The 288,358-nt window shown below is 45.2% G+C and overlaps 1 protein-coding gene and 2 long non-coding RNA genes across 4 annotated transcripts; all 3 read right to left on the bottom strand.

The window, feature by feature from the left end:
* Positions 1-627: 627 nt before the first annotated feature.
* On the bottom strand, positions 628-158,109 carry MKLN1 (muskelin 1). Of its 2 annotated transcripts, XM_014607487.3 has the most exons (18): positions 157,994-158,109; positions 121,892-121,961; positions 112,156-112,298; positions 110,063-110,151; positions 104,655-104,764; positions 99,901-100,093; positions 90,162-90,239; positions 88,590-88,655; positions 74,953-75,065; positions 52,739-52,951; positions 50,578-50,799; positions 48,155-48,284; positions 26,112-26,259; positions 25,470-25,584; positions 22,988-23,127; positions 12,740-12,842; positions 3,795-3,849; positions 628-2,227 (listed from the first exon to the last, which is right to left on the bottom strand). In XM_014607487.3, the coding sequence occupies exons 1-18, from the start codon at positions 158,092-158,094 to the stop codon at positions 2,106-2,108; spliced, it is 2,211 nt and encodes a 736-aa protein (XP_014462973.1). In that variant the 5' UTR covers positions 158,095-158,109; the 3' UTR covers positions 628-2,105. The 2 variants fall into 2 exon arrangements, with proteins under 2 accessions (XP_014462973.1, XP_019343147.1); XM_019487602.2 differs by lacking the exon at positions 121,892-121,961 and having other exon boundaries at positions 157,994-158,072.
* Positions 158,110-168,112: 10,003 nt separating this feature from the next.
* Positions 168,113-179,717, bottom strand: LOC106740036 (uncharacterized). The gene is made up of 2 exons (XR_001373440.3): positions 179,658-179,717; positions 168,113-170,669 (listed from the first exon to the last, which is right to left on the bottom strand). It is a non-coding gene; the product is annotated as an uncharacterized LOC106740036 (long non-coding RNA).
* A 7,288-nt stretch (positions 179,718-187,005) lies between these two features.
* LOC132249944 (uncharacterized) lies at positions 187,006-187,749 on the bottom strand. The gene is made up of 2 exons (XR_009461481.1): positions 187,439-187,749; positions 187,006-187,228 (listed from the first exon to the last, which is right to left on the bottom strand). It is a non-coding gene; the product is annotated as an uncharacterized LOC132249944 (long non-coding RNA).
* Positions 187,750-288,358: the final 100,609 nt, after the last annotated feature.

Raw genomic sequence — 288,358 nt, forward strand, 5'->3', positions numbered from 1 at the left:
GCACATAGCGCTGTAACCTGAAGTATTGAAAGACTGCAAAATTTTGCTTGGTTATATCAAAAGCACTTGACCCAGAGCCAACTGAAGCAAGAGACAACTCCATCGCTAATTCTTTTTCTGGATTAGCACCATTCAGATGCAAATCCATATGGTTTAACACTATTTTAGCCAGCTAGCAAAGAGTCTGTGGATACAACATGCAATAAAACCGGTCAGGGATATCGCACTTCCATGTTACTGGGGCAAAAAAAAAGTTACCAATTTCTTTCTTGGAGATACCTGAAGATATTGCATTGACTAAGCTGGATACTCACTTGATTTTTTTGCAGACATTATTATTCATTAGACTACCTACAACATGCTCGGCAGCCTAAGATACCAGAAAATTTAAAAAAAAACCCAAAAACTATAACTTGTGCTCGACGAAAAAGTCTGATTACTTCATTTTGGGTTTTTATGGGGTATTTTAAGCCAAGTCCACACTCTTGGGTACTATTCATTTTGGACAGATTAAAAGCCCAAGAAGCTAAATAAAGACATTTTTCTATTGATTTCCAATGTACCAAAATAAACGGTGTTCGAAAGAGGGGAGAACTGATCCGAATGAAAGCACACGGACACTAGAGCTTTGAAAAAAATATACTTCATTATCGTTTCATTTTATTTAAAGAGTCCAATCCATCTCTTGCACACACAAGACTTCTGGTGAGTTCAACAGTAGTCAGCCATAGGGAATGCAAGTATCCTGCCCTATGAAGTTTTGGCTCTCTAGACATGAAGCTGTGTGGTCTTCATATAACTTTCAACACCCCATTTACACTCTGTGCTTGCTGGCACTCTAGTATTTGCTAGTGCTAGGCGCATGTGTCCTTCACCACACACTAATGACCTTGTGTGGCACCAAATCTTTAGCCCTAAAGGATGTTTTCTGCAAGGGAGTAAATAAAGTTCAACTTCCCATACATATGTATCAGCTTATTTTTAATGGAATTGTTTCTGGGGGGGGGAAAAAAAAAAGCTCTCTTCCCCTGCATTTAAACGATAGGTCGAAGATGCATTTAAAAGTTGAATGAGCTGTGCTACATAGGACAAAGACAAGCGGTTTGGAACAAGCCTCGCTGAGTTACACACTGACAAATCTATGCGGTGAGCTAACAGGTATGTAAATCTAGACGTCATCTGCCTCAGAAAACGGGGCGCCCGAAACAGAGGGCTGCAGATTGTCAGCGTGTGCACAGAGGATATGGAAGACCCGATTCTGCAGAACTCGAAAAGGAACCTGCAAAGTTTCTCCTCAACGCATCACAGGAGAGATACAGACATAAAGCTACCCCTGAAAAAGGCTTCTGCAGGCACCTCCTGCCCTCACACTCTCTACAGGTTTCTCTGAGGTTCAGACTTGACTACCAGCTCTAAACAGGCGGCTTCAGAGAATGGAAGCCAGGCTTTTACAGCAGCACCAACTAAATATTTATGTTCACACTTTATATCAAATCCAAATTACACGCGAGTGTCGACTGGTTTCTCAAACTATAAAAAAGGATGGCAACATTGTAACATATGTTTCCTCTTCACGTGGTACACTGCAATTACAAAACGCGAGTCAGGAAAGACGGACATTACCTTAACATACACCAGCATCCTGCGGCCAAGTTACACAACGGTTGAGAATGAAGCTAGTACGGCAAAGCAAGATGTTGGGACTAGTTACAATAAGCAGGGGCAAAAGAGCCAAGAAACCCAAAGTAAAACCAACTTTAGTTAGTTGCAAAGAGCCTGTAAAATTTCCACGTTTTCCTTTACAAGCGAAGAGGATGACTGCATGACTGATTTTTCTTCTTCTTCTCTTTTCGTTTGCTAACTCTTGAAAGTCAAAGTCAGAAAAAAAAATAAATATATTTAGTTGGAAGTAGATCAGTTACATTTTATTAGCCTAATCCAACAAGGGAAAACCTCAGGAATTCACCGAAACAAGTAGAAAGCCCCTTTCAAAGACCCAGGGGTTACTATATTACTTCAGCCCAGCAGTCAATCAATGCAGTAAAAAAATTAAAATACTGAAAATGGATGCTTTTTCCTTTTCCATGTGTCCAGTGATTGCTCTGCTACAGTGTGATGAGGTCTACCAGGTTGCCCTTAGGAGGCGTCATGTTGTCAGGAAAGAAATTTACTAGTGTATCAAAGAGCTGAGTTCTTTGCGCGTACGTGTGGTCAACGTCTGAAAATCCTGGGGAAGGAAAGAAAAGAGGAGGGGAAAAAAAGACAGTTAATTTTAAAGATTACGTAAACTAAGCAAAAATGCCCCCTGGTATACACATTACAATTCACAGTCCTTAATCCTCTTCTTTTTTTTTTTTTAAAAAGGTATATCCTTGCATCCAGTTGTAACCAAAATGATTCCCCAACCACTGCTCCAATCATCAGGGCTCAGCCCACACCCAAAACGTCACACTAATGTGATCCTGTTCCATTTCTCAAATACCCATTGCAGCTGAAGACTGGCCTGTACGGCCAGATGTAGGGTTTTGAAAAGAGCTAAACACTTTCTGCAGGACTGTTAAATGGAAGAGACCATGAGTAGCTAACAGAAAGCAAAAGGACAGCTTGATTAGTGGAACATCAAGACCATTCAAAGGAGAAAGGGTCATTAAAATCTGTGGAGTGAAGAGCAATTAGCAGGAACCAGGTGGATTACAATGAGCGATGAAGGCAATTGTCTCCATCAGCACTGTCAGAATAGAAACGCCTCAGCTGCTGGACAGATGGTTTTAGACTTTGGATGAAGCAGGGATCAAATCAGTTGTGTGGGGCATGCCCACACAACTGCAACCCCCCTGGCTCTGTTCCTGCTGGGCTTCACCCTTCCCTCCACGAAGCTGCTGGAGGGAAGAAAATGAAAAGAAGCAACAGCCGTCTTACATCATCTCCGTTATTCTGTTCTGGGCAGAACATTCAGCTTCCTTGCTTAAGACACTTCTCAATTTTGGAAGGCTTATTTTCTGGGAGAAGGTGCATGTGGTATGTGAATAAATATGGTATTTCCTTAACCATTTAATGCAGGATACTGGAATATGGTGTTACCCAATTAACAAGTTAGAGGGCATCTAAACAGTCTTAACAATTAAGAATACTTAATTCTGTGGCACAGTTACTAGAAAAATATTAGAGGGGATCATTTCTGGGCATCACTATGGTAGAGGCCAATTCATCTTTTTATGCTGTAGCACCAAAACAGTGAAAAAATGAACTTCTGGCTTTAAGAGGTTTTTATCTTATGGGTTTGGTTCAGAGTGCCTGTTTCCGGAAGCACACACAATTGTTTTCCTCATTCTTGACATCCTGCCCAAAGAGCCAGTGTTACAAAGAACAGACTGAACCAAACTGTTCTCAAGGCACTGAACAATGTTCAGAGCAAACAGACTCGTAACCATGCTGCTGGATTCCAAAGTGACACGAGTTACATTATTTTGAGCAAGGCTTCTGCAAATCTGGATAAACAGGACAGCATCTGATGTAACAGGAGCTGAAAAATGATCCACGGAGACGTGTATTTAAAACCACTGGGGACTGATGTTTTTCAAAGTGGGCTTGAGGCAGTGAGCAGTGGTGATCAGAAACATTCCTTCTACAGTATCCAAAAGTGCTTCGTATGTGTAGAGATTAAGAGGCCTACCACATGGATGTCGCCTATAAATACTTGACCTCAACTGCAGAAGCAGAAACGCAACAATAATGAACCTAAATGCAGTAAGCGGCTAGCACAATTCATTTCTCGGGTTCATTATAATACTCACCAAGAGTAGTGAAATCTGAGCCAGATTTGAACAATGCTGAAGCAAGAAGCTGAAACTGTGAAGAAAAAGAAACCAAAGTTACCCCACTGCTTACAGGAGATGCACAAACCTTCTTAAAACCTCAAATAACTTTAAAGGTGTCCTGGGCTGGGTTTATTTAGTGCTATAGTCATTCAGATGTATGAAACACTGGTTCTCTTCATTAATAGGGGCAGTCACGCAGGATTTTGCAATTATATTCCTTGCCAGTATAACAGGACACAAATTCAGATGGGTCATCATCTGCTTGCTTTTTCCTTGGCATTTAAGTGAGTTTGGTGTGAATATAGCAAGAGCTCAGATTCTACTTATCCACAAAGGCGGCACGTCGCAGGAAAAGGTAATGGTCATCTCCTTCAAACTGTCTCATCACGTCTTGGATTGACCCCACTGGAGGTATGAATATGGCAAACAAGTCTCTGGGACTATGCAACCAAGCAGCTTGCCAATGGAGAAAAGCTTTGGGGTGGTCCTCCGCAACCCAAGCATTTGGGAGTTTGTTAAAAGTCTCAAGTGGGAAAACTGAGATTCACAAGCGAAAATGCGAGTGGGTTTTTTAAAAATTTCTGGTTGACTTAAAGACTAATAACTTCCACTTTCACATCCAGATCCTGTGAATGGTGGCTAGCAGCTAAAAGCAGCCACTGCCTCATGTTTCTTGGCCATTATAAAGTGCAATTATTAGAAATTTAGCGCTTAACACTCGAGTTAACAGAGTAACTGATACAACACTAGGCTGTGGTCCTCTATGGGGCTTGTAGCAAAGGGCATGAAAGGACACTTTGCCAGGGGGGGTGCAGTCATTTCTGGAGAGCAGAGGACGACCGAGGCCCAGGAACCCTCAGGTCCATTCCTGACTCCAGAAAGCAGTGTGTCCTAGCAGGCATCCTATCGTTTCCTCGAAGACTTGACCTCTTCTGGTCCAGCTCTGCCCCATCTTTCCCAGTCCCCTTCTCATTGCCTACCTGTCTCTGGTCTCCACACCTCTTGCTTCCTCATCTATCTCCTCATCCAGCCAGGCCCTGCACCCACCTCAATTTCTCTCTTTTCCACACTTACTGTCACGTCTCTTTGTATAGCAGCCCCATTTCTACCTTCCTTTCTCCAGCAAACTGTCCCCTATCAACCCCGCTTCCTCAGGTCTCAGGTCATTCTGCAATCAGTCTCTTCTCTCCCCTACTCTTTCCAGACTCCCAGTTGCAAGTCTCCCTCTCCAACCAAGTCCTGCCCCAGTCCTGACTCTTTGTCCCAGTTCCACTGCCCGGACCAGTTCTCTTGCCACCCCATGCTTAGTTCCTGTGCCGTCACCCTTTTCCCACACTAATTTTGATCCTAATACAGTCTCTTAGTCTGGAGAGTCTCAACATCTCACTGAATATCAGCATTTCCCATCCCAGCCAACTGACTTCCAGGTACTCTCCCAGTCTCCTCCTCTGGGACTCTCCCTTCCAGTCATATAATCCAGTCCCAGTCTATTCCTGTCTCTCTTTCATTTGGTCTTTGCCTTCTCCACATTTGAAACATACAGCTCTCCCCACTTTGCCAGCAGAGGACCATGAGACAACAAGGGCCCTGGGCCTAGAGCCACCAATACTGGGAGAGTCAAGCTCTGGCTTTTCAGTTCTGGACTGAAAGGACACGCTTTGTTGCTCTGCAGAGATGGTGCATAAATGGTCAAGTCACATATGGACGGATGGAAGGGGGGGGGGGGGGGCGGGGAGACTCCAGCAAATGTTCACAGCCAGGACAGATCCTTGGCTTGTAGCATGGAGAATCTCAGAAGTCTGCACATGTGCAAACTGATTGTTTTTTCAAATGCTTCTTGACCAAATTTGGGCAGATTTTCATGAGGAGAGAGAAAAAAAAGGCACATCCCTGACAAGGGCAATCGCCCTGTCAAATGTTGGTTCCTTGCTCCAAAGCAGTAGGGGCCAAAATAGCCCCACACCCTCCCTGACGTCCACTCCCACCCCCTCCCCCTGCCCAATTCTGCTGCTCTGCTTTTTGCTCCTCACCCAATCTGCTGTTCTGGCTTTTGCCCTGGGCTCCCTGTCCAATTTGCTGCTTCACTTTCTGCTTCCTCTCTCATCTGTTGCTTTGCTGCCTGTCCTCTTCTCTATGTGCCATGCAGAAGCTGCCCATGCCACTTGTGGCACATGTGCTACAGACTGGCCATCCCTGCTCTAGCATGTGTAAGAGCTAGAGATTTCCAAACCAAGGGCAATCTGAATTTAACATGTTCATGTGATGGCTTACCCTAGCCTTGACCTCAGAAATAACTGCATTGCTCTGACTGAAGTTTTCCAAAAGATGAAGTCTTAGGCAAACCCCTGATGAGCCTAGGGAATTTCCATCCTTGGAAATTTTTAACAGCAGGCCAGACAGACATGGGGCTGGGATGATCCTGCCCTGAGCAGGACCTATTATTCTATGGTCTCTTCCAGTGGTATGCTAAGGACTGAAAGATCTGAAATTTGGCATAATTATTAGCAACTGAAAATCAGAAGCCACTACAAAATGCAAGGCAAGTGTTGCGGGTATTACCTCCATTTACCCTGTAATTCAACACAACCCTGCAAGTCTCACAGGAAACTTTCCCTACACTAGTGATTCTCAACCAAGGTGCCTGGAGATCTTTTCAGGGCTGCCACGCCATGTTAGCCCCGTTAGGTGTACAAACATGATACACAAGATGAGTGCATAGATTCTGAATGGGAATTCACAGCATTAAAAACATTCACACCTATCATGGGCTTCCCAAGTTCTCTACAGCAAAAGAATTGTTCTACGTTTTTTCTGTAGTCAAAACTTGAGTGAAAGCCAATTTTTCAAGGGGTGCCTTGAGCCTAAAAAGGTTCTAGACTTCTGCTCCTCGTCCTCCTCTCTTCTGAGACTAACTTACTTGGAATTTATACTTCTAGCTCGAACCTATTTACAGAGTTACCATGCGTCACCACTTGAGTTCTTGCACTTTATGGCTTTTGGCCTCCATTCATTTAGTAGGTACTTTTCTGTCCTTTGCATTTGCTCTAGCTTCCTATAAACCTTTCAGGAGCTACGATGTTCCAAACGTAGTAGCTACAGCTCAAGGAGATAATGCCTCTGCAGTTTTACATGTGATCACTGTTAATAATGTTAGGTTTTTTCTTCCAATAGCATCATATAAAAGCTCATATTTAGTTGCTATTTTTATCATGCTGGGGTCTTTCAGTTTCTGTTTCGGGATATACTGACCATATTTACTCAAATGGTTATTCCCCCGCCACCACAAGCATGGGGGGAAAAAAAGCCCCTCCCAGATATACTCCGTCTTCATTAAATTGCTGCCAAAAGCAGCATGCAATTCAGTAATGGAAACCAACTATGATGCTGATTATAGTCGTACTGAATTTTGCCTGCATTTAAACACGCTAGTGAATTGCCCGTGAAGAATGATGGGGGTGGGGAAGCTTGCTAACCCTAACCCCTCCCCCACCCCCCACCTCCCAGGAGCAGGGCGGGGAAGCTTGCCCCGCCATCCCCATCCGCCAGCACCCTGCGTTACAGCCACCGCCAAGGAGCAGGGCGGAGAAGGGTAGGGGGGCAAGGCCTTACCCCCCCCCCACTCTGTCCCCACCATAATGGCGGCGCTCTGCCATGCTGCTGCCTCCTGTCCATAACACTCTTGGAGCACTCCGATTGGTTGTTTCAGTAACCAGAGTGTTCCAAGAGTGTTACGGACAGACAGACGGACAGACTAGGCCTTTTAATATATTAGAATGGTGCACAGTGCACAAACATACAGTAACCCACCACAAGAACAGGTTAGTTCCACCTGTCTGAATAAGACATGGTAGTGCCCATAGTGCTCAGCCTCCTTCAGTGCCAACTCTTCATCAGGTCATGGTGAGCCACTACCCTGAATAAATTTCAACTTCCTCTTCACCTCCATAGCTGTGCTGAGCCTTTCTTTTCCCCTTCCAATCATTCCTATTTTTTCATCAGCTTTAGATGTCTGGCAAACATCAAACACAGGGCCACAAGTTCACCCAGAATCCCACTGCTGGCCTCCTCTCTCAGCCTGTCACATACGATTAGTGGGGCCTTGCCTTCCATGAAGTGGGCTAAAACTTGCAGCAGTTTCAAAAAGGTAAAATGCATCAATTCTGGATAAATGAGGTTTCTGGTACAGGGGTATAGGTTGTAGCTGTGTTGGTCTAAGGACATAGGCAGACAAGGCTTTTGGAGTAAATTTGATATCTTTTATTAGACCAACTTAAACAGATGGAAAAATTCCTCTTTGCAGGGTATTTATACCCAAAAGCCTGCAAAGAAGAATTTTCCATCTACTTGAGTTGGTGTAATAAATAATATCAGATTTATCCAACGAAACTTGTCTGCAAAGGTCTATGGTAGGCATGTAAATACTGTTTAAAAAATAGTCATTTAACCTCCTCTACTTATATTGGTTAAACAATTAACCCATAACACAGCAACTCAGCTGCTGCTGGGAACTGCTCCTAGCTCCCAGGGCCCTTTGACTGGGGGGAGCTAGGGAGAAGGCAAGCCTGGAAGACAACACAGTCCACACGAAGCTCTGGGCTAGGAGGGAGGAAGCCCCTGTGAAGCACCAGCTAATTGCTTAATTGATGAGTTATGAGGCAGCTTGCTGTTTTCCTCTTAGACTATGGGTACTGGTCCCCCTCTCCCGTTCCCACCTACTTGCTCCTCCCTTCCTTCTGGCTGCCCTGTTGCCTTCCAATTTCTGCTGGGGCCCTGTGTGGTTTCCCTTCCCTGCCAGACTGTGCCCACCCTGAGCTAAAGGACAACTGGTAAGCTAATCGGTTATCATTACACTTATCAGTTAAATGATTAATCGTTTAACCTTTTACATCCCTAATCTGTGGGTAACCGTAATAGCCTGCCTGTATGCAAATTACAACAGGCATGGTTATTTCAAGGTCGGTGTGTTCAAATCTGCTCTTCGTTTCCATATGCTCAGGGAGAGCAAAGTCCAGCAGTAGGGAAAGAAAGGGCTGCAGAGGAAAAATTTGGGGGGGGGGGGGGGGGGGGAGGGGAGAGAAGGAGAGACACAGACGACAACACAACGGCACACACACACACACACACACACACACACACAAGCCTCCCCCCAGATTTAATTTTCCCTACTGTAGTAGTGGGAGGGAGATAAATTCAAGGCAAACCTCCAATAATTAGATTCTATACCTAGAAAATTATAACAAACATATAAATATTCCATATATAGAATCCAATTATTGGGGGGTTGTCTTGTATTTGAGTAAATATGATATATGAACAAAGCATGTATTCATGCTGTTAAAATGGAATAGGCATATATGCTTCTTAAAGCAACAAGAGCAAATTCCAGTCTCTGATATGCTGGCTCATGAACATCTTACAAAACACACTGACAGATGCCCATTTGCCAGGGAGACCTTCTAGACTCCTCATATACTATCCCAGGACAGTAAGCACCAGAATAGTTATGCTTCCAAGCCAATAAAGAGACATTTGCTCCAACAGATGAGCTCCAACATCATCTAAAAGCTGCCACACTGGTGAGACACAAGAGGACCAAGACTTGCAAGAGGCCTCCCGAGTTCTGCAAATCCAGTTAAAAAACCATTAAAACTAGTTTTAAAAAAATAGGGACTAACCAAATAAACTTAGTTTAAATTTACAGAAGAGGATAAAATAGCTCAGGGTTCTTTGTGATCTCTCGTTCATGGTACATTAAACAGATTAAGTCAGAGCCAAAGTAAGTTTCTTGAGAACAGTTTGTCTGTTTTCTTTGGTACCGAGCACTAACAGCTGAAGAGACTTGCATGAAGCACGGTTAAAAATAATGCCATTACTCTGTCTATTGTGCAATCCTCCTGAGCAGATTTTCACCTTGCACCACTCTCCCCCAGCAGCCCTTGTAAAACCACAGCTTGCAGGGTTGACACAAACATGACTGGCCACAAAGACACACGCAGCAAATCCTACCACGATCTATCGGGGATGAACTGACGCAGCTTTCTGCTCTGCCAAACTGTTCACAGCAAGTGCTGTCTCCAAGCAACAGAGGATGATGGGGAATGAAAGCAGGGACGGCTGACGGTTTTGAGAGCTCTCAAGAGAAACCAATTACTCCTACTTGCGGGGAGGGGAGGGGGGGGAGGGGGGGTGCAAAACTTCCCTGGAAAATAGGCTGTAAAGTAAGCCCTGCTCCCCCAAGTATCACTCTGATCCGTGTTGGTCTAAGGACATAGGCAGACAAGGTTCTTTAGGGAAATCCAATATCTTTTATTAGATAGTTGGAAAAATTCTTCGCAAGTTTTTGGGTACAAATCATCAGGCCGATCCTGTTAACCTGGCTCTTGACAGTGACCCCTAACACGTCCTCTCACAGCAGCATCATGCCGCGAGGCCTGGCTCCCCACCTCCCTTTACTCAGTGCCCAGAGATCACATGCCGCACACTGCAGCTGCTGGGCACGCATACCATGGGTTGGCCACCCCTGCTATAGAGCAGAGGGATACACTACCCTTAATAATCACCTAGAATTGTATCATCCTTATAAATGGAACCAGGGAGCATGCAGGTGTCTGTGCTGGGAGGCACTATGAAACTGCAATTTTAAACTGAACCCTCAAGACTGAGTCAGAGCTTTGAAGAGCAGAAAAAAAACCAAAGTGAAGATGTCTGGATCTGAGAGCCAGAAGCAGACTCAGAGATCAGTAACCAGAAAGGAAGCTGACGTCAAATGGAAATATACCCAGTCAGTACCAGGGCAGTGCATGGCATGAAGCAATTTAGCTGGCACTATAAAAAGCTGTGCAAACTACAGCTATTTGAACACAACAAGGTTGAAAAGGCAGCAGTTCCTAAAGGATTTCAGGAGTCTAATGGAGCAGAGGCTGCAATTCTGCTGCTGAACAGGAAGTGTTGATCCGGCATAGAGAAACTAGTAGGAAAGAGGTCAGAGAATTTTAAGAGGCGTTAGACAAAGAGAAATGCCGCAGATTACATTCATTCACTCTGTGAGGTCTGCCTGACAGCTTATGCAACAAATGACAAATAGAGAGGGCTGGAAGCTCTCACAAAAGACTGTTCACTGTTATGGTTTCTTTACTGTAGCAAACTGTGTGTAATGAAATCAATGTTGGTCTCCTCAGAAAGCCACAGAGAATGCTTGGGCATCCTATGCATCGCTTAAAGCCCTTCCCTGAAATCATGGGTTCAGATTGCAGCACAAATCAAGTCAGCTCTCATCCTAGACAGGCAGACTGATTGAAAACCATTCGTTTACTGTGCACCTGTGGATACTGTAGGATCCTTGACAATCTATATAGAAGGTAAAACAGCTGCTGCTTGGTTTGAAAAACAGTAGCAGAAAATTGTTGTCTCTCGCATGCCAAGCAGCAAGAAAGCTGTGGAAATAGGGCCATCTTAGTGTGAAGTTCACAACGTAGAAGTTTATATGACTGCATTCTCTTGACTTTGGCTACACATCCTACATCAGCAAAGTTATCGACGTTCAGCTACAATCTGCGATAAAACCCGACACACATAATCACGGCCAAGATCCCAAAGCAAATAAACTACTACTACTGTGAGATGCTGAAACCCTATGATCGTAATAACATGATACTGTGCATGTCCTTCAAGGAAAAAGCCTTATAGAATCAAAAAACTTCTTAGGGGCTATATTTGGGGTATTAATAAATGTACATTTTAGCTGCTTCAAAAGGGGATGGCTAGGGAGCCAGTTGTTGTGAGCTAACTCTCACATCTGCATGGTCCTGCAGCAAATTTAAGTTTGCTGAACTACCCTAACTAATATAACCCTGCTTCATGTAGGGTCAAAAAGTTGGAAAGCTTTTGCTATGCCCAAAGAAATCATGCATGCATAATTGTAACAGCGTAGATCAGTATCTTTGATATCAAAGTGTTAACATCTATTTAGGCCCTTGGACAATATCTCTTTAAAGAAATGATATGATCTAACAAGCAAACTAAGGATGCAGATGCCCAATATAACTGCAGCTTTGACAATGACTTCGGTAATATGGGCAAGGCATTTAGTCACTGAGCCACTTGTCATCCCTGATTTATAACAGTACCTATCCAATCATGTCAGAAGAGTTACTCCTGGCTCACACAGCACAAGTGGGCAATAAAGATCACTGTCTCAGTTTCCTGTCTCTATCCAACCAGGGTGAGGAGGGGTAAAGCTGGTATACAGCACTCGATACAAAAAAATACCGATATAAATCTGAAGGTGTAAAATGCTAGGTATAAATTCCAATAGCAAACACAATCTAAAAACTTATCCAATATTTCAAAAGCTCTGTAAATCATCTCAGACAACTCAATTTCCTCAACTCCTTTTATAGGATGATGTGTGTTGTGCTAAGGGAACAAAACAGGAAGCGGAAACAAATTCCTGGAGCATGTCAAAGACTCTGCACACTGCAACAAAACAGTCTAAGGCCATAAAGACTTTAAGCCTCAAAGGACAACGGATATAGACACAATCTACTGAAATCAATCTATATTCTGGAGAAGAACTTAATTTTTTTTTTTTAAACTTTGAAACTATTTAAATACCAAAAAACTAGAAGCTGCCATGAAAAATGCCTATTCAGAGTACACAGCACAACTATGGGCCCGTGCCATTAGCCTGGACTATTATAGATATCAAAACAAATCTTTCACATGGCGTGATTTTTTTTTTAAATGACAAATATCTGTAGTAGTATAATCATGATAAAGCAGGTCTCAAAAGATACTTCAAACCATTATTCCAAGTTTCGTTTAAACAGGGATTAAGGGAAGCAGAAGTTGTAAAAGTTACACCTGAGTTTTTACTTTCTCCGTTTACGGAAAAAAAAGGAGGAGGAAGTTTTCACTATTACCTCTTTTGTTTCCTCAGGGTCCGAATGATCCACAGTTACATACAAGTCGTTCTGTAGATATTTCAGTGCGCTGAGTGGGTCAGTTTGGGCCTTTTCTTCAAACCTGAAAAGTGGAAAGAGATAAATGAGCATCTAATAATTCCACACATTTCTTTAAAGACAGCTCGGTCCCTGCCTGTTAAGCACCTGGGCCTAAGAGCAGGGTTCAATCTCAGAATAGTTGAAAGGGGAGGGGTGGGGGAAATAATGCCAGGCACTAATTTCTTTTAGCAAAGGGAACAAAAGACTTTGTGATGCACTGAAGTTATACTAGCGCAGTATTTTGCAAATGGTCAGGGACACAAGACATAAGTTTGCAATTTCTCCATTATACAGATAGATAAGCTGAGGTGTTGAGTAGTCAAATGACTTGCCCAGGGCACTCGTACAACATACGTCAAACACAGAAGAATTTCTGGCACCCTAGCCTAAATAACAGAAGTCCTCTCTGTCTACTAGCTGGCTAGAAACAGCCAAGAACTCATCTTGCCTCTTCCAAAAACTTTTTTTTCCCCTTTGTGTCAACTTATTTCTCCAGGGATAAAAACAAAGGGCTACAACACGGGTGTCAAACTCATGTGGCCATGTGTGATGGATGAATGGCTCAGGGCTGATCCTACAGGACAGACGGGGCCCACAGATACTCCCCTTTCCCCCTGAAAAACAAACCCAGTGATTGTTCTGGTCTGGCTGGTCCGAAACTGCACTGGGTGTCACGCGTGGTCTGCACGCAGCACCTGCCGCAGACTGGTTGGAGCAGGTGCCATGTATGCCAGACCAGCCAAAGCAGGTGCGAATGGCATGGCTCTTGTCCCAGACTGGCCAGAGCAGATGGCACAATCCTAGATTGACTGAAGTGGAAGCCAAGGCTAGCACTGGGGGCCAGGTGATGTTGCTCCATAGGTATATCTTCAACACCCACAGGCTGCAATCTCTTGAAATGATGTCTTCAGGAACCCTCAACGACTAAAGAGAATAACTAAACCCACGACTGCAAGCTGGTCTGCCCAAAGACAAGCAAATAGATTCGGATCAGTCAGTCTGGCTTTGGGGACCGATTCCACGTATTACACAGACTCCTCAGATCACAGAAAGAATTCGTTTTCACTTCAAGCTAGGTGAAAGACCCACTCCAGTTCTGTACTCTGCAACGTAGCTCCAAAACAACTATTCTCAGACAAATAAATGAGCTACATAGGAAACGACTAGTTTTTTTCTGCATCCCAAGTATTGAGTTATTGTCTACCATGCTCACTGTGGAATCACAGGAAAGAACAAACTTGGGGCGCTCTGCTTCAAAAAAAAAACCAAAGGGGTCTCCAAAATTAAAAGACAATTTCACGGCATTAATAGCAAACACGGTCTCGCTCTTCAAGCGATCCACACCGAAGAGGATCAGGCAGTCCACAGCAGGTGGCAGTGATTACACACATGCCAATATATCCCCGAGTTTAAAGAGACTCTCAACATGGAGTCAAAGCAGATTATTCAAACAAATGCAATTTGGTATTTACCCATTACAGCTCGCTGGACCTTACTCCTACTGTTGTGCTATGCTAGAAAGTTTCCTATGTCTTTGTTTAAAGTGACTCCTTTGAGCAGGAAGAATTCAAATGGATTTATATACATCCTTTTTTTAAAAAAAAACAACCAACCAACCAACGGCAGCTATTTAAACTTGAAACTATGGCAAACTGTATAATGTCAAAACTTGGTATAATCCTTTAAAATATTCAAGCAGTAAATGTTTCCTTTTGAAGTTTTCAGCATAGTGACCACTGAATTCATGGAGTCACTGGTAAAACAAGTTCTCGTTCCAAGTGCTAAACCAGCGTTCGACAGCAGTCAACTCTTTTACAGATGCAGAAAAATCTCCCCCATCTCCGTTTGACTGGTTCCAGTCAAGAAGCTCACTCAAAGCTGAGACAGTAATGGGAATTGAAAGAGAACGAAATTGTTTCCTTTTTTTTTCTTTGAAAAGAGAGATCATATGATGACATGGACCAGTTCTAAAAATCCCAATTTAAAAAGTCATGGGGACCAGAACTGTAGTAAAGATAGGAGAGGTAAGACTTGTGAGGTGATCTCTTCCACTGGACCAACCTGTATTGTTGGAAGAGATTTCTGGCTTAATTCTTAATTTCAGAAGCTTCTGGGCAAAAGCCAAAATTAAGAACTTAATTCAGATTAAGTAAAACTCACCCAGAAGCTTAATTTCTGGCTTTTGCCCAGAAGCTTGACTGACGTTCGGGAATTTTCTTCCATCCAGGAAGAGCACAGACCAACCGCAGATGCTTCTTCAGCCGGAGGAAGGGGGTCTGTACCCGAGAGCTTGCAAAAAAGATTTTTCTTCCAACTATTTGAGTTGGTCTAATAAAAAAAATATCGGATTTACCCAAAGATCCGTGTCTGCCTTAACTGCAAAAGCCAGATCAACACGGCTACAACCTACACCCCTGAAACATGGAAAATGCCTGTCATCTGGCATTTTAATTACTTCTTTTCCAGACAAGTCAGAACAACTCTCGCTCTTGGACCTGAACGTGTGAATGAGTTTGATTAGTTGATAGTAAATAGGGCAGTTACCACCTATGAAGCAAAAAAAAAAAGTTAAGGGAAGCGAAGACATGAGGCAAGTTATAAAATGCATCACAAACCTAATGTCTCTGTAAAGCCTGCAGGTTTTCTGTGTTCAGTAAGTTATGGATTTAGTGGTTCCTTTCAAGTAGGGAAATTCACATAATTAAAGTAAGGCACCCGTTCTACCTTGAACTTGGTAGCTGTTTCTTTTCCAGATCAAGTGAAGAGGGTTTACTGCCCAGACGTTTGTCCAACATCTCTCTAACTATACAGCAAAATGCATTAATCCAGTGAAAAAAAAGTTTCCTTTTATTAACCATAAAATTAACAGTCTGAGTAAACAAGGACTAAAGCATATAAGTGCTTAACTAATGTAAAGAGAAACAGTGTATCCCTCTGGCTAGCAAAAAAAAGTGCTCAGTTTAGTGCAAGGCCCTGAATTTAGTTGCAAGTTCACATGTTTTTTGTGCTTATGACACAACGAGAAAGCCAGCCTCTCGAGATATATAGAAAATATAATGCAAAATAAAATTAATCATTTATATGTTTTAAATCGCAGCGACTTGCTTGCTAATGTAAATCAATCCACGGTGCTTTCAATTATCTCCTGACATTAAAGTATTTCCACAGGTTTTTAGAAGAGTTACGTGGTCAAGGATCTGGAAGAAAACTAGCAGGAGATCAGACTCTAGGAGATGGACTGAGGTCCTCTTGACAGCACCAGATTTACCTGACAAGTGATGTCTACATACCAGCTTGACTCGCACCAAAACTCACATCAGACAGCGGGCTGTACTACGTACAAATAAGTGCACACACTTTAGTGTGCCCCAGTGTCTACAAACATGAACAGAACTTTCTCCATGTCATTAGGAAATATGTTTTTAGTAAAAAGCTGTGCTGAAACTTTGGCTGCATGACACAAACATTTTGAAAACATATTTGTACAAGGGGTGGTTCCAGTTCCTATATATAGCCATCTCCCAGTAACGTAGCCTGCAGCTACCTCTAAATAAACCGTAGCCATGCCCAACAGTACAATGCCAACAGCAGAACTGGTATTTTTATTGGGTGAATGCCTCCCCACCCCATCCTTACTGCCCTACTTTCATGTGACTACTACGGAATATTCCCCACCCCCGCACCACCAATAAACAGGATTAACAAAAAAAAAAAAAGCTCCCAGCCCAGCCTGATCAAGCTTACACAGGTTGGGAGCAGAGATAAAAAAAAGCTGCAAGATAATCGGAGACTGCAGCTATGAGATTTGAGAGCCCGTCTGGACATTCAGGTAAAGGTGGGATAGGATTGGATGCATGATCCACACAGATCGCGCCTCCTGCCATGCCACACATGCATGGCCGTAGGGGGTGGTCCAGGTCCTGCCATGCTATCTCAAGGGACCGCCCCAAACGGAGGAAGTGTTTGCCGGCTTTGCTGCACACCGCTCGGGACGGGATGGAACGGGACAGGCCTGGCCAGATTGGCATCAGCAAGAGGAGGCTTAGCCAGCTGAGCCAAGTGCCACTCAGGACCAGCCTGGCCCAGCCCAGCCTTCCCTTACTTCTGCTGCCCTGTCCTATCTGGTCCCAAGTGGCACACAGCTCAGCCACTGCTTCTCCTTGCCGGTGCCCTCCTGGCCAGACCCTGCCCGTCCCGAGTGGCACGTGGGGAAGCAGCGCCTGGGCTGGTAGTGCTGTGTGCCGCTTGGGTCAGGACGGGACGGGCCCAGCCAGGTCAGCACCAGCAAAGGGAAGTGGTGGCTGAGCTGCGTGCTGCTTGGGACTGGCTCAGCCACGGCTTCCCCCTTCAAATGCTGGCCTGAGGCGCGCGGCAAAGCCGCAGCTTCCACTTACGTCTGCTGGCCTTTCCCAGTCCATCCCAAACAGCACACAGCTCAGCCACTGCTTCTCCTCCCCACAGCCAACCCAGCTGGGCTTGTCGCATCCTAAGCAGCATGCAGGGAAGCAGAGGCTGGGCTGACTTTGCTGCATGCTGCTCGGGATGGGGTGGGCCTGGCCAGGTCGGCACTGGCAAGGAGAAGCGGTAGCTGAACCAGCTGAGCCGCGTGCCCCTTCCCCCGCACAGCTCGTCAACAGGGCGGGATGTGCTGGGCCCGACCCAGTTGGCACCAGAGGGGCAAAACCATGGCTGAGCCTGTGCCGAAGAGCATGCAAGGAAGTGGTGCATGGCTCAGCTGTGGCTTCTCCTTGCCGGTGCTGACCCAGCAGAGCCCATCCTGTCCCAAGCGGCATGCAGCAAAGCCAATGCAGCCACTGCTTCCCTGCGTGCTGCTCGGGATGTGATGGGCCCGGCCGAGTCGGCACGGGCTGAGCCATGCGCTGCTTGGGATCGGACAGGCCAGGCTGGCAGAGGAAAGTGCATGACTTTGCACAGCTGTTCCCAGAGCCTTGGGGGCTCCTGCCCCACTCGTGCTATGCCCAGCGTGCACAGAGGCCAAGTCGGGAGCCCCCCAAACCCAGCATCTTGCCCCTGCCAGGCAGCATCCTCTCGCAGGTAGGGCAGCTGCTCCCCATCCCATGGAGCTGTGTGGGCCAGGCCGGGGGGCTGCACCGTGAGTGCCGCTGGGGGCCCAGCTGCGACCTGAGGCTGTGCAGCTCTGGGGCAGCCCCCACTCCCCTTCCGGCCCCCCCCCTCCTCCGGCTGCCACCTTCCCAAGGGCCTGGCCAGCCTACCCGCGGTGCCACCCCCTCTTCCTCCCCCCCATGAAATTTTATTTATTGTCACCAGGTTTAGAATTTTCAGAAAACCTGGTATTTACCACAAAAAAGAAACATTTATGATTATTAACTATATTAATATGCAGTGCATCCTGCCATGTACCCCCGGGCTCAGTTTTTTTTTTTGGTATGCCGGCACTCCAGCACCCTACAAGATGGGCATTGTGGGTTTTTCAGCACTCCAGCCAGAAAACATCGCCTACCCCTGACATAGACCATGTGACAGAGTATAACTTCCGGTTCCAAGACCACACTACTCCCTCCCAAAAGTAGCACTTCCGGGGGCAAAGGGAAGGACTTCCGGCCTCAAGATGGCAAACAGGGGGCAGGGCAACTGTCAAGGGGCAGGGCTACCCATTCGGCCCTTGACAGCTCACCAAAATTTGTGAAGTGGCCCTCCAGCCGAAATAATTGCCCACCCCTGGTTAAGACTATCGTGGAAGATGATCATCCTCAACTGCAAGGGATTGCTGATGATGATGCATGGCAGGAAGCACAACTGCAGGATCCAGCATCAGATCCTATCATGCCTTATTGCCATCCCAGGCTTCCTCTGTACCAGCAAGTAACAAGCTACTACAGCTGGAAGTCCTGCAGGTAATGGGACTTGCAGCCATGACACTGCCTCCCAGCCACCAGGACTCAGAGTGCTGCAGCTGTGAACTCTGGGTCCCAGCACACCACCCAGAGTGCCCTCCAGTGGCACTGCCAAGACCCGGAGTCCACAACTACAGGACGGATGCAGGTGCAGGACTCCCTGGTCTGGCTGTGAGTGGTGCACCCTTGAGACTGGGAGTCCCAACTACAAGGACAGACCCTGCTACATGTGCAAATTAAAGCTGGATAGCTACCAGCTATGAAGTCATTACACATTTTCCAGCAATAACTTTATAGCTGGTAGCACCTTTTTGTGGAGAGAGAGTTAATCTGCATGTGTAGCCAGTTTAAATTAATTGCACAAGAAACCCAGTGACTGCATGATACATGTAACATGGAGAAGGGACCTGAGTCAGTTTATAGCAAAGCAGCAGGTAACCTAGTTTGGACAACTTGTAAACCTTCAAACATCAGCTGCCCAAGACTTGAGCATAAATATCATAACTATTTTTTCCCCTCTGGTGTGTGGTTGAAGGTGACAACACCCTCTCAGAACACAAAATACGACTGTTAAAAGAGGCACGCAACAATCCTCCCTAAACCACCACCGGTAGGATCCTGAAAATCCTGTTTTCACGTTGTTGCCCCAGAGAAGAAGAAATTAGAGAATCTCAGATTGAAAAGCAGAACCACGTCTAATTTAAGGCATTCGTCCAAGACAGGCATAGGTCTATTCGTTTTTTCATAAGTTAATAATACAACAGACCACACCAACAAGGAGAACAGCCAGTGAACACACGGGATTTATAATTTTAGGGTCTTTCTAAAGATGATTCGATTTGAGTACAGGAATTCTCTAGCTCACTTTCTAATACCCTTCACAAGGTTTACAGCAGAATCCAGCAACACTGCCTTGTTCTAAACATTAACAAGTCCTAGCTGAACAGCAGCAGTGGTGTGAACTAATTCCTACCACCACAGTTAACTAAATAGATATTCATGGGGTTTTGGTTGTTTTTTTGTTTTTGGGTTTTTGGTGTTTTTTGGGGGGGCGGGGGAGTTGCTATTCAAGGCATTAGCCCAGTTTAAGGCAAAGAAACAATCCTCTCTGCACTACAAAATCTAACTGTTGGACAATTAGCCCTTTTTTTTTGGGGGGGCGGGGGGGGGGGGGGGAAGGACTCCTGTTGTGTAACTAGTGCCTTGTTTGATATGAACAGCAAGCAGAATGGTTCTTTAAACATTTCAGATTCTCCTTATTGCCATTTTTTCTTGCTCACGCTTCAAAGTGCAGGCAAGTGGGTTCCCCCAAGGAAGTCGCTGTTCCATATCAGATGAAGATTTAAAGCCAGAAGGAAATTCAAAAGGTGTAGCCATGCACTTATGGACTGGTAAGACTATCTGCCATAAACTAGGGATATTTTAGTTGGACATGAAAAGTAGCAAGACCTTGATGCATGTCAGCTCTCAATGACAAGGTCACCAATGGAATCCAGCCATGAAAGAGGCTTGCATCTGCAAAGACCTTCTAGGGGAGGGAGGGGGCTTTTAATACCATTACACAAAGCACTTGTGAGACCTCAAACTGAGAGCTGGAATAAATTCAAATGTGAAGGGTTGCTAGAGTGACTGGGGGAAATGAAGAGCCTACCTTTATGACAGGAAGCTAAATGAGTGACCTGCTTAACCTACAAACAAAGCCTGAGTGGGGCTATGATTAAGTCTCAGTAAGTGCTGGGGAGGGTGAAAAGCCACGAAAAGCTAAAAATAATACTGGCACAAGAACACAAGTAGGAATGAACAGGCCAATGAATAAGTTTAAATTGGCAATTAGAAGGCTATAACTAAGAAACAGAAGTTCTAGGGCAGTCTTGCAATCATAGCAGGAGCAAGCAAATAGCTCATTTTAAAATAGACGGATATATTTATGAATGGGTTTGTGATACAAGTAGCTGGACTACCATTGGGAAGGTCTTTTCCAGTCCTGTGTTCCCATCTAATCTGATCTGCTGCATAAAACACGTTGTGCAACCTCACCCAGTTAATGTATGCACTAAAGATCATAACTTCTGTTTGAGCTATGCAACACCTTTGAAAAAGGAGGGCGTACTTGAAGCCTCAAAGCTTGTCTAACAGCTCTCAACTGCATAGCTGGTCAAATACAAGATGTCACAAAAAATCCTTGCCTCTCATATTTTTTAGAAAGATATTCATTCCCGATTCAGCACACAGTCACTGAGAACAGCACATCTAGATATGACCATGCTTTTGGTTGGATTACTTAGATTAGTCCATCTTAAACAAATCAAGCTATGTTTATATTATTGCTCCATTATGCACCTCCAATGTTTGTCAAATTGGCAGATATTAATACAAGCACCAATGACTTTCTCCAGAGATGAAAATGCTGAAGAGAATGACTCAAGAACAGAGCTCAGCTGGACCTCACGAGTAGCCTCTTGATCCCCATTAGTAATTGCTTTGAGAATTACTTAAAACTGATTGTGTGCAGTGCTGACTTTTTTTTTTTTTTTTTTTTTTTTTTTATGTCATGCGGAACTAAGGACCATGTGCAGTAAGTAGGGAACACTGTAATTTAGGCTCCAGCAGGGGGAAAAGTGGGCTCCCTGCAGGCTCGCAGCAGCCAAGTTCAGGTGTTTTTCAGGGCGGGCTCTCCCATGCCTCTAAGTGGCTAAGGGAACCTGCCACGCAAAGAGGGGAAGGGGAAATTCCTCTCCCTCCCAGATGGCAGCAGGTCTTGGGAGAGTCATGCAGGGTGGGGGGAAGCCCCTGCAGTGGGAAGCACCCTGCATCCTACACCTGGCTCTGAGGGCAAACACCCGGCATGCCTGTACCCGCAGCCCCTAGGGCAGGAAGGTACTTACCTGCTCCACTCCAGGCAGGGCTTTTAAATTCCCCGCCAAAGTGGGGAATCAAATAACCTGATTGGCTGAGCCCCAACAGAGGCTCAACCTATACTAGGTTGCTCCTGGATACATGTGGGGTTTCCACAATGTTTCCAGGGCCCTACTGCCTCTCTTCTCCATGCTTCAGTCAAGGTTTTTGGGTTTTTTTGTTTGTTTGTTGGGTTTTTTTGCAAGGTGGGGGGGGGGGGGGAGAGAAAAAGAGGGTGTTGGGTTTTTTCTGTCTTTTTAACTTTTTTCCCTGCCTTCCCTCTCCCCCAGAGTTTCAGGTCATTTCCAGCCAAATCAGTTTTCCGGGGCTTTGGGGGAACACTAAATTTCGATTCTTCCCCTGAAAACCCCTGAAGCCTGAATTACAGTGGCCCCTACCAATAGGTACCTAAAGCAGGACTTCAGAAGATCAGACGGTCCCCAGTCCAGAAGAGGTGCAACCTCCCCCTCTAGCCCTAAAGGTGAGTAAATTCACTAGGCACCTGCTTAACATTTTCTAGGTGCCTCCCAGATCAAGATTCAGGAGCTAGGCAGAATACGTCATTCTCCTACCATACTGACAGATCAGGTAACACCTCAAGATGAAAAATTGTGGACACTTCCTTCAACAGTGCTGATGCCCACTTAGGCATTACAGCATGTACCCAAGAAGCACATGCCAACTTAGCTATTACAGCATGTGCCCAGGAAGCAGGAGATCCAAGTTCTTTACCCTACATAGTTTGAGAGGGCGCAAATCCACAACACTCGGACCTGACGGGCAGGCTGGGAGGGGGCACTCTTCAACCCTCCTGCTGAAGCTATTCCACTATGCAATACAAGGCAAAATTCATGAGGCCCCGAGAGAGAAGAATGACCAAACTTTTTTTGGTGCCTAAGGCAACAAGTGGCTCAAAAAGCAATGGAGTGTATTCATGGAGAAAAGATCCAGCAGTAAGCATTAAACACCCTCCCTCTCTGCTCCCACATTTTGCTACTACAAGCCAGGACACTTGGCTGGATGGACCTATGGCTTGACCCAGCAGTTGGAAGCTCCTATGCTTTTATGCATTCATTTGCAAGCAAGGAACTTCAAGTCCTTGTCCATTAATCAAGTAATGGATTTTCCCATCCTCACCAGAACACCAGTTTAATTTATTCAAAAATAAATAGCTAGATATTTTCAATATAAATGTTCCAGGAAGCATACAAAATTGTACACCAAAACAAGGCGCAACTGGAAGATGATTGGGAAACTTATGACCCATTACATGACCAGGACAATGGTAAATCTTCATAAAAATAGTGAAGACTATGGTCAAACTCTCCTAATAGATGTAGCAAAGCCCAAGGTTTGCAATGACTTGTTTCCAAAGAGCCCTCCTGTTCTCCTATACCTGTGTTTCCGTATGAGGTATTTGCAGTGTCTCAGCAGGTATTCCTTCGAAGGCCGACAGAGCTTCAGAGACCAGAAGTCATCTAACCTCATCTTTGGAGAGCAGGACTTGCCAGGGTTCCCTCCAAACAAATAATGAACCTACAGAAACAAGAAGCAGTTCAAAGAGTTGATTTTGCCCATGTTATACACTGACTGCATGTTTAGTAAGCCATTATCTCTTGAGACATATTCAACTATACACAAGTCTGTTCTTTGTATTACTAGTGTATGATCAGGCAAACTGACATAAGAGTTTTTCCTCAAGCTGCTTATGGTTTTAGTTCAGAGGCATTATCACTATGTTATCAGAGTCTTGTATGTTCTTAAAGTCAACTACCTGTTGGAGGGAAAAAAAACAACTCACATAAATTAGCGCAACAATCCCTCAAAATGTCTGTAATATTGGCAAAACAGAACTATGATATTCAAAGCAGTACTGTATTTTCCCGCCAAATAAAAATCTTACTTATTATGTTCTTCAGGCTCTATTGGTCAGAAAGACCAACATGAGATGAACTAGATGGTGAAATGACCACTCACCAAGAACAGATGGCAATTTAATCCTGAAAACCCTAATGGTGTAGCAAAAAATCATCTCCTGAAGGCAGAACACAAGGGTATGAAAGAGCCAAATTAAGGCACAAGTACTGTACACCTATGCCTATGGCCCTGATCCTTGGAAGTACGTGGTAACCACTTCAACGTACTTGGAGGCACAAAGTGTTGTATGCAAAGAAAGCTACAATTAATTCTTCGGCCAACAACCCAGTGCCCTGATGCACAACTGCTTTATTCATTCTGACAGATTAACAACTTTAAAAAACACTACTTAGACCTCCAAACCATCCAGTTCCAGCAGAAAATATTCTAGGAGCCCTCACCCCTGGAAAAGCATCATGGTCCTACTCTGGTAATGTGAACAACCCTCTATTTAAAGTTTGCAGGAGCCAAGTTCTTCTCATGGAGAACAGATCCCCAGAAATCAAGCAAGTATAGGAGCTTAAGATGCAAAAGGTAGACTGCTGGCTGGCCCCTGTTCAGCAGTTGGCTCTTGGGGAAAAAGGTGGCAGAAGCTACTTCTACAAGTAGGAATGGGTTTACAGAGGTCTCTTAGGCCCTAGCTTCTCCTGATTTGACCCAGGTGTCTTGAGAGACCCACTCAAATGGCCTCTGAACAACAGACTTATATTTATTGCCTCATAATACAATAAAAGTCCTGGTGACAAGTATGAGCACACCTCCATTCAAAGCTTGTTTCTGCCCAGACTAAGGGCAAGTATTGAAAAAAATATTGAAAGCATTTCATGCTAACTTTAAAATGTTAAAGCAACTTCAAAATCAAAGTAAATTCAAAATCCAAGGACAATGGATATATAAAACATTGATTGTTTTCCTGTTTACTGCATTATTTTAAAAAAACACCCTTGCCCCTGCAAACTCTGAACGGCTGAGTTCTCAATATTCCAGAGAGGGATCTTAAAATGCTGACATTTTAAATAAAAAAAAGTAATAAGCTGTCCTTCTCCATATCTTGGACATATCCTTTCAAAATGCACTATTTTAGGTTCTATATAGGAGACTCCTCATTTATATCAGGGAAGCCCAAAAAAGTCACTGGAAGAGACTTCTAAAAATACACAACTGTAGAAGTGGTCACAGAGAAGAGCTCTTCAGATGGAGCGAATTGATGTTAACAGCCACAGTCCAGCCCCCACAGTGGTCCCTTGGAGAATTTATGATACCAGTGTAGTCTGCGACATTTAAGCGACTGCACCAGATACTGCTACTTTACCACTTGTCTACTCTGTAGGAGCGTTTAAGGCATAAGCTTAAATGTAGCTTTTCCAGAGAAAATGTGAGTTCTTCCTACAGTAAAAAATTCAGATTCCCCATTTAAAGTTTTGGGCACCCAAATTAAGGTTCTCAAAGTTGTTTAGCTGAGGACCACAACGGCCACAGGATACATATGTTACAAGAAAGGGACTGAAACCACCCACCTTTTTAATAAGCAATTGCTCTGAAAAGTCAGTACGCACTATCCTCTATAATCCAAGTAGATCAAGACAGAGTACTGCCTGCAGGACCTTAGTCTCTTCAGGCTTCGCTTTTAAGAATGGCCATGAGCGAACCTCACGGCAACGCTGTTGGCTTCATTTCTGCCCATCAGCTCCACTTTTGCCACCTACCTTAGATCTATAATGCCTATTAAAGGAACAAGATACCAAGCTGCTTCATGATAAATCAATTTAACATACGAGTTTATTCACTGTCTTTAGCAACAGAATCCTTTCTAGATGAAGCTATGCGAATTGCACCATCTCATAACATCAGTCTCTGTTTTATCCCAGAAACGCAGGATCAGATTTTTTTTAAGTAGACCTTCAGACTTGACCAGAACCATTACAGGACTGAAATCTGGCACAGAAGTTAAACATCCATACCTTGTGCAGCTCATCGTATACCAGCTGATGAGCAAACCTTGGGCAGGGCTCCTCTTCCTGGAGGCTTTTACTTGGGTTATCTTTTGCTGCTTGATCATTCTTATAAACACAAGACCTGAAATACAGGGTAATAGTCAAATTATCTGCCACTGATAATCATGAACTATAGACAGGGCAAGCAGTGCCAATGTTGTATGCATGAGGGAGGTCATTTTAAAAAACACAACTTATATTGTGTGCTGGGAAGGGGATAAATCATTTTACTTCCCCATAAATTGCTTCTCTCCTACATATCTAACCTTCCCTGCTAGCACTGGTAGGAAAACCTTCTAGCTGTTCAAGAGAAAGCTCTTAAAGATATTTAGGCCCCAATCTCAAACTGTACAGACCGAGCCTGTCAATCCACGCTCCTAGAAGGCACTTCCAGAACTTATGCCATATGTATGTTTGTTTCATAAACTTGGTTATCACCTTTGCTCAGTAGATAAATAGTTAATTAAATATTTGTCAAATGCAGGTTAAAATTTTCCAAAGCCCTTAAGCGCAGGCAACAAATGTGTATCTTATAAAAACACAGTGGAATTGCTTCCCTATTGACTGACGGCTACACCACGCTTTCATAGAGGACTTTAATATACTCACCAACTGTTCCTCACAATATCATAAATCCAGAAAGAGTTCCTAACGTTCTCTTCCCGTTTCTCCTTGTCCTTACTGAGCCCAGACAACACATGGATTTCATTCAGTTCTGGATCAATCGTAGCTCGCTGAGTAAAACCCGTCATTGGAACTAGCAAGAAAAAATAAAAATGTTATATTCTAAGAGTACAAAGGATGATGCAAAAGAAGGAAAAAAAAGTGAAGGTAGCATATAAACGTGTATATACAAGGAACCTGAAAACAGTGCTTGCAAGGCACAGGGTCTTTTAAACTGCGAGGCTGGCATTTATTTGGCAGGAATTGCTTATTTTTACCCTATACAACACCATGCACATACTTGGTACCAAAGAAATAAATTTGCAGTCTCACTGCAGATTTCTGCATCCAGTAAGTAGAGTGATAAAATGTAAACTAATTAGTAGCAACCACAGATGAGTGATACATGTATGAACAAGTATGAGATTCCTTCCTTTCAAATGCAAGATTTCTGTTGTATTTGGCATGAGCCAGAATGACCAAACCAAGGAAGACAGGTTCACATTTCAAAATAAGAAAATCTTGAAGTACCAAAACAAGCAAGACCAGTGAATACCCACATTTTGCCAGTGCTCTTGTGGTTCAGTCTACAGAACTCACCTCCCTTTTGCAAGTCACCTTAACCTAAAACCTGTTTTGGTACCGGTAGCTTATCAGTCTAAACCAGTGCAATATCAAGTGGATTTGAAGCATTCAGCAGCAGCAGCCTGGCTGCAATGCATACTAGTATTAGGTATGTCTGCATCCCACACAGCACAAAGTTGGCGACAAGCACATTTTTATATAAAACTTACAATTAACTGATTTGGCTGGTAACTATCAATAAGAATATACTTGACATTAAGAGACAAAAGCCACACACAGTATGAAAAACCTGCGAACCAGAAGCCAGAAATCTAGAAAAGCATGAAACAAAGATATAAAGGGGTTGTTTTCAGATTATAAATTGTAAACATATTAACGGCTTCCTCTAGTTTAACATCTGCCTGTTAAAAAGCTAACACATCGTAGTGTCCTTGAAGATAGCACGCAGTACTAAACAGGCTGGGGACAGTAACTAATGACCACCGATGGAAATCTGTTATATGACTTGTCACCCATGACACAAACGAGGAAGAAGTCGGTTCTCCTCCAGAGTACGGGGTCTTAGCACAAGACCTCCCTGTAGAGCAGACACGCATAACAGACTGCAACATAGGTCCCGACGTATCCGCCGCAGCAGGCACTCGCAGCTGCTCTGCCCCTCCATTTGCCAGGCTAAACGAAACAAACTTTTAGTCTCTTCTCCTAAAACACCATCTGGGGAATACAGAGCCTCTTTGTAGGTCGCCTGCCTTTGCCCCAGTTCAGCATGAATTTGTATTTCCCGATGACAGATGACCAGAGGCCTTCCCTTGTGCCGTGCACATAATTCCAGCCCGTCTTTACTGGGAATATCTTGCCCAATGAGATCCTAGAGCCACAATACTGTTATTTGTCATAGAACTGGAAATTCAAAGTCAACCTGGGAACAAATCATGCATGCAAATCTCTTCTTGTTACTGCCAAGTGATGGGCTCCAAATCCACAGAAATTCTTGTTATTAAGCCCCAGTTTCATCATCTTGTACTCTGCACTACTGAATTGCACTTTTTTATTACTCTAAACCACATGAACAATCCTCAATACTGTAAAAAAAACAACTAAAAACAACAAACACACAGATCCGCTTGCATTGATGCCTTCCAACCTTTGGCCTTGTTACACATCGCACTTTGAGCTGCACAAATGTTGATCAGTGTTACTGCTGGCTCGAGGTTGGAGCAGTCGCACCTTAAGGCTAAAAACCTTCTCTGACTGTCCCCGACGTGCACAGATGTAACTTGGCACTAGCGGGCAAGTGAGCAGGGGCCTGCCCAGGAGCTACCGCTACAGGGCTGGTGAGCCATGACAGGCTTTTCTCCTTGCACAAGGTGTGCGTGGAGGAGGTGGGAGAAAGGGAAGTGTGGGGTGGTGAGACAAAAGCATGAAGCCAGGAGGCAGACAGTTCATGGGATGGGGGCAAGTAATGAAATAGGAGTTGGAAAAAGAAATGGGGGTTGGGGAACGGCAGCAAAATGAAGTCAGCCACTGAAGGCTAAAATGAAAATAAATTTAAAAAAAGGTCAAAAGAAATAAAGAGGAAGTAAATTAAAGAAGGTCTCATGCTTTACTAGATTAGGACTGGGGTTTGGGTCTGCTGGTTATGCTTCCTGGAGTGGTTTGGAGCTGAGAAGGAAGATGCTTTTAGGGGAGCTACTGCCACTGCCCTGGGAAGGAAGCTCAGCTCATGCGGACCCAATCCAGCCCCCGATTTGTCATCTTTGTCCCTGCCCCCCTAGACCCCGTTTCTGGACCCGTCCATGCCCTATGAACTAGCTAGACTGCACGTCCTTTGCAGGCTGTTTGCATGGGGGATCCACACCTAGAGGTGGGACAGTCACACCCCCGGGGGCAGGAAGGGCAGCTGGTTTGGTTCCAGAGCTTCCCCCCCCCAGAGGAAAATTTAGGGGGTGAAAAGTTTGTCCACACAGAACAGGAAGGTTGGGGAGGGGACACTGCATCTTGGGATGCTGGAGGATTGCAACTTGGGCCGCTTATCTATGGGGAGTGGCCACACATTAATGGACCAAAAGCTGGGTAACAAGGATCAGAGATGAACGTGCCCTGGAGTGATGTAACTTTAAGCCACCTAAAGTGTAGTTAAAACTAGTTTCAGATGTTAATCTGTAACCACGTCAGTCCCTTTTCAAACACAACCAACTGCCAGTTCTTTATTCACTTTACAGTTCCTCTACTAATCTCCATCTTTTCCAGCTTAGTATTCACATGAGGAGTTCTCACCTATTCTTTACAGAAGTCTAGGTAGATTAAATCTAATTGCACTTCTCTGGTCTTAATACCCCAGGGTGTCTGTACACATGCCCACAGGGGCAAATAGACATTTTAGAGTGGCTGTTGAGAGCCGCTCTAATTCAAATGACCACAGCGTCTCGTGCATTTAGTGTCCCATGTTTCAAAATGGCAGCGGGGTGGCGCTTCAACTAAAGCTTGTTCAACAAGCTTTAGTTAAAGAACCCCTGCTCCCATTTTGAAACACGGGGACGCCAAATACATGAGATAGTGCGGCATGCAACGCTCCAGCAAACTTGCTCCAAAATGCCCTACTCGGAAAGCGCCGGAGCACGTGTAAAAGTGCCCCCAGTTCCCCTAAAAAAGAGAGGTATCTGGTTTAGTCTGGTACAACCTACCTCAACGCCCTACATGCTACTGAGATCATACAACTGGGTCTGTAGCAGCCTGGATCACATTCCTCACTCCCCTTCCTTCCCTAAATAAAAACAAATGTTAATTGATTTAAAACCCCCTATATTCATCTCCCATGTGTGTTCTTCCAAATATTCGGGAACAGGATTTAGATGGCCTTCCTCCACCCACTAAATGGAGTGTCTTAAACTCGGGTCTGTTTTGACCCTGGATGTGATAGCCTCCTCAATACACTTGCTCCTCATTAGCAAGCCTACCTGTCTCCTCTTAATTAACATTTCCCCTACTGAAAATTGGGGGCACTCTACTAGCTTTGAGTCTAAACCTAAATCAGTTTTAAGTTTCCTGCCACCTTATTGCATTTTAGCCCTACTTTGTCCCTAGTTCTTTTCATCTCCTTGGCTTCTACCATTTCTTTTACTTTCTCTTGCAAGGACTAACTTAAATAGAGCTGTTCAGTGTTTTCCCCATTGTCTGACCTCTAAGACACCGCAGCTGTTGTTGAAAACCAGCTTTTGCCCTTGCTTGCCCTCTCCCGGCAAGGAGAATGTTTATGCAGTCAGGTCTGGAACCTTTCCCCTATATGGTTTGCTCTCTTGCTTCAAATGTAAATTCTGGATAGAGTTTGGAGATTGTAGCCATTTCCATATTAAAGTCCCCAGGCTCCACTTGACTTCAACTAACTTGTTTGACCATGGGCGACACAAAGTTCAGTGGTTCTGTCCCTCACTTGCCACTAGTTAGTTCCATTAGTTTCTAGGTCCCCCCCCCCCCTGCAGGTTTTATAGACATTAGGGCTGGAAGGGACCTCGTAAGAATATCGGGTCCAGGCACCTGCCCCAGGGGCAGGAAGTCAGCTAAGGTCAAAGGATCACAGCAAGATAAGCATCCACGTGTTTCTTAAAAGTGTCCAGTGGATGCTTGCACCACCTCTGGGGCGGGAGTTTGTTCCAGGCCTTGGGAGCTCAGACAGTAAGGAAGTTTTTCCTTATGTTCAGCCTAAAATGGTCTTGCAGGAGTTTGTGACCGCTGGACTTTGTCATCCCCTGGGGTGTGCTGAACAGGTGTTCCCCCAGATCCTGATACACACCCCTGATGTACTTACAGCATGCCACTGGGTCACCCCTGAGCCTGCACTTCTCCAGGCTGAAGAGTCCCATAGCTCGCAGCCTCTCTTCATGAAACCCGTTCTCTTCTCCTCTGATCATGCGTGTGCCTCTCCTCTGGACTCTTTCAAATTTCTCCATGTCCTTCCTAAATTGTGGAGCCCAAAATTGGATGTAGTACTCCAGCTGCGGCCTCACCAAGGCTGAGTAGTGCAGGAGGATGACATCTTGAGTCTTGCTCGAGATGCATCGGTAGATGCAAGCTAGAGTTTTGTTCAATTGCCCATTTTTTCCACAAGGACATCATGGGACACCAGGTCAAAGGCTTTTTAAAAGTCCAGATAGATATCAATCTCTTCCCTTTTGTCCAGGTGATAGGTCACTTGGTCATAGAAGGAAATGAGATTGGTTAGGCAAGACCTACCTGCAACAAACCCTTTTTTGAGAATGGTAATATTATTTGGGTAATGTTATCTGGGTTATTAAGGGTAATGTTATGCTTTTTTGAGAAGGGTGATGTTATTTGTCCTTTAACTTAAAACTGAAAAGAGCCCCAAACCAGTCAAATCCAGAGTCCTTTATTACAACCTGCTCTTCTATAGCTTCCTCATTACTTACCCAAAACGAGGTCTAAAATAGCATCACCTTCTGTTCGCTTAGTTACTGTTGGTGAAAAGATCTGTCAGCTGTCACATCCAAGACTATCTGGGCCCTACTATTATTAGTACATTTGTTTTCCAACCTGTATCTGGGAAGCTAAAAAGTCTCCCGCTATGACAATTCCTGGCAATATTTCTCCCTAGCACTACAGATCTGTATCCATACCTAAATCAGACCACAGCAGGGTCTGTAGCAGACCTGTAGATGCACTCTAATAATAACCTTTTCACATTTGTTCTTCAGAGTGATTTTATTCCAAACCAGTTTAAGTTATGCTGTTATTTCTTTAGTGTACCACATCAGTTTAATACTGCAACCCTAACACCTTTACTTTTATTTATCTTTCCCGAATAGTACATATCTTTCACTGGCTTTATTCCAAACATAACTGCTATTCTGCCATGTTACTAATAACCCTGTAATAGCCAATGTCCTGATCTACAACAGTAGTTCCATTTCTTCCATTCTGCTAACCAGTCTTCTTGGCCTACAAAATAAAAATCCCTTCTGTCTGACCCATTTCTTCTAGTTAAAACAGACACAGTTCTTTTATTAGCTGCGTTGCCAAACCGGCTATTGCTCTCTTCGATACTCCCCACCACTCCCACAACCATCACTTCCAGCTCTACATCTTCCCTAGGCTGGCACAGTAATCCTCAGTCCGTTCCAAAAGGTACCTGGAGGGTCAACTGTTTGACCATTAAGGACAAACTAATTGATTTTTCACTGCCCCCATCAACATCCTTTTCATCTCCAGATTTCATCCTGGATTCATTCAAAAGGCATTTGGGTGTTTATCTTGCTGGGATCATTTAACCCCAGCAGGCTTCCTCCCTATGGCAGAGGGGCTGGACTCGATCTCATGAGGTCCCTTCCAGCCTCTAACATCTAATGTCTATGAAGTCTATTTGTATTTCAGACCTGCAAAGAAGCCTGTTCCTTTAACTCACTGAGCAAGCACCAAACAGACCTGCCCTTTCCTGGTGTCGATCCGAATCTCGGGGTCCCTCCCTTCTGGGCTTCCTCTACAGATGATTCGGTCTCTTTTCTCTTGGATTTCCCTGGGAATCACCCCAATTCCACCCCATGTTCCAGCTATTGGCCAGGATGTTGTATGCTTTCTTTCCTCCTCTGCTGTTCCTTGGCTTCCTGACCAAGACTGTTCTCTTCGAAGTAGCCTGTAGCTTAATGTACGACGCAGCGCCATTGAGACCTGTTACCAGCCAGCACTTCCCAGTTTGTAAGGCTGATGCCACCCTTCTTAAGGTGTGCTTTCAAGGTGTCCTGTCCTCTGCAGGCCCTCTTACCATGACTGAATTGAGAGAAGAGGACTTGCTTTGGGAGACGAGTGTCAGTCACCTGCGCACAGTGGCCAGCCCAGTAGAGTTGACGTTTCACCATCTTTGCCTCAATGCTGCTTATGTTAGCTGCAGAGAGGCTGCTGGCATTGGTGCAGCAGTCTTCCCACTGGAAGTGTACTACCTTGGAAATGTAAGCAGATAAAACTCGGTTCTGCCAGGAGGGGCTCCCAGATGTGACAAATGATTTTGTCACCTTACCTGTAAAATGAGGACTCCAATACCAAAAGCTCTCTCTCAACTATGAGAGCTAAAAAAACAGGAGAAAGAAAACATCTGAACTCAAGATCCCGTCATTCACAGCTGAATGCTATTTCCCCCAGGGTAAGGATATTTTGAAGCAGCTGCCCTTTTTGTACCATCAGAAAGCTGTAGCAAAAATAATCAAGTCAGATCTAAACCTGAAGGTGAAAAGGAACATGTTGAAATACTGAAGATTCCGGCAGGTTTCATCATAATTCCCCGAAAGAGCGTCATCAACTTAGCCTTTTGGCACCCTTCATTGTTTGTTGCATAATTCTCATTTCCTGTTTCTCTAGGCAACCAACTTTTCAAATTGTGTTTGTGACTAGCACGTGATCTTTGTTTACCGATTGTCTCATTTTTCTTTTTGCAGGTCACTTTACAAAGGCTGGTAAAGGTTCCTGGCGCTCAACCAAGTTGTTTGGCAGGAGAAATCTCAAAACTTGCATTTTTCAAAGTCTTTCCATCCAAACAACTAAGGCACTGCAAACACAGGCTTGATCTTCAATTGGGAGAGAAGCCCTGGGCTAATCACCACTGTATATTGCTATGAAACAATACAAAGAAAAACATTTTACAAGCTGGTTTGTGTTCATAAAGTAATTAAAACTTATGGAATGTTCTGTTCTCTGTAAAAACTGGTTTCCCGAAACCTCTTACACTAGTCTCAAGCTGTAAACACAAGCCTCGCTCGGTTTTAGGATTTTCATGTATTATTCAGATTTTTCCTGTAAACACTTTCACAGAGTGCACAGTGCAAGTGGCTGCAATTCTTTGATTAGTCTAGTCCAGGGGTGTCAAACATGTGGCCCACTCGCCAGATTCAGCCTGCGGAGCCCTGCCAGCCGGCCCCCAGGGCTGCCCCTGGGTTGGATCAGACCCACATAGGATATGGCATGTGCCCATGGCAGGGGTCCTGGACTAGCTGGAAAAGGCACCGCATGTGATACATCAGGCCCAAGCAGCAGGCATGCAGCATGTGGTGCCCTCTCATCCAGACTGAGCTCCATGTGGCACACACTCCAGCCAGTCTGGGACCTAGATGCTGCATGCAGCACTGGGACCTAACCAGCTGGTGCTGGCGCTGCACGTGGTGGAGTGCAGCCAGGGGGCTGCGCCACGTGCAGTGCCCATTCTAGGTTTTCTGGATCTGCACAGCAAGCAGCATGGGTTGCAGACCACTGGATCATGCATGCTGGGGGGGATGAGGTCTGTGGGCCTGCTGTGGCCCATTGGCTAGTCCCATGCCACTCATTCATCCTGTGGGGCCAGAAGAGATGACACCTCTGGTCTGGTGTCCCCCCCAACCTCACTCTTTGCCTTTCCTTTATCATTTCACATCAGAGAGGATGACAAGTCAAGATCCTGTTAGATGTTACACTTCAGACTTGACTACCCAATTAAATCATGTCTTTAGTTATAACCTGGCCACACGTTCGTTTAATGAATGGAACAATAAAACAGGGAACAAGCCACAAATTGTTACACATTTTTTTCTGTAATAAGTTTGTGGCCATTTCGCATCATGCCATAAGCTGAACATGTGGCCAACCCCAAAGGCTTGCACATGCTCCCAGGCGTGGGAGTCTGGTCAGCTGATCAGGGCTCTCAGCTGTGTAGCCCTTAGCTCTGATGTGCTCCCACAGCTGGAAGCCTTGATCAGATGACCAGCACTCCCAGCCACAGGCCAGGGGCAATGCAGTGCAGGGAGAGCCTGGGATCATGCTTTTGGGCTCCCTGTGCACCAGCAATGTGGTGATATTCCCAACCCCACAACTGTACCTCCTGCAATGCACATGTGACATGGCAGGGGGCATAATTGTTAGGATCATGGTTCAGATCCCTTCACAGCTTTAATTAAACATCTGCCAGGACCTCAGGAAAGGGAAGATACTGAAGCCAAAAGACGGTACTGACACAAAAATAAAACGGGTATAAAAGTATCCGAGAGAGTCAGTTTAGGCTGGAAATCAAAAGGTTTCCAACCATCAAAGCAGCACGGTTCTGAGCAGCCCTCAAATAAGCTTTTTGCTCCTTCTGCCACTAACTGCTTTTGAAAGGGAGTTTGATCAGTTTATGAAAGGAATAGGACATGTTTGCCCACAGCAGCTGTTGGCTCAGAGACCCACATTTTTTCTAGGCCTACGTTCCATCAGCTGCCACCAAAGTCCATTTGAGCCATTTGTGGCATGTGGATTTTTACTAAAAAATGTTACTGACCAGTTTCTAGTCATCTGTACAGCCCTATTATTTTCTGCCTTGCATGGGAGGGAAAATTGGCCCTGGAAGTTGGAACGTAATTCAGCTCATTCCTCCAGACTTGTGTTTCCTCAATAGGGCCATCCCGAATAAGAACAGTAGGAATAGCAATCATCAGTGCACCGATATCCATTATTCACAGTGGGCAGACAGCATTATAGTGCAATGATGAATGGCAGACGCATCATTGTTCACACCTGAAATGTGAAAGGCTTTTTTTTAGCAAGATGAGGTCGATCAGTGAAAAAAAGTACTGGAGTGTGAAACCGAGTGAGAACAGGAGTGTCAACGTCATCCGGTCCCTTAGGCTGGATGAATGGTGTGGGGCCAGTCCGCTGGCTGGATTGGGCCAACAGGCCCCATCCTTTTCCCCCTTCTGCTCCCCCAGCAGACCCGATCCTGCACCACACGTGGCACCCAGCCCAGCTGCCCCAGGATCCGCTCCGTATAATGCAAGTGGGTCCCAGACTGGCTGGAGTGGCTATTGGACCAGGTATGCGGGGGGATTGGGAAGGGAAGGGGACCTGTATGCTGGATCCAACCAGTGGATCAGCCCCACACTATGGGCACAGACTGAGCCTTGAGGGAGTCCGGATCAGACCCAAGGGCAGCACTGGGGACCAGGTGGCAGGTCTCTGCAGGTCAAGTCTGGCCCACAGGCTATAAGTTTGAGAGCCCTGAGTTATAGGTTAGCCGAAGAAGAATTTCAAGGTACTTTTTGCTTAAGATTATTTAAGATTTTTCTCTTGGTTAAAAGCAGTCACAATTACTTAATTTTGTAGTAATATAAAAAAACCCTGATCACAAAAAACAACAGGAGAAGACTGCCATCCCCGATTCATAGAATACTTGGACTTACTCCTGTTTTTAAATGTTGTTGCACAACACCCAAGTTTTACCTTCAGCCTAGACTTGAATCTAAGAGTATCTTACTGTGTACGGGGGGCGGAAAAAAAAAAATCTACTTTTACAAAATGGCCCATCTTCAAAGAAAAGCCAAAGCTTATTAGCAGAAGTAAAGAACAAAGGCATTAAGAGCATGGCAAAATTCCAGGATACCTAGAATAATAATTAAAAACAGATTACATTCATTTTATAATTCTCAAGTGTAAATCAACTGCTTTTTGACAGAATATTCAAAATAGAGAAAATCCCTCAAGACTGCAGAAAGGCTACAGCTACAATTAGCATTTTAACATATAGTAGGAAGTGAAGCCGGTAACTACAGAACTAACGATTCAAATCTAGACTATATACACAAGCGGTACTGATACAACTAAGCCTCTTTAGGAACTGTAGGTAAAGTGGTATACCTTTTTTCAAACACAAGCTTACATTCAACTTTTTACAGAGAAACACAGTCTGGGATCCTAAAACAGCAATTCCAACATGGTTTTGGGAAGAAAAGTTTCAACTTTGACATACCGAGCAAATTTCTGAAAACAAGCAAAACAAAAGACACTAGTGGAATTACATTAAAGTAACTCGGAAGAGTAATATTTCAACCATGAAAATCTAACTTTGAAGATGCTGGTCAAATGTTTTCATGATCCTTAATACTGCACAAAGGATACATGCAAGCTACTAGTATGTATAAAAACTAAAACACTTCCTATAGAAGGTACAAAACCTCCATTACCAACAAATGCAACACATGTAATAAAAGTATTTGTGGTAATTACATTTAAAAACACAAATTAAAGGGAAATGAGCTTCTGAAAGATGCTTGAGGCCTGATTAAAAAAAAAAGTATTTGACATGGAGATAAAAAAAAAAATGTAAATATCACATACATATATTAAACCCTTACACGAAGCGCAAGTGCTTCCTTGGGATCCATCTCTGAATTTTTTGAGCAGGACTTCACGCGTAAGAATAGAGACTGATCCCATATTAGGTGCTCTCTTGCATCGAGAAACACTCAGCCTAAAGGAAGAATGTAGCTGCTGTAATTTAGAGCATGGGTAGGGCAAATATGGAGAAAATGCTTACATTGCTTTCCTTCTCCCGGCTTTCCCCCTCCCCTATATGAGAAACCTGTTAACATCAGAGTCAATACCAATGGTTTCACCCTGATTGAGAATTTTCTGCAGATAATCTACTCCAGCCAATTTAAATCCCCTGTGAGCCTCCCAGACAGGTTGAAGGATACACAACCAGGACAGAAAATCTGACCCAGGGTGTTTCCATGTGCAAAATCTTACTGGTGGCAAACCCAAGAAAGAAAATGTGGCTCTACTTTCAGGTGAGGCATGGAGTTCCTGTGCAGAGGGTCACATCTAGTCCAACTCCCTGCTTAAGGCAGAGTTATCCCCGTCTAAACCATCCTGGACAAGTACTTGCCTAATTTATTCTTAAAAAGAACAAACAACCTTTCTGCACAACTACTATGCACAGTGCCCCAAAACATGAAGAACAACACAACTTGCCATAGTTAAAGCAGGAGGAAGAGGGTGCTGCCAACGTCCTGTCATTGCAAGGGCAAGAGGCAGTTGTTAAAATACGCTCAAGAAAGCCAAGGAAGAGGTTTGTGTCCCCCTGCTACAAAAGAAGACAAAACCTCCCCACAGTCTAAGGCAACCTGATGATGAGGCACAATGACTCCTAATCCCAAATGTGGTGACTGGATCCTCTTTCCAGAGTTAGACAAGACCTCTAGGCAACAACCTCTAAGTTTTAAGTCCCACCAGGAGCACTGGCAAACCATAGTTAAATCCCAGGTGTGGCTGCAGCCAACCCCGGCTGCTCTGAGAAAGGCAAAAAAGACTAAACCCTGACACCCATACCAGCAGGGGCAGGGTGAGAAGGAAGGGGATTCCTTCCTAGCCCCATGCACTGCAATTTGGGAACTACACACCCTAAGTGGAGAACCAGAGTTCCCGTTTGTTATCCTATCCCCTCCCCAAGCTTGTCACAGCTCTTAAATCTTTTTTCATAGCCAAGGCAATTATGGAACTGCTTTAGTCCCCTTTGTTGAACATGACAGTCTCCAATCTCCATCTGCTCTGGACTGCCAACCTCTTCTTGTCTTCTCCAAGCAATGCATGGGAGTGTGTGCACACATGCATTTGGGAGGGTGGCGGAGGGAAGGGACAGTGGGAAGAAAGGGAGGGGAGAGTTCCTGGGCTTCCAACTACTGCTTTTCATGGCACAATCCAAGCATAACTACCCTTAAATCAGCCCTGACCTATACTTATCCAGCCTCTTCTAGCAATCCTCCAATGAAGGAGATCCCACAGCTTCCCTAAGCAACCTATTCCAATTCCCTGAATTTAAAGACTAGTATTATATCCCCTCTTACTCACCTTTTCTAAAACGTGCTTTATTCTCTCAATCTCTCTAAATTATGCCTAACCAGTGCAGATTAGAATGGAACGACCACCTCCCATGTTTCACACCTCATACTCCTGTTGATACAGCCCCAAACTGCATTCATCTTTTTTTGCAATGGAATGATCTTTCTGACTCAAGCTAAGTCTGTGATCCACCAAGCCCCCAAGATTTTTTTTTTACATAGAGCTGGTTTTCAGAGAATCAAAAAACCCCCACTTTGAAGATTATATCCAGGATCTTATTTGTAGACCGCCCCCCCCCCTCTACAAGTTACAGGTATTGTGCAATTAACTGGCTAATTGTGCGATTACCTGGAGATCAGCTATATGTGCAACGTAGCTATCACACAATAAAAAGCTCTAATCAGCTATAAAGTTAGTACACATTTTCAAGGTCTAACTTTTTATTTATAGCTCATTGCTATTAAACTGTAAGATGCACATGTAGCAGGCTCTCCCCAACGGGGCTCTCGACCACAGAGGTACAAGATGCCCAGTGTAAAACCCCTGAGCCCTAGGGACTGTGGCAGCCATAATCCCCAGGGTCCAGGGGTTTCCTGCATCCCTGAGGATGGTGGCTGACATGATCCCTAGGGCTCAGGGATGCCTCATGTACCCCTGAGGCAAGGGAATGGCTCTTGCAGTAATCCTCAAGCCCCAGGGGGTTTCCTTGCAACTCTCCGGTGAGAAGACCACCACAGCAGTGATCCTCTAGCCCCAGAGGTTTCACGCGCCCCTGAGGCAGGGAGATCTTCTCAGCTGCACTCCTGCAACCCCAGGGGTGCATGGGGTGCCCTCACAGCTGGAAGACCCTCAACTGGGGTACATGTGGCTCCCAGCTATGGAAGCTTGCTTCTCGTTGATGCAGAGGGAGCCTGCAATCAGGCTCCCCGCTGCACCAGCAATAAGGCAGAATGGGATTTGATGCACAATCCCACAATCATGCCCCCTGCTATGCACGTGTAGTAGAGCAGGAAGCACGACTGTGTGAATGACACATTAGATCTCATCACACCCTTACCTGCACATGTAGAGGGGGCCATAGAAACCTCCTAGAGGTTTCTGATTTCCAGTAGATACAGAGCCCTGGAGAGGAAGATACAACATGGTTACTTACTCACTGGTTATAAGCAGTTTGAATCCAAACAGAGGTGCACAAGTGCTTCAAACAGAAGTTTGAAATGCTTTGGATAACGAAAGTCTATTAGTCTCTACACGTAGATAATATACCCCAGGCTCCCATCCAGGGGTCTGAAGGGCAAAAGCCAAAAACCTCTCTTTGTTCGTTCACTCCTTGATGTTAATGAAAGGTGGGTCATGGAATCTAAGCTGTCACCATCTCAAACAATCAGTTACTGAAGAGTTACAATTCATGACCCTATTACATGTCAGTATGGAAACCAATGTAGGAGTGGAACAAGATTGCAGTTGCAAACATCTTCTGTGGCACTCCATCCCAAAACACAGTACATTGATTAATGAAAGTCAACCAGTTACTCCACATTGCTATTTGCAGTTCTCATAAACTGGATCAGCATACTGTTTGAACCCTAAATGAAACGAACCTTGATGGTTGGGTGGGAGAGGTATGCTAGCCAGCTGCTGATGTAACAAAACACAGGGTATCAAATGGCCTGGCCTTTGGGATGGCCAGTTATAGCCAAAAGTAACTAATTAGACAAACTGAATAATTTGATCCTATGAGTTTTAAGATGAACACTTTGAAGTCTGAAGCAGGCGCAGGTTTCTTTGAGGAAACACAACTGCATATAGACCATGAGGTAGACTAAGGTAACTAAATGAAACGATATGATGTTAGATACTTCAAGTAGTAGAAGCCTTTCAGAACCATAACCTGCAGGAGAGCAGGCTGTGTTAGGCTGATCATACCAAGAATTTCTACGTCGAGTTTTCCTGCTTGACTGGTGAACAAGTTAAGAGGCTGTGACTTGGATGACTACACAGTCCGGTGGGTGGCGAATTGACTGGAGGGTCGCACCCAGAGAGTCATGGTGGATGGATCGGTTTCGACCTGGAAGGGTGTGGGCAGTGGGGTCCCGCAGGGCTCGGTCCTTGGACCGATACTCTTTAATGTCTTCATCAGTGACTTGGACAAGGGAGTGAAATGTACTCTGTCCAAGTTTGCAGATGACACAAAGCTATGGGGAGAAGTGGACACACCGGAGGGCAGGGAACAGCTGCAAGCAGATCTGGATAGGTTGGACAAGTGGGCAGGAAACAACAGGATGCAGTTCAACAAGGAGAAATGCAAAGTGCTGCACCTAGGGAGGAAAAATGTCCAGCACACCTACAGCCTAGGGAATGACCTGCTGGGTGGCACGGAAATGGAAAGGGATCTTGGAGTCCTAGTGGACTCCAAGATGAACATGAGCCGGCAGTGTGACGAAGCCATCAAAAAAGCCAATGGCACTTTATCGTGCATCAGCAGATGCATGACGAATAGGTCCAAGGAAGTGATACTTCCCCTCTATCGGGCGCTGGTCAGACCGCAGTTGGAGTACTGCGTGCAATTCTGGGCGCCGCAATTCAAGAGGGATGCAGATAACCTGGAGAGGGTCCAGAGAAGGGCAACTCGTATGGTTAAGGGCTTGCAGACCAAGCCCTACGAGGAGAGACTAGAGAAACTGGATCTTTTCAGCCTCCGCAAGAGAAGGTTGAGAGGCGACCTTGTGGCTGCCTATAAGTTCATCATGGGGGCACAGAAGGGAATTGGTGAGTATTTATTCACCAAGGCGCCCCCGGGGGTTACAAGAAATAATGGCCACACGCTAGCAGAGAGCAGATTTAGATTGGACATTAGGAGGAACTTCTTCACAGTTCGAGTGGCCAGGGCCTGGAACGGGCTCCCAAGGGAGGTGGTGCTCTCCCCTACCCTGGGGGTCTTCAAGAGGAGGTTAGATGAGCATCTAGCTGGGGTCATCTAGACCCAGCACTCTTTCCTGCTTATGCAGGGGGTCGGACTCGATGATCTATTGAGGTCCCTTCCGACCCTAACATCTATGAATCTATGAATTGATGTCTTCTTGTTCTGTATAAAGGCTTTCCTGGACTTCTCTAGGCAGTCTCTGTCCATGGTACTTAACCAGGCACATCCAGTCTATCTGCTGTGGGAATGCCAAAAATGGATGAAGAATATGACTAAATGTTGCAAACTCGGGTCTGAGCCATCTAGAAACTAACATTGTGTGACATACTGCAGCACCCCTGAAAGGACCCCAAGGCGCCCTGTGTTGGAGAAACAGGACCTCCTCTTGTTGTAGGTAGGCTCTGCTCCAAGTTACATTTCCTTAGCCATGCTGCATCAGTAATACTCATGAACAGGCTAGGGGATACGTTTGACCTGACCCCTTCCCTGCTCAGAATAGAAGCACTCTGAGGCTAGGAGATTTGTACCTCTACTACATGCCCCTGAGAATAAGGAGGTTGGCGGAAAACAATGAGTTGCATTCTTCCTCAAATGGTGATGTGTCCCTGCTGGCAGTAGTCATCACTTCTAATGCAAATGTCACTTCCATTTCTTTTGCTGAGATGCAATTCAGAGCCTCAAAACCTTGGCTGCTGGTGCTGGGGTCACAACCAAGGGCAGCAGCAAGACTTTACTGCCAGGCCCCATACCAACTGACTGCCCCAAAAGCCCCAGTTTGGGAACTGTACAAAGTTTTAAGTTTTGTCAGAAGGAGATGGCATATGGAGTCCTCCTCCAAATGCCATTTGGAGGGATGGTCTTGCATCATCCTTGCAACTGTGATTTTGCTCCATTTATGAACGATGCTGTTTGATATCGGAGACAGGTGCCAGACTTTTACATTAGAGCTGAGACAACCAGGCCTGTTTCCTGTACTAAGTAACCTGCAGAATTATCAATGCTGAAGCCACTCACGCCAAGTTTTATTTGCATCTTTAATAGATTTTTCTTTCAGACTCTGGATCACGCGGTCTGCTAGAGGAACTGCTGACAATTTCTTTGATTTCAGTCTGGTTGCTTCTCTTTGAGGTCAGAATCAACCCAGAGGCACTGTTATAGCCAATATAAATTTGAGCCAACCATCTCTGGATTCCCTCTCTCAGTCCATCTCTTTGAGGACCTGCATCCATCCAGGACATGGTTTTCTCCAAAGCAGCAAAGACATCTTTGTCCAACTGTACAGAGGAGCAGCAAACTTTACAACTCAAAGCAGAGTATTTGTCACAAAGCATGACTGTTAGCACAAGGTGCCTCATGCCACTATAAGGGGAATGGCAGAGGAGTTCTCTCTTCTTGGAAGTGTACAAACCAAAAAGGAAGATTAAGTTCTTTGCCAATTTCTGTTTAAAAAAAAAAAAGTCTAGAAGCTCTCAAGAAACCAGAATTTACACCGGGCTACAGCCTCACTTCATACTTATGTGACTCCTTGTGCTGCTATAGAGAGTACTTATTCAGACCCAGACACACACATCCAAAAGGCATCAAACCCACACACGAACATCTGTGGTGAAATGCCCGTGACCAACTAAAAAAAAATACCCCCCAAAATCTGAACTTTCTGTATTGTATAATAAGTTGGGGAGTCTGTGCAGCAGGGTGAATTTGATTTAAATCAAATAGATTTAAATAATGATTTAAATCAATGGTCAGGAAGCCTTGATTTAAATCAGTGCTTTCTACAAAAAGTGCATTCTTGGTGTTTGGAATAACCTTAATACATAATCTTTGCAACTTGGAGATTCATTTTTAGAAGGTATACCCTATACATTTTAAATCAATGATCTATTTTGATATTTTCAGATTAATTTTGCAGCTACATCAGAAAACTGAATGCTGATCTTTAAATTGTTTTATTCAACTACAACAGGAAGCTTAGAGATTTTAAATATTTGTCTGCAACAACAAACATACAATTATTTTAACAAAACAAGCATATGTATTTTTGAATTTATAAAAAAAATATATATATGCTTGTAAAAAATACAATAAAATAAAAAAATCTGATTTAAATTTTAAAAATCCAATGTATCCACTCTCTCTCTCTCTCTCTCGATAGATAGATAGATTGGATTTTTTAAATATAGAGAGTAGATAAATTGGATTTTTTAAATTTAAATCAGATTTTTTATTTTACTGTATTTTTTATTTGTCATCTATATCTACCTATATTTTTAAAAAAAACATCGATTTTTATCCACCCTACTCTGCAAAGTCTATGAATTCTGGTTGATAATGTGCAGCTGAGTATGTGAATTTGTATCCAGAGCTGACAAGAGATGTATTACATTTTACTGGTAGTTTATTGAGGTGAAAATGGCTTAATAGAATGGGATAACTGATGCTAAAAATATATATATTTCCCTGGGTATCCTTGAGGGGGTGGGATGGGGCAAGGAGCAGCACTTGGATCATGAGTCCACACTGCAGGCAAGATCCAGACAGATGCATGCTCCATAACAAAACTTTTATTTGATGGTGGTGGTGCCGAATACAATCAACCAACTACTTGCCATGGCCATGTAAGCTGCACACCACAGTTTAACAACCATGGTCCTACTCAATCTGACAGAAAAAAAAATACCACCCACATCTTTTCATTTAACAACGAAGATTACTTGATCTGCAGAAAAACACTGGATCTACCATCTTTCAATAGATGCTGTTAGGTACAGTGCAAACTTGCTAGCGGAAAGTGCATTCTTGTACAGTGGTTCTCGTAACCCTTTTTGTATCAGGACCCATTTGCAAACATTAATGGCCAGTTCTGACCCAGTAAATAGTTTAAGTAGAAAACAGCTCCTTGGCCCTGCTGGTGCCCCTCACTCCCAACTTGCTGCCCCCTGCCTCCAGCTCCCCAGTGTGGGAGGCAGGGGGTGGGTGGGCCACGGGGGACCCCAAGCATCCCTTTGCAGGCTGGAAGTCTGCCCTCCTGCAAGGAAAAACCCATGGTTTCCCATGGTTTTCTCCTTTAAAGGAGAATCCAATATTAAAGGATGTTCACGACCCTTTTGTATATTCTTCCTACCCACTTTTGGGTTGCGACCCACGGGTTGAGAAACCCTGTTCTAGTAGGCACAGATTTCTACCTATTCTCACCCCCTAAACCTTGAACCTAATATTTTCCTCCTGTCCCAGGCCGGTTTCTTCATCCCAGCCTCATTCTCTTCAGTTTGACAGTCTAAGTCCTTGCCTCTTCCCACATCTCATCCCATTCTCTTTGCTCACCCAGTCCCCAGGGCCCTGCCCCTTCTGTCCTTTGTTCCCAATGTTTCCCATTTCTTTCTCCTCATTAAACCTCCCTCTAGACCAAACCATAAAGAATCTAAATCCCTTGCTCACTTGCCTTACTGGTTCCTAAAGTCTTAGCTTCCAACCTCTACCTCTCAAACAAATGCAACCATTTCAAATACTGAGGTCTCAAATATTTGTCACAATCAACTTTTTCCCTGCTCCCCCAGTACTCGGGTCCCATTTCTGTTTGATCTGAATCAGACTGCTTCCTCCTCCTGGGTCTTGATGCCAGCAGCAGGAAGATCATAAGCATGGGAGGAGAAATGGGCCCCAGAAGCAGAAGAAGGGAGCCAAACTCCACTCCACCGGGAGAAGCCATTGCAGAGAAGGTCGAGTCTTGTTTCTGCTGGGCCAGAGGAAACATGCTCATCCCCTATGCTAGGCATCAATCATGCTTCATTTAGGATGGACTCTTCAAACTGGTGGAGCCTCCACTAAGCAGGTGATAACTAATTTTTCAAAGGCAGCACATTAGTCAAACTTACTCGGGAATGGCAAAGCTTTTCTTGGGAATGGCAAAAGGCACATCCCTAATATACAATATTCATGTGTCAAGGTCCTTGCTCTAAACTATAGGTGCAGTAGTGCTTCTCAGAGAAAAAAAGATGCCAGATTTTTGTTTAAATCCCAACAAACAAAATTTCCCTATAGGGAAAAATGTTCCTTTGAAACAGCTGAAATATTTGGACAGAAATTTTGCCAAAATAAAATTCAGCCCAACTTAGACACCTGGTGGAGAAAACGTCATTGCAACTGTTTAAATTTAGTAAAGTTTATAAACAACTGAGAAAACCAGGTTGGAGAAGCAATGAGCAGCCTTAACAGCGAATGCTGCCAGCCCTGCCTATATCTCCTACATCGGCTGAACACAGGAAATGGGATTTCAAGGATCAACGAACCCAGATGCTGAAGGTGCTGAACAACAGACGTTATAAATCCATCATCTGCACAGAGCAAATAAGAGTGCTGAAAGCACTGAAAGCAAATTCTTTCAAAGTTGTTCTCAGCACATAAATACGTCCACATTTAATTGCTCTGTCACATTTCAAAGATCGCTCGGTTATCCTAAATAGAACAGGACTTCAATAGAAACTTAATAACCAGATTTTGAACTTCATTTCTACCCTCACCTCCCCCCCACACGTGCACACTTTTTTATGACTATTTTAAGTAAAAAAGGTGTCCAAGTACACTGAGCTAAAATGAGTGCTGAACTGAGACTTTTGGATTTGATCCAAAAATGCACATTGGGAGCAAAATGAAAAACACAGCACCTTAAAGAAATGAATTTTTAAAACAGGCACCAAAAACCTGATTCCCCTCCCCAGCCCTTAATATCATCTACAACATGGTAACTAATGACTTGCAAAATAATTTTTATCAAAACGGTGCCCCATTACAAAACAGTCCCAAAAGGAGTCCAACTCAAGACTTGCTTTCTTTGACCGAAAGTAACTCTGACAGCTTTTGTGGTTTTGAACACAACAGGCTTCTGTTCTGTTCTTGCAAAAACTAATAAATTTTACCATTTCCTTTCACAAACAAGGGAAATGTTCTACGCTGTTTATTTACTCTCTCGGGCGCATGAGAACCATAAAGTGGATGAACAATTTCTAATAGTCATTTATACAAATCATCTATTCAGCATTAAGAGGGATAAAGGAAGGAGAAAAGAAAGGGGGTAGTCCTCACGCTCTCATTTGTTTAATTGCAACATATGTTTAATCCCGTTGCCTGGAGAAGTGTGGCTCAGCGTCCTCTATGTCATAAAACCAGTCTGCTTACTCTGTATTTGAAATCAAAGACCCACGCGCCCCCAACGTCATATTCAAGTGTTTGGCTTTAGACTTGCAGTTCTCAGTAACCAGACAGCAGCGCGTTAGCCAGCCAATAAAAGGGATACTATTTTCTTCGGACAAGTCTTTTTTTTTTTTTTATCCAGACTCCATAGGAGTACCGCAATAAATAAGTCTGTGAACATAATGCAACTGGCTTTTCCACAGGGGAATCAGAAGTAAACTTGATTTTAGGGGGAAATGTATAATTAGCTTTCATCCTTTACCTGGAAGATTTAAACTTAAAAATGATGAACAAACAGCAACTTCTGACTATCAATACAGACCTAGCCACAAACACAGTGGGAACACCTAAAATAATGTCTCTAAAAGTTTGGCCTAAAAATCAAAATCAAGAGGGAAAGCTGTATTTTAAACATCAGTGACTTGTTTTAAGATTGGTAAGAAAGAAAGAGATGACAAAATGAATAATGTACATATGAAATAAATATACTTAAGAAATTGCATGAAGTGGTACAGTGCAGGACCACAGAGGACTGAAAGTGATAAGGTACTTGATAACTGAATGGCAAATTAACTAGGAAGTTACGGTCCCTCTTTCCCAGCAAGGAAGATAAAACTGTTTCTATTATTTGTAACATATGGCACATATGCAAAAAATTGCCTTCTTTGAGAAAAGGGAAATTACATGCCCTCAGCTTTACAATTATACTCTGCAGGAAAAAGCGTGAAGCTACAGTAAGATGCATTGTAATCAGTTCTTTATGGTTGTGCTAAGACCACTTGTTGGTATTTTCAAAGGCACTTGTCAACATGGCGTTTTTGTAGTTCCAGAATGGGTCTTTTAACCAGTGCTGCGTGACGCTGTATAAAGCCACATGGTACATTCAATCATACCCTGAACTGCTGGATTTCTCTGCCAAAATGAAAGGCAGGAGGAATGCTAACAGCTTAACATGAAGTCTCAGTAAGAGATACTAATAAGGCTGAATGGGACTAATGCAAAATTCCCACTGGACTTGGTAGCTTTTCTATCAACAACAGGCACTGGATAGGTCCCAAGAATGGAAATTACTTCAAGTTTAACATGTAATTTTACATAAAAGTCATTGCCTCAATTTTGCTTCTGCAGAAATCCTGAAGCAAGTCTTTACTTCCTTCTGCATTGGTGATTACAAGTTCCTTGCCGGGGCCTCCTCCACATCCTAATGTATCCAGCACCTGCCTTTCAGTAGGAAGAAAACTATCAAATCACCGTTTGATGCTTGGACAACTCCACTGCTTCCCATTCATTCCCGGGACCAGCTCAAAACTGCCCGTTCTCTCCTTTGTAAGCTTCAAATGCAAGTCACAGAGTGGCAAGGACACCAAAACTCTTGTAAGCAGCAAAATCTAATATAAGTTGTGGTTCATATAAAATAGTGCTAGTGAAAGATGTTAAACAACCCCTAGAGAACCAAGTCAGCCATTTATCTCATTAATGAATACAGAACAGGCAGAGTGCAAGCTTCATTTGGGATGCCATTATTTCTAATGAGCCACTGTGCAGCACAGCCGCTGCCAGGGGTCTTATCTACTGAAACATACTTTCATTTAATCCACAGGAAAAAAAGAAAGGACAGGGAGAAAGAGAAAGAGAGAAGGAAAAAAAAGATGTATAAATTAATTCTTACCCATCCCAGAATCCTTCTTAGTGCCATCTGATATGATGTCCACATGGTCGCTGTCTACATCATAACTGAAGAAATCGTTCAAGTAAGTCTTCGATCTCTGGCCGCCAAATACATATAAACAGCGATTTTTCTAAAGAGGAAGGGAAAAAAAACTGCATGACTTTTGTACCGTTAAGAAAGCAACACTTTAACTAAATGGCTTTCAGTGAAAATTTGCAGAAACAAAACATTAATGAATCAGCAAAATTAGAAATAAGTTCAGGACATTTCCAAGAGAGAGAATTTAGATCAGTTTGTCTATTCTGAGGTTTAGTTATGTACAAAACAGAATTAAACTGAACTTATGATATTTCTGATTCCTGCCTAAAGATCCACAGTATAAGTTTAATTTGGTGGAGAATTTGTTCTTAAGAATGATATACTTGCAGACCTAGTGGACTAATAAATCTTTTAACTTAAAGGTTACATACACACAATGTTTTGTATACTTTGCATTACTTTAGTGAGCAATCCAATAAAACTTTCCCATATTTAAGTATTATGAACTAGTTAAACAGCAAAGTCAATTCTGGGCTTGCAACGAGCATTTTCAAGGTAAACAGCTGAAGTCACAAACAAGATAACTTCACTAAAACACCCAAAACAAGAACTAGATCAGAAGACAAATAATCCAAATACAAGTGTATTCATTACAGAAGACAAATGACTAGCCAAGTAGCCAGTTATTTCTTTCAAGTTCCCCAGTGGAAAATCCTTGAGTAGGCAGATTGTTTCTACTTCTTTCTATATAATTTAAGCAGCAAAGAGCTTAAAATTTCCAGGATGCACTTGTGAAAACATGATTTTACATTTAACATTAGGAATGTGAGCACTTACTTAAGTACATAAGTGTTCAGGTACTGATGTGGATGTTTTGTGAGCGTTACCTAGCAATACTTTCTGGGACTCGGTGCACAATTAAAACAAAAACAAAACACAAAAAAACCCAACAAAGAAAAAAATCTTTGAAACGCTTTACAAATACCAGCTAGAGAGCATTTTACTAAAGCAATTCCTAAGGGATCAAAATAAAACCGTAACCAAACACTTGGGTTTAACAATTAGTTATCCATTTCCAGTCGGCAGCATTAGTTTGACTGTGGTTTTGCAGTCTGCGTGTTAAACCCGAGACCGGGTAATAGGTATAAAAGCATACATATGCTCTCACCCAGGATGGCAGCGCACCCTGGGGTGCCACGAGACCCTTTTAAGGGTGCCGCACAATATTAGCACCGTTATGTGTGCCACACCTACACACAATTCACAAGATAAACCCAGAGATTTCAAACAGGAATCTATAGTGTCAAAACCATTCTGAGTTGTTGTGGTCTTTTGAGGGCTTTGCAACAGCAGAACTGCTCTATTACTTTTCTGTAGTTAAAAAGCACAAGTGAAAACAAAGAGCTGACATGTTCCAAAGGGTGCCTTGAATCTAAAATGGTTAAGAACCACTGGTATAAAGCAATCCATTTCAAACCTGAAGTTCATATTTTCACCAAACTTAGGACTTGTCAAGAGCAGGGGCATGCAATTACAGAGTGGCAAGGCCATTGATTTAGTGCAGAAGCACTCTTACACTTTAATTCCCTATGGGAGCCTACTTATTTTGCATTGCAAGCACTGCTCCATGCTGCTTCCAAAGAATAACCTAACCTACACAAAGGCACTCTGTATGGCATGTGTGCCCAGGTGGGAAGCTAGTGCAGAACAGATATGCCACACCAACCATTCTGGGCTACCCGTATTTCGTGGATTGAACCTCTTCTTCAATAAAGCTACAGCTGAACATTTTTGTTCTGAGCAAATTGTTGTTTTTTTTTTAAGTGCTCAGTAATTCATAACCAAGGCCGGATTTTCAAAAACAATGGGATTACATTCAAGTGAATAGGCCAAATTTTCCAGCACTGCTTATTACTTGAAGCTGCTAAACAATAATGGTAGTTGTTGGTTCCTAACTAACTCTGAAAATGAGGCTCTTATTCACTTGATATGTTTGCAAATATGTTAACTACTACAGTTAACAATCTTAGTAGCTTGCCATATTAGTAGTATACACTACTGAAACAGGGCACAGTATGAAAATGAATTTTTGGTTTGGGGTTGGGGTGGGTAAAAACTTCTTCAGACTAGAGTAGACTGATGTCCAGCATCTCACACCAATAGAGGTACCTTACAATAGCTGTTTAACAGTACAGCATACCACCATAAACAGTTTCATTACCAACAACTGGAAAAAAAAAGAACAAGGTGAACTTAAATCAATAAAAAAAAATATAGCCGAAATGCATGATTTAATACCGCAATTCTTCTAGAGTGCGTCAGTGTATAAATGAGCACAGCTGACTTGTATCTTATTTCTTTTTAAATGCTAAGGGCACACTTACCGAATGGAATAACATACAGTGTCCTATCCTGGACTGGATGTCCTCCGGGCCAGCATTACAGGAATCCTCTCTGAGAAGTTTCCATGTCTGACACTGACAGTCAAAAGCAAACAATCCACTGAACTGGGGTTCGCTGGCTCTGCTGTCGTCTACGCTCCCATTACACGTCAAAATTCGACCACCAAATGTGTAGATCATGTGTTTTTCAGAATCCATACACATCTGTAAGAAGCAAGAGATGCATCATTGAATTAGGAGGCATTTTCATTATGAATATATTAAGACTGAATATCAGTCAGTAAAAGACCCTTAACTCAAGGAGGCATCCAGTTAAACAGTGCATCTTTTCCATCTCTAGTCTACAGAAAATGGAGAAGGAGAAAGCAGCTTTCCTCCACTGGTCAGAGGGAGGCCCCTGAAGCTATAGTCCCCAACTTTACAGCTGGATTGGATGCCCGCGTGAAGCGACACCACTGCTTGACATCTTTAGTTGCTCCATTTTCATAAGAGAACAGGGCCAACCCCAGGCCATGCTCTAGCCAATTCAAAATACTCAATGGGGTTGGAGTAATTTGGTAAAAGCAAGAAAAAGTAATGTCAATGGTTTCTTTGCTTACTCTTGTGTTGGCAACAACCCTTTACGTGCTGGAGAAGGAATGCTGCCATTCGACAACGGCTAAGGAAGGGGATCGAGATTACCGCCGATTAGCTAAGAACCGCATGCACAGCTATTCTATTGCAAAGCAAGATTTGTTGCCCCGTGTTCAATCCTTCATCTGTTTGCCTGTCTCATCCCTATTATTTCTACAACAGAATGGGACATGACCTGGTTAAGGCTTTTAGATACTACTGCAATCTATATTTGAAATAGCTACAGATAATCCCTAAAGTCTGAAAAATTCAAGCAGCTAATTTACAGCACACAAGAGGTGCCCAACAGTACAAATAAGGTACTGTGGTCTTCTATGTCCAAGAGCTTATTCTGGTCATGAAGCAACCACCAAGGAAATTACAAAGCAGCAGGGAGGAGTGAGACGCAGGGAAAGGCAGGTGGTCTTTCTGAAGTAAGATTACATGGCTACTTAGCAAAAAACTAGTGTATACGTTGATGAAAAACAAATGTGTACTGCAAGTTACTGGGAGGGTTGCAGTTTGGCAGATGAACTGAAAAGGACATTTTGTATATAATGAAGTCCTGAGGGGGTGACATTTTCAGGGGAAATGGATAAGAGTACCAAGGCTAGCACTGAATAATTTCTCCTTTCTGACAGTATCTCCCGTGTGGATTTTATTCATTCTCCTTTTTAAACAAAACTGTATGCCAGGATTATTGTCCGCAGGAACACACATCCAGTTTAGCACACCTGTGGATTCATGTGGCAACCAGAAAACTGCCAGACATGGGGAGGATGGTACCTGCAAGTAGTTTAAATTGCTTCTATAGCACAGCTCTGAGAATACTGCTGGTTACACAGTGCAGAGTCAGGAGGTACAGCTCAAAGGGGGGAGTTTTGACCTTGAAAAATGCATAGTGCTTCTTATTTCTTAGACCCAAGATATTCAAGTTTGGAAGATTATTTCTCAAGTACCCAACTGCAAAACAGTCTAACATAAAAGCATCAAAACATTCATTCTGCATTTCAATTTTGACCTGTGCAACTTTCAAGAAAAACTGGCACCTAGTTCTAACATCTCCAAAATATACTGAGGTAGACCGCATAGTTACAGAAACCATTTAAGTCCTTTCAAGTTTGGGGGGGTTTTTTGCAATACCTTTGTAACACTCAGCACCAATTATGGTGCACAGGGTTGTGTGACCTCAGTAACAAGAGCAATTATTTCCCACTGACTAGACAACGCTATGCAGCAGTTCAGCAAGACCAGTTCCCCTAAACACTGGTGCCTGGTTAATATCTTAAAACGGAGAAACAAATAACTGCCAAAACAAATGTATAGGATAGGGTCTATGGTTCCTTTGTTGCAACACAGGACTTTTAGGAGACAAGAAGTGTGTTCCCGATAAGGAGCTGTCAGTCGCATTACCTGATTGATGCCAGCACGTCTTTCAATGGGCTGTGGTCAAGCATGCAATAGAAAGCCTGAAAAAGTAGCAGTCACCATACGCAAGCAACTGCCCTAAATTTATGTATGTGCACCTAACCTGATGATCAAACACGAGCTTGGGTCCTCCGTCTGCTGCCGTGTCTTCACTAAGTAACATCCAAATGTTCGTATCGATGTCATAGCGGTAGAAGTCACTTTTCAGAGATTTACTGTTCCTCACAGAGGAATCCAGATAACGTCCCAGTGTGTATATCTGCCTTCGTTGAATATCGATGCACATCTTGTGACAAGATCTGGCACTGGGACCATTCTATTAAAAAAAAAAAAGTGGAGAAAAAAAAACAGAGTGAAAAATACATTTTTCATCATCATCATAGATATATCAGTTTGCTCAGTCAGGATAACTAGATATCTAGCAACTAGTGTATATCTTTTGACTTTTAACTGAAATTGGTTTTAAACAGTACATAAATTATTGTATTTGCCCCTAGCAGACTGCTCTGCCGTGCAACGCATGCTATTTTTATACTGTGAGGATCCATTTTGCTTTAGAAGGAAGTAGACATGATCATCTAATAATAGATCTTTCCCCAAGACTTATGATCTCCAGTCCTTTCAACAGTTTACTTAGAAAAAAAGCTGAAAGCTGCTTCCTCAGAACCGCTTTTCAGATTATACGGAATTTAATTAAAAATGACAGTAGCTGGCACATTCAAGGTGCAAGTTCATGCAAGCTAACCTATAAACAGTTACAATGGAAGACTATCTAATACACCACTATAACCCTGCAGAGAAGGACTACACAATCTTACGGTTCTGTGCTTTCTAATAATCTCTAGGCATTTGTGTAAGCAACCACATCATGTACCAGACCTGGAGATGGAAAAAAAAGAAAACTAGCCCTTCCATTTAGATAAAATAAATACATCCTCCAACAAAAATAAAACTTTCTTTCTACAAAAAAATGCAAGTAGAGAGCAGATATTTTGGCATGTAAATTTTCCCTTAAAAGTTCTGCAGCTGCAGAAGCTATTCATGCCTACTCTAGTACCTACCTCTACTCTAGTATCTACTCTTTCACCTCTACTCTACTATTTCATACAGGACAATTAGGAGTTATTACTCAGTGCTCTATGACACCGATATAACCAGCTTATGACTGACTGGGCCCACTAGTAAGTTAAAATATCTTTCCTAAAAATCTCAAACATAAAACTATGTTCTAAAAGTTTGTATCAAGAAGTACTCCTAAAACTACTGGTGAAATGTTAAAGAGCACAAAATGAACCTGTCTCAGCCTTTTAGAGAGGAATAAGTGAACACAAAATGGAAAGACTCTTTTCTGAACCAAGAGTTTAACACCGTTGTAATTCAGATTCAAGAATTCAAGTTCTTTGGGCGAAACAAAGTTAGCATGATGGAATTTATTTTCTGAAACTCTAAATTGCAGGAATCGCACCAAACTGTCTACTTTTTTATTTATGGGTTTCTTTCTTTTTAAGTGGTATACTATTGTGTCTGAATTATGAATGGCAACCTTCTGGGAATTATAGACATACAGAACCCTGCTACACATACAAATTAAAGCTGGATAGAAACCAGCTATAGAGCTGTTACATTTTCAAGCACTAACTTGGCTCGCTTTATAGCTGGACCATCATTTTTATCATGTGATAATTTTCAAATGTAGCTGGTGCAATTAACCAGTTAATGGTGCGATAATTACTTTGCACTTGTGGCCAGTCTAAATGTATTTATTCCATGTTAACTGCACCAATGCATGTAACATGTAGCAGGAGCTTAAGAAGCCTAAAGTCAGTAATACGCAGTAAGATAAAACATTTTTTTCTTTTAAAGTGACAGAATTACAAAGAACATCTTTGCAACACAGCCCTGGGGCCCCTGATATGTTCACTGGAAGGCAGGATGGGATGCGATTCGCGATCGCACCTCCTGCCATGCCCCATGCAATGACAGAAGGCGTGACTATGGGATCAGTGATCAGATGCTATTTGCACCATACTGCTGGTCCCAGGCTCTCCCTGCAGTTGCAAGTTGGGCACCTGACAATCACCTGATCATTGCCTGGCTCCAGGGACCCAAGGGGCTGGTCTGAGCCCCGATGTGGTCCCCAGATTAATTGACTGTCATCAGATCAGGACCACGCCAGGCCTCAAGCCCCTGGGATTTGAATCCCAGAGTGCCCCCTTTCAGCTGAAAGCAAATTGGAATGACCTGGGGACTAGAACCCCTCAGTGGTCACAGTCCAGGTGACATTCAGTTGATCAGAGCCACTTTGGGGCTTGAGAGAGATTGTCGGCAGCAGCGACTGCCTTGGGGCTCAACCCTCCAGACAGCAGATCAGAACCACCCCAGGGGTTCCAGACCCAGAGCGGTCCCAATCAGCTGATCCCTGGCAGGATCGGGACCACACAAGGTGGTTTTTTGACTGGCAGGGACCACTCCACAACTTAAATCCCACTGCCGTCCCTGCCAGTCTGTGGCAGGTTCAGATGGTGATGAGGCTGGAATGCTGGACTGGTCCCAATCCTGCCCAGGATTACCCCATTGGGTTTACTCCCGGGCTCATGCCCAAGGATGGTCCCTGTCACACATTCAATTTAAGGCATGATGGAAACCAGCCACAAAGTTATTTCACATACTGTGCAATAACTTTGTAGCTGGTTTCCTGTCTGTTGTTCCATTAAGCCCCTGAGTGTGTGGCTAGTTTACACTTTAAGACGTGATTAACTGGTTAATGATGTCTTCAGTGCAGCATCTGCTTGAGGGCTGAAAGGCAGTAGGTTTCACTGCCTCCTTGTCAAAGGTAAAATGTCCTTGTCACATCCCTGCTCTGGCCATATTTCAATCCTATGAACCTCTTTCCTCCTTTTTCCCCCATGTTCATTTGAGGAAGATGAGAGAGGAAGGAGGGGAAAAGAACTGATACTTGTTTTCTGAACAAACTGATAACAGTGGCTTCAAGAAGAGCTGAACTGGAACAGAAGGGGTGGCGCTTCCACGGAAAATACTGAGTTTTTATGCTCAATAAAAGGGTGTCCTCAACCATGGACAAGGAGGTCATGCCAGCACATGGAGAAAAAGGTCATCTCTGGAATAAACAGCTGTGACACTTATGGATGCTCCCTGGCAAGGAAACAGCAGAACATCTGCCTTGGCAAAGAGGCTATTTAGGTAGACTGTTAAGATTGGCCTGCATTTGAAATTGGTGCTTTATGGCTCTTCCATTCAGTGCGTCACCAGCCTGAAAATAACTTGCAAGGCCAAGTCTTGATGATTCAACTGCCATTTTTTGCTTTCACAATAAAGGCTGCCCATAAAGATTAAATCAATCTAGTTCAGATTAATACAGTACTCTAAAAGATTTGGCCTACACAAATTTCACTGAGATGTTGAATAAAATTATTACAGAGACACAAATAATACAGTGATCCTAGCAAAAACGTCTGACCCCCAAAGCTTTTTGCAGTCTTAGCAGTCACAGCTGAGGAAGCTTTCACAGATTTTGACACGGGCACAGAGACTTTCTACGGTTTACCCACTTGCACAAAGTCTGCAGCAGAGCAAGAAATTGCATTGAGCTTTTCTTATTTCCAGATCAGGGCCTTAGCTATAAGATTGCTTTCCTTTCAAATTATGTTTTGCTTGAAAGCACAAATGGATACAATCCCCTTAACACTGTATGTATTAATTTCTTGCCACTGGTTCTAAGAGTAAAGGAGTTGTCTTCTGAGCAGTACAACCATGTACACACACACACGTACGTACCCTCCACTCGCAAACTATTTTATTGTAATCATTCAAATGCAATACAAAGGACTAAAGTATTCAGTGCTTGATCACATCTCAAGCTATTTTTAGGCTTACTAGTAAAAGGGGATTAACTGAGCGCTCCGATTCCTCTTTTTATCTATTCGGAAAGGAGGCACAATGCAAACTGTCCCTTGCAACTTTTCATCTGTGACCTGGTCATTTATGTAGAAGAGGCGTTTCCCTAGCTTGGACCACTTTTTCTAGCTTAAGACTGTTCTGGTCTCATTCCCCCAGCTAGCAGAGGCTTCAGGTTGTTTAATATTAGTATTGTCCAAGAGCCAAATCATGTGTACAAAAGTGGTACCCGCAGCTGAATAAAGCTACAACGAACTCAATCGAAACTTCCAGTCTGTTTGTTTGCTAATATTTGCTAATGAGGAAAATAGCTCCTTTAAGATGGCTTTAAGCAATGCTGTACATAGTTTTGAAATCAAAGAGAGTGGAGAGCGCTAAACTTGCACTTGCCTGAAGGCTACTAAAAATTCGCCTGCACGAGTCATTTTAATATTAGCACACTTCAGTGCGAGAAACACAAGGTCTATTTATGAGGAGAGCCACGTATAGAGACTATGGACAAAAAACGAGTAAGACGCTTTCAGCAACACGTGATCAAATGAATAAAGAGCCTGTGGGCAGTTGAGAACGTTCATCCAAAGAAGTCTACTTCGCATAGCTACAATGGCAGGCCTGTTGTCCCGACAAAGAAAGCACTAGAGCAGTTTCTCATGGAGAGCGACTGACTGAATTCAAATTGGGAAAGAGTTGGTCGATTCCGGAAGTGCTGAAAGAACTCGACCCCTTATTTATTAAGCAACAAGCGAGAAAAAGCAACTGCAGCAGATCTGCCTTTCCTTGTAAGCAGCAATGGAAGAGATCAAGTGTGGTTAAATGGCTATGAAACAAAAGTTTTCCAGGGCTCGACTGGCCCGATATTCCAGAAGTCAAGGTTACATGGACAGTTAGATGCTGCTGAAGCTCCAACCCTTCTGGAATAGAGACCAAAATTGCTAAAATTGAGAACAGACTAAATACCCAATGCTCACATTGACGGGCTTGTATTGGCATGCACCGCCAACAAGGACTTCCCCTTGCATCAATGGGAGAGCGGAAAGCTTCATCCTAACCCCCCTAACACCATGCTCTTGTGAAACTAATCTGACTGGAAGAATACGAGTGAGAAAAGTCTCAAACGATTTTTATTCATCACAGCCTCCAACTCAGGGAAGATACAAGGCATCACGCCCTTGAGGATGAAACAAGGAAAGTAAGAGGAACAGAAAACATGAAGTAATCATAAACTTTGATATTTTTTAATTGGCTTTACATGTAAAAGGCGTGTACGTTGTAGCCATGTTGGTCTAAGGACATAGGCAGACATGGGGTAAATCCAATATCTTTTATTAGAGGTTCTGAGTTGATCTGATAAAAGATATCAGATTTACCTAAAGAACCTTGTCTGCTTTTACATGTAAAATGTGTTTTTACTGAACTTCTCTCCTCCTTGCCTTGGTTTTTAAATCAATTCTCTTGCAAAAGGGTTAGCACAAGTGTATTGCTAGCTTTGTTAGTGGCAGCTCCAAAAGAACAGGTTGACTAGTGTAGTAGAGACAGCTATGAAATACTCCCATCACAGTTTTGACTAGATGCCACAGAAGTTAACATCTAGTGACATTCAGCCTACAAACATTCAGAACTGACAACAAATGCTGGCTTGGGAACTCCCTCAATTTTCGTAAGACTTCTGGTGTACAAACTGGAGAAAAACAAAATCTCCAAGTAAATAGTGTGACTAAGCTAACCTTCCATTCACAAGGCAGGCAATCTGTTTTTCCTTTTAACCAGTCCTTTCTCTCTGAACCAGGGAAATAAGGGTTTGCAAAGAGAAGGAACAACATGGTTTCTCCAATCACTGACGACACAATTTCAAAACAGCGTATGCATGCCAGCACGGAAAACCCGCCCAAGTCTCAGCCGTGGGCTCTGGTTCTATACCACACCAATTCCAGTACCTTGACTAGAAAGAATCATTCTTTAACTGGTTTAAATGAAGGAACTGAATTTTTATTCCATCTCCAAAATGCATACATGCAAATCTTTAAATAAAAGTATCAGAGCTGCTTTTTGCTAGGGGTGTGCGAAGCGAGCCCTATTTGGTTTGGATTCGGGTTTGGTCCGAATCGGGGACAGTGGTTCGATTCGGCTGAATCCGAATCTGAAGATTTAATGCCGATTCAGAGAATCAGCAATTCGTCCACAGACAGAGCTTTAAATGTTTTTTCTACATACGTCGAGGTACCAGGCGGCTCGTGAACGCTGCAATGCTGGGGCGTATGGAGCATTCCACAGGAGTGCGGGGGGTGCCCTCCATGTGCTCAGAGGCAAGCCCAGAAGCGGACCGGAAGTACTTCTGGTCCACTTCCAGGTCCACCAAGGAGTGTGCCAGCTGGTCAGCCGCCCCCCCTGCTTTGCGGTCAGCTGTGGGGGGACCCCGGGTGCCGCCTCCAGACCCAGGAGGCACCAGTTGCCGAGCCAGGGCATGGAAAGGGCCCCCAGTGTGCTCTCCGGCAGACCCAGAAGCGGTCTGGAAGTGCTTCTGGTCCACTTCTGGGTCTGCTGCCAAGCACACTGGGGAGCCTCCCGTGCTTCTGTGGGATGCTCCATGAGCCCCAGCACCACAGCATTCATAAGCCGCCTGCTACCTAGAGGTATGTAGAAAAAACATTTAAAGCTGTGTTTATGTCCAAATCGCTGAATCAATTTGGAAAGATTAAAGAGTCCTATGGTTCCATTCGGATTTCGAGATTCGGCCACCAAATCAAATCAGGGACCGAAGCTTCACACAGCCCTACTTTTTACGCTGATACACTGGCAGAAGAAAGAGGCAATTATTCTGCAATCATGGAAGCGTAGGGTCAGAAGGGACACCAAGGATAATCTATGGTCAAACCCTGAATCTCTGGTGAACATTTGCCCTTTAGATAAGTGCACTCTAACAAAAACCTAATTCTTGAAGCACCCTATTCTCATTACAGCCTTTACTGAAATTTCCTAAATGCGTATAAGAAGTCTCTTAAAAGGCTTCAAGCGAGATTTTTGCCAGTAATTCTGCAAAATGTCTGGTAACTGTAGACATCAAACACTACATACCTGAATCAATGGATTATACACTGACTTTTATAAGGTCCATCTTGCATGGGATAGTGCATACGGGTGCACTGCGACATTATCCAATGCCTTGTCCAATTCAAAAAGTTGGGAATAGTCACCCCTTGAGAACTTCAGTTAAAATGGGTGTGTCAGATCTGTGGTCAGCTTTGCTGAAAAGCTTAAAGACATTAGACTGTAGGAATCAGAACTCCTGGTAGAAGTGATATCTTGTATTAGACCAATTAGATATTTAAAAATTTTTAAAAAAGGCTTTATTTGCAAGCTTTTGAGCACACACAACTTTCCTCAGGCATAGGAGAAATCAAAGATTGTAAAACTTCTCCTAGGTGGAAATGAAAAGTCATATTCGACTGAAAACACTTAAAGACTGAGCTATGTCAACTGTCAGAGTAGCACCTAGTGCTGTCTTGAGCCATCCAATATGCCAAGACTGGAATACAAAAACAGCGCAATACATTTTGTGACAAGCTTAAAGTAAGTGTGATCGTAAGGGCCTTCACAGCTTGAGATAATTTTTTTTTTTTTTTTAACTTTATGCAGGTATTTTCCTCTCAAGGTCTTCACTTTTAGTCTAACCTTGCCTCAAGTAATCCCAGAAACGGCTTCAGAGACTTCCAATATTTGACATATTTGACTCTAGATACAAGTTTGCTCAACTTGGGGGTTGTGCTGTTTTAGCTCTGTAAATTCATACTGGGCTCCAAAAGAAAAGCCTTGCTCTAAATTAATCTATCACATCATTCAACTGTGGCTATTAACATAAATTGACAGGTCTATGCGTGTTCTTCCAAAGAAAAATTCTGCAACTGGAGTTTAGTCAGCAATTCTGTTCATTATGTATGAAACAAAATACAAGTTATCATCCTCCTCTAGACCTGCACCGGCTCTGCAAGGTCAACGGAAGGAGAGAAGTAAATATTTCCCTTAACTCAAGGGGATGCTCTACAGTGAGCAAATCAATCACTTAAAAGCCAAGGCTTTGTCTAGCTGGGCCTTAAAAACCTCCGAGGATGGAGATACCACCACCTCTCTGGGTAACCTGTTCCAGTGCTTTACTACCCTCCTAGTGAGAAAATTATTTCTGCTATCTAACTTAACCTTTCTGATATCTAACCCCCCTGCATGGAGTTGAAGGCTGCTATTCAATCCCCTCTCAGTCTTCTCTTCTCCAGACTAAATACGCTCAGTTCCTTCAGCTTCTCCTCATATGCCTCAGCCCCCTAACCGCTGGACTCTCTCCAATTTATCCACATCCTTTCTGGAGTGGGGGGCCCAAAACTACATACAATACTGCAGATGTGGCCTCACCAGTGCTGAATAGAGGGGGCTAATTACTTCCCTGGACCTACTGGAAACACTCCTACTAATGCAACCCAGTATGCCATTAGCCTTCTTGGCAACAAGGGCACACTGCTGGCTTATATTTAGCTTATTGTCCACTATCACCCCCAGGTTCTTTTCTGCAGAGCTGCTGCTTAGCCAGTCAGCCCCCAGCCTGCACATGGGATTGCTCCGTCCTAAGTGCAAGACTTTGCTCTTGCCCTGGTTGAACCTCATGAGATGCCTTTTGGCCCAATCCTCCAATTTGTCTAGGTCACTGAATCCTGCCCTTCAGCATATCTACTACTCCCACCAGCTTGATGTAATCTGCAGACCTGCTGAGGATGTACTCCATCCCATCTTCCAGGTTATTGATGAAGATATTGAACAACAATGACCCCAGGAACCAACCCCTGGGGCACTCCAATTCATACTGGCTGCCAACTAGACATTGAGCCTTTGAGCCTGATGCTCCAGCTAGTTTTCTATCCATTTGTTTGATCCCATCTGCATTTTGAAGGGTTAAAAATCTTCCAGTACCTTTAAGTAAAGAATATGAAAGGTTTAGGGAAGGCAAGACAATCAAGATACATCTTCAGATTAAACAAATGGGAAGAGTTGGGGTCCTGCTCTTAGTCCAGAGAGAGGATACAGCCGTACATTTTAACTAACTATGCCGTACATTTTATTGATAACATGGAAAGTTCTGCTGAATTATTAGGGTTGAAATAAAACTAAGAGCATTATCCAGTGACTAGGGCAAAAGCAAGTCCAGGTATCAAGAGATCAGGTTTCCATTCAAATCTTCTGTCCATGGTTATACATGTTGTTAGTCTTTATACCTAAATTCCCATCCCCATTTTACAGATAAGGGCACATCCCTATCTATCCAGCTAGTCAGGAGAATATACAGTAATACAGAGGGAGGCACTGACATGCTATGGTAACAAGGTGCTCAAGCACTTTAGATACATGGACCTGTATCATAGGGTTTACTGATCTGTCAAGGTTACTGCACCCTCCAGCAGGCTGCACTGCTTCCTAAACTAGGTAGGTGCAGTGGCACTATGCCTACACAACCATTTGGACAGGCTAATAAGCATGGATGCTGAGCTGTGTTCATTAGCCTGCCCCAACCTAATTAGCTGCTCAGTGGTGCCACACACATAACTACACTGCTTCCAGTCCAGGAGGCAGTCCACCCAGAGGAATGCAGTATGCTCAACGGCAAAACCACCAGGGATAGCAAGTTTATCACACAGGCATACCTTAGGTCTCCAATAGCAACCAACGCCAGATGCTGGTGACAAAATCCAAAACACGTCCACATTCCCCAACTGTGCAATGCCAAGAAAATGCATGGTATTTTATGAAAAACTACTGACTGGGCTAATCCACTTCATAAAATGAAACATGCTTTTTAAGGACTAGCCTAGGAATCATTTTCAAAAAATGCACATGCCAGCATCCAAAGAACAGAGGGCTGGAAGAGGCTTCACAAGCTATCAATCTCCTGTGTTTGCAAGCAGTCATTTATCCAATCCACCCCCTTGCACACCACAGTCAAGATGTCTTATGAAAAGTAAACCAGAACACACTTTATAGCACGCTGCCAAAGAGGGCATTGCCTCTCAAATACTTAATCTGCTCCTGTAACAAAGCAGAAAGGATCATGAATTCAACTCGTCGGGTTTTCGGTCTGCTCAAACTATTAAAGGGTTACTATGCACCATCTTAGCAACATGCAGTCTTGGCATGCTCCACTAAAAAACACAACAAATTTGTGTTTACTTTGCATGTTTTAAATAAGATGCTCATGCTGAAAGAGATACACAATAACAAAGTAGAGAGGAGCCAATTCCCCCTTTTCCAAGATTTGGCAACTTGGCTACCTTGGGGCAAAAACATTTTGAAAATAAAGAGGTTTTAGTTTGAAGCAAGAAAAAAAGAAGTGTGTTGCATGCATATTGAACCAGATGAGAAAGCTCCGAAGCAAGCCTGGACATTGTTCAAAAGTCAGGGGAATAAAAACAAAGAACAGCTGACGACTTCTCCCTTCTTGGTGCCTTAGAAGACCGAAAGGAATGTGAACGCGGTCTCCAGTATAAAGTTCAAAAATGATGTGTTATGACGTAAATGCTGTTGTCCAAAAGCAAGCTAGGACATTTAAAAGGACGAGGACGTTAAAAAAACGAAACAAAAAACAAACAATCCCCCCTCCCCCCCATCTACAATTTAGTTTGCTTCCATTTCCAAAGTCAAGCTGTCATGCAAGCTGCTCTCTTCCTGCTTTACACCAAACTGCAAAGATTCACTGGTCCCATTCTCCTGCAACTGTGCATATTCCAGCAAATTTAAGGCAAGATCTATTTACATTTTCCTGGAGACTGAAGAGATAGTCATCCACAGATAGGCACTTGGGAAAGGGAGAGATGAGAGCATATTATTTGCGACGATGCCACCCTTTTCCAAATGTATCCTGCTTTTCTAAAATTAGAAGTTGTCGGTGCTTAGTGTACGAAACCGAGACAAAAATTAGAACATTTCTCCCCATAATGGTGATACAGTCCAAGATTCACTCAGGGCAACATTTCTGATCACAAAGGATTTTACTGCAGGTCGAACTCTGTCGGTTATGCCAAGAGGTCCCACCATACAAACTCATCTCAGAAGGCACATTAGGCCCCTCGGAGCCCAACACAGAGTCCTAGTAGAAGAAAAAGAAGCTACTGCTTTTTCATAGTAATATAAAGCACTTCCTTTAAACCTATTAGCCCCAAACAATAAGTTCAACTGGATGTTGGATAACTGCTGAAGAATGAAGTAAAAAAGCACTCCCATCTCACCTGAAAGATCTGGAAGCTTCCCTCCATATTCATACAGAGGAACACAGACATATTGCAATGGTAAAAATCAGGAAAATTTAATGTCTTTCATGGTTTAACAGCAATGCAAGGCAAAAGTGCATCTCAACTCCAAAGTCTGCCCTCATTGCTATCAACTCTGCAAACATGCCACAAACAGAGGAGCATATGTGAACATGCAACATGAATGTGCACAACCGCTCCCATACCTATCCTATTTTCATTATAAAAAACAAACCTGAAATATAATAGCATTGCAGCTATTTTCACGTGTGATCAAGATATACAGAGGAGCCACACAGCAGCAGGAATATGGAAATTAGAAGATGTGCTCTTAAACTCCCGTGGAAGTACATTACGTCAAATCTTCGATTATGTTCAACTGGCCTGGCTAAAAAGTTGTGGCGTTTAGGATTTGCTCCAAATATGTAATCAGAAAGAATCCTTTCTTGTTATTTTCCACAAAAAGCTGAGAGTTTTGGTGGAAGGGGCCGGGGAAGAGGTTGGTTTTTTTAAACACATTTTAGGATATTGGTATACAATTATTTTTTGCTGATAAATGACCACTGGTGTCTAGTCAAAAGTGAGGAGGTGAGGATGGAGAGATCTTTCATTCAGACAGCAAATATGGTATTTGTGCTTTAGCTAATCTACTTACAAGTACCTTCCTATGCAGCTAAATAGGTTTAGTCATTGCTAAAGTCCTTTCTGGGCATCTGACTCAGACGTGCAGGAACAAGATTAAATTCAGAGGCAGCTTTTAGCATGCAGTTGATTTGTTTATCTGCTTGGCTTGATGTCAGGGGAAAATGCAAAGGAAACAATTGAAAAAAAAAATAAGCTGGTACCATTAAACACAACCTTTTTTAGGCTTTTTTCATCTGTACATTCAAGTTATTCTTTTGTCTTTCCCTTTTGATCATTCAGTCATTAATAGGATCCAACAAATGACAGCATTACAGCGACTAGGAGGTAAATAAATGTTACCAAGGCCTTCTCTTCCGTCCCCCAGGGGGCACTGCGGGATTGATCCAGGTTAGTTAAATACCTACGTCACCTCTGTACACACGCACTAAAAATATTCCCCACTTCCACTGGGAAAGTACCGAGTCTCTCATTTGAACACCAACATCTCCGAGACCAGGATACCCGATTCTCAGAAGGAAGCCACAGCACAGCCTTTGCTTGGGTTCCTCGCTTGATGCTAGCAAGCTTGCTCAATAGTCAGCAAAGGGCCAAGGTAATCGGTTCAGTCCAAGGCAACCCAGTGCCTCCAATCCAGCCACTGCTGCTACCGCTTCCCCCGGTGTTAAATTGCTGCCTACACCTATGAGACATGGCCACCACCTAATAGCAGAGAGTCCCCACGAAGCAAAAAGTGTCACTTCTGCCAAAATGCTGCTGATAGTCAGGCCTGATGAACCAAATGAAATTGCTTGGTGAGCCAGATATGATCCATGCACCATAAATTACTACCTCCTGATCTTGCCAATTAAATCAGCCAGTGTTAGAGCTGTTGGGAATTTCCCAAAAAAGGTTTTTTTCTGGAAGACACGAATGTATCAAAACCTATGCTTTTTGTAGGAACCCAGCAGTTTAGGTGAGATGTTAGGAAAATGTAACTAGCTTCAAATAGGATTTCTGGTTAAAACCAGACGGGGGTGAAAGAGAACCCTGGAGGTCAGGGCTCAGGTGCAACATGCCAGAAACCTGGGTTTCCCTGCCCAAACCAATGCCCTAACAGGATTACTCACTGTCCATGCAGGGCCTAGCAAATGGGCTTCTGGGTACGTTACTAGGACTTCAAGGTGCTACTGTGATGCAAATAAATATTCTGGCATGGGGAGGCAAAGAGGGAGGGCCTCCCTCCCCCTCTTTCTCCCCCCTTGAGGATTTCTAAAAGGTCTTTATTTTGTCCAGATGCAGAACAGATTCTTTTTCCTTCTAAGTGGAAAAAGCATTCATTCCTCTACCAACTTAATCGCATCCCTTTTGGAGAAGGCTGTCAAAGAGGATGAGACAACTGCTATGATATCCAAAAGTCTTTGATCATCATAGTCCTTGTCAATCTGAAAATAGGCCTGGCCTTGGCACCGATACCATGCTGATCAATACTTTTCCTGATATCTGTACCCATATTGGCATTATATCTAGTCAGCTACCTAAGACATGCTTGAGCACATGGTGTTTCTGACTTTCCAGTGGACACAGACAATAGTGGGCAGTTTCCTTCAATGACTCTAGTCTAAGATTCATGGTGAGTTCTTGACTGTTCTTCCCAAGGAGCACTCAAGTGAGGGCTCAGGAGAGTTACTGAGGACATGTGGGATCCAGTATTTTCATGCTGAATGAAACCCAAATGTATGTCGAGTGCACCCAATTCAAAGACTGTAAGGCTGGAAGGGACCTCGGAAGATCATCAGGTCCAGTTCCCTGCACCAGGCAGGAAAGACAACTGGGATGACCCCAGTGAGGTCACAGTCCAGTCTCCTCTTGAAGGTTTCCAGGGTAAATTCAGATGATTCACTTCAGCACGCAAGTCAGTGCCTAGCTGAAACTGGAGCCTGGAGAGAAGCAAAGAAGCCTAAGAAGAGACTGAAGTGATGACAGTGGGTTGGAAAAGCAGGCCGAAGCATTTGACTGATAGGGGTGACTTGGCCATTTAGTTAAGTGTTGAAATTTCATATGCAGATGACAAGATACTGGTAGGTGTGATATGTACTGTCAGGACAATTGTATATATATGCGTCAGGGGCAAACCTAAAATCATCCCTAAACCACAACCTTGTCACTCAGACGCAGACCTTGCTCCTGTTCCCCGTGATTTTGTTAACACAGGATTAGCATACCGCAGTATACTTTCCACACAGCTACACTGTACAAGCATTCGGAGACTGAAAATGCAGAACAGTAGCTCCAAGTGAGGCATCTTGCTGGAAGCAAGTTTGACCACTGTTGTAGGATTTACACAGAGCTGCCAACTGTTCTCTGTTTAAAAACTGCTGCCTAGGCTGTATGAAACCCTAATTGAACTGGCACCAGTTTACTGATCATGCCATACTGCCACAGCAGCATTCAGCAGAGTCCTGCCATTATGAACAGGGATCTGGTAGGGCATTCTCTGCGAGGGTCTCGACTGGTCAAAGTGCTTCAAAACTGGCACCTTGTTAGACATGGTACAAAGGTCACCCGACAGAGGGTCCTTTAGCGAATGCGGACAGCACTGGAATGACAAGGGACATAGGTAACTGGGCAAGTTAGCCAAGTTCCTGTTGAACTTATTGCTGTTGACATTTAATTTAATTACCTTTATTGTATACTTAATTAGGATATAGCATCAAGAGCCTTGGGTAGGTGTTAGACATTAAATCAGTCCTTAAAAATCTGCACACTCTTCTGGACAGCCATTTACTTTGACATGCAAGTGATGTTCTTTATTAATAAAGCCCAATATGCTAATACTATTGGATTTTTATGGCTTTCTTGGTTTGGGGTTGTTTTGTGTGGTTTGGGGGGGTTTTTTGGAAAGAGGAAAGGGCAGGAGGTGGGGAAAGGACAGTTGAGCACACTGTTGGCTCATATTCAGTTTGTAGGCAACCATCGATCCTCTGGATGGTGGTGGACACGTAGGTCTAGTTGGATGCCTGATGAATCAGTTCGTAGCTGACAAGACCAATTAGAGATTGACATATTCTTCATTTTACAGTCCACTGCAATTCCCAGGTCCTTTTCTGGATCCTTGCTGGTGGGGCAATGCAGCAATGTAAGGATTAGAACCTCAAGATATCCTTACTCCCAACATTAAAGTGCAATCCTCTTGGCCCCACTATGAGGTGTAAACTGAATTTCATGCCTGCCTTGGAGCATTCATGGATCACATATTATTTAGGCTTACTAGAGAGTTTTTTCAAAACCCAAATGCCACAGAGGAGGGGAGGAGAAGGAGCAACCTGGTGCTCTTTCAAGCAGTATCTGCAACCAAACTGAGTATAAATGTTTCAGTACAAAAATATGTGCAATTCCTGCCAAAAAGGTCATAGGACATCCAAATGGTACCTTCCATTTAAAATAGTCCATTAGCTGAACAAGTTGCCTTAGTATCCATGTTCCCGCTACACATGCTTCTCCCATTTCACCAGATTGGGATTAAAAGCAAGTTTGCTTTTCAACAATCTTCTATTCATGAGTCTTCTATGACTCCTACATCATCCAGCTGAAATTAAAAAGCAGACTAACTACTCCTTTCTGGTAAGCAAAAAGCTGGGGTTTTTTTGGTCTGAAAAATATTACTACCTACTTCTAGTGTGAGGCACAGGGATCTGAGGCCACATGGGCATGCAGTGCAGCGGGGGGGGGGGGGGGGGGTCAATATGGAGGCACGGTGCAATGGTGGCAGGGGCAACAGTACAGCACACAGCCCCTGACTCCTACTGGTGTGGCCCCTGGGCATGCGGCCCCCATTAGTGCAGCTAATAAGGCAACCATCCCCTGGCTGTTTACAAGTTAGACAGCCCTGCTTTAGTATACTGCCTCATGCCTTAGAGAACTGCTTATAAACAAGCTTTCTACAAGATCAAAGTAAAATAAGATTACAAGTCCTAATAAGACATCACAGAACATTAATTTTAATAAGATGGGGCCAAAACAGTGGTCTCTGCTAGACGCTGTAGGGCCAGGGTCAATTTACTGTCATGGTAGCACATATAAAACAAAGACAGAAGTGACCCTTAATTTAGCCTACAACAACCTATGCTACCGAGTGCCTTCTATACCACTTGGGAATAGGGCCCGAGGCCTAAGTACTTTTACGCTTGCAAGACTAGTAACCCCTGGCTCCCACTCAAAATCCAGCAATGCTGACATTCAGCAGTCTTCAGAGCATGGTGCATAATGCCCCTATTTACTTAAGTATTCTTTCCTCTGCAAAGCTGTTCTTGCTGTCTAACAAGCATCTTCCAACCGAGGTGTTTAGGTATGACTGATGCTGCCTTCTTGTACATCCGTCATGACCAGAAGAGACAACAGAGGGGGCCACACGTTGGGGAACAAGGCCCCACACTGCATGTGGAATGGCAGGGGTGAGTTTTGGAGGAATATTACATGCTAAATACAGAAAAAGCATTGAGAGAAGTGGAAAGGTGAATAACTTTAACATTTTAAGTCAGAACAAAAAAAGACTTTATTTTTAAAGTCTTTTTTTATTGTTCATAAAGGCCAAATTTTCAAGAGTGCTCAACATCCAGGAGCTCCCAAAATGGCATTTTCAGATGCCTAAATGGGAGCTGTCAGATGCCAAACTATTTGGAAATCTAGCCCTAGCATTTAAAGGGGGAACACCGACTGAGACATTCTGAAGTAGTACATAAAAAAAAAACAAAACTTGGCATTTGACCAAAGAAGCCCCAAAACAAGAAATAAAGTGAAGAAAGCAGGTTCTGAGAGCAGCTATAGGCCAAATGTGGGCTGGATCAGACTACAAAAGCTCGCCCTCAAGCTAAAGTGGTTGAGAAGAACAAAGGAAAGAGAAGAAACCCACTGTTGTCTATGTCCTCGATGCAGAGCACAAGGGGAGGCAGGTGCACGCACACTGTACAGGTGCTGCTAGGATCAGAGTAGTACCTGAGGAGGCATACACAGGTGCACACAGATACCCAAAGGAAAAAGGGACTTGCCAGATCAAGGTTTACTCTGTAACATCTTTGGGGCAGTAATTCTACATGCCTGAATCACGCCTAGGAAAACAAAGGATCTTTCATACTGACAGAGGTATTTGGTTCAATGGCACAGAAGCCACCATACTTCCAGAATAATAATAGTAGACAGTAGACAGTTGTGTTAGGCTGGTACCTTAAGATTAAATCATTCAGAAAGACTTAACCTTTTGCAGGCTACAGCCTCCTCACAATGTAGGCTGCAGTCTACAAAAGCTTATGCTTTTCTGTACAAGGGACTCTTTAAGGTACCACCCGGCCTGCCTTACATAATTATAGTCCAATTATTTGTACACCTAGACAGAAAAGTGTCCATACAACTTTGAGACACCTTATCAGAAAGAGCTACCCCTGTGGCTTTTATGTGTATTCACATGCTGCAAGTCAGGCATATGCCCCAGGATCTTAAAACAGTGGGGTGCTTGTCCACGTGACAGGGGTTTAGTCCTTGGGTTGAATTCTATGCCCCCTAAATTGAAATGCTGAGTTTTTAATTGAAACGGTGGGTTTTGTTTTTCCACCACCGTATACACATGGCATTGTCCTGGTGGCCACAGGTGCCTGGCAAAGGAAGAAGTGGCAAGGGGCTGGATCCCTTTTTGTTTGTTTTGGCAGGGCCTGCCCGTCTCTCCCACGGCCGGCAGGTCATTAATATGTGCCTTTTATCTGTCAGCTCACCTGCCAGCCAGAGGAGAGGCGGGCAGGCTCCGCTGAAAAAACAGATTGGGCCCCTCTCTGCTTGTGCCTTCAGCAGGCACCTGCGGCCGGCAGAACACCTGGGAACAGGTTGACTTGCCCCCGAGGCAGCAGGGATGGTGCGCAAGGTACCGGAAGCCTGGGCGGGCTCCAGGGAAATTGCATCAGGCGCCTACAAGCTCAGCCAGCACTCACCCAGCTAGCAACCTGCCCATCCAGCCCCGGGGGATGCCACCACCGGAGGAAAGGACCAGGGCCCCCCATGGCTCAGGGACTGTTCGGCCTGCGGGCAGCTTGCTCCCCTCAGCCCCACGGCAGGTAAGGAGGCTCCTCAACAGAAAGGATTGGGCCCCCCACCACTTCTGCTTTAAAGCAGGCTCCTGCCAGCTACAGGAGCCTGCCTTAAAGCAGAAGTGGCGAAGGGCCTGACCCTTTTTTGGCAAAGCCTGCTTGCCCCTCCCATGGCCGGGGGTGAGCTGACTAATGGCTGCAATGTTCCAAGTTGCAAGGATGCAAACTCATTTAAAACTCTCAAAACTTGCCTATGTATAATATGTGAGGCCATTAAGCCACACAAAGGGAAATTTTTGGGGTGTGTACTTCATGACATCAGCATGTGTACAAGTGCCCCTGGTTCACAACCTTTTTAGATCCAAGCACCCTCCCACAGCTTTTCTAAATTTAGTGGTATCCCATTTCAAAAACCAATTTATTTCTTACAAGGCTTACATTCTTGCACCCTGTGGCATGCTTAAGAAGATCTCAAGGGGTGGCAGGGCACCAAGACCATGGCAGAGGGCTGAGGACTACCCAATGGAACAAACTGGGGAGCTTCTGGGTGGGTCATGAGACCCCTGAAAGGAGCAGGGGTCCCTGCAGGAAGTGCAACGGGGGTGACAGTAGCTCCTGGAGACACAGACACTCATGTTGTATTTTTCTCTCACCCATTCTCTCTCTGATATGAAAAAGGTGGAGGACTCCATGTCCATATAGCCCATAGCACAGCTGATCCCTGGTCCCAAGTGGGGTCTCAAGGAGCTTCTGTAATACAAATGTTATGAACCATAATACTAGGGCAAATCATCCTTCTACTCAGGGTGCCAATTTACCTACTAGGGTTGAGCTCTCAAATCTCTACAGTTCTGACCCAATTTAGAGGCTTTGCGATTTCCAAGAAATTCAAACACTTTTGAAAACTATCGGCTTACAAGAAAAAGAAGTCTTTCATATGACCACCTGATGGGCTCAAGTTCTCCTGTGAATATTTCTACTAAGCTAGCATATTACCTCTTCCAAGAAAAATCTGCACTTGAACGATACTTTACAGCCCTTGTTTCTAAGCAAACAACACCAAGCATGTTGCTTCCAACTGATGACAAAACAAGAGACCACAAAAAGGCCTCTCAGTTAACCCTGACATCTAGGTGGTGCAATTGCCTACCCTGGAGATCTTCAAGAGCAGACTGGACAGTCACCTTGCTGGGGTCACTTAACCCCCGTTGTCTTTCCTGCTTGGTGCAGGGGGCTGGACCCGATGATCTTCCAAGGTCCCTTCCAGCCTCACTATCTATGAATGTAACAGATTGGAGAACAGACTGTAACAACACAGGCTCTGTGTTTTTCAAAGTCACTTACAGGATTCAGACACCATCTTCGCACTAAAATTACTGCATCACTACCAAGTCTTGCCCATTGATACAGCACTGCCTCTAAAGGCTTAACCTAGTTCAACAGTGTCCAGAACAAAGGACATTTATGGATCTGACCATGTTTTCTTTGGCACTATGCTTGTTGTATCATATTATATGCAAAAAAGATGGTTACGGGTAGGGGTACAAGAGCAAGAACAAATGGTTGTTGAATCCAGGTGGAAGCCAGAGGCTGTCCCAGGTAGAGCCCTAATAGAGGGCAGGGGCATCATTGGCTCCACACGCTAAAACCAAGGTGGGAAATGGAAAAAAGTCCAGCCCACCTTGCACCGTGCTCCAGTTGCTCTGGCAGCAGACAGAGTGCTTACACCCAGTTTTCAGCAAAGTATCATCTGCCTCTGCAGCTGTTGCAGCGTTGTAAGCCCAACTTTTTAGATTGTTAATATCCAGTTATTCTGGCAGGCTACCAAACTTTTGCTGACAACAGAAGCTGCAGAAGAGAAATTGTGATTCAGTAGCTCAAAACACTGAGTTAAACCCAAATGGAATTTATTAGGACAAAAAGGCATTTCCTTCGACTGAGGTCTCAATGGAGGAATTTCCCCTTCACAGTTGCCTCCTAGTATTTCTCAACCCAGGAAAAAAAGCCAAAAGCAAGAGGGTTTTTAAAAGGGTCGCAAGAATAAATCTATAATAGAAAGGGCCAGGCAACCTAAATACAGGTGACGCTATCATCTTCCTTCTAATGTTACATCTTTGTCCTAAAACTGTTTGTTGTTTTTTTTGTGTTTTTTTTTTTTAATCTAACCCTTAAGGTTACAATTATTGTCCTGAATTAATGTATTTTGCTCTTGTTTTAGCTAAACAGTTTAATTATTCAGGGGGTATTGAAAACCTGTGCCAAATAAGCATTAGAGAGACAGAAATAGAACTTGCATGCTCCAATATGAAAGGAAAACAAGTTCTCTTGGAATCTATTTGAATATTTTCAACAACTCCATGTCAGACATTTCCTTTTAGCAACTTGTTTATGAACATTTGATGTTCCTTTTACAGGAACATCTGGAGTCTGTTTTTGAGTTTACTTACGGAGTTGTGATTCTGACCTTTTCCTATCTCATCAGGTTTGCTCAGAGTTCATTAGAAAGACAGACAATACTTGTTTACGAGTATAACAGCCAGTTTGTTACATTGGTGTGTACTTTATTAAACCTCTGCAAACACTCTTCTTCAGCAATCGCTCAGCAATAAAAACTCAAATTATGTTGTGGACCTTCCCAAGCTCCATGTTTCCTCCTACTCTGTCCAAACTCTTCTCAGACCATTTCCCACAAGCTCCAACACCTCCAACCTCTCTCTTCGAAGTTTGAGACTCTCCCGTGCCAAGTTCTCCTTATGCTCCTTCAGCCTTTTCCTAAAAAATTACCCCATTGTTTCCCTCTCATTTGAGGACCCTTCGTTCTTCCCCAAGATACTCCTAACTGTCCATCTCCTTCACTTTCTCAGTACCCAGCCATCGTCCTTGCCTTTTCTCCAGTTCCCCTTCATAGGTGCTTCCCAGCATTTCTCAACCCAGAGATCTCTTCTCCAGCCTGCGGCTTCCTCTTAGGGCCTATGTCACTTCCTAGTGCCTTTTCCCATCACGCCTGCTAAGGGAACAGGTATAACAAACTCAGAGAAGAAAGGAGATGTGAAAGCTGCTGTTCCAGCTAGTGTTTTCCCCTTGTATCCCATCCAGGCTCCTCCTGCTCTGCGGGCATTCAGCCAGGTAGGGAAGGAGAAGCAGGGTCTATTGCAAGCACAAACCAGATGCATGGTCTCGTCTGCCCCGGAGAGTATGGCGGGTCTCCTGGCAGAAGGCTGCAGTTGTAACTATCTCCTACCCGTTGAGACATTAAGAGCAGCTCTCAAGAGAGAGTGGTCCCAAAATACTGCACCCAATTTCAGCATCCATTAGCATACAAGTGCTGTACTGGATCAGACTTATGGTCCATCTAGCCCTTTTCTGAACCCGGGTATGCTAACCTTCCTACGCCACCTCCTGCGTCAATGAATTCCACAAATTAACTAAGAATTGCACACACAAAAAAAAAAGTACTTTCTCCTGTTAGTCTTAAACCTGTCACTTACTACGTTCAGCAGGTGCCCCCTAGTTCTAATACTCTGGGACTTGGTGAACAACAGCTCCCTGCTTACTTGGTCCACACCCTTCACGATCTTATAGACCTCTATCATATCCCCCCGCTCAGCCTCTAGCCTTTTTAGTCTCTCTTGGTATGGCAACTGCTCCAGGCCCCTGATCATTTTGGTTGCCCTTCTGTACTTTTTACAGTGAAAAACTAAAAGATTGGGGGAGGGAGGGGGGGGAATATAAAAGAAGAGCCGCAAAAAGATCTGATGGCTAGGAAAAAAATCCCCTTATGCATAAGACAACGAAGCTCAAGCCATTTATAGCTTATCAAAAGGCTAGAAAGGTAGTTCTAGTCAAGTGTTAAAGTACCTTCAAAAGGAAAATGCACTGTCTACTAAGCAGCTGTTTAATCTAGCAGATAATAGTACAACAACCAACGAGCTGAAACCAGACAAGCTTTTTCCCCTAGCCAGAGTAATTGCTAGTAATTACCAAGAGGGTTCTTCCTCTCCAAGCCTTCAAATCACAAGATGCCTTTCTAGAAGATATGCTTTAAACTAACAAGGTACTGGGCTCAATACAGGGGTGACTTGAAGTTTCAATGACCTGCGATACAGACAAAATGAACTAATAGTCTCTCGGGCCTTAAAAAGTTACAGGTCTACTGATCTAGATTTCTACTAGCCATGCCAAAGGCTTCATACAACTGTTGAGCAAAACAGGCTGAAGATGATGTTTCAAATAAAAACACACTAAAAAATTTTTGGGATTGCAAGCAGTTATCGCTTTTAACCAGATGACATTTAACACTAAAGTGGTAAGTTCTTTATGAATGATGTTCCACTACAGCACTGATGCTGAAGCCTTTCAGAAACTTGCCAAATAGTGCGAGTATAACAGATCACATGTTATACACAAGGAATGATGGTGGAACTTACCTCCTTTTCAGTATCTCTAGAGATACAAGTCCACTGGTTTTCCTTCACACTGTATGCCCAGAAGTCAGCCAGGTCCTGAGTCCCATCCCAGCCCCCGAACAAATAAACAGTCTCTATATTAAAAAAAGGAAAAAAAAAAAGTAAGATTTAAAAAAAATCCAAAAAAACACAAACACAAAGCCAGCAAGAAAATGTAAAGTTCTCTTTTGAACAGACCGCTCTCATTGCCAGCACATGAAAACAGCAACTCAAGAGGGAGCTTTATTTAATTTTGCTTTTTGGAGCACTTTAAGCTTGATACAGCCTTGTATATAGATCCAGTTTCTCAGGCCATTCTCATTTTTGTACATGCATAGGATCATAGAAGAGCAGTGCTGAAAGGAACTTTACAAGGTCATTTAGTCGAGTCACAATGTTCCCCAGCCCCATTTACATGTACTGCTCCCCGCCAAATACATGTTTAAAGAGGACTGAATCCATGATACTGTAATTAGCGCTACCAGAAAAACAAAACCCCAACACATTAATGCACTTGAGGGTGCCAGGCCTCAGCACTGCTTATCCAGTAAGAGGTTAAGATTGTGTGCTGGGTGAGATGTGAGCTATCAGCTGGAGCCTTAGGTTAGGACAGGAGTGGGCAAAATATGGTCCACAGGCTGGATCCAGGCCACCAAGAGATTTTTGTCTGGCCCATGGTGGGTCCCACAGTCCCACCAAGCCCAAGCACAAGGGGCAGCTCAAAGAGTGGCATGTGAAGCCAGTCCCGCACCCCCGGGTGCCCACTGGGGCTAGGGCAGCCTGGCAGCCAGGCTCCATTTTCTGGCAGACCTAGTGGCAGTGGCTCCTTCCAGCTGCTGGACACAGCCCCACTACCCAGGCACACCCAGCCTGTCTGCCCCACATCCACTGCCGGGGCAGGACCTTAGCAGACAAGGCACACAGCTGGGATGGGGCAATGGGCCAGTAGGAAGCGGCATCTGGGAGCAAGACAAGCGAGCAGGTGTAGGGCTGGAGAAACCCCAGGATCTTGGGGTGGTGACAATGTGGGGCAGAGCTGCAATCTGCTGCCCACATGGCCCTGCAATGGGCACAGGTTCCACAGGCAGGGGCATGCAGGGAGCAGATCACAGCTCTACCCTGGCCCCACGCTGTCCTGTCACCACCCCAAGTTCCCAGCCCCAGGTCCGGATGCAGCTCCCCACCCACCTCCCCATGCAGTTCCCAGCCGGCCTCTACGGGAGACCCTGGGATCATGAGGCAGTGATAATGCAGGGGCAAGACAGAGTCGTGACATGCTCCCTGCACACGTTCCTGTCCTCAGGACTGGGGCTCTGCCCAGCTCCATGCAGTCACTGCCATGCAATCTTGAGGTCGCCATGAAGACCAGCTGGGAGCCCCAAGGGCAGGGTGCACAAGTGCAGGGGAGCTGTGTCAGGGGCCAGGGTTGGGATCTCGGGGTGGTGACAGCACAGGGCCAGGGCAGAGCCACAAGGAGCACACCCTTGCCCGAAGAAACCAGCCCATGCAGACAACAGACTGTGGTTCTGCCCTGGCCCTGTGCTGTCATTACCCCATGATCTTGGCTTTGCCCACCCATCTCACTCCCAAACACCATTCCCCGCCTGCCCGTGGCTGCATCCCACATGCAGCATTTTGGCGAGTTGTTGCACTGGGGGGGAGAGGGAGATGCTGACTTGGCCCACAACAGCTCAGCAAAACTCCCTTTGTGGGCAATGGGCCCAAATAATGGTCACCCACCCCTGGGCTAGGTGCTATGCCAGGCTCTGCCAAACTTCTGATGGAGCTGAAACCTTTCCCATTTAGTCTGCCTTTGGGGAAATAAATATGATCCCCTTAAAGTGAGTTTTTAAAAATACTCCAAGATCCTGCTTTAAAAAGCAAGGAAAAAATAGTGCTTATGACCTTCCCAGCCAATTAATGACAGAGGTGGGGGCTTTAAAGGGTTTCCCATCTACTCAGAGGAATTGCCATTTATGGGGTCAGATCACAGGCCCATGTAGGATAGTATCCCATCTTGCACAGTGGCAAAGCATGGATGCCATGGGGCAGGCAAAGAGGGTACATCCCTTGTTCCTCTCCCACTATAGCTTTCAGCAACAGGAAGTTTAGGAAGTTCAGATTCCCAAGCTGCACCTGTCTGTCGTGTGGGACCTTTCCTCCAAGAATATGTCCAATCCCTTTAGGTCCAATACCCTTTTCAACTGGGTTATGCAATGAGCCACCACATCTTGTGTCAGTGAGTTTCACAAGTTAACAACATACCGTGTAAAAACGAACAAACAAAAAAAATCCTTTTTAGTTTTCAATTGACTAAAAGTTTCACGTTGTCTTCCCCAAGTACTAGTATCTTGAGAGGTAACAAATAGTAAATCCACATTTCCTTTCTCTGCACCCATCGTACAAACGGATAACACCTCTGAGTGCTGGTCACAAACCAAGGGAAGGACTGATGCAATGAACTAGGATCTGCAGGTAGAATTACATTTTTCCAAATTAAGTTTTCCAACAAAATGGGATGGACAAAATGGCTTCCAAGGATTTTCACATCTTCTCTTAAGTACTTTTCTATCATATAACTAGATCATATTTTTACAGCTGCCTGCCAACTTTTACTCAGAAACCAATTAAAGCAGTTAAAGTGGGACATAACATGGAAACAGCTATTGACCCTTATCTACAGTGGCACTGGTGGCCATCACCAAGGAAAGGTTACCCTGGTTCATTAACTTTAATTACCCTTCCTCTTGGGCTCAGTGCTCCCAATGTTCCCTGCAAAGAGCAGGTCCCTTTGTGCACACAGATTCTCACAGCTCACAAAACCCACATTACCACAACAGCTTCATTGATAGCCGAGGAAAATAAAAGATTTGGCACAAACCACGTATCCTATTGGGCCTCTGCCAAATGTCATGCCTGCCTGTGAAGGTTTTGTTGCCCCAGATGAAGTTTAATAGCAAACTTGAATGAATCTGATGAAAACTAGACCTTTCATCTACCTAAAGAAAGCTGGTAAAAATGAAATAATGTGGAAAAATTTTAAACTAGTGAAATATCATGCAAGAAAATGCTACCTGCGAGCACCTCGGTGCTTACACATTAATGGGGAGAAAAATATTCAAAACGAATGTGCCGGATTCACTTTTCATCTCACTACACAACTTCTTTCCAGGCCAGAGATAAAGACTCCATCATTATCTACTCCAGGATGACTAACCTCCCTCTTCCTCGTCCATCAGTCTTTTTAGCTGATGGACAAAAATCAAACTCAACATATTTTATCGTGTATGGTTATTTATGGGCCTGCCTGTGAATAAGTACATTACAGTGCAAAAACTACATTTGTCTGGAAGGACATCCGTATTTCTTAATAAATTTCCCTGCTGCCAAAACATTCAGAGTTTCTTAATGGGGTTCTGGCAGTATTTGCAACTCTTCTCCCAAAGCTGGGGCAAATTATTGTTAACTATATTAATTCTGCAGCAAGTTTCACACCTTCAGGTCCTCATTTCAGACTGTAAACCCTCTGGGGCAGCAGCCACCATTTTACTCCATACTTATCTAGTAGAAAGGGTCCCAGGTCCATGATTACAGTGGACCTAAGCACCACCTCAACGCACACAAGTCAAGGAATTGAAAAGAAAGCAGGCATGCAGGTTAGCTGCAATTTTTTTCTCGTGTGTAAATGAATAAGGGGTCGTTTCTTCTTGCCGCAGAAATGGTCTTTGCGTTGGATCTGAACGAGGGGATGGCAGTAGCAGCACAAACAAATACAAATATTTACACTAGGGTTGTGCTCTTGACTCCAATCGAAAAGCCTCATCGCTTCTCAGACTAATAGCTGCAGACCAGTGGTTCTAAGCCTTTTTAGACTCGAGGCACCCCTTGGAAGATGCCAACCCTTAATTTTCACTATTTTTTTTTGAAGACAGAAATGTAAAAGAGCAATTCTTCTGTTGCGAAGAGCTCAGGAAGACCACAACAGATCAGAATGCTTTTGACACTATAGATTCCTAGTAGAAATCTCTGGGTTTATCTTGGGAATTGTGTTAGCACGCCTAACAGTACATGGCATCCCATGCCACCTTGAAAGGATCTCAAGGCACTGCAGGGTACCACAGCATCCTGGTTGAGACTCGCTGCTCTAGACTCTTGGGCACAAGGAGAGTCTCTTCCTACTTATTTGTGAAGTACACACCACAATGAAAGTTAAGGCTGCATTACTCCAACTGCTCCCCCCACCTTCTTCCTTGGGTAATTAAGAGGGAGATCAGAATCCCTCATGCCATTCAAGAGCATTTAGCAAGTGCATCCACCCAAAGCCTTTATCTGATCTGAAGTCTGGATGAAAACATGTAAACTTTATCTATTCTTGCCATATCCAATTTCAGATAAAATATTTTGGCAAGAATTCACTCACAAATACTTTGAAAGTTACTTTTCCTGGCAGAAATGCAGTCCCCAAGGCACTGCTGGTCCCTCTTTCTTGCCTTGCTCTCGGGACTGCTGCCCTCCCCAAAAGCCCTTTTCTTTCCTAAGAGTAAGAGACGCTGATGGACTATTAGGTCTGCACAACCCTCTGCCTAGAAACAGATACTACCCTCTATGCTCCAAATTTCACTTCTGCAAAAGAGTACATAATAAATTAGTCATCACTCCAGCTGCAGTCATAACCAGAACCAGCCTCTTTCTTTGCAATGAAGGCCATCTTCTCTGCTGCTCTCTCCCAGAGTGGAGAATGAGGAAGAGTTAGTGGTTTCAGTCTGCTAGGCTGTTCTGTTAGGCTAATGTCAGGCCAGGCCTCTCTTGATCTGCTACCGGGCACCACGTAAACCAGTACAACCTGTTCCATGGTTGGCTTGTCAAAGACTAACTGGGCTTGCCTGGGTGAGTAGGGTTCGTGGACACTAAAAACAAGACCTGTCAAAGGGCTGATGAGCTCCCTGCAATTCAACAGCCATCCATACCTGAAGAGGTGATGGGTGCCATCAGGTCGCTCTGCCCGAAGAATCGCCAATGATTGCAAAGCAACTCAACCAGGGTCGTTACAGCATCTAAGATGCCCCAACAGTTGCAATAGCCTTGGGACTGACTTGACGCTATTCTACAAAGATGATACAAAACCTAGCCACCACTCAAGAAGCAACTACAGCACCAAGTAAAACTTGACCAGTTACACACGAGAAGAGTTACGTTCAATTAGAAGTAACAACACTTTGAAGTTGATCATTAAATTGGTTGTACTTCAGCTCACGAAGTTGTGCGTGTGTAGGATTGTGCTGTGCAGCCATTTTCCATGGCACTATGAATCTGTGCACCTCACAGAGAGGGCGGAGACAGACATAACACTTAAGTATTTTAAATGCTGTTTAAACCACAAGCATCTGGATGTACAAGCCAATTTAGAATGGGTTAAATCTCTTGCAGTGTTCCACACATTTGTGTGCGTGTGTATGTACATGTGTATGTGTAATATGTACACACATTACACATACACACATATACTTGGATAATATATTATACTTGGATAATCAGGTTTTATTCTGAAACTGTCCTCCTTGAATTGGTTCAGTGTCATGTGTGGGCATCAAGCTTTCTGTAAATAGCATCTGATCACTCCTTCTAGGCATCCCACACTGCACCACTCCTCACTCCCTCTCCCCTCCCCATCGTCCCCTGTAAACCTGGACAGCAATCGTCTACTCTGGAATACAGCCAGAACTCTACTGCCCCAATCTATATTGCTTGAACTTGACCCACTTTAAGCCATCCCGGCAGATTTAGGCTGGGGGAAGCTAGGTGGGTGCAGGGGGCACCTCTGCTTCTGAGCTCCTGGGGACCTGTCCATGTTCTCTGCCGCTTCTAAGCAGCACTTTTCCCCAAGTCACTGGTAAAATCCATTCTATTCTTGGCAACTGACATAGAGAGGTTAGGAAGGCTGCACCCCAAAAACCCAGAACCCCAGATGCAGGGGTATCCCCTCTATCCCACCCAACCCCCCCTCCTCCCACCCCAAACCAGGCTGCGATGCACCAAACCCTGGTATGTTGCCAGGAATTGAAGTAAGATGAGGAGTATCTTGGGAGAAAAGTACTCTTTAAAAGTCAAGAAAGCTCCAACAGCTGTAGAGCACCCAGTCCTGGGAACCCAGAAGCAGGGATCTAGGCATCTGCTTCCCCCCTCCCTCCTATCTCCCCACCCACCAATACTTTGGTAAAGCACAAGAGGCTTTACTGAACTCAATGGATGCCTGTAGACACGTGGGACACTTGCTCCAACATGCTGTAATTACAGTGTGTTAGAGCAGACTCAATTAATCCAGTTGGCTGGAGCACGCTAATTAACATGCTCCATCAGCCTCGGTGTCTCATGTATTCAGAGTCCCTGCACTTCAAAATGGTGGTGGGGACGCTTTAACTAAAGCTGGTCGAATGGGCTTTAGTTAAAGCAACCTGCTGCCATTTTGAAGTGCGAGATACTGAATACACGAGACACTGCGGGTGCTTTAATTAGTGGCTCCCAAGAGTTGTTCTAATTAAAGCCCTGCCCCCCCGGAGCACGTGTAAAGATGCCCAATGTTACAGAAGGGGGATCAGAAAATTACAACTGGGTGCAATTGATTTCTTTGTCTTCGCTGGCATCCAGCCAGTCCAGGTCTTCCTCCACGGCTTGAGAAACATGGGGGAAACCGAGGCACTCACCACTGGGAGGCATGCTGGGCTGGGTATTCCCTACCACCCCTTGGGGGCAGTTTGACAGCACCACAATGCCTAAAAGGTGACTGCTCTTCTTAGACTGTTGGCAGTGCACACATGGAAACCTCTAAACCAGGACAGTTGTGAACTGGTTCCCAACAAGTGACATCCTTGAAATGGTTCAAGTGTTATGTCTGTTTGCTCCCCAAGTGATACACAGGCTGTGCTGCAAGTAGATCTCTTACTAGTAAGACTGGGTAAAATTGTTTTCTGCCTCAACTGGTTAAACAAATTCCATTGACTCAATGGGTCTTACACACTTTGAAAAATCTTACCCTTACATTTAATACACAACAGTATATTTATCATGAAATACAGATCAAGTAAAAGCTTGTCAAAAGCACCATAATAAACTACCTTTGCATCATTATTATGTTTGTCACTCATTAGTACATAAGAATCTCAATACAGGGGTCTCAGACAGTTTGAATTAGCTAGATTCCACTGAACTGAAGAGTTAATCACTAGGTTTATTCATGCCTCATAAAACCCCAATGAAGTGGTTTTTTTTCTAATTACCTCAATACGCCTATCAGCTTTTCAATACTGTGGGCTAATAAAGCTACCCGGTCTACATACTGGACAGTGAGAGAATTACTTTAAATATTTAAAGTTACAGTAGATTTGGTTTACAGCAATGCTATCAAGTGAAGCACACGTAGCCCTTCTCCCAATGCCTTTGACAATATACTGCAAGTCATCTTTCTGCCTCCCCTCTACAACCCAGCAGGCTCATGTCTTGCTTTCAGCTTTCTTCAAGCACACATCTCTGAGAAAGACCTTTTTATGGATAAAAGGAGCAAATCTTTTCCATCTACAGCATAAGCCTCCTGCCTGCTAACAGTGTCCTGACCCCAAACTTGGCACTACCCTGCTAGCACCCTCCAACTTTTGTCCGAATCCAAGACATCCCCACCCCAACCTCTGCCACACTGTCCACATGCAAAGCCTGCTGTGAATCCGCCTCTGCTCAAATGGTTATTGAGGTCTTCATCTCATTACCCGCTAATTCAACACCCTTTTCTCTGGCTGCCCTGCTTCCAACAACTACCCGCACATAGTGAGAAAACAGGCAATTTTACACATGCAAAGTGGTTGGTCTTCTGGAAGGGCAGTTTTGCTTCGCAGTCATGAAGACAATGGGAAACAGTATCCCTCTTGAAAAAAGGACAGGCTGAATTTTGTGACACAGAATATTCATGTCCCTAGTGAAGAAGCTCACTTATATAGTGAAAGTGAATAAAAACAAATGTAGTGTAAATGATTAGATTTTACTGAGTTAGCTACACTGGATGTCTCTGGGGCCTATGTCATTTGGATCAGTTGGGGAAGAGAGACTAACACAGGGCGCTAAGCGTCTTAAAAGAAGGATCTTTGAAATTAGCTTCCATCATTAACAGATTTACTTTTCAATACAGAAACTCATTCTGTACTCAAAAGCAAATGCTACAGGTATTCTCCCCCCACCCACAACGATTTATTTTTTTCCCCTCAAGTTATTTAATCCAGCTTTAAGCACAAAAAGCTCAACTCTATTTTAACCACAGAACTGCTAACAGTGTCACCAAAATGCATCACATTATTGTTAAAATAGAAGCAGTTGTTCCTTAAAATCTTTGCTAGGTAAAACCTGCCTCCCGCTTGCTCCATAAGAGCTCTGGCAAGGCATAGTCAAAATGATTTTATTCAACATATCAACAATAAGCGTCTCTAGCTTCTTCCAAAATGCATCACAGCAATGACTCTGCTGCTTGCAGTTTTGCTCAGCTGGGAAGACACCACTGAACCACTTGGGTATTTTGCCAGAATCTACATATATAAAAGGAGGAACCGTAGTTCTACTTGAGAGCTACACAGAGCACTTGCCCAAGTCAAGGTGTTTTTTCATATTTCCTTGTCCTCCCCTAAAAGGTACAGAAAACCCTCCTGTGCCCCATTTAAAGAAAATACCTCAAAGAAAAAACAGAAGGAAAAGTTCCCTTCATAATATAAATCTGTTTTAAACTGTGTGCACAAAAAGACCCAGCTTTGCCAGGCATGACTTGGTTAATGAATATGCATATTTTGCTGTAGACATACTAGCAATCAACTACTGTGGGTATCTTTGGGTCCTGAAGAAAAGTTACCCCCACCTAATGTCTCAAGTATCTTAAAATGGAAAAAAAAACCTTATGGTGCCCATGTGATAATAATATTTTTGGCACTGGGCACATCAGTCTACATTCTTGAGACATGACATTAAGATGCCAATCTCTTCCATCATCTCCAACATATGCATGAAGTTTTCAAAAATATAAAGAAAGCGCCATTTCACCAAAAGAGAATCAACGCCATTTTATTATAAGAACAGTCTAATCTGTTAATTTAAAACCATTTTTACCATTACTTTAATTCTTTCAAAGGAAAGGAAACATCCAAAACTTTAAAACACACGCTTCTGCTTGTTAATGTGCAAACGCCTTTTCAACCCATCCCCCTAAAAAGCCAATGATTTTCAGAAAAAGATGGGAAAAGGTAGCATTGGCCTGTCCAGTATGACAGGAAGGAGAGAAGCAACACTGCAAGTATCCAACCCAGTTACATACTTTTGTGTCTGTGGACAAGGGAATTTCCTTTGGGTCTTGCCAACTCATTTAACTTGAGGCTAAGGAAGAAAAAAATCCTATTTTATCCACACCGCACACACAGCTGGAGCAGTTAAGGAGGGACTTGGCATCCAAGAATCAGGGTTTATTCCAGCACAAATTTATTGTGACAGAGTCACTCTGTCACATATAAACTCCAAAGTAGAGGTTACAGGATAATGCCCACATTCAAAAAGCACTTAAATCATCTGAAAGGTGCCAAGTAAAAATGTTCCCCTCCATCCTTAAAAACATGAAAATTATTCTTCATTAAGTCATGGACCATGGGTTGCTTTTTTTCCCTTTTTTCTATTAGCATGAGTTTTGCTAGAGGCTGCACAGGGAGACTAGTTTCAGTTTGTAAAATACTTCCCGAAGACCAAGGCTGGCCAGGTTCCTGTAGCCTCGTTAAATGCTACCCACTTGCAAAGGGAAGCTGAACAGCCATTAACAGAAGTGCCTTTTAAAATACAAAGAGTATCAGGAGCCTTCATGGCCTGGTCATCTGCCAAATAAAATACCAGAAACACCAGAATTATTAAAAGCCAGACACCAACCGCCCAAGATACACAGATTTTATGGGCCCAAGCAAAGCTGCGTGCAACGTCTCAAGTAGTCTCCAGCAGGAACCTCCTCGAGGGCTGCAGACAGGATCCAAAGTTACCCATGGTGACCAAAAAAGCCACGTTCCTAGGAAGAACTAATTCAGGGGATAGGAAGAAAAGCCATTCTACCCAGACAAAGTATATGAATTTTTAGGAAGTCAGTTTAAGCAACCAGAAAACTCTTTACTATCTCATCTAAAAACAGCAGTCATAAGACCACAACTGTCCAGCTAGCAGCGCAGGGGCCACGCATGGCCCACAAGGGATTAATCCGATACCCCCAGGCTGCTGCTTCCTCCATTGCTCAGGGTGCAGCAGCAACTGGGGACTCCAAGCTCCTACTCCCAACCCTGGCCCAGGGAGCGGAGCGATGCAGTGCAGTACACAGCCTTCAATGCCAGAAAAGCTCACAGCCTGGGGTGCCTGAATGGCGTGGTGCGGCAGGGATGCTTGCAAGCAGGGAGCTAAGGGTCAATCAGGAGACCCGAGTGCATGGTGCAGCGGAGGGGACGGTGCGACAAGCAGCCCAGGGGCACACAGTGCAGTGGAGGGATGCACCCAGGCACACAGTACAGAGGACAATGTGGGCAGCAGCAGCAGCACGGGGATGCAGAGTACAGTAGGGAGGCACAGGAAGAGGCAGCAGGGAGAGGACACCTGGGCATGCAGTGCAGCAGGGTTCATGGCCCCCACTAGCGTGGCCTGAGGGTCATGCAGCCTGTGCCACATAGAAGTCGGACGGCCCCGACATACGCCAAAGGCTCAGGGGGTCACCTTGCCTCAAAGTCCCGGGTGCTAAAAGAACATGCAGAGGAGAGCTCATGATATTAGAAATGCAGATTTAAAACACTTAGCCTCCACATTGACATAACCCTCTTATTTCCAAGTAATGCCGGTAGAAATAAAAACCCATCTTAATAGATCTGTTCTATGACTACTAGGGTGCATTTTACAGCTTTCACTGTAAACAAGCTCTAGCAAGACTATTTTATTCGCAAGGCTCTTCCTAAGACTTGGTCTCTCCAAGAACATCCGATTCCCTTATATAAAAAAAAGCCTGGGTACTTCCTCCGAGGCGGTCCCTGAACGAGATAGGAAGTAAAGGGGAGGCCTAAATGGCCTCTACTCAGGATGGAGGGAGGTCAGAAGAGGGGTCCTGCAGGGATCTGTGCTGGTCCCAATTTTGTTCACTGTTGTTTATCAATCCCCTGGAAATCAGGATTCACAGTATAATTTCCAAGTCTGGAGATGATCCTAAATTACTCCAGATAGTCAAATCCGAAACCGATAGAGAGGAGCTACGGAAAGTACGCAAGTAAAAAGCAAAAAATAGCACATGAACTTCAAATGTCAACAAGTGCAAGATAACACACATGAAAAAAATAACCTCAATTATACGTACACAATGCTGGGTTCTGAACTAGCTGTTATGACTCAGGAAAAAGACCTTGGAGTCATAGCAGGCAGTTCTCTAAAAATATCAGCTCAATGCGCAGCAGCAACCAAAACGGTTGGGCATTATTAAGAAGGGAATTGAAAACAAAACTGAAGTCATGCCACTATACAAATCCATGGTGCACCCACATCTTGAACGCCATGTGCAGTTCTGGTCTCTGCACCTCAAAAAGGAGGCAGTGGAATTAAAAGGTACAGTGAGGGGCAACCAAAAAAAAAACAAACCCAAAAAACCCATCAGGGGTATGAAACAGCTGCCATACAAGGAGATTAAAAATGCTAGGTCTCTGTTTCTCAGTTCAGAAAGGAGAAGGCCAAGGGGGACATGACAGAAGTCTATAAAATCATGAAGCATGTGGACCAAGCGAACAGGAAACTGTTGTTCACCAACTCCTGGAATATTAGAATTAGGGGTGAAATAAGTAGGAGATGGGTTGAAGATCAACAAGAGAAAGTACTTTTTGGATGCAGTACGTAAGTTAACTTGCGGAGCTTATTACCACAGGCGGTTGTAGAGGCAGAGAGCATAGCCAGGTTCAAAAAGGGACTAGACGAAGTCATGGATGATGGATCTATTAGCAACTATTAAACAGAAGAGAGATGTATCCTCTGACATCTCTAAAACTAAATAATGGTGCCAAAGAGGGATCAATTAGATATACCCAGTTCAGGGCTCTCCTAAAGCATCTATTCCTGCTACTGACAGAAAGGATACCAAGTTACATGGACCATTAGTCTGACCCAGTACGGCACTTCTTATGGGACATTAAAGAAGTGTCAAAAGTTTTTGTTTTTTTTAAAGGCAGGGGAAAAAACAAGACATCAAGCCAGACAACTATAAAAAAAAAGAGGCTCACTGAATAAAGTAAGTATATCATGTTCTCTCCTCCACTTCAGCGTGCAGGTCACCTTATACAATCTATGTTAGCAAGGGAAGTATTAGGGTTACAATATAAGCAAACGATAAATGTGAATAGTATCAGCAGACAGAACAACTAAAAATAGTAAGAAAATCCAGTACCCTCACAAAACTGACCCTCTTGCTTAGGTTTGCCTCTCATACTTTTGTCTGATCTAGGCCATATGTTCTCTGGAGTTGAACAGGATAGACTGCACCACTTAGTCAAATGGTCAATTAGGAAAGAAGCCTTCAGCCACAGCATAAGGCACAATTTGATTGAGAAACAATATGCCAATGGGTCCATAATTGTACAGCTTTTATGGAATTGCTTCAGCCTGCTTAAGTGCATTGCAGTAGCAACTGACTCAAATGCATGCCCAAAATAATCAGAACAAGCATCCAACTGTTAGACTACTTTCAACTCATTTGGGCTCCAAGGGTTCTGATGGAATTCAGGGAATCACAGTGAGCAGGGATCCAATTTAAGCAGAACTACTATGGCAGTCTGGCAATCACACTGAGCTATTGGTGTAGGCAGCTGCGTTAGCTTGTCTTTATGCATTTGGCTTTAAGGGCAACCTTGAAGTTCAAAATTGAGTTTCAAATCAGGCAGAGTATTTACAATGGAGCTCAAGCTGTGAACCAGAAGCAGAAAGCAAGTCCTGCGTACTGTATATTTACACCTGAGATTCATTCTCTTTCACCATCTGATGCAGTGTTTTGGAATAAGTAGGTTCATTTGTCCGTATACTTTTAATAGGACTGAAGTCCTCAGTTCCTAAGAAGTGGGGCTCCTGGTAAGGGACAGAGTTGAGGGTGAGAAAAAATTCATTTGGGTTCAAAATACTCAGCCGTCTGCTTTGGATGCCCTACTGCGTACCAAATGCTCTAGGAATTCGAGAGCAACGACGACGTACATTGATACCATCTCCAAGCCTTAGATTTTATAGTACGTAGGGAAAATGAGTGCTCTTAAGGCCTCCTACTCCAAACCAAACAATTTGCCGGAGGAAGAAATCACGTATGCATAACATCACAGGAAGCATATTGAAAACTAGGGATGGGTTAGCCAGCAAAGACCCTCTCCATACAAAAAACAGAATACCCAAGTCTAACTCTAAGGCAGGCAGTGGTGTCCAAAGACCAAGAGACACAAGACATGGTTATGAAGGAACATGTGTTTGTTTGTATTATTCTGTTAAGATAATGGCAGCTTAGCTACATATAAGGTCCAGGAGAAAATGCACCTGATTTTTCTTAAAGGATCACGACTGCTCACCTGTCTGAACATCGATGACCATCTGATGACCACCCCTCATTCCTGGTCTGCTGTCTTCTCCATCACCTTGTTTCAAAAGCAAAGCAAAAGTTTTAACCTACACATGATTTCAAAGTGAAGCCAGCTACTTACTTGTACATCCTAAGCACTAGGGGGAAGTAACGTCATTTAAAAACAGCCCAGAGTTCTTTAACCATTCATGCCATGCCGAGGAATTACCCAAAGAAACAGCATGTTTTGCTCAAGACAACCCAGATAACAGTTCGTTCAACTGCTTTATCTGCCAGACACAAGGCAGTGATGTGGGTAGAGGGAGTGAATACAATGCTCGGCACTTGTACTATCTGAGAATCTTTCAAGAGAAAACTTGAAAACAGTACCTGAAACATCCCCAAGCAACTGAGCTAACAGCAACCTTTGCATCCTTCTCAAACTGAAGGAGGGGTAGATGCTTATTCAACCCCTGACAGGATGAAGAGCGGTTTCAAGAGGTGGCTTCAGCCACATCAGCTGGCACAGCCCAAATCCATCCAGGAAAACTAGTGCCCCCTTCCCTCCACCAATTGTACAAACAAACACCCCATGTCATGACAGGCAAAAGGAAGAAGATGTCAATTTTGCTTCTTTTACACTGCTTTGACTTTCTCTTGTGCAAAGGGAATCCTACCTTCCCACTTAAGGAGTTCTCCAGTCAGTCAGCTGCTCAAGTATTACAGACTGGGGCAGAAGATCTAGTTCCTCAGCCTCATCAGGGAACTGGCGTTAAAGAAACCCTTAAATTTTATTTGCAGGAGTAGGTTTTGTCTGTGTTCTTATGTAGCTAACCCATTGTACTTGGTGTTACATACAGGTTGGTTGTCCTGGGAAGTGGCTATGGCAGTGTACTGCATAGCAGAGTTTGTTAACAGTTATCTTTTAAAGGTAAAAGGTGCTGGGAACTTTTTAACAATAACTTCTACAGCTTAACGATGGCCACCAAAATGTGAGTTATTCTGGATATTTCTAATACTACCTCCATTTGTGCCAAAACAAATATATTCACAAGCTTAATTTCCATGTCGTTCCCCATTATCAGCATCACTTTACATTTAATTTGTACCATGTTTCAACTCCAATCATACCCAACAGTTATTAACCTATGACTCACTTGTTTTAAATGGACCTGTCTAATGTTTGATCTTACAGCTATTGTTTTCTGTGAAAGGTTCGCTAATGAATTGGAGATTCACTTACATTTCACTATCTGAGAAAAAATGCAGATGCAATTTCCTTTTCACCCTGCTACAAATACTGATTCCTGTAAAAAGCATGATCAAAACCATCCAATATCCTCCTTTGCTGCAACATTCCCTTACACTAATCCACAAAGTAATATGGCAGCACTATTAATGCTTGGATGCTTTTAAAAGAAATGCCCCATTAAGAGTCTAGGCAGACAAGGTTTCTTGGGTGAATTTGATATCTTTTATTAGACCAACCCAAATAAAAGATATCAAATTCACCCAAGAAACCTTGTCTGCCTATATCCTTAGACCAACACGGCTACAACCTAAACCCCATTAAGAGTCTTACCTTTGGTACTTTTGGGGATGATCTGACCCCAGCGCGGCTTGTATTCTTGCTGACTGATGTACTGATTGAACAGGCCATCTGCAAACACAAAAGCAGCCTGTTGATTTTTGTAACATTTGCGCTCCCATTACATTACAGATAGCTTTTTGGAGTAGACGACTTCATCTGTCTCTATCCTACCTGCTCTCCTGATGCAGTTTTCAAAATGATCACCTTCTGCACATCAGTTACCTCATTAGCATATTTTTTTATAACATACCTTATTCGCTTTGCATCTTAACCAGAATGAAGAGAAAACAGCCACTTAAACCAACCCCTCCCCCCCCAAAAAACAAAAAAACAAAAAAGGCAGCATCTTCTGCCTGGCAGGTCACACCAATGGTTTATAAACCTCTAGTGTGCCATGTTTAAATTAAAAATGGGTTCCTATTTCCATTATTTAAGCAAGAAAAACGAAGCTGACCACAGTTATAAAATTAGTCATTTAGTACATGTTGCACTGAAACTAGGTCAGACAGTATCTCTGGAGTTTCAGCTAACAAAAAGGAGAAAACATTGTTTAAATGCTGTGAGACGGAAGAACCAAACATTAGATCAAAAACAGGAAGAGCAAAAATAGCTATGAAATTCTTTGAAAAGAATTAATTAAAGGAAAAGGGATGAAAACTTATCAGATTGCTGGTAGATCCTCTTTTCTGTAAGCAGTACTGATCTCAGCTCCCTAGCCAGATTGTAAGCGGCTACCTACACTTCCTAAGTTTGCGCACGTTTTCAATCATTCATTAAGAGCCCAGCTCCTACCTCCGATCAGTCCCTCCATAAAGCAGAATGTTTTCCATACTTTTCATAGGTTTGATATGAGCTCCCAATACATCTGCAAAGGGTACTCTGCTGCTGTCCTTCAGATCCCCCCTTAAAAACCTTTTATTCTGCCATGTTCACAGAACTGATGTGTTGTACTGAAACCACTGCTCCTAACATACATCAATAGCATCTCATTGCCTCCTTATGCTTCCCGTCCATTGCATCTGTCATAGACTAAGCTCTTTGGGACAGGGGCCGTTTTTTCTGTATTTGTACAGTGCCTAGTGCAACAGCATTCTGGTCAAAGACTCGGGCTCTTGGGGGCTGGGATAATAATAATAATAATAATAATAATAATAATAAATAGGACCAGGACAGGATTCTCCAGGTGTTGAGACACCAAGACTTAACGCTCCTGAGTTGGAAATTGCTCAAATTAAAGGTTGCACATGCATTTTTCAGTGACTTACAAATGGCTACATCTGGATAGGACGTGTGTAAATCCCTAACTATACAATAATTACACGAGGTGCATGTGTATGTGCTGGGGACAGGGGAGGGTCGTGTTTATTTAGACCAGAGGTACTCAACCTCTTCAGGCTCTAGGCATCCCTCATTCAGCTCAAGGCACATCCCATTAAACTCAAGGCACCCCTCAGAAAATGCCGGCTCTTATTTTTGACCCATTAACAGAAAAATATTAGAGCAATTCTGCTGCAAAGAACTCAGAAAGACCATAACAGGTCTTTTTTTTTTTTTTTTTTTTTTTTTAAACAGTGAATCTCTATTTAAAAATCTCTGGGCATTTTCATATATGCTCCAGGAGTGGGGGACACGCTTTAATTACGCTCCAAGAGCGGCCCTAATTAAAGCACCTGTTGTGTCTCGTGTACTAGTGTCCCCACACTTCAAAAAGGGCAGTGGGGCGCTTTAACTAAAGCTCATCGAACGAGCTTTAGTTAAAGCTCCCCTGCCGCCATTGCCATTTTGAAGTGTGGAGACAGATAGATACATGAGAGAGGCTGCTGGAGGGCGCTAATTAACACGCTCTAGCAAACGCGATTAAAATCGAGCCTGCTCTGACGTGCTGTAATTACAGCGCATCAGAGCAGCGTCCCTGCATGTCTACAGGCACCACCCTCTGGTTTCATCTCATGTCATGTTTGCCCACCTCAGTAATAACATCATGTGGCAACCTGCAGCACCCTTGGAAGGGTCTCGAGGAACCCCAGGGTACCGTGGCACCCTGGTTGAAAGCCACCGAGTTACACAGGGGCCTCAGTTTAGAGCTCGGAGCTAGGATAAAAATCATTTCCAGTACTGGTTATGGTTAGTAGGAAAGTTCGCAGGAGTTATTTCTCATCTATCTTCTCAGGTGTTTGTCTGAGGGTTCGCTCATTGGCCTTTTTCCCCTTTGGTTGGGAAGAGAGAAAAAAAAAGGAGAAGAATATGTGAATGGAATGAAGACACACAGTGGTCATTTTTAGCTTTAAAACCAAGTCATCGATTTGGATTCAGAAATATATGCATAATTTCCGTCACATTGTTTGAAGTTGGTAAGAAATTCCAGATCAACAGAAATCGGACAGGTTTCTCTAGCCAAACACTCAGAAGATCCAATCTTTCTGAAAACATTACAAAGTTTGGTCTTCAGGAAGGCAGCTAAACAACAACTCTTATCTCTATGGCAGCCAATAGACACAAATAGACAAAGAGGATGAATTACACCATATATGACCTGAAAAGAGTAGCTTAAACTCTCTCTCATACTCAACACCCACAGGCAGCACTTGTCAAGACATGACACTTCTCCCCTACTGCGCCTTCAGCTTCTTTTAAGAATGCTTCTTTTCTTCCACGGGACATTGGTTTGGAAATATTCCAGCTCAATTCCCAGAAATGTTTCTTTCAGCTGGGAGCAGTTCCACGTTCGTTCTCCTGATACTACAAACCGGTAATGGCTCGATTTTGGAGGCTGAATCGTTGGTTGCTGGACCCAAGGGAAAGGGGGAGGATCCTGGGTGGACCTTGCACCGGGTCTACCCCAGTGCACTGCTTACGCTCCTGGCCTGGACGGCAAAGTTCAAGCACATCCAAATAAACAATGCGCTGCACAGCCACAGAGAAAGATCAGATCTAGGCCAGATTAGGTTTTGGTCAGCTGTTTCCAATGAAACAGTAACAGTCTGGAACATTTTCAACATTTTCAAAGTTTTTAAGAAGTGCTTACTAGATTTAAAGGGAACTTTTTCCATCGGCCAAGAAATCTATTTCACATGGATCAAAATGCACCGTTACCCTCTTCAGATGCAAGTGTAGAATATTTTCAGCAAACAAAGGTACATAAACTCCTTCACACCAATTTGAGATGCATTTGAGGTGATAAACAAGCAACTTCTAGAGAGAGGCTACTGATCAGCGACATAAAATTAACTAGTTTGGCAGCCAATTAAAGTTTAAACACGAAGGATTTATGCAGGATCCGAGGGAAGTAATTACGTGGTAAATTAGAATGGTTTTCAACTTGTTCACATTATATGGCTTCTACAGCTAGAAAAAACAGAATCCTGTATATAATTTGTTTCCTTTTAAAAACCCAACCCTCATCCCTGTACAGATGCCTATCTATTTTCTTGCTAAACATTAAACAATGCCTTCTCTAGGGCAGCAAGTTTACCCTTCGGTCCCTGCAGATTTTCTTTTTTAAATGAGGGAGAAAGCTGGCAGCATCAATAGCTGTGAAAACGCCTTTTAAAATGAGCTAATATAACAATTTCTCCAGAGTCAGAGGTGAACAGCAGCCCCAAACCACAACTCAAGTGGCAGAGCTGTGGTGTTACTGAAGATTTTCCAAGACTTGGGAGTGAAGAAGAGAAACAAACTCATGAGTTTCTACTCCATGCCAAGGGTTCATCCATTCCTTTCACCCATCTTTGTTCTTAGCCAGTGAATCCCTGTACGGGCAGGCACTGAGTTTGCAAACACATCTCCATTTTATATACCCATAAATGAAGGTGTTCCCCCATGCAGGCTCTCATGATCCTGCCTCACCTCACATGCCCTGGAGTCCAGCTAGCACTGCTAGGAAAATGTCCCTCTAAAACTTTTGTTCCAAGAAATACAAAACCACTGCTCCTGCTACTCCAAGGTCTGTACCCTGAAGCGTGGCTCAGTTTTACCTTAAAAGCTTCCAGGCAAAGACTTGGTTGTTCCCTTCTTGCACGCCATAAGCCTGGCAAGCACCAAGCGTTATAAGCAACGCAACTACGTTTCTGGCTAGTGACTTAGAGGATGATTTGTCAATGGATGACCAGATGTCAGATAACAACGTGACGCTGGCCAGATGGAGCACGTCACTAAATGTAACCAGAACAACGTGTCTGGAGCTTGCAGATCACACAAATCTGGACGGTTTGTCCTCAAGCAGCAGCGTTTCGCAGCAGTCTCATACAGGTCCATTTAAAACCTGGACTCTGCTTGCTCTCTATAGGAATACGAACCGACTGCCCATCAAGAATGACGAGGGGGGAGCAGGCGGGGATGGAGCCCCGGCCCCTGACCTCCCGTCCGGGCCCGCTCCCCATGTCCCCACCGCAGTGGGGGAAGGAAGGACCAGACCTGAGGGTAGGGAGAAGCCAGGCCGCCGCAGTGGGAGGGACAGTGGGGAGCAGCAGGACAGGCTGACCCAGCAGCAGTGTGGGGATGGGAGGAGCAGACCCAGGCCCACTGTGCATCCTGTCCCTGTCTTCCCTGGCCTACAGTGTTCAGCACATCCTGCCCCCACCCCTCTGCCCCCACCCCAGGGACTCAAACACGCTACCCCTGTGTATTTGGGCTACGCCTGCAAACTAGTCAAGATTTAGGGAGCTTTTTTTTTTTTTTTTTTTTTTAAATAAAGGGAGCCAGGCAACTGCCAGAGTTTTAAATTTGCCCATTTTCTGAGCGTAATGCACACAGAAGTCAGAAGAGTCTGTGGGAACGCATGGCTGCCGGCTATAACATTCTCAGAAAAAAATTTGATGATGGGAACAGAAAGACATCAGTGCTCATGAGTACTGCAAAAAGCAGCTAACACCACTGATATTCATTCTCATTCTCATCCACCTGGCTTTCTCCATGTCGAATGCTATGGCAACATCCAGAAACAGGAATGCAGAATGGCATTTAAATCTAGCTTTTTGTGTTGAAATCACTAATACAATTTTTCTGCTGAATTGCATCTATGATTCATCCCAGTGAAGCTCATTGCACCCCTCTGCATGCTCCTTTAAAGTTTGAACTTCAGACCAATGCAAGGTCAGCTGTTCCTGTGCTCAGGTGTCAACCATGGCAGAACAGTTCAGTCTCCGAAAGGCTTTGAGATAAAATTTAAGGGTTTGTAAACTGGGCATTTGTAAATTTATCTTTAAATGGCTATATTTGCAGTGCTGCAAGCATCCATTAAAAGTACCCCAAAGATTTGTAGCAGATTTTTTTTATCTGAAAAATATAATATACAGAGCAGGGTTCAGAAAGAAAACCCCAAGCCCTCCAGGTGAGGTATCAGAGGAATGTTTCAAAGTGATAAAGAGAGGACTAGAGAAGAAGGAGGGTGTTTGGTATACAGCAGTCACTCTCAACCAGGATGCCACAGCAACCTAGGGTGCCTTAAGATCCTTTCAAGGCTGCCATACAATATCAGCACTGTTAAGTTCATAAAACATAATTCACAAGATAAACCCAAAGTTTTCAAATAGGAATCCACAGTATCAAAAGCATTATGACCTGTTGCGGTCTTTGAGATCTTTGCAACAGAATAATTGCTCTTTTATTTTTTCATAGTCAAAACACAAGTGAAAATTAAGAGCTGGCATATGCCGAAGGGTGCTTTGTGTCTACTGAGAAGGGCCTCAAGTCTGAATAGTTTGAGAACCACGGGTGGACAGGAAACTATATCAGAGAAATACAGTATGAAAAAAGGGCATTACAGAGAATGGTAAACAGAGGAACATTTAAAGAATGAAGGAGCATCATGAGCAAACAGTGTTGGCAAATGTGAAGTGTAAGGTGGGGTTCAGGCCAGAATGAACATACATTTTACCTTCAAGCTTAACAAGGAGGAAGATCCAGTTGTTCAGATGCTAACCTGGACCTTTGGAAACCAGATGTACATAGACTTCTTGTGTGATCATAGGCAAGCAACGTAGTCTCTGTATCGGGGGTTTCAACTACTTCCCTACCTCCGAAGTATTGAGAGTACTTCCACAGCCCTCCTGTTTAGCCCAGCATGAAGGAAGATAAGGGAGACCGGCAAAGGAATTCAGTTGTGTGTTCAAACCAACAGAAAAGGGATCAGTAGAGGATAAGCAGTAGAGTCACCCAATTTGCCCAATGTTGTCTAGTAAGATACCCAAGTCCTCGCTAACTGAAGTTTGGCAAAGGCGGCTCATTACAAATGCAGCCATGCACATGCAGGTACTCATCCTTCCTTCTTCGGAATCAGCGACAAACTTAAGGTGTGCAAGTAAGAAATGTAAGTTATTCACCGATTAACTAATCATGGGAAGAACTGCTCATTTCTGCATTTACAATATGCTGGGACGAGAACAACGCTTAGAGCTGCAGGTGTCAAGTTAACAGCATAAATTTTTGCAAGGCCATGTGTCAGGTATGTGTTTTTAGCAATATTTCTATACTAACAGAGGCCTTGGCATCCATTCAGAAACACCAACATGGCTTATTTCATCCAGAGCCCTAATGTAAGTTACACAAGCAAAAATGTCTTTGCTTGCATAATGTGTCTCCATGTTAGCAGGGGATGCCAGTATTGCTTAACCAGGCAACTTTCTAGTTCTTACCGGGTCCAAGAGCTACAGGGGCAGATATTTTAGGCACATTACAATGTATATTTTATTGAAGCAAGCAAGCAATTGTTCAAGACACTCTGTAGCAGCACAAGTCAGGAGCCAATGTAAACCTTGCATGTAAAATGATGGTGCTGGGTGAGCTAAATTATTCACCACAACTTATTTATTTTTTAAACTAGTCTAGAAAAAACAGTAATTTGTTAACCAGTTTGACACAGGATACAGGTTCTTTTGCTACGTTTGCTTTTTGCCAATTTTCCTCCTGCTTTTCAAAGTGAAAACCATGCCAGCAATTAAGACTCATCTCTTGAATAGAGACGCTTCTAAGCACTATCTATTTAACGGGCTGCAACAAAATAGAGCAGGTTTAGAGGGAAGCAGAACAGTAAAATCTTGAAGTGTGAACAGGACACATCAGATTAAAAGAGCTGAACCTGAAAACGGTAGATCAAAGGTTGGACTCCCTGACCCAGCCTATTTACAGTAAAAGCTGAGTTATCTGGCACCTTACAAGCAGGCATGCTCTGTTAACCGGCATGCCGGCTTGTAAGGGAAAAGCGAAACGGGAAGTGCCCGCCGTGGCACTTTGTTTTGTGGAGCCCCCACGGCCCGGGACACAGCAGCTTGCGCAGGTCCCCCCTCCCTGTCCCTTAGGGCCCGCGGGAGGGACAGCGATGCGGCAGGAGGGGTGGTAGCACCCCAGATGCGGCAGGACAGGCAGCAGCCTCAACAGGCAAAGACACCTGTTTGGGCCGCTCCGTTATCTAGCATATTTTGTTATCCGGCACCCTCCATTCCCCATGGGTACCAGATAACAAAGCTTTTACTGTACTGTGCAATAAGCAAGGAACCTGGTTTCCTCTGAGTAAAGATCTAAAACTCTCTGATTAAAACTCCTAAAATTCCAAGTTTTTCCACAATTAAAGTGAAATGCCACACACAGAGAAATAAATAACAAAAACTATACATTTATATTTGTGTGTGTGTGTGTGTGGCATTTCACTTTAACTGTGGAAAAACTTGGAATTTTAGGAGTTTTAACCAGAGAGTTTTAGATCTTTTATCAGAGGAAACCAGGTTCCTTGCTTTTATATATATATATATATATATATATATATATATATATATATATATATATATAGGTACCACTTGAACACAATGTGTTATTGATATATTTACAATTTTAAAGCAATTTGGAAGCCTACCAGTGCCCTTCAATCATAATTAAATAAATTATAAATACCTATATATTTTAGCATTTGATTTTAGTTTTATGGATGGAAAGATCAGAGCACCCACTGTTCCCTTCGCTCACTAGCAATTGTCCCTCCCTGCTATTTTGTGGCGCTAAGCAGCCCTGACATGCCAGTGCCCTGGCCCCTGCCTTTGCCCCTCACTCCCAACCCACATCCCCCTTATGCCTGCTGGTGCCCCTCACTCCCAAATTGCAGCCCCTTAGCCCTGTTGTTGCCCCTCACTCCCGACCTGATGTCCCCTGCCCTTAGGCTCCAACCCCACAGCATGGAGCAGAAGGGGTGTGGACTTACAATGCACCAGATAGGCATGGGGCAGCATGCATACCCCCAGATTTCTGTATTCATAGTGAGGCACAGGGTTGCAGCCTGGCCAGATCAGCAGGCCTGGGACCCAATGGGTAGGACCTGGTGCAAGGGCGCAGAGCAGGGCAGGAAGGCACAGTGCTGCCACCACCACCACCATCACCAAGAGCAACGCCAGTGAGGTGCCGCAGCAGTGTGGACTTGTGCCCCCCTACTGCTGCCAGGTAGGTAGGGGGTGCCTCACCTTAGCAGCCACGGCAATGCAGCGCTCCCTCTTGCACCAGGTCCACCCACTGGGCTGCAGAGGCAGCTCCTGCCCAGGGCCAGTGTAGCCAGGCTGCAATTCCATGCCGCACTGTGGGTGTAGAAATTTGGGGGGGATAAAAGCTCCCTCATCACCTGATGATATGTCACCTATGCGCCCAATCCCTCCCCACAAGTACATGCAGCAGTGGGGAGCCATATCCCCATCTCATCCCCTCTCCACCTCCATCTGGGACAACCTGCTCATGGCTCCATCCCACTCCCCAGCCTAGTCCTGCATTACAACCTGCTCCAAGCCTGTGCCCAGGACACTGCCCAGCTGGGCAGTACCCCATCAACCCTAGCCACCAGCCCTGCCCCACTCCCTCCCTCACTGTGTGGGCACAGCGCGAGTGACTATTATCGTGTATGTGTGTGTGTCTATCTATGTGCCCCCCAACCTCCCCCAAACTTACCTGCAGTGAGTTTTGGGCGCTGCTCTCCACCATGCTGCCTGGCTCTATTGCCAGCAACATGGATGTGTGTGCATACACGTGCACATGGTGCCCCCTGCCTCCAATTGCCCTCCTCCTGCTCCCCCAGCCCCAGGCAGCCCTTTGCAGGCTGGAACTCTGCCAGCCTGCAAGGGGCAACCTACAAGGTTTTTCTTCTTTAAAAGGATTTTTTTTCTCTTCAAAGAAGAAAATCCATGTTTTTCCATATTTTCCCACAGGAAATGGAAAATCAGGAATAAGAGCATCTCTTTGCCAACTTTTTTTTTTTTGTTTTTTTTTTTTGTTTGTTTGTTTGTTTGGGGTTTTTTTTGAGTCAAAGTAGACACATGGGGGGCACACACACACGATATTTTAGAAGTGAATTTAAAACAAAAGCCATGGATAATATACAATTTTTTTGATAACTGCATAATCTTACTGAAGTCTTGTCTTAGTACTTCCTTAATACACCTCTTATCTTCTCTCTTGTGTTCCCTGAGCATTACATTTGACTTTGCCATGTCAGCTTTTTGGATCAGAGACCTAGTGAAGCATTTTGTACACCCCTGAGGTTCCCCAAAGCAATGATAATAAGGAAGATGTCAAGGTTGACAACTTTAACCTTCCTCGCGTAGAGCACACTTACATTTAAAACAAAAAGGTTGATACGGCAATGCACTTTAAATATTTAACAGCTATTTGCTTAATATTATTATGCATCATTTTAATATCCAAAAGGGAACATTGATATTTCAGCAGGATTCAAGCCAGCGTGCCTCCTTGGTTCACCTACCATTGACTGCTTTTTCTATCAGTTCTTCACAAGCATCAAAGTCTCCCTTCAGCACTAGTTTGTCGTGCAGATCTGTCAACATAGGGTGCTCCAGTGCAATCTTGGTTTTCTTCTGCAGTGATTCAAAAGCCTCAGTGTAGTTGTGCTGACGAAAGTGCTTTAGACAAAGGCGAATGGCTTCCTGTTCACGGTACTACTGGAACACAAGAAAACCTATGAGAAGGGTAGATTTTTTTCCTTTGCTTACACTGCAGACGTTAAATTCTTCATTCTGTTTACAAGGTTCGCCCACTGAAACTACGAACTTCCCTGGCACCTACTATTTCATGTTATGAGTTTTCTGCTAGTTAACACCATTTCATTTGATGAAAAGACACAAGAGGTGATAACAGTGTCACAGTACCAAAGCTCCAACATTGTTATCGGTACATTTTGCCTCTTTGGCCTTGTTGCACAAGTCTGCATAAAACAGAGAGAAGCCAGGAAAAAGCCTTCGCTCAAATGTTATGTAAGTGTCATACGATCAAATTATGTAACTAGATACTTTAGAATAGTAAGTGGGTCACTGCTTCTCTAGGAGCATAAGGAAGGAGTATGAAAACAGGAGCATACGCAGGGAACAACCACGAGCCACCACCGCTTGGAAGTGGATACAGAAAGAATGACAATTCACAACCTCAAACCCTCAGCTGTCTTGTGTAAATATATCAGCAGTTCCTAATGCACATGCCAAAACTATCCCACCATGCCTCAAATATCAACATCATGTCTCATCTCTCAGGTATACCAACGCTGCTGCCCACCTCTTATCAGAGTTAGAAGGCTCAAAAATAAAGTAATAAATAATAATGAATTTGATAAAAAGATTAGAGGGGATGGATGTTAGGGATTTTCTAGGAGCTAAGTCAGCAGAACTTGAGCTCCAAGTTACCCTCCTAAATCTCACAGGCTCTTTAAAAAAAAAACCCACCCGTAATTCTTTAGCATTAACATATGTTGCCCACTTTGATCAAACTAGATTGGGAAGATTTTCATTCATGATCACAATTATACACCAGTGTTTTTGTTCCTTTTAAACACAGGTAAAAGGAGATGGTGTTTAAAATAAGCCTATTTCTAGCAGCTGACATTGGTTTAACAATACATAAATATCATTTCCTTCAAAACGCCTAGAGTCAGATAAATTCTGACAAACATTTTGGAAACTTGGAAGGGACAGTGACATTAGATATTTTTAATAAGCCAGGAGTATTAAATTCGGTGACAGGAGTTTTGCTAACTGGAAAAGAAAGCAAGGACGTGGGCCAATAAAAATGTCAGAATGACAAAAGAGTATGCCAAGACAGCAAAGGGCAGAGTTTCACAGTATCGCTGGATATGCAAATGAAAAGAGGGGCATGATTTTGAACAGTTAGCACACCATTTAAAATTTTTAAGTAAATATGCTTAGTACCACAGTAAAAGCTGCCTGGCTTTAAGGTTCAAACCACTGTTCAATGCAAACAACAGCAAATGAAAGGACGACTGCCTAGCCATAATAAAGGCTAGACTGGAGTGCATTAAGCTTTCTTACTTTAGTCATGAAACTAAGTCTCCATTGAATACATTAACGATTTTGTTAGATTTGGCTCACAGTCTAACGGGAATGTTGGATGCTAATTTTGTTTGCTTGTATTTACAAAAGCGATGCACCCAAGAACAAATTTTTTGTTTAAAAAAAGAAAATGCAGCACAGTAAAGTTCATGTTGGCAAAATCTAGGAGCATATTAAACATCTCATTGCCTGCAATCTGTAATACAAATGCTTGCCTTCCGGGACTGCAAGATTCTTCTGTGCAAAGACTGCATCCCCATTCTTCTTTGGATAGCACCTACCATAACTCGTAAGTGCTTTAAAACAGCACTAATTATTTATAGCCAGGCTCAAACGGGTAACAAATCAACAGTGGTAGATTTGGTTTCCCTTAACTTCTTAATATTTAACAAAAAAGAATGATGTCAAATATGCAGTCTACTTCAAATAAGTACTGTATTTATTCAACTCCAAGATGGGGCTCCCCACCCCATTAAACTGGGGGGGGGCAGGGGGGAGGAGGCATAGGCACTGCAGAAGGACAGGCGCGGGGCAGGCAAGGTGCCAGGAGGCATAGGTATAGTGGTGGGTGGTGGCGGGGGTGGATAGGGGGCAAGGTAAGGGGAAAAAGGGTGGGAGTCAGACTGCCCCCCACCACACACACACTGCCTGGCCCCCAGCCTTGGGGAGACCATGACAAATTTAAGGCAACCTTCCAATAATTAGAATCTATACATGGAAAATTATAACATTTATAAATTTTCCACATATAGAATCTAATTATTGGGGGCTCATTTTAACTCTGAAGGTGTTCTGCTATTCACTAGCAAGCCCATGAACAAGAACAGGAGCCACACGTGCATCAGAGCAAGGTCAGTAAGTGCTCTGAGGTTCTTCTTTCAACAACGCCTCTCCCCAATAGCCAGGGGTAGGCTGCATTTTAACTATGGCAGCCACTTAATGAGTTGCACTGCACTCTTTCAACTGCCACTAGCTGTGCTGTTTTTGCCATTTGCTATTTTATGGTGCCCTTTCAGCTCTAATCTACAGCCCTGCAGAATCCATGATAGCTGTATAAAAAAAGAGGATTACTTTTCTCCCACATTGGAAGCTGTTTTGCAAAAGGCCTGGAAGTCTCCAGTGTGGCACTGGGGATGGTTGATGAGTAAGCCATTTCAGCTGAAGAGGTCCAGAATCTTGGGAGTTTTAATCTTTAATCAGTTGTTGGTCAAATGTGAGAACTGGCTCGAACTATGGAAAACAGACCTGTAGGCATCCCTGGGTTTCAAATAAAGTGCCACAACCTTCCTTACTGAAATCTGTTACCTACAACAATGGGCTAGAGGAAACTGGAATTTGACTAGACAAGGAATTTTAGGAAGGCATTTTTTTATTTTTTTTTTTTTGAAAGATGAAAACTTAAGAGGTAGAACAGGACCTGGGGCTGAGATATCCAAGTGCGATTTAAGCAGCTTTGGGGCATTTAAGGGCTCTTACGCAGATGTGCAGAGCCTGCTCTAACGCGCTGAAAATCCATCGCATTGAGGCAGACTCAATTAACCAAGTCTGCTGGAGGACTGCTGCGCTCCAGCCACCTTCCTCGTCACATGTATCAGTGTTGCCGCACGTTTCTGTGCTGAAAAAATGGCGGTGGGGCACTTTGAAATAAAACATGCTTGATGAACTCTTGTTCAAAGCGCCCCGTCACTTTTTCAGCACGGCAACATTGATACACATGACACGCAGGCACTTTTAATTAGTGCAGCTTGCTAATTAAAAGGCCCGGCACCACATCCTACACCACATGTAAAAATGCCCTTAATTACTAAGTACAGTCCTTTTCCACAACACATAGCAGCCATAAGCTGCTTACAAATCCTCATGCATCTCCACTCTAACCTGGAAAAATCCCAGGCAGTTAGACTTGGGCTACACCTTCATCTTGCTCACAAGTGATCCAGAACCACCTGGATGGTTCAACTCCATTTACGTTTGGGTGTGATCTAGTTCCATTCTGGAAAACACACGAGTCATCCTAAATCCTCAAGTGCTTAGACAAAAGATTCGGGCCCCTATTCCCAATGCCGATTGTGCATTTTCCATTAGTAAGAGTCATTTGATAAATGCACAGACACCAACCAGACCAGGCCCAAACCCAGGGCTCCCTTCCTCCTTCCTTACTGGGCTTCAGATAGGCTCGTCCTAGCTTGTTCCCCTTTGGGACCCATTATTTCCAGCCAGTGGCTCAGCTCCAAGACGAGGGGTGAAGGCAACTCGCATCACTGCTTACCCCCATGGTCTGGTAGTAAGGGCACCTGCCCAGAAGTGGGCAGTCAGATTTTAGGGGCACCTCAAGCTATCCTCTCTCACAGCGAGAGAGCTATGCATCTCCCTAGGCCAAATAAGATCATACTTTGCAGGCAAAACGTTCTTTTTGAGCCGACAAGTGAAAAAAAAGTCTGTCAGGCAAAATAAGATCTGGAATGTCATTTGCAGTCCAAGAGAGCAACATGGTTTATGGCCGAATTAAGCAGGTAGTGATTGCAGCACGGTCTTTTCCACAACCTACTAAAAAGAAAGGGAGCAGCTGGGAGGGGAAGTTCCACAGATTTTAATTTGGACTGTTAATAGTTATTTTGAAGGAGCTTGCAAAACACACGTGCACAGACACAGACATTTACCGAACATTTGCAATATTACAGCATCTGCCCAAGTGCTCAAGAGATCTCCCTCCTGCTATACAGCATGCAAATGCCACAATATACAGTAAGGAAAAGGTTGTTTGTGAAGGACAAACACAACATTGAACTCGACCTGCTTAAATGTAAACATCTATTCAATTAAAGATGATCTACAAAGCCCTGGAAAAACTGTACCTAGGATAAACATATCACTCAATGGGAGGATATGGGGGGGGGGCACTATTATTTAAGAACTGCAGCTTCTGCTCTCAAACTCCAGAGCTGTTCACAATAAAAAGTCATTAAAAAACTAAGACAGAACAGTTTTAAAATGATGCATTTGTGTTATTCCAAATTCACACCCCCATTCCCCCATGATTCCCTAGCAGATCCCCGAGGAACAGAAAAGTAATGGTGTCATTCCACAAGAACGGACGTGCACGCAGTTTGACAATGGCACCAGACATTCAAGCAAATATCACTTTGAAATGCAGACCTACCTTGCTGTACCAGTTGAGACAGGGCTGGACCACATCTGGATCATCAATACCATTGAGTTCAACATACCAGATGCTAAAATTGAAGCTAGGCCCCCATGATAGGAGTGGAACTGGAGGAGGATGGGAGGGAAGGGGCAGGGGGGAATGGGGAGGAAGAGAAAGAGAAAAAGATAAAGCGTCAAGCATTGATGCCTTATTTTTCAGACCTATAAACCTAATTTAAGATGATGCATTTTAGTTTTAGGAAAAATAAAAACAAATTCTTTATGTACAAGCTTTACGTTATTGCTTTTATTTAAGTTCAGAAATTCTACCAGATAGATATCATTAAACTGCTACTGAAAACAGTTTGCACTGGGAAGAGTGGATGCAGATACAGTTTACTTAAAAGGGGGTGGGGGCAATGTTGCTTTTAAGCATATAGCAGCTGCTACCTCTGATGCTGTAGCAGTGCACTCTTTCTAGATCATCCTAAACCCTGACCCCCCCAAAAAAGAAGGGTTAACATTGCAGTGGTTTTGCTACGTTTGCTACAGAACTACACAGGCATAAGTTGCATGGTAATAGCCCAGATCAGTAGCCTGTGATATCAATGCAATCATTATGCCTGTCTACACCCCAAGGCAGCAAATCTTTGTATGAAAGATGCTCCCACAGACTTAAACAGTTCAGACTGGTGGAAACCAACTACAATAGCTCAAACGGCAACATCCTGACACAGATCCGAGTTATATCTGCAGAGTACGGGCAGTACTTGATTATGGCAGTGGTCTCCTTTATTTCTAAATCTGTTACTGGAGTGAAATGTTTTCTGGCTAAGGGGCAGGATGTTAGACCTGGATATTTTATATTCCAGGATCAGGTTAGAAACCACAGGCAGTAAGTTGCATCCTTTCCTAGTTTTAAAACCACCAAATACAATGTTCTAACCAATGAAACCAATACGGTTTTATTTGGTTACTTTTATTTCCTCTTTTGCTTACCACCAAGGATAAGCCATTACGTTAAAAGGCCCAGAATAAAAGACTACTCTTCTACCCCATTTCTAACACCCAAGGTATAAGGTCATTGGATAGAGCGTTTGGGGTACTTCTTGGGCCATCACAACCCAAACAAATGGTAACTCTCTCTCACTAGTACTCCTCATTTGGAGGATTGCTGCAGCTGCAAGTGAACCACAATACTATGCTCAAACCCACAAGTATAGAGGAAGCTTAAAGGATTGACCCAAAAAACTTCCCTTTAGGACATGCGAAGCACTGCACCAGTTATTTCTTTATTTCACATTCTTATTTTTCGAGCTTCTTAGTTTTACGGCTACAACAAAACAGCTTAAGGGCCTAAACTACTTTGGCTAATTTTAATGAATGTTCCTTTAAAAATTAAAAGCAACAAGGTAACAAAAAGTTACTTTTGTTATAAAATCTGAGGTGTCTCAGGTCCTAACTCTAAAACAAAAAGGTCTATAGGCAGATCCAACACACATAAAATGTAATGCTGTAGGTACGCAGAACTCAGCGCATTAACAAGTACGAGCCAAGACAGAGGACTCTGTGCTATATACCACCTCTTCTGCGCTTATCTGAATGGTGTAGACATACCGGAGAAAGAGGACTCCCATCCCATTCATCATGTTAGTGAGCAAAGGTAGAATGTCATCAATTTTTATGATATAATTACATCTCACCAATTGCAGCAAGTATTGCTACTGCACTCTTCAGAATAAAAGCATCAACCCCAGGGTGCTAGCCAAATTTCCCCTGGGAAAACCAGTGCTCAAAACACTGAGGCTTCACATCCTCATCCAAGTAGTTTGGATTTTTTTTTTTTTTAAACTGTATGATTGGGTAGGGAGATTGCAACCATAAGAAATTCATACCAGATCAGTTTCAAGAAATTAAGGTACTAAAAATAGGGAGTTTAAATGACAGCCCCAGCTCAAATCAGAACTAGTGAACAGATGTCAAGAATAAACACCATGCAAAGGCTGATGTGGGAAATGCAGAAACAGAGGATCTTCACTTGCTATTTGTGAGGATCCCATTGCAGTATTGGTACTCTTCACATAACTTCTAGTTATGCCCTTCCAGTCACTATCAGTCCTTGAATTAACCAGTGGATGCACAAGTTTTCCCTTGCACAGACTCTGGATGGGAGGAATAAAGAGGATGCAAAACTGAGCTTCATTGAAGCAAATCAGAACAGCACAAGCATGTTCTACTTTCTTCTTACAGAAGCCGTGCCACACTACCATAGTGCGCTCATTTCCAGTTGGAACTAATGGTGTAACAGTGACATCAATTATATTTACCACTGAACTAAGAGCTACATTTAAAGTATTACCGGGGCAAAAAAGATACTAAGCAGTAATCAGAAAGATTAAAGACCAGATACACTGCTTAGTACCAAAAAAAGCAACCTCAAGTGTTTTGAGGCTAGATATCCCAATGACACCATACTTGCTTAACATACTCTGTGCAAATGCTGAGGGAGGGAGAATGGAAGGAAAGGTAAAAATCAGACCCCAAGTGCTGCATATGTAAGGGTATATGCTCTAGGCATAATTTTGGATACCTATAGCCCAGGGGTAGGCAACCCCCAGCACACATGCCAGAGCATGGCATGGGAAGGCATTCTGCTTGATACTCGTGTGCCTCGGGGAAGGGGCCGTGGCTGCGCTGCCACAACAAAGATTGGGCCCCTCATGGCTCTCCTGCCATCCGCCCCTGGCATGCCAACATCTTACAAGTTGAGGTTGCAACTGTTTTTGGCACTCTACCCAAAAGCATTGCTGACCCCTGCTATAGCCTTTCAAGTTCAGCTTCTTCAACCACAGCAAAGCACACATTCAGTATATGTGCACATCCAATTTTCCATTTTAAAAAGTAAAAGCCAATTGTAAGTGTATTTGAGCATAAAAAGGATCTTAAAAAAAAGCAATTTTCTGAATGGCAAAATAATTCACCCTTCACGCACTGATAGCTCAAATGTGGCTCAATGATTTTTGATCTGAAGTTGCCAAAGTAGCAAAATGTCTTATACCTGGGGTTAGTTCCTATTCCATGTATTAGACAGCAATGGATTGGAATAGTCCACAAGTCCCCAAAACCAGTTAACGTACCTACTTTTATTACATTGTCCTCTTAACTGTAACAAGGGAAAAGGGGGAACAACACAGCATCCAATAAAGTAGGCTGTGGCCTACAAAACTCACACCTCTCTGAACCAGTCAGGCTCCAAGGCACCAATCTCCCCCTACTTTCCTTCCAATTTGGGAATAACACAGTCTTTAGACACAAAAATGAAAAAAGGAGGAGAAGAACCAGTCCACCTTGTGTATCCACTGCTCTTCAGGGACCAAATCAAGGTGGAATAGGTTCATACTTGGACACTTAGGTGGAACAGGATCTTGCCCTTGGTCTTCAGCGTCAGCAGACTACAGAAAACGGGGGCAGAGAATGACAGATCTCAAATGGAATGAGATGCCCTGAACTTGCTTTGAAAAGCCCTGTTGATATATTGAGACTGTTGGAGTCAACATTTTCTACTATTCAGAATATTAGCTACTGCATCCATTCAAGAGCAGGGGAAGGGTCCCATGTCACACACAGATTGGGAACAAAGTCTTTTGTTCATCTTAATTAAATTTTGTAAAATGCACTGTTCCACACAACTCAAGGTGCAAGTGCATCCTCTGATAGTCTAGCATAAAAATTCTCAGGTTTGATATCAATAGCTATTAACACCACCCTGTAGCACATATGGTGGTAAATATTAAAAAATTCAAAGTGGCCACTCTCTAAAAGGATAATCTAGTACCCAGTACACAAGCAGCTGCAGATGCACATTCTGGGTAATTTGTAGACACTCTTATTGCATTTGTGACTGGGCTATTACAGCCTCCAAATTGATAGCAAAACTACATAAGCATGACCCAATAAATCATCACTAAATCGTTCCAACAGATCTAAAGATGTCACCGTGTCTTATAACATGACAAAACTAGGACGTCGTATTTATATTTCAGTTCATACACACACACACACTTTTAAAAGCAAATATTACCCCTTTTGGTTATTAAAAGGTATTTGCTATCAAATCCACTGACCAGTCACAGGCTGAAGTAAGGTAACAGGGTCCTGCAACTTAAAATAGTTAAGCCTAATCACATGTAAGGCCAAAATGGCTTTACCAAGGTTTTCAACCTTATTCTATTTACTTACTCTTCTGCCGCTTTACATATCTCAAAGTCAAATTTTGCAGATTGTGTTGCCAAGAAAAAGTGTAAAAGAATATGACAAATGAGACATTTTCTACTTTTACGGGAGTTACTGACCTTTCCCCACCACCCTCTCAAAACATTCACTTCCCTTGGTGCGGGGACATCTTGGAGGGGGTTAAGTGTGGCTATAATGGGCTCCAAGAGAAGCTCCATCCACATAGTCTCAGCCACATCATGCCGGGACAGGAGCAGAAACTCTACTTGCAGGGCATAAGACACTCAAGATTGTCTTTTAATTTACAAAAGTTAAACTTCCAAAAACTGCCTCATTCCTCCATCTTTTTCTGAAATCTCTTCTAGTTTTCCTATCAAAGAAGAGTTACTACCAAGCAAGTATTTCTTCAACTGCTCCGGAGGAACTAGATAGCTCACAAAGTTAGTAAAGCTGGAGTCTTCAACCTCCGTATCATTAGATGAAGTTCAGCCAAGCTCAGCGGCCAAGTGTTGTGATGTGATAATTGCTCTACAACTATATTAAAGGAGGAAGCAACTCAAGTCTTCTTCCCAGTTGACTCATGCTCGCATCCCAAAATGAAAGAGAAAAAACCCACAGTACAACTGGCATACCTCTTGACAGGCTCAACAGAGTGACTCAATACATCATGGGGACTGAACTCCCCCTGCCCTTAACCATGACTATAAAGTAAGTATGTAAGGCAAGAGAAGGGGGTGGGGAAGGGCCAAGAAAGGCCAATGCAGTTTGGCACCCATGATGCTGGCTTTGGGAACAAGGCTAACCATTTTCTTTAAATCTCCAAGGCAAATCAGTGCTGAAACTTTTTACTAGCATATGAGGTTTTTATTATGTTTTGTTTTTTTTAAAGCTTTGCACAGTAACCTATTATATGACCATAAATAGCTCCTCCAGCAATATTACTTGGCTAAGACAATTGCATTTCTTCAATTCACTGTACTGTGCTTTCAGTCCATAGGATTTAAAATATCAAGCTATTATTCCCTGGTAACAGGGCTTCACTGTGTTCCAGTCTAACCAGCCTAGAGATCATGAAATGGAACAGCTATTTTGGATACTTTGCCTGAGTACAACGTAGCCACAAGTGCCAAGACTGGCACCAGTATAAGAGGAGATTATTTTCTACTCAGAATGCTGAAAAAATGCATTTACCTATCTTAATGAATCGACAGGGGAACATCTGTTCATCAATTTTATGCTTCAAGGTGAATGTTTCTTTGTTATAATCATTCTTTAAGCCACTGTGGGAAAAAATAAATAAGGTTACTAAATCTTACCTCGTATTTTAGAACTAGCTAGTAAACGAAATCTAGGTCATGCCTGAAATGTGATGCTCGTCTCATTTTATTATGAACTGCAAGTATGCATGCTGGACCAACGCCTGGATTACTAGCCACCATTTTACCTCCCTGGGACGCAGCTTTGTCTAACTGTCTGAGCACAGATCCGAGTTAGAAGAGCTATCCTGCTTCTCTGTGCTCAGCTCGCTGCACGACTCAGACAGCTAACTTCTCCTAAAACAAACCAACCAGCCTCATCCTTCCCTTTTGTAAGATGGAGCTGCAACTACCTCACAAGAATTAATTGGGCTTGCTGATTCTCAGCTGAAGTGTTATGCAAGATGCCAAGTGTTACCTTTTGGTTTCAGTTTTTAAAATATACTGAATCCAGTTTTATCAAAGTATAAAAAGGCAACAACACCCAAAAAAATATATATTTTCATTAAAAATTGAATATCTGAACATAGCTGGATGAACTGGCAGCTAGTAAAGTACCATATTTACTTGCATACCACAGGCATCTTCCCCCCCCACCCAAAAAAAAAAAAAATAGCCCTCCAAAATTAGGCTGTGTGTATTCAGCAGGGAAGATGATTTCTGCACCAAAATGGAGGTATGGGGTTGCTGAAATGGCTCCTGGGGGCTCTGCTCACTTCCAAGATGCATGCAAAGGGTGGGGTAGAGTCCCATTATCAACATAATTGATCCTCCTACTACAGTTGCACAGCTGCAGGTTTAACCCTTGTTGGAGCCGCTGCCAAATCTGGCGGCAGCTGTGACAAGGGTTAAATCCATAGCCATGCTACTGCAGCAAGAAGGTGAATGATGCTAATGATGAGACTCTATCCCGTCTGCATGCAGCCAGCATTTAGCTATGGACAGCCGAGGCTGTGACAGGTAAGAGTCTGGAAAAATCTTTTTCTGCATTCTACCTTCACAAAACAAGGTGTGTGCAGTATGTAAGAAGACACAGTATTTCATCACTTCCCTTGCATCAAATACCCCCCTCTAGCACTGAAGTGGCACCAATTTAAAGGTGCTAAATTGGCATACCTAGAGTTACTTTGGCTTCTAGCTCCCAACAGGCTACAAATCTCTGCATGGTTTTGCAAGATATCTATGCTAGATTCATGTCACATTGAGATGGGTAACTGAGAAAGTGAGCCAACAGATATATGCCAATTCAACAGATTGGTAATGCTTACCGGGGCCTTCGTCCTTCTAGCCTCCAAATCAACACTGGCTCCTTCTGCATAGCTACACTCCACACCCTAAACATTTTTCTGAGTCCTTTTCAATGAAGCAAGAGATTGCTCATTTCTTGTCAAAAATGTATCTGAATGAGCATTCAGAAGCTCTGAATAAAAACCTAAAACTGCCAAATGGCTTTATTCCATTGAACATGTATCACTGGGCCACAGAAACAGATTACAGGCAAAAGAATTTAGTTTTGTATTCTGTCCTTGGATCTGTCCATCAAAGAGTGAAGCAGCTAACTAATTCAGACCTGTACAGTTGTAATGGTGCTTTTGTACCAAGGCAGACTAAAACATTTATTATTCATACTGCTACAGAGCTATGCTAAAGCGTTCTATGAGTGGAGACCAAATGTGGGTTGCATCTTAAAACAGGCAGAAAAAAGAAATCTCAGACCATGAATTTTAAACCCTGCTCCCAGGTCCTCCAGGCTCCCAGGAGTTCACTCTTCACAGATCCTTTGGGGGTAGAGCAAGCACAGAAGGTCTCCCGAAGCAAGTTTTGGGACATATGCTCCGTCCTTTATCTTATTACAGTCATTTTCATAGGGCCTGGAACCCCACGAGCAGCTACTTGCAGGCTTATTGCAGCTTTATTGCCCAGTCAGCTGTGCGCCCATTTGGGAGCAAAGGAAAATAAGTGCATTTTGGTCTAGCTTTGGTCTAGCTTCTGATTTATACTGATATATTTGATGAAAGCATCTCTTACCTGGATAAGAGGTCTGTCATATTTTCTTCATTCATCCCACCAAAGACTTTAAACTTCTTTAAATTACAAACGTGAGTTTTCTCATATTTGCCAAATGTGATACTTTGGACTATAGCAGGTCTTTCAAGCTTCAGTATTAAATACTGTAGAAACAAGGGAGGGGAAAAGTGAGAATGACTAAGTGTTAAAGCAAAGGCTTTTGAGCATATGGAAAGGGAGAACATTATAGCCTTAAAAAGGTAAATAAATCAAAGCTGGAGAGCAATTTAACTTGGCACCCCAAATTATATTGTCCCCACTTATACCCAAGGCAACCTGGAATGCATATTAGGACGTACTATGTCCTTAGACCAACACAGCTACAACCAAAAACCCAGCAGTATTAGGAAGTACTGCTTTTAGAGAAGTCTACCCAAACAGAAAGAGTGAGGTCCAATCAGCCTAATCTAGGTGAAGAGCCCTTGAACCACACAGGTTCCCTCCGAGAGCTGGATTTTAAGTCTTTTCACATCCAGAAGACTGCTCTAGTTCGGCTTCAAGTCACACATTAACAATGCATTTGAATCCCATCTGCGATGGGCTGAGCTGTACTTGCAGTTCCTCCCAAAGACTACCACTTTCCCTCTGACAAAGGAAGTTATCTTCCACAACATGCAAAGTTTGGTTTACAACATGGGAACCAAATCCATATTATACACATCAAATAAGACTCAGTCATTTAATTGTCTATGGGGAGTGAAGGGGGGCTTCTAGGCTACAGGGAAACTTGCAGAGCGTGAGCTACTCCTTTTAACTGCCTACTGGGCATAGATGTCCCTCTATGTACAGCGTGAAAAGGGTCAACATTTTGTTTGTTTTCTGGCTGCTTCCTGAAGTTGCCAGAAAGATTGTTTTGAATCTATTTGCAAAGGAGGTACAGCACAAGTAGCTGCAACGTTAGTTCTTGCTACGACTGCCCTGTAGACATGCCTTAATCTTGATTTAGAACAACCCAATCCAGTGACGGTTCATCTGTCACCACTATCCAGCCTTTTGTCTTTTTGCTGTTAACTTCCTAATACCTGTACTAAAACCAATGCCACAGCAGGTTAATCAACTAGTTTGTTTGCTTGGTAACAGCTGTAATCTTTTCAGAATAGGGAAAAGTGTGTGTTTTTGTAGCATTTAATACAACAGGATTCTGGTAGGACCTCTAGATGTTACTGCAATACATAATTCCAATTTAGAAAGGAAAAAAAAAAAAAGTCAAGTAAGGGTTTTTGCCAACAAAACTGCTGCATAAATGCCTCTAGCAGAAATGCATGCTGAGGACACAAACAAAAAAGCTTGTAGTTTACATTTTTCAGCTATTTTAACAATTAAGCAATACAACAACACGCTAACTCAAACTATAAGATGTTAATTAGTAATTAAGGATAAAAGAATGCACCGAGCCATTGCACCTGGATTATATGCAAACCTGGGCATGATGCAAGCTGAGGACATGGTATTTCCCCCAAGAGACTATGGGCTCTCTGCAAAGCCTTCTCAATGCCAGATTCCAATAAAAGCCCTTTCTAGTAAAAGCAGATTTGGTATATTTGCATGTCAAAGATCCCTAAGCACCTTCAGCTACAGATACAGCAGTACTGAAGCAAACTTAACTACTTCAGGCATGAAAAGGATGGAAGGCAAGCTGAAAGAGGTGGCATAGGGCAAGCTAAAAGTAGAAAGCTGTGTGCAAGAGCACCAAGTCCCATGTGATTTTACAGTGCCTAAGCAACAGAGGAAACTTAAATTTGATTCTGCAAAGCTCCAATGCCAAAAGTTACTTATTGTACAGTTTTACTTTGGAAAGGTGAACGGATGAATCAACTTCACTAGGATTTGAAACTGTCTTGAGGGAGTTTAAAGGGTTTCAAAATTGAAGCTAAGGTTAAGATAAAACCTTTCGCGTATATTCAAAAGTTCAGCTCCCAAGCTTGCAGTGAAGAATTTGGATTTGGCATTAAAATAAAAAACAAAGCCATGGGAAGGAGACAGATTTTAGCTGAATCCTCTGGATTCAGCATATGTGCACAGTAGAAGACAGACCAACTTAATTAGAAAGGCTTGCACATCAAGGGGTGCACAGTACACAAGCTACAGGACAGCTTGGATAGCCGTCGTCTGCACAACTTCAAAACCAGCCCTGCTGCTTCTACGCATTCATTCACCATCTGAGAGCAGAGGCCTTCCGACCTCAAAGGGGGAACACTATAAAAATGGAAGAGCAGAAGACAGTCACCTGCACTCAGTGGCTAACCCCTGAAAAAGCTAGACGCACGTCTGCTACAAAGCCGGTGTGTTTTTCAATTCTGTCTCCCTTTGCATAGAGGCTGCAGATTCCCAATGTCACTGAAAGCAGAAAACTGAGTTGGCCATTTTTTGGACTGCAGTGGCTGCTGGCTAAGAAGATTTACAGATACTTTTGCTGCGGAGATTCCCCAAGGTGTTTGCAGAAGAGCTAAAGAGCTGCCATACTCCTCAGGCCCCAAAGGATCCAGGTAAAACAAACCCATGCAGTGAAGTCATGCTGTAGGCACTGAGCAAGCAGACTTCGTAAGAAAACAGGAATGAAGAAAACTGGCATATGCTGAAGCGGGGCTGCCCAATTTCTGAGTGGCTGGGGGTCACACGCTCCCCAGTCACGTACAGCGTGGGCCATACACCACTCCAAGGCACATCGTGCAAATTCCCACCTCTCTGCCCCACCCCCCAGTTAGGGATGTAAATAGTTAAATGGTTAAACAATAATTATATTTCCACCACTTACCATTCAGTGACCTCTGGCAGGAACAGCCCCAGCTCCTCTTGCCCTCACTGTGCTCCTGACGCTGCATGGGCCTCAGGCCCCTGGCAGGGAGCCGCAGGCAAGAGGCAGCGGGCATGCCCGAGCCACTAGGATGCACTGCCCAACTGCAGAGACACAGCTTCCCCTCGTCCCTACCACATGCCCGGATCCTGCTGCCATGGGAAGGGAGATGCTGGGCCCCCCACAGGGGTCAGGTGGGGCCTTTCTGCCGCAGCAGTGAGACTCCTGGTCCTATGGTGGGCCATGGCCACACAAACATGGCAGGAGATACATGGAGCCCATCGCCTTGCCCAGGCTGCAGCGGGCCAGGCAGACTCACCCCACGGCCAGAAGTTTCGCTGCTGTAGCGGGACCACCCCACCTCATCCCTGTGGGGGGCCCAGCACCTCCCTCCCTATAGCAGCAGGATCCAGTCCCAAGAAGTCCCTCGAAGTTGAGGATGACATCCATCAGCCTTCTCTTTTCAGGGCTTCCCGATGGAAGCCTGCGCGTGGCATGGTTAGTGTGGGGACCCTGGTGCGCAGTCGGGTCCACACAGTCTTGGCGGCTGGTGGCCGGTTCAGTGGCATGGCAAATCCCAGGAGGTCTCCAGACCCTGCCTGGGGGGACAAGGAGAAGCCACGACTCCACAGTAGGCCTACTGGCTTGACCACGCTTGTCGCCGGCAGCCTGGGGCCTGCACACTGCCAGGCACATGGTGAAGATATAAGGGGCTGTGGCCATTCCTGCCAGACGTCACTAAACCAAGTATGAGCTATTAGTTAACCATTTAAACAATATAAATTGGAGGAGGTTAAACAGATATTTTTTTTAATGGTATTTACCTCCCTAGCCCTGCTGTACTGCATTGCCACCTGCCACATCATGCATGCCTCACCCTTGCACCAGACCCCGATATGCCCTACACCCCACTGCATGGACATGCTGCATCGTGTAGGCCCCCTCCATGCGCAGACGCAGTGTGAAGTGCAGCCACTCCAACCCCTGCATCCATGGCTCCCCCCCAGCCCAGGGTGGTGGCAGGCTGTAGAAGTTTTGAGGAGGGACAGAGAAGCTAGAGGACTCTGGCAGCAGCAGCAGCAAGAGAGCAAAGAAGGGAGTGGCACCCAGACCAGGATCCCAGGGTCTTTGGGGCTGCCAGTCAGATAATCCTGTACTCAAATATAAAACATGTTCTGCAAAACCCTTTTACTGAAGGCTATATAATAATACCAATGAAGGGGGGAGTCTGCATAAAAAACAAGCAACTATGGGTGTAATGCCCAATAGATTTATTAAATAAAAGCTATTCAAAACCAGTCCAAATCTTGTTTACAAATGTTTGTGTATATATGTTTGTTCCCTAAAAAAACAGATGGTATTTGGAAACCGACTGGCAGCTATTATGCAAAACCCTGAATGTGGGTGTTAGTGTCATAGTTTGAGTTCAGAAAAAATGATTAGTCCTGAAAGGACAGCAGCTCTGGACTATTCTTCACACTAGTAAATTGAAATTCGGAAAAAAAGAGAGAGAGAGAGAGAGAGAGAGAGAGAGAGAGAGAGAGCTTAATAGAGTCATACATATTACTGCAGCACCTTCAGAGCTTATTACATTGATTTTTTTTATAGGCTGATCAGGCTACAAGTGTGATGCTGGGAGCTGCTTTCAGACCTCTTTTGAAGGTGTGGCCCATAACCATGTGCTAAATGTTTTGGTGTTTGTTTTTTGTTTTGTTTTTTTGTGGATGGTGATATAATTTATTGTCAGTTGTCTTTTACCAGTTAGGTTTTACAGTTTAGATCAACCCCTTTCTGCTTCTAACTGTGCACTTCATCTTGGAGATAAAAAGTGGGGATTAGGCAGACGACCAAAACTGGTTTTGAATCCTCAGGGACACAAACATCTTTTGAAACTGAGAGTTCATGTACTTAGCAAATATAAAAGCTACCAATAATGACATGACAGAATACTTTTACCCTAATACCCCAAACCGGTATCTCCAAAACTAACTAACTGTCACATTGTGCGAGTTTTCTTGCCTTTATTGAGTGCTGTTCAAACAGCAGCCCTGTGTTATCCCAGAGGCGACTGCATTTTGTTGGGAGTGGATGCAAAATAATGCACATAAAGTGGCTTTTATTTCTACATCCGGAGGTCAGGGGCTGCAGCTATAGGTGTAGAAACCCACCTGATATTTTTGTAATAAGAGACTGAATCAAAAAACCCCCAGAACAAAACACCTCGTGCTTTAATTTTAAACCTTAATACCCAGAATCATGCACAGGAATTAGCATCGTTGTGCAGACATTCTGGCAAGTCGGACTGATAACCACAGCCATTAAAATTCTTTATAATAAAGGTCGGGTCTCCAATGCTATCAATTTGATTTCTTACATTTCCTCTGTAAACCTAGAGCTAGTATAAAAATAGGGGAGGATAAGCCATCTTCTGCCTGAACAGCCTACTACATAACAGGTTTATTATTGCACATATAATTTCTGGGTCATTCTATTTCCAGAGTGAATCAAGAAAGGTATCTAGCTTCACAAACAGAACAAACAGCTGTCATGCATATTTCCTTTCACTGGCACTCATTCATGATCAACTCGTGGCTCTCAAGGCCACACAAGTCATTTAACTCTACCATAACCACATAGCTGGAAACCCCTTTACTAAATATAACCCACAGGACGGTATTTCAAATGTTTTACCTGTACACTAAGTTTTTAGACTTCCACTTCCAGTTTCTTTTGCTTTCAACTGCTTGAAAAGAAACCTCCACCTACTCTGCAAAACTATAATTTTTTTCCTGTTCTACTCAGGCCCAGCATATAGCAGCCAGAGTGGGTTTGGTTGGTTTTGGGGTTTGTTTTTTTTGGGGGGGAGCTCTTTTGGTTTGGGGTGTTTTTTTTGGGGGGGGGAGGGATAGTATAGAAGGATTCTTATGGATAATTTCTCCTTTCAAGGAAAAAAGGGAGGAAATAAATGTTTAACACCAAGTAAAGCCATTACTAAATCCATATTTATGAGTAAGTACAAGTCCAACAACCCATCACAGCATTAGTCATGCACTCACTCAAAAGTTAGGAAATGATATACAGCACAGTTTAATGTTGTAGGGGAAATGCTTTAATCTTGTTGTGCATATGCATTATGATGGTCTCCTTGTAGGAGACCACATAGGATCAGCCTTACTCAGTGCTCAGAATTGAGAGTTCCTGATTAACAAGCGTGTCTTCTGTTTTACTTGGATGGCTCGCTGCCTTTTTCTAACTGCACGTTATTATTACATTCTGCTATGCAGATTAACATTGGTTTCCTCATGGCCTTTTCACACAGCTAGTGGAGAAAGGCACATGCATGGACCTGGACAGGAAGAGAAGCAAGTGTGTGATAGATAATACAAGATTTGACAATAATGCATGTACACAAGGAAGCCAATTATGGCACAGTCCTCATTCTCACATTTCCTAATTTCTGAGCTCATTACTTTACAACCTTACTAATGGCAGAAGATAGAGCAGGGACTGATTCAGCAGCGTAAGCTCTCAAAGCCAACAACTTATTTTGTCAGATGCTACCATCTGACAAAATAAGTTATCACCTATAAAAGTTAGCTTAACATCTGGGATCCAGTTCATCTCTAAGGTGCTACCCCGCACTGCCTTCTGCCCGATTTCAAACAAAGATAGCTTAACACGTCTGTAACCTTACTAAAATGATTTAAGACCACATTGAATGTGTAGTATTATATAATGTAAAATTTTGAATCCTTTGGAGGTGAACAGAAGTTTTCCAGTACAACAAAGATTTATTCCCCAAAAGACGTACAGATGCTGATGGATGGAGAATGGGATATGTCCATATTGTATTATCCTTTCCAATTACAGGCTCACAAAGTTTCCCGGTTCCCAGAGCTCAGAGAAATCACGATCTCCTCAGACTTAATCTTGATGTGATGAACATGCATGAGCAATGCCCATGAGAAATTAAGACAGTAACATTAGGTATATAAACACAATTAGCTTCGGAAAGCCACAGATATCACGTGTTGAGCAAGAATCAAAATGTTACATGATTTGATCTTATAATTACCAACACAAGGTTTTGAGCTACATAAGGTTTACTTTGTTGGATTGTGTTTGCCCACAGAAACTGTCTTGCTTTCACAAAATAGCACGTTATTATTCCTCTTCTAAAAACTGAATTTGTGACTCAGATGCACCATTTGAAGCCGATAGGATATATTCTATACATCTTGTGAATCATACGGAGTTGAGCATATCGGTAAACCGAACACTGATGCCTCCTCCCTCACCCCCAGAGGATAATTTCCTACACTAGGCATCAAAAGAAAAAAAAAAAAAAAAAATGTACAGAAAATCCTTGTTTCCAGAAGGGGAAAGAAAAATGGTTAGCTTTCAATTAAGCCTCAGAAGAAATATTTCCACGTATAAAAGGTTAATGAAAGTTAATAAAAGGTTCCATTTTTAAAAAACCAGTTAGTTATCAGTCGAAACTAATCTTCCTTATAATAATATTCCAACTAGTTAAGAGGATACACCAAGAAAAAAAAAAAAAACACGCCAACATCCACTTCAAGGAGAGATAAGGATTGTTCACTTAAGCAGAAGTATTAAAAATGGAAGAAACAAAAGTGAATAATAAAAAAGCCCTCTGTGTTACAAGCTGAAAATTACTTCAGTCTTTCATGCCCTCCCTCTTTGCCTTCTAGAATTGCAGAAAGACAACTTGCACGAAGAGTATCCAGATCTCAAAGAGAGAAAGGCAAAAGACGAGAGAGAGATTTTGACTTCATGGCTAAATTTAAAAAGGGAGTTAGCTAGAGGCTACCTGGGGATGGGAGGTGTCTTTTCTGTAGAGCTTACTAAATTAAATTAAAACAAACATGTACGATCATTCTCTGTACACCCACTGTTTCTCTACCAACTCCTTCTCCTGACTCTGGTAGAAGAACTGCCACTGTGAGAACTAGCAGACAAAGAGGGGGAAAATGCCATTGTAGTCTTAAACGTTATGCTAATACTCATCTGAATCAAGTTGGATGCAAATATACATTTTTTCTTCCTTATACTTGAGGGACTTTACAGTCACGACTACATTTTTATTAAATTTTTTTTTTTGAGGTCCACTGTGTGTACACCCCCCCCCGCGCGCGCACACACACACACACACACACACACACACACAGTGGACCTCAACCTACCTACCTACTCATGACCGTAAAGTCCCTCAAGTATAAAACTAAGCCAGTGTAATAGTAAAATGTTTTCTCTATCTATTTTATAAATAAATAAATAATAAATAAAACTTTTTACTATTACACTGGCCTATAGTCTTATACTCAAAGGACTTCATAGTCATGACTATATATAGGCAGACAAGGTTCCTTGGGTGAATTTGATATTTTTTATTAGACCAACCCAAATGGTTGGAGAAAAGTTATTAAGCAAGCTTTCGGGTTCAAAAACCCTTCGTCAGGCTAAGGAAGTTTCAGCAGTTGGTGTGTGCTCTTCCTGGATGGAATGATTATATATTACACACACACACACACACACACACACAGTCAACACTCCTACAGCCTGGGAGGTACCACTAAGTAGCACGACTGCGGAAAGGGATCTCGGAGTTGTAGTCGACTTCAAAATGAACATGAGTAATCCAGTGTGATGAGGTAATATGTAAAGCTAACCGCACCCTTTCTTGCATAAGTAGGTGCAGCACAAACAGGTTTAGGGAGGTGATAATTCCCCTCTATGTGGCACTGGTTAGGCTGTAGCTGGAGTACTGTGTCCAGTTTTGGGTGCTGCACTTCAGGAGGGATGTGGATGGCCTGGAGAGGCTTCAGAGGAGGGCCACTTGCCTGGTTAAAGGCCTACAGAAAACCCCTATGTGGACCGATTGAGGAGGATAAAGAGGTTCAGGTCTCCCAAGAGGAGGCAGAGAGGTGATCACGTGGCCACCTACAAACTCAGAGGGGGGTGGGGCAGCAAGAAATAGAGGACATGATGTTTACCAGGGCATCTGTCAGGGTTACTAGAAATAATGGCCACAAACGGGAAGACAGCAAATTCAGATTGGACACCAGAAACAAATTCTTTACAGTGAGGGTTGCCAAAATATGGAATAAGCTTCTAAGAAAGGTGGTGCTGTCCCCTTCCTTGGAGGTGTTCAAAAGGAGATTGGACAGACACCTAGATGGGTCATCTGACCCTAGCACTCATTCCTGCCCAGGTCAGGGGGTCAGACTCGATGATCTAACAGGTCCCTTCCAACCCCAACATCTATGAAACTATAGTCGTGACTGTAAAATCTCTCAAATATAAGACTAGGAGAGTGATTTTCAACCAGCATGCCATGCCACTCAGGTGCCATGCAATATTAGCACTATCAGCTGAGCAAACATGACACATGATTCACATGATAAACCCAAAAGATTTCAAATCAGAATCTAAAGTGTCAAAAACATTCTGACCTAGTGTGGTCTTTCTGAGTGCTTCCTGGTAGACAACAATATGCTGCCAGAATGGCAGAAAGAACAGAAGGAAAAAGAAAAACAGACTATAATTTTAAATTCCCTTAATTACATGACCTGGAAAAGAGCACTGTGCCCAAAAATTTATCTAACATCTTCATCTAATCAAAGACATTCCCTGCACCATCATGGATACACCACCACTACTACCAGATATAAGGGAAAGGACTCCTGACAAAAGCAGAGATTAAAGAACTACAGGAAGTAGCATTTTGGGAAACCACCAGCACCTATTGTGGCTGACAAATTTGAGCAAGTAGCCCATTTGTTAATATTAGTAGTCCATACCTAAAGGACCAGAGCTTAAACTTTCTGTCTCCAGAAACTACAAAAGCACTAAACACTTAGACAAAGTTAAAAAGCTTACCTGGGGAGGGTAGTTGCTTTCTGAAGACCACCTCGAGGACTGATCATTAGGCTTGTCCACTAGAATATTTCTAAAAAGCAAACAACATGCAAAAATTTTAAACAACTGCTAAATAACAAAACTCTACATTTTGGCCAATTCCCAACGTATGAACAATGGACATTCAGCACATATCCCCTCTACCGAGGCCTCATATCAGACCCAGAAATCAAATGATCAGATTTGACAGAAAGATTTAGTTATAAAAAGAACCACAAACTGCAGTTTCTCTAAAACCTTCCTGCCCTAACTTCAGAAACAGTAGTTCCTGCCCACCTCCCTGCCTGGCGCACCATGCCACCCTGCCTCCCTACTGGACTGCAGCCTGCGCTCCTACTGGGGAGTGGGGGAAAATACAAGTTCGCCAAGGGCACCATTTTCCCCGAGGCCAGTCCTGGGTCAGAAGTCCTCATCGCAGACACCCATGAGGATCCTCCAAAGATAGAAACTAAAGCTTCTGAAAGTAAAAGCCTTGATAGCAAAAACAAAGAAAAGGAGGACAAAAGAAGAAAACAAAAGGCTCTAGAGAATGTATTGGCTGTAGCAGATGTGAACAAAAGCTCTAAGACAGAGTAGTAACTTTGGGTGCATCTACATGTGCATTAATGTGCATTAAAATTTAGTACCTCTAATGGCAGGTCCTAAAATTAATGTGCATTAGGCTGTTAGCACATTTGCATGCTTTTTAAGTAACGCTTAATGTGCATTAGACTATTGTACTGAGCATTAGCATAATGTCACAGTATTTACATGATGCTTTAATGCACAGTAAAATATAGTCTAATGTGCACTAAAGCACACATGTAGAATAGACATACCCTTTAAGATTAACTAGAAGGGATGGATTTGAGAGTTACCAAGAACAAATAGCTGAAAGGTCACTATCTTAATGTTGTAAAGAAAACACCATGAGCTTTGGTTTAACTGGACTGGGCCTAAGTCTATAGTGACAGAGTTCTGATTTTAAAAAAAGAGAGCAGAGTAAAGACAGAGTAGTTGATGTGGGGTCCCAGGTAGGAGGGAAGCTGAAGAAGTCAGAGAAAGAACAAAGAACACTCATTAGCTGACGTGTAACTATTCATCAACCCATATTACACAACGGACCTCAGCCTCCAGGTCAGATTTGGCCAAGAGAGCTGTACCATCCAGTCTGCAGGCTCCACACATCTGGAAATGTGGCAGCAGAGAAACAGGAGCAGCATTAATTTCCACTCCCCTGCTGCTAAATTTCTAGGCATGTGGGGAGCCTTGCAGGCTGGGTGTGGCCCTGTGTGCTAGATCATGCCAGCCCATGGTGAGGAATTGGCATCAGGCCAATATGATAGGCAACGCCATTGGGCAAATGGATCCCAGGCCAGAGGCTGGGCTGGCAAACAGGCCCCACACCCAGGATCCTGCCCATGGACCAGTGCTACACCACCAACCCAACCTCCAGGGCCAGAAATCTGAGCACCACTGATACATAAGAATGATATCTTAAAAGAGCAGAAGTCCCATTATTGAAGATGGCTTCTCTTTCCATGCAAGTTAAGTGTTCATGAGAGAAAGTACAAGTTTATATAGCTCAAAGCAGTACACAAATCAGTCCTCAAACAACAACTATCTTGATGCTTTGTTTTCTGATTAAAAGGAAATTAATACGAGATATAGCTAAGAAAGTTTCCCAACCAAAAGTCAAACCAGATCAAGGAACAAACCGTATTTACTCAAATATAAGATGAGGTCCATCTGTCCTCACACCCCACCACCACCACCTGGAGAAAAAGCCCCTCATCTCATATTCACATACAAGGAAACTTCATTAAATACATTGTCTATCATGAAACTGTGGCCAAATGCAACATGTGCTCTGTAATGGAAATCAACTATGACATCAAATGCAGCCAATGCTGGCATGACTATAAAACACATGGTTCAAACTGATGGAAGCCTACCACAAAGACAAGCTAGTTCAACCCATCTGAATAAGATGTATAGTAGTGCCCATTGTGCTTAGTCCCCCTCAGCACCAATTCTTTTTCAAGTCATAGTGAGCCACTACACTGAATACATTTCAACTTTCTCTTCACTCCCACAGCTGAACTGCGCCTTTCTTTCCCATTTCCAGTGATTCCTGTTACTTCACCAGCCTTAATGTCTGGAAAACATCACCAACCAGGTGACTCAAACAGGTCACCCAGAATCCCTCTGCCACCCCTTGTCTCGGCGGGGTCACACCAATCAGGTTCTTTATGAGGTAACGCAGGACCTCATCTGCACATAAATTTGGGGGGATCCCAGGACTCATGACAAGAACACCCTGTTCTAGTCATGAGTTGTGAATAGTTAGCACATGGACCTTTGGGGGGGGGGGGTGGAATCTGGAGTACACACACACATACTAAGTAGTGCTGAGCTGTGGGGTCACCATGGCTGAAAATGCTCTCAACTCTGCTGGGGCCCAGCCCCATGAACCATATGGCAAGTTATGGGCTGGCAACATTTTTGGGCAGAGTGCCAACAACAGCTACAACCTCAACTTGAAAAATGTAGGCGTGCCAGGGGCAGATGGCAGTAAAGCAGCAAGATCCTTGTTGTGGCAGTGCAGCCCTGGCCCCTTCCCCGCCATCCGCCAAAGCATGCATGCCAAGCAAAATTCCTTTGTGTGCCACGCTCTGGCACCTGGGCCAGGGGTTGCCTATCCCTGTGGTAAATCATGAGCCTGTTGGCTTTGGACTATTAATCATGGATAGTGGGTGCATCTACATGAGACCATGCTCACTGGATTAAATTCTACTGTGCATTTGCATAGCTGGCAAAAACCGTGCTAAATTTTAGCATTAATGCTCAGTAAAATTAATCTAATGGGCATTAAGCATCACACAAAAGCATTCATTCATCTGAGATAATGTGCAGGAGCACCTATTATGGTGCATTTAGTACCTGTTATTACAGATACTAAACAATGCGCCGTAATTACGGCACATTAATTAACATGTAGACTGACAATAAGGGGGGCTGCCAGTAAATGGGGGAGGGACTGCAGGGGCCACCCAATGCCCCAAATTTAATTTTTCCTGCTGTAGCAGTGGGAAGGGGACAAATTGAAGGCAACCTCCAATAATTAGATTCTATACCTAAAAAATTAATACAAAATCTAATTATTGGAGGGGCATCTTTTATTCAAGAAAATACAGCAATATGCATGTAAATATAACAATTAGCTATATCTTTGAATACAACAATCACTCAAAGATTTATGAAATCAAAACATCCACAACATATCAGAACACAAAAAGCAATGCATTTTTAGATGAGCAATCGATGGGCTCTTCCCTGTAACAGTAAACTTCTCCAATTGCAAAAAGGCTAAATAAGGCCACAAAAAGGAAAACACTCCCTAGTGGAACTGATATAATCTAGAAGGGCTTTCTTGAAGAAACATTCAGGAAAGGCAAATTATGGTCATAAACCATAACTGAATTCAGCAGCCTTTTACTTCGGCTAAAACAAAAAGCTGTCATGCATAATATTTAACAACATATTCCCCCCACTACCACCATTAAAGAACAAGGAGGGACAGTTTTAGCTTAAAACAGTAAAACCACTAGGTTATTAACAACTGCAGACTCAGTGTATACTCCCAATCAAAAGTAAAACCACTACGTTCCTTTAAACTATTTCCCTGGTTTGGTGAAGAAATACTTGAATGGTATAGCAGTTCCTTAGTAGAACAGATCTGATAAAAAGACCAAAAACACTGAAGATACAGAATTGACCTTTCTGAATCAATTCAATCTTTCAGCTTCCTGGGGGAAAAAATGAATTGTATTCACACCTTTTTTTGTATATGAGATTAAATTTAACAATGTCTAAATCCTTGATGAAATGGGCAAAACCTGTTGAAGTTGGCACCATTAAATAAATAGTCAGGTGCCCCATCTCAAATAGTACTGAACAGTTGGGATGAGTCCCAAAGATTGCTGTTTTGGAAGAGTATTTTGTTTGCTTCTCTAGGACAAAGATCAGGTTGCAGCAATTAAAAGATGACACTGTTCAGTACATTCAAACAAATGAATAGGACAATATAAAAGGGAGGCCAGCTACAGGAGGCAAGTAAAGCAAACGTCTCTTAGCTGAAGTCTAGTTCACGAAAGCTAAAAAACAAAACACGAGAAAGCAGCTAAAAATTTTCACTAAGAAGTGCACAAGTTCAAAAACCTGACTTTCACAGATTCATAGACTTGTAAGTAATATTAGGGGCCAACTGATGACAGATGCCACTGAAATCCCGTAGGTATACAAAGCAGATGAGTTATGAAAAAGTAAATGAAAGCAGTAAGTTATAGACCAGGGGTTGGCAATCCCCGGCACGCATGCTGACCATGGCACACAAGGCCATCTTCCTCGTCACGCGTTGGGGCCGGGGCCGGGAGGCAGCAGCTGTTCGCAGACTCCCAGCTGAAGCCCGTCCTGGCTTTGAGTAGCTGCTGCCAGCCATGAACCCAGGCGGCTCCCAGCAGGCGGCCGGGAGGCTGCAAGCTACCTAGGCACCCTGGCTGGCAGCAGCTACCCCAGAACCTGGGCCGCTGCAGCTGGGAGGCTGCAAACAGTTGCTGCCTCCCTGTCCCAGCCCCAAAAGCCACAGTGCTAGCACCTGCTGCCTTCCCAGAGCCCAGGGCCGGGAGGCAGCAGCTGTTTGCAGCCTCCAGGCTGGAGCTGGCCCAGGTTCTGGGTAGCTGCTGATAGCCACAGAGCCCAGGCTGACCAGAGCCTGGGCCAGCTCCAGCCTGGAGGCTGCAAATAGTTGCTGCGTCCCCGCCCCAGCCCTGGCCACCTCCCAGCCCTGGCTCCGGCTCCAGGGAGGCAGCAGATACCAGCGATGTTCCCCGTTGTGCTGCACTCCCCACTGCTTCTGCAGAGAAGAGTGTGAAACCCGGCGCGGCAGGACACAACGGGGGGGTGGAGAAAGTTGCCTACTGCTCCGAGCTCCCCGCTGCCCTGGCCCCACTTCCGCTGTAGGCAGGGGCAGCAGCAAGGGGCACAACCCTCTGTGCTGCCCACGCTGCTCCCATGCACACCGGGGGAAGTGTGACCCGGGCAGCGTGGAGCTTGCAGCAGCAGGCAGCTTCCCTGTGTGGCCCCTCTGTGCACTGCTGCTCTGGGTCGCACACACTGTGCTCCCGGTCCTGCTGTCCTCCCCCAGGCGCTCTGGAGTGCTTTCTGCACCCTCCGCTGTGTCCCACCGTGACGGGTTCCACACACTGCTCAGCAGAAGCGGCAGAGAGTGCAGCACAGTCAGGAGCATCACCAGCATCTGCTGCCTCCCTGGGGCTGGGAGGCAGCAGTTATTTGTAGCCTCCCGGCTGCAGCTGGCCCAGGTTCTGGGTAGCTGCTGATCGCCACGGAGCCTGAGCAGGGGGGCAGGGGCATGAGCAGGACTGCGGGGCTGTTGTGGGGGGGGCCCGCACAAAACAATTCCACAAGATCAAAGGGAGTATCAGAAGTTTTATTTATTGTCACTAGGTTTACAATTTTTAGAAAATCTGGTATTTACTGTTTAAAAAAAAAAAAAAAAAGGCAACACATAATTATTAACTATACTAGTATGCAGTGCATACTGCTATGTACCCCCTGCCCTCGTTTTGTTTTTCTGGCATGCCGGCATTCTCACTTCCAAGGTAGACACTGTGGGTTTTTTCAGCACTCCAGCCAGAAAAATGTTGCCGACCCCTGTTAAAGACTCAGAATCCTAATAGGATTCATCACCAACACCACATCCACCAATTAATAACAGCAGACAGTCAGCAAAAGATAGTTACTCATCCTAATGAAAAAATCCTCTACTTCATGTACTCAACCTCTGTAGTTATTCAGGAGCAAGCTTTCCAGAGAAGTACAAAATTGATGATCAAACAACAGCAGAAGACACCTTAGAAGGAAGAGTATGAGGATCAGACGATGGCTTTTCAGGTGAATTTTACTAGTTATTTAAAGAAGTATTAGAAAAATTGTTGAGAAAATTAACGAGGGGGAAAAAAAAAAAAAAAAAAAAATCAATGAGAGAAAATGTTCACAGTCTATTAAAAAAAGCTACTGTTCACCATAAAGGTGGAAAAGGCCTTAGCTTATGCAATGCTTAGCCCATAACAGCTGAATCACAAATGATTTAACAGGTACTAGCTAACAAACCACGTTCTATTACGTCAGTACATGTAAGCCCAAATCAAATAGTATACATTAAGGATAGACAGATAACTCAGAATCATTCCTAGTACAAGATTTAAAAGATTTTTTTTTAAATATATGTAGAGAAAGCTTTAACAAAGATAGAGTGGCACCTTCTACTCAACGTCCTGTCCCATAGCGACATTGGTCAAGTTCCCTAAATAGACAACTATTCTTGCTACCAACTCAAAACATCTGCAGAGCGACTACGTTACATTTCCCATTTGAATTGCACACAAATTAACTACCAGGTAGGGGTACCATTGTTTCTGCTTTTCTCACAGGAGCTCTTTGCATAGGGGATAGAGAAGGACATCCATCCATAGCATGCAGGAACTTCTGAGAAAATAACTTGTTTGCAACATCTAAACAAATATTTCTCTATCTCCCAAGAATGAGTATTAAATAAATTAATAACTTCAGGAAAGAGGCCCTTAGCAATGTATGACTGATATGAAATGCTGGCTCCTCAGGAGCCATCTGGATACAAATGGGCTTGGCAATACACTCGGGAATTCAAATTCAAGCCACCTAGAAGAGCTATATGTTTAAGTTGTCAAACCACTACTTCAGCAAATTTTCGAGTACTGGGGCCAGCCTGTGATATCTTGGTTGAAAGAATAGCCAAAATGACTGCTTTACCAAGGAGATGCCCATTTCAAAAATAATTGTCATCATCTCAGATACTGCCAGCATGAATATGAAGAATGTTAGAGTCTGGATTTGCTCCATCTCTTTTTCAGTGCAACAACCCATTAAATGGACTGGATTTATGCATGGCAGCCAGCTGAAAGTTGTAGTGTATTTGCAGTACTCTGTTCCTGACCAAGAAAGTAAAAGTAGCAAATATTCTGCTGAACTACCAGGGATTAATACAGAATTGCATCCACCAGAATTTTACACCTTTCTTTTTAGGCAAAGACTGTTCTGTGAGTTCAGTGCTAAATAAATTCTTCTCTTTCCCAATGATGTTAGATTTTTAACCCAAATCACAAGCCTGTACATCTTACAGACTGGTATACCATCTAGCTTATTAGGATAAAGTAGTGTACATATATGTGACAACATGGAAAAAAAGGATATGGACAGACAAGTTATCCTAAACAAGTGGGTTTTTATACTGGGGGGGGAGGGGGGGGAAAAAGAGGAGAGACCTTACTCTGTAGCACATTAAAAAGATTCATAGACTGTAGAGTCGGAAGGGACCACAATGGATCATCGTGTCCGACCCCCTGCCCCTGGCAGGAGAGGACCAAGGTCAGATGACCCCAGCCAGGTGACTATCTAGCCTCCACTTGAAGACCTCCAAGCTAGGTGATAGCACCACCTCTCTTGGAAGCCCATTCCAGATCCTGGCCACCCTTACTGTGAAAAATTTCTTCCTAATATCTAACCTAAATCCACTCTCAACTAGTTTACACCCGTTATTCCTAGTAACTCCCTGGGGCGCCCTAGTAAACAGCGCTTCCCCTATTCCCCGTTGACCTTCCCTAATAAAATTTATAGGCAGCCACAAGATCTCCCCTCAGCCATCTCTTGTGAAGGTTGAAGAGATTCAGCTCTCTCAACCTCCCCCCGTAGGGGCTATCACGAAGGCCACTAATCATGAGAGTGGCCCTCCTCTGGACCCTCTCCAGATTCCCCACGTCCCTCTTGAAGTCCGGCGCCCAAAACTGGACACAGTACTCCCAACTGCAGCCTGACCAGTGCCGCATAGAGGGGGAGCGTCACCTCCTTTGATCTATTAGTCATGCACCTGCTAATGCACGAGACTGTGCGATTGGCCTTGTTGATGGGCTCGTTGCACTGCTGGCTCATGTTCATCTTGGAGTCAATTATGACTCCAAGATCCCTCTCTGCCTCCGAGCTGCTGAGAAGGACACTCTCCAACCTATAGGTGTGCTGGGGGTTCCTCCTTCCCAGGTGGAGCACCTTACATTTAACTTTATTAAATTGCATCCTATTTCTCTCTGCCCATTGATCCAACCTGTCCAGGTCGGCCTCAATCTGCTCCCTGCCCTCCGGTGTACTAACTTTGCCCCATAACTTGGTATCATCAGCGAACTTGGAGAGGGTGCTCTCCACACCCTCGTCCAAATTGCTGATGAAGATATTGAATAATATCGGTCCATGGACTGAACCCTGCAGGACCCCACTGCCCACCTCCCTCCAGGCAGAGAAGGAACCATCCACCACCACTTTCTGGGTGCAGTCCCTAAGCCAGTTGGCCACCCACCTGACCATGTAGGCGTCCGGTCCGCAGTCTGCTAGCTTTGATGATACTGTTTTAGTGGTATACTACACCATTCGGATAAAATATGCTTATTGAACCTCATAGGAAATGAAAACGTTTTGAAAAAGAATAGTGAAAGATTCTGACTAACTGTTCACCACAAACATACACAGTGTTAGGATATAATTCATATCAGTTTGTAGTATATGGATATTTACTACTGATCCTGTACAATCTCTCTCAAATTATCCTGTAAATATTATGAAGTTAACAGATTTACAGATCCTTAAGATTAAAAAGGAACCAATTACGGGGGGGGGGGGGGACACACAGATTCCTGTCTATTGGAAAAATTACGTTTTTTGTGATGTCTAAAAGGGCATACGGTGATGTTCATGATCTTAAAATTGATTTGATCACTGGAAGATTTTAGTAGTGCAATCATTTTTTATTTTTTTTTAAATAAGCGAGCACATTAATGGTAGTTGATTTATCCATATTAGCTATGACAAAGAGGCTTTTCGTTAGAGAAGTAAGTAACCTGCTGCTGATAAATGGCAGTTTATACCCTGGAGAAACTTCCTGAGTTATCTAAACTCATTTATTTTTTTAAACATCACTTAGTAACCTTCCCTACTCAGAGCTGACTGAGGACTTCTCCCACAAGGGGGTAATATAAGAATTCATCTCGAGTCCATTCTTATTTTTCTCCATATGAAATCATAAATTTCACTGTCCAAATGACTTAAGGACTTCACGGTACTCTCCCCACCACTTCAGTAACGATTTAAGAATTGGTTTTCTTCCGCTTACAATAAGGAAAGGAATTCAAAAAGCTTCTGTCACAAAGAAATAAACAGCAGCAATAATAAAACATGCATGCATACATAATATATAAAATGAACATCTCCATCCTGGGCAGCATTAGTAAGATCACACTTGACAGCATGACTAAAATAAATACAGGTAAAAGAATCAAATATTACTCAGAAGTTCACATGTGCAAAAACCAGGAAGAGGTAAAAACCCATACGAAAAATGGCATCAATGGAATAGTTTAAGGAAAAAAGTTTCTTGATTTTAAGACAGGTAATGCTACAGATTATTCCAGCAACAAGGTGTTGGGGTTTGTGTTAGTCTTCCTTCACAGAATTACAGAACATGAGGGTTGAAGGGACCTTAGGAGGTCACATCTAGTCCAACCCCCTGCTCCAAGCAAGGACCAGCCCCAAACACATCATCCCAGTCAAGGCTTTGTCTAGCTAGGTGTTAAAAACCTCCAAGGATGGAGAGTCCACCACCTCTCTGGGTGACCTGTTCCAACACTTTACTACCCTCCTTGTGAGAAAGTTCTTCCTGGGTGTGTCTACACCTGCAATTCGTATGAAGCAAACTCCTGCACTTATTGTACCAGAGTTTATTACTACCAGGCACTGTGTTTACACATGCACTCAGAACTGCAGTACGTTGAGCCAGTTGGAGCAGCTGTGGCAGGAGGTCCAGGGGATCAGCCTGGAGCTGCTCTGGCCCGGCTCAACGTGCTGAGGAGGTGCTGGTTGGGACACAAGGGTGCTCCAGTGAAGGAGCTACAGCACGCAGCCCTTGCACTGAAGCACCCGTGTGCCCCAGCCAGCCACGGCAGCATCTACACGTGCGGTGCTGTGAAGTAAAAGACTCTGAAGCAGGATAGCACTGTATTTACAGGTACTATCCTGCTGTGGATATTTTTAGTTTACACCTTCCTAACAGTCCTGCACTTGTAGACACACAATGTTTACTGCAGAGCTAATTAGTCTACTCTGAAGTGTGCATCTCATGTAGACACTTCCCCCAAAATCGAACCTAAACCTGGAGGTCAAGAGCGTACTTTTCTTTCTGAACAATCAAATGGCAAACAACTAACTTGGAAACATGGCACAAATAGGTCACATGTAGGGGCGTACCCAACTCAAGGTGGCAGCCGGCTAATTCCGCAGGCAGATTGTGGGGCTGGCTGCCATTTTCATGGGCTTAACATGGTGCCCCCCCATGCTCCTGACTGGCTGAGGGGTCCTAGTAGCCCCACCCCCACTGCTGATTGGTGGAAAGTTTTGTCCATCATACAGCCCCATCCCTCATCATTGAGTGGCTGACAGTTGCCATCATATGGCCCCAGCCCACGCCACTGATTGGTAGACAGGGGTGAGGCTGCACGACAAGCAGCCCTCTCAGCCGATCAGTGGTGAGCTGCGGGGCAAGAGGGGAACCACCTGGCCTGCTCATCTTAGTGCTTGCAGCCCCCTTTGTCACAGGCTGTGGGGCTGGGAGGACTGCTGGTTCCCACTGGAGAACCACAATTTTATTTTTAGTGAGTTTATCTGTTTGGTTTTTCCCCCATGGATTTTGCAGAGATTGCCCGATTTCACAATTTCCACAGAATCCACGAAATGGAGATTTGAGAAGGACCCTAGTCATATATGCTGGGCTTGATCCTCTATGTGGGGAAGCCCAGAGCTGCGTTACTGGATACAAGCAACCGGTTAAGCTGGAGAACGGTGGCCTTGATCATCATACGGTCTGATGGCTAGGCAACTGGCTACGGGGTCAGACCCAAAGAGTACTACTTGATGGGAGTAAATCAACGTGGCGCCAGGCAACCAGTGGAGTCCCTCAGGGCTCGGTACTTGGGCCGGTACTCTTTTACATCTTCATCAATGATCTGGATTCGGGAGTCAGATGTGAACTGGCCAAATTCACGGACGATATCAAATTATGGAGGAGGGCAGTCACACCACAGGAAAGGCTACGGATACAGGCCAACTTGGAGATGCTCTCAGGTGGGCCAAGCAAAACCTGATAGCCTTCAACGTAGGCAAGTGCAAGGTGCTACTCCTTGGTAGGAAGAACCCCCAACATACTTAAAGGTTTGGCAGTGCAACGCTCGCTACCACCACGACCGAAAGGGACTGGGGGGTCTTGATTGACCACAAGATGAATACGAGCAACCAATACGATGATGTGGCTGGTAAAGCTAACCAAACTCTTGCTTGAGATGCACTGGTGGATGCACACCAAACCAGGGAAGTCATCCTCCCACTTTACTCAGCCCTGGTGAGACTGCAGCTGGAGTATTGCATCCAGTATTGGGTCCCCCACTTCAGGAAAGATGTGGAGAAGCTTGAGAGAGTCCAGAAGAGAGCCACTTGTATGAACCAAGGCCTGGAGGGCAGCCCGTACGAGGAGACGCTGAGGGACTGGGGTCTGGAGAAGAGAAGGCTCAGGGGGGACTTGGTGGCAGCCTACAACTTCATGAGAGGGGTACACCAGGACCTGGGAGAACACCTGTTCATCATGGCTCCCCAAGGGGTAACAAGGTCTAACGGCCATAAACTCCAGAAAGGCTGATTTAGACTAGAAAGAAAAAAAAGAGAAAAAAAGTTCTTTATGGTGCAAGTGTCCAGGGTCTGGAACAAACTCCCCAGAGGTGGTGCTAGCACCTCCTCTGGACTCTTTAAAAAAAACAAGTGGATATATTTCTTGCTGGGGTCACTTGATCCCAACTGATTTCCCATCTATGGCAGGGGGGCTGGACTCAATGATCTCATGAGGTCCCTTCCAGCCCCTAATGTCTATGAAATGAAAGTCAGAGTCATGCTCCAGCCTCACTTCAAGACATGTCGTAGTTTAATAGTTTCATAGATGTTAGGGTCAGAAGGGACCTATTAGATTGTCAAGCCCGACCCCCTGTCATGGGCAGGAATGAGTGCTGGGTTCAGCTGGCCACGTGATCACCTCTCCGCCTCCTCTTGGGAGACCTGAACCTCTTTATCCCCCTCAATCGGTCCACATAGGGGTTTTCTGTAGGTTTTCTGTAGGCCTTTAACCAGACAAGTGGCCCTCCTCTGAAGCCTCTCCAGGCCATCCACATCCCTCCCAAAGTGCGGCGCCCAAAACTGGACACAGTACTCCAGCTACGGCCTAAGCAATGCCGCATAGAGGGGAAGTATCACCTCCCTAGACCTGTTTGTGCTGCACCTACTTATGCAAGAAAGGGTGCGGTTGGCTTTACTTATTATCTCATCACACTGGATTACTCATGTTCATTTTGAAGCCGACTACAACTGTGAGATCCCTTTCCGCAGTTGTGCTACTTAGAGTGGTATCTCCCAGGCTGTAGGAGTGTTGATGATTCTTCTTCCCCAGGTGCAACACATGATGCTTATCCTTGTTAAACTGCATCTTATTCTGTTCGGCCCATTTCCCCAGCCTGTCCAAATCTGGATTCGCTCCCTGCCGTCTCGTTTGTGCAACTCCTCCCATAGTTTGGTGTCATTAGGAAACTTGAACAGGGTGCTTTCTACTCCCTCATCCAAGTCACTAATGATGATATTGAATTGTACCGGTCCCAGGACAGAGTTTTGGAGGACTCCACTGCCCACATTTCTCCAGGCAGAAACCAACCCGTCCAACACCACTCTCTAGGTGCATCCCATAAGCCAATTTTCTACCCACCGGCCTGTGTAATAATCTACATAGCAAGTGTTTAGTTTATTTATAAGAATTGGGTGTGACGCTGTGTCAAAGGCCTTTTTAAAATCTAAGTAAATAACATCTCTCTCTATTCCTTCATTCAAACATTGTGTGCCCCAGTTGTAAAATGAAACCAGGTTAGTCAGGCAGGATCTGCCTGCTATGAACTCATGCCGATTGCCCCTTAGCGTCTTTTTACCCACTAGTCCCCCACAAATGTGATCCTTAACAGTTTTCTCAAAGGTCTTGCCAAGGATAGAGGTAAGACTAACCAGCCTACAGTTACCTGGTTCCTCCTTCCTCCCCTTCTTGAAAACAGGGACATTGGCCCTTTGCCAATCCTCCAGAAAAAGGAGGATGCATCGCATCAGGATCAATCACTAAATCTACCTGGGTGGGCTCAATTATGCTCTAATGCAGCTATTTGACAAACCTCCCCTCCCACCCCATGGTTTAATCGCATCCACTAATTAAAAAAAAACAAAACAAAACAAAATTACAAAAAATTAGAAATTAAGAATTTTAAAATATAAACCTATAACTGCCAAAATAAATGTATAGATCTAGCATGTCCTGCCAAATAACAAAAGGCTGGACCAAGTCTGCTATAAAAGCTAATTGTATTGATTGTAACCACCAATGAGATGGAACCTTTACAAAATAAAGGATGTACAAATGGAAACGTATTATACTCCATCATTGAGATTGAGGCTTTCCATTTGGCAATTTAAATGAAACACTGTGACACTGTTAGAAAAACCTGAGAAAGAGACTTGCATCTAATAAGCAGGGAAGCAGATTTAAATTTTAGCACCACTCTCCCCTCTCCCCAAGAATACTATATCTTCAAATGTCTGAACGCACAGGCAAGAAACAACTGCCACAGCATAAAGATAGTTGCTTCACATAGCAAGGGTCCAAGCCCATACAGACACACAACTGTGGCCCGATTGAGCAGAGGACTGCCAATCTTGAAAAGAGCACGCTTTTCTCCCAAGCATAGTAAAAGCTGGAGTCAGCAAAAGACCCCTTAATTCAGTGATCACCAACCAGTCGATCGCAATCGACCGGTCGATCATGGAGCCCAACAGTCGATCTCACTCTGGGCTAGCCCCCGCAGACCGCGATCACCCCACCTGGCCCGAGCTGCCGCTCTCAGGCAGCTGCCCTGCTCCAGTCCCACCTCTGTCCCAGGCACTGCCCAGCAGACACAGGCCTCTCCCAGCTCAGAGCAATAAAGCAGCAGTGGGACAGTGGCAGTGCCCGGCAACGGTGTCTTTTGTCCAGCACATAGAGCAGCCGAGACCTGCGGCACAAACAGGCCCTGGGTTGCGGCACAATTCAGACGATCCCCCTGGGAAGAGCCTGGAGCCACCCTGACCCCAGCCTGCAGTGGCAGCCGACCCAGACAGCATGCAGATCTGGGGGCACATACCCCCCCACCCCCATGCCTTCCCAGGCTGCGGGCCCCATCCCCGCACAAGCTGGTCGCGGCTCAGTCCCACGCCCCGTCTGTGCAGGGCCTCTCTCTGCTCCAACACCGCTCCCTCTCTCCCCACTGTGGGGTGGGGCAGATCAAGGCAACAGGGGCTGGGGGGACAAATGGAGGCCTGGGGGGCATGTGCCCCATAGGACTCCACTTGACCCCCTCCTCCCCCAGCCCCTACTCCTACCTGTACCCCACTCCCTCTCTCACCACTGTGGCCTCAAACTGCCCCACCCCACCCCCCATGGTCCTTTTCCTGGGGGGGGGGCACACCCCAATAATTTTTTTATCCCTGTGACTAAATCCGCTCCCCTCTCTTCCCTCCCCACAGACTAAACAGCAGGGGATGGGGGGTGGCACACAGCAGACTCTTGGTTGCTTTTTAATTCAAAAGGTGATCTACTTAAAAAGGTTGGGGACCACTACCTTAATTTAAACACACACAGACACACACACACACACACACACACACACAAGGTAACTTAACTGTGTATTGTCTTTAAAACCCCAAAACACGTCACTTCTGAACTTGTACAAAAATCTATCAACACTCCAGACCCATTACAAGGCACCATTATTTCCAGAGACTTTAATGAAGAAAGATAGAGATTTGCAAGCCGTGGCTGAAGTGTTTTCTTTGCTAATTTTTTTTAAATTACTATTATTTTACTTTGTGGTGGCTGGTGAACTAATCTTCATGTCATCCAGTTCATACTTTTCACATGTGGTAGAGGTTAAACCCTAGATCTACATTTCACAAAGGATTAAGGACCATGCCATAGTCTTTACCTCTTCCCCTGCATGGCAGACCTTGCTTTGCCTCTGCTTGCATTTTAGAGAAGGATAGCCAATACGTGAAAAAAAAAAAAAAAAAAAAAAAAAATCACTTATGGGTTATTTTTGCACTAATATCTCTCTATCTTGCACAGTGGAGCAGCTTCAATAGGAGGGTACTGCCATGATAGCACAGACTCCAGCTTGGTGGTTAGGAGTACTTTCCTGGGAAGTGGGTGATGTAGCTTTGAACCCAACCTGGCTCAGGAGGATCTGGAGCTTGAGTCTTCATTTAGACCTTGTATAGAAGACGATGCCATAGCTTCTGGGTTTTGTGCTGAACTTGGTGCTTTCTGTGTTAGGCCTGCTAAGACAACACGGGTGTGTGTATGCGCACACGCACACACAGACTCACTATCAAGGATCTGGATTTTCCATTTCTTGAAGAAAAATGGGAAAAACAATGCAGATTTTTTTCATTTTAACAGAGAAACATGCAGATTTTCCACTTTTGCAAAGAGCTCCCTGCAGGATGGCAGTGTTCCAGCCTGCGAGGGGCTGGAGGGAGCGGGAGCAGGGCGGTCAGGCAGGGGCACCATATGCATCCGCACACATACACGTGCACGTGGCTGCCAAGCAGCCTGGAGAGCAGCTCCTGCAGGTAAGTCTGGTGGGGGCAGGTTTGGGATTGAGGCCCCCATAGGGAGGGAGTTGGGCAGGGCTAGGGCTGGGGCTTCTGCCCAGCCAAGGCTATGAATGGGGCTTGGGGCTGGAATGTGCGGCTGCAGGGCCCCAGCAGGGAGAGAAACAGAGCCACAGGCAGCTCATCTAGGAGGCAACGGTGGGCTGGCTCCCTGCCACTGCACACAATCCCAGGGAGGAAACATGACCCCCAAATTTGTGCACAGGGTGGGGGCAGAAGCTGGCTGCCTGCTGCAGACTTGAGGCTCCCTGCCCTGCTACTCTCCCCCCAGGGCCTCTGCAGCCCAGCAAGTGGGACCCAGCGCAGCATGGCAGAGTGGGATCAGGTAGGGAAGCTCCTTGCTGCTGCTGGGAGCCCAGCGCCATCATGGCAATGCATGCCCTGGCCACCTGGCAGCAGTGGGGATGGTGGCATGGAGTTGTGCCCCTTGCTGCTGCTGGGTGGGCAGGGGGTGCTTCGCCATGGCGGCAGCAAGGAACTTTCCCACCTGGCCCCACTCTGCCCTGCTGCGTCAGGTCCCACCAGCTGGGTCTCAGAGGCCCCAGGGAGGAGAGCAGCAGGGCAGCGAACCCAAGCCCACAACAGGCAACCCGTGTCCACCGCCCCAGGGGCTCCACTCCAGCTGTGCCACCTGTGGGGGGAGTGGAAGCGGAGCGCTGGGGCCTCAGCTGTCGCCACCTCCCATGGACAGCAACCAGGCTTCATGCACTGCTGCAGGAGGCAGGAAACTGCAGACCCAGGTCCCTGACCCCGCAACCCTGGCAGCTGGGGTCCCCTTCCAACAGCGCTGGGGGAGGATGGGGGGCACCAGAAGGGACGGGGGACTGCAGGTTGGGAGCAAGGGACCTGGACCAGCATCCTGATGAGTGAAGGGGGCTGGGGGAGCTCTGGTTTGCAATGATAAACCCAAAAATCAAATACCAAAATTAATAGGTACCCAGGATTTATTTTATTATAGTGGTTGAGGCACTGACAGGCTTCCAAACTGCTTTAAAAGTTGTAAATATATCAGTAAAACATTGTGTTCCACTGATATATACCCATATATAATAATCACATGAGCGTGCACACATGCATGCGTGTGTGTTAAACACACACACACAGTGCCATATATAATGACTCTGTATTACATATACGATACACTAAACTTTTGAAATGAAGACAAAGCCATAAACTATTTACCACAACGGGATGCGCTTGGATTACACAGGGATACTTAATTTTCTCTTTCTTCATCCCCAAAATGAGAAGTTTCTATTAGAAAATCCACTGAACTAGGATTAGCAAGTCTTACCAAAATGCTGGCATTCAGGGAATGTCAAACTCCAGTTGGAAAACACTACATAGAGCCAATCTTATCTTCCCAGTCTTACTGCTCAGTCATCCAGGACTACAACAAGGTCATGATTCTGAACATCAATCTTGGCAACATAAAAGCATTAATGATTTCCACAGCACCTCCTTGACATAAAAAGGAGGGCAGCCTCATGACAAAGAAGAAAAAAACAAGATTAGATGAACTAAGACAGAATGTCCCACATACATGAAAGTTTATTTAGGTAAGGGAGGAAAGAAATACAGGAAGAGTAAGATAGAAGCAATTAACTTTTAAAGTCTTCCATGAAAAGCAGTTTACAGCAATAACCTTTAACAGTAACCTGGCACTGTACTGGCTGCTGCAACTGCGAGTCCAAAACAGCATTCAAATTGCACTTTATAGCACATGAGCAACACGCTACGTTTCTTCAACTTCATAAACTTGTGTTATGACCCAGTTTTGCAATGCTTTCGTGAAACGCAAACCATTAACTTTTTAGATCCATTTCCAACTTAGCAACAGAAACCAGAACAAGCAGAAAATACTACAGTAGTTACAAAATACTTGCTCCTCAGAATAAGAGAGCTTGCATTCATATATTTACCAAGATGTTTCCAGCACTGCCAGAGATAGCCTTCACTAGGTCTTCTCACAGACTCAAATGTGTATTTACTGAAACCCAAGGTGAGTTCCTTCCCTCCAAATAACGGGGGAGGAAAAAAGGTCCTCGTTTTAGATTTGAATACCAGCCCAGCGGTGGAGAGGGCAAGGAGGATAGGTAGGCAGACAGCAGGGTGACACACAGGCCTGTGGGAGGGCAAGAAGGACAGGAAAAAGGGGCAAGCAACAGAGGAGGGCAGGCCCCTTGCCCTCCACCACTGCTTTCATCATCACAGCACTGGTAGGGGGGACAAATTTAAAAAGACAACTCCTCCTCTAATTAGATCCTATATATAGACGATTATAACAAGTTTATAATTTTCCACGTATAGAATCTAATGGGGGGGGGGGAGGAGGCACTTTTCCACATGTTCCTCGAGTGGGGGGACGGCACTTTAATTACAGCAGCTCCGAGAGTCACTCTAATTAAAGCGCTGCTGCATATCATGCATCAGCAGCCCCATGCTTAGAAATGGTGGAGGGGTGCTTGAGCTAAAGCTTGTTCGACAAGCTTTCAGTTCAAGCGCCCCCACCGGCATCTTCAAGTGCAAGGACACCAATACACGAGAGGCTGCTGGAGCACAGCAATTGCCATGCTCCCACGCCCTTGACTAATCGAGTCTGCTCCAACACGCCTGAATTCCAGTATGCCGGAGCAGCCTCGGCGCTCGTGTATAGGTATCCTTAAATTCAAAATCATCTTGGCTTTGGGTGAATATAGTAAGTTTTTTGTACCTGCTTCCTACCTGATGCATTATTAAGCCTCTTTGCTCGATTTGTGCCTTATTATATTTACAGAAACAGATTATTCATTTGGATTCTTGCATGTCTTAAGCACTAAATGAGGATATGAAGATGTTTGCAGTAAAAATGGGACAAAAGAAAGGTACTTGAAGAATACCATTGCAACCAGGCATCTTTGGTTTCGTTTTTGATCCAAGGCCTGTCTGCCTGCATGCTCTTACAACTCTACTGTAAGAGTTCATGATCTATACAGCGATTTGATAAGTCCAGAGACACTATAATGATAATCCAAACTGAACATTTCCATTCCGTCTAGATGGAAAGGATCTCTGGGTGCTATAAAGCAAGTGAGAGACAGGTAGCAGCTAGCATACCCAGTCATTTTTTGCTAGATTTAGGAATATCTTGTCATGTATCTGTCAAATAAAACCCATCTGACGAGGTAATCTATTAAAGTTAAGAAGCAATTTTTGACTTGTTCCAGTTCTGCAATACTGTAGCACTGCTCATGTAAACATGTTACAAAACTAAATTTTTCCACTATTGGTAGAAACATGAAAAGGAATCATTTCACCCAAACCTGGTCTGAAAAGTGTTGCTTCTATACAGATGAAGCCACAGACCTTCACAGACAGCATCTGTCAATCCAGGGTTAGTACCCTAGGACTGGAAGATAGCAAATGCAGTGTTTATTTTTTTTCTTAATTGCACCCAAGCAATTACAGGCCTGTTAGCTTAACCTCGACAGTAGACAAGATCTTAGAATGGATGCTAAAGAAAAAAAATAAATGAACACTATGGGGGACAGCGACTGGAGTGTAAGGAAGAGCTGGGAATATCTCTTTCAAAGAGGGATCCTCTTCAAATAAAAAATAAAAATCCTACTTATTTTTCTGTAAGCAAGACATACTACCCCTGAAGTACAAGATGCAGACTCTCCTCCCCATGCAAGCGTTCTTACCAGGTGAGAAGAGCACATTGTTTAGCAGGTGTTAAAACCAAGATTTATTAATACCAGTCTGCCATAAAAAGCAAATCCATTCAGTAAATTCTCTGTACTCAAATCAATTTATTCTAATCCACAAACTGGCCTTAAAAATGTTTTTTTTTTTAATATGGATTAGTAAAGAGAGGAAACTACAGAGTTACTGCTTAACTGTACTCTCAGAAATTCAATATTTAAATATTGTGAGCATATATAGTATACTTATGCGTACGTTGGAAGTGTCGCCTAAACGGCTTTTATTTTAAAGTCAGAAAAACTGTCATTTGCACACTTAACAGTGCAGTTTTTCCCAGCACAACCCCATGCAGCACTGATTTGCAGCACTGTAAAACCAATATCTAGCCTTGGGAGAAAGGTCAAAAAAACGGGAACTGGAAAAGACAGAGGAACATGTAGTTTCAGCCACCATTAGTATAATCTCTCTCTCTCATTTTTAAAAAGTTAAGCGAACTTTCCTATCATAGTAATAATTTTTGCTAAGGGAACTCAACTTTGGCAATTATTACAAGACACCATAATACTTCAGCTGAAGTTCAGCGCTGTGTTCTTTCGGTTCAGCTGACCCTTGAAATAACTCCTCAAAGGTTACAGATATTGAGTTTCAAATACGGACTCTAATATCAAGTCCCTAATGTTAACAGTTTATTGCTAAATATCTTCAGTACCCTCCCAACACCACCGCCAACTACATTTGAATATACAACAAGCTAAAGCTCAGCACTAACTGATCCTATTGTGTTGCAAACTTTGGCTAAATAAAGCCTTGGGTGTGTAATGTGCGTGTATTTTAAAGGGAATGCTTCGTGTAAAAGAAATTCAGTTTAAGATGTTGCAATCCAAGGTAACTACTGATTCAGAAAAAAGCCAAACTCAGTATTTACCTTGAAACCCAAAAAGAGTTGATCAAACCACAGAATTGGTTATGTAAATGCAAGTCTTAAAACTAACCTTCCAAAAAAGATGATGAATTTAAGAATTAGAAGGTAGGCTATTAGCTGCAATATAAATAAGATCCTTCAGGCACTGCATATGCTATTTTACAAGGAAAATGAGCTTGCTTACACAAAGATGAAACAATAAGGACCAGATGCAAACAAACACTTGAGCAGCTATAGTGCAACTTAGGCAGAATTTGCAATCCAAGTAAACAAGTCACAGACAACCTGCCCCATTTCACAGGCACTCCAGTTTCCACCCATATAGCTCCTCGGGTGCCTACGGTTCCACTTCCGAGCATGCTCCGAAGAGACAACCTCTGCGCGGAGCAGAGCGTCTCACTACCTCTCCTGACTCCCAAATGGCCCCATGCCTATTCCCCCCAAAAAGCCCTTTTTGCTAGGTATTATCTTAGCAAGCCTAACAAAGAAAGCACCAAGCTCAGGACAAAACCCAGCAGCCATGGAAACCTCTTATTTATAAGGTCTACATGAGAGTCCAGGTCCTCCTGAGCCAGAGTGGGCTCAAACCCACATCACCCACTTCCCAGGGAAGTGCTCCTAACCACCAAGCTGGACCAAGTGCAGGCTACGATGGCAGCAACCTCCTGCTGAAGCTGCTCCACTGTACAGTCAAGATTCACATGACCTGGAAAACCGTAAGCAAGAATATACATCTGTAGGCTAGTGATAAGGACGCACGCAAACACACATTGAGGAAAGGAAAACACTGGGTTGTGGTTTCACCTCCCATCCAGGAACTGGTCACACAATTTACACTTAAGTATCATTTCATAAAATGTATATAGTCCTGGAGCTGGAACAAAAAAATCTAGTTAAAATGAATCCAATTAAAATGCCTCACCACTGGACTAGATTCGTGCTCTCTCTCTGGCCCCACACATCTTGCATGCTTGACTGTAGATGGCACAAGTCTAAAAGAGGGTAGAAGGAGCTGCCCCCAGCCTAGCCCAATGGCTAGGTCACTCTCCTGGAAATGGGAACTGCTTGTTTGAACTCAGGTCTCCCACTTCATGGTTAGACCATCTGCCCACAAAGCTATTCTATCAAGTGTGGGCACCACCACTTTCCTGCCATGTCTTTGCATAGAGATTCTCATCTAAAGTAATGCAGCACCCTGGGGTGCCATGAGATCCTTTCACGGGTGTCATGCAATATTAGCACTGTTGGGTGTACGACCACGCACACAGAAGATTCACAAAATAAACTCAGTGATTTCAAACAGTAATTCAGTGTCAGAAACATTTCTGACCTGTTGTGGTCTTTCCAAGTCCTTTGCAACACTAGAACTGCTCTATTATTTCTCCATAGTCAAAAAAACAAAAGCTAAGAGCTGGTATTTTCAAGAGGTGCCTCCAGTCTAGAAAGGTTGAGAACCGCTGCCTTTGAGAACTGAACCAGTCACTTATTCCCACAGGGTAAATTTAAATGCCAAAATCCAGAAATGAGAGAGAGGGCTTCTGAGATACCCATTTCTTTGGCATTTCCAATTCACTAGCACTTAACTCTCCCTGCTCAGAGAACTGTAAAAAGAGAGATCCAACTCAAGTTTACCATCCATTCCTGGAACCAGGCACATGCAACCCCTTCGTAACGTCTGTCTCTAAGTAATCAGGAGCTGGACATTCTTCTTTAGGACTTCAGATTGTAAATCCACCGAGTTAATCTGGTTCATAAACAGCCAGAGGGTACTGAGACCTTAAAGTATCAGATTTTCACAGTGTGTAAGTGGTGTTCTTTAAGATCTAATCCTTGAAAATGATGTCAGACTAACACACTAAATTGGGACCTGCCATATTGGATCACACAAGTGAATTTAAGTAGCCCATTCATCTCTAGCAGTGGCAATTCAGCGCGTGGAGGAGCCCAAAGGTGGCTCCAATTACCTGGCAGCTCAAAAGGTGGCTCCAGCCAGCCAGGCTCCAGTTTCAGGCAACACATGCTGCTGCCACATGTGCTGTCCTGCACTATTCAGGCACAGATTTTTTTGACACCAGGATCTCCCACTGTAAAAAACAAAAAAAACCCCACTGTGCTGCAAATTAGCAGTGCAGAGAACGCCTGTATGTGCAGCACGTGAGGTTTACAGTGCCATATACCACACCTGCGTGTTTGTCTGGATGTACCCATACAGATCATTATCAATATATTCATAATTCCAGACATAAAAAAGAAATATCGTTTTATGCAACAAATAATCATCAGTTTTAAAGCTTTCTATTCTTCAACACTATCTGGAATTTCAATTTCTCTGAACCGCTCTTTAGTTTTGTATACCTGTCTTTGCCTTTTCATTCAACTTCACTCAGCAGCCTTGACCTTAAAATCATTTGGACCTTCTGTAGTTCCTCTGCGTCTGCTTTCTCTTCAAATGGGGCAACCATGACTGAACTCTCCGTTCTAGGCAACAGCCGTCCGAGAAAAGTACATTGTGGAAATTCACATGGCTATGCATATTGCTCAGCCAAGGAGGTGGATGTGTAGGACAGCGGAGGCCCAACCCATACAATGGTGGAAGAAGAGTTAGCTAGGAAGAAGTCTAATGGAAGACTAGTATTTATTACCACTGGAGAAAATAAGTGAGGGACTATAAAACTCTTCAGAATAACTGACAGTTCCAGATGTCGGATTAGTAGTAGTCTTCATGTCTGAAAGGATGCAAACATTTCCTTGATATAATATTTAGATCAGTAAAGACACCCAACTCATTTCTGGGGAGGAAGTTATCTGCATAATAAGCATGTGCTCTCCAAGAACTGAAGAGAAGAATATGGATGGAGGGATACAGTCGGATATTTTGTGGCATGCCTTGAGAGGCAAATGGTTGTCAAAGGATCCACTTAGCTCCCCAGCTGGCTAAAGCCGAACACTGCAAGAGAAGCTGCTTGCGGAAAACTCTGACTTGGGGTCAGAGTGACAAACTGCATATTAAGGAGTAAGTGCAGGGCGAGACGACCATAATCTAGTTCTTCTGATTATTTTCCATGCATTTCTCTTTCAACATACACTCACTGTTTTTGTGACTCCTCTTATGTTACTATTCTTTTTACTTCTCCTCGCATCTTACTAATGCTCAGTGGCAAGTGGGATTTCAGAGCAAATGGCCATTCCAAGGCCATCACTCTTGCACAGGTGGCGACCAATTTTACATTTTTAAACATGCTGCCAAAAGCATGATTCTTCAGGCTGTTAAAAGACTTCTCTGCTAGAACTGGTAAGACCTGGAGATAGGTGGAGCTGAGGCGCACTGGACAAAGTAGGCCTGTTGATAAATCTCAGCTGGTTCTCAGTGGTCAACCAGCAAAGGATGCTGCCTTTAGAGGCTAAGAGACACCCCTGAAAGTGACAGCACCCCAGCTGTGTCACAGCTATTTGCTTCCTTTTTTTTCCCCCCCCTTAAGGCAAGGATTTTTGGGGATATTACAACTGGACCAGCTGTATGGCTGGGAGAGCTACTGGACAAGTTTTCAGGCATCAAAGTGCCCTTCCTCAGGCACCCAAGGAAAACATCCATGCGTGAAACTCCACAAGCACCCTGTGACATACCTACTTTTGGGGTGGGTTTCATGACAACAACATAGAAAGTGTCCCATCATATAAATCAAATGGAGCTGTGCCCTAGAATATGGAGTTTAGAGAGTCACAGAAAATGAGGACTGGAAGGGAACTCATGGAGTCATCTAATCCAACCCCCTGCTCAAAGCAGGACCATCCCTACCTACCTGGGTTTGTCTACCTGGGCCTTAAAAACCTCCAAGAATGGAGATCCTACAACCTCTCTAGGTAACCTGTTTCAGTGCTTCACCACCCTCCTACTGAACAAGTTTTTCATAATATCCAACCTAAGTTTCCCTTGCTGCAACTTAAGTCCAGCTCCTTGTTTATCTACCACCACTGAGGACAGTCCAGCTCCATCCTCTTTGCAACCACCCTGCAGGGAGTTGAAGGGCTGCTATCAAATCCCTTCTCAGTCTCCTTTTTTCCAGACTAAATAAGCCCATTTCCCTCAGCCTCTCCTCACAAGACATGTGCCCCAGCAGGCAGTTCTGGTTGCCCCATCTCATGAGAAAGCAAACAGATGGAGGGCATCCAAGGACGGACACTTAATGTCTAAAAGCTTGTCCAACAGCTCTCCCATCCATACAGCTGGTCCAATAATGATCTCATAAAAAATCCTTGCCTCTCATACGTTTCTTGGACCATCATGGGTACTACATACCAACCCTATTTTTTTTTTTTTTTTTTAATGATTTGACACATTTTGCCCCCTTTACTTCTTTTCTGGGTGACTTCTTAGCACTGAGCAACTACTTTCACTGAGCTAAAGACAACTATGCCCGGGTCATTCCTGTGTGGTTCCAGTCTGTTTGGAACACAGCACTGTTTGGCTAGTCTAAATTATTCCTTCCAAGCAGATCCTGCATTTAAATCAAGTAGCTTCTTCTGCAAGGTTTATTCACCTCCCTTTGAAATCCCTTGCAGTTGACACTGATTTCCATTTCAGAAGCATACAACGGTCCCATTGCATAAGCCCATTTAAGAACACAGTCAAGACAAATCTCTGCCTCAATAAGCTTACAGTCTAACACCCTGATTTTGCAGGCATGTGCTCAGCTTGAAAAGAATTTTAATCAACTTTTCACAAAAAAAGTGGAAATCATGGCAATCCACACTAAAAGATCTAATTTCTGTAAGAAACTGCTTTATTTTCCTGGAGTAGCCCATTTTAAGAAGTGCAGAAAGTCACCATTTTTGGAGAAGGCAAGTAGCTATAGCAAAGGCAGATGAAAATCTAGTCTAGTCTTCCTTGGCTAAATCAATGAGCAAGTAGATGGAAGATTAAATCAAGCAATATAAATTGTTAAGTGATACATTTAACGATGAGGTCGAAGTGTAATTTAGTGAAAACAAATCTTTGAACGAGGTAGGAACAGGTTAGTAGACAGCATTATAGCCTTTTAAGTAGACTGCTTGCAATTTTAACACAAAGAATTATTCTGTTCTTATCTTTTTTGGCTTTTAAGAGAACTTAGACTGCTTTGATTTAAGCTTCACCTTCCTAAGCACAAAAAGAAGTGATAAGACAGTTACTCCATGTGCCCCCACGGTGCTTTTTAGATGATTCATTGAAATGAACACGAGAAACAGCAATTCTCTCCAGCTTCTTCTATAGTCTAGGCTCCTGATAGTGTTTCGGGTACAACATGCAACTAACACCTACCCCTAAGGCTACTGGGTCCCCCAAAATAAACTGTAAACTCTTCAAGGGAATAAATCCTGCCTATCACTATGAAATAAATATAGCCTCAGATCCCTTAGGACTGTTCAGCCTATCCCCAGAATGGAAGCAATAAATTGCTGTGGACAGTCTAATTAGCTAAGCAGAGGCTACATTAATAAGCACAGAGCTGCACCTGGGCTAACAAGGTCCTGCTGCTTCCATTCACAGCCTAGCTCAGTTGTTGCTGGAGCACATTTGGCAAGCACACCAGAAGGGAGGCTGGCTCTGGGGCAGAACAGTGATGAGATCAAAATAGTTCAAGACCACTGTCCTATTGTCCTGGACCTATCCCAGACAGAGCTCAGATCGAGATGTGGCACAGACACAGCACCTGCAGCCTGCAAGAGCAACATCCTCCTGTTCAACAGCCACAGCTAGATACTCCCAACTGCTATTCAAAACATCTCAAGAGCAAATTCTTCCCTATCTGCACCTTAAGTAGTAAGCAGTACGGTTTCCTACCCTCTCCAATACCCTATGAGAATTACCACTCAGAAAGAAACAAAGAAATGAAGAATTTGCCTACATCATGACACCTCCTTCTCTTGATGGCCTACTGCAGTGGTGCTCAAACTCCTGCCCCCAGGGCCGCATCAGACATCTCTCCCTTTCCCCCACCACCAAATTTCCAAACACCTGGGGAGCCCTGCAGGCCAGATGACATGGACCCATATGCAGAGTCCAACTAGCTCCCGGGATCGAACCAACATGTGGGGTCACACCAGTGGAGTCAGGCCAGCTCATGGAATCAGGCCCCATGGCCACACATCTGACCCTGCAGCAACTGACCTATCAAAATTATTAAAATTCTCCTGGCCTCTCCAATTTTACCCAGTTGTTCTGGTGGAAGAGCTCATTTTTTCAATCCTAAATTGCCCTAAGTATTCATATATAGGAAAATAAAAATAGATACACATGCATGCTAGAAATAAGTTTCCAATTTTAATCTTCACCAAGATTTCCCAAGTCCCAAAGCCAAGTGATGAGAACAGGTTTTTAGTATGTCAAGTAAGAAAGAGTTTAAGAACTGCCTGAAGGGTAAAGAAACTGGGGAGAGGGGTCATTTAAGATTGAGAGCACTGCGTGGCTAAGCAATGGATTCACTTTTCAACAGATGTTAATACGGGGAAGATAGTCAAGAGATAAAGATTTGCTAGGAATCCAAAAGAAACCCCAAAACGTTGAAGGTGGATTGTGCACCTGCTACCGTGATCAAGTCCCGTCTTATTTTTCAGTGTGAGAATTAACTGTGTAGCCATTTCTCATGCAAACAATTAATATTAAAAGCTACTGTTCAATACTACTAACCAATTTATTTAGGAATAGCCAGTGTGTGCCTTTGTGTGGCTCCATATCCCCAAGATAGAAGAAAGTGTTTGGAAACAAGCAACTGAACTCCAAGAAAACAAAATTCCTTTTATTTTAGAGAAGAATTAAGTGCTGGAAAAAGCTGTTCAGAAGTAAAACAAAGGAAACCCATGCTTATATCAAGTAAATTATCCAAATTCAAGTGTGCTACTACTGAATGCGGTTTGTCCATTGGCACACGAAAGCAGAACAAATTCTGATGATTCAGCAAGTGAAATGCCAAGCGGGTTTAAAATGACATTATTTTTAAATAACATATTGCATATTTAATTTGAGATCACTTCTTAACTATAATCAATTAAATTTTTAAAAATCTTGTGCAATACATTTGCTACTGCTCTTGTAAGAAAAACTCAAATAAGCCAAGAGAAGTCACTGGCTAAAGCAGTGGTTCTCAACCTTTTTTGTACCGGGACCCATTTTTAAATATCGATGGCCAATCCCGAACTAGTGCCCTTCACTCTCAATCTGCTGCCACCCACACCCAGGCCCCAGCCCCCCAGCGTGTAGGGCAGGGGGCGAGTGTGTAAGGCAGGGGGGCCCAAGCAATCCCTTGGAGGCTGGAACAGACAAGCCACGGTTTCCCACGTTTTTCTCCTTTAAAAAAAAAAACCAAAAAAAAAAACCCCAAAAACGTATTTTTAAAGTTTGTCAATCCATTTTTTAAGTTTGTTCACAATCCTTATATTCTTGCAACCCACTTTTGGGTTATGACCCACAGGTTAAGAAATGCTGGGCTAGAGCGCCTGGAAGCAGTCTGAAGTCAAAAGCTAATTTAGTCATAGATATGTATGTCTCACGAGACAACAGAATTACACTAAGCGAGACATCACCTCACTGAACATAATCTGCACTTGAAAATAAAGTGATGCTGGAGTGACCTCTCCAGGGCACAAAAGCCTGGGTATTGTATACGGAAACAACAAGCTGCCCACACACCAGAGTCCCCCTCTCGGCCTTACTGGCTTAATCCAAAATCATGAAACTGAAGTCCACTCCATGATAGGGCAGACTGGGCTCTTTAACCCTGTTCGGCACCCAGTCTAAGAGCGAAGCCGCGACAGATGGACAAGTGGATGATCTCCTTTGCTCCAGCAGCTCAGCTGGCTCCTAAAGCTAGTTTATCACAGCCATAACCCATCCTTTACATTTCAGCTGAACCGTTTTCTTCGCATCAGTTTAGTCAGTTCAACAGCTAGCTCACTCGGGTTTGAGAAACTACCAGGAGCTGAACAATCAAGGAAGCTCTTCTTCATATCCATGAATAAAAAACTAGAAGAGACTGAAGTCTAAAATACTGAAAAGATAACTTAAACTGATTGTTTTGAGGCACAAACTGTAAAAAACTTCCTTTGCTTACCAGATCCATTTTCAATACAAAAGCAATGCTTCAAATTTGCATCCAGCATTTACTCTAGTTTTCTTAAGGAATAGGAAAGAAGGAAAGAGAGGAAAAAAAAAAAAAAAAGAAGAAGATTTTTTTTAGAATTTTAATTGGACTCAAGAGCAGCTTGATAGCTTCTTTGCTATTTTTACTCCCCACTTCCTAACATAACAGGATGTCAAAATTAAGAATTTGAGTAAGCGTGGGTTAATCTTTAAGTATATAATATTCCCAGTTAGCTCAAAGAATCACATTTCATGTGAAGGCTGTAACTGTTGAAAATATTTTTTTTCCCCTTATGAACTGCAAACAAAATTGAAATGGATGATATTTAAATCCAGCTTTGCTTGCTGATTTAAACTACAATTACTTGTCACTGTCACTGATTTTTGCAGACCTTGGTTGCAGGTTTCCAGCAGCTCTCACATCAAAGTAATCTCTACTCATCTTCATTATCCAATAAATTGGTAAAAAGACTTGAACTAACAATTTAAAAAAATTTGAATTAATATCTTCAGCACAGAAATCAAAATTTCCTTATAAACTGCTCAGGCTCTTGACCCTAGATATAATCTTTGAGACAGATTTAAAAGTTGTAGGTGCCCTGTTAAATACAACAGAAAGTCTAGGAGAAAGTGAGAAGAACAAGCTACAGGAACTGATAGACTGCAAGATCACAGAACTGGCAAACAACTCAAAGGCTGTAGTCATCTGTATATGACACAGGAAAAAGAAAACAGTCATTAGATACAAGAGGCACAGCAGTAAAGCATGCAGGGCATCTCGCTATGAATCTGGGGGTGTTCACATCTTATACCGGGACCACTACGAGTTGACTGATCTGCCCAAAGCTGGCTATTTAGACTGGGGCATCAACGTTGAGTACATCACTGGCCATATAGTATCCCTTGCACATTGGTGTACCCTAACCATACCAGCCTGATGACAACTCCTCTAAGTTCAGGTGGACCTGTCACCTCTGGCAGCAAGAGTTGATGGAAAAGTTATTCAAGAAGGCAATTAAGAGGATAAGCTACTTTGAAACTTAAGTAATATGAATGAAAAATACACTACACATCTTACTAAGAAATTAGGACTATATACCTGATCTAAAGTTTTGTGACCACCAGTGGAGCAACAGTTCTTAGATTCAGGAACACAGCTGGATGTCAGCATAGAGAAATCATCATACAGGATGTTGAAATTTGCACTGCGCACAAAGAGAATTCTTGTTTTCTTTTCTTTAAACACAGCAGCATTTAAATTTAACAAATGAATGTGTTTTCAGATGGTCCTGATAGACTGCGATCTGATGACGACATTGCTCTTGAAGCCCCAATAGAAATCAGCCTGCACCTAATTAATGAACTGGAATTGCACCACAAAAATGTATTTAGGAATAGCCAGTGTGTGCCTTTGTGTGGCTCTATATCCCCAAGACTGAAGAAAATGTTTGGGAACAAGCAACTGAACTCCAAGAAAACAAGAGAGATCTTACAGAAATTTTCCATTAACAAGTTTTAACTGAAGGCTGAATCTAGAACCAGACAAAAGCTGCCATTACCAACAAAACATACTTCCAAATTCCTTCTTTTTATTTCTGCCATTTCATGTGGAAGATACAGACCCCCATGCTGGCTCTAAAACGAGTTGTCTTGCATTATTTGCACACAACAGCTGGAAGAGTGTGGAAGTAACACAATATGGTACAGCTAAATACAGAATGCTGTCATCTGGCCAAACCAGAGTCAATCAAAGCAGGTTGTTAGCACTCATCTGGTTTGAGTAAAATATTGTCACTGATTAGAGTGTGGGGAAAAAAGAAAGTAAATGTACCCAATATTTAAGGGCAAAATAAAAGACAGTAGCAGACACCAGCTAGATAGAGGACTATTGCCAGACTCATCTTTAGCTGACAGAGTTCTGCTTCGGAAAGATTAAAAAAACCCTCTGTTCATACAGCATTACCCTGCCTTCTTCCTTGTCCCACCTTCTTTTAAGGAAGAGAAGAGAGAATGTAATGGTAAACCCTTTGGTTGTACCCCAAGCTTTGGTTGTACCACATTCACCTGGTATCTTTCTTTAGAAAAATCTGTTGTTTTATTAAACAAAGAAAACCTGGCAGATCTAACCTATTTGAACTTCACTAAGGCACTCGATATGTTGCCATACTGGAAATAGGTTCAACTAAAGATTTGAGGGATTAGCAGAAGAACTGAGAAGAGCACAAGAAGCTGGCTAAGCAGGAGATAAAAACTGGTTTGTGTTGAAAGGGGAATTTAAAAATCTGGCTCAAGAGCAGTTACTAGTGAAGTTTAACTACTAGTCTCCGGACTGATTTTCTTTTCATTAAGTATTTAGTGAGAACATTTGTTGATGATGATACACAACGAGGAAGTCTCATGAATAGAAAGAACAGTATGACCTCAAAAACAGATGGAACAGATATCATAGCAACAACAAAAATGCAAGGCCATTCAGTTGACAGCTAATACGAATCCCTGCTATGAGCTAATCATTTGGAAACAACCAGAGGAGAAAGACCCGAGCGCACCAGTCCATCACAAGATCCTGGGCTGTCAATGTGATACAGCCATGAGAAAGGTACACGAATCCCAAGTGGGTACCAAGCAAGACATTTCTAGTATAGAATGGGAAGTATTCATCTCTTGTACACAGCATTTCAGAAGAGGTCTTGTCACTAGAGGCATGTGCAATTTGGGTCATGTTAAAAAAAAAAAAAAAAAATGAATTCAAGCCAGAACAAGTACAGAGAAGGGATACCAAGATGAGAGGATGAGAGGAGCAGGCAACCTGCCTTAAGAGACCAACATGGTCTTCACCCCATCAAAATAAAAGTCAAGAGGAGATACAATTGTTCTCAATAAATTCGCTGAGGACTAAAGAGAAAGGGAAGACCTATCTAAAATAAATGACAATGTCTCTGCAAAAACTAACACAAAAACAGATTAGGAACAGGTTAGAATGGGAATTAAAAGGTTTCTCATTATCTCAGAAGTGAAGTTCTGGATCAGTGTATCAACAGAAATGGTAGGGACATGAAATATGTTTTTAGATGAGCTTGTTTAGTTAATTAAAATAATATGGCACATAACTGCATGCAAATGGTACTCAACCCCAACGGTCCTTCCAGACCCACGTTCATCCACATGTAGTATGTATGGTGCCATTCCGCTAGCCTGAATGCTATTTATAGTGCTTATCACAACGGGGCTTGATCTTTAATTGGAGTCTCCAAATACCAGTGTAGTCCAAGTGTATAATTCTGGAAAATATATACCTTTTTCACATTTCAGTAAGGATTTTTACACACACCATGTGATGCAGAAGGCAGGGTACATTTGCATCTTTAAGGACGAACTAAATCAGAGATGTACAGCATAAACTTTTGTAAGTAGAGAGCTTTCTATTATAAAGTGAATCTTGAGTTTTACTTTATATCTTTCATGAAACTTCTAAGGAGAGGATTTTCCATTTTTATCACCAAAATAGATCTTAGGCGTGAAAGACTCAATTAAAGGATGTTAGCACATGAGAAAGCCCTTTGTTCCCAGGGCTTGAGCCTGCCAACTCTTTGGTAATGCCAGTTTATGTTGGCCCAGGGAACAAGAGATGAAAGTCCAATCCAAGGCATCTTTTACCTTATAAATATCTATTTACCTTGGATATCTATCTATATATATCTAGATATATCTCTCAAGCAATTTAAGAACCACAAAATCACAACTAAGCTTTGACAGTGAAGCTGTTACAGGCTAGAAAAAGACAACCCTACTAGCAGATGACATCAAATGAACATAATCAAAATCAGTCCCTTTTCTACCGTTTATATACACATAAGTGCAACTGTACTTTAAGGGATGTTGTACTTAGTAGCCATGTTGTCTGATACAACAAGAAGTGCAAAACTCTAGGACTCTTGGTTCAGAGATGATACCTTTTATTAAACCAACTAAGAAATTGCAAAAAAGAAAAATAATTTTTGTGCAATTTTTAATTGGTCTAATAAAGGTATCATCACTGCACCTTAGGTAAGTTTTCAGAATTTAATGCTAAACTCAGCTTGGTGCTAGCAAAGGCCATTACAATGCAGTGATAGTTGTGATATGTTATGCAAAATTATGATTTTTTTATTTAGCGTATGTTGTTTAAGCACATGGTTTAAGCTATCTTCAGGCCATGTTATCACCAATGTGAAGAGCTTGAAGACCACCATGTAGCCTTGTAAATGGACCCAAGTCAACAGTCTGAGACATGGTTTGAACTTGTCCACAAGGGCATTTATATTCACTGACCTGAATATTGTTAGCTATATTTGACTGTTGAGAAATTTAGGAAGTGTTTAAGATGCAGGAAATGTCCTGCAGCTGACTGGGAAATACTCTACCAATACAACTACAGCTAAAACCATTTTTAAAAATGGGTCAAAACTCAGATTCAAGAATAGCCAATACATTAGTAAATCTCACCTCAACCAGTGCATCTAAGTGTGAGGGGACAGGGACGGGAAGAAGAGGGGAAGGAGCAGGGAGATCCAAGCTGATCTCAATAGGCTTGCAAGATGGGCAGATGAAAACTTGATGGCATTCAATATGGAGAAATGCAAGATGCTCCTCCTCAGGAATAAAAAGCTGCATCACACTCATAGGCTCCACAATGCTACACTCGCTAGCATCATGACTGGAAGAGGCTTGGGGGTCATGATTGACCACAAGATGAACATGAGCTATCGATGCAATACCACATCTGGCACAATGAACAAAACTCTGGCTTACATCTACCAATGCACCTCAAGCAAGACCCAGGATGTCATCCTCCCACTGTACTTGGCCTTGGTGAGGCTGCAGCTGGAGTACTGCATCCAATTTCAGGCTCCACAATTTAGGAAGGATACAGAGAAGCTTGAAAGAGTTCAGGGGAGAGCCACGCGCATGATCAGAGAGCAAGAGAACAGACTGCGAGCAATGGGACTTCAGCCTGGAGAAGCGCAGGCTCAAGGGTGACTTGGTGGCAGCCTATAAGTACATCAGGGGTGTGCATCAGGATCTTGGGGAACGCCTGTTCACCAGAGCACCCCAGGGAATGACAAGGTCCAATGGTCACAAACTCCTGCAAGACCATTTTAGGCTGGACATAAGGAAAAACTGCTTTACTGTCCAAGCCCCCACAGCCTGGAACAAACTCCCCGCAGAGGTGGTGCAAGCACCTGCTCTGGCCACTGTCAAGAAACATTTGGACATTTTTCTTGCTGGGATCCTTTGGGCAGGGGGCTGGACCGGATGATCTTATGAGATCCCTTCCAGCCCTAATGTCTATGAAATCTATGAGAGAGGGAATGTGTTTTTGCTCACTTAAGGCAATTATCTAAAGCACTATTTGACAGTACAATTCAAGGAGAAAGGATGGGGGGGGGGGGGGGGGGGGGGGGGGGGGAAATCTTAGTCCCTACTAATATTTGTCTAGCAACAACAGAGCTGTGGCAGGCACCGATCTGCTCGCAGCTGACGTGGCCCAAGGTCAATCCTGGTGAAACAGCAGACAGTATTGATTCCCGCTATTAACACTGGCACACTCTTCCCAGCTACATTCAAATAATTCAGTTTTCCTAGTCAGGTAAAACTGAACCATGTTTTAACCATGGTTTGCAGCAATATTTCAGGAAAACATTTTTTTTTTCCTTTTGTCAATACTGGAGACCAAGCCCATTTTTAACAATAGTAAATATCCCATAAGTATCAATCATCTCCACACCAAGAGGATCCACCTACACGTCTGCTTCAAGGGAGGCAAAACAAATCAGCCTGGAGCAAAGGGACAAGACTTCCTCTTTCCTTTTCCAGGTGCGTTTCATATTTAAGCTCTCTCAAACACAGCAGTAGGGAAGCAGTTAGTAGGAAGCAAAGTGACAGCTCCTTAACACAAGGATCACTCAGGCCAAACCTGATTTCCAAGGTGTTTATCAAAGATCTGGAAGAAAGTACATATATTACGGTAGCAACTTTGTCAGAAGGTCAGCAAGGTGAAAACTAACTCAAACAACGGGTCGCTAATACAGAGAAAGCTCAACGAAACACACATTTTAATACGGTCAGCAAGAGGTCAGACACCTACAAACAGCAGCCACATTTACAAGGGGGCCGTGTCCTGGAAAGCGGGGACTCGGGACAGCCTCCAGGATAACCAGCTGAACACAAGGTACTGATCAGCAGGGATCCTGGTTTTCTCTGATTAAGGGAAAAAAAAAATTTTATTTTATATCTATATAGATATATAAATAAAATAAAAATTGTGAAGATATATATATTTATTTACATCTCCACAATTTTCAGATTAAAAAAGTAACCCAAAATCCACATGTGTGTGCAATTAAACCAAAACACTACTGGAGATAGAGATTCATTTTAAAAAAAATCACTCCAAAATGTGGATTTTGGGTTACTTTTTTTTTTTTTTTTTAAATCTGAAAAATTGGGGATTTTTTTTTGGTAAAAGTCAGAGAAATCCAGGATCCCTGCTGATGAGAGGCTGAGGCAAAAAAGGACTAATGGTCTCTTTGGATGGGAAAGAGAGAGAAGCTATTACTTCTGCACGCAGCGGCAATGAGATCAATACTGAACTACACACAACATTTTCTCTCTTCCCTGAAACACTGTGAAAAACCAAACAAGTTTTCAAGACGGGGGCAAGAACCATTCAAGGTCTTTCCCAGCAAAGTGGCTCTGCCAGACACGAGGGCCGCGGCTCCCAAACCCTGACAGACTGCGTGCCGCCAATTTAAAACTGATACAACCTTAAGGACCACCAGCAAATTGCTGTCATATAATTGTAACAAATCTGTTGTCATATAATTATAATAAATGTGTCAACTGGTAGCCGGGTCCTGTGAAGGGCCCAGGGTCGGAAAGGTCAACCCAGCGGTGGCTAATAGGATGTTCCTGAGGTCTTGGCCGTGTCCATCTGGTTTCTTACCAGCAAACCCCCCAAAAAAAACCAAACTGTGAGAGCCGACGTGCCCCCAAGTCCGAACAGGAGAGGACCATGGGCCTTGCGGACGGGGCTGGTTGGGGCACACGTGGGCTTTCCTGCCCGTTGACCCGGCAACGCAACGCAACGCGCGCACAGCGCCACACACCACACCAACTAGGCCCAGTCCCCGCTGGAGCGCGGGGCCGCAGTGACGTCACTGCCGTGACATCATCACCCCCGCCGTGACATCGCGGCCCCCCCAGGCGCCGGGCGGGGGCCGAGCGCGGGGCCGGGACCAGCCCCAAGGCCCTGCAGGGGGGGAGCGCGGCCCGGCACCCGGGCCGGGCCGGGCCGGGCCGGGCCGGGGCGGGGTGAGGTGAGGTGAAGTGAGGTGAGGTGAGGGGCCAGGCCGGGGCCGAGGCGAGGCGGGGCGGGGTCCGCACTCACTCGGGCAGGTAGGTGGAGGAGAAGCTGCTCCAGCGGTGCAGGGCGTAGGACAGCACCCGGCCCGCCGCCCCGCACCCGGCCCCCGCCGCCGCCGCCGCCATCTTGTCCGCGCCGCAGCGCCGGGGGGAGGGGACGGGAGGGGGAGGGGGCTCTTAAAGGGGCCGCGGCCGGGGAGTCTCTCTCACACACACACGAGAGACACGGCTACAGACACACACGGGGATAGGACAAGTTGACAGACACACCACAGACAGACACAACAGTCACACACACGCAGAGGACAGTCAGACACACACACACACACACAGGACAGGACAGTTAGACACACACAGACACGACAGTCAGACACCCCCCACACCCCCACAGACAGACACAACAGTCAGACACGCACGCAGACAGGACAGTCTCACACACACACACACACACCAGTCAGACACACCCCACAGACAGGCACACACACACACAGAGGACAGTCAGACAGACGCACACCTCCAGTCGCACACACACACAGAGGACAGTCGCACACACACACCAGTCAGACACACCCCACAGACACACACACCCCACAGACACACACACACACACACAGAAGACAGTCACACACCAGTCAGACACACCCCACAGACACACAAAAAGAGGACAGTCAGACACACACACACACACACACCAGTCAGACACCCCCCCCCCACACACACACACAGAGGACAGTCACACACCAGTCAGACACACCCCACAGACACACACACCCCACAGACACACACACACACACAGAGGACAGTCACACACCAGTCAGACACACCCCACAGACTCACAAAAAGAGCACAGTCAGACACACACACACACACCAGTCAGACACCCCCCCCCCACACACACACACACAGAGGACAGTCACACACCAGTCAGACACACCCCACAGACACACAGAAAGAGGACAGTCAGACACACACACACACACCAGTCAGACACACACACACACAGGACAGTCAGACACACACACCCACCACAGACGCAGACACTCACCACAAACAAACACACAAGCACACACACATGCACAGAGGACAGGACCTTCGGATGGACACCCAACACACGCCGCACACACCCAGGCAGGCGGGACCGTGCGAGGGACAGACCCTCCCGACCCCCCACACACGCAGGCGGATGGGGCAGTTGCCCCCCCCCGCCCCCCCGGGCTCTGCCAGCGCCTGGTTTCGGGTGCGATCCCCATCACTGGGCAGCACCGGGGCTCCCGAGGCATCTAGTCCAGCCCCAAATCGGAGGCAGGTTCGGAGGCCTCCAGCCCGGCCTGCTCGGGTCCCTTGCGTGGGGCCAGGTCAGCGCCAGGAGGGGGCTGCTCCGGAGGCCCAGGCCACGGCAGCCCCGTGCGACAGAGCTGCACACGCACGGCCTTTCCCCAGACGCGATGCAGCGCACCATGTGCCCTCGTGACACCTCCGGGGAAACCGGACAGATGCCAGGCCCCCGAGCAAAGTCCTACAAGAGAAACAGACGGGATGGAGACACACAGACACCGACGGGAGCGCCCTGTTCACAGCCCGCACCATGCCGGCGCTCCAGGGAAATGGACACAACACCCTCCAAAGGCACACGACGGGCAGCTGGACACAACGGTTCGATCCAGGCCCGATTCCTTCAAGATTTGCATCAAAACAGTTGTCTGTTTTTGTCCTCAGCTGCTTTTCTTCTGTTCATTGTTTGTCCGCTGCTACTTAATACAGTGATTCTCAACCAGGCTGTTGGGCAGGATCCTTTTGCAGTCACATAGCTGGTCCAATAAAAGATACCACCCACAAAGGTCCTCACTTCTCACACAACTGAGCTATGCTCCTCGCTAGACATGGACACTTCATTGTGGCATCCGGGTGGTGCCAGGACAAGGATGGAGCGGAAATCCTGTCTGCCTTGGAGAGCCTGACAGGGACAGCCTGGCTCAGACCTGGTCTGGCCCCTGCTCTGTGGTCTGATTGCATGTCAGCCGAAAGCTCAGCTGACCTGCCCAGCCCAGGGCAGGAAGGAGCAGATGAACAAGTAAAACCATTGAAAGAGCCTTCCCCATCCCCAGGATCGCTCCTCCTCCTCCTCGTCCACTGCTGATTCACAGCTGCTATGGAGCATGGTGCCCTTTCTCTCGCTTTTCGGACGTGCGGGATGGAAAGACTAGCCAGACCATCCTGTTCATCTGTCATTAGCCTGTGCATCATTCTCCCCCATGCTGCAGCTTGAAACCAGCTGTTTTCACTCTTTGGGCGTGTATTTGTACAGCGCCTAGCACCTGGGAGCCCTGGCTCGTGATTGTGGCTTTTCGACACAGCAGTAATAAAAGTAAATAATTACATTTTTACGAGTTGCACACAAGGGACCTCCCACCACTTCCCTTGGGAGTCTACGGAGTGATTTACTCCTGTTGCTAGTAATGCAGATAAATCTTTGCCTTTTTGGGCTGAGAGCATCGGCTTATTTTCTGGACGGAGATAATAGCTCCGTTCGATCATCTCACAAGGCAGCATCGGTAGTGGAGACAAAGTTGAAAGAGTGATCGTAAGGATTTACAGCCAGATGCATTTCCCTGGCAGGGTGATATTCAGCCTGCTCTTTCCCTGTCCTGATCGCAGCCCTTCCTCTGCTCACTTATATCAAATTCTGTCTTTCCACTCCTGTTTTCACCAGCCTTGCTCAGGTCAGTGCATGTTTTCCTCTAGGTTTATTTGTCTTTTTCTCTGCTTTTCTTTCATTCTCTCCAGTTTTCGGTATCTTTCTGGAAACACGCTGCCCTGCATTGAGTGCATTGTGTCGGGTACAATCACACCACACAGCCTTTCACAAAAGATTTTTTTTGCTTCCCTTCTCTTTAATGCAATGTCCATTCATAAGCAGTCACGGTGGCACGGCCTGTTTTGCTTATGACCCTGCCGTCCCGACATTGTCCATCCTGACCATATGTTCCACCATTACTGCCCCCAGCTTTCCCATGTCCATCTGCATTTCAAAGATGTGCCCTCCCCAAACATTAGTTTACCTTTTTCCAAGCCAAGTATAACCTTATAATCCTTACTATCTGATCGACTGTACATGTTTCTAAAACATCTTTTGAGCTGTTACTCTGCCCTGCCCACCCTCTGCATTTGCTCTCTATTTAATGTCATCTGCAACTTTTCTAAAAAGTGCACAGAATTAGGTGTGCAGAATATCTCCTGGGATTAACAAAAATCCCCATACTCTGTAGGTATCTGTGTGGCTTCATGACTGCAGTGTCCAAGGATTTCACAATCGGGAGTGTGCTTTATCCTTATGAAAGCCTGTTTTGCAAGTTTGCCAAGTCTCTCGAGCCCCAGTCCAAAGTCTCTCCACTAGATCATCCAGTCTCCTTAAGCTGCAATGTATTCCAAGTGGATGCAACAGCTAGGAGCATAGAGGGGAGGGTAGATGAGGCACCGGAGGAGATAGAGGGCGAGAAAATGCCGGGTTTTCTGAAAGCGATCCTGTGTGGGCAGCAGCATGTCAAGGTCATCTGAGTACAATAGCTGCTTACCTCAGACTCATCTCATAATGGTTTTGGGATGAACTGAATAAGACTGATACATAATTAGATCATTTGGAACAGATAGAGGGCTTAATTCCTGCCTTTTTCTTCTTTGAAGGCATCCATTTGCATGTCATCTGTTCTTATCTTGAAGCCGATGAGCATGGATTTAATGATGTCATACATTTTGCCTCCTATTCCAGTTTAGACTCATTAAAAGTTATAGCCCAGGATCTCAGAACGAGCATAAAACTGCTAAAAACGGGGGTGTCAGACTCATCTTGTGTCTTGAGCCAGACGTGGCTTATAGGGCACTCCTTGTGCCAGGTCCAGCCCAGGGCATGAGGAAGCAGCAGCAGCTCCGGCTGCAACCAGGAGCTTGCAGCAGCATGACAGTAGCTCCATCTCCAACCCAGGGCATGTGGCAGCAGCTTCAGCCCCACTGCATGCCCTGTGTCAGAGCCAGAGCTGCCACCGTCATGCGCTTCATGCAATGGCAGCAGCTCCAAAATGGGGCAAGTGGCAGGAGCCGGCAGCCAGGGAGACAGGGCCACTTCAATGACAATAAGCAAGGCAGCTGTAGGGCAATCAAAACTGTCAGCCCTCACTAGCCCTCCTGCCGCTGATCACCTTGTCTACCAAGGCCAGAGGACCCTGGAATCTAAGCCAGGCCCCCTGCCCAGAGCCCCCAACTTCCAGTGGTCTGTCGGTGGACAAGACAGAGTGGCCCCATGACCTGGGTCTGCCCTGTGGGATATATGTTTGGCACCCCTGATTTTAAATAACCCCGCTGGTGTCTGCTTGGTGAATCAGGCCTGTTAAATGGGGAGAAATTTTGCATTGTGGACTTGAAGGTGTCAAGAAACACCTTGTGCCTGACCGGCAGGTCTTGCTCCTGCATCAAGGTCAGACAGATTGCCCAATTTGGGGTTAGGAAAAAGAATTGGGGTCAGGTTTAGAAGATGCTTCTGGAGGGCTTTTTTTTTACCTTCCTCTAATACAGGGACCTCAGGAAAAAAATTCCCTGCTCTTGTAGAGACCCAAAGTAATGCTGTTTGTGTCCTCTGCTCTTTGCCTTTGGCACGCTGTAGCAGAGCTTTTAAAGTCTTTGGCTTTTAGGGAGTACTTTGGGGCACCTGGCATGCAGGAGAGACTGACCTAGATGTTCTCGGTGATCCAACCCTAATGTCTATTATACAGCTGGCATGTACACGTTCATTAATGTGCTTTTGCTAATGTACATTAAATTTAGTACCTCCATTGTGAGGTACTAGAACAGGGGCAGGCAAAATGCGGCCCACGGGCAGGTGCAGCCCACCAGGCTATTCTATCCAGCCTGTGGGGCCCCTAAAAAATTTAGAAAATTAATATTCATCTGTCCCTGGCTGCCTGTCATGCACCCCTAGATGGCTTGCCCAAACTCAGTAAGCGGCCCTCTGCATGAAATAACTGCCCACCCCTGTACTAGAAAAAGGATGCATTAGCCTATTTTAACATGCATTAAAAGGGTACGGGGGGGGGGGGGGGTTGTGACACTTTAATGCACATTAAAATAGGCTAATGGGCATTCAAGCATTTGCATACAGGTGCCCAGTAGCCTGCAGTTGTAGGGGACTTGACTCACTGACCCAGGTGGTCCTTTCTGGTTCTGCCTTCCTGTGCTCCTAAATCCTCAACTGATATATAACAGGATAGATAGATAGATCTATTTATCTATCTATTTATATATATATATCAGTGGAAATGTTTCCTCGGTCCATTTACATCAGCTAAGCTATGGCCATTTTATCTCTTAATATTTTGCAGTCAGTATCAATATCTTGCAGTATTCTTCTTTCCTTTTTTTCTTCCTTTCTGAGGTCACTGCCTAGAGAGATCTGTTGGACTGGCATGAGTAGTTAGGGGGCCTGGGGTCACGTGGGTGCTAAGGCACATGTTTGACAACCCAGAGGTTGCACATTTGAAGGCCACAGCAGAAATGCTCATGGCACAGCCCTGTCAGGTTCCAACAAATCGGTGAATACCGCTAAATGCCTCGTCACAAGGACATGAGAAAGGAAATGCACAAGTAGTTGATGAATATTTGTGGTGGGAGTGATTCTGCATCCCTCTCTTATTCCACTTTTCATTCTTTGAAGGCATCTGTTTGCATGTGGTTTATTTTTATCCTGCAGCCCATTGATTGGTGCATAGATTTAATTGTATCATGTGTTTCACCAACAATTCCATTTGGCATCCGTTAAAAGCTGAGCCTAGGGTGCTAGTGAGTCACAAGCTTTTTTAAAAGTCCATAAAACAGGCAAATACCTCTCTTTCTTCAGCTTATGGTGTTTGTCTTCCTGTTTGTCGAAAGCAGCTGTGGCACAAAGGTATGCTCAGCAGTCTACATGCGGGAAGGGATCCAACCTGTCTCTCCTGCATTGCGTAGGTAGCACAGTACTTTGCCACTGATGCTACAGAGTTATTTATTCCTGTTGCTAGTAACACAGATACATCTTTGCCTTTTTGGGTCGAGAGCATCCTCTTATTTTCTGGACTGAGGTAATAACTCCATTCAGTCATCTCACAAGACAGCATGGGTAGTGGAGAAAAAGTGAAAAGAGTGATCGTAAGGATTTTCAGATGCCCACCATGCTGGTTTTCATCATTTTAGTTGACATATTACTTGGGCTCCAGAATTTGTAAGTATTGAGTAGTTATAGGAGGGTCTAGTAAGTTGGACCATCTTTAAAGGATTTTTCTGGCAGGGGTGGGTTAGCAGTTTGTTTCTCCTGGGGACATAGAGGAGGAGACAGTGGAAAAATGGCTCAGGCCAGGGCCAGTGAGATGCAGTGAGATAAATAGGGAAGAGAATGGACCTTGAACCTCATAAATTAAATTCCAGAGACATTAGTAAGGGAAAAAAAGATGATATCCTAGAAGGGGGAAGAGCAAAAGAAAAAGAGGGTTCCTGAGAGTAGCAGATCAGAGGAACGTGCCTATCCAGGCATGGCACCGAGGTGCTTGACTAGATTAAGTTAACAGAAGGAATTTAGTTCTTTTAAATTTTATTTTGGGAAAACGAGTCAGAGTGGAGCAACAAAAGGACAAATTCTGTAGAGAAACAAGTCACTCAGAGTCTTTGAAGGCTGAAGAAGATCAGCAAAGTTTTTCAAAAGTCACTTGTGACTATCAAGGGGCCTGGGCTATAAAGGCTTAGCATTTTCATGGTCTCAAAGCAAAAGATCTCTTCATTTCCAAGCCAACAGGTGCACATTATCTACAAATTCAGTCCATAATTCTCTTATCATTTGCCGTAAGTTTGTGGGCTTCCTGGATCTACGATTTATCTATTCTGAATTCCTGACTGCTTATTTTTTTCAAATTACCCAACAAGTTTACTGAAATCTTGCTAATAATATATTACCAAACCCTCAATAAGAGACGCTACCTCATATTTGGAGTCTTGCTAGAAACAAGTCTGAAAGAGAACCTCTTACTGATGCCAAATAAAACCCGAGAGCTCTGAATATGAAATCTGTGGAGTGAAATAGGAGAACCCATGCACCAGCCCTGCTTGCAAGGAGAGAGCATCACAACATATCTCATGAAGCAGTGCATGGCCGCTACAATTTAAACATTACAATTAGCCTTTAGAGCTGCAGAGCACAAAAAAGGATCTACTTTGCTCCGTAGCCTGTTACCAGCTGGACCAAGTCCTCAGTGGGCAAAATGCCATAACTTGCTCATTAAGCAAACTTACTTTGATATTTATTGAATCTAGGGCTGGTAAAATGGGCTATGCTGACAGCACTGGAAAATCTGTATTCATCAACAGTACAGAAGGCTCTTGAGATTCATAGAGGAGGTAGCACAGTCCTAAACTTGCTGATTTTTGATGCTGACCCTCCCTGGCAATAAAGCAGTTAGATTAGATTTGCAGCATGCTTTGTGTTTAGTGAGAATTATTCAGATAATATTGCATTTGCAACCTTTTATGTCTTTTACGTTGATGGGAAGGGGTTGGGTGAATGTGTTGGAATAGGGCAGCATTCCTTTAAATAGTTTATAAGTTGTCTAGCTGAAATCCACTGTGTTGTGTGTTTGAGAAGCCACCAAAACCCAACCGCAGTAATAGTAGCTATATATAGCTAGGCCTATGCAGCGTCTATTTAGTAAACACGCTTATTGGCATCCCACTGTGCCTGTTGTGTGAATTAAGAGATCCCCTCTCCGAATGGGAGGCCAGCAGGCTGTCTCCATCAGTGGCTAGTACTGGATATTTGAAGGGACGGTGCAAGAAACCCCAAAGAGGACAACCGTGGAGCAACCTCTTAATAGGAGAGGTTTCTTCCCAACTCTTATCACTCGGTAGCTTGCTTATTCCCTGAAAGCAATTCCTGCTGGTACCCCCAACTTGTGCACTTGTTGGCAGCAGTAAGTGGAAAGCTCCAGGGCGTCCGGCATCCCCAAATGGAAGATGTGGATGCTTCAGAAAGTAGGAAGGCCACTTTCTCCGTGTCTCAGAGCTGGCAAAAGGGCCAGAATAACAGCAGGAGATGTCCCGTCTGCCAAGGAGACGAGCACACAGCACTAACCACAGAATCCTGCTTTCCTTAATCTGCCTGAAAGCTGCGGCAAGCCAGGGGAACTTGACAATTGTTTGTGTCTGCCCTGAAACAAACTTTTTGGCCTGTGACATAAACACTCATCTGGCGTGCATGGTTTGAGTTTCCTCATATAAAACCTGCGTGGGCGTCTGGATGTGTAACGTAGACACAGTTCAGGATGCAAACAAGCTACATTCAAGAGCTAAGCAACGATGGAAAGGAAAAAAAAAGGGAATACAAGCAACCACATGGCCTGGAGCTGTACCATCTTGGGTGGGGATCCAGCCGGATCTCATTTATTCTCAAGAGCCACAGTGCTGGTCAGCTGTTAGATGGGAGACCTTTAAAGAAAACCAAGCGGAAATGGTCACGGTGATTCAGATTCTTCCCCACGAGGCAGGACACAAGCCAGAACGTGAGGCAGAGCTGTAATGTCAAGAGATGTCCTTCTTTAGACAGAAGCAAAACTTAAGTTGCTCAGTGTTTTGCAGCTGGCAAAGCCCAAGTTCCTCTTCGCTCTTCAGAAAAGTAGGGGCGTGGTTTCTTGAGCGTTGTTGGTTTCTTGAATATTGTTATTTTTGTTTCTTTTGGGTCATTATATTTCACATAACACAATTCTCTCTACCTCCTTGGCTCACCTTAAACTTAAAACTAGGGCACTCCCTTAGGAAATGGAGTGGAAGTTCAGATAGGGGGAGCAAATTGATATGGCTACAATGGACAAATCCAGGAAATGGGCTTTCAAGAGGCCTTGGTACCTGGGGCCTTTAACCCCCTGTAACTGGAGAGAAAAATGCAGCAGAGCCAAATGGATGCAGGAGGGTGCAGAGGGCAGCCTATGGGGTCAGTGAGACCCCTCATGGCCAAGGAGAGGACAAGAGGCCATGTGCCTGGGGTATAAACCTCGCTCCTGGGATGGAGAGGGCATTTTGGCCCTGGTCTCGAAGATAGAAACAGTCCTGTGAAGAGTCCCATGGAGATTAGTAGTTTATATATTGAAGTTTGCATGGCTGAGAGGCATGTCAGTGGCCAATAGTCTGGGCCACTGTGGGTGCCCAGGGAAGGCATTGTAGATGGGAAGCTTAAGACTGCTTAGGGCTGCAGACCCCAAGAGGGATTGGTCACCGGCAGGGACTGCAGGCCTCAAGAGAGAGAGAAAGAGACAGATAACTGGGGCTAGAGGGAGAGCCCCACTCCGAATCAGAGCTAAAAGACTGGGCCAGACTGGGTGCCCATGTTCAGGTGTGAGAAGTGAAGCACCTCAAGGCTTGCTCTGGTATTCAGAGGGCAGCCTCCCAAGTTTATCTTTATTTCCAGGACAGTTTCGCAGGCAAGGACAGGGAACTACCCTGGAAGTGAGAGCCTGCCAAATGCCTATTATTTGAAAGCATGCAAGGGTGTTTCAGAAAGTAACGGCAATTTCAAAATAAAGCCATTTTGTGTGCAGTGGTGATTTGCTGGATGAAATCACAGTTATAAACAATGGGTACATTTGACACTGCTGCCATCAGTGTTCCCCGCTGCTGTGTAACTTTCCAATTCGTCACAGACATTGAGCGTGGGTAGCCATTTGGCCATTAGTTTCTGAAACACCCTTGTATTTAAAATATTCATGGCAATTCACAGCCCCTATTCACAAATCTGCAAACACAAAGCAGCGGGACATGGAGGAAATGCTCTCACAAGGTCCCTTCCAGGCCTAAACTTCTGTGAATCTGTGAAAGTGAAGTGGATTCTGTCTTTTAGGGTATTCAAGTGGCCATAAACTACCCTGACAAAATGAAAATGCTGTGCTTGAAAATAGGTATTTCCAATTGTACTAACAAAAAGGACCAAAGTAATCGGTGTTGTCTGTTCTCCTTGCACTCTACGCACACAACTGTGGGGGCTGCTCACAGAAACTGAACCTGCACAACACGCACGCAGTAGGTTTCTCATCCTTTGCAATAAATTGCTTGAAATGCTTTTCCTTTTAAACACAAAGTACATGCGTATGTTGCGATTATTTATTGTGAATTACCCAAAGAGGACGTTCTGTCCTATATCTCAGATGTAAAACATGAGAGGTAATTCAATGGTTGCTATAGTGCCATAATTACACATTTGTATGGAACACTTAGTCATTTCATGGCAAGAGTGCTTGAGAAAACTGGACCTACCGCCATCATTTTATTTTAAAGAATTTACTATTACACACTTTTTTGGTAAATCAAAATGAGTTCATCTGAGAACATCTTCCTCTCTTTCAGGCACTGCTTTGACTTCATCAAAATGCATGGTTTCATTGGAGTCCTGACCACCAGGTTTGGGAGGGAATTTCATAGCTCAGATGTCTGGTTTCTGGTCCGTCCTAGAGGGTTTTGAACCTTGGAGACTTCAAAACGTAAGTTGATGTCCTCTCAAGTGGAAAGTGCACGATGCTGGGACTCTTAACCCTGGCAGTGACACTCTCGCCCTGGATAGCTTTGGACATGCTGTTTATGGCATGTCCGTACCACTCCTCGGATGCTCCCTGTTGGATACACAGAAATGAGGCAGTACAGCCAACCTGAGGGTGCCCTGCACCACAGCTCTCCAAAACGCTGTCTGAGAGCAGCGATGCAGTGGGGCCATGAGAAAGGCTTCACTGCTTTATTTTGGGGGTTGCACATGAAGGATTGTGTGTGAGCGGCAGGGGTGGCCTTCTCAATGGTGCTCTCAGGATCATTGCAGAAGCAGTATAGACACACACCCTTAGTGCTAGAGGCAAAGGAGGACCGAGGTGCTGCCAAATTAGATGCTACCACTATCTCCTGTTGAGCTCCTGGGCTCCAGAGTGGAATCCAAACCCCAGAGTTAGGTGCCAGGCTCCTCATACAGTCCTGGGCAGAGGTAGGTACCTCAGCAGGAAGGTCCCAAAGTCCCATGCACTGGGTGGGGACCTGCCTAGAAATACCCAGTAGGAAACTTTAGGTACAGGGGGTGTCTGAGTTCCCACCTCTCTCTGAAATAGAGGCACCCTCTGATTGGGATCCTAAGCTGGGAACCCCTTCCTAAGCGAAGGCACAAGTATTCACTGAAAGAACAAAGGAGGCCTCAACCTTTTTAAGACATGGCTGCCAGAGAAAGAGGTGACGCCTGCCTTTTATATACGAGCTCAATGGTTAAAGCTCTTGGCTCTTAACCACGGGATGTGGGAGACCTGGGTTTAAGCCATCCTCATCCTGAAGGGATTGAAACCACATCTGCCACTACACAGGAGAATGCCATGGCCACCAGGTTACAGGCTGGGGAGGGAGGCACTCTTCACCTCCTCCTGTTGAAGCTAGGGTTAAATGCAAGCCACAAATGCAAGACTCATGGGGCCAGAAAGAGAGAGAACAAGAAGAAGGACCCTGTAGCCTAATGGTTAAGACATGCAGCTGAGAGCTGGGAGATTGGTGCCTCTGGCCATGCTCTCAAGGTTATTGCTGGGGGAGTTTCTTTAGCTAGTGGCCGCTTAATGTAATGCATCAACAGATGACAAAAGAATCGAACCATTTGATCTCCAGCTTTTTCCACCACAGATTTCTATATAAAGTTGGTAGTGTAAGAGTTATGCTGTAGCTGTGATGACATTAGTTGAAATAAAATGACAGCTCTTTAACCCTGGTCAGCAGCCAGTCTAGGAGTAAAGTCCTCATAGACGGACAAATGGATGATCTCCTTTGCTCCGACAGCTCCTGCAGCCAAGCTGGTTCCAGATGTACCGGCACCTGCCTTCCCTTTGGACCAAACCAGCAAGGCTGAGTGGGGACACCGGTGTGTGGGCAGCTCGGTGTCTCCATATACACTGCCCAAGCTTTTGCGCCCTGGAAAGGTCACTCCAGCTTCACATTCAGCGAGCTGATGTCTCAGCCGGAGTAATTATATTGTCTCGCGGGACAGACAGATGCCTACAAATGCTGTCATCAGGTTAGGTGTGCTGGAAGCATACTTACTGGATGGAGGTGTGTAAGGGGCTTGTGCACTGCTTAATGGGTCTGGGCAGGAGATGAAAGCCAAATTTTTAAGCCAGGGACAGTTCTGGGCATCCTCCCAACAAAACTGCAGGTGTCCCAAGGATCTTCCCATCAAAAAGGATAGTGCCTTGTGTGTTCAGGCAGCCACTGAGCAGAGCTGTTTTGGATCACAGTTGTGGCACAGATTTAGATTTTCTTTGGATCTGCCCCATCCCTTCTTTTCGTCCCTGAGTTAACCCATGTAAAAAACGGTAAAAGGTAAAAACAGAGGTAAATAATTAGCCACCCACTTGACAGGGAGGGAGGGAGGGAGGAGAATTTAGGGTGAGTTGGGCAATGCTTCAAAGGGTCAGTGCTACGTCCCATGACAATTATTGGGTGGGCCAACGTGGATCTCAGGAAGTGAGGACCTTTCTGGGTTTTATGAGAAGAGCTCCTACATGAGCCTGCTTGAATTATTGGCATCTGGTCTGATTTTTTCAGCTGTTCGGGTCATCCCTCTGGTGATGGTACTCATCCTCTTGGTTGCTGGCAGCTGATCATCAGGTTTTTTGACCGTCTGTAAGTCACTGAAAGAGGGTGAAGACTCGTTAGCGGCTACCAAACATTGAATTGTTAATACTACAAGTCATGGGATGGAATTTGGAAAGAGACAATTAAACTGAATATCAGGGAAATTGTTCCTAATAACGAAATCTGACAGACTCTTTAGGCCTGGGATCATATATGTGTCTATATAATAGTCAGCACAGTGGGATAATAATTCTAATTGATGCCTCTATGCACTACTGTCCCAAATATTAAGCAGTAGTAGACTGAAATCATTTTAAATGCCCCAAGCAATGGGACTTCCACCAACTTCCTGTCGAGATGCTGTTGGATCCAGACAACACGCTTGCAAATACAGTGAAGACTAATTCAACTCTAATCCAACAAGGAATGAAGCAGACTTGACATGAAAGGAATTTTTACCTCTCTGATTTCTCTGATGCTGCATGTGGATGGACTTCTAATTATTCTGTCTCCTGATCATAACAGATGAGATCTCAGTCATGCTTCTTTGAAGTTGAATAACTCAGAGCTATTGTGTTTAAGAGCGTGCTTTTTCAACTCTCACTTTCTTTCTCTTGTGCTCCTGTCTGCTCAAATGGAAAGGAGCGCCCTGGAGCCTTCCCACTTGAATCTGAAAACTAATGGTCAATCAGTGCTTCCCCCGTTACCCTAAGAAACTCTCACTGTACTCGCCAAGCCTAGCCCTGCATCTCTGCCACTCTCATTGATGGTGAGGAGGAACTTTTTTTCCCTGCTGGGGCTGTTTGACAACTGACCTCACACTCCTGATGTCTTTTATTTCTGTCCTGGTGACAGGCGTCATGATTGTAGATCCACACACTATTTCAGTGTGTCAGAGGATGACTCTTCCCACCTGTGTCACAAGATCCTTCCTATTTCCTATTCAAGTGGGAGTTCAAGCAGGGAGGTCACAACAGCTGCCTTTCCTGGCACTGGCCCGCTGCGTCCCAGCAGCTGACTCCTCTTCCTCCGTCGAGTGCCCATCACTTTCCCCGGCCTGCGCCCTGCATGCATGTGCACGGGGCTGGCTCCAACAGAGAGCCCAGGCTGACCTCCACAAGCACAGTATCTTACAGATACTCACTGCGCTTCTCTGCAACAACCTCCTGAATGGCTGCACCGGGAAAGTGATGTCCGTGCCTTGGACATGTGAGCACTGAGGTTTCTGGGGAGAAGCATCTGTTGGATCTGCCTACACACCTTGCCTTTGCTGTCCTCCAGTGTCCCCTGAGGACTGTAGACAAGGGGGAGCAGCCCTAGCTGCCCTTTTGTTCCTTCCATTAAGCACAGCGTCTATTATTAAACTGAAGTACCAGACGGAGGAAGGCACCTGAATAGTGCAGATTCATGCAGGCAATCATCTTGAAGGACCGTTGCACCTAAGGTAAGTAAAAGGGTCAGGTCCTATTCTGCCTCTTAGGCACGTAAGTGGACGTAGGCGCTATTGTTATCCTGTTCCACCCACTGCTTGAGTCCCTGAACAAAACAATGCATCTCCTTCCGTCAGGCACTATCCTCATTGGAGGGGGATTTGGTGGCAGCTTACAAATATATCAGGGGACAGCATCAGGGGCTAGGCAAACAACTATTCACCAAAGCGCCCCAGGGGAAAACCAGGAGCAATGGTCATAAACTCCTAGAAGGAGGTTTCAGGCTGGATAAAAGGAAAAAAAACTTCTTCACAGTTCTTGTGAGCAGACTCTGAAATAGACTCCAAACCGGGGCGGTGCAGGCACCTACCTTGGAGATCTCCAAAAGGAGACTGGACACACACCTTGCAGGGGTTATTTCACCCCAGCGGTCTTTCCCGCCCAGAGCAGGGGGTCTGGATGCGATGATCTCATGAGGTCCCTTCCGGCCGTAAACTTCTGTGAATCTGTGAATCTCAGCTTTAAGACTAAGTCACAAAGAGCAGCGAGGAGAAAGAGGACCTGACCACACATATTTCACATTAATGGATTTTCAGGGACTTGAGTAGGATGAGGTAGGACTTCACAAGTGCACCCTAGGTCACTTAGGCATCTAATCAGAGGAATAGGATCTGGCATTGACTGCCCAAATGGATTCCCACAGCTGGTGACCGGCAAGCGGGACCTCTGCCCTCCATCAGATCTAAGGCACTTGGTTCAGAGGAAGAAGCCCTGCTAGCTCACATACATGGACGTCAGTAAAAGCATTGACACTGTACCAGGGGAAGCTGCCAACCTTTCTCATATTTTGAGTTGTCTGTAGAGGAGGATGATGTCTGATCTCCAGAGGCAGCAAAATGCCTTTGCCATAAACCAAGTATGAAAATAAAAAAGGGCAATGCACAGTGTCAGCGCTTTTCCTGCTGGGGGTTTCAGTCAAATGAAAACGGTCTCAACTCTGCTGCTTAGTTATAGTATTTCCAGGTAGACAGGTTAATGCCTGCTCTTATTTCATAGCTGTGAATCCTCAGTAAACTGAAATCTGATCTCTTCTGGTGTCCTATAAAACTGCTTCATTTCCTGCCTGCTTCTGTTTTATGGTAAGGAGGTAAAAGCGTTGGCAGGATTTGTAGGAAACACAGAACGGGGGGAAGGACGTTCTCATTTATCAAGCTGACTCAGGCAGGCAGACTATCCACTGTGCTTCGGCCCCACGTAAGCGCTTCAAAGAAGGCACAAGAGGTGATGGCCCTTGTTCTGGCTCAGTGCACAGAGGTGAATTTTGTCCACAGTGAAGTCAGGATAAAGTTTCCATCACTTGTTTTCTCCCAGAACTGGCATCCTTAACCATAAGCACTGAGTATGTGCCTGCCCTCCTCCGGAAAGAGGGTAGGGTGACCACCAGTCACTAATTGGGCGGGACAGTCCTGAAATGGGAACATCAAGTCCTGGTCCTGGGCTGCATGACTCTGGGACAGCATTTGTCCCGGATTCCCAGTATCGTGCAGGGATCCAGGTTTTTCATTCACCGCTGAAAAATGCAGGAAATAGCGGGTTTCCCTTTGCACGCTGGCAGAGTTCCAGCCTGCAAGAGGCTGCGGGGATAGGATGCAGGGGGTGCCACGTGCATGTGTGCACGCATGTGCACGTGGCCAGGAATACAGCCCCAGGCAGCAGTGGAGAGCAGTTCCCCCAGCTGCCTGGAGGTTAGTTTATGGGGAGAGGGGGCAGACTAAGGCCCCCACAATGAAGAAGGGAGTAAGGCAGAGGCTTGGCCTGAGGGTGATGTCCAGCCAGGGCAGTGTACGGGGCCTGTGACCAGGGCAGGGAGAAGGACAGAGCCACAGGCAGCTCGTCCATGAGGGCAAGGGAGGCCAGCTCCCTGCTGCTGCATGCACTCCTGGGGAGGGGTGAATGGGGGGGCACATGCCTCCCGAGTTGTGCATGGGACAGGAGAAGATGCAAGGTGATGGGGCACCCCCTGCCCACCTGGCAGCAGTGGGGGTGATAGTGTAGAGTTGTGCCCCTCACTGCTGCTGGGTGGGCAGGGGGCACCTCATCATGGTGGCACGGCCGGTGCAGGGGGAGGGCAGCAGGGCAGGGAGCCCCAAGTCCGCAGTGGGCAGCCTGTGTTTACCCCCACCCTGCCACGTGCTCTGCTCCGGCTATGCCACTGGTGGTGGGGGGGCATCAGCTTAGCCTCCTCCCAGCAAAAATAAAATTCAGCACCTATGTCCTCAACTACAAACGACTATCAAATGGCATTTTCCAACTGATTAGTGATGAATTAACGAGGCAAGCTGGCACTGAGCTTGCTCTCACCCCCCTTTATATCCATATTGTTTTCCTGGCAGAGTGGGTTTTTTAAGCATGATGGCATTTGGTTATTGTGTTGAATATGAAATAAAGTGAATTGGGGCAAACTCAGAACCAGATGCGTGTCCTTCAAAGCTTCTACCTAGCTTGAGTCATCATTCAGCCAGACCCTGATCCAGCAAAGTACTTGTTTTAAGCACGGGCATAGTTGCGTTGACTTCTAATAACTTTAAGCGCATGCTTTGCTAAATCAGGGGTTGAGGGAAATGGATCCATGAGCAAGCATGGAAACAGCAGCTTTCCTCTATTTAGACAGGATACAAGAATCCATAGTTAGGAATATTAGGACTATAAGTGAAGAAACAAATACAACAGGTCTCCATCCTTATAAAGGATATAACTATCTTGTACAAGTTTCCCTTAACGAGCACACAGACTGATCATAAGAAAATAAATGATCGAATCAGAGCCATCAAAGAGGTAGGTAGTTGTTAGTACCAGAAGTGTTTCCTACTCACTGAAACTAAAGTCACACTGCAGAACTAATTATGAATAACGATTTAAATAGTTTTTCATTTGACAAACAACAGTGCCATTTTGCCTATTTAACAGCAGCAATTTAACACACGCATTTCTAAAGGTTTTGGTTGAGCTAATTCCTTTCACTCTGAGCAAATTTTAAGTATCTTTAGCATGCAGTTGTGGATTTCATTGAAGCTCTTGAAGACAGTTGGGTACAAAGGTATGCTACTATACCTAAGGTCAGTGGTCCTCAAGCTTTTTGGACTCAAGGCACCCCTCCATACCTTTTGCAAACTCAGCACCAATTACAAAAATGAATGTATATATATCAGGGCTTGCCTCCTTGCAGAGAGGCCAGGCAGTGGGAGTGGGAGAACAGCCAGGCGGGAACAAGCCTGAGCCTGTACTTACCTGCTTAGCTTATCTGCTTATCTCCTCACACTTTGAAGCACCCTTTAAAGGATCTGGCAACACCCTGGGTGCTGCAGCACCCTGACTGAGAATCGCTGTCAAAAGTATGGGCATATGCAAGATTTTGTACAGCAGGAGCAGTGACCAGTGCTTCAGGGGTGGCTGCGCTCCCACTCCCATCTCCTCCCCATCATTGAGATAGGTGCACCATGCCGTGTAAGCCATAACCAGGGACTATTTTTTAAGTCCCTGAATAAGGTAAGATTGCTGCCCACCCTCCACTTTAGGTACCTCTCTCTTCCCCTCTGTGCTCAGCAGCACAGCCCCTCCACTCCCATTCTCTCCATCATCCCTCACTGTTGTCCCCACCGTCCCAGGCTGACCCGGAGGAGGGGGGAGCTCCAGACCCAGACCTGCTTTGCTCCAGGAGACCTGGGCTCAGCCAGGGACAAGCAGCAGAGGCAGTGGCAGCAGGTGCATTTCCCCTTCCTGAGCCTGCTCCTGGGTTGGCAGGGAACAGGGAGCAGGGAGGGACAACCCACCTGCTGCTGCTGCTGTCCCTGGCTGAGCCTACGTCCTTGCACAGCTTGGCTGCAGCAGGGCAGGAACAGCTCTGGAGCTCCCTCTGCCCCATGGTCAGCTGGGGAAAGCAGTGACCATCGGGGAAGGGAGGAATGGGATGGAAGGGGAGGTGACATGCCACTGAGCAGGGAGAGGAAGGGAGGGGGAGTTAAAAAAGTCCTTGACTGCTGCTCCTGTGGTGTAGTCTAAAAGGCAGAAGCAATCATACCCCTGCACCCCTCTAGATCCACCTCTGGCCTTCGGTATACTATATACGTATACATGTGTAGCTTGGCTATACTATAAATTGAATGCCCCGATCTCTGAGAAGATAAATAAAATGCACCAAGCACGAACAATGGCAGTAGGAGACAAGAATGGAAAATCACTTATGGAAAACAACACAATAACACAAGAGATGGGCAGAGCATGCAAAGCAGCTGTACAACTACAACATCCAAATGTGGCCTGAAGTATTTGACCAGCTAGAGAAAGGAGAACCTGGAAGCACTGAAAAGGGAGACCCAGACATCTCAAGAGAAGAAGCAGAAGAAACCATTAGCAGGCTGAAGGATGGGAAAGCACCTGGGGTACACAACATACCTTCAAAAGTCTTGAACACAGGTGACAGCATAAGCATGCTTCACAAAATTTGCAACATGTTATGGAGGGAGAAGACCTGGCCAACCCAGTGGACCAAATCAGTCATCATTGCCCTTCCTAATAAGGGGAATCTTCATCAATGCACAAAATACTGCACCATCAATTTGATCAGCCATCCAAGCAAAGTACTTTTAAGAATAATCCTGAACAGACTCAAGCTTCAAGTAGAGACTGTGCTGGCAGAAGAGCAAGCTGGATTCAGAGCAGGGAGAAGTACCACAGAGCAAATCTTCAACATCCAAGGACTGTGTGAAAAGTACTGTGATGACCAAAAAGAACTTCACCATAACTTCACAGAGTTCAAGAAAGCTTTTGATAGTGTGGCACAAAGCACTTTGGCTCACAATAAAGAAGCGTAGCATCGGCAGATCCCTGATACACTAATAGAAGAACTTTACAGCAATGCAAGTAGTTTAGTGCTGGTCAGCAACAGCATCACTGAATGGTTTCCGGCTTCAATAGAAGTGAACCAAGGTTGCCTGATCTCACCATGCTTTTCAACCTCTTCCTTGAGCAAATCATGTCAGGTGCCTTAGGGAATTTCACAGGAACTGTATCAGTTGGAGGGTGGAAAATTAGCAACCTGAGCTTTGCTGATGACATCGGTCTGATAGGAGGGACATCTGAAGAGCTTCAAGAACTCACAGAAATGCTAGACAAAACTGCTAAGAGCTACAGAAGGGAAATAAGCGCTGAGACAAGCAAAGTCATGACAGCCTCAGAGATCACCAACAGGAATGCTGATGTGAAGACCAACAACAAAAAACTAGAAAGAGGAATAAGTTTTAAGTATCTGGGAGCCAGCATCACAGAAGACTTGACATCTGAAAAGGAAATCAAGACCACAGTAGCCATTGCCACCAGCCAGCTAACAAAACTTAAGAAAATCTGGACAAGCAGCAATATGATACTGAAGGTAAAGTTAGATCTGCTGCATGCTGTGGTCATCTCTACGATGCTTCATGGCTGCGAGGCATGGATGCTTACTAAGAAATTAGAGAACAGAACTGAGACATTTGAAATGCGCTGCTTTGGGAGACTGCTGCATGTCTCGTACGCTGAGCACCAGACCAATGAGCCTGTCAAGCAGTAAATCAGTTAAGAAATTGGAACCTATGAACCGTTGTTGGAGGCTGCCGAGGAAGGGAGCTGCAATGGTTTGGACACAACACGAGAAGGCAGGCCAGTGTGGCCAACACCATAATGCAGGGCGCAGTAGAGGGAAAGAGAAAACAAGGTAGACCCAAGAAGAGCTGAGGAACCAATTTTAAGGACTGGATGGGGCTTCTTCACTTGACAGACTGAACAGAGCTTGCCAAACGCACGGCAGAGTAGAGGAGGGTTGGTACAGCATCTAAAGTGCCCCAGTGGTCGCAGCGGCCTGGGGACTGATTTGACTTGATCTCTGAGCAGCTTCCTTGATAGATTGAATATGGTTCTCTGTCATCGTAACAGCAATTAATCTTATAAAAATAGCACGTTTCCGTATTTGTATAGGTAAGTGTTCTCCTCAATGGCCACCTACAGAATGAATCACCAGCGTTTAAAGTTAGCATAAGCAGACAGCAGACAGGAGAGAAAGCAAACATGCATGCCACATTTGGTGACTGATGAGTCTTATCAGTTTTTGACTCCTTTCCACCTGTGATATGTTTGGGCATCAATCTAGAAAAAATAACTCATTGGGTTGATCATTTTGCTCCTTTAGGGAGGTGAAGGGTCGTGTAATCACTAAGTGACATCTGGTCTCAGTAGATAGCTTCAACGGGATCCTGAGCTGCCTGCCCATGCTTGAACGAATCTTTGCTGTGAGTTGGTTTTGAAATCTGTCTATCCTTTTATTAACGGAGACAAGGACATGTGTTACACAGATAAGCTTAAGGCACTTGCCGATATGATCCCGACGGCCAAAATATAGGGGTTTGTAGACTGCGCGGTCTCTTTTATCTCACCTGTTTTCCTTATCTGCTCCCACACTTTTAAAACATTGAAGATGTGCTATAAATTTACCAAGATTTTCCTCTGTCGTAGCATTCAGGATTCCTTACCTGTTTAGGATACTAATTCTGTGTTTGAATCAGCAACTAGGTTTTGACATAAGGCTCATCAAAAGATTCAACCAGGAGCTCATGGAAGCATTTCTCAGCTGCAATGATGCATCATCTGACCCCTGTCTCTCTGGCCTTTTAGATCCTATGTCAGGGTCAAGGTGTTAGTCTTCCTTAGAGACAGGAGAAGCAAGCCCCTCAGGAGCTCATGAGCCAGGAGCATTTTACAGTTTATGTGCTATAAGATTTGTGGTGTCACCTGAGCTGTGGTTCACAGAAAATCCCAGAGAGTAAGGGTGCCTGTTCTGGACTTCAAATTTCAACACAAAAGAGATGAGTTGAATTGTGGAGCACCTGGACCTCCAGAACAACCTCACCATGGGAAGACACCATATTCTGGAGATGACTCCTTGCTCAGAGCCACGAAAGGAAAAAAATAACAAAGCTGAACAGGTGGCAAAGGCAGCGAGGTCTTCAACGAACTCTGAGCTGGTATTGAGCCATATGAAATTGGTATAAACCTGGCACAAGTGAAGACATAGATTGGGTGTGCTCAGGACGTGCAGGGGGCACATGGTGTGAAGTTGTCAGACGTCAGCACTATGAAATAATTCAATGTGCTTATGAGAATCAAACTGTGAACTTTTATTATTGAACTTGCTGTTGGCAATTGATTTATAGTTTTACTTCGCTTCCACAATATATTCTTTGCTGGCCAGCATTTGTTGGCCGTGTTGGCCATGCCAGTGTGCAGAGTCATTTTGTTTCTCACTATATTTGAGGAGACTCTACAACATGACGAGACATAAAGATATGGAGACAAACTCAAACTAAAATGTCCAGGGGTGGCAAGGACAAATGTTTAGTACAAGGCAGACCTCAGTCATCCTTACCTTCAGAATAAGCTCAGAGAAATCACTACATTTTCCCAACGGGGAAGGGGCAGGGGCAGTGGATACCACAGTATTGCTATTTTCAACAGCCAGACAAACCTGAGCAATAGTTTCAGCTCTGCCCACTTGACATATTTTTGCATAGGGATGTGAGGACTTACCTTGGACATGCATGTGGTCTCAGCACTCAGGAAAGGGATTCAAATCCAGGGAAGCAATGCTGAAAGGGAAAAGAAGAGTTATGCATTTCCACCCGCTGCATAGGCACGCATCCTCCTCCCCACTGGTCCTATATGGAGATGTGTTGAATCTGCATGTGTGAATCTAACTTTCTGTTGAATCTGCAAAGGCTGATGCAATCCAATTTTACTTTAAGTTTGCAATATATTCTGTGCCCGTGAGTTGGGTGATGCTTTTTACCACGCTTGTGGTGGGGTCATTTCTTTATGAAGGCCCTGGCACAAACCTAACAGGGAGGAGTTAGAGGAAAATCATACTTTCCGAAGAAAATGTATTGATGCAGGATGATGGAAAAAGTGGGGAGTTTAGGATGTGATGTGGGAAAGATTTATAATCCCAGTCTTGTGCACCTGTTGGCCAACTTCCCATAACTCACCAAGTCTTCTTCCAGCCAGCCCTGCACACACGGTGCAGCCTTCCTGAGCATCCTCACAAAGCCCGGATCTCGTGTCTGCTTAAATCTCCCCTAAACACGTGCTTCTGCTGTGCTGCCTGTCGTGAATGAAGCTGACTGATATGGAAAGGATTGAGTCTCATTTTGGTGCAGAGGAGCCTAAGAGTGCACTCCAATTAAACCAGTCAGGACCAGGCCCCGAGATACATGGGATTTTCCGATCGCTCCCGTTCCCTTTCCCATACTTGCTTGTCCTCAGCTTGTGATCTCAGCTCCTTGAATGCTTGGAAAGTTCCTAGCCCATAGCGCTGGCTGCCATAGATCATTAAAGTCTAGCCGTGCCTAACCCTAAAAAAAGACTCAATAATCAAGGTACGGCAACCTACAGCTCTGATGAAGATAACGCACCGCGGAGCAGCAGCTAGCATGGCTCCTCGAGGGGATATGCAGCTCTGAGGATAAAAACAGCTGATTCTGGAAACAGGAAAGGGCAGAAGCAAGCAAACAAGAAATCACCAGCCAATTAAGGCTTGCACGGAAAGCGTAAAGGTGGCGAAAAATCAAGAGGAACTAATGCTACTAAGAGGTTATCAAGACTAAGGGCATTTAGGAAGCTATCAGCAGGAGAGGCACTAAAGCAAGTAAGTCTATCTGAGGGCCTCCCCTTAGTAGGTTTGTGCCTGACACGGCAGGTCAATACTGTTTCCTTACCATACCCGACAGCGCTGGGCAGAAGCACTTACTTGCAACCCCCCAGCTGGAAGCTAGGTAGCTGCCTCCATGTGAGGCTGCGGGTGAGCTAATTGGCTCCACTCTCGCAAAGCAAGGCACTCACTATCTTTCAATGCATTTATTATCACAGCCTCCCTGCGAGGAAGGGAAGCATTGTGATCCCCATTATACAGGTTGGGGAGGTGAGGCACAGAGAGGCAAGATGACACGCCTGCGGTCACACAGTGATGATGTTGCAAAGCAAGTCGTTATACCCAAGTCCCTGGTGGCACTCAGCCTCCCTCCCTCCTGAGGTGTCTCTATGTTCAATCCAACAATTAAAGATGCCCATAAAAAAATGGAATATGTACCATGAAGAACTAAGAAAGCTCTTTTGGATGTAGCTAGTGATCCAAAACAGGTAGAGGAACACCAGGAAAAATATGCAATGGTATAACAAGTAGTGGGTGACCAGGGCACCAACCCAAGGCACCTACTTAAAGGAGATCCATAACCAGTAGCCACCGCTGCTGTTGAAGAGCCATCATCACTGACAACCCAGCCCTTGCCACTGCTGCCACCCCCCAGGACACAGATCCTGAATGTAACACCTCTGATACAACAGATAAAAATCAGGAGGACCAGATGACATATCCCAGATTTCAGCGAGAATAATTAAATCAATAGCAATTCTTTTGTAAGTCATGAAGAACTGAGTAGAGTCCAGAGAAACTGGGGTTGAGATAGAGAATGAAACAAAGAACGATCCTGGGGAGTGCAGTCCCATAAATCTAACTTTATTCTTAGACAAAATAATGGGAAAAAAAATAAATAAATCTGTAAGTACTTAGAGGGTACTGGAATCGTGAGCATTAAGCCGTAAGAGATGGTAAAGAACAAATTGTATGAGAGACGAGGGGGGGAATTTTTACCTCAATTTATAAAATCAGTGGATGGAGAAAACACAGTGTTTGTCGCACACCTGCACGTTTGATATGGTGACTCACGAAACTTTACTGTAAAAATGAATTTGAGTTAGCCTGGATGTGAAGTACAAGTCATAAGTAGAAGTGATTATGAACAGCAAGGTGCCAGACTGGGGGTATCATGAGGATCAATCTTAGATACAGTTTGAGGAGTATTGTTAATGATCTGGAAGAGGGAATGCACATTAGCTCAATGTGAAGATGATACTAAACTGAGAGATGTTGCAGGATGGAAAAACATCTAGAGGGAGACTAGAAATACGGGAAGCATTTTGAGAGTTTGAGAGATGATGTGGAAGAACAACTACTTCCCTTTGACTCATTGCTGGTCCAGTGCCCCAATACGGGAGCAGAGGGGGCAGAAGCACGTAACACGTGAACCATTCCAAAATGCCACTGATGGGGAACCCATTTACAATTGTATGTGAAACACTGTGATGACTAACACCAGAGCGGGGCAAGGGGAAGTGAGCACCCAACCCACTGTGCCTTGCAGTTATGATGGGGGGGGGGTCTTGCACCCATGCTTTGGGGGCTCTAGAAAGTGGGTGACCAGTGGCTGGTCGGTGGAGAGTTGACTTTTCTGCTTTCCTTTCTCCTGAACATGAGTTCAGTAAAGTTTAGTAGCGTGTGCTTGCCCAGCCCCTGCAGTGCGCAGGGCAGGGAGAGAGCTTGCCCCCATGCTTGTAGATTCCCAGGGGTTGGGAGGCACGATGAGGGGTGCAGCTGAGTAGGCAGTGAGGACACAGCTGGTTCTTAGATAGCTTTTATTAACCAAGCAGTGCAAGGGAACTCATGGATAAAAAGTGCCAAAAAAGGGGAGAAATGGGAGCAGTAGAGTTCTGGCCATGTACCAGAGTGCCCAGTTGCGGCAGTAGGGAGTGAGAAGCAATGCAGTGTGGGATATCTGGAGGACCAACCAGACTTGGGCCAGGAAACACATGGTATCGACACATAACAGTGACCCACTGCATTGTTAATTGGTTCAGAAGAGCACCCGATTTCCCAGGTATACTTTTGAACCATTCCAGGCACCATTAAATCAGTTTAACAGGCTTGTGTGTCTGTCTGTTCCAGCTTTAAAATCTCATTTAAATCAGTCTAAGTGTTGATTGGATCCACACATACCAAAAAACCATACTGTGCTACTGGAGCGACTGCTTGTCACGTGGGATGTTACACGGAGGTCCTGACCACCCGTGGTCACCAAGATCTCACACACTTTTTGCAAACAGTGGGTGTTCGTTCTGTTGCTCTGCCCAAATGCCGGTGAAACCATATTTTGCTGACATCACATATTATGTTTAATTGGATCCAGGTTTCTTGTTTTTTCCTGTCTAAGGCCTTGATTCAGCAGCCCATGCATGCAGGTGAGCAGCTCCCATTTGGCATAGAGAGTGTGTCATGGTTGGTAACAGTAGCTTGGCTTTATGGCCTGAGCTCTTGGTCACTGTCCCTGGGGGACTTAGGAGAGTTGGGATCTAAGCTCATCTCTCAAAGTGCAAGGTCTGGGGAAGGCCAGAGATGCTGGTTTCCCCAAGTCATTGCTCGTGCAACCCTTCTGCCAGGCAGCAACAAGGTGCAAGGGGCCCCTCTTGGAGGACCAGTAGCGTGCCAATATTTGCTCCAACGGAGAGACTGAATGTGTGTGTAGGGCATGACTGCGGCTCCAGACAGCATGCACATGCCCCAAAACTTCTGGGCTGGATTATATGGCCTGATGAAATAAAACTGCAGGAAAAAAACCCCAAAAGAGCCAGATTGAGTAATAGCTACAGCCGGCCCAACCACACAGCTTGACTAAAGCAAAGGACTATCAAAAGAAACAAGGGGAAAAACCAGGTCCACCGTCTAGGCCTGGGCTGCAGGTAGTTTGGGTCACAGCTCCACTGGGAGCAGAAAGCTGCAAACCTCAACTCCAGCCCAAAACTGGCAGGGTTAGAAACTCCCAGGTTTCAACCCTGTTTAAATTGCCAGGCCTAACTCCTGGCCCCCAAACCAAAGGAACCAAGACTCTTTCCCCCAGTATGAATCCCTTAAAACCTCAAAAGAAAAAATGAAGAAAAGGAGAAGAGAGGAGGTCCTAGACACTGGGACAATTCTGCTTCTCTCTCCCCGCTACAAGAGCTTCCCTTTTCACTATCTGCAAACTCCTTCTCCCCTGGGGGAGACTTCGCTCGTCAGCACCTCCTGGCAGCTTCTCCTCCCCCAGACCAACTTCCCTCGCCTTATATCCCTTTGCATGGCATCACCCTGGCCTTGTCCATCAGGGAGCACCACGGTCCCGCTCCTCTTCCAACCAATTGGCCTGAAAAATCCCCAGATTGCCAAAACACAGGGGCCATGTTGCCCACATAAAAAAAACTCACATTCACAAAACCCAAGAGTGTGTGTGGGTGTTACACTCATACTACTCTAGTGCCTAGGAGAGGCCAAAGTCATGGGCAGCCACACAAGCAGGACACACATGCCAGGTGCCAACCTGTTTGATGGATACTTCTTGAATTGCCCTTGCACTCAGATAGAAGTAAGTGCTGACTTCCCTTTGCCAACGCCATGTGGACATCTCATCTAGTCCCCCCCTGCTCATAGCAGATTCAGGCTCAAGAGATCCCAACATACCCGAAGAGGGGTGGGCAAGGGAAAGCCATGAATCACTCAAGCTTTTGGGCAGGATTCGGGCACAGCTCAGCGTAAGAGAGCAACGAGTTGTCTTGTCAAGGCACCGGTGATGGCTCACCAATATTGCAGCGGTCCAGCCCTAATAGAGCTTGAGCGGCATAGAGGCTGCTCTCATGTATGCCAGGAATTTTATGCAAACCATGCTGAACCCGCAATGCACTCTCCTTCCTCCATATCCCTCATAAGGCGTGCTCCCTGTGTGTTGGGGGAACAGCGTTTGGCTTCTCACCAGTGGGGAGAGCCCATCTCTCAGGGCAATTCCTCAGTGGCTAGTTATAGCCCGAATCCAATCCTTTTACACCTCCCGAATGGCATAAATGTGTAACAGAATCTGGCCCTCAAACTGCGTACGTCAAGAAAGCCTCCTCGTTAAGAAGCTAAAATGCTGTCAGTTATACCAGCATGCCTATGAGTTGAGTGTGGTCATTTTGTTTGCTGGAGCTGCTGCCTGCCTGGGAAAGGGACACAGTAATTAGGGTCTGATTCTCATTATAACTCAGAAAATGCCTGGCTCTCCGAGACTCCAATTATCACAAATGCGACATATCTCCAGTCGGTGCATGGATCGTTTTCAGTGTTTGGAGTGATTTCTGTTAAACCTACAAATACTAGGTGAAATCAGGTTGTCTGGCAGATGCTGCAAAACCGGAGAGGACGCAGAGTCACAGAAGTGGTTGGAGGGCTGGAGACCATGTCTTACAGCGAGACGTGGAGAGAGCTTGGTCTCTACTTGCCGAAAAGAAGACTGAGAGAGGACTTGATTACAGTGTGTGAGTTACCGTCCCAGGAGAAAACACCATGTATTAAAGGACGCATAAAAAGACCCAACAGCTGGAAGCCGAAGCCAGACACATTCAAATTAATAACAAATTGTTAGCAGTGAGAGTGATTAAACAGTGGAACAAATGACCAAGGGAAGCAATGGCTTGTCTATCCCTTGATGTCTTTACATCAAGACTGCATGTCTGTTTGGAAGATACGCTTTAGCCAGTGACTAGGCTCAATGCAAGGGTAAATGAGTGACGTTTGCTGGTTTGCGATACGCAGGTGACCTTTTCTGGCTTAAAATTCAACTAATCAAATGGCCAGTGCTCAGGATCAGTGTCACCTGATGGTGCCCTCCAAGCATTTCTGCCCTCTGCAAACTGATGGCACTTTTTCTTTTGCAGCAACCAGAATGATTTTGCTGGTCCTGCTAGCTGGAAGAAAGAGGTGTTGCATGGCCCTGCTATTGTAGCATGTATTAAACTGCCTCAGTGGGGTCATACTAACTCGAGACTACAGTAGTCATTCTCAATAGGGCACTGGGACACCCAGGGGTGCCATGAGATCCTTTAAAGGGTGCCACACAATATTAGCACTGTCAGGTGTGCAAACACCCACACACGATTCTCTAGCTAAACCCTGAGATTTTGAATAGGAATCCAGAGTGTCTCAAACATCCTGACCTGTTGTGGTCTTTTTGAGCTTTTTGCAGTGGAGTAATCGCGCTAGTATTTTTCTGAATTCAAGAAAGAAGTGAAAGCTAAGAGCTTGCATTTTCCAGGGGGCATCTTGACTTTGCAGTTGTCCTGCACTTAGGATGGAAGAAGCCCATGCACCGCTACAGGCTTGGGACCAACTGGCTGGGCAGCAGCTCTGCAGAGAAGGACCTGGGGGTGACAGTGGACAAGTAGCTGGATATGAGTCATCACCATTTAGAGAAGGCAGCCAGGGATCAGGATGCCTAGGTTTACAATCCCAATAGTTTTCTTGCTCGCTGTGTGACAGCAGGGGGGAAAAAATCACTAAACTGCTCTGTGCCTCATTTTCCTCAGCTGTAAATGATCCGTTGTCATCGCCGTACTAAAATAATAACTTAATTTGCAGCGGTGCTGAGAGCCTCAAGCACTGTTAGTAAAGAACTTTGATAACTTAGGATGAAAATTGCTATTTTGGTGCAAAATACTATTAGCCATTCCCACGGCACAATGTGCTGTGCCTTGCACTTATGTAACACTTCTTAGCACTTAGGCAGCACTCTACCTCTTTAACTAATTATACACAATCCAGCTATTTAAGCAGCAGGAACTGAAGAAACACCTGACAAAGACCGAACTGGAGCTCTGGATTGACTTACAGAGTTCGCCAACAGTCGGAGCGGCAGAAGACAGGCGGGAAATCAGGTTTTGAGAACACATAAGCAAGCATGCACATTAAAGGAGAAAAATCAAATCCTCCAGCCAAGCCCAAGGAATTAGCAGATGGAAGAAACACACCGCATTGAGCAATGCAATCAGCCTACCAGAACCAGGAGCTGGACAGCGGCAGGGCTAATGCATATTTACACGGGCAGTTGTGATCTGTCTTTGCTAATTCTGAAATGGTCAAGGTATGCACGGCTTCTCACTTATTGCAATTAAACACGTTACTCTCAAGCACCCTGGCCTTTTTTTTTAACAAAACCAAATGAAACACAATAAAACAAACCAAAAAAACCCAACCTAGCTGTAGCAATTAAAAGCAACACTGTTTACATTTTAATTAGCTGTTCTAATATGAATAGCACGGCTCCTTTCAGTCAGCATTGTAAGTATTCAAAGCCAGGGCAGCGTCAAACGTGCTGTGTTTTCTTCTTCACAATAGAGTTACTCCCTTCGGTTTTCCGGAGACGGGCGAGGCAGAGGGGCGTCCCGCTGTATGGACCGCTCTGCCCGGCTTTTCCTTCTCCATGGTGAGTCTGTGCACAAGTGCAGAAAAGGAAGTTTATTTTGGAAGTGAGAAAAATAAAGGAGATAACAGGTGAGTTAAGCAGCTGGAAGCACCACATAAGAGGATCAAGCCAATGTTTCTGTCTGTACAATTCCAGTTTTACTTCCAAGCCCTGATAATGCTGTAAAAGGCTCAACATGATAACAGAGCCAATAAATACGTTGCATTTCCCACTCACCTGCTCACTGTGGGTCTGTACGACTGGAAACAGCATTCGTAGTCCTCCCATGTGGGCCCTGACTGCACCATGAAAAGTGCTGGGAGCTTTACTGCTGGCTGCTATAGGAGCAGCCTCTAGACCTTGGCATTTTATATGTCGGATCTGTCTTATCTGTACCTCATTTGGCAACAGGATCTGCATGTTCAGGACTTTGTGCCCACGTGTAACTCTAATGTGCCCATGCAGAGCCAATGGCAGGGTCAGGATCTCCGACTGATGTGCTTGGAGAAGAGGCAGCGTCAGGTCTGAACGGCACCGAGAAAGGCTTTCTGCGCTAAATAAACACTGCTGAATAAATAATAACCCTGAACCCTTTGATAAGCGATGCTAAAGAGAAAGGGCTTCGGAGGGGATTGACGTCATGAGCACGTCTGAGAGCGCTAGACTTGCTAAGCCATTGTCACGGTGCCCTGCTAGGACCGGATGTGTCATCCTCCCCAATGCCCTGATAAGGAGCCAGAGGCTCAGAGATGCTCAGCACCTCGCTCAAGGCTGCAGGCAAAGCCACTGTTAGAGCCGAGTAGGATATGAAGCAATGAGTGCTCAGACGGTCGGACCGCACCACTTCTCCACCCTCATTTCCACCTGCTCTAGAGTCACAGGAAGCCTGATCTAATAACGATAGGGTGGAGACAGCTAGGACTCTGGACTCCGGAGAGCCAGCCCAGCCGTCCAGGCTTCGCACTTCTCTTTCCCTTCACTGAAAGTGATACCTTCCTGATCGGGATTATGCACCATCCCTGGCACTTCCAGGAGTCCTGGCTCTTGAGCGCACTCCACCCCTATATCCGTTCGCGTGGGCAAAAGCCGGAAATCTGGCAATGAAGTGATCTCGTGGAGGGCCAGGGGGAGTGGTGATGGTGCATGGCACCTGTCAACATGCTGCATGAAAGGTGCTTAGAGGCAAAGGATTATCTTTGTTGTGATGGAGGAGAAAAAAGCAACGTTTATAGATTTGGAAATAATACCACAGCGCTGCCATCCCGAGCACAGCTCGATTGTACCAGGCTGTGCGGCGCTACCACCGGCAAGTATCCTTCCTCCCAGACTCCGGCCTGGGGCGTCAGATACTCCCAAATCCAAAGCAGGCATCCTACATGTAAACCCCAAACCTGGAGACCTTGGTATTCAGATGCCCTCTGGTCTTGCTTGTACCTAGCCAAAAGGCTAAAAGAGCAAGCTAGAGGAAAAGCCCTAAAGCAGTCCCCCATCCCCATACACCATGTAGCCGAGATCCTCGCATTTGGAGGCATTTGTAGACTCTCACGGGAGTCAGCCTGCCCGCAGTGCATGGGACAGGCCCTCACCTTTTAACTATCCCAAGTCATTCAAGGCTGAGAAGAAGAGCATCTCCCCTGCCAAGTAAGTAAAACCACCTGGGCCAAAACCGACCTCACGGTAGTATCTCTACAGAGTGTTTGGAGGATATGTCTCCAGCTGTGTACAAACCTCTCAAGGCCACGGAGCTCTTGTGACTGGCTGTTTTGGTCATTTTCTACCAGTGATGGTCTCACTCCTCTTCCTCTATAAAAATATACCTGGAGGTGTGCATAGGAGGGAGACTGCCCAACGACCGCCCACCTTCCAAACAGCTGCAAGCTCAGGTCGTCTACTGGTAATTCAGCATCCAGTCTCTGTCTCCCAGTCTCCCTGGCCTTTCCTTACTGCTTAATATCCCTGTGTCTACTCTGTCATAAGAAAATAAGAGAGGAATGAGGTCACAGAAATGCCTGAGTGAGTAAATGTGGGCTCTGTACCGGGAAGGTAGTCAGCCTATTCCATACAATGCAATGCTTAGGAAAGATGCTGCCACAATCACTCCCAGATGTGTTAGCTGCTTTCAAAGCAAGAGGCAAAATCAGCTCCCCATTCAGTGCTGGAGAAGCAAAAAAGCCCCAAATCAAAGCGCACACACACTTTGCAATTCAATTTGGCTGCAATGCAAAAATCTGGTGTGGCATGCAGAATAGCCATGGCCAACGTATTCACTGAGGATATATTGGCTAATCCCCATCACACCATGGCCCCAACACTCGGGTTCATACAGCTTGAAGGTCCTTTATCACAGGGGCACTTTACCCCTGCAACGTCTGTGTATTCACAAAGTGGCAAAGCTCCTGGCCGGTGCCCGTCCCCATCTGGTACATCCAGCCTGGCAATCGGGGACATGCTCTGGCCCCTACATCCGGACTGCGAGGGCATCAAGCCCAGATGGACCCCAAGCTGTCACAGTGCATTAGGGTTGCATTGCCTGAGCGGGGTTGCCGGGTCTTCGGCGCAGAGGATAATGTCCCTCGGGCAGGGGCAGAAACAGTCCGATGGGGTCAGTGCACACTACACATGCCAATGTAAGGACTGGGGGGCTTGTGCCCCCCAGGCAGCAGGCTCTGCTCCTTAGCCAGCTCCTGAGAGCTGCAAGACCCATGTCCTGCCACTTCACGAGTGCATTAAGCTCCCACTTTTCTCCACTCAGCTCCCCCCACCAGTGCATCCATCTGTCTCAGGACAGGATTTGGCCCTGTGGTGTCATCTAGTCTGTGGCTCTTTGGAAACCCAATTCTGCTCTTGAGACCAATAAAGGAGCTGGCGGTCGCTTAGTCAGAAGAACCAGGACTGGGCTCCCAGGATGCAGGAAGCAAGTGGGACACAGCAAGGGGAGGGATTAAGTAAAAGCTACTGGTGGAGATGCAAGGGGAGCAAGAGATAACACCTTTGCCCCCGAGCGTGGGAGAAGTCTGCGCCATCCCAAACACCCCTATCTATCCTCAAGGTGCAGCTGACTCCAGTTCAGTGCTGGGAATAAGAATCAGCAGATCGGGACTCTCCTGAGGCTGCTCAAAGATCTGGGGATAGGCGGAGGCCATCAAGCAAATTCATCCTGAGTCAGTTAAAGCGAGCAAAGGTGAAGCAAAGACAGCTAAGGTCAGAGGACATAAGAAGGGCTTTTGCAAATACCTCCCAGAGAGAAGTTAATGGAGGAAGGGGCAGGGGGAGAGGACAAGACTTCCTGGTGACTGCAAAAGCAGAGACGCCGGAGTCCTGCTTCGAATTGTGCCCTCCACGAGAAGGAGGCAGGCAAGGAAGATCCATTGCAAGTCATTGTTCATACAAGGAAAGCAAGAAGTTATCGTTAACCTTCATAAATCCACCTAGCAGAGTTATGTGCATCTCAGGGCATTCGTTTTTCATCGTTCCTAATAGCTGCTTGACCTGCTGACAGCGCTCTTTGAAAATTCACATACCACCAAGGTCTTGGGAGAGAGGAGAGGGGAAAACACTGCACTGGCTTGCAAAAGACGGAGGAAGGTACTTCATTGACTGACATACCTATGCACCCTATCCCCACAAATCAGCCCTCCAAAATTGGAGTCCAGGTCTTAAGAGGGGAACTGAGTTCCTGTACTGGACTGAAGGAAACATGGAGACCGGAAATGGTTGTCCAGTGTCCGCCATCTCTCTCCCTGCTGGCCCAGGGCAGGGAGGGGAGGACTTCACTGCTCAGGGTCAGAGCTGTGGTGTTAACCCCCTCAGAGGCACTGCTGAATTGGCAGCAGCTGTTGACTGAGCATACAAAAGCTGATGCCAGCTTGGCAGAAGCTGTGAAAGAGTGAACACTGCAGCTTTTGCTGATGCTGCAGAGCACGCTCTGTTTCTGTGGGCAAAACATAGCCATGATTCTGGAAGAAGTCTTCTTTGTTCATTTTGCCTTCCCAAAAGAAGGTGCATGTGCATGTGCGTGTGTGTGCATGTGCATAAGCAGGTGTGTGTGCAGGTGCATGTGCATGTGCATAAGCAGGTGCAGGTGCACGTGCAGGTGCATGGGCGTGTGCATGAGCATATGTATGTGTGTGTGCATATGCATGTGCATGAGTGACTTGGAGGCACATGGTATGTGAGAGAATATGGAAATCCTACCAGTGACTGACCCATAAATTTAATTTCTGAAGAATAGAAAATGCCAAATATTAAGAGAGAAGAATACAGTACTGAGGGCCTACTTCAGATCCGACTTACACTGGTGTGAACAAGGAGGAATTTTGCTAACATCAAGGGCTAACCCCAGTGTAAAATTGCTGGGAGGCCAGAATCGGATTGACAGGTTGCTGGATATGCTTTCAGCAGACAGAAATATTTGGGGTGGGGAAGTAGTCAAGGGGCTGTTGTAGTAAAATGACTCAATGGAGGGGATGCAGCAGATGTAAAATATTTGGATTTTAATTAAATTGTTTGCTGCTGCCTGTCAAAACATCCTCCTTGGAAAATGAATGATAATGGGCTTGAAAAGCCCACGCGTGTGAACTGGAAAGTGAATCCAAGACGCAACAAATGCTAAGCTGCAGTGAGCTGCATGGGGCTGGAGTCTCTAGGCAGCCCATGGAGTGGCTGAGAGCTCAAAAGTAAGGCAAGCTTTCTGAACAGCCTCCTTCGAAAGAAGTGTTAAATGGGGCTTTGATGACACTCACAGGTGACAGTGAATGGGGAGGAGTTTAAATCATTTTCTGGTTTGTGCCACAATTTGTCAGTTTTTCTTCTGCTCAGAGCAACGTTGTATGATGCAAATGTCCTGGGAATTGCTGCTGAACGGGAAGCAGTGAGTCCATTTGAAAGATCCTGATTCACATCCTGAAAACCTCAAAATTGTTTGCTTTGTTCAAGGTCGTATTATACTGGACTCTTTATGGGCTCCTAGTTATCCTGTCTGCTGCCCCAGCCCTCTTTACTCATCTTAGAAAGCTCTCTGGATCACTTTGTGCATCCCCAATTAGCTCTTCAGACCTCATCAGACGGCATAGCTACCTTCTCTGGGCATATTCTTCAATATTTGCTGGTTTTGTACAGCTGATTTCCCATACCCCCATGTCATCAGAAAAAGCCAGGTAATCCCTCTAGTCCTATGAATATATTCATCAGTGTTGTACATTTTACCAGATCCTTTCACTTCCAACCAACTTAACTTTACCAGCTGCTGCAATGCAGCCACCTCTGGGGTGAAACCGCAGCTGTTTTTCACAGACCACAGCCATGCTCCACAGCTGTTCAGGAGGAAACTAAATAACACCATGGCCAAATGCAATGTAAATTAGAGGCATAAAACACGCATATCCAGACTGAGCTCTGGAGAGTGGCCCTGAACCCCTGTTGTATCATTTAAAAATTTTTTTTAGGTTAGGAAAGAACTGACTTTTGACCTTGTCAGACAATAGTGGTTAAGACTTCTGGTCTTTTAGCACCGAACGAGGAACTTCATTCAAAAATGGAAAAGGAGATTCTCCTTGAAGCTGCTTGCTCTGCTGCACAGACTGTCTGCCAAGAAACTCCTGCCGTGCCCTGCTGCCCCCACCCCCATGGGCAGAGTTGTGATGCTGCTGCAAGCACTCGTGTTGCATTGCAAAAGCACGCAGAGGAACACGTGTGCAATGCAAGCATGCGCTATGGCTCTCGGCTGCCCCGAGGAGATGCACTGCCTGGCTTTGTGCTACGTGTCTGAACAGACAGCCCACACCACAACCTCCCCACAGGCCATTCAGCAAGAGGCTCTGGACTCAGACATCCACTCCTTCGAGACCCCCTCCTGCAATGACAGCCACCTCCATGGGTACCCGCTGGGTCTGCTCCAGGGGAATCCTTGCTCATCAACCTCCCTGGCACGTCAAACGTTCACTGCCCTCCTCCCTCTCACTGCCCTGGAGGTCTGAAGAGACATCCGAGCATCACCTGACTCTCCTTCCCACCAAGTTTGCCTTCAGTTGCACGAGGGAGTCAGGTGGCTGGGGTGTGATGCCGTGGTTTTCTGGGGCAGTCATGGGAAGGAGATCAGAAGGTAACGGGAGACTCCTGTGTAATGTCCTGTGCCTTATTTAAGCATGCAAAAAGGACGCGGACTGCTGCTGGGCCTGTTCCCATACCTCGGCTTCCAGAGGAAGCTCAGTGTCACAAGTCAAACAAGCTGAGAGAATGAAAGAAGAGAAAGGGGAGGAGAAATCTGGGCTGTCCGCTCTTGTTCGGCAGCTGCAGGGCTGGGGGAGGAAATCAGCAGAGAGAGAGAAGTGCCAGCAACTTCCAGGCAGGCGAGGTCAGTGTGAGACCCTGGGATATTATGGCTCAATAGTGCGCTGTCTGCAATAGCCAAAGCTACAGTCTGTGTAAGCAATACTTCTCCACACTGGTCTGAGGCCGGAGAACCGCCACCCCCACGTCCCCCAACTTCCCCAGTGCTCAGCCTGGTCGGTTTTGCTGTATCTGCGATAGCAGAACTGCACTCATCGAGCCATCGACCACGCTAGTTTTCACCCTCTCCCACCGGCAAATCACTGGCAGCTGCCCCCACCCCTATGGGAAGTGTTGTGGTGCTGCCGCAAGCATTTGGGTTGCATTGCAAAACCTCACAGCGGGACACGGACACACTACGGCGCTCGGCTGCCCAAAGAGACGTGCACAGCTCTGCCCTTCGTGGTGAGCAGATGAAGCACTACTGGGAGCACACACATACACATGCACGCACATGCACGCACACGTGCACACACACACAATATATATGCAGGAAAAGGATTGAGCCCCAAATTGCTCTGGGAAGAGTAGGCCTCCAGTTCATCATCTAGCCAGTAGAGGGCTCTGGGAGGCCAAGTCATGGGGATTGCAGGTGAAGTTGGGGGGCAAGGGGATCATCCCTATGGGGAGGCAGAGGTTTGCATAAGGGTGGACGAACGGCACAACATGGAGACCAGGCCGTGCACTGCAGAGCACCAAGCCAAGAGCACGGCTGCTGCTAGCAGCTAACCTGCTGGACGAGAGGCCGCCTAGAAGGGGGATGCTCAGCCTCTCCTGGCTCTTACAGGGGCAATAGCCTGAGCTAAGCTGGGACACAGGGGTGCAGGATGACATGACTGGGTGTCAAGCCCGAGCTAAGGGGGCTGCTGTGTAGGAAGAGGGCAAGGCTTGGCGGAGCAGAGCAAAACCTTTAGCATGCGGCAAAACGTGGGCCCTGGATGGCCGAAGCAACCTGTGAATCTTGCCCACACTCAGCAATTTGGGAGGGAAAAAAATCACACAAGCAAAGGGAAAAAAAAGTCTGATGGTGAAGTGTCTTATTTTCACTGTAAACTGTTTCAGCTTGATTTAAAGACATGCAAAACTCGAGGACTCTTGGTTCAGAGATGATACCTTTTATTAGGCCAACTAAGACATTGCAAAAAAAAAAAAAAGTCTTTCTCTGCAAGCTTTCAGGCAGAAAAAGAGAATTTGTTTGTAATTTCTTAGTGGGTCTAAAAAAAGGTATCATCTCTGAAGCAAGAGTCCTTGAGTTTTGCATTTTTTTTTTTTTTTTTTGTCTCAGACCTACACGGCTGCCAAATGCATCCGCTTGATTTAGGCAGTTTTGGGAATCAGTTTAGCCAGATGCATTAAAAAAATGTCAAACAAAAAATTCCCCACCCCAAAGGACACATTTCCTTTGACCCCAAATGAAAGAGGAGCCGTGAATCCTGACTCTGTGCTGAGCGTAGGGCTGAACGACCCAGGGGGTCACTTCCAGTCCCACAATTCGGTGACACCCCCCAATTTTTTGGAGCTCTTGGCTGATTGCCGGTGGTACACACCTGGGGTTGCAGAGCCGGTCACACGACCTGTCACCCACACGTGGGACTGCAGGAAAAGGCAGAGAGGCCCGCAATGAAGGAGCAAGCCTCCACGCTGAAGCAGCCACTCTTATACCTCGGTGTCTCTCCTAAGGAGAGGATGTAGGAGGGTCCCAGGTTTGAGGGGCTCCATGGGACACTGTTAACTTTGTTCCCTCTCTTGGCCTCTCGCTAGGGGTCAAGTTCGGTACGCCAGACTATTAGGGGCCACCTACTCGCCCATTATACCCCCAGCATAGGATCATAGGAGCGCAGGGCTGCAAGGGACCTCGGATCATCTAGTCCAGGGGTGGCCAACCTGCAATGCAAGTGCCAAAAGTGGCACTTTGTGAGTGGCAAACACTTTGCGTGTGGAGGGCCCGGGCAGCACAGTGGCAGGTGAGACCGGAAACAGAAAGCAAAGCAGCAGCTTGGGGAGGAAGCACAGGACAGGGAGCAGAAAGCTGAGCAGCAGATCAGACAAGAGAAAGGGCCTGGGGTGGCACTCAGGGAGGGTACAGGGCTGATTTGCAGCACACCTGCCAGCAAGGTTGGCCCCACTGATCTAGTCCAGCCCCAGGCTTCGAGGCAGGATTGGCCCTGACTAAACCAGCCCAGCCGAGCGTCCGTCCAACCTCCTCGTTAACCATTCAGGGATGGAGATGCCACAGCTTTCCGAGGCAGCCTGTCCCAACGCTTGACCACCTGCAGAGCTGGTAAAGTCCTTTTAATCTTCAATCTAAATGTCCTCTGTTGAAGCCCTTGTTCCTAGTCCTATATCCTAAGGCCACAAAGAAAAGTCTCTCCACCTCTCTATAATTGCCCTTCAGGGATTTGATGACTTTTCATCAGTCTCCCCCTCACTCTTCTCTTGTCCAGACTAAACGATCCTCGTTCAGCCAACCTCTCCTTTCTGCCAGCCTTAGTAAATCATCTTTCCCATTAACTGCTTCTCGGGAACCCACTAAAGGTCTGTAGGGTCCGGTGAGCAAAGAGCCCACATTCGTTGTCTGAGCCACGACCTACCTTGGCACTTCAAGGATGGGGCTAAACGTCATACTGCATGACCCAAAACCACTGAGGAAAGCATGGGCTCGCAGACCTGTTATACTCTGCCCTTCAGCCTGCCTCCCGGGAGCACTAACCCTAACCCGGAGCCGGTCTCCTGAGAAGGGGTCGGGAGAGGAGAGAGAATGAAAAATGAGCGAACGGGAAGTCGTGCCGGTGACAGCCGTCTTCTCTCCCCCGCATTGCAAGGTGATGGCCCTAGGACTTTTCCTAGTGTTTTGTCTCATTTTAAAGACCCCTTCGGGGAGGTTTGGGGCCTTCGTCATGCAGGGTCACTTTTGGCTTTCAAGATTCCTGGAACCAATCCTAATTTTTTTTGTTTCTAAATTTCATCCCATTTCCCTTCAACACGCCCCCTTTTACCAAGCTAATAGTGGCCTCCTCTCTCGGCATTTACCTACCTCCTGTATTCATAGAGAGAACGATGCTCTCCCATTACCCGCCCCGGCCCTGATTAATTTGCTGAGTTTTTCCCCCACGAGTCAGTAATTCCAGTCTCATCATCACTGATTGCTCTTTCCTGAACAGCCCCATTTCCCTCCATTAATTGTTTGTCATTAGGTCTTTAACCTAACGCCACCGGAAAGGTGCAGCTGAGCTCCACCGCTATGCAGAGCAAATACCAGCCTTGTATTCAGTTATGGGAGAAACCCTGCACATGAGCACTCAACGGCAACGGGTTCACTGCAAACTCACCTGCTTCTTCTCTTCCGATCTTTCCAGGATAGCAACAGAGCTAACGATTTTCCAAGCTGATGGTGATAAGGGCAGGGGGGAGGCGGTGTAAATATGCTCTGGGTGCTGGCCCAGTATTATTCCCCTTTAACTGGATTTCCCCAAAATGTATCGGCCAGCATAGCTTCCCATTGCCCAACATTACCAGGTGGTGCACTGAAACTCTGCATGACACGCCACAAGACCGCGTTGCAAACGAAGCAAAATGGGAGACCTGGGACACAGGAGATTAGCAACAGAAAAGGCTTCATCATCTCATCCATCTCCCAAGGACCGTCCCCTCGGTTACACGCAACAGTACTTAAGAGGCTCAAAGAGAAGGGATTTCTGGCAATTTTCTTGAGATACCAGAGACTATTGGATTTCACCCTAGGAGACAGCCTCCCCGGCAGGACAGTCGCGGCAAAGAAACTCCAGCAAAGCACTGGAAGGCTTTCAATCTTGCCTAAGAAATCTTGTTGTTGCTGCAAATATGGCAAAGCTCAAGCAACAATCTCCTGAAGACAATCAATAAATTGTCACTCCGGACAATTGTTGCTGGAGTCAGTCGGCTAAGAATAGTTCAGTGATGTCTTAGTCATGCTTACTGACTAACTTCCCTGTGGATATGAATAATCACTGTCTTTAAAGGGCTGGGCCCTCCGGCATTACACAGACAAGAGACACAAATTACTGGAAGAAGCATAAGCAGACTTAGGTGTGGTGAGATGCCAGGACAAAAGACATTATCAGTCACATGCCCAACAATTTAGGAGGACAACCAGAGCTGCCAAGCCTCTATAATAAAACAGCGTGCAGGCCTAGAAATGATCTGATGGTCAGACAGAAGAGGCTCCTATTATTGCACAGGAAATCAGGATATTTCTTAATGATTCGTCCCTGAATAGAGAAGCAGGTGCTGGGGAGCTCACGCAGCCCGGGCTTTCTCTCTTCAGGGTGATTATTCCCATTGTAGCAGGAGAGACCGCTCAGGCCCTCTGGCACCTCTCAAAGTACAGCGGGGTCATCCGCGCCACTCCAGGCAGGATTTAAGTACTCCTTTCATCTCCAACCCCCTTTCAAGTCTGGCTCATTTTCCCCCCCGAAATGGTCAGTTCAGCGGTGAGAGCAAAATCCTCCTCTCTCCGCCACGTGGCAGTTTTTGACTGCCGAGCTTTCCCTCTCCCTGCCTGGGAGGTCTGTGCATGGAAGAAGGGCAGAAACCCAGAGCTTAGTCCTACTGGAGAGGACTTAGGAAGAATTTGACTCAGGCTGCTCTCAGTTGGCCGAGCGAGTCCTGAGTATTAGCACTTGGCACGAAAACAGGCTTGCAGCACAGAAAACACGGATGAAAACAATCAGAAAGCGAGTGGGTGGCTGTGCTGCTTGCTTGGGATCTGGGTCTCCTTAGATGCCCCTGGATTGCCTTGTTCTAATAATGAGCCTTGCCGCATGGAAAGGCAAGCACGAGGCCAAACCAGTCCCCGCTCCCTGCTCGTTTCGTCCCCTTCCCTCGGATGGAGAGGCAGATGCTACCGCAGCAGCAATGCAGGCTGCGGCTCTGCGATCCAGAGCAGACCAAAGGAGAGGCGGGCGCTTCCGCTGCCAGGGAACAAGGTTGAAAGCGATCCAGCGGATAAAGAGATATTCAAAGTTCAGCTAATGAGCAAGATGACTCACTGGCTCAACCAGACAAAGGTTAGCATGGAAAATAGAAAATCTAGCTCAAAGGAGCCTCGCCGGCGGAGATGTGAAAGGGGACTTGTGAGGCCAAGGATGCTCTGAACTTTGCCGGCAGCGCTGAGCCTGGATGCAGGGCGAGGGGAGGAGGGATAATTGCGAGAGGGATCCCAGCAAGCTGGAGCAGCTCCAGGGTCGGCCTCACAGGGGGTGGGTGGGTGCAAGGAGCTGGGCCTCCAGCTCCTTCCTGGAGGAAACAGGCCCATCTTGCCCACCCCATGGCCCTCATCTCCCATGAATGCCCAGATGTGCTCAGGGAGTGGGCAAAGCCTACTGTCGGGAGGGCTGGAGGGCAGGGGAAGGCGAGCTGGAAGTGCGCACAGCGCTGACGTTGCAGGGAGCCCAATTCTCTGACCTCTCCCAGGCCACTTCTGTTCAGCCGCTCCAGCTCCATCCCAATGTGGTTACAGGGATCTTGCAGGCCAGGGTGGGTTAGTCACTAGCTTGGACGTATCTCCTGTTCATCACAGATGTACGTGGGGCTTTTCCTCCTGAAGGACCCCACTTCATATACAACAGTTGCTTCTTCTGCTGCAGAAGCAGCCACTTCTGGGGTGGAGCACTGTAGCGGATTAACAGCCCAGCTAACGGGCTGGGCAAGGAAAGAAGAAGGGCTCCAATGTGGGAGTTTTGGAGACAGACAATGCGATCCTCTAAACTGGAACTGGACCAGGACGTTGGGATGAACATATTTCCTCTGTCAGAGGTAGTCTGGGCTCAAGCGGTAAAGACTTTGGCACCTCCAGCAGCGTGACGCTCCCGACCTTGTGCCAGAACTCGGTTTCCCTTCACTATGTCTGGCTTGTCCCTTTAGATTATCATCTCTTTGGGGCTCTTCTCATGGTAAGGACTGGACCTGATGTGTTTGCATGAGACCAAGCACAGCCAGGCCTAAGCACAAGCTCCACAGCGTTCATAAGCAGATTACAAAGGTTCAAAGCGATAAGCAATCAAGAGTGAGTCACTGGCACCAGTTCCTCCAGTCTCTGGGGTCATCCTTGCAGGTCTCCAAGCCTGAACTGAGATTAGACTGTGACATCTGAAAGGCTCACAGCCCTGGGGGATGTTATTCATCTCCATTTTGGGACTTTCTTGTTACAACCATATGGGCCAATGTTACATACAGATCTGAAACCCGCCAAGGATGTCTTGATCCTGACCCACCTCTACCATAAGTCACCAGGATCTCAAAGCATTCACCCAAGGGTGCTGAAAGAAGGAGCTGAGAAAAAAACCTGAAGTTGCTAGCATTAAATTTGCAAACTCTTGGACAACAGGCAAGGTTGCAGGGGGGTCTGGAGCAGGGCTAACAGATGCTACGTTTCTCATACTGGCTATATGTGTATCTCATGCCAGATCATTACACGCCGGACATTAAACCAGTTTATCCCTGGATAAAAATGGTGGAGCAGCCACAGTGAAGTTGCTTATTGAGCAGCAACTTCTTTATACCATGGAAATACCCTGCGATAATTTTAATGTGTGGCCATCTGGCATATTACAATTTGTCATATGATCCTTGTACATAATACGTGACAAATGTTAAGTCTGCCAGGGGCCATAGTGTCCTTTAGAAAGAGGAAAAAGGAGTCTCCGGGGAACTATGGACTGGTCAGCCTGACGTCAGTACCAGGGAAATTACAGAGCTAATTATAAAATAATCAAATCTATAAACAGCTAAAGAGAGAAGGGGTGATCGCTAGCCGCTAATGTTGTTATGTTAAGAACGAACCATGCCTGATTTCCTCCTTTGACTGGGCAAGCGGTTTAGTGGATAAGAAGAATACAGTGGATATACCACCAAAATCCCTGGGCTTCAATAGGGGTTTTGACGCACTTCTGTTATTCTCAGAAGCGAGCTGGAGCAGTGAATAGTGAATATGTAACTGGTTGAATAACTGCCAGCAAAGAGGAATTGTTAAATGAGTCAGTGGCAGGCTGGCAGGAGTTTTCAAGGCGGGTTTCACAGGGGTCTGTTCTGGGTCCTGTGCTGCTTAACATTTTGATTAATGACTTGGAGGCAGGAATAAAGATCGTCCTGATCAGATCTGCACATGCCTCAAAGTTGGGAACGGCTGCAAACACTTTGGAGAATGGGGTTATTAAAATTCAAAGGGATCCTGGTAGATTGGAGAACAGGGCTGCAGACAACAACATGAAGCTCAGCAAAGAGAAATGTGGGGCCCTACCTTCAGGGAACCAAAAAAATGGGAAACATAGAACGGGCCTGGCCATAGCATTGCTGCGAGGGATCTTGATCATGGATCACAAATTCAACGTGATTTGGCTATTTCATTTAAAAAAAAGGAAAGCAAATTTGCACGGCATTCACAGAAATACTGTCCAGAAGACACAGGAGAAGATAATGCCACTCTACTCAACACTGCCTAGGCTTCGCTAGCGCGCTGTGTCCAACTTGGGACGCTGCATTTTAACAAGGATATAGGGAAGCTGGAATGAGCCAGGAGGAGGTGACAGAGAGGAGCAAAGATGAAATGCATGCTGCTCAAGGGATGGTTGGAGAGACCAGGTGTGTTTGGGTTGGAGAAAGGGGGGCTGAGGGAAGACATGAGAACAGATTTCTAATATTTGAAGCATGAAGAAGAGGGTTGAAAATTGTTCCCCCTCATTACGGAGGGCAGGACACGAGGCAATGCATTTGAAGTGCAGCACGACAGGTTTTGATGACATCTTAGGAAAAAAAATGTCCTTGGACAGGACCAGGAACAAGCTGCCTGGGCAGCGGTGATCTCTCCATCAATGGAAGTACTCGAGATGAAGCTGGAGAGCCGCCTGTCTGAGATGGCTTAGGAACAGCACATCCTGCATCTGTGCAGGGAGCTGGACTAGATGATCCTTGAGGTCATCCCCTTCTGGCCTCGTGATTCAGAGTCAAACATCAAGGCTTTGCACAGGTGGTTTCCAATGCTGCAAATGAACATCCTTGAATTATTGGCAGTTCCGTTAAAATCATCCACTACTTCTGCTAAAAAAGAATCGCAATAAATAATACGAGACTCGTTTCCTTGTCCCCTGCACGATCTCTCAGTGGGACACAGCTGCTCGAGTAATGGCTTCTGCTAGACCTGGCTGTCTCTTTGCATTCAGCGCTGGCTGTGAGCATACGATGGGCATCTTAGTATTCCCCGCTGCCTGCCCGCAGGTCACTCCAGGTCAGAGCAGAGATAAACAGGTGGGCTAGGATGAATTTTCTTTCTCCCAAAGAAAAAGAGAAATGCAGGCCCTGAGCCTTTTGCAGAGACGGTGAAGAGGGGAAAGAGGAGCAAGGGGTAGGGAGGGAAAAGGAGGATGCTGCAGAGGTTGAACGTGGCTCCAGAGGAGGTATTTTCCCCTCTGAGGTCACAGGAAAGCCAATATCAGATGGGCAGGGGGAACATGTTTGCTGGCTGCCTTACGCTATTCATTTGGTTTTGTCTCCTCCTAGAAAAGGGGCTTGCTTTAGCAACGACCGATCTGAAATGCAGAGACTGCCCCAGCTTTTAACCGCTCAGGCAGAAACGTGCGGCACCGATAGGACCAGGTACGGCGCAGAGCAGCGCGCACCAGGGCAGTGGCTGCAGAGTTGGGAGCCCGGCCTCTCTTCTTAGCTCTGCCCTTGGCTTTGTACAGGCGGTGTCGCTGGGCTTCTCAGTGCTTCGCTCTCCCCATCGGGAAGATGTGGGAAACATTTTCCATTCGTGGGAAGCATGCCGAGATTTGGAAGTGAAAGGTGCCCAATGGCAGACCATTCGTGTCCCTGGCATATGTCTGGGATCGTCCACGTAGCACCGTCCTGGCTCTGCTCCCACATCCCACTTGGGAAGCGTATTAGGCTGTTGTGTCAACTCTGTATTTAAGTGATAATATCATTGCTCTCCTGTTTCACGAAGCAATAATCCAATTCCTGAGTGGATAAACAGCAAGGTTCCTTATAGTTGATCACAATGAGGGAACTGCATTATGCTGAGGAAAGCAGAGAATTAATGTGAGAAATAACTCCATAGCACTTACATGCTGCTTATACCCTTCAAAGTGCTTTGCAGGCATTAACTAATCGATTGCCATTATTATTAACCCGATTCGTACTCTCTATTATAAACCTGGTTTCCAACTCAGCTGTAGCAAACTCTGCACAAGTGCAAGCCTGCTTTTATGAACAGCTCCCTTGCGCTCTTTAAGGATCAAGCTGCTCTTAAAATGAGACTTAAAAAAAAATATAAATGCCTACATGGTAAATTGGAGGTGAGTAAATAGCTAGGTACACATGCAAACACCTTTATCCTTGGCTAGGGCTGGCACAAGTGCTACGATAGGATTTATTTAGATTGCAAGCTCTTTGGCGAGGGTCCTCGTCCACTGTGGGTCTTCTGGGGCTATGCACGGAAATACAAGCACACGATGCATGAAAATGGGCTACAGAACAGCAAGGACTACTGGAGGCTGCATAACGGAGAGAGTCACCAAGACTGCATTTCCTTTCATTGAGCTGAGCCGCTGCATTTCTAATGGCTTACCTTCCGGTATGGCGCATATGTAGAATCCAACGTATTATACCTTTCGTGCCTTGTGCTTAGGACAGGTCTGGGTCCCAGAGCCTTTTAACAACAGGAGAACGTACAAAGTTTCCAGGTGAGGAAAGGTTCAGGGATGACACCGCAGACAGAAGCAGTGAGCGTCAGACTGCCTCATGCAGCGAGTACAGGTTGCATTTATTCAGACAAGGGGAGACAGGGGCTGACAGCACGCTCTTCTATTCAGCGTGCGCCCAGGGGACAAAGGGCTAAATTGTGCTCACTTCTGCATGCGTTCAGCTCTCCCACATGGCAACGAGAGCTGCACGGGGGCTGTTAGGATTAGATCGTGGCCAAATGCATGACCCCAAATTTAGCAACCCAAAGCCCAAACCCCAATGCACTCAATCACAATACAGCAAATCTTCCCATTCATTTCAGAGGGGAAGACTGATCCCAGGAAGCTCTGTGGAGAGGGAACTGTGATTTCTCCATTCCTGCGGTGATAGTAGTATCATCCTGCATTCAAATAGTACTGAGAACTTCCCCAGCAGTGCCGCTGGTTCTGCACAGCTTTTGCCCACGACACGCCGACTGTCCTGCTAAGGAGAGGTCTGTGACAGCTCAGACTTGACCTACCTGCAGCACTAGGCAGGCACAAATACCACCCTAACGGGTAGGAGGGGGAAGCAATAGGCCTCTTGCCCAAAAACACTGGAGTAAACCCTAAACCCATGTAATATTCATGGAGAGTAGGCAATAGCTTGGCATTTCAGGTTTCATCTGAACTCAGAGTGCTGACGTATGAATGATGAAGAGAACCAGCCATGGAGGATTTCAGCCTCTGCGGTTGCATGTTGTCCAGGGGTTACAAACCTGGTGCCACAACTTTTCAGCTTTAATTACAGCACTGCACACTATTATAACTGGCTCGGCAGATATTTGGCTGGGGTGTTATGACCCTGCACTTGTTCCTGCCCGGGGCAGGGGGTCGGACCTGATGATCTGTTTAGGTCCCTTCGGACCCTAAGCACTATGAAACTATAATAGTGTGCTTCTGCTGACCTGTCGATCTCATCAGGGTGCTTTGAATGGGTAAATATGACAATCCTTGTGTCAAAGGTGGAAACAGAGACATAAAGAGAAATTAAGTGTCTTACTCAACATCATTTAAAGAGCCCATAAAAGAGTGAAAAGCATAAGCTCCCAAGCCCCAGCCTGATGCGCTTTCCACTGACACCCTCCTTTTCATTAACCTACTCTTAGCTCCACAATTAAACTCTTAGGCAAGCTTGAAAAAAGCATCCATCACGGATAACTAGCTTCATGTCTCCATATTTTCATCAACCCATCCCAAACGTAAATTCTGGTGGCTAAACACCCAGGGAAAGGTGGGCGCTGACCAGTCAGGTTTCATTCAGAGTTTACGTTTTAGAAACATAGGATTTTATAGAAATTCAGGACTAATAAAATACTTCCCATGAATTGTTAATAAATGCAACGGTGGAGAGAACTTTACAGCAAACTCGCATTCGTCTCCACTGTTTTCAATCCTGATACTACATCAGTAGGTTAGTGCATGAGAATCAGAACCAGAAATGCATAGATCACAGAAAATTCAGGTTGGAGGGACCTCAGGAGGTCACATCTAGTCCGACCCCCTGCTCAAAGCAGGACCAGCCCCAACTACATCATCCCAGCCAAGGCTTTGTCTACCGGGGTCTTAAAAACCGCCTAGGATGGAGATCCAACCACCGCTCTGGGTAGCCTGTTGCGATGCTTTACTACTGTCCTAGCGGGAAAGTTTTTCCTCATATCCAACCTAAATCTCCCTTGCTGCAACTTGAGGGCATTGCTCCTTGTTGTGTTGTCTACCACCAGTGAGGACAGGTTAGCTCCATCCTTGGAGCCATGCTGCAGGTTGTCGAAGGCTGTTACTATATCCCCCTTTAGTCTTCTCTTCTCATAATAAGCTCAGCTCCCCCAGCCTCTCCTCACAAGTCACGTTCTCCAGCCCTCAAACCATTCCCATTGCCCTCTCTCCAATGTATTCATATCCTTTCTGTAGCAGGGGGCCCAAAACTGGGCACAGGACTCCAGATTTGGGTCCTCTGCTACAGAAAGGATGTGGACACATTGGAGAGAGCCCAAATTGACAAAATATCAGTTATAAACCCCAGGACAACTGACTGATTCATTGTTATAGTAGAAGCAGAGGCAAATGCACAAAGCAATCAGGCAGCTCACAAGAAATGGTGAGGAGTCATTTGCATTTTGAAACTTTTTTTTCACTTTTAATTACCAAAAGTGCCATTAGTTTGATGCCTGGTTGAATTTGCTCATCCAAACCACAGGGCATCTCTTTCAAAGTGCTGCCAAGCATGTGGATGAATCAGGAGTGGCCTCTTATCAGCCAAAGCTCGCCATGTTTTAGGACTGCGGGACTGGGCCCAGACTGCCATGAGAAACAAGCTCTTTGTTTCTGTGAAAAATAAGTGCTGTTTTAAAGTACAAGTGCAACCAAGGATGTGCTCCTGAATATGAGCTGTATGAACACATACAGAATGTGCTGTTAAAACTAGAAAGCCTAGATAATCATTCATCCCTTCAAGTGAATGGATGCTGAATGTAAGGGAATCAGAAGGGGTGATTGCACAGCGTAGTCAGCTAGTTTGAAGTGAACCGTGTTATACAAGGGGTTAAAGAAAACCTTCTAGCTTAGGTTCTCCACTAGCTGAGCTTGAATTTCTTTACTGTCCGAGCCCCCAAGGTCTGGAACAGCCTGCCGCCGGAGGTGGTTCAAGCGCCTTCATTGAACACCTTCAAGAGCAAACTGGATGCTTATCTTGCTGGGATCCTATGACCCCAGCTGACGTCCTGCCCTTTGGGCGGGGGGCTGGACTCGATGATCTTCCAAGGTCCCTTCCAGCCCTAATGTCTATGAAATCTATGAAATCACACCTTTTCTAACACTCCCTGACTTGACTGTGTGAATTTGGCCAGCTAGACCATGTGAATCATGCACGGCTTCTAAAACCAGCTGCAAAGCCAGTATAGATGAGGTCTAAATGCTTAAGCAATCTCTAGTGCATGTGAACAATTCATGTGACGGGTGAGGCTTTCCTTCAATAACACTGCGTGCATGCTCTTACCCCATGCGGGAAATTAAGCTACAGTTCAATACCTCTGTTCTTTTGTGCTGAAGGAAGGTGAACTTCTCTCAGGTTAGCTCTCATTGACAGCATGCACGTGGGCAGTTCCCCTGCAACAGCTGGTTGTGGTGACATCATACCCTACTTTGCCTCGCTTACACACACACATTGCACTGCTTTAACTAGACCACTCTATGCATGGTACAATGTGGACACAGCTAGAGTGGCGTAATGTCCTACACTGGTATCATTTATTTGCTTACAACAGCAAGGAGGATAGCTATCCCAGCAAACAGCACATTTATGCAATATAGCTATATATATCTCACTGCGTACATAGCACTGATATATCTATTTTGGATAAGATCATACCTACGCCTAACCAGATATTTACACTGGAACAAATATGTGCAAAGACAAGGGCTGGATAAAGAGCAATCTTTGGCAACCAAAATGAAAGTGTTGCTGCTGTCTATGCTTTTGCTGATCCTAGGTTAATATGTTCCTAGTCACTGATAAAGCAATGAGGGACTTTTGAATTCTTCAAGGCTGAAAAGCTACTGAAGTCTCCTGTTGGCTTTCATCCGTCAGTCTGAAAAGCATACCCTTAAAAGTGAAAGCAAAGAAACTTCTGCAGAAGTCAATTCAGCAAAGTCATCAGCAGCTTTTGATGTGTGTTGCATAGTGTTTGAAAATGTATCATACGACTTCCTAATTCAGAAATCCCCAGGGGCACAACCAAACCCAAACCCAACCCCTCATTAAAGCTTTGAATAAAGTGTCACTTAGGATGCCATTATAGGCACATCATTTTGTGCTCTGAAAAGACTCAGAACAAAACTAAAAGGAGAAAAAAATGAAAACAGACTGGCTTGTTTTAACACAAATTTATGGAGATGTATGGGGTTAATGCTGGACTCCACTGAAGTTAATGTCAGCAGAGTTAGGATTTGCCTTAGCTGTATACATCTTTACAATTGTACACGTCTCTCACACCCTCCCCCGCCTGCAAACCCAACATGCCGGTGGTTGAATTGACTTGAAGGCAGGTTTGAAAAAGCAAGGCGATGAGGAAGAGAGAAAGCCCATGGTGACACAAGCTGACTGCTCAGTCAGAGGCAGCTCAGGTTCTTGGAAACATCTAATACGCACAGACAATGCTCAAAAGCTCATGTTCTCAGTCATTCCCTATTATCATGGCATCCGCTCAGTGCTGCCATCTTCTTAACTTATGTCATGAGGAAGCAGCCTTGGCCAAAATGAGCTCTTGGAGCAGTTAAGGTACAACACTTTTTCCTGAGACAATGCGATATCACCATAGAGTGATCAGTGTCATGGTTATAGCATACAGTGAGACTGGCAAGTGTCTTACCGCCTGTTGGGAGGTCTGGAGAGGAGATACAGTGTGGTAGTGCATTAGTGCCTGCCACTTTAAGGGCCAGTACAGGCAGAAGGGCAGCTGGCAGGTGCAGGCCAGCCTGATGAGGTGGTCACATGATTGCAGGAGGGCCTTGTGATTGGAGGAGGGGACTGAGCAGCCTCCAGATTAACCCATGCCCTCAGGGCTGAGCCAGCAGTTTGCTGCAAGCAGCCAAAAGGACACGACCTGGCTGGAGCTGCTGCTCGTGACATCTTGGAGGTAAGGGCAGGAGCTAGGGGGAAGATAGAGGTTCCTGGTCCCGAGACACAATGTAAAACTACACCCTTCTGGGGTAGGATGGTGTGGTAGGGCTGCCTGTGGCAGGGTGGTCCCCAAGAAATGCCATGGCAGTTGCCCCCCTAGTGAAAACTGAGTATGGGGTGCCTTATAGCCCCAGTCCCCACAACCTAGTGGGTAACCTGACAAGGAGGTCAGCAGGACCAAGGGGGTCCAGAGTGGGGCGAGAAGCCCAGAGAGAGTGAGGGACAAGGAGTCCAGAGTCTGGAAAGGACATGGAGCCTAGCAAGGGGCATGGAGCACAGAAAAAGGCAAGGAGCACAGTGGCAAGGAGTTGAATGTGAATGAGGGGCAAGGAGCCCAGTATGAATGAGGGGCATAGAGCCCAATGAGTGTGGCTGAAGTTAGGAGCTAGGATGGCAATCTGGATGCCATCTGTGAGGCATGGGACACAATATAGGGGAGGTTGGAACTGTGTATAATGCCTTTGGCATTGGGGCACTAAAATGGGCAGCTTCCTGTATTTTAACATCCAGTTCAATACATCAAGTCGTGGCAGGTAAGACAGGGCAGACTGCCCTAGACAGGTGGGCCGGCTGACATCGGGACTGGCCTCGTGATGGCCCTGTGTTACAACAATCAAATCAGTTTTGCTCAATCACCTCAGACATTTCAGCTTCACCTGAACAGCGGCCCAGTTGCACAGCCAACACTGGTCCTGTGGTGTAGCCATTCACGCAGCTGCACATCATCTGTTCAGCTCATCCTGGTTTTCTGCTTATCTGCATTAAATTTAGCGACCTTTTAGCATTATAGAAGAACTAGTTGCTGCCAGGGTAAACTGTGATCAAACACGTCTTCCTGTCACACAGGTAATTTTCCACTAGTCACCTTTTCAGGGTGCCTCATCTTGGTGCTACAGAAGCACACATCGGGTACAGCTTACGCCAGACCCTTCAGGCCTGTAACACTGGGTCCCAGGCCTTACAATGCAAGTGGGTGAGAAATGGCAATGATGGATATAAAATGAAAAACAGAAAACACTTATGACACGCAGGGACCTGGCCTATTTATAACTAGACAAAACAGAATACTGATACATTATATAAGAGCAATCCGGTATTGGCAAGGACATGGACTAGATGACCTGATAGGTCTTTTCTATCTCTGTCTTCAGGAAAGAGATTCTCTTCTAATCTGACCGTGAACCAGTTATTTTAGGCATTTCTATGGCCCCCCTTACTATAATAATCTCAATGCATTACAGTCTTCTAACACATTAATACTTACAACAGCCTTCAGAGGCATGGAAGTGCTATTAGCTCCACTTTGCACATGGGAAATGGATGCACTAAGAGACTAAAAACACATATTCATCTTATGCATTTAAATGGCACTATGTAGATGTGTGACTTCAGTTTTTGACTAGTCATTATAGACCCTGGGACTTGCAAGAAAGCAAGAGTGGGACATGGAGACAGCACAAGTCTGGGGAAGAGACAGGAAGGAAACATCATAGCTGGGAAGAATTAATTTGTTTCTACTAGACAAGTCTCCCTTCCAGAGACTAGAGTTTCTCCCAGGATTCCTGACTCGCACTATTCCCCATCTGTGTTTCATAGATTTCATAGATTTCATAGACATTAGGGCTGGAAGGGACCTCGGAAGATCATCGAGTCCAGCCCCCCACCCAAAGGCAGGAAGTCAGCTGGGGTCATAGGATCGCAGCAAGATAAGTATCCAATTTTTTCTCGAAGGTGTTCAATGTAGGTGCATGAACCACCTCTGGCAGCAGGCTATTCCCGACCTTGGGGGTCAGACAGTAAAGAAATTCTTCCTTATGTCCAGCCTGAAACAGTCTTGCACTAGTTTATAACTGTTCGATCTCATCATCCCTTGGGGCGCTTTAGTGAACAAACGTTCCCCCAGATACTGGTGGTCACCCCTGAGGTGGCCATCAGATCACCCCTGAGCCTGCGCTTTTCCAGGCTGAAGAGTCCCATGGCTCTCAGCCTGTCGTCATAAGGTCTGTTTTCCTGACCTCTGATCGTGCATGTGGCTCTCTTCTGGACTCTCTCAAGCTTCTCCACATCCTTTTTGAATTGTGGAACCCAAAACTGGACGCAGGACTCCAGCTGTGGCCTCACCAAGGCCGAGTACAACGGGAGAATGACGTCTCGGGATTTGCTTGAGAAGCATCTATGGATGCAAGCCAGCTTTTTGCTCGCTTTACTAGCCACAGCATCACATTGCAGGCTCATGTTCATCTTGTGGTCAATGATGACTCCCAACTCTCTTTCTTCTGTAGTGCTAGCCAGCGTAGCACTGCTGAGCCTATAAGGATGCTGCAGGTTTTTCTTCCCAAGGTGGAGAACCTTGCATTTTTCAGTGTTGAACACCATCAGGTTCTCGTCCGCCCATTTCCTGAGCCTGTCCAGGTCAGCCTGGATCGCCCTCCTGTCCTCAGGTGTGGATGCTTTGCCCCAAAGTTTGGTGTCATCGGTGAACTTGGCCAGTCTGCTTCTGACTCCAATGTCCACATCATTAATGAATAGTTTAAATACCTATGAAACCCACTGGCAACATATCCTGCCCTTTTTCCTGCGGTACTGGTCCATAGCTGACTACTGCTATCAGTTGTTTCAGCATCATTGCCTAAAGTGGCAGAGCCTGTGCATGGATCTAAAGGTTCCCACACTGCTGAGGATAGTTTTTCTAAGGCTTTTTGTTTTTCAGTTTTCTTTCCTGAAAAAAGCATAAAAACATACCCACAAAAATCCATGTGAAAAGAACATTATTTAGGTGGCGAAGTCAAACACTCAGAAGTTGGGACGTGCCAGGAGGAAAGTTGCCTGCGGACCCTTCATTTGCCCCACTGTTGTGCGGATGCATTATGGTGGAAGTCTTTTAATAGGTGAATGCATATTGATTTTTCCATAGCCCCTCTGCCTCATTCAGTGCCCAAGAGGAACCTGCCCTGGGGATGAGGTTGGGCAGTGTAGAGGAGGCTATTGCCAGAGACATCTAGCCCAACCTTGTGCACTAATGCAAGATGCTCTATTCCAAAATCATCCCAGGCTGATGCCTTGTCATCTTTTCCTTGAACATCTCTGTTGAAGGTGATCCCCCAACTTCCCCGGGCAACTTGCTCCACCGTCCTGCTCTTCTGACTCTTACGGTCCTTTCCAGCTCAATGAGTCTAGGACCGTGACTTAATAGTAGCAAGGGGTGGGGAATTGATTCCTCTTCTCATTTTAACATTCAAAATAGAGTGAGGCAGATCCACTGCGAGGATGAATGTGTATGTGTGAAGCAAACAGCTGGTGCTGCTGACATGGCAGAAAGCACGCTGCTGCAGTAGTAGCAGGTGCTGACAAATCCCTATTGCCTCTGCTCCGGCTGGGGAAACTTCTGGACTTGTCTAATAGTCTCAGCCCTGGTGGCACGTCCCTACCGCCTGCCCGGTCACGTTATAATGCTGTTTCAAGGTCTTCCACGATGTCAGGAGCAATCTCATTAGTGCCTGTAGCAAGCTGAGGAAACGGTGCAGCGATGGCAGTGTCGGCACGCAGCACTTACTCAGAGGGACCGAGGTGAAGATCCCATCAGCGGTGACACCATTCGCTTCCCCTTTGGGCAGACCGGCTTGCTCATGTTTTCCTGGCAGAGTCTCTGTTTATGGGACACGGTAATCTCCCAAATGGGATCAGACAGGGCTGTGAGCTGAAGCAGGAGTACCTCATCTGCAGTATTTAGTCTGATGAGCATCGTGCTGTATCTATAGACAAAGCCCAGTGAAGTAGGTTGGAGGGCATTTTTAGCTCCATAACCATTCCCACCTTTAACTCGCTATTGCCCTCCATGTCTCTTGGGGCTCTGTCTTTGCTTGCTTTTTTTTCTCTTGGGCTCTGTCTGCCCAATTTTTTTTCCCTCCCTGCTCAGCCTCTTGTCCTCTTGACTTCAGCCTCTGAGCCTGGCCTTCAAGGAGGTTTTCCCTCTTCAGATGTGATGGGGCTTCCCATCATCTCTTCTCTTCCTTTAGGAGAAACCAAGTTTCTTATAGTCATGGCTCCTTTGCTAACATGTTGACGTGATTGCCTCTGATGTCTGCCGGCAATGCAGCAGGACCTCCGACTCGAGCCTAGAGCTGCGCCCCACGCTCTCGGCGCACGGCGACCCTTGCCTGGTCCCCCTGCCTAGACCCCTGCCATGCCAGAGACAGCGCACCCATTGCACTGCTCTGTAATGACCCCTTCCGGCTGATTCAAGGCATTGGGGATCTCTGGAAATCACGAGTCCAGGTTGGAGGGAGGGTTGCTGATGGTAGGTGAGAGGATGAAAATGAGTTCATGGCAATGAGGGAACAGAGATCAGGCCCTACCTTCATTTTCCAGGTGGAGAAAGCTGAGAGATGGAGAGACTTGCTCAAGGCAAGACTTGCAAACAACCAGACTCTTAGCTCAGTACCTGGTTACCAGCTCCCTAAATACCCAGCTATTTTCCCTTTGCAGTGGCCCTTTATCTTTCATCGTCTCAATGTTGCCACAGCCCGATTATGAGTTTTACAATGATTTGTCTCTTTAAAAGCACCAGCTCCTGGAGTCACGTGACTATGTAAGAAACTCGTCCGCTCCCAGTTGTTTGCAGAGGGAAATGTTGAAAATGCATCCTCTAGAGGATCATTTGTTTGCTCTTCTGACATGTGTTTTTCTTCATAAATCTCATGATTTTTAAGCTCTGACTCATGATTCTTGACTCTTCGGGCTGGCAAACGCAGCGCAAGCGGCTTCCAGGCAATTCCCTGAAATATGGAAATCCCCACTTACACAAATAATGCCATTGTTAGCTTTGCTGAATCTCTGCAAGCACGAAAAACATGTTTGTTTGCACACATAGCCCACTGAGGGAATTTCCTTGATGGGTTGGAGTTTGGGTTATTTTTTATTTTTTTTACTGAAAGCTTTTCTGCTTCCAAGATCTAAATATGCAATAATCTCGGAGATTAAGAGGGTTATGTGATCAGCTTTCAGCACTGAAACAAACGGTGTTTTATCATCCTAGGAAGAGCTCGGAGAAGAGAAAAATATAATCCAGCGCCTCTAAGTGACACCCTCCCTCCCCTTCCTGCATGAATCCAAGAGCTTCAATGACTGCCCTTTCTCTGGGCAGCAAGCGTGGATGCTCCTTTAATCGGATCGTGCTGCTAATGTCTGGTCCTGCATGGCACAAGGGCAAAGCTGCTGCCCACAGAAGTGCAAAAGAAAACACTGGCAAGGATAATGCATTCAGCCTTAATGAGATGCTGTTCTGTGGTTGCCAAGTTTTTCTTGGCTAGCAGCAGGAATGTGGCCTCGATGAGCAGAGCAGGTAGCTAACTACCTCCTTCTGCAAAAGAAGATCACACTCGAGCCCTTGTTTCCTTGGGATGTGTCGTAGCTACCAGCTGGAGTTTGCATCGTGCCACTTCGGTGCTGCCCGGTGTCTCAAGGTGAGCAGTGAGCACAATCAAAGGGGATCTAGATGCACAGTTGGGCAGAGGCTAACTACTTAGTCAGACGGCAGTTTAACCAGGTCACTGGGCTTGCATCCCATCCTTGCTGAGAGTCCCAGACAGGCTCCTGGAGCATAAGTCCTCTGGAAGGCTGCACGGCTGGGTTACAGGGCCGCTGCATCCTAGTTGAAGCTCAGGCGGAGGGAAGCATATCTCCAGCTGAGTCCCTGGCAGCTGCTCCTGGTGCTTCCTTTGCTTTCCAGCATCCAGCTACTAACACAGCACTACCCTGAGCCATTTGTGAGATACTTCATTGGCTCCTAAACCCGGCTGCCATGGCCATGCATCACGGACTGCCTGGATGCTCTGACCTGGTTTATTAAGGGCCTCCTCTCCCTCAGACAAGATGCACTCAGACACCAGAGTGATGGAGATGGCATGTGAACAAAGAAGACTTACAATGAGATGTGTCAGAGAAGCAGAAGAGCCCATCGTCAGGGTCTTTTTCTGCACAGCAGATCTCAAGTTGGGGTCTTGCCTCACTGGGACTGCAGTGGCTGCAGGGATTGAAAAGGCTTTGAGGATGGAGCATCTCCATGGGTCGTATATATCCTCTTCCTTATGGGAAAGAGGTTACTTTCCCCCATAGCCTCTTCCTTACCATTATTTTCCCCTGTATCCTCTTCCTTACCATTACTTTCCCCTATAGCCTCTTCCTTACCATTACTTTCCCCCGTATCCTCTTCCTTACCATTACTTTCCCCCGTATCCTCTTCCTTACCATTACTTTCCCCCTGTATCCTCTTCCTTACCATTACTTTCCCCCGTATCCTCTTCCTTACCATTACTTTCCCCTATAGCCTCTTCCTTATGGTTACTTTCCCATATATCCTCTTTCTTACAGAAAAGAGGTTACTTTCCCATAAGTAACCTGCTACTGTGCCGGAGGGTGCTGCTTCAGCCGGGAATCCCTGAGTCCACAGAAAAGACGTGAGTTTGCCATAGGCCTAAACATCATAGAGAAGTGGTGAATGAGCCCAGCATGAATGCAAGGGGAGCTCATTTCCCTGAGAGGGTTTAAAAACCCAGGGGGCATTTCCCAGTTTACCCTGCACTAATGAGCACATCAAGAGCTAGGTGCGTAACAACCTGCATGGCTGAAAACTGGCTCAGTGCAGATCCCTGTAGCTGCCAGCCAGCCCTTCGGCACTTCTGTTGAAAGGCAGCGATCGTTATCTCAGCCTGCAAACAGGTAAGCCATTCTGCCCCGGCACTCGCCGGAGACCCGACACCTGCGGGAATGTTAATAACACCCACGTTTGCTTGGAGAGGAACAACAATGAAGCTTTTGTAGCAAATATGACAGCCCTGCAAGGGCCCTCTTCCCAGCGAGGGCTGGCAATGGGACACAGGACCTTCCTCCTCAAGGTTGCTGGTTCAAATCGGGTCCCAGTCGGATCTGCCAGTGACCCACCAATGTGACAAGCTCGTCAGTGGCCCATTTGAAAGAAAGCGGTGGCCATCATCCGACTGCTAGTGGCCTAGTGCATACACGGGAAATCTCCCCGTCCCAGCTGGGCATTGGCACTTGCTCAGCAAAACTGACCATCACGGGTGTGTATCACTACCACTCCACTGTGCTGACAGTGTTCGTCCTGTTGGTCAATAGATATGTAGTTTTAGGACAGTCAGGTCCGCAGTAAACTCTGCTTGAAGGAAGAAAACCCTATTTCAACCACTGTCCTACTCTCCTGACCTGTTGTAGCTTGAGTTATAGTTGCCCAGGGCACACCTATCACCTCCCCAAAAGCACTCTGTTTCATGGAGTAACTTAAGAGTTAATGGGGGCAAATGGGGTAGTTTAAGTGCAGGTGATTTTTGTCAGACAAGCACTACATGGCATGGGGTAGATATCTGGATTTGGATTGTGACTACATTTGGATTGTGAATCTGAGCTAAAACCAGTTCTCCTTCATACCTCCATTTGGGAGTTGCTATGCTGCAAACTTTGAATAGCGCTAAGCTGGTTTGTGTCTCGTTTCAATGGTTTCAGCACACTTCATCTTCGGCACTGGATGTACTCAAATACTTGGAGGCAGAGAGGTACAATTATTCCAATTTTGTTGCTGGGGAAACGGGCGCGCAAAGTTTTACAACTTGCTTGAAGCAATAAACGGGGCTAATTTCCAAGAAAGGAAGAGAACCTAAAATATCCACATTCCCAACCCCATGCTCAGACCACTAATTAATATCCTCTCCCTTCTGTAGTTTTCAATATTTTTCTCTCTTTTGTTTTTCCTTTTTAATACTTCTTATAAAATGCAATAACTATTCAGCTTTTTTCTGTACTTTTCAATATTTTTCTTTGTCTCTTGGCTTTCCTTTTTCAGGCATCTTATAAAATGCTATAGGAATTTCCCATAGTAGATAACTGACAATGACTTAGGGTTTCCAATATCACCAATTTTCTTTGATTGAGAATTTGTATTTTAATCATTTAAACACAAAAGAATCAAAACGTACCTTTAAGACCATTGAACAAATATCTCAAGACAAATATTGTGGTGAGCAATCTTGGGCTTGCTGGAAAAAGGGCTAGAGTTAGTTAATAGCAGAGTGAAGTGAATGAGGTTAAGAAATGAGGTCTTTGACACATGGGTTTACTCGTTGTACTGTTTTGTTCATAATTGTTGGATTCAATGTTTTTCTTTTTTTTTGCAATTAGTTTTCATAGATTTCATAGACATTAGGGCTGGAAGGGACCTCGGAAGATCATCGAGTCCAGCCCTCTGCCCCAGGGGCAGGAAGTCAGCTGGGGTCAGAGGATCCCAGCAAGATAAACATCCAAATGTCTCTTGAAGGTGTTCAATGTAGGTGCTTGAACCAGCTCTGGCGGCAGGCTATTCCAGACCTTGGGGGCTCGGACAGTAAAGAAATTCTTCGTTACGTCCATCCTGAAACGGTCGTGCAGTAGTTTATAACCGTTCGACCTCATCATCCCTTGGGGAGCTCTGGTGAACAAACGTTCCCCCAGTTACTAGTGGTCACCCCTGATAAACTTATAGGTGGCCACCAGATCACCCCTGAGCCTGCGCTTTTCCAGGCTGAAGAGTCCCAGGGCTCTCAGCCTGTCATCACAAGGTCTGTTTTCCTGCCCTCTGATCATGCATATGGCTCCCCTCTGGACTCTCTCAAGCTTCTCCACATCCCTTGTGAATTGTGGAGCCCAAAACTGGACGCAGGACTCCAGCTGTGGCCTCACCAAGGCCAAGTACAACAGGAGAATGACGTCCTGGGATTTGCTTGAGAAGCATCTATGGATGCAAGCCAGCGTTTTGCTCACTTTACTAGCTGCAGCATCACATTGCAGGCTCATGTTCATCTTGTGGTCAATGAGGACCCCCAAGTCTCTTTCTTCTGTAGTGCTAGCCAGTGTAGCACTGCTGAGCTTATAAGGATGCTGCAGGTTTTTCCTCCCAAGGTGGAGAACCTTGCATTTTTCAGTGTTGAACACCATCAGGTTCTCGTCCGCCCACTTGCTGAGCCTGTCCAGGTCGGCCTGGATCGCCCTCCTGTCCTCAGGTGTGGATGCTTTGCCCCAAGAGTTTGGCGTCATCAGCGAACTTGGCCAGTCCGCTTCTGACTCCAATGTCCACATCATTGATGAAGATGTTGAACAGTATGGGTCCAAGGACAGAGCCTTGGGGGACCCCACTGGTCACAGGGCACCATGACGATTGACTTCCATCAACCACCACCCTCTGGGTCCTACCCTGGAGCCAATTTCCCAGCCAGCGGATCGTGATGGACCCAAGGCCACAGTTGGCCATTTTTGCCAAGAGGTGATCATGGGATACCAGATCGAAGGCTTTTTTGAAATCAATATATATGACATCAATCTCATCTCCCTTGTCCAGGTGATAGGTCACCTGGTCATAAAAGGAAATGAGATTGGTCAAGCAAGACCTACCTGCAACAAACCCGTGCTGGCTGTCCCTCAGGATGTTGGCGTCGGCCAGTCCATTAAGGATGGCCTCTTTAATAAACTTTCCTAAGACCTTCCCCAGGATAGAGGTCAGGCTGATGGGCCTGTAGTTTGCCAGATCCACTTTCCTCCCTTTCTTGAAGATAGGCACCACATTGGCCTTCTTCCAGTCTTCAGGCACTTCACCGGAGCGCCAGGAGTCCTCAAAGATCCATGCCAGGGGCTGGGCTATGATGCTTGCCAGGTCCCTGAGTACCCTGGGGTATAAGCTGTCAGGGCCGGCTGATTTGAAGGTATCCAGCCTCTCAAGGTGTTCCTTCACGAGGTCAGCATTGATGGAGGGCAGGGGATCTCCCTCATCTGGACTTCCCTATCCCACAGTGGGCATGGGCATCCCATGGTACTGATGAAAGACCGACGCAAAGTACCCATTTAATAGGTTGGCTTTTTCCTGGGCATCGGTCGTCAGTCGTCCCATCTGGTTTAGCAGGGGTCCAATGTTGCCCTTGTTTTTCCTCCAGCTCCCCACATATCTGGGTGATCAGTCCAAACCACTGAAAAATATTTTTTTCAGTGGTTTGGACTGGTCACCCAGACCTTTGCAGATCACGTATCCCCCTCTCACTAGCTGGGCTAGTTCTGGCCAACTTTCTGCAGCTATCTGTGCTGTTGTTTTCTCATCCCCGAATTAATGTACCTACAAGCACTTCTAGCCCCAAATGCAAAACCAGTTTCTGGAATATTTATGCAGTTTGATGTTCACTTTCCAGGAATGTTTTCACTACTTACACTTGCCCTGGACTAGTAGAATGAGACACAAATGTGCCCATAGCAAACTCCTTAAAGAGGCCAGTGCATATGTGCAGAAAACTGGTATCACTGGCCCAAATCTTTCCCACAGGCCTTTAGCAGTTCTAAGTCCTGTGATTCATCCGGCACTTGGATTACATGCAAGATTTAAGAGTCTGCCCTTATAAATCGTGCTTGGGCATGGAAGCAATGCAGCACAGCTCCAGAAAACTCGCCGTGGCTTTTGCCTCGTATGGTGACGCTTTAGGTACCCCTCTCAACCCAACACAAAGATGCAGGAAACTGGGGACTTGCTTGCATTCTGGTTTAGCAGCACCCAGTCTGGAAAAAAGTTTAGGTTTGTCTGGGTTCACATGAAAATGAGTCTTCACATGAATTTGGAGTAGAGAAACTGAAACCAAAACCTCTGTAGGTACGGTCTGAACGCGGAGAACTGAGCCCTCTGCTCTGAGTGCTCCTGTAACCCCAGAGCCACTAAGCTCATACTTGGCCAGTCATGTGCAAGGCTCATTTCAAGGCCTCTTTCCTGCAGAGCAATCAAAGCCAGGAGAGAATCAATTGTTTGCCTTCCCAGAGGGCCTAGGCATCTTGTGCATGGACCAGGACCCACTGTGCTAGGCGCTGTACATAGGAACACAATATAACCAGACAGTCCCTGCCCCAAACAGCTTGCACTCCCAAGACAGGAGCCAGCAGTAGATGCAGATGGCCAGTACAGGGACCCTGGCCATTACGAGCCTGCTCTTGTTGAAGTCAGGGGCAAACCTGTCTTCCTAGCCAAAACTGGATACCTCCTTAGTCTCCAAGTCCTGAACCCAGCATCTTGTTTGACCCTGCTGACCTTTTGACTCACTAATTCTACTTAAATAGGACTGTCCATGGACAAAGCTCTCAACAGGTTATAAGATAGGGTCTTATATGAAAAATGGATTAGCTAGATCTTCATGACACCTTAATGAACTGGTTACGGTGTCATGGCTGGTCTTCAAACAAGCATGAGAATGACCAAACCCTCTTTCTCCCAGGGACTGGAAACCCCCCTTCCAGGTCTCTGACTTTTTTAGATGGAGAAGACTAATTGCAAGCTGCACCTTTGAGAGAGACTAGGCCCATGATTCACCATCTGTCTGGTGGATTATTCCGGCTGGAAGGGCTCTGAAGATCCCATTTAGCTCTTTTCTGGCTGGGCTTTCTGATTTCTATGCACTCGTCTCTGGCTGGGGCATGGGTGCGGACACGACTCCATTTCCCTTTTGCTTTTTGTTGGTTCCTCTCTCGTGCTCTCATGCGCCGACAATCTGCTGCAACATCTTGGTTGCAAACGGGGCAGGGGAATTTTTAAACTCAAGTGAAATGCTATTTGAACTTTTTCTTTCTTGAAATTTGCCTTCGGGTTAGGACGTCTCTGCAGTGTGGCCTTTCCTACGTGAGCTTGCCCAGCCTGCCGGCTCACAGCTGGCTACTGATCCCCAGAAAATAGACAAGAAGGAAGTTCTCTCAGGATACAAAACTGACTTCAAAAATCAGGAGGCGAGAGATTATTATCGTTTCAACTCTTTCCTGTTTGAAATGGGGTTATACGCTGCCCCCACCACTGCCGCACATGGGAGCCTTCCAGCTGTGCGCTTAAGCAACGTGGTTAACATCAGCCACGTGCAGGTCATTGTCTCCCCAGGAGGAGAGCCACGCGTGTCGGCAGCATTTTGCTGTTTTGAAATCTTCAGCTCCCTATGTCACGATGCTGTAGGCAGACAAGAGCAGCCCATCTGGCCCTACCTGGCACAGCGAAGCAGATGCAGGGAGAAATCTCCTGTCAGTTAGCTGTGCGCCAAATTGGTCACGGCTTCACAATGATGGCCCACATTGTGGTGGGCGTGCAGAAGCCGACTGGGAGATTATGCAGTTTCTTGATGCCTGCTGCTAGTTAAGACCTAAGACTTATGTTGCACATTAGGAGGTCTGGGTCCACGTTGGCCATCCCTTTTGTTTTTTGTGTGGTCTGCAAGCATATGCGTGGACAAGGGCAGATTCACTGCTCGGGCTCCTGAACTGGATGAATGACATCCTTCCAAAGATGCTACCATCGGCAGATCTTAAGTGGTTGCTGCTGCCCTGACAGCTACTGTTTGGCTGAGCTACAGACCCCCGTTATCTCCGACTTAGATAGATCACAGCTGCCTTCTTAGCCCTGTGCACTCCTCCTCCAAGTGTATTACCCTCCTCTGCTCCGTCTTCCTTCTGTGCTCTTTCCATGCTCGTTGATTGAATGCTTTTTAAAGCCAATTGCAGAAAAGCCCTCGGAAGCATAACAAATGAAAGAACAACAGGACTCACAAACCTGAATACTTTAAAGTTAGGGAATATATTTAAAATTTCCATCATGGAAATTTCCTAGCACAGCTTGGCGATTTCCTTGCATATTAGATTCTTGTGTAGAGTTTTTATTTTTTTTCAAGCCTGAAAGCAAAGAATGGAAATTTCCAATTACTGCATCAAAGGCTGCTGCTCCTCTGACAGCCTACTTAGCAGGGGTCACTGGCTCCTGCAGGACATGAAATAATGCAAGGGATGGGTAGGGAGGATTTGTTCAGCCTGACCATTTCCTGGGCAAAATGCACTCATTTACTTTCCTCCTTGGTGAAAGGGAAGGAGCTGAGAGGACAGAACAGGAGCCGGGGGTCCGGACTCTCTTCTAGCCCGTTCGGACGCAGCATCGAGCAGGGAGCATAGGGAGCCAGTCACGCTTCCTTGGTCCGGAGCTACGTGGGCTTGGCAGAAGTTACACGGGCCCCAGGGACCTCGGGCTAGCTGAGGATTGAACGTAGCCAAGCTCTGCTCTGCTGAACTACCAACATGTCCCATCCATCCCATTAAACTTGTCTGGGCTGGGGCTGGGGGAGCAGGTGATGGCATTGCCTCCTTCACCCTGAAACCAGTGGGGGAGCCTCCTAGACAGATCTTTTTTCAGCCAGTTGAAGACCGTTTTGTGCCTGTTACACAAAAAGGGTGCAATAGCTTGGAGAATCCAACCCCCGCTTTTGATTCCCAGCTCAGCGCTAGCTTAGAGCGTGACGCTGGGCAAATCGCATCCAGTCCCCATTGCTCCGGCTTTGCCGTCTATAAAAAGGCAGATGATAACTTTGACCACACAGTAAATCGATTAAGCTCAATACTGTCTAGTAAAGTGCTTTGACATTGCCACATGCCAGGTGCTGCAGAAAAGTGCAGAGTAATGCTATTACATGGGCTGTCATGAGACATGTACACAATGATGCAATTAGCAGCAGCTGGCTGATCTGCCTTGAGACAGCGTTTGGAGGGGGGGTAGGATCTAGCTATCTAGATGCTCAGCATCTTTATGCATTTTAAAGCCTGGATTGGGAATTTGCATCTGGGTCAGATATTTACAGACTGCATCTTACTTTAATTCTTTGTTACTGAGAGACGCTCTCTCCCTATGGCATCTAGTCTGAATTGGAGGAGCCACCTATGTCTTTTGTGGGCTATCCATTATAGAGATCATCGCTTGAGCCCTGATGTTTAAATCTCGACCAGACTGGACTTGTTCTTCAAGTTCAAAGCACCTCTTCATTGTGACACTCTCTGCTAGGAAAGCTTTACATTTTCAGAGCCCCTGTCATGCAAGAACCAAAAGCTGCCTTACAGAGAGGAGTGAGTGATGATCGTTTCCTTCACAGAAACAGACTCAAGGAGGGGAAGTTTCAGGCTCTAAGGCAGCAGCTGGCAACCTTTAACAGGCCGGTGGCTTGGGCAGGGCATCAGCAGCGTGGGCTTGCAGCCACAGAGAGGCTAGGCAGCCGGGAGTTGTGCACGCATAGCCACTGCTTCTCTCAGTCCCTTGATCCTGTCTGCAGCGAAGGTGCAGCTTCCGGCCCGTGGGAAGCTGTGCCAAGGTCAGGCAGCTGGAAGCTGTGTCCTTGCTGCCGCCACTTGCCCCCACCCCATCCTCCCCCCCACTGCCAGCTGCAACACAGCTCCCCACCAGCTAGAAGCCATGCCCACCTCGCAGTCAGGGAGCAGGGGCTGCGGAGGGGAAGCAGCACCAGCAGCGGTGCAGGCACAGCTCCCAGCTGCCCGCCCTAGCACAGCTTCTTGCTGCCTGGGCACAGACACAGGCTTCACAGGCTGGATCCAGCCCATGGGGTGGGTGGTGCTAATCCATACTATAAGGCAGTGGCGCCAACCTTTCTGCCAGGTATACCACAAATCAGTATGCTCCCTGAATGCCACTCCAAGCCCCTGTTTCTGCTTTCTGCTCCCTGCCCATTGCTCCCCACCTGATTTGAGGCATGCCGGACACAGAGGCTACAGGTGCCACATGCAGCTACATTGCCCACCCCTGCTCTAAAGCAACACAGCAAGGCCCTGGCAATGACAAGCTGGGACCTCTGTCTCCAGGGTCCCCAGGTTCGGTTCTAGTGTGGACGCCACACCTGTGACCAAGCTCTGGTGCTGACTACTTATATGGAAATTGGCTGTTGGCAAACCTGAAGACTGGAGCCCTTTTGCTGGACTTGAACCTTGACACAGTTTGCTATACTGGTCTTTTGGTCAAAAGATCTCGAGTTCAATCCAGAAGGGTGGTAGATGCTGCAGGATTGTGTCTTTGTGGCAGCGGGTAGGGTGCCCAGGGGAGACAACAGGGGAAGGGCTTTTTGCAGGTCTGTGTCCTGCATTATTCGACCTCTAGATCAATGCCCTTCCATCTACTTGCTCACAAAAGTTCAAGAAAGGAGATAAGAGCTGCCTGGATATCCAAGCCTGGTCATTCTTTGCCCTACATCCTGCCTCCTCTGCTGACACGGCCGAGCTAGGTGAATATTGAAGCTGGTGCCGTCTGCAGCTGAGCACAGCCCTAAGAGTGGCAATTACACGCCACTTGTGCAATGCTTCTGCTACCCAGAATCACACGCCAAAGGGGCAGCAGCTAAACACTGAGCTGCAAATGGTTTACCTCCGCATGACAGGAGATCAAACTTCAATTTTTCATAAACTGGAAGAGACCAGCTTCTTAAGTTCAAATGCACAATAACCTCCTCTGTAAAACAGTTGGCTTGACTTGGAGTGAATATGCCCACACACTCCAAATGTTCTCACTTGTCCTGGGTACTATCCAGGTACAGAGTACGCCATACCAGTGCTATTTGCCATGCACAAAGCTCATCGATGTGCTGTTACATTCAGCCGCATGCATCATCTGAAGAACATTGCCTCCTACCCCATTGCCAAGGCTGCTGGTGGTGAGCAACATAGCATCATCCTACGTCCTTCCTGAGGTCAGGACTCTTAGAGAAGACTTGTGCCAATTCCACTCTGCCGCTGTATGCGACTTCTTCAGCTCAGCTGCGATTTTGTCATGGAGGTGAACCCTGTTGTCCAACTCGCTGCACCACGGCAGTGCAGAAACATGATGACGATAGGAGCGGTCTTAATTGCAGACAGATTCTTCATTGCCAATTTTACCATCCACCCTCCCGGTTTTGGCCTTTCCACAATCCTTGCTGAACAGGTTCCAGCCTCGCCAAGGTCAGCCTGCCACCGGTCTTCCCAGATGGGGCCAACACGCCGACTTGTCCTGCAGCTGCGGACAAGTGCAGGTGATGGCACGCACGGTTTATGAGTTCCCTCTGCTGAGATCTGGCAGGACAGGAGTTTGATAACATCGAATGCTGCCAGCGAAGCAGCTGTTGCTTGTCTTGGCAAGGCGCACGTTCTCTGGATAAAAAGAGAAATGCCACTTGCTGCGCTGCTCTGCATGGTGGGAACTTCACCGGATCTGGTTATAACCTGCTTATAAAGCACAGAGCAGGTAAGAGAGCTGGGCAGGAGACTCCATGTCTTGTTCCAGAGCTATGAATAACCCAGAGCCAGACACTTGAACCCCTATGAGTCAATGTGCTAATAAGACCTGGATGTGGGTATTGGCAGGGGGGCTGTTACCGATCGCTGGATCCAAACAGACAGCAAAAGGATTTACCTATTTAAGCATCTGCCCACGAGGTGCGGGAAGAGGAATTTCAGGTTGGGAGGTACCAGATGGAGGTATCATGCAAACAGTAGTAAATCACCATTAGCGTTTCCAAGAAATAGGATATATGGCAATTCTCTGATGTGAAAAGTATTGAACCTGATATGGAGCAGCTCTATTTCGGATTTCGTTATAACCGATAAAATGGAATATATCGCTTCCCTGAAGTGAATGGTCCTCTACGGACCAGAGGCCATGACCTGATTCCCTACCGAAAGGGCCGGCAAAAAATTGTCTCAGCCAGTAACGTATGGATATGGAGACAGATTGTATTTTGTATTCCATTTAATAGGTGTCCACGTGGATTTAGGTGCCTTCGGGTGATTCTGCTCCACCCCAGCTGAGATCGAAAAAAAGCTAATGCCAGAGATAAGTGGACTCTCACTCCCCTTGTTGCTTTCTATGACTCAATCTTCAGGGTAAGATGATGATTGGGCATGTCTACACATGCACTTTAATGTGCATTAGCCTATTTAATACACCTTAAAGCATCACAAAAAACCCCATGCTCTTTTGCTAATGCACATTAAAACAGGCAAATGTACATTTTTCAGGTACTTCACAATGGCAGTACTAGATTTAATGTGCATGATCTAAAGTGCATTAATTAACGTGTAGAAGATGCGCCGATGAATTTTCAGGATTTGGACAAGGTGAAAAATAATTGCACGTAGATGCCTAAATCCGCTTAGATGCCTAGGTGGACTAGCAACTAGCCCTTGGTGCTCCAAAAAGGCCAGTGTCCCAGAGCTAAGGAAAATTAGGAGCAAAATTAGGAAGAAACATTCAGATGAAAAGAATGAATGAAAAGTGGAAATGACTTAAGATGAATGTATTAGGTGGCCAGGAAACCACAAATCAAGGAAGAGGACAGCTTTGGCTAAACGCACGTTGCAGAAGTCAGGGTAGACTAACTAAATCAGAGATGCGTCAGCTCGCTTCATCAGAGGCGACGAACGCACATCCTCATTCTCTGGCAAAGTGAAAGCTGCAGATAGACACCGAATTTATATCAGTTAGTATCTATTTCCCATTTGTTATACATTCCTATCATATGAAGTGCAGAAAATTGATAAGGAAAGCTAACAGTGTCCGAAAAATACCTCATGTTGTCAGGACGAAGAAAAAAGTGAAGTGGGTTTCTAGGAATATTAAGAACAAAAGTAATTTCAGCAATGGTATAGGCTCATTACTGGATAGATGATACCATTACTAAGAACGATGCAGAATAGGCAGAAATGGTTGATCAATATTTCTATTCTTTATCTGGAAAGAAACAGGGAGGGTGTCTGTATCATGTGAGGATGGATGTTGTGTTTTCTGCCCATTTAAAGCCCAAAAGACTAGACTATATATATATTAGAAATGCTTTTTTTTTAATCAGCACACCTGAAGATACACACAAGAGTCTCTGAAGAGCTGGCTGAGGAGATTTCCAACCTGCTGAGGTTTATGCTGAAAAAATCTGGGAAAACTGGACATTTCAGAAGAATGGAAGAATGCGAATATTGCCACAGCATTCAAAAAAGGTAAGAAGAAAATGGTCTGCCTGACACCAATCCCAGGGAAAGCTTAGCAGGAATAAGGAATTAAAGGACGGCTATATGATTATGAAAAGCCACGCTGACTGATGGTGCAAAGCAGATACGGTACCGTGAAACAAACTTTGGGGAGTTTTCACTCTTCGAGGAGGTCACAAGTTTGGTTGTCAAAGGTAATTGTGCAGGTGGAAAGTGTTTGACTTTGGACCACGAGACATTTTGTGCAGCACTAGGTGCTATCAAGAAAATACATATTAAATGAATGAAAAAGCAGTTGCCTGAGGAATCTCAAAGTACTATTCAACTGGGAATCATCAAAAGGAGGTGTTTTTAGGGGAGTCTGGCAGGGAGCCTCTACCAATGCTATGCAGGATTTTCACCAGTGATTTGGAAGTCAATATGAAATCCTTCCTCATCCAAGCAACGGTCGATGCAAAGATCAGCAGAAGGGTAAACAGTGATGAGAACAGGAGCAGTCAGAGTGTTTTGGACCATTTAGTATAGCTATCCACGCATAATGTGTTTGTGCAATGCTATGCATCTAGAAACAGTGCGTGGCAGAGCAGTAAATTTACTCCACCTAATAGCTGTCAAAGTGGACAGAGGTGCTTTAATGCAATTCTAACTCATCCTGCTTGAGACGCTGAAAAACAGCGAATGCCAAGGGTGCAAAATTGCAAAAACTTGTGACAAGAAGAACGACTGCGATTCATGGGCAGATATACAGGAGGGTGGTGAGTTGCTCCTCGGTGCACAGCAGTGCTGAGACTGATCCTGGAATCTAATGGAGAAGGCTATACTGATAGCAAGCAGCTGAAAGCTGGCATCAAACAAACTCAAGTAGGAAACAGGGCACCCGTGTTTAGCAGAGAATACAATTAACTACTGAAACCAACACTCCAGGAAAGTGATGGATTTTCCATCTCTCGATGTCCTGGCTGCTTGTCTGGAAGATAGGCTTTACCAGAGATAATTTATTGGGCTTAATATGGAAGTAACAGGGTAGAAAGTAATGGCCCGTGACATATAAGAGGTCAGATCTAATGGTCCTTTCTGGCTTCAGACTCTCTGATGCTCTTCCAGAGCAGACCAGTGTGCCAAGCCCTCTTCCCGGAGCTGTGAGTTAGCAGAATGAACTAGACGGAGCCCCTTATGCCTTCTCGAAGCCAACCAAGCAGTGTTGGTTTCCTGGAACTTGCTCAAGTGCTTTAGGATCTTTGTTGATTTCCCAGTCTTAGGTCACGCTTCTCCGAGGGACCTGACTCCCGACTCTGCGTGACTCATGCGAGTGGCTCCAGCTGCCTCGCTGACAGCCAGTTCCTGCCTATTCACTGTGTCTCGCTCATTCACGAGTCCAGGGTTCTGCTGTTTTCCTCCCATCGGCCTGGGCTCCGAGGGCTCAGCAGGCCCACAATGTTTCCCTTAATCCCATCGAATTCCCTTGCCAGCTGCTGCTGTAGAAATCTCAGTGACGGCAGCTGTTTTGAAAGTACTTGGCAACGTGTCCAGTTGCTGCGGTCAGGATCAAGGGCATCGGCTGCACCAGCAGCGAACTTTCGGGTTTGCAGCCTTTGCTTTCACTGAGTTGTTTCTGCGATTCCTTCGGCTCTGGGAGCTGCCTCGGGCCCCTTCCTACTGATGCTCAAGGAGTCCTGGTAGCTGCTCAGCACAATGGGAGTAGCTACGCCCTCTCCAGTTTGATCATGGGCTGATCAGGAGGAAAGATGCTCTTCAAGTGACTCGCTTCAATAAGCCTCTCTCCTGCTGGGATTCCTCTGTCTTGGGATTTTCAAAGGGAGAGAGAATGCATTCAAAATATGCCAGCCTTGGACTCCAAACCACAGCTCGGACACTAAGTGGGACCCAGTCTGCTTAGGACTTGGCTGAGAGCCCTGCAGAGGAGAGCCCAGGTACTTCTGGAAGCGGTGATATGAATCAGCAGGCAGCACTCAGCCCTTGTGGGCAGATGTGAGCTGCTGCCCTGAATTGGGGGAGAGGGGTGGGAGGTCATGTAGCTGCAGAGTGGGGAATGGGGGATGCTCTATTCCTGGTGATCTTGAACATATCCCTTGGCTGCTGTGTGCCTCAGTTTCCCTCACTGCAAAAGTGGGCATTATTGGATCCTTTGTGAGCTGTCTAGACATCCCCAGGAGAAAGTGTTGTCTGTGGTAGTAACATCTGGGTTGAAACAGTAAATGGATGCCCTGAGTCCAGAATGCAGGAGGGGGCTCCTGGGCTTGCTGGGGTGCAGTAACAGAAGTATATCTGCAGAGGCATGAATTTGAGCTCTGCCCTGGACTCATGCCAAAGTCTGACCCCCTGCACCCATACGCCATCCAACCCGGCTAGAAATCATACCTGGTTGTTTAAGCTGGGAAGTCGCAAGTTGTGTGGTGCGATGTTGGCCACATCCCACCGTTGAATGTAGAAACACTAGTGCTTTAATCACACTAGTCCCCGGGGACACTCGGGCTCTGTTAGACCTTCTGGCCTTTGTCACCTGCCCAGCCTAGGCCTTAATATCTCTGCTTTCATCCGCTCACTTTTTCTGGTGCTGCAAATGTGCTTTGGGCAGGTGGCCATGTTGATTCACCATCTGAGCAATTTGGATGTCACACAAGCAGGGGTAAGGGAGATGGGACAGGGCAGCAATCATTCCTTCCTGGCCATTTGGCTGCCTGGTCTATTTAGATCCCAAACTCTCTTTACTATGGGTCTGTGCACCACCCAGACTGATGGAGCCCTAATCTTTGGGGGTGTAGCAGGTTTGGTCCCCAGGGGCAGCTCTGACACCCTCCAGGTGGCGGCAGAGCTCCTGCCCCTCTCTGGCTCCCTGGGTGCCCTCCCCTCTCTCGCCTGCCATGCCTTGGATGGAATAATTAGATTACAAAAAAAATAAAAAAAATAAAGGAGGCTGCCCCAAGGTCCCAGCTTCAGCCCTCATCCACCCCATGGCCATTGGGTCCCTCCTAGATGCTGCTGACCTCAGTTCTGCCCCTCTCGGGCTATGTGGGCCCTTTTAGCCCCTATTCTAACCTGACCAGAAGGGGGCAGGGCTTGAGCCAGAGCGGGCACTGGCAGCCTGAGTCCCTGGATGCCTATTTCCCTGAAGCCAGTCTATTATATGCAGTCTCCGGCCTCCTGGGGATATCCCTGCTGCTGCCTCTGCCATCAAGTAAAAATAGACTCTGGTTCCCAGTTACAGCCGGACACTGGTGTTACTCTGATAGCAAATAACAGAAAACTAGTTGGGTTATTCGATCTGACCTAGGCGATGTTGTGGGGACCCCCCCGCCTTTAATTTGTTTCTGCTGACAATTTATCTCTCTTCTTCATGGACCCTATCAAACTTCCCAGATAACTTTGCCATTTCCTCATGTGACTTGGAGTTTCCTGCTGTCCAACAAGCCAGCTGGTGACACGGTTCAAAGGAAGCTATCTGTCAGGCGCATGAGATGGCAAAAATTGCTCCTAGGACATCAGGGATTTACTGTGCAAGAATTCTTTAAAGACAGATCCAAAAGGTAGGTCCAAAATAGCAGTGCCTTATGGGTTCTTTATATAACTTTTATTTATTTATTTACCTTGTTGAGTTTTTTAGAGTTATATCCCGCTGTATCCAAAAGGCTTAAAGCACCTTATACTGATAAATAGCCTGCAGACATACCCTCTGGTCAGTCCCAATCGCTACTCCCATCCAGATGCACGAATCCTCTTCCCACTTCCCCCATGCCCTGCCCACCCACTCCCACTCCCCTGCCCTCCCACCCCCAAGACAGATCCCTCCACCTTCCCCAGCGCCCCATCCAAACCCACACATCTGCCCTACAGAGGATCTGGGGCTGTCACCAGCCTCCAAAAACACACTTAACTCTTCCCCCTCCTCCAACAAACACAGCAGTGAATTTGAAAGACCCCTAACAAAAATGTAAATGAAAGACCCTCCACCCCTACCTCAGTCACCACCAAAGGGAGTCATTAAGCATTACCTCCGGGCAGTGCCCTCCCAGGGAGGCCTGCTGGCTTTGTAGGGCCTGTAGGTAAACTGGATCCTTCTCCCTCCATTCGAGTGACCAAGATGATACCAGGGCTAGACCCCGGCTCTCCCACAAAGCAAGGCTGAGGGGGAAAAGTGATGGTAGCAGTTCTTTAGCGCAGGGAGGTCTGTTGGCTTTGTAGGGCCTGCAGGCTGGCCAGATCCTTCTCCCTTCATTTGGGCAGCCAAGATGGTCATGGAGACGGATAAAGAGGTCCTTTGGTAACACTCCTGCTGATTTCCCCAGGGTCAGGGTTTCACCCCGAGGAGCTATTACTGGCTTTGCTGTTGGATTGCTTCATGTCCCCAGCCAAGTCCTCTCTGTGCCTAATCTATATTAGGATACAGCAATGCTGTTTGTCTCACAGGGCAGGTGCCGAGGTAGATTCATCAGTGTTCGTACCGAGCTTTCAGAACCGTGCCTGAAAGGCACAGCTGACATTCAAATGATTATTGCTTTGGTTTTCCATCTCCTGTATTTCTGCCGCATGGTAAAGGCGAATAACAGATCAACATGGTCCAGGCTTAAGCCACGCAAGGAGCAGCCTCCTCTGAGTGATACTTCTGCACTGGGGACAGAGTTGTCACGTCACGGACAGCCATCCTGCCACCCCTCATTGCAGTGCCTGAGCATCTCCCCATGTAAAACCGATAACAATACTGAAGTTTCTAGTGGCCATCTTGGAGTTTCCAGCCTTCGTGGTTCCAAGCACTCCTTGGGTAAAGGCTTGGGTTTTGCTTGGTAGGTATTTAAAGTTGGGTCAAAGGGGGGCATCAGGGTTTTGTAAGCGTGGTTCTTGTGACAGAAACACAGCTGACCTGCCAAGCATTTCCAGACACACTGGGCGGCAACTTGGTCCCTACTCTTTCAGTCGTGTGACCTTTATATCATGTTACATCCCGTGTCACACCCTAGCACCTGAAGGCCCCCTGGTTTAGATGTGCCAGTCCCGCAGGGAGGACCAGAGGCCAGATGTGCACTTCTGATGCAAGAGCTAAAGCTGCTGGAGTGGGTTTCTACTGAGCAATCTTGCTGATGTATTCTGCACTCACCTAGTAAGGCTGCACCTGGAAAGGTCTCTGTCACCTCTCCCTGGTTTCCCACTGAAAGACGTTTTCCAATGAGATGGATGATCTTTGAAAATCAGGTTGCACTAAGAGGTTGCACCTTGGGTGCTCAGAAATCATCCTTGATACAGCAGGGATTTTTCTTGCTTGATAGCCTGGGGCACAGTTCTCTCTCGACTCCTCCGAGTATGTATTAACCAATTATCTCTCTGTCGCTGCAGTGGCAGGACACTGGCAGTGCCCTCGTCTCCACAGTTTTTACTCGAGGTGTGTTGTAGGTGTTCTCGGTGGCTCTGGTTTTCTGCCTTTGTAGCTGCATGGGACAGTTTGATGTAGTGCTGTGTTTGCAAAGGCTGGACCTCACAACAGCTGGATTCAATGGCCCAGGTGGCTCCTTTCCATTCCTATGTTCCTTCTCTATTGACTTCATAAAGCATGGTTGGGAGGCTTCATTAATGAATGTTTCCAAGGTGCTCCGAGACCCCTGAGTAGCACTAATTAGTAAAAGGCACAGAGTTGTAACCTCCTGACTTTTGTGCGTGGAAAGTCAGCTCCTAACTATTACGTTCACCTTGTTTTGCTGTCTTTTGTAGCAAGGAGGTGAACGATTACTACCAGCCAAACAATGGGCACCAGCCTTTTAGGAGTTCAATGTTCAGACGCATTAGAGAAGTCCTAAATGGATGAATTGTTACTTGAATTGAAAGGAACAGGCATGATGTTTCCAATTATTCTTCATTTCAGACAACGGCTGGCTGTTTTCGTTTACTGGAGCAGTAGTTGAGTAAGGAAACAATATTGAGTAAACCATGCCCAAAAAAGACTATGTGTAAGCCGACAATTTTTTTCTGACACAGCCCCAGTATTACTTTAGTATATTGCTGGCAAGTCAATAATAGGTACAGTAGAAATCAATTGGTAATAAGGTTTCCAAATGAGCCACTGAGCACAAAAAGTCCTTTCAGCACAATAAATAAATCTCTGTTTGTTCCAACAAGTAGCATTTCTGACATGATATGAAAGGTCTAAAAACAGGCATTTATGCAAAGAGAAAAAAGACATGTGGTTTATTAACCAGAATAGCCAGAAAATAAGCAACTTTTTTCTTTCTGTTTTTTCCCCAATGCTACAAAGATAAAATATTACAAACAAAATCCAAGCAATAGTATCTGAAGCTACAAGGATCCTGCTACCCAATGCAGTAGGAAGGGGAATGTGGTCTGACAGGCAGGAAAGAGGACAGGGAGGGAGTATTTCTGGGTATACGTCATCTCTGTTGCTCACAGGGTACAATTAAACTGTATCTGGCAATGGAAAGTCCTATAGAATTTAACAGAAAATTATATCCTTTTCAAATGGGATTTTGGGATCATTTTAAGAGTTCCCCGTAGCTTTTTTTTTTTTTTTTAGGATATTATAAAATACATAGAAATTAATTAATTAATTAATTCTCCAGGTTTTTCCAGTAATGTATATAGCACCCTATTCAGCTTCTGCAGAAGCCTAGTGGTTTCATCACTATTATGTTCCATAAGCCTGTTCCCATAAAGGTTTATTGTATACCATTACAGCTTCATTTGATTCCTTTTGGAGGAAGACTGCCCATTGTCTATTCTGTTCTAGTTGTACTGCACCCACCACCATGGTATCTGAAGGACTCATCCAAGTACAGTGCCTCCATTCAAAGTGAAGAGAGGGTTAAAATGAAATTATTGTTGGTGGGCTGAGCCATTTCGTCTACTGCACCATAAGAGAACTTGGTGTTGTTGTGTTATGTGTTATCTTTATAAACCCAGGAAAATCCAATTGTAGGAATAGATTTTTCAACTTAACCTAACATATTACATTGACTCAGCTTCGCTGTGACAAATGCAAAAAGCCTAATTTAAATGCTTTATTGTGCAAGACATTTTCTGGTACAAGCAACTATTCATATACATAACCAAGTAATATAAAAAATTTGACAGTGTGACTTTAATCTTTGAAATGGGGATTAACATATGCACACAGATACAGTGGGTGCTACTTAGACCCTAGTAGTAAGGAAATTAAAATGCTTGGACTCATCACAATTATAATAGTAACAGAAGCCAATCAGACCCATATGCAAAAAGAGAAGCAGGAAGACAAGAAAATCATTATATAGTTAAATAGTAAAATGTTGAGGTATTGTAACAGGGAACAAAGAAATAAGGTGGTCCCTTTAAATCCAGAACCTTCCAGTCATGGCCAGCCGGTCAAGTAGGGGTTAATGCTCAAGCCCTGCCACCCGGTCAGGTGACAGGAAGGGGAAGGCCACAACCCTACAAAGGGGAGTGGAGAAGGCCAGAGAGGTAGCAGAGAGGGGGACTCCCAATGACCATGGTGCCGTGGCAGCAGCCTCTTTTGGAAGAATACGCCACGCTGTGAGCCAGAAGCATGATCATCTAAAATAAGCAGGCATGTTGCTTCTCTTGTTTCTTTATGATTATTTTTCCATTATCTGGACATAGAAGCCTGTGGTTTGCATTGGATGTTAATTACCAGAGGATTGGGCTGAGGCTATTGTGGAAGGAGGAGGCCTCACTGGGGGCCCACTGCAGTGTGGGGACCCCAGCGCCAGAGAGGGTGCAATATTCGGGAGTGAACAGTCCGTAGTGCCAAAGAGGGCGCAGGAGCCCGAGTAAGTTTTTGAGAGCTAGAGCCATGGAGTCAAGCCCTGATTAGTGGGTTTTTGACTGACTGGCCTAGCTAGAGAGAGAAGGGGTAAGCCCACAGTGGCTGAGACCTCAACATAAAGAGGAGTTTATAAATACCATCTGCGAGGCTTGGGCTGTGGTGTAGGGGAGCCGCAGATAGAATCGAGGCAAAAAATGGGCAGCCTCCTGCCTAATTAAGAGCATTAATTAATTAACAACAAGGCATGGCAGGCGAGAAAGGCAGGTGGCTGGCCCAGAAACAGGTGGGAGGGCCAAAGACAAACTGGCCCCGAGAAGGCCCCCTGTTACAGGTATCCTTCGAGGAAGCAGGTATCCTTCCTAATGGAATTCTAATACTAGTAAGCAAATTAAAAGAAGCATGACGCTAAATTTTCCAAAGAGATGAATGATCTTTGAAAATCAGGTTAATCCTGGGAGCTCAGAAATAGAGGCACCCAAGATCACTAGCTCCATTAGGAAATGCAGGCCATAAGCTATGACAGGTAAAATGCAAGCTGGATGTTAGGAAACCTAAGAAGAAATGTGATGAGCAGGGAGTAAGAGACATTAGAATATTACTAAGAATTGTTATAGATATCCGAAACAGGAAGTCTGCAAGAGAGCTGGACCATCAGAGAGTAAAGGCAGCAATCAATGAGGACAGGGATGTTGCAGAGGAGATAAATGCTTTCTCTGCGTCTGCCCTCACCACCGCAGCAGAGGCTGGTGAAAGACTTGCCCTGTACCTGCCTCTTGTCTTGTAATAAAATAGGGGATGCTGTCAGACGTAAGCTAGGTCTGCATTCAAAAGCTTTGCCATTGAAGTTATGTCAGCAAAAAATCCTAGTCTTGACTCAATTATAGCAGTGAAAATGTCTTTGTGCATTCTGTTTGGGGAGCTGGTTTAAGCTATATGAGCAAAAGAACTCTTTTTTGCTGAAGTCAGTTGCATCTCTGCTTAAGCAGTTGGATGAATTGCATATACCCCACTGTATGACAACCTTTAAAGGGTTGGAGTGGAGTTGGTACCTCCCCAGCTGTGGCTAATGGAGCCATCTACCACAGCTGGCAAGAAGAGGCTGAATCCCTGGAAGGAAGGCATGGCTGTCAACCAGGCTGAGGATTTATCCTAAGGCAGTAATTCTCAACCAGGACCCTGTGGCTGTAGCACCCTGGGGTGCCTTCAGATCTTTTCAAGAATGCCACACAATGTAGGCAATGTTTCACAACAAGATTCACAAGATAAACCCAGAGATTTCAAATAGGAATCCATAGTGTTAAAAACATGCTGCCTGTTGGGGTCTTCCTGAGTCCTTTGCAACAGAAGGATTGTTCTAGTATTATTCTGTAGTCAAAAATGAGTGCAGACAAAGAGCTGGCATTTTCTGATGGGTGCCTAAAGCCTGAGAGGTGCCTTGAATATTGATAACCACTGCCCTAAGGGTATGCATCGGTAGGGATCTGCCTACTAAGTGAGCCCATAAACCTGCTAAGGACTGAAGAGACGGAGCGGGCTTTCAGAAAAGACACCCACCCAACAAGAAGACTGGCGATGTGTTTGTCCCGAGAGCACGGAGCAGGAAAGCTGCCTGGGCCTCTCACTTTTGGCACACAGGCATAGGATCTGAGGAAGGGGCAGGAGTCAGCTATGAAGGCTGGGTGGGCAGGTGGGTGCTCCTGACTGAACTTGGTCAACAGACCAGGGTTTCCAGAAGGAGCCATAGCATGGGTGCTCTGGACTTTGTCAAGTCTTTGGAAGACCCTGGAGAACTAACAAGTGTCTGCAGGGCTGTGCCGTGCCATGGGAGGCACATACTCTGCTACAGCAATTTGTTAGGGTCAGACCCGGACACAGGCATGGGCGAACGGGGGACTGCCTGGGGCCTGGACAGAAAGGCAGCCTGAAAATGGTAATTTTTTTCCCCGTTGTCTGATTATTATTATTATCGCTATCTCTGGTAAAGGGGGGCCCAATACTAAAAGTTTGCCCAGGGTTGCCAGAAGTCTAGGTATGGTACCAGCTAGGGTTGCCAGTATAGCGGGACTAGCACATCCTATAAAGATATCAAGTGAGAATGGGCTGGGAAAATAATAATGAACAAGTGGCCACCAGCATAGCATATCCCTGCATTTTGGAGACAGTTATTTGTGAAGAGGATGAGCTGCTAACAAACTTTCTCATTAAAATTGGGCAATATCCTAGAGGACAGGCAGGTGCAGCAGGTGTTGTCCTGACTGCCATGAGGAAGACCAGCAACTCCACTGCAGGAATAAGTACTATACTGGTGACAGTCAGTGTTAGCAGGATCAACCTTGCAATGGTCCACTAAACAGGGGCAGGCAATTATTTTGGGCCTCTTATTGAGTTTGGGCAAGCCATCGAGGGCCGCATGACAGGCAGCCAGGGGCAGATAAATATAAATTTTCTAAATTTTTTAGGGGCCCTGCGGGCTGGATAGAATGGCCTGGCAGGCCGCATCCAGTCCACAGGCCACATTTTGCCCATCCCTGCACTAAGATGTGAGAACCGCACGGTATTCGATGGGAAAGCAAACCAAACTCGGCTAGAATATATATACCCATTGTCCCAGCAAAGTGTGCCTTGCCTTTCTGGGACAAACCGATAATGTAACCAGTGAGTCATACTCTGCACTTCACAGGAAATTAAATCAAATGAGAATCTTCTTTATCCTGCTCCATCCCATTCCTTTATCTGCAGTCCCACCTCTGTGTTGTCAGCTTGAGCTCTTTGGGGAAAGGCTCATGTTGTTACAGGCATCTAGGCTGAGACTTCCCAAGCCATCTGAGGGTGTTGGATAATCAATTCTCACTATCTGCACTAGCTTTGAAAATTTCAAATCCCAAAGCACCTAGAATAAGCTCGAAGGCTGCAGAAACAAGTGCACCAATAAAAGGCCCCATTTGTTTCTAGTAATCACGGCTTCCCTTGGCAAGGCCAGCCAGCTTGGCTGGCTGCCGTGCGGGGGGAATGGAGCCATGACTCTGACTCCTTCCTGCAGCTTCAGGAGAACAGAAAGAAAGCAAGTCCTGCACTTCTGATTCTCTGAGGTCAGGTGAGAAGGGATTGCAGTGCAGGCCCCTCACACCCTCCTTCCCCCAAATATGTACCCTGTGCACTTAGCATCAGGACAAGGCAGAAGCTATCCCCAAGTGAATTAGTCATATTCATAGTTCGTAGACTATGAATATAATATATATGCACATACGCATACACTTTTACTACTCGGTGCTCTCAGGATAACATTATACATATACGTATTTAATAATTGTAATAGTATCAAATATTAAGGTACAGGTAATTCTAACGTCAATACATTATTTTTTAAATACTTGGCTCTTCTCTTGTCATCTTTGAAAGTGCAAAGCACTTTGCAAAGGAAACATTACCTCCACCTGGTAAGCTGAGTTTCAATAATCCAAGGTGGTGGTTGCTGTTATGGTTTTATGGTTGCTGTTGGGTTTATTCCCCCCTCAAATATATTCTTTGTCCACACTGTCAATGTCTCTTTACTGGCAAGGGGAAAAAAAAAACCTCGGTATCTAAAAATGTAAACCGATTCCCCATCTGGAATGCAGAGGCGAGAGTCAGAAGCACAAACACTGAAATGCAACACACTTAGGATGCTATGCCAAGAAACTGCTGATGTCACCCATCCATCTTGTCAGGATACGATGATCAGCTCAGCTGTCCAGCAACTAAGCTGATGCCGGCCTCATCTGGTTTAACATTGTATAATCCCCCACGGCGCTTATGTGCAGGAGCAAGTTCTCTGAAGGACATGGAGCAGTGTCATCTCCCACTGGAAATGTCCCTAAAGTCTGGAAACCTTTTTTAGCTTAATTCTTCACAGCAGGGAGGGAAAGAAACTCTCATGTGGCTTCTTGTAAGTCAGTTTATTTGCTGGGGAAAAAATAGATTTGTAGATACCTGGAGGCTACCAAGACTGGAACATACTAGATGATTATTTTGGAAGTACCTTGGGAGTCTGGCTCCACGTTTACAGACTACCGATCCTCCAGGCAAGAGAGGAGAAGGAAGGACAGGGTAGGTCTGGGAGTGCTCAGCAACATTTTATCTCTGAAATGTCATGCTGTGCTGGCCTCGGCTCACGGAGAGCAGACAGTTCATCTAATACAATTATTTTAGGAACCTTTCATCATAAACTGTGCATGTGCCAAGATGAAAACACATCATGGGAAAGCATTTCTCATTGAGGCCGAGTCTCCTCCCAAATGTTTATTCTGCGTCATGAAAAAGCACTAGGGGCCAGATTCATCTTGGGTTTAAACACAGGAACCAAACCTTGCTGTGAAAGCCTAGCAGGGGTATATGAACAGGCTGTTTAGGGCTTCACTGGCTATCAAAATGGGCAGTGCAGGCCAGAGCAGGCTTCAGGGGAAGTGCCTGGGAGCTTAGTAAATTAATTTAATTCATGCCATCCAATGTGGGTGCGAGGAGGAATAGGCCCATACCTTAGCCTCTGCTTTAGGAGCCTACGAATCCAATGCTGGCTCTGATTTTGGTCAAAAATAATACATGGCTAAAAGGAAAGGGGTGCACTGTTTGGGTTCATTCCCTTCAGCAGCTGTCATGGGCTGATTTTCTTTAGTGCCTGCTGCAGCTACAGCAAGCTTCGTCTTGCAGCAGTAAAAGACATGTGGAGGATGGTAGCTGCAACACCATCTTCCTTTGCTTGTGCTGTGCCAGTGCTCCCACTGGAACCAAAGCCAGAGCTCCCTGCCTAGAGGGTCCTGCCCCTCCGCTCGGGTCAGACCAATCACCATATTTGGGGTCAAAAATGAATTTTACCCCCAGTCAGATTGGTAATGACTGTGGGGGAGTTGCCTTTTTCTGTAGACTGCGGTGTGGCCCTCTACCTGGGGCCTCTTGAGCATGTATGGACAACACTTTATAGAAGCAGGACATTGGCTGCTGTGGTTCCCCTGCTTTACCTGTGGCAAGTTTGGGTGCTAGGTCTGTGTTGTCAGTTTTGACAGTAGTCTTATGTAGGGTTTAGGTTATGGTTGTATGGGATGGTTTGCATAAGGATGATCCTGCTTCAGGCAGGGGCTGGACTAGATGTCCTCTGAAGGTCCCTTCCAGCCCTACATCTCTGTGAATCCCTCTAGCACTGAGGGGTATGAACTGGTGGAAGAAAATGTAACGTGCCCTTTCCTACGACAGCCTCCAGGACTCTGGGCCTGGGTTTCAAATCGACCTATTCTTCCTTTGGGAGCATTCTTTGAGCTCCTTACGTTGCTGCAAAGTAGAGGGCTCCTTTGAGTCTGGGTCACTGCAGAGCTCGGTATAATTCTCACTGCGCTCCCATTCACTGGTCATCTAATCTGTTTTACCCAGCTGATAAGTATGTTTGCTCCTAGAGGTGGTTGGCGGTGTTTAAAGTGTACACTTTCCCAAGAGATCTGTCCTGGACAACTGGCCTGCCTCCATCTTTTCCCTCTCCATCAATTTTTTCCATCATTTCCAGATTTTACCAGCAATATTTTATAGTTTCTTTCGGATCAAAGAAATATAAAGATATGAATAGCAATGAACCTAGAACAAGTCTGTGTGAGACCTTGCTAGAAATACCCATTTAGGATGCTTATTTCTCCACTTAACAACTGATAAGATCTCAATGTGTAGTTGTAATCTGAGTTATGGTAATTTTTGTGGAGTGCTAACTTTTATCCAAATTGTCTGCTGGACCATGTCAAATGCCTTGTACATGTTCAAGTATATTATGCCAACACAGCTACCTTTATGAATCAAACCTTGAATTCATCAAAAAAAATCAAGTTTGACAAGACCAGTTTTCCATAAAACAATGATCAGTGGTATTGATTTCACCATTATCCTTTCATTCTTTGTTGACTGCATCCTATAACAGCCTCTCTCATCTCGCTTAGGAACAAGGCAAGGCTAACAAGCTCATACTTACTGGGGTCATTCTTTTTTTGTCAAAGTTAGTCCTACTATTTCTAAACAATCTTAAGTGTTTACACATGCAGAACATGCAATAGTATGGTGTGATAGTTTTATTGGCTAGGTCACTTGGGTTGACCTCAGGGTTGCCAGACTAAGGATTGTTTTTAGTGACAATCCCCAAACCTTTTACTGACAACCAAACTTTTGTACTGACACACATTTCTTCTATAAATAAAAAGAAAAAGAAATTCTTAGGTTGACAGCTCTGTGCAACTACAGCGAAGTTTTTTTATATCCTCCTGCCCACATTAGGAGTTCCCTATTCAACCTACACCTTTATAACCCTGACTGCATCCCACACCATGCTGACCCCCAGCCTTACCCTTGCCAGCCCCACTCCCCAATCTCAGCATGGGCCCCATAGATTCATAGATGTTAGGGTCGGAAGGGACCTCAATAGATCATCGAGTCCGACCCCCTGCATAAGCAGGAAAGAGTGCTGGGTCTAGATGACCCCAGCTAGATACTCGTCTAACCTCCTCTTGAAGACCCCCAGGGTAGGGGAGAGCACCACCTCCCTTGGGAGCCCGTTCCAGACCTTGGCCACTCGAACTGGGAAGAAGTTCTTCCTAATGTCCAGTCTAAATCTGCTCTCTACTAGCTTGTGGCCATTGTTTCTTGTAACCCACGGGGGCGCCTTGATGAATAAATCCTCACCAATTCCCTTCTGTGCCCCCGTGATGAACTTATAGGCAGCCACAAGGTCGCCTCTCAACCTTCTCTTGCAGAGGCTGAAAAGGTCCAGTTTCTCTAGTCTCCCCTCATAGGGCTTGGCCTGCAAGCCCTTAACCATACGAGTGGCCCTTCTCTGGACCCTCTCCAGGTTATCCGCATCCCTCTTGAAGTGCGGCGCCCAGAATTGCATGCAGTACTCCAACTGCGGTCTGACCAACGCCCTATAGGGGAAGTATCACCTCCTTGGACCTATTCGTCATGCATCTGCTGATGCACGATAAAGTGCCATTGGCTTTTCTGATGGCTTCGTCACACTGCCGACTCATGTTCATCTTGGAGTCCACTAGGACTCCAAGATCCCTTTCCACTTCTGTGCCACCCAGCAGGTCATTCCCTAGGCTGTAGGTGTGCTGGACATTTTTCCTCCCTAGGTGCAGCACTTTGCATTTCTCCTTGTTGAACTGCATCCTGTTGTTTTCTGCCCACTTGTCCAACCTATCCAGGTCTGCCTGCAGCTGTTCCCTGCCCTCCGGCGTGTCCACTTCTCCCCATAGCTTTGTGTCATCTGCAAACTTGGACAGAGTACATTTCACTCCCTTGTCCAAGTCGCTGATGAAGACATTAAAGAGTATCGGTCCAAGGACCGAGCCCTGCGGGACCCCACTGCCCACACCCTTCCAGGTCGAGACCGACCCATCCACCACGACTCTCTGGGTGCGACCCTCTAGCCAATTCGCCACCCACCGGACTGTGCAGTCATCCACATCACAGCCTCTTAACTTGTTCACCAGTATGGGGTGGGATACCGTATCGAAGGCCTTCCTGAAATCTAAGTATACGACATCCACCCCTCCTCCTGTGTCCAGGCGTTTCGTAACCTGGTCATAGAAAGAGACTAGGTTGGTCAGGCACGATCTGCCCGCCACAAACCCGTGCTGGTTTCCCCTCAGCATAATTTGCCCTGCTGGGCTCTCACAAATGTGAGCCTTGATAATTTTTTCAAAGACTTTACCAAGGATGGAGGTGAGACTGACCGGCCTATAGTTGCCCGGGTCCTCCTTCCTCCCCTTCTTGAAAATGGGGACCATGTTAGCCTTTTTCCAATCCTCTGGGACTTGGCCTGTGCGCCACGAGCGTTCGAATATTCCCACCAGTGGCTCTGCAATGACGTCGGCCAGTGCCTTCAGCACCCTCGGATGGAGCTCATCCGGGCCTGCCGACTTAAAGGCATCCAGTTCTTCCAAGTGACTCTGCACCACCTCAGGGTCTACGCATGGCAGTCTGGCACCTTGCTGCTGCCTCTCTACAACCCCAGTGAGAGATGTGTCGTGCCCCTCGCTTAGGAACACTGAGGCAAAGAACTCGTTGAGGAGTTCAGCCTTGTCCCCCCTATCTGTCACCAATTGTTTCTGCCCATTTAGCAGGGGTCCTATTCCTCCCTGGGCCTTCCTTTTACTCCCTATGTATCTAAAAAACAATTTCTTGTTGTCCTTTACTTGGGTTGCCATCCTCAGCTCCATGGTAGCTTTGGCCCGTCTAACTGCCTCCCTACAAGCACGAGCAGAGGAGGTATATTCATCTTTAGTGATCTCACCCTGTTTCCACTTTTTATGTGCTCCCCTTTTGGCCCTTAGGCTGCCCTGGATTTCTCTGGTCAGCCATGGAAGCCTCCTGGCCCCTTTCCCTCTTTTGCCTCGCTCGGGGATCGTCATGCTTTGTGCCCGAAGGATCGTTTCCTTTAGGCACAGCCACCTTTCTTGGGCTCCCATCCCATCAAAACTCCTACTCTGCAGTGCGTCCTTGACTAATCGCCTGAGTGCATTGAGATCAGCTTTCCTAAAGTCTAGCACTTTCACCCTACTAGTTACTTTACCCACTCGATGTCTTATGGTGAATTCTATTATAAGGTGATCACTGTCTCCCAAATGGCTACCGATCTGGAGGTCCCCTATCATGTCATCTCCCGTTGCCAATACCAGATCTAGTATGGCGTTCCCCCTAGTGGGACCGTGTACCTCCTGTGTCAGGTGGAGGTCCTGTACACAAGTTAGAAACCTGCGTGAGCGATGGGACCTTGCTGTCTGCGTCTCCCAGCAGATGTCCGGGTAGTTTAGGTCCCCCATGACTACCGCCTCTTTAGCTTTTATGGTCTCCGAGAGTTGCCTCAGGAGCCCCACATCTATTTCTTCCCCTTGGTGTGGGGGTCTGTAGCAGACCCCTACCACCAAATCCCTTTCTCCTTGCCCCCCCATGTAGCCTAACCCACAATCCTTCTACTTCCGCAACCTCGGATTCTGTCTTGATGAGGGTTGATGTATATTGCTCACTGACATAAAGTGCAACCCCCCGCCCCCTTTCTTCCCCGACCTGTCCTTTCTATACAATCTATAGCCCTCAATATGTACCGCCCAGTCATGGGATGAATCCCACCAGGTCTCTGTTAGCCCCACTAAGTCATAGGTGTTTAGTGCAAGCAGGAGCGCTAGTTCATCCTGCTTGTTCCCCATGCTCCTAGCATTAGTATATAGGCACTTGAGCCCTGCAACTGGTGCCTTTGCTGCCCCCCCGCTCCAAGTCCCAAGGGGCCCATCCACCACCTCTCCCTGTGCCAAGCCCCACAGCTCCTTCCTGGCCACAAGGAACTATGGAAACTTCAGTGAGCCCGAAAGCCCTGGCAGACAGTTCACTTCAGGATGACAGGCAGCATACCCACTTAGACCACAAGTGATGTTGCTCTGCAATCTCTGTTCAGCATTGATGCTTGAGTGTAGCTTTATTCAGATGATAAATCTTGAAATGAAAAAAAAATAAGAAGTCATGAGTTACAGAGGATTAAACATTTTTTATGGATTTTACAAATAAGCAATATTAGGATTTTTTTATTTATTTTTTTTTGTACAGACCATCCATAAATTTATGGAGAGAGTTGGCAACCCTGGTTGAACAACATAACTATGCAACCATCCTCAACTCATCCACATACATTCTTTTACACCACACTGCACCAACATGCTTTCTCTGGAGGCTCAATCCTGCAAGTTGCTCAACACTTTGACCCTCATCCAGTAGGAGTTTTCCCCATCTGATTTCAAGAAGCTCTTAAGTTCAAAAGGGTTACAGTGTTCAGAGGCTTGTAGAATCAAGTATAGTCTATACACATGTTTATTGAAGTAATAAGCACAAATAAACCCTTGGTCATTAATGGGTAATACTGTCAGGCCACAGCCTTAAACCTGGGGCCTCCACCTGATCAATACAGCAACTCCTCTTGGTCTGCTACCCTACCGCTGGTAGGCCAGACTGACCTAGGCTAGCCTGAAACCTCAAGCAGGCTCTAACCCTCCTCATACTCCCTGTCACTAGCATGGGTAGCTGGGATCACCTAGGGCTGCCAACCCTCCCAGACTGGCTGGGAGTCTACAGGAATTGGCATTAATGTCCTGGCAACTCTTGAAAGCAATCCAGGAGATTTAATAGGATATTTTAAAGGAAAAAAAAATATCCTGGAATAGCTTCAGTCAGAGTTGGCAACCCTAGGATCAGCTGATCCTCTTCTTCTCCCATTTAAACCCCTGCACAGGAACAGGAAGTGTCTAGGCAGCAGACTTAGCAGCTAGGGACAGAAGTTGCACAAAAACCAGTTTAAGTGATCAGAAACCAGTTTATTAAACCCGTAATGGAACAAAAGTTCAGTGCACATAAACCGCTTTCAAAATGGCCAGAACTGGTTTAAGATAAATCTGGTTGCATGCAGTATCAGACTTAACCGATTTAGGTCAAACTGGTTTGTGAGACTTCTGTCCCAGACCAATCTAACCTTAGACTGCTTTGCTGTTCCCGCTCTGGCTTGGTCTTTGACTCTAATCCCTGCTGGATCTCCCAGCTTTTCCATCTGGCTTGTTTCTGGATTCTCCTTGCTCCATCAGACCCTGGTTGGCACCTTACCCCCAGATCTGGTCACTCACAACCCAGAATGACAAAAATCTCTTATATACAAGACACCTACTGTCCTATATCTTACAAGGATCAGTGTTGCTTATGTTTTGTCATCTGATTTCTTTAAAAGTTACCTAAATGGATTTTTTTTTTTGGACAAAATCTAGTTGTGTGCCAAGTGCTTTACAAGGCAAGGATTAGAGGGAGTCTCCCTATACAATGTTCTCAAAATTTTTAAATCTTCTTTTTGGAGTGGCTGGTAGATGTTACACTGCAGAGGTACCCAGAAGATGCATTCACCTATGTTATGCACACAAGGAGAGAACCAATAGTAAAATGAATCTATGAATCAATCAATAAAAACAACTATAAAATGCATATAAAAATACAGAGTTTTAGGAGCAAGGGGGAAGGAGTCAGGAGCACAAGTGGTGTTCTTTTCAGCCCTTTTGGTGGGGGGTAACTATCCAGCCAGGGACAGATGCTATGCGGAGGAGAATGCCAGATGGTAACAAGAGCTTTTGATTTCCTCGGCCACTGGAGGTTGTTGTATGAAAGAGGATGGCTGAGGAAAGAGAAGAGAATCCAAGATACCAATTCACTACCCTATTTAAAAGTCCTCCCGACTCTTAGTAGGTTGGTTTGAGAGAGAACTCATTGGTGAAAAAAAAAAAAAAAAAAAAAAAAAAAAAAAAAATATCCTCATGGTCAAAGGGCAGGAACCTGGAGGGACTGGACAATTGCAGTCAAGTCATACCAGAAACAACAGTAGAAATAATGTGGCCAACTGCCTAACATCTGAGATGCCTATATACAAACGTCACAAATATGGGGAAAAAGGCCAGAAATATGGAGAGAAAAAAAAAAAATTCAAATAGGAAGGAAGTGAAATCTATGTACATAACCAAGTTTTTCACTTAATTGGCATCAGAAAAAGCTGACGGGATGAATTGCAAGACTGGAATAGCAGTATAGAAAGGTTATAGCTTGTTCAGGAAGGATGGGCAGGGCAAAAAAAGGAAGAGGTGTTGCATGGACAGTCGGGAATGCACAGAATTGCTTTGAAGTCCAGGAAGAGATGAGAGGCAGGTTTGTTGAATGTCTCTAGGCGATGATAAAATGAGGAAAAAAAACAAAACAAAACAGAGCTGGTGTTTCTAAAGGGGTTTACCCGAGACTTCCTAATGAGAAGGAAGAAGTGGATGACACCTTTTTATGAGCAATTAACAAAAACATACAAAAGACACCCATGGTAGTAAAGGGGATTTCAGATACCCAGATATCTATTGGAAAAAGTAATATAGAATAACTTTGACTGTTTAACGAGAAGACAAATTTATTTGATGTGGTGGAAGGAGTTACTGGAAGGGGACCCAGGCTTTTTTTTTTTTTTGGTCAGAATCAGTCTAATAGAGAAGAAATCGTTGAGACTCTGAAGATGGAATATAATTACGGTGAAGGTGATTATGACAGGATAGGACCAAGAGCAGCAGAATAACGACAACAGACTGTTGAAATCTACTTTTACAAGTCTTGGGGAACTGGTCATCGAGGTCTCTTGGGAAGACTTCCTAAGGGAACATGGAGTTTAGGAGAGATGTCATTTACCAAAGTTGGCAAAAATACCCAATAGGGAGGAAAGACAGGAAGTATTAAAATAAAAATAAATAAATAAAATCAATATGGCTTCACCAGGAGCTCTGAAAGGATCTGAAAAAACCAAAACCAAACCATGAAAAAAAAGGGGGAGGGTATGTGTCTGAATATGAATGTATAGAATAGTTCACACATATAGGGATAAGAATCAGTAAAGGCTAAAAGGTGCAGTAATTAAGCTACAACTCAATGTAAAGAAGGGATATAAATACATCAGGAGTAAGCAGAAGACAAAGGAAAGTATTAGCTGGATACATAATAGTCAAAGGGAGCATATAAAATAGTCAGTCTTTCCTTTAGCCCTAACAAAGAAGTAAATTGTGACCAGATAGTGAGCATGATTCATGTTAGGAAGGTGGTAGTGATACAAGCCAGAATAGGGAATGACCAGGTTAAAGACTATTTGGATATGTTAGAGGTATTCAAATTAGCAGGGCCTAGTAAACTTCACCCTATAATACAATACTTCAAAAACTAGTGGAAGCAACCCCTGAACCGTTAGCAGTAACATTTGCGAACTCAAGAAGGACTGGTGAGTTCCCAGGGGACTAGAGAAGAGCAGATATAGGGTTTTTTTTGTTGTTGTTGTTTTTTTTTTTTTAAAACAACGAAAGAGATCCTGGGAAAATTGTAGACAGTTTCCCCCTCCCCCATGTTCAATTATCAGAAAGATACTGTAAGAAGTTAAGCATCTACAGGATACTGAGCTGATAGACTAAAAAAAAAACAAACCAACCAAAAACTAGTCAATAGAGATTGGTCAATACCAATATTGGTGAAGGCAATCTAATTTCTTTCTTTGATGGTGTAACTGGCCCAGTGGATAAGAGGAAGTAGCAGGCGTGATGTATCTGAACTTTAGTAGGTTTTCCGATGCTGCCCCAGGCATCATTTTCATAATCAAATTAGGGAAATATGATCTAGGGAATACGTCATCATAAGCCACGGCGGACAGGAAAATGTCAGAGTCATTAGTTCACGATTTGCTGCCCACCTGGGAGGACATTTCAAGTGGACTCCTTCAGAGTTACGTCCTGGTGCAGCAAGGCCAACCCCGGAGGCTGTGGTACCCCATGGTAACCACACTCATCTTGTCCCACTCCAGTCCTTGGTGTACCCCCTTGCTGTTTCACCTGCCACACCTCGATGTAAATGTCATTTTACATCTGGAGGCCGCCCCAGAGTCCTGGAGTGATCCTGGTGGTGCTCCCCATCTGTCCTCTCAATCTAGTAACAAGAACTATTCTGTTCCCTGATGGCACTTATTGTGCCCAGCTGGCAACACCAATGCTCTGCTAGTACTAATCTTGCCTTGTGGGCACCTATCATAGCCTCTCCAGGTCCTAATCATACCTTAAGGACACTAATGGCAGCCTCTAGCCTTCCCCATAGCTACTCCTATGCCGTCCAGGTCTTATTTTACTTCAACCCACTAAGCCTTCTGGCCCTATGCTGGTTTCCTGACCCTTGCAGGATTGCTGCCTTCAGCCCATGAACCACTTGTCTTTAGCCCACTCAGTCCACCAGGTCCTGGACCCTTGCAGGGCTGTATTTTGGATTCAGCCCCATATGGTGTGGAGTGCCTCTCATGCACCCTACCCTGCCTGTAGCCTTCAGCCACCTCTGTAGCCATACCCAACCCTCTAGTTAAATCAAACCAAAACACAGATCAACGGGTCTCCAGCTTTAAGTTTACTGCAAAACCTTACCTCAATCAGCTGGCCCCCACCCAGCCTTCGGGATACTTCCCTAGGCCTACAGCTTCCATTCGAGCAGCCTAGGCATCCAGGAGCTCCTCTCCTTTCGAGGTCAAGGCCAGACTGAAATTTGTGGTCTTAGAGCTAGGCTTATCTTCCCCCAAGCGTTACCTCTTCCTGTCACCTGATCTGCCGATTCTCTGAACTAGGTACAGGGGTTTCTCCTTTGCCTACTAATAAGCCTGCTCTCCTCTGTTGCAGCCAACCCAGCTGCTCTGCAGCCTTTACCTACCTGACCCCCTGGACTCTGTCCCTTGCTGCCTGTTACAGCATAGCTACCTCCTAGACAGCCACTCTCCCTTTGACAACTCCTAGCCCCGTTACCTCTGGGCTGCTTGCTTTTTAGCAGCTGGCCTTTGCTCCCCTGCCTGCACCAGGCAGCAGGTATTGCCTTGCTGCCCTTTTTCTCTTAAACTGATAGGAGCTCTTGCACCTTGTTACACCGTGATCCAATTCTATTAGCTATTTCCCATAATGACCTGAACAACGGGATAGATAGGATCATAAAAGACTAGATGGAAGGGACCTCAAGAGGTTGTCTAGTCTAATCCCCTGTTCAAGGCAGGATCATCTGTGGTTAAGCCATCCTAGAAGAGTATGTCTAACTTTTTAAAGCACAAAACACAAACCAAAACCCTCCAGGGACATTGATCCTACCACCTCTCTAGGCGATTGTCTCTAGTGGGTTATGGAATAGAGAAAATCCCACACAATTTACTGATTCATTTTGATGCACTGGCTGGGGGAGTATTGATTGCACGATTTCACAATGATTACACACTTAATTCATACAACACAATTTTATTTTAAAATTCTTTGCTATGTATATAACACTGCTTAGCTTTAAGAAACACCACAAACATTAAGAACACAATAATTACATATATCAGAAACAATGCTCTGAATGCACTTCCTTCCCAAACAATGCTATAAGAATTAGTATTACAAAAACAACTACAATTACAACTCAAAGTTAAATTTGAATCAATACTATTATTTTTCATAATATACTTATAATCCTAGAATTTCAAGAAGCCAAATACCAAAATATGGTTTCATTCCTCAGTAGTACAATTTAATGGGTTGGCCTCAGTAGTACGGTTCAATGGGCTCGCCTCAGCAATACAATTCAATAGGCTGGCCTCAATACTGATAGGAATAAGTCCCCTTCGGGTGCTCTGCAGCTTCAGCGTGAACTAAGAGATTCGTGTTCACGGAGAGGGTGGTTCAGGTGATCAATCTGATCCGGCCTACACTTGCGATTCTTCCTTCGTTGTTCTGCAAGTGAAGTCACCTCCAAATTGGGACAGTAAGTAACAGGTTTTATTGAGTGAGCTGTCGTCAATGGGCTTCTCCTACTCAAACCTGTCATTACCCCCAAATTTGGGCTCGGATCTTACTCAACAGATTCTTTTGCTTAGTAATTAGTTTCTTTTGTTGAGCATTTTACTTTGGGGAACTTTCATACCACTGTAAATGACCTTTTCTTACCAATCTGTCAAAAGGCCCTCGGGTTTGATCTCTCGGAACTCAGGATATTTGCTCTTTTTGTAAAAGACTTCTAAAAGATAAAATTTAAATTAAGACTTTAAAGCAAAGTCAGGACCTTTCGCACGTAGTCCAAAAACAATGACTTAGATGAGGCGATAGATCTTATCTTCTTCCTGAAACTGGCTAATGGGCAACCATTACAAACATTCAAACTATTTCATTCAATATGACAGCGATCTGTTCTCAAGCTTAGTTACCTTCATAGTTAGGAAATAATAGAAATAATTTAACTGAAACCTCTCATGTTCCGGTTTAAGCCCATTATTTCTTGTCCTGTTTCTAATGAGTGTAGAAGGCAATTGACTGCTATCTATCTGGTTTATAACAACCCTTTTTGCATTTGAAGAGTGTTTCTAAATTCCCCCTCAGTCTTCTCAACTGTAGCCAAAAATATTTCCATTTCTCCCAGCCTTTCCTCATATTTTCCTGGACCACTAATAAAGTTCTGCTGTTCTCATTTGTATTCTCTCAACTGCATCCAGTTCTTTCTTGAAGTACAGAGCCCAAAACTGGATCTAGTACTTCAGGTAAGGCTTTACGAGTGTTAAACAGAGAAGAATTGCTTCCCATGACTTGCATGTTAAGACATCCCAATTTGTTAGCCTTTTTTTCCCCACAACAATTGTATATGATTGATTCCACATCCATGCTTGGCTTCCTATCCCCTATAACACCAGGCCTTTTCTGTGGTATTGCAGCTTAGCAGTTCAGTCTCAATTTGGTATTTGTTTATTTGCATGTGTACTTTCTCCAGTAGAGTATTTTGCATTTGTCCTTACTGAGTTTCATCCCGTTTATTTCAGACTATTTTCCTAATAGATCCATGTCACTTTGATTTCCAACCTTGTCCTCTAAAATGCTTGTCACCCTTTCCAGTTTGGTGTTATCAACCAATATAAGGAGTGTACACTGAATTACTTCCATAAACTTATTAATGACTTATAAACTTATTAATGTAGCTATACACTACATGTATGAGGATGCTATGAGAGATGGTGTCAAAAGCCTTACCATTTTTGGGGAGCATCACATCCACTGCTCCCCCTCTCTGCACAAAACTCACCACCTAGTCATAAAAGGAAACATCAGGTTGGTCAGGTATAATTCTCTCTCTCTTAAGTGTAACATGGAGATGGAGCCCAAGACATAGTTAATCAGTTAATCATGCCTTAAGTTGTGACCCAGCTGCACATTCAATCAATGGCGTGATAAAATAAGCCGCAAAGTTATTACACAAAAGTGTAAGAAAGAGCCACAAGTTTATCATCACGCCATTACTTGAGCATGTGGCACATCAGCTGATGGGGCTCCCAGCCACGGGAGCTTACTACTTGCTGGTGCAGAACGAGCCCAGAATCATATTGCCAGTGCTGGGGGAGCCCGGGATTAAGGTGTGATTGGATCTCACACTGGATCCCAATTACATGTGGCATGGCAGGAGGTGTGATTGAATGGATCATGCATCAGATCCTATCATGCCTTTACCTGAATGTCCATAGGGGCCCTTAGAAATAGATTCCTTACTTGTGTGTGCCAGTATCTTTCCAGATGCTAATGTTAGACTGACTGATTTGTAATTCCCTGGATCCTCCTCCTCCCCCCCACCTCCTTTAAAAAAAAAAAAAGATGGGCACTATATTTGCCCTTTTCTAGTCCTCTAGGACCTCATCTAACACAGCCAATGGTTCTGCAATTATCTCAGCAAATTCCTCGAATACTTTAATTGTATCTTGTCTGGCCCTGCTGATTTAAAAACATCCAGTTTGTCCATGTAGTCTCGGACCTGTTCTGCCCTAACTCTAAGCCGAGTATTTAGTCCTCTGCCCTAGAGCTAAGTGTGCTTCCATCTGATAGTTGCTCTTGTTCTAAAGAATTTAATGCCTCTGTTATTTCACACTTTGGGGTTTTTTGCATCATCTATTATTTGCTTTCCCTTCCCATTCAGTAACAGGCTTTCATTTTCGTTGCCCTGCCTCCTACTTATTTATTTATAGACTGCTTTCTTCATCGCCTTTTATACGCCTTGCTAGTTGGACTTCAGTTTGTGCCTTGGCCTTCATGACTTTTCTCCCTGCCGGCTTGTTCTGTACTCTTTCACTTGACCTTAGTAATATGGCCAACTTTCCTCTCTTCATAAGAGTCCCTTTTAGGTTTCTAGTAATTGAAGCTCATGGTTTAGCCCAGCAGGTCCCTTGCTACACTTCCTATCCATCTGCTGCATAGAGATAGCATGCTGTTGTGGCCGTAAACCTGTCTTTTTAAGGAACAGCCAACTCTCCAGCACTCTTTTCCTTTAGATGCATATCCCATGGGATTCTGCCGGTCAGTTCACTAGCTTTGTTTAAGTCTGCTTTTATGAAGTCTAATGGTTTTATTCTGCTGCTCTTTCCCTCCTTTCCTTAGGATCCTGCAAGTACACTTATAAAAACATTTGGCTTACACCAAACTGAAATAGTTGAGTGCTATGGAGAACAGAATTTAAAGTGATCTTAATAAATTGGAGTGATCATAGCATCATGGAAGAATCGTGTGGAAAAGGACTGCATGAGGTCATCTAGTCTAACCCCTTGCTCAAGGCAGGATCATTCCTGACTAAAGCATCCCAATCAAATGTTTGTATAACCTGCTCTTAAAATATTCCAAGGATTGAGATCCCACAAGCCTGTTCCAAATCTAAGCCAACCCTCCCAGTGAGAAAGTTCTTCCTAATAGTCAGCCTTCATTTCCCCTGTTGCAAATTAAGACCCTTGCGCTTAATCCTATCCACCTTGGCTATAGACAATATAGTATCTCCATCCTTTTTATAACTGCCCTTCAGTTATTTAAAGTTTGTTATCTTGAAGAGATGGTCCAAAATCGTCAAGATAAAATTCAGTAAAAGCAAGTACAATGTGTGCTAGATTTAGGAAGGGGAAATTGGATGAATTTATCCAAAATGAAGAACAGCTACCACAGCTGCTCAGCAGTAGATTTGGGGTTATAGTGGACCACAAACTGCAGATGAGTCAATGGCATAATTATGTAAAAAAGGCAAATGCCGTTCTGGAATGCATTGCCAGAGGCACTGTATTCATGACATGGGACGCAGTTATTGTACTCCACTCGGCGCTGCTGAGACCTCAGCTGGAGAACCGAGTCCATTTTTGGGCACCACGGGTTAAGAACGGAATAAACAGAAGTGGGGAAAGCCCAAAGGACACCATGGAGAGGACTGAAACTACTTAGAAAACATAGCCTCTGAGGAAAGTTCAGAGAAATGGTTTGTTAGGTCTAGAAAATGAAAAATAAAAATAAAAAAAAAGACTTGAAGGAGGCCAATTTTTGTCCCCATTCTGTAATAGGTTGTTATAGAGAAGACAATGAGCAATTGTTTTCCATGTTCACTGGGGACAGAAAAAGAAAAAAGGAATGTCACTAAGGAGATTTAGGTTAGACATTAGGAAAAAAAAACCCTAACTACAAGGATAGGCACTTGAAAAAGTTATCCAGGGAGTGAGTGGAACGGCAAGCTGTCAGGAACAGTTTAGACCTGCCTCAATGCAACTGGATGGGCTATGTGCATTCTTGAGGTCCCTTTCGCCCCCATGTTTCTACATCTCTGTTCTTTGGGATTGCCAGTGCCTTCTGGCCACCCTGCATATATCTTGAAAGTAGGCATATGGAGACATGCTGCTTACATTTTTATACAGCATCAAGCCCATTCTTAGAGATAAACATATCATAAATAATAATATACTGGTGATGCCACATTAATAATACTAAAATATTGGAATTACTGTCCAATCTGCACTTATTCTATTATTTTAGTCCACTTAAAAAGAGGACCAAATTAAACTCCGATACAAATAAGGCTAATTCTCCTGCCTACTTATGTAAGGGCTGGATTTGATCCAATATATCCTTATAAATAAGGGCCACAAAGTTAATAACAACTTTGCAGAAATGCATGTTGTATTAAAAGGATGCAAGGTTTATTCACTTTTGCCAATAGTTAGACGGTATGCTTTAACGGGCTTCGATGAACAATGCAACACCACCCAAATAGAGCATGCTAGAGCACTCTGCAGAGCAGGATATGGCGAGTGCTGATGTTGGGAGCTGGAAATGGAGGGTGGGAGAGGAATCTTTAAGATTGACACCTGCTGTTAACTTACCCTGGGTGCTGGGGTTATTTGGCATTTAGAGGAACTGTGAAGTTGCTATCCTCCTCCCCACTCCATATATAGTAACTTCAATCATTAAGCCTTTAATGCCAGGTTCTGTATGAGTTTGCCTATGTACAAGTTTTATATACATGCACACATGTTCCTTTGTATGAAATGTTCAGCCCAGTACCTAGAAGCACTGTTGACCTGGCCCAAGTCCATTGCTTATGTACCAAAGCCCCCTGCACACTGGCATGAGGGCTATGGATATCACATCTGGCAAAACAGCTAACAGGTTGTTCTTTAGTTTGCGGGATAGCCGATCTTGCTGTGGGAGCAGAAGTAACTGAGTTCTGCATCTAAACAAGCCCCGTGACCTTGCTCTATGACAAGGGTGAAGCCCTAGATAAAATATGATACCAGATCTGTGGTCATCTCTAACAGCTAGTCATCATGCTGCTTCTGAACCAACACCTCTCAGCTTCAAAGTACTTTGCAGACCTTATCTAATCCTCCCAACAGCTGACAAAATGAGCTGTTACTCACAAAAGCTTATAAATCTCTGATTCAGTTAGTCCATAAAGGTGCTCCTCCACCCTGCCACAGCCCTGGTAGGTAGGTAAATTATTCCTATTTTCCAGAAGAGGAAACCGAGGCAGGGAGTGTAAACTACCCAAGGCGTTGGCATGGTGCACCTACTTTTTGGGACTTCTTCCCACTAGCCCATGGGCTCTACCCTGTCTCTACTCTCAACTGCCGTGACCTGAGAAAACATAAAGATGAGGAAAAGCCTCTCTGGGTGAGGAGACCCTCAAGCATCACATCCCAGTTGCATGGAGGTTTGAGGTATTTCATGAGCATCCCCTTTTCTGTGGCCTCCACCTCCCCTACTACAACAGTCCGGACCACCAGGTTGAGGACCACCCACAATCCTGAGCATCAGCTTGACTCAAAACCAAAGTGCTCTGCCTTGGGATCATCTCACCCTGGGGCAGCACTGTCTAAGCCAAAACCAAAAGAACAAACAATTCTGGAACGTACCTGGCTCCCAATGCAACATCATCAGTCTTGTCTGCCTGGCTGCTTCCCGGAGCCACTTCTCCCTGGTTCTGAGTTTAGCTCCTCTGCCTCTCTGCAGGGAGCTCCTTCTGCTGGGACTCCTATGGCCAGACTGCCTCTCTGGCCTAAGGCTTGAGTTGATAAGGAGTGGTGCAGGTCATCTGACTCCTCTACTTCCACCCTGGGGTCATCATGAGCCAACTCACTTGGACTTGGTGGCTATCCTTTTTCAAACTCCTCAGCCTGCTAGGTTATGGACAGAAGTTACACATTTAAGTAATCAGAAACTGGTTTAAATCTGTAACGGAACAGACGTTCACTGGACACAAACTGGTTTCAAAGGCTAAGTACAGTCAAAAAGTCCGAGGCTGACTTGATTCAGTCTTTGCAGGTTAGTCTAAGATGCACAAATTAAACTGAAAGAGGAGTGAACAGACATTTACCTTTGATTCAGAAAATACAGCCACATGACTGCAGTGGCTCAGGCCAAAAGCTGGGGGGCTCTCTGGCATGTAGCCAGCATGGGCTGTGTATTTGCTTCCTCTTCCTGCTGTCCTCGAGGTCTCTGGGATTTGCAGTCCACAATCACAGCAGCAGGACTTTGCAGGGTTCCTTTTCACTTCCTCTTCCTGCTTCCAGATCCCTCTGGGATTTGTAGTCCACAGCCGCAGCCAGAACTAAGTTTGAGTGGGGGAAGGGGTGTTTAACCCTCCTCCCTGCCCCTCCTCCCAGAACCCGGGCAAGGTTTGCCTGGGAAGCCAGTCATCTCCGCTGCAGACCAGGCTGCATCCCCAGCCAGGCTTGCCCCCCCCCTCCATCAGCCAGCCCTCACAGCTCCAGCTAGGGAGCAGGGCAAGAGGGCCAGCCCTGCTCTCCGGAGCAGACAGCACAGCCCAGTGCTGCAAAGCATGCCGGGATGCTGAGGGACTGTGATTTAACTTGACCCAGGAAGGAGTCTGGGACAGAAGTTTCATAAACCAGTTTGACCCAAATCAGTTAAGTCTGATACTACATTCAACCAGGTTAATCCAAGTTTCAGCCATTTTGAAATTGGTTTATGTGCATTAAGTTTCTGTTCTGTTACAGGTTTAAACCAGTTTCTAATCACTTAAATCGGTTTATGTGTAACTTCTGTCCCTAGCCCTAGTGAGCTGCAGTAGTGCCCAGAAAACATGAGCATCATTGACCAAATTAACATGGGGGAGGAGGGGTGTAACAAGAGGGAGTGAGAGTACAAGGGCAAGGAAGTTGAAGGGGAAGTGAACCACACCCAAGGTAGCCAGAGGACACCCCAAAGGGAAGGGATGACCCGGCAGAGCCAAGAGAGAGCAAGGAGGGTGGGGAAATGAAAGGGCATGGGGGGGGGCACATGGTAGGGGCCCCATTTCAGGAGCCATTAGTCCAAAGCTAGGTCAAAGCCCAATTCTGCTAAGCCAGAATGTGCCTGGTCCTTATTCAGCACAGAACAAATGTGTGTAGAGCCTCCACATCTGTGAGACACCTGAGGCTGCTGCAGCTCACACGACCTGCATGATGCAGGGAAGGTGGGAGGGAAGTGATCAGACGGATGGAAAGCAGCTGGTGCCTCGGCAGGTAAATCTAACCCACGACAAGGACTGAATGCTACAAATTATTCCCCCCTTGGAACAAGAGGCACAAGAGGGGGAATTGTGCGTGATGCATTGAGTCTCGCTACCTTGCTATGGCTGCTGCTGTAATGATTCAGTCATGGCCTGCCCCAGATTCAGAGCACTGAACTGTGGTTCAACCTTGCTCAGAGACTTAGCTGACAGCAAACACGGAAACAGCTGCAGCAGGTACAGCCACATCATATGGGGTGGAGGGAGGAATGAGACCTAGACGGGGTATCTCCACACTGCAGGGAGCCTGAGCAGTTTAGGGGACACCTACGTTCATGAGCTCCCCTTCTTTCACCCCAAACTAGGTGAGTTTGGGAGCAAGAGAAACTGCACGGAGGCGCCCACCAGAAACACTACAGAAACTCAGAGGCGGCGGCAGACTGGTGATGAGCAAGCGTTGATGAAGTCATCTGATTCTCTTCCTGGCTGTTCACGGGCCCGTTCTCCCCGCTGTGCTGATTGACTGTGTACTCCTACACGGTTGTCTCACCGAGCCTGCCACCACCCACCTCTCTGCCTGCTTTCTGGCTCTCCTCCCCTGTCTTCTTCAGCGTGGTTCTTTTCCTTTCCCCCATCTGTATCTAGCTCACCTCTCCCAAGCCCATGTATCCTTTCTCCCAGATCCATGGCATTAACACGATGTGTGCGAATGCTCACACTTGTGCTTTGCATAGTCTAGTCCTCCACCCTCCCCTTTCCATCTCGTCTATGTTGTCTATTCAGATTGGAAACTTCTCGGGGTGGAGACTGTCTCTGAGTCTAGGTACAATATCTCGCACAACAGGATCACAATCTGGGTTGGTGTCTATATGCTACAATAATATGATGATAAATAACAGACTCCTTGATGTAGAGGCCAGTTTTCATTTTATACACTAATCAGCCTTAGCATTAAAACTATGGCTTTGATTCTGGAGAGGTTCGTGGGTATAGTACCTTGCTGGAGAACAAATGATGCCTTAACAGCAGCAGTGCCAGAATACTTTTGTGTTTCCAAGGCTGCATTAAGATAGTATGGCTTTGCTGACCATATGCAATTTGTGATGCCAGCAAGAACAAACGGGATGTGAGAGAGGATGGCAAATGCAGTTTATATTGTTTATCAAGCTTGTACACATCTTTGCTTGTAGTCTGTAGCTTCACCCACTAGTTATCTGTTTGACACATCACGGTGGTATCAGTTGCTGTGAAACTGTTACCTGGAAAGTTAGGTTGTCTATCCTGGATTGCTAAGACCATAATGAGGGTAAAGAATACGTCATGCTGAATATATAGACATTGACCATATTTGGCAAAAGCATGGAAACTTTGTCTGTCGTCATATCAAACATACAAATCTGCCAAAACTAACAAAGCACAGAGCTATAAGCTCTGCTTTCTTTAGGAAGTACTGAGAAACAACTCCCTACCCAGTTGTGGCTTTTTTTTTAAAGGGACACCGTCAAATCGAAGCTAGAGGGGAAAAAAAAACATTTAAAATATTTTCAGTATTTGCTCCTGCAGATCACAATGATGTCTCAGGCAACTTTAGTGTTATAATCATGTTTTCTTGCTTAGAAAAAATAATTTCCTTTCACCTGTTGCCATGTTTAGGATGCATACAAACAACAGAAGAAGCAGACCTAGCTGACGACACAGCAGAGACAATGAAAATGACTCAGGAAATTTTGCACTAATCTGCTCTATTAGGGAATCCAGGGAAAGTAAGTCTATTATCACCTTGCTGGAGCATCCATCTAATAGGTGACTCATCATTACATGTATAAATACTAGCCAGCCCAGAGTAATGTAATGATGTGTGGGTAAGTGGAGCATGAGCCCTGGATACTGCCTGGTGGGGGACTGGAGCTAGGGAGACTCCTCACCCTCCTTCCCCTGGCCTCCCCCCTGCCCAGCATCCTGCATCTTCCCTGCAGTGGGTCTGGCTCTAGCGGCAGGAAGGGCAGAGTAGGAGTGGTTCACCAGCACAGTAGGCAGAGGTTTGCGGCTGAAGGCAGATGTCATGTCATTTTTTTGGCCACTGAAAAACTGGTCTTGAAATGGCTTCTCAATGTGGCCTTAAAAAAATAGGTGACTTTTCCCTCTGTAAAGCAGTGACCCTCCAGCCACTCCTTCTGCACCGTGCCCCATTGCCACGCCAGGCACAGTGCTGGTTAGTTATGCCTCCACAGCCCAGTAATTTGTGCTGGGGGGAAAGAATTCCCCCTGTTCAATGCTATATGCCTCATTCCTACAAACACTTATTGATGGGAACTACTCACTTGCCTAAAGTTACTCACAGTCCCACAGCTGGGAACTACATGCAGTTCATTGTGAAACTGAGAAACAAAGCTCTTTCACAAAGTTAAACTATTATTTTTCCCTTATCAGTAGATGATTCGCTGCTAAATTTTATTTTTGTGTTTTGTGGCGTTTTTCATAAACTCGGTATTTCCTGCTGCATCACCTTAGGAACCTGGTCAACAAACACTGTTCTACATGGCAACACATCTTTTCTTTCCTTTTTTTTCTTGACAGCAGCCAGTGTTTTAGAAACGAGCATTTTGATTCCCCTCAGCTATTGCATCAATTGCACAGTTTGGTTGTACTTTTGGGGCCAGTCTGGATAATTATACAGTAGAGTATTAATAATAGTACAGATTGACTGGAGTTAAAAAAAAGGAAAACATATGGTATTGCAAACAGTTTTTCTGCAATTGAACATTTTACTTTAGTGCTATGAACTTATATTTTACTGTACCTTGCTAGTACCTGGGAACCAGACAGAGAAGCAGACTAGAAGGAGAAGCAAATCTAACAAAGCTTAGTTTCATTGTCCAGGCTAAACAAATCTGAAACAAAAGAACAAGGCCTAAATGGAAGAAGGAGGATCCAGAGAACTAAAGACCAGATTCACTTCAGTCACCAGAAAAATCATGGAGCCAGGTCCTCAAAGAATCCATTTCTCAGCACTTGGAGGACAAGAAGGTGATTACGAACAGTTGGCAGGGATTCACCAAGAAAAAGTCATGCCAGACCAACCTGATTGCCTTCTATGATGAGACGACTGGCTCTGTGGATGAGCGGCAAGCAGCGGACATAATATACCTTGACTTTAGCAAGGCTTTTGATACAGTCACCCACAGCATTCTTGAAAGCAAGCTGAAGAAGTACGGGTTGGATCAATGGACTGTGAGGTGGATAGAAAGCTGGCTGGAGTGTCGGGCTCAGTGGGTAGTAATCAACGGCTCAATGTCTAGCTGGCAGCCAGGCTCAAGTGCAGTGCCCCAGGCATTGGTCCTGGGGCTGGTTTTGTTCAATATCTTCATTAATGATCTGAAAGTTGGGATGGAGTGCAACCTAAGCAAGTCCGTGGATGACTCCAAGCTGGAGGGTGTAGTAGATACGCTGGAGGGTAGGGCTAGGATTCAGAGTGACCCAGACAAATTGGAGGTTTGAGCCAGAAAAAAATCTCATGAGGTTTGACAAGGATAAATGCAAAGTCCTGCACTTAGGACAGAACAATCCCATGCACCAGTGCAGGCTGGGGGTTGACTGGCTGGGCAGCAGCTCTGCAGAAAAGGACCTGGGGGTCACAGAGGACAATAAGCTGAATATAAGCCAGCAGTGTGCCCTCGTTGCCAAGAAGGCTAACAGCATCCTGGGCTGCATTAGTAGAGCTTTGCCAGCAGATCAAGGGAAGTAATTATTCCCCTCTATTCTGCACTGGTGAGGCCACATCTGGAGTACTGTGTCTAGTTTTGGGGCCCCCACTACAGAAAGGATGTGGACAGGTTGGAGAGAGTCCAGCTGAGAGCAACAAAAATGATGAGGGGGCTGGAGCACATGACATTTGAGAAGAGGCTCAGGGAACTGGGTTTATTTAGTCTGCAGAAGATCAGACTAAAGGGGAATTTAATAGCAGCCTTCAACTCCCTGCTGGTGGGTTGCAAAGAGGATGGAGCTGGACTGTCCACAGTGGGGGCAGATGACAGAACAAGGAGCAATGGGCTCAATCTGCAGCAAGGGAAGAAGCTGGATATTTGGAAAAACTTTTTCACTAGAAGGGTGGTGAAGCACTAAAACAGGTTACCCAGAGAGGTGGTGGAGGCTCCATCCTTGGAGGTTTTTAATGCCCCGCTCAGCAAAACCCTGGCTGGGGCTAGTCCTGCTTGAAGCAGGGGGTTGGAATCCATGTGACCTCCTGAGATCCCTTCCAGCCCCCATTTTCTCTGATTCTACGATTCTGATGTTGATAAGTGACCTTGATTGCTAGGAATTATAGAATGGCTTTATTTGGCTAGATTCCCTCTAGCTATTTCTTTGTGGAGCCACGTAAGCCCCAAGCCTGATGTTGGTTCCCTGTCAAAGTGTGTGTTTGCTGGAGACCCAGTTAATTCACATGGGCCTTTGGGCAGATGCAGGGGTCTGTCTATATGGATCCAGCCTAAAGATGCAGGTAAAACAATGCAAATCCGGTGGCGCTGCTTATATAGTTTCACAGGAAGCTGCTGAGAAAACTTATATAAGGGGATTCAATAGCAATAGATTATATTTAGCATTTTTTAAAACCACAGTTTGGGATTCATTTTAAAGCCAGGTGAAAGTCCTTCACCTCTTGGTATGTTTTGCTAGGGGTGCATTTAAGTGGGAATTTCCAAATTTCCTTCATGTGTATGATTGAATTCTTTTAAAAACTTTCCTCCTTTAGAGTATGGCACAGTTTTGGGCTCCTTCTGTCCCCAAAAACTGGAGAGGGGACAAGAAGCAGAAGGACATTTTTAAACCTTGTATTTTTAACAAGCTGAAGGAAATGGCTTTAGTAGGAAGGTGCCAAGATTGCAAAGATTGTATAGCAAGCAACATATTTTGATGTGAGACAGCATCTCTTCTTCTCCAGTCCAACCCCTAAATGCAAGAGTTCAAAACAAGTTTTGTGAAAAAAAGCCTCTTACCAAAATGCAGTGTTTTGTTTTTTGCTTAGCTGTAACCTAAAGAGCTTTGGCTTGATAGGGTGAGATAAAGCTGTGATGTGTCTTCCAGGCCGTGAGTCATTTGCTGCTGCTGCTTCACTACTCCTTGCACAGCTCCTGTCATCATACACAGCTCTCACTGGCAGTGCCTAAAATGGGAGTAGTGCCTTCTCTTTCTATGCTAAACCCAGTGCTGGAGGTACTTATGGCCCAGATGCTGTATCAGACACCAGTCTCAGAGCTGTGGCAAGTGGTTCTGCCAGGCTACTGTTTCTTTCCCCAACCCTCAAATGTCCCTTGGTTCTTGTGACTAGGTCCCTCTCTTCCCATGACACAGCAGAATAGCAGATGCAGCTTAAAAGAGATTGTTTCTGGCACTGCTCCTAGAATATTTTGTCTTGCAACCCCCATCTCCAATCACTTGCTCTTTTAAAAATGATCCGGGTATGGATCAAGGAACCGAAGGCAGATAAATGGGGTGAGCAAAGCAAAGCAAAGCAGGAGAGGGAGGACTTGGACGAGTTTGGAGCTGGGGCTGAGAAGGGCAAAAGGCAAAGCTGAGAAGAGTGCGGGGGGGACAAAAGAGAGCGAGACAGCCTGAGGAAACTGGAGTGGAAGCCAAAGATGAGCACATGTGAAGTAGAGGGGGAAACTTGGGGGAAAAATACAGGATGTCTAAAAGAGAAGAAAATCTGCTGCTCACAGTTGAGAGCAAGCTTTCGCTAAACATCATGGACGCAGCGGTTAACACAGCTCCCCAGTTTCTGCAGCAAGCAAAAGAAGCCCCCCGCAAACCCATTACACGTCTGCAAGCACCTGTTATTATGTCGGGCTTCACGGTCACTCAGGATTACATTGCACACGTCTGGATGGGGCTGGCTGGGAGCTGGACCCCATGATCTCATGAGGTCCTTTCCAGCCTTAAACTTCTGTGAATGTGCGGGTATTGTACAGTCACCACCGTGTGACTGAAAAGAGATTCTCAGCTACTTGTGACAAGTGCAGGATCTATGTCATCCACTGAAATTCAGCAAACAAAAGCATGTGTCATGGACCCTTTATGGACTGCCTGGAAATCTGTAGGCCACTTCAAAGTTTTGAGTATGCACTAAGGGCTTAAGAGACTTCATTTATGTGCTGCTTACTCACTATTTCCTAGAGTCAGTGGGGTTGAAACGGTTACACAATTCATCCTACACATCTGCAGGGTAATATTGTAAGCAGCTGTCGCACCTACGTACGCGTGCATTAATTTAAACTCATCCTGGTTCCATGATGTTGTGGGGGCCGCATTTGGGGAGCTCATGCAGGCTTCTGCACCCCTTTAGTGCTGTGAAGCCCCACTCCTCCAAGCCCCCCTGTGCACAACCGTGTGGCGAGGATCTGGCGACAGCACGGTGGGTCCAATGCTGTTTAAATCCACTGACCATCCCCCATTTGCATGGGGGCACAGGCACAGCGAGGCTGCTTCAGCACCGAAGTCAGAACAGCAGCCTTAGAAATGCTCCCTTGCAAACCGTCTGGCCTATGGGCAGATCCCTTGCCTTCAGATCCGGGGAGTACGCAGCCTGCGTGCGGGAGAGGAGATGTGGGGGCAGCAGAATCACGTGTTAAATGGATGGACTTTAAACCATTTCACAGATTTGTCAATATTATCCCCCCCCCCAAATATTATCTATCAAGCGAGATATAAATGTGCCACAAATGCCTTTGCAGAGCTCCTATCATTGCACAATTTGCTGGCACAGAGTTTCTCATGGTTTAGGTGGATCTCTAGTTTTCAAATATCATCAGAGCAGAAGATGCTCTTCATCATAAGATGAGAAACGTTGCTCTTTAAAATGGCCCAGAGGCGTTGCCTGTGTCTTCCAGGTCCCGGCTTGCCTGGCTTTAGGGACACAAACAAGTTTCTGTGGTGTCAGCACTGAAGCCCCAGCCTAGCTGCGGGAGCTCAAAGCCGCAGTGAATTGTGCTTGATGCATCATCTACCAACTGACCAGGGCAGAGACAGCTTGGGGACTCCCGGGTGCCGGGGAGGATGCAGCAAGCAGAAAGAAGGCAAGGTTATTCGGGATTCATTTATGAGGAGCTACAGCAATGCAAAGCAGCCCGGTTTGGTTCGCGTTGCACGCCGAGGGAGAAAAGCAGACACCGTCAAGCAATCCTGTCTCCTAATGAGAAGGAGCCGCTGCTCTTCCTCCCTTTGCAATGCGGGCATTGCTTTATCCCGTGCCGCTGCCAGCGCCTCCTGGGCCGGGCCGGGCCGGGCCGGGCTGGGCGGTCGGTGCTGGTGTTCCTGCCGCCGCCGCCGCCGCCGGTCCTGGTGTTGCTGTTGCTGCAGAGTCACGTGAAAGTCCCCTTTAAGTTTCCATAGAGAGGCCTCTCGGTGTCACATGATGGACATGATATAATGAAACAACATTGTAGCGAGAAAAGCGTCGCGGGAGCCCAGGGCTGCTTGCACCGCGGCGGCGGCGGAGCGCGGCTCCCGCACACGGGGCGTACAACGGGGCAGGGGGGTGCGGGCACCCTCCCCTCTCCTTCCCTCGCACCGCACCGCACCGCACCGCACCGAGGAGCAGGAACTTTCTTCTTCTTCTTCTTCTACTGCTTGTTTGTGCAACCAGCGCAGCCGGGATGGGCTTGCACCTGCCCGCGCCCGGAGGGCAGGGGTGCGTGCGTGCGTGCGTGGCGGGGAAAGGCCCTTCCTTGCTTTGCGGGCGGATTTGCCGGGCGCTCCTGAAGGTAAGTTGCGCGTGGGGCTGGGGAGGGAGGTGTGTGGAGGAGGAGAAAGGGGGGCATCCCGGGAGCGCAGCCGGGACGCGGGGGGCTGCTTGCCCCTGCCCCGGCGGGGAGGGTGGGTGCGTGGGCGGGCATGCCCCGCGGCCGCCCGGGGGAGCTGCGCTGCCACATGGCTGCCCCGCGGCGGCCGCCCGTGCTTCCCCCTCCATGTCCGCATTCCTGCTCATGTTGCGCAGATAAAATTCAAACTGGAGGTAAACAGAGGAGGAGGAGGAGGAGGAGGAGGGAAGGCGCCGCGGGGAGGCAGGGGGGGTTGCTCCAGCCCCGGAGCCCACCTCTCCCGCTCATCCTCCTCTGCCGCCCGCCCGCCCAGGGGCTCGCTGGGGGGCTGCAACAACACTGCAAAGCCGCGGCCTCCCCCCCCTGCCGTGCCGCTCGCGGGGAGGGGGGGGCGGGGCGGGTGCAGCGCCCTTCTTATTTTTATTTTTCTTTATTTTTTTTTTTCCTTTCCCCTCCTTCTTCTGCAAAACAGCGTATCCCAAATCCATCCCCCATCCCTCCATCCCCCCTCCCCGCGCGGGGCCGCCGGGCTGCGGGCGGGATGCGCACGTCTCCGGGCCCCGAAAAGCGGGGCTGCCCCGCGGTAGGTGCCCCCCCCGCCGCCCCCGGGATGGGGGTGCCGCGTGTTGGGGGGTGCTGCGTGCGCGGGACGGGACGGGACGGGACGGGGCGAGGTGGCGGTGCGTGGCGGGGGGTGTGGCAGGGCTCCGGGGTGCATGCACGGGCTGGCGATGCTGAGTGTTTATGGGGGGATTTGGTTGGGGGACTCCACATGCATAGGTTGGGGTGATGCTGAGTGGTTATGGGGTGCCCTGCATGCATGCATGCAGGGGGGGGATGTTGAGGTTCAAGTGTTGGGGATCCCGCATGCACAGAAGGTGTTTGCAGGGGGGGGTGATGTTGACGTGTGTTTGTGGGGGGCTGGGTTGGGTTGAGGGGGTCCTGTATGCGCAGGGGTGTCGCTGTTGACGTGCATTGCGGGGGTGTGGCAGGCGGGGCGGGGCGGGGCGGGGTGCAGGGGGGGGGTGTTGCGGTGCATGTGTGCGGTGCGCACCCGGCAGGTGGCGGCGGAGGGGGGGGGGGTGGGGGCGTTGCAGAGGCGGGGGCGGTGCCAGGCTCGGGGTGTTTGGAGGGGGGGAAGGAACAGCGGGGTTGCCGGAGCAACACACAGCCCCCCTCCGCTTCTCGTCACCGCCTCCCCCCGCCCTGATTGGCGCCTCCTCCCGCTGCACCAACCGCAATCGCGGTTGGCTCTGCCCCCGCCGCGCGGCCAGCCAATCAGCGCTCCTTGCTATTCCGCGACGTCCTCCCCCCCCCCCGGCTTGGCGTGTGGCCCCGCCCCCCTCCTGTTTGTTATGGTCGCGGCCACGTGCCGCCGGCTCGGCGCTAACGTCATGTCACGTGGCCCTGCCAACCGCCGCCCACAACCGCCCGCGGGGGGGGCGGGGCTGGCTGCTCCCCTCAGCCCTGCCCTGCCAGGGAGGCTGCTGGGGTGGTTATATAAGGCTGGCCCCGGTGCATGGCGGGAGGGGGCACTGCCAGGCTAATCCGGCTTGAACCGCTCCCAGCACCAGCATATTTATTTCCATCCCAACCCTTGAGGATTTGGGGGCAGCCTCTCTGCCGCGTCCCGGCCCTGTAAAGCCACGTTTTTTCTTCCCCACCTTGCCAAAAAGACATAATCCATGCAAAAAAAGACATAATCTGCAGAAAAGCGCGTCTTGGGGCGCTGCCGTGTGCCTGCTGGACCCTCAGGCTGGGTCAGAGGCAGGGTTGGCAACCTGCGGTCCTCCACGGTGCCGGCGCTCGTGATTTCGGGGGTGGTTCTTCAAGTCTGTTCTTCGGGAACGCGAAAAACATAGCTCTCGTATGTCCGTGGTACGGTTTTCGCGTTCCCGAAGTTCAAGGAAGATTGTGCAAATCATCAATTTTTTTAATACATATATGTTTTTCACATTGCTGAAACACAGACTTTTAAAAACAACCCCAAAAGTCACGAGTGTTGGCGAGGCTGGGTCCGCGGACCCGTGCAGGTCCTCCGACTGGGTCTGAGGAGACCGGGAAAGATGGCGATGATCAGTCATTAGTACGTGCAGACCCGTGCTTGCAGCTCAAAGCACCTTTATTTGAACTTTCGGATGGGTCCGCACCTCCGTTTAACATTTCCAACGGGGTCTGCAAGTGAAACAAGGTTGAAAATCACCGGGCTGGATGGAGGGGTGCAGGGGTGCTGCTCCGGAGCCGAAGCGGAGGACACGCCGGGATGCTGATGGGCACGGTGGTAATGCCGGAGAGACTGGGGAGGTGAGACGGGAGGGCCCTGCCCCACACACGAGTGAAAACGGGGAAGAGACCCGCTCTGGAGTGGTTGCATGTTTCTTTCCATACATTGGTTTTCTAGCTGGTTGGCTTTTTTTTTTTTACGGCTGGACAGGCATGTTTAGAGCGTGATAGTTACTTTGCAGGTGTGGCCTTTTAAATTTATTGGGATTTGCCAGTTAATTGTTTGATAATTGCTTTGCAGGTGTGGCTGTTCTAAATTTATTGCATTATTAAGCCAATTAATTGCCTGATAATCACTTGCATGTGTGGCCGGTCTTACTTTGCAGGTCTGGCCCGTCTAAATGTATTGCACGGTTAACCCAGTTCATTGCGTGATTGTTGCTTTGCACCCATGGCCCGTCTAAATTTGTTACGTGATTCACCAGTTAATTGTGTGATGATTACTTCGCATGTGTGGCTGGTCTTTGTATGGGTGGTAGACCTAAATTTATTTCCCAGATCATCAATTAATTCTGCGATAATTGCTTAGCACAAGTGGCCAGTCTAAAGGTATGGCACAATTAACCCGTTCATGGTATGACAATTGCTTTGCACAAGTGGGTGAGCTACATTTATTGCAGGATTCACCAGTTAATTGTGTGCTAATTACTTCATACATGTGGCCCAGCCATCTTATCTCTGCATGTGTGGCTGGTCTAAATGGATTGCATGATTAAGCCAGTTTATTGCATGATAATCATGTTGCAGTGTCACAGGCCTAACTGTATTGTGCGGTTCACCAGTGTATTGCGTCATATATGTATCGTGTGGTAGGGGCCATAGAGCTATCCAGTTCGGTACTCTCCTATTTTAGCATCCGTTTCTGCCCCGTCAGAGACAGACACCAGGGCTAGATGGGCCATTGGTGTGGCCCAGTATGACACTGCTTAGTTCTTAATTAAGAGCTAGAAAAGATTCAGGATATGGACCAAGTTCATAAACATAGGGTTCAGTCCCACAAGGTAATTGTATCAAGGGCAGTATATGGGATATTGCATGGCTGAGCTGTAATTCCCTTATTATTGTGAATGACATGTTAGTCCCTTGAAGTGAGTGGGGTTGCCTCGCTGTAAAAACCAAGTCAGTAAAAGGTGGCTCGGGGATTTATTATAACAAGACAGACAGACAATTTTGAACTGTTCACAAATGAGTCAGTGAATTGATTTGAAGATTGGCATGGCAGATGTCAGTGTTGTGTAGAGAGCTGAGATTTTGTGGAGGCAATAGGTGGCTTTATTACAAATTATGTTATTACATAAATACAGATTACGCCCTCGGGTATCTTTAGTCATCTAAACAGCATCGTGTGTTTGCTCCGTAGCAGTAGATGTCGTCTTTCATCTCTGAAAATGAATAACACCAAATGTACCTTAAATTGCATTATTAACAGAGGGGAACTGATTTATTATAGATTTAAGCAGAGCGAAAGGAGGGTAGGAATGCAGCATGGTAGTAATGCTGATGCCTCTGCGGACTGAATAAACTTAGGTGGAGGAGGAAATTGCCGCCTCTATGTTTTTGTTGGTGAGATGCTCTTGCTGTTAAATGTGTCCTTTAGTTCCCATTTCCTAGCGTTCTTTACTATTACTGAGATCATTTATCTTCTTAGACAGCTAGAGGAAAAATATATTTCATTTTGTAACTTAGTTCACCTTCAAGAAAAAAAAGCTACCACTTCAGGCTTCCAGTTCATAGCAAAGCACAGTGTGTACCGTACACTGTGTTCTTTGGAGCTGTTACGATGATAAATACAATGCGTATTAAAAAGGGTTATGAAAAAGAGAGTTATTTTGCCAGCTCTCTTCTCATTTTATGTAAATAGTGTCTATCTCTTATGTAAGAGATGCTCTAAGTTTCACTTTAGTAATGAATGACTTGCACAGTGTCATTGGTTTGAAAAAAAAACATTTTTTGTAGTTTAGAAGAGCTCAAAAATGTGGAAAAAAATTGACTACTGGTATGTTTTGGTTTTGCAGTGGGAAATAATGAAACTTTTTTTCAGTTAAAAGTCAAACTGGAATTTTATTCTGTAATCATGCATTTATTTATCTATCTGGTTTATGACCTGTTTCATGGTCATACTAAAAAAATGTAAGAAATCAAATTTGCCGTTGAAATTCTTGTTTCCAGTATTTCTCTCACCTTTTAACAATGAAAATTTACAGTTTTGGTGCTGCTATGTATGAATTACAGTATTGCCAATTCTACTGATTTTATTGCAAGTTTTATAGTATTCGGAGGGGTTTTTTCCCCCTTAAAATGAGAATTCCTGGAGTCATGCCATTATGTCCAAGTGGGATCTTTTATCTAAAAAAAAATTAAAAAAAAAATAACCCTATAGGATCACGAGCCTTGAAAATGTGAAGCCTTAAAGGCAAATAAAACCAGTTTCCTCTAGTATTTATCCTAAGACAGTCTCATGATTTCTTTGGAGCCTAACTAGAGGCTTGAATGGTTGGGGTTGGCAATGTTTTCACTGAAATAAAAAAAAACAGAAATTTGGTTGTAGGTTTTGTGAGGACTTTTAATAAACAACTGCAGCAACATGCCCCCTCCTCCTCTTCCAGGCTGTCACAGTTCAGCAATGCTGTAAAGGGGCATTGTTGTCTAATAGCAATAACAAGAGCCTGGGAATTGGGGCTGCTGGATGCTATTCCCAGTTTTGCTATTGGCACAGTTTGTGACTTGACCATTCTGTGAGTCCGCTTCCTGCTTTGGCACTTCATGGTTACAGTGGTATCGAGATTTAATTCATGAATATTTGTAAACTGCTTTGTGCTCTTGAACGGAAAATATATGTCCCCAGTCCTTTAATGAGCTTCTCAACAGCACCAGGCTACGCTTACGTGAGCTTGCAGAATTGGGGCCTGTATCACTTGGAAAATATTAAGAAAACCTTTAATACTGCCCACTTGCAAACTCTGTAGAAACCAGGGTTACAATATAAATGGCGATGCACTAAGCAATAATATAAGAAAGATATATCTATATATAGATGACTATACATGTGCTTGTTATCAAGAAAATGAACTCTGAAGACAAACAGATTGACAGTAGATAACTCATTTCTTAATTTTTTTTGTAAACACAAATATAGGAGAGGGAAAAAAGCAACTTCTATTTTAGTTTAAATATATTTTTTACAAATTAAGTTTTTTGGTACAGATAGGGAAGAGCTGCTGTTGCGAGGTTTTTTTAATAGACCAAAAAGAGTTTGCTATTGTTAACGCATAAACAAGTTGAAATACAAAATACGTTGTTTAAATTATGGTACTGTGCATAATTCATAATTTTGTGAACAGCTGTATGAATGTACTGCATTTGTCAGTATTAAATAAGCACATTTTATTAAATATGACCTGAAAAGGGGGGAAAAAATATATGTGGAAGTTTTTCATTATTTTGATTAGTTCACCCCTTTCTTCTGCCTCCCTACTCCCACTTAAAAAAAAAAAAAAAAAATAAATCCAAGAGTGCACATATATAGGTTGCCATATGGAAATAATTATATTTTGGGGCAGACTGACAGCCAGAGTAAATAACATTTACTCAGTTGAAGGTTTGCCCTGTAAGTTGGATGGGGCAGTGGATTACATGAGAGCAATAGAAAGGGGAAGTGAAGTGTGTCATCAAGGGTACACCCAAGACTTTTTGATGCCCAAGTTTATACTAATTCTTTTCCATATTATATGATATAGGTTGTAGGTTATGATATGACCATATTATATGATGTAGGTTGTCTTTTGGGGAGTATACGACCAATGATGACGTTCTGAAAGGTGAAAAATACCCATGTCCTGACATTTCAATCTTTAATTTATAACATGGACACCATCATTATGTAGTAGTGTAGTATATGTATTATTGCTGTAACAGCTTTTGTCAGTAGTTCTACTAATGTTCATTTGTAAAGCAGAAGATAAAATCTCACAGTCCCTAGAAATGATTTTTTTATATATTGCAAATCAATTTAAAAAACATTAGCCTGTTCTGACCCATTATATGTGAAAGTCTTGAGTTGGTTATCACTTTTATCCACAGAACAAGGAAGGTGGTGAATTCTTTTTTGCTTAGTGCATGACCATTGGGCAGCTTGCAACAGAGCACAAATCGCCCAGTACAAGTGCTTCTGTAACTCTCGCTCTCTGGGGTATTTAAATGCCCTATTATAGGAACAAAATGATGCCTGCATATCTTTGGTGGGGAATCATGTTCCTGTAACGCAGAAACATTTGAGACTGGAGGTAATAGGATTGCTCCTCTACTTCAGTTACATAGCTCAGAGTTGCTTGCAAGCTGCACTTTGGTGGTTCATAAGGTGAAATAGAAATTCTGTCTCTGGCCATGATTGGGTGGTTAAGCACCCTTTGTCTAGTGTTTGGGATGTGGTTAGAGGCTTGCTAATGCCCAGCTCGCTTAAATGTCTGTGAGATCACATGAGAGGGAGAGTATGAAGCATAATGAGTCTTTGTGAAAATGGTTTTTCAGAACAGGGGGGAAAAAAAGGTTTGCTACCTGCTCTTTTTGTACTTTCTGAAATGAACAAAAAGCTCGCTTGCATTTTCCAGAACCCATATATGCCACTTTATTGTGGACCTTGTGGTTTGGTGCTTTTAGGGTTTTGCTTTGACTGTCTTTTCCATGTATGTGTTCAAGTTGGGGGTGCGATGTTCCACCCCTTTGGCTGTGCTGCATGTACACCATGAGATCCGTGGCCCATCAAGGTGGCTTTTGCTGAACCAGTACTTGGGCACAGCTTTGGGACCCTGGGAGCTAAATGCTGATTGTGCCTGTCCTTTGCCCGCTGCTGTATTTGGTGGCAAGGGGCAAATAGTGGCAGTTTTCACCCCTGTGGGCCTTGCTGTGGGATGTACACAGTTATAGTGCTTCAATGGAGTGGGCAGTGACATTTGATTGTGAGTAGAAGGATTGATTTAAGAGCCGTGGTTTTGCTGCATGCTAAAACCGTAGGTTGCGTTCTGCATCCTTTTTACCACTTGTGCTTGGGGAGAGAACAGTAATACTTCTGTTTGCTGTACTACTTTCATCCAAGGATTTCTACATGCATGACAGATATTAATTAGCCAGTCCCACAAGGTAGGTGCAATCTTTTTTTTTTCCTCTGATGGTGCTAGTGAATCACGCATGAAATTCCAGTGCTTTGTCCGAGGTTGCACAGGAAGTCTCTGGAATAGGTGTGGCCATGACCTAGGAATCCGTTATGGTCATAGCTGAATCTTGTGATCGTGCCAAGTTCAGTGTTTTCAGGTTGTTTGTGGAGAGGAAGATTAACCTGCATACCTTTCCTTGGCTAGGAATATTCAGTAAAGGTCACGCGTATAGATGAGCTGAACTAGGCAAAGCATAAATAGAGTGCAAATGTTCCAGTAGTGCTCATAAATGTTGTTTGTATTTTACGCAAGTATTTATTTATTTAATTTTATGCTGCTGTGCTCGGAACAGCTTAGGACAGTTTCCAAGTCCAGTCAAACACAAATAAAATATTAAATCAAATGGCGATTTAAATCCTTCTGAAATACTAAAAAAATAATTTAGGAAAGAACTCGGTGGCATTTTGAATTGGATGAAGTCTTACAATAGTTGTTAAAGAATCCTTTAAGTATTATTACATGCTGGTGTCTGTGTGCCCTTTCCTGGATGTAATCAGAAGCTCTGTTATAGGACTGTACTGCTAAAAGCTAATGGGGATTATTGTTTGGGCGTAACAATTCAGGAAGAGAATGGTAGTTTTGTTGGTTTGTTTTTTATATTCACTTATGGGAATCGGCACTCCTGGAAATATTTCCATTATCGCATAAAACTCTTTTTATTAAAAATACATTTAAATGTTGGGTCAAAAACTCACTGACATGTATCACTTCTCTTTCTTTCTCCTCCATGTGGCTCTGTGTCAGGCGGGCCTTTTTTTCTCCCCCCCCCTCCATGTTTTCTAATCTCTTGGCTCTCCTCTCATAGCGTGCATTGCCTGGCTGGCTTCTTGCTTTTTCCCCACAACCATTTTTACCAGTTTTATACTTCCAGGTACGTTAGTAAAACAGGTCCCAAGGTAGCATCTATTTCTTCTCTTCCTGACGGGGGTAGCAGTAGTGCCCAGTGTCACTGGGTAGGCTGATTACTTTCTTATTTCCAATGACTTCTCCAGGTATATACATGGGCTTCTGTTTACAGTGAAGACCCTGGATGATGATAACAACAAATGGAAGCAAGAAGGAGGAGCCAGTAGCATGTGGGCAGTCAGTCTTTCATGAGTTATGATCTAGGTACGATATATCTTGTACCTTGTAGAAATATCTCGTAGCCAAAACTTAACATGCCTCCTCATCCACGCATATTTAGGCAAATGTCTTTGGTTTAATTTTTGAATTATTTGATGAATGAATTGTCATTAGACTTATGCAAACAGGCACATGCCAAACAAAGATGGAGTAAGATTCAGACACAGCAGCTTTGCCTAGGCATTTGGAGTGCAGAGGACCCTTAAAGTTGGATGCTGGAACAAAACAGACTTAGGGCGTACATGTATGGTTTATACGTTTACATATTTAGTTGAGATAAGCCATTGTCTCTTTCAATCTGTAAAGACTGTAGAGTTTATCTTTCTGTGGGGTATGGAGGTGCCTGCTTTGTTATTCTTTTTGTAAAGTCCAGCTACACTTCTATGCTTATGTAGATGCCATCAAAGTTAATGGGGGAAGAATGTGTAGCTCAGAGCAGAATTTGGACCAGGGTATTTTTGTGAACACTTTTACTTCTGTGCAGGTTTTTGTTAGGAGATGCTATTTTAAGCCATCAGGTGCTCCTTGATGGTGCTTTATGCAGTATAGCCACTGATAGGGCTTAGCATTAGACTGTGAGCATGTTCCCCATTTTGGAGGCTCTTTATCCAAAATACGAGGATGATGGAGACTCCTCTAAAAAAGAATAAGCAAATTTTAGGGTTTTCTAGGGTCTCTCCTTATGGATTAGACTGTAGTTCACTCCTTAATCTCTCCTATAGCGCAAGGTAGTCGTCTTTTCTGTAGGATGGGCCCCCCAGCCAAATTCTGCCACTGTATTCCTTCTCTGTTGAGATGGGTGAAGGACAGTGCCCATCTCTAGCTATCTCCATGCCCAGGCATCTCTACTGAACCTCTGGGCTGGATGGTGCTTTCAATAATGTTCGACTCCAGTGTAGACTCTGCAATAGCATCTCACTCCCAAGAGAAATTGGGAGAGGTTGAAGACCAGGTTAAATGAGCATTTATCAAAGCTTGATACCATTATTAAAAAATGAAAATGTTTAGCTTTCAGAGAAACGTATTTATATGTGTGAAGCTCTGTTACGTTTATGGGAGTTGTGGTTTGTATTTTGTGAGCTGCTCATGAACATGTTGGCTGAAGTCAAGAGGAGAGTGTTTACATTTGGGAGTCTCTCCTATTAATTTTCTCCCGGTGGGCTGAGAAGACTTTCTCTAACTTAATTACGGTGGCAAGATTTACATGTGTGCCAGCCTGTCTTTCCAGTTATTCCATTTGTTTCTCTTCAGACCCCCCAAAACACCTTTGTTTGGCTCTACTGTTTGCTCTACAGATTTCATGTATTTGCTAGACTCTTCTTACATCTGCCCCCAGGGTGTGTGATTGTCTGAGATACGGTAGGCATTGTTTCCTCTGAAGACAGTTGCCAATTATCTGCAGAAAGTGAAATGCTTGCAGTCTTTTCGCAGAGGCAAAGTATCCTCTGGAGTCTCCAACTTGGATCTCCTGCATGGTGGTTCATTGTGCTACCATTAGGCTGATGAGTTGGCTCAGGGTAATGTTGGCTTTTACAGAACTTATCTTCAAATGTTTTAAAATCTGTTCTTGTGTTTTACCATAAAATGATGTGGTCCAGCAGTCATCTGGCTCGCATACTGGAAATATTTTGTTTTTCTTTTTAAATGACTCATTCCCATGCATTTGTGACTGTGGTTATTTTCGGTTAAAGGATTCCAACTTCCATATTAAATTGTCGTCATATGGTGCGTTTGGTTCATTATTGAAATGTAACCCCCTATTTCAAATACATGTTAGGTTATCTACCCTGTACATTATTGGACCCATTCCTTCTGTTATTCAATTATAATTCAGGACTTCAGTGAAGTTTCACTGACACTGATGCAGATGTTAAGGGAAGCAGTTCCTCTCCTTATATTAAAACTAATTTTTAGAGTTGAACTTCTCTTGTATGCATCTTTTGTCATTGTTTGAGGTGTCCTAATGTAACCCATGTGTGCCCAGTGTGATGGGATAATGAATGTCCTAAAATGGCAGATCATACTGTTGTTGCTCCAGATTTCATGTGGGGGTCATAAGTAAACACTACAAAGACATGCCTCTTCAGCTGAGGTATGATTTGATCATTCATTGTATTTTATTGGCATGTTAGCGATTTGATTCATGCTTTAAACTCTTTAACTAGCCAGGTTTCGTTTGTCTCAATAAAACCTGTGTCGTTTCAAAATTGGGAAATCAACAGATTTGTGTTTTATAGGGAACCATGGCACTAACAAAACATGCACCCTTTCATGTTTCAGCAGGTTGGAGTATGTTTCTAGTGCTCACACACTGCTGAAAGGATCATGTTAGGCTGCGAGACTGTTATGTATGCAGTACTGATCAAATGTAGCATTATAGCCTCACTATTTCTTTCCATCCTGTGACAATTCATCATTTCCTAGCTATTTGGGTTGGAAGGGACCTATTAGATTGAGTCCGACCCCCTACCTTGGGCAGGAAAGAGCGCTGGGGTCAGATGACCCCGGCAGGTGTCTGTCCAGTCTCCTTTTGAATATTTCCAAGGAAGGGGACAACACCACCTCCCTTGGAAGCCTATTCCATATTTTGGCAACCCTCACTGTAAAGAACTTTTTCCTGACGTCCAGTCTGAATTTGCTCTCTTTTAACTTGTGTCCATTATTTCTAGTTACCCCGACTGTTGCCCTGGTAAACATTGTATCCCCAATCTTGGGTGCGCAGCCAATCTTGTGGGATACATGTGCACCCCCTGTGTGTCACCAATGGGCGATCCCACTGTGCAGAGCTTGAAATTTTGGTAGCAGGGGAATGGTGGCAGCGTTAATTGAAATGGCTTCTTGGCCGCCAAATTTCCGGACCTATTGGGAGTCCCGTGGGCTGGATATTTGGCTTTGCTGGCCAAATCTGGTCTGTGGTTGGGGGATTGAGCAGCCCTGATCTAGGTTGTGTTTCTTTAGCTTGCTGATAAGAATGTCATGGGAGACACTCTAGTTACCCCTTGCATCTGTTCTACTTTGAGATAATTTTCCTTGAGTATGGATGACCAAAACTACCTTTTAGATGGAGTCTGACTGGGGCTACATACAGAAGGATTAATGCTTCCCTGTGTCTTGTGGAAATATTTCTTCTTGTAAATCAGAGGATCTTGTTTGCCTTTTTCATGGCTATATTGCATGGGTTGCTCATAGTCATCTTGTGATTGATTAGTGCAGCCAGGTTGTTCTCTATCTTTTTCATTTCCAATGGAATAGCTGCGGCTTATAGCAGAAATTCTTATCAGGCCCTACGTATGTGACCTTGCACTTTGTATGATTATGTTTCCATCTAGTTTTTTCTGTATATCCTGATCCTCTTAAGTATTGACATTGCTTCCTAACTTTGTGTCATCAGTAAACTTGATCACATTCCTACTTCTTGTGTCAAGGTTATTAATGAAATATAATACAACACTGATTCCAAGTCAGATTCTTGAGAAACTCTACTTTTAATCATCCATTAGCCTTATCCTTCTTTTAACACGGACCATTGTTGTCTCATCTTTAATCTGTTCCTTATAACTTTCATAGGTATTTTACTAAACCCCATTGTCTCTAATTTAACCAGTAATTTCCCGTGGAAGATGTATGCGATAATGAAATCCTGATGAGTGAGAGAGACTTCATTTCTTTGTTCAAAAATAAGTTACCGAAGATACCTGGTTAATCTAGCAAAATCTAGCTTCAGTAAAATTGGATGCGTCTGCACAAGATGCTTTACTGAGCATTAGTCTAATCTAATGTGCAGTAAAGCATCACCATCTACATGTGCACAGCCATTACTGCTCAGTATATTAGTCTAATGCCCCATTTTCTAGCACCTGTAGATACAGGTACTAGAAAAATGACGTGTAGAGATGGAGTGGGAGCAAATTGCTCCTGGTCACCCTAGGCAGCAGGGGGCCACTGGGGCCAGGGAGAGCTGTCCCGGCTCGATGGGACACTGCTTCCCAGCCATGTAGATCTCAGGCTGGGTCCCAATCTCCACGTGGTTGGGAGGCAGCTGCCTGCAGCCGGGACAGCTCTCCCAGCCACGTGGAGATTGGGACCCATCCTTATCTCCACGTGGCTGGGATGCAGCTGCTTGCCCAGTCGGGACAGCTGCCCCCCCACCTCTCCCGCTGACCTTCCGCCCTCCTCCAGCCCTCCAGAGCTGAGGCTAAGCCCCCGTGCCACCTGGCAGCCTATGGCTGGCACCCAGGGGAGCTGGAGTTCCTCCTGGCTGCTGCTGCAGGGGGCAGAAACAGCCCTGTACTGGGCTATTCCCCGTCGGGCTCAATTTGCTCCCAACGGGGGTGCATGCGTAGACGTGCGCTGGGGAGTGCTTTAATGAGCCTGAATTTTCAGGCACATTAACTGCATGTGTAGGTGTGCCCTCTGTATTGTGATGTATCTCATGTTCCATTTACTTCCATGTTTTGACTTACTTTTTCATTCAAAATTTGTTCTAAAATCTAGCATAATATTGAAATACAGTGGGCCTATTAGGTTCTACCTTTTTTACCTTCAGGTGTATGACTCGACCTCAACCTGATTGGGTTTTTTTTGGGTTTTTTTTTGTTTGTTTGTTTGTTTTTAAATATCAATTGAGCTTTAGTTTCATGTGCCAGTTCTTTTAGAACTATGGGATAGAGATTATCAGGTTTTTTACAATTTTAAATCCATTAAACTTGTTGAGTTCTGCTTCCCCCTTAATCATGGTAATTACTTTTTCTGCACCCTCATTCCTAGTCGCCGTACTGCCTTTAATCCCATGTCCAAAACCAACATTTTTATTGAAAACCGAGGCAACATGTTCATTTATTTTTTGCACCATTCCTAGAGATTTTGTTTAATCTCTGCCCAGCCCCACTCTTCTTCCTCCTTGTTTTTTTTATTTATATGGATGAAGAACCTTTGCTATTTGTTTTAATATCCTTTTCCAGGCCTAACTCAGCTTTTCTTTTATTAATTCTCTCTTTATCTTATAATACTTCTGAGACATACCTTTTCTTTGCTGATTAGTCCTTTGTTCCATTCTTTATCTCTTATTCCTAATATCTTTCTTAACATGCTCTTCATGCTCTGCAGTCCTTTTATATAAGTTTCTTCCCCTCCCTGCAAAAAAAAGTACCTGGAATATTTATTTTGAGCACCTTTGACTTGAAGAAGTCCAGATCTCCTCTACATTCACATCTTTGAGTTTCCAGCTCTAGTTCCTTTGTATGTGTGTTTGCCCTTTTGAAACATGTAAACTTAGTTACAGGCCTATTTTGGTTTATCTTCCTGTTCAATTTAAACTGAAGCAACTTGTGAAAACTCTAATTATTTTATATAGCAAACTTTTCTATATTGCCCTTATTATTTAACAAAACCACGTTTAAAATTGCATAAACTTTTTGGCTCATTAGGTACCGGTTGAAGAAATATGTTGCCTTATTACTAGGGTCCAAGTGAAATCGCGATTTTGTGGATTTCATGAAATCTGGCATGATAATTGGGCCCCTCCCATTAGTACTACCATTTTTTTTTTTTCTTATCGATCTTCAGAAAGAAATAGTGATGAAAAGGAGGAGGTAGGCACAGGGGGACAGACAGGATTGAATAGGAGCAGAGAAAAAAATCTATAAATAAAACTAGACAGTGGGTGACTCTGTTTTCCCTGATGTGAAAATCTGTTCCCAGGTCATGGGAAGATGTCGTACGTTGGAATTGCAAGATACTGCACCAAGCATTTGTCTGTATTGTCTTTTTTCTCTTTAGGGCCAGGACTGCTTTATTCTTTTCTGTAGAGCTCTGTGTATATTGGCATGCAACAAATGGTTTAGAAGCTAGGAATTAACAATCTATATAGCAATACACTTCCGAATTCAAAATTTAAAACATTTTACTGTCAAGAATTTTACTCGTGTTTTGGCTTTTGTGCTCGGCCTGATGCAACTGCTGCTTCTTTACTGATATGTATGTCTACACATTTTATTGCTTTATTCAGACTTGAATTTTGATAGCTAGCGAATTAAGTAGCGTAGAGTTAACCTAGTTAACACATGAGTGTTAAAGCACAGTGGAGGTGAGAAATATCGTTCTCTTACATTTTGCAATTGTGTGATCTTTATAAAGAACTATGAGGTCACTAGCTTCCGGTATGAGCCATTTCCTGAAAACCTCATCATAAGTGGTAAAGCTAAAAATGTGTTTCTTAGAAAAGCTGAGCTTTGTTTTGTTTTGCCTCTTGCCTCAGACTGTCCATCTTGGTTTGGCTTCTGTTGCAGCGCTTATATACCGCTGCAGAACAAGATCACCTCAGTAACGCAGGGTAGATGAGAGTGAACCTATGTTGTATTTGCAGGCCAAGCACTGCAGGGAAATTTTACTTCATATGGCAGCGTGCACTAAACCAGTGGTGCTCAACCTCCAGCCTATGGACAGAATCCTGGCCCATGGAGCCATGTCATTCACTGTGAGAGGCTCCCCAAATTTTTGGGCCCAGAGATTTGGTGTGGGTGAGTAGTGGCAGCTTAAATTGTGATGGCTTCCAGAGCTCTGTGGCTTCTGGGGTTGCTCCCAGGCCATATCTGGCACACGGAGCCACACCAGTGCACCAGATTGAACCCTCAAACTGACCTTATGCACTGACCCCTCACTGGATCTGGCTCATGGAGCAAACACATGCCACTCCACTGGCCTGCAGGGCTGGAAGGTTGAGCACCATTGCATTGAACAGTTTATAATTGAGATTATTTTAGCATGTCGTTCGATTTACAGAAACAGTATCAGCAATCCCGTCTATTCAAAAGTCGTGAGTCAGACCCCAATAATTTATTAGATCTGCTTAAAAAACATGATATAGGTGTGGACTTAAATGCACACACACACATATTATGTTTATTTATATATAAAAACCATGAAGGTATGAAGGGTGATCCTAGGAGTTTATAGATCACTAAAGTTTAATTCATTATTTGGTTAATTGGTTGAAACTATAAGTAAGATTAATAATAAAACACCTAGAAGAACATAATATGATAGGCATAAACCAGCACGGCTGCTAAAAGATAATGTTTTGCCTTCTAATCTATTACAATTTTTGGCCAGTGTAAGTAAAGCAGCAACTGCTGTAGCAGTGAATGGATATTTGAGAAACGTAAGAATTTGAGGTTTTTTCAGGCAAATCTGAATTTGGTAAGCAATACCCTGTACAATTGGACATAAGTTTGATGGCCGTCGAATATACATGGTGATTTGATAGTCCTTTCAGAAAGACTAATTGGGGGGGAAAAAAAGCATTAATAAAAAACAGCTTGTAGTTTATGAACAAATTTTAGGTTTGTTCATCTGTTATGTTTTGAAACTTTTTTGAAAATGTTTTAGGGTTGTTAGAAAATAATTTTTGGCATATCCATGATGACATCCTGCCAGTGATGGCTGGCTTAGTAGAACGTGTAAAGAAAATTGCCAGCAGCAGTCTTTTAAATATCAATGATGAGAAACTTATTGTTTGTCTCTAGCTTGTGCATATTTTTTAATTGGCCTTTCTTCAATCTTAACCTTTGTCCATGGAGGAGTAAACTTTCAGTTTTTTACCCCTGTAGCTCACACTTCAGCTTTGTATGGCTTATGTGGTCTGGCCTGCTGAGCCAGAAGGCTTTGCCTCTCTGTGTGACCCTGCTATGGCTGGGCAGCTGGAAGCTGTGCTTGCAGAAACAAGCAACAGCAATGCCTCTCCCCAGCAGGGGAGCTGGGGGTTGGGAGGAGCAGTGGGGGTGTGGGTGCAGCTCCCAGTTGCTTAGCCCTGGGGTGGAAAACGGGGGGCATGGGGAGCAAGCAACCTTTCCCTGTCCCTTACTGCATACATGCCACTGAAGCCTGGGCAGACTGGGGTCTGGTTGTTCTGGCCCCAGCTTATAAAGGTGGCTAGCCTGGGGTGCAGACAGTACCTTCTGAATCTGCCTTTCTTCTCCAGGGCCCGGGAAGAAAGGGGATAACAAGTTACCTGCATTGCCCTCAGCCTTCTAACAATTGCGGTACTTTTAAAGACAATGATTGCAGTCAAATCTCATGCTTCAAGCTTCATCTGGTCTCTTCCTGGGGCCAGAATGAATTTTTCCCTCTATGTTTATGATTGGTTAGCAGTTGGTTATATGTAATCTGTTTCTTGCCTTTTTACTGAAGCATCAGACATTGGTCACGGATGGAAACAGGGCTCTAGGAAAGCTCAGTCTCAAGCTCTTCATGTGGTCCACAAGCTTAGTGTCCTGTTGATTGCTAGATTGGGCTCAGGAGGGAATTCCTCCAGGTTAAACTGGCTGAGATCTTTTTGTTTCTTCATTCTGTCTTTTTTTTTTCTGCCTCTCCCTCTTTGATAGGTTATCTTTCACCTGCTGGGATCACCTGGGCATATCTCACATAATCAGGTTTTTGATGCTTTGAGCATTGCTTGCTCCGGATCATCTTTCCTGTTCTCTGCCTTTAACACAGTTTCAGGAGTGACATTTGTTAGTTCATCGAAAATATTTAGGTTTAATATAAGGTACCTGGGTAAAAATTAATGGCTTATGATATACAGGCTGATGTGTTAGATGCTCAAATGATCCTTTCTGGCTTTCAATTTTATGAAGCATTCAGGATGACAGTAACACTGCTGGTGGTGTTTGGCAAGGGGGTATGTGGGATACCCTTTAGAGTTTTTAAAGCTCCATGCTCTGGGCAGGAGCTGTACAGCTGAGCAGCTCTGCCGGTCTGGGTCACGGCCAGCACATGCAGCTTTTGGTGGGGCTGTTCCCGGAACAGCTTCAGCCAGCCAGGTGCTGATTTGCTCCCCTTGCCTCCCCGGTGACAATGTGAGCCTGCCCAGCTACAGCTGTGCTGGGAACAGCCCCACCAGAAGCTGTGCACCGGCTGGGATCGGGGCTAGGGCTGGGACCAGTGGGTGTGGATGGGAGCACAGCATGGCCATGTGGAGCACTGTGGGACAGCTGGTGACCTGCTGCATGTGCCCCCCACTTCTCCCTCTCTCCCCTCACCCCTGGCTGGCTCCCAGGCAGCCCCCCCCCCCCCCCACACACACAGACTCCCCTTCCACATGCCCCCATACACCGCCCCCCCCATCCCCCTCCCTCCCCTTGGCTGGCTCTAGGCAGCCCCCATCCCCACACGTGCATCCCCTCCACACACCCTGTACACACCCTGCCCCCTACAGGGCGGGTATGCAGGGAGCAGATCACACCTGTCCCGCTCTTGAACACTGCTCCCCACCCACTGACCCCCGTAAGGAAGTTTTGGTGAGTTGGTGAGGAGGAGCGGGGGGAAGTGCTGACCTGGCCCATGACAGCTCATCAAAACTCCCTGTGTGGCCCTCAGGTCCAAATAAGTGCCCACTCCTGCTTTAGAGAATGCTGAAATTGAAAAATATGATGCTTGAACTCCTACCCAGTGTCAAATACATTAAACTAAAAGAAGTGCGTTACAATTTGCAAACGAGGGGATTAGGCACTTTAGATGCTTGGAAATTTCCCTGGTGCTTCCCATGAGCAAAGGTGTGCAGGCCTGGGCCCCATCGCCGTCATTTCTGTAAGCAGAGTGTAATTAAATCAGAAGTGGTGGTGGTGTTCTGTAGTTAAGCTGAAGTGAATTGGCTTTGAACAGCATGGAAGCTGCAATTTCAGACAGTTATCACTAGGAGGACACACAGACCATGGGATTGAGCAACTGATTGTTTACCTTTTTTCTCTGTCTCGGTTTTGCGGGTAGTTGAACAATATCAGACATTTAAATGTTTTTAGGACGTTGTTTAACAAAAGTTCACGTGCTGATTCAGGTATTTTTGTATCCCTGTTTTTTCAATGCAGAACAGTAAATTAGCATAAAAAAGAGACAAAATTCTTGCTGGTGACAAAGTTTGGCGCTCTGTTGATTGTGATTACTTTGAACCATATGTGAGTGAACCAGAAGAACCCTAGTGTGTCGGGGCATGTGCCATCCTGTATTAGATGGTAATTAAGAAGAAATGGTACCCTTTGTGTGGGTTATTTCATAATGGTTCATTACAATGTTTTTTCAGCTTCCGCTTAAGCATTTGATGATGTCTCTTGTCCGACAGGGGACTGGACTACATAAAAAATCTCAATTTGGTATGGCAATTGTTGTGATTTTTGTCTCATGTTATAGTCTAATCTGTGTTTGCTCCTTTGACAAGACATGCAAGTAGTTGCTATTTTAACTAGTAATTTACTGTGATTTTGGTACTAGATAATCCAGCTAAGGATATTTTATAAGGCATATATTTTCTTAGACATAGTTATAGACGTAGTTCGTCGTGTTAGTCTGAAATCAAGTTGACTGCCGGGTAGATTTGCACCTTTTATAAACTAGGTAGGTATAAATAGTCATTGCCTATCCTTATTAGGGGAAGATGTTGCAACTTGATGAAAAGGAGGCAGAATCTGACTTGCAGTGTAGCGCCATTAGTTTGCAAAGCCCTTGCAGACAGATAATGTGTCTGAATCCTTGATCTAAGGAATGTGTACTCCGAAAATGAAAAATGTATTACAAATCATGGGGCTGGTAAGAGCTGGTGTGGCTATACCGTAATATACAGGAACAGGGAAATTAAAGCTTGCACTGGTGATTGCTATGCTGCAAGTTCACGTTTTCTTTACAAATACTAGTATATTATAATTCAGTGAGTGTTAATTCTTGAAAGCTGGGTTTAGTGACTAAAGGAAAGCTAAAAGGAAGTGAAATTTGAGAAGGTATTTAATATAGGAGAAAGTCATGCAGAAAGATGTAGGCTGTTTCAGGAGCAGGGGCCAAGATAAAAAATGGTAATATATTCACTAAAACAAAAACTGCAAAAAAACACCCTCTACTTCATTAGTTCTCTGTATTCAAAGTGGTCTGCGGTAATTTATTATACATCAAGGCTTGCGCTCATTTTCATGCTTTTTAAAAAACATTTTCCCGCTCCCTTTGTCCTTTTTACTTCAGAGCTTTCATGCCTGTCAAACTTGACCTTCCTGATACCATTTGAAGAGTTCTGGGATGTCTTACAGGATATATTTAAGTTGATTTCACACTTTAATTACCTTCATCAAAAGGTTAGGCTGTTCATCTTTTTTTTTTAACAAAAAAAGCTGTTTTCGAGAATATTTTTGATGGGTGTTAAACACACACACACACACACACACACATATATATTTTTAAAGCTGCTACAGTGATATGAACTCATGATTTTCAGTAAGTTCAGTTTTTGTTTTTGACCTGAACCAGTATGGGCAGTAGAGTTCGTCAAGGTTCAGTCCTTCAATATCTTCATCAGTGACTTGGATGAGGGTGTGGAAAGCACTTTGTCCAGATTTGCAGGTGGTACCAAATTAAGAGGCAAAGTAAACACACTGGAGGGCAGGGAGCGGATTCAGGCGGATATGGACAGGTTGGGAATGTGGGCAGAGCAGAATAGGATGCAGGTTAACAAAGATAAGTGTGAAGTACTGCATCCAGGGAGAGAATTGCCAACACCTACAATCTGAGAGGTGACTTTCTCAGCAGCACAGCAGCGGAAGGGGATCTCGGAGTCATAGTCGACTCCAAAATGAACATGAGTCGTCAGTGGGATGAAGTGATAAGCAAAGCCAACCACACTTTCATGCATTAGCAGGTGCATCACGAGCAGGTCTAAGGAGGTGATGCTTCCCCTTTATGCGGCATTGTTAAGACTGCAGCTGGAGGACTGTGTCCAGTTCTGCGCACCACACTTCAAGGGGGATGTGGATAACCTTGAGAGGGTCCAGAGGAGGGCTACTTGTATGGTTAAGGGCCTGCAGGTAAGAACCTACAAGGAGAGATTGAGGGACCTGGATCTCTCTAGCCTCTGCAAAAGAAGGCTGAGAGGAGATCTTGTAGCAGTCTACAAATTCATCAGGAGGAGGCAGCAAGAAATAGGGGATACTCTGTTTACCATGGCGCCCCTTGGGTTTACTAGGAACAACAGCCATAAAGTGACGGAGAGCAGATTTAGATTAGATGTTAGGAAAAATTTTTTTATGGCAAGGTTTGCCAAAATCTGGAATGGGCTTCCAAGGGAGGTGGTGCTCTCCTCTACCTTGGGGGTCCTTAAGAGGCGACTAGATGCACACCTGGCTGGGGTCATCTGACCCCAGCGCTCTTTCCTGCCCAGGGCAGGGGGTTGGACTCGATGATCTGCTGGCATCCCTTCTGACCCTAAAAATCTATGAAATCTATAAGTCTGTTGAAATATTAGGATATAGTCATAGAAGTTTCCTGTGAAACTCTTTCCTAAACTGCTGCAGTCTAGTTTGATGATTTGTCTAAGTTCTTGGAGGGACCTGATCTTTTAGACGTGCATTTTTGAGCGCACATGACTCGCAAGGAAGGATATAATTTGAATTCAGTTAAAAAACCATGATAGTGCTAATGCTAGGTCATCTACGTTTTGTCTAGTGGAGACCTGGGTTCTAGTCCCTCCTCACTTGAGAGTATTTGAACTGGCAACTTTCTTTTTCCAGGATAAAGCACTAACCACCACGAGACTATAAATACTTGCTGAGTAGCTGCTGTCCATGTATGCTATTGAAGTTGGGATACTGGAAGCCAGAGGAGCAAGAATCATGGATCCAGAAGGATCATAGGAAAATAGGACTGGAAGTGACCTCCCAAGGTCATCCAGGCCAGCCCAGCCCAGCCCCCTGCTCAAGGCAGCATCATCCTTGATTAAACCATCCCAGCCAAGTGTCTATCCAACTTGCTATTGAAAACTTCCAAGGATGGAGACCCCATTTTCTCTAGGCAGCCAGTTCCAATGCTTCGTCACCTTCATAGTCAGAAAGATCCTCCTAATTATAACCTAAATTTCCCCTTGAGGCCATTGCTCCTAGTCCTGTCTCCTACAGCTAAAGAGAAAAGCCTATCTATATCCTCTCTATAATTGCCCTCCAGGTATTTGAAGACTTATAAAATCTCCCCTCAGTCTTCTCTTCTCCAAACTAAACCCCAGTTCTTCCAGTGATTTCCCTAAAGCTTGCCTCCCAGGGCTGTAATCATTTTTGTTGTTCTGCACTGGACTCTTCCCAAAGTGTCCATATCCTTTGTAAAGTGGGGGGTCCAAAACTGGGCACAGTCCTCCAGGGGAGGCCTCTCCAGTGCCGAATATAGCAGAAGAGTCGCTTCTCCCCTTGATTTGCAAGTGACACTTCTTCTGTTAATGTACAACCCAGTACGCTGCTGCTTTTTTGTGACAAAAGCATGCTGTTGTCTCATTTGGCTTACGGTCTGCAGGTCCTTCTGTGCAGTGCGACAGCCAAGCCGGTTGTTCCCCAGTCTGTGTTTGTTCATGCAGTTATTCTGTCCCAAGTGCAGGACTTCGCACTTGTCCTTGTGGGATTTCATCTGGTTGAAGGAAAAGAAAAAAAAGGGAGCATGCCTCTGTCCTTCCTGGGAGGGAGGGCACTTTTCTGGAAGTAGAAAGTGGTGGGATTTGGTCATTGCTCCCACTTTTCTTTAAACCAGTGGTTTTCCAATAGAGAGGGATGCCCAGGTCCACTGAAGAATTTTGATAAGTTGGGGAAATACTTAAAAAGTTTGTAGTAAGTGATGAGAAACAGTGGTTTGTTTTTTTTTTTTTTACATGCAGCTGTGGTGGTAACTCTGAAATGCCTCCAAGGCCAGTAATGTTTTCAGGATTTATACTGGTGTAATGAAAAACAATCTGGTAAAAACACTGGAAACTGTAGTGTAGCATCTGATATGCCCTCTCTTTTAATTTCAATATACGTCAGTTGAATACAAGGGATTAGAAGTATAGAATTCAGTCTATCCCTTAAAACTTATTTTGTAGTTTTCTTTCAAAGATTTGAAGGGTAAAAGAGAAATTGTATAATTCATTAAGAAAGCTGCTGGAAAGATTGATTATTCAGCTCTGTTTCTTGTGAAAGGTTGGTTTTCACTGTGTTGTGCCTATAATGTCATGAGTTTTCAGACTGGTCATTGAAAGTCTATCAGAATGGACTTTGCAAACTGGAGATTGCAAATGAACAGTGGGGAGAGAAAGGGATTTGGTTTGTGAGGACTATGAAATACACATCCTGTAGCTCTTTCAGTGCTGAAACCTAGCTTTTTGCTTATAACTTGAAAATAATTTCAGTACCAAGTATTTCTATATTAGGTTAGCCACATATCCAGAATTCTTACTCATGAGATCAGTTTTATAGCGTGAGATAGTGTCAGGGCCGGAAACTGACTATTCTGTTTAGACAGCTTCAGCCTAAACCTGTGTTTTGTAAACCTGATATAAATCCATTGTAAAAGCATATCAAGCTCTCCTTTGTCAGAGCAAAATCAGTCTTTAAAACTTAGAGTGTTAGCGTAGCATAGCTTGCTGAAAGAAAGGAAAGTTACTTGAATTCATCATCTGATTAGACTTTCCGATCCAGGCAGTCAAGCTACTCTTTTAATGGCCTCAGAACAAATGATATTAGAAAAGTGCATGGATATCTTGTGGTCTTATGCCAGTACCAAGAGAAGTAATTCCATGGGGCTCAAGCCATGTCTGTTAAATTATAGCAGCTGGTTTAAATTGTTGAGTTTGTTTTTGCCACACTCTTCAACCACAACTAAAAAAGAGAAATTATTGCTGGTTTGAGATGGTATGGTTGTGCGTCAATATTATTTTGTGCAGAATGATATCCAGAGATGGTCAATACATATCATGGGAATAAAGAATTAATTCAAGGGTTTGGTCACCAAGATAACCACTGCTGAATAATATATTTATTTTAGAAATTAGAGTTGTTTACTCTAGCTTTGCTCTATTTGAAGGCACTTATTTTCCCCAACAAAACTATGCAGTTATGGAAGAGGACTTACAAAAGGAAGAGGTCTTGTGGAAGAGGGCTTACAAAACCTGTGCCTCATCAGAAAGTCCTGTCCCAGAACGTTTCTGTAGCGTAAAGACTTCACTTTGCTGTAGCATGTTTGATCGGGATCATTAAGGAGAATGGCAAATTGGGTATCGGTCTACTAGACTGGCAAGTGTCTGCGGTAGTCTGAGGTAATGCTTTCAGTTAAGAAGTCAAATGCCCTAACTTCTTCTGCTAGACAGATGTCAATGAAATGCATGTTATTCAGCACAGGATTTTGGGTCAGATTCAGGTGGGTTAACTGGGTGCCTAAATAGGACTTGGGTTCCCCGGGTCTTATCCTAATTTTATCTAGCAATTGTCTTTACTAAAATGCAGAAAGAATTCTAGAAGCAAGGGCTAGAAGGCTCTGGCCTCCTTACATCCAGACACATGCCCTAACCACAGGCTTGTAAAGTCAGGTTCCTTGGGGTGCTGCAAGATATGTCTAAGGGTGACATGCAGTATTAGTGCTGTTAGGTGTTCAGGTGCCTACACATGATTTACAAGACCCTGGAGATTTTATATAGGAATTCATAGAGTTAAAAACATTCGAACCAATTGCAGTCTTTCTGAGTTTTTCTGCAGTAGAATAATTACTTTATAATTTTTCCATAGTCAATTAAAGAACGAAAGCTAAAAGCTGGTGTTTTCCAGCAGGTGCCTGGAGTCTAATGGGGGGTAGTTTGTGTCAAAATGTTGAGAATCACTGCAGTAGGGTATTATGCATCTTCACTCTTCTGTTTTTGAGCCATTGTGGATCCTTCAGTTTTGCTAAACTCTATGATCTAAAGTGGGTTCTAAAGAATGCCTAGCGGATTAGTTCCTCTGAGGGATTAGGCAGAGGTTAGGTACAGTCCCAGTTCCCATTTTTATCACAATTGAACTTGGATGGGAGCTAGGGACCTAGCGGTCAGATTGAGATGCTTCTTCATTTTTGCAGAAGTCTAAACTCAGTTATTTAGTAATTTTTTGAGGCCAAAGTAGGTTCAGAATGAATTTAGGCACCCAAAAGGGTGCGTGACTACTGCAGATGG

Source organism: Alligator mississippiensis, chromosome 4 (genome assembly GCF_030867095.1).
Source record: "Alligator mississippiensis isolate rAllMis1 chromosome 4, rAllMis1, whole genome shotgun sequence".
NCBI classification, from domain to species: domain Eukaryota; kingdom Metazoa; phylum Chordata; order Crocodylia; family Alligatoridae; genus Alligator; species Alligator mississippiensis.

What these genes read in the sequence shown, in the direction of transcription:
- MKLN1 (XM_014607487.3), bottom strand. Translation starts at nt 158,094, where the DNA reads ATGGCGGCGGCGGCGGCGGGGGCCGGGTGCGGGGCGGCGGGCCGGGTG. An exon ending in ACTGTATGTTATTCCATTCG is followed by an intron (nt 48,285 to 50,577) that starts GTAAGTGTGCCC and finishes CTTCCTCTTTAG; the next exon opens with AAAAATCGCTGTTTATATGT. An exon ending in TATACGATGAGCTGCACAAG is followed by an intron (nt 23,128 to 25,469) that starts GTATGGATGTTT and finishes TTGTTTCTGTAG; the next exon opens with GTTCATTATTTGTTTGGAGG.